General features: G+C 43.1%; 8 protein-coding genes and 1 pseudogene across 19 annotated transcripts; 7 read left to right on the top strand and 2 right to left on the bottom strand.

Annotated features, from left to right (window-relative positions):
* Positions 1-4,766: 4,766 nt before the first annotated feature.
* LOC100751614 lies at positions 4,767-7,125 on the top strand (annotated as a pseudogene).
* A 17,912-nt stretch (positions 7,126-25,037) lies between these two features.
* Positions 25,038-42,450, top strand: LOC100752187 (zinc finger protein 724). Of its 3 annotated transcripts, none has more exons than XM_035440654.1 (5): positions 25,038-25,206; positions 31,271-31,541; positions 36,492-36,575; positions 37,308-37,400; positions 40,381-42,450. In XM_035440654.1, the coding sequence occupies exons 3-5, from the start codon at positions 36,542-36,544 to the stop codon at positions 41,619-41,621; spliced, it is 1,368 nt and encodes a 455-aa protein (XP_035296545.1). In that variant the 5' UTR covers positions 25,038-25,206; positions 31,271-31,541; positions 36,492-36,541; the 3' UTR covers positions 41,622-42,450. The 3 variants fall into 3 exon arrangements, with proteins under 3 accessions (XP_035296545.1, XP_027255984.1, XP_035296544.1); XM_027400183.2 differs by having other exon boundaries at positions 36,449-36,575; XM_035440653.1 differs by lacking the exon at positions 37,308-37,400 and having other exon boundaries at positions 36,449-36,575.
* Positions 42,451-46,085: 3,635 nt separating this feature from the next.
* Lrrc14b (leucine rich repeat containing 14B) lies at positions 46,086-50,818 on the top strand. Its single transcript, XM_027400180.2, has 2 exons — positions 46,086-48,084; positions 49,687-50,818. The coding sequence occupies exons 1-2, from the start codon at positions 47,198-47,200 to the stop codon at positions 50,330-50,332; spliced, it is 1,533 nt and encodes a 510-aa protein (XP_027255981.1). The 5' UTR covers positions 46,086-47,197; the 3' UTR covers positions 50,333-50,818.
* Positions 50,819-52,195: 1,377 nt separating this feature from the next.
* On the bottom strand, positions 52,196-58,304 carry Ccdc127 (coiled-coil domain containing 127). The gene is made up of 3 exons (XM_027400182.2): positions 58,158-58,304; positions 55,621-55,751; positions 52,196-54,488 (listed from the first exon to the last, which is right to left on the bottom strand). The coding sequence occupies exons 2-3, from the start codon at positions 55,739-55,741 to the stop codon at positions 53,827-53,829; spliced, it is 783 nt and encodes a 260-aa protein (XP_027255983.1). The 5' UTR covers positions 55,742-55,751; positions 58,158-58,304; the 3' UTR covers positions 52,196-53,826.
* Sdha (succinate dehydrogenase complex flavoprotein subunit A) lies at positions 58,279-85,903 on the top strand. Its single transcript, XM_027400179.2, has 15 exons — positions 58,279-58,413; positions 64,267-64,353; positions 66,218-66,379; positions 69,127-69,270; positions 69,600-69,764; positions 72,357-72,505; positions 75,392-75,516; positions 76,759-76,927; positions 77,884-78,079; positions 78,729-78,900; positions 81,550-81,668; positions 82,545-82,656; positions 82,829-82,959; positions 84,418-84,531; positions 85,193-85,903. The coding sequence occupies exons 1-15, from the start codon at positions 58,351-58,353 to the stop codon at positions 85,277-85,279; spliced, it is 1,995 nt and encodes a 664-aa protein (XP_027255980.1). The 5' UTR covers positions 58,279-58,350; the 3' UTR covers positions 85,280-85,903.
* Positions 85,904-90,263: 4,360 nt separating this feature from the next.
* Pdcd6 (programmed cell death 6) lies at positions 90,264-106,908 on the top strand. 2 transcript variants are annotated; one of them, XM_027400178.2, is made up of 6 exons: positions 90,264-90,449; positions 91,101-91,162; positions 96,449-96,493; positions 97,998-98,150; positions 102,554-102,663; positions 106,353-106,908. In XM_027400178.2, exons 1-6 carry the CDS (start codon positions 90,349-90,351, stop codon positions 106,449-106,451), a joined length of 570 nt encoding a protein of 189 aa, XP_027255979.1. In that variant the 5' UTR covers positions 90,264-90,348; the 3' UTR covers positions 106,452-106,908. The 2 variants fall into 2 exon arrangements, with proteins under 2 accessions (XP_027255979.1, XP_027255978.1); XM_027400177.2 differs by having other exon boundaries at positions 90,265-90,449; positions 97,998-98,156.
* A 10,446-nt stretch (positions 106,909-117,354) lies between these two features.
* Positions 117,355-201,247, top strand: LOC100756505 (aryl hydrocarbon receptor repressor). Of its 8 annotated transcripts, none has more exons than XM_027400169.2 (11): positions 117,361-117,491; positions 126,868-126,940; positions 134,942-135,123; positions 154,126-154,223; positions 177,083-177,172; positions 185,343-185,472; positions 187,008-187,141; positions 192,821-193,017; positions 196,366-196,427; positions 196,660-196,801; positions 198,262-201,247. In XM_027400169.2, the coding sequence occupies exons 2-11, from the start codon at positions 126,876-126,878 to the stop codon at positions 199,268-199,270; spliced, it is 2,109 nt and encodes a 702-aa protein (XP_027255970.1). In that variant the 5' UTR covers positions 117,361-117,491; positions 126,868-126,875; the 3' UTR covers positions 199,271-201,247. The 8 variants fall into 8 exon arrangements, with proteins under 8 accessions (XP_027255972.1, XP_027255970.1, XP_035296543.1 ...); XM_035440652.1 differs by lacking the exon at positions 117,361-117,491 and adding an exon at positions 117,686-117,706; XM_027400170.2 differs by lacking the exon at positions 117,361-117,491 and adding an exon at positions 119,561-120,103.
* Positions 201,248-204,808: 3,561 nt separating this feature from the next.
* Positions 204,809-229,088, top strand: Exoc3 (exocyst complex component 3). Of its 2 annotated transcripts, none has more exons than XM_027400168.2 (13): positions 204,809-204,948; positions 206,477-206,667; positions 209,630-209,849; positions 214,445-215,126; positions 217,265-217,382; positions 218,178-218,303; positions 221,193-221,293; positions 222,935-223,045; positions 223,128-223,278; positions 224,677-224,799; positions 226,734-226,895; positions 227,524-227,651; positions 228,813-229,088. In XM_027400168.2, the coding sequence occupies exons 2-13, from the start codon at positions 206,494-206,496 to the stop codon at positions 228,982-228,984; spliced, it is 2,268 nt and encodes a 755-aa protein (XP_027255969.1). In that variant the 5' UTR covers positions 204,809-204,948; positions 206,477-206,493; the 3' UTR covers positions 228,985-229,088. The 2 variants fall into 2 exon arrangements, with proteins under 2 accessions (XP_027255969.1, XP_027255968.1); XM_027400167.2 differs by lacking the exon at positions 204,809-204,948 and adding an exon at positions 205,097-205,234.
* A 7,503-nt stretch (positions 229,089-236,591) lies between these two features.
* Positions 236,592-278,351, bottom strand: Slc9a3 (solute carrier family 9 member A3). Its single transcript, XM_027400166.2, has 16 exons — positions 278,150-278,351; positions 250,022-250,324; positions 247,759-247,919; positions 246,004-246,082; positions 245,231-245,408; positions 244,053-244,273; positions 243,482-243,684; positions 242,884-242,973; positions 242,716-242,786; positions 241,656-241,785; positions 239,411-239,526; positions 238,740-238,869; positions 238,347-238,523; positions 238,052-238,124; positions 237,242-237,349; positions 236,592-236,845 (listed from the first exon to the last, which is right to left on the bottom strand). The coding sequence occupies exons 1-16, from the start codon at positions 278,349-278,351 to the stop codon at positions 236,592-236,594; spliced, it is 2,496 nt and encodes an 831-aa protein (XP_027255967.1).
* Positions 278,352-288,358: the final 10,007 nt, after the last annotated feature.

The following is a 288,358-nucleotide window of genomic DNA, read 5'->3' as shown; positions in this document are numbered from 1 at the left end:
ACCTAAAGACATTTGATTCTCCAAGAACACCCAGGCCTTCAGTGCCAGACTGAGACTACTGAGACATCCAATCTCACAGCCTCCTAGACTGAGTATATACCAATCTCAGTATGTACAATCTTCTAGTGTGAAGACAGCCATTGTTGGACTGCTCAGACCATACCATATAAGTCAATCTAATAACCCTTTTCAGTTGTACTCTTGTAAAAACCCTGGCTAGCATACCTTCTTTCTTTGAGTCTCTCTTTTCAGGGAGCCTAATTATAGCAACAGGAAATAACTATTATAGCAATCATTTAGTATACCTAAATAACAAACTAAATAAGATGAATGAATGAATAAAGTTCATGTACACACATGCATGACATATAGGTGTATACATATAATTTCATGTACATACATGCATAGACATATAAGTGTATACATATAATTTATTCATTTGTTACATACATATGTTTATAAACACATCTATATACATCTATGCATTTGCAATCAACAAGGTTCCAATTTTTATACATTCTTGGATAAGTGGCCTTAATGAAAAAAGGATCTTTGAGGTTTCTTTAGTTTTCTTCCTTTTTCAAAAGAAATGACCCTGTGTATAGTTGACTGGAGGTTTGTGCACAGTCACCTATTTATTTTCTCTGAGGAGAATTTAAAGTTTCCAAGAGTAAATCTCACTATTGTTATTAAGTGGCTTACTCCCAAAGGCCTCTTCTGAGAATAATTGCTAAAAATCATAAAGCAAAGTTGAGACAGAGGCACTAGGGCTACTTAACAAGGAAGCTGCCCCTGGAGGTGACCTTGGGAATGATTAGCGTGTGACCCATTGAATCAGAGAAGAGTTTTGAACCTTGGCAATTATGCATTCTCTGACCTTATTAAAACATTAATAGCACTTCAATAACATGATTGTCTGAGAGCTTTCTAATGAGTCCCTGAGAGACCCGCTAGGTGAACAAACTTTCTTGACAAGAGCAAATTTCCAGGAGACCATTTCTAGTTTCAGGAAAAGTGAAAACCAAAGGCTCTAATCAGCTGCAGTGGGCTCTGTGAGCACTGAGTGCATTATTTCCCAGTCACACATGTCTGATAATGCAGAATCTCAGTGCAGATTAGCCATGTTTTAGAAAGTTTTAGAAAGACTGTGTTGGCAATTGAAGAATTCAAATTCCAAATGGTTTAATTATTTGTTTTGTGTTTAAATAGGTTAAAATAATAAAATAAAATATTTCTAGTACTTATTCAGTCTTTTATTTTTAAATATTTTATTAAACAATAATCAGCCAGGTGGTGGTGGTACACATCTTTAACTCCAGCACTCAGGAGGCAGAAGCAGGCAGGTCTCTGAGTTGGAGGCCATCCTAGTCTAGAAAGTGAGTTCCAGGACAACCAGGGCTAAGCAGAGAAACCTTGTCTCAAAATAACTAAAAACAATGAAACAACAAAAGCCAATAATCTCTGTTTATAATTCTCACTATAAAGTAGTATAAATGCTAAGACTAATGATTTTTAGTAAAATGTGTGCATATGGACAATGTCTCCCAACAATTAGGCATATGACCAAAGGAAACAATTTTGACCTGGGTAACAATTCTGGAACTTAACTGCTTGTCACTAATGATGACAAGCAATAATATATGAATTAATACATGAATTAATCATATTAAGTAGAGTCACAAACAATAAACCTTCTAGAGGCAGCTGCCATCAGTTAGCTAACAGAATAACCATGTGTTTGCTGTTTTCCAAATACTAAAATCATTTTTCAAAGTATTTTGGGTTTTATTTTCCTTTTTAATTAGCTCATTTTACAAAAAGAAAGCCATTACAGAAATTGTTCTGGTGTTTAGTCATATTTTATACAACTTAAAGCCTATGTCTTCCAACTGTATATCTAATCAAGATAGTGATTCCAGTGCCTATTTTCACAGATGTTTATAGTGTCCAATGATTTCAATCTCTTCCTTGTCCACAGATATGAAAACAGGTTGGGAAACTACATCTGGGGGAAATAAACACTGGCTAATTTATTTAGTTGAAAGTTTTAAAATGTAAAAATATCGGTTCTGATTACTGGTCACACTCACTCTGACTCCACCACAGAATGCAGTCATAAACCCTGAACAACCTAAAGAATCTACTTAAGCAAGTTGGAAAGTGAAGATGAGCTGCCAGATTGAGGAAAACTACAATAATTTAAAGAACCACCAGATGTTTCCATCCTCTTCTCTCAGTCCAGAATCTAACACAATCAGAATGGCCAAAACCATTCAGCTAGCTCTATAGCAGAGGGAGAGAAAACTCTTAGAAAACGCCCTCTAAAGAACCTGTCTTTTATACTAGAAACAGAAAGATAAAAGCCATAAATTGTATCTGCCATGGTTTCCCTAGAAAAACAGAACCAGAAGACAAATGTATGTGCCTATGAGTCAGTGGATATTTTATTATATTGGCTCACTTGATTATGGAGATTCTCAAGTTCAAAACCACTGAGCAGATCAGCAGAACACCAAGAAAGAAGCTGATGTTGCAAGACATGTCCAAAGGCTCTCTGATTGAACACCAAGGAAAAGAAAATGTTGCAATCCAAGTCCAATTTTTTCATTTATGTTTTATTGATGTTGCTTTGTTGTGTTGTCTTTCCCTTCCCACCCAATTCCTTGGAGCAGTAGTATGGATTTCAGTGGGAACAGTACTCAAGGAGCAGCAACTATGAATTCAACTATAGAGCTACACTTCCTTTACAGTGGACCTGAAGAAATCACAGTCCCATTCATATTCACCTCTCCTCTCTTCCTTCCTGTCTGCCATATCCACAAAGTGATATTATTTCTGCAAATCTCTCATCATGGAAGGTCTTTCTACCATCTAATGTCTTCTTAAATTTCTTTCTTTTGTGTGTGTCTTTAACCTTTATTTGTAGAGGTCATCTACCTCCTTGGTTAGTTTTATTCCTAAATATTTTATGCAGTGGGTAAACAAAGGGGAGATAAGATGTCCATCATCTCCAGAACAATAAACCCAGAAAACTCCAACACTAATAAAAGCACTAAAATAATGGAAAATGATGCAACCAACCACAGAAACAACCAACAAAATCATAAGAATTAGTAAACATCTCTAATAGTAACTCTAGTTGTAAATTGCCTTAGCTCTCCAATTGAAAGATGTAGACTAGATGACTATAGTAAGAAATGAACTCCAACCACTTGTTGTCTCTAAGAAATGCCTATCACCCATCACTGCCAAAGACCCCACAGACAAGGGTTAAAGAATGAGAGCCAACATATCAGGCAAATAGAAGTTAAATTGATGTGGCCATTCTGATAATGTAGAATGAAAACCAAAGTTGATTGGAAGAAAAATAAAAGCCAAGTAAATATAAAAATTAATGAAAATATATCAGAAAATATATCCTATGTATGTAGGAATTGGCTAGTAAAACTCCTGGCTTCATAAACCAAACACAAGTGGATATAGAAGGACATACAGATCTGGGTTTGACAACACAACCTGAAAACCCAACACTATGCAGACAGAGGCAAGGGAAATGCTACAAGTGGGAGGCCAACCTAGGCTATATAACAAGACCCATCTCAAAGCCAAAAACAAAGTGTGTTCACTGCTGGATTCTATGAGATCATCAAAGAAGAGTTAATATCACCACTCCCTCAAATTGTTCTACAAAATAAAAGAATTGCATTGACTCTGCAAATTGCTATTGGTAATATAGCCATTTTCACAATATTATTTCTGTCACTCTCTTAGCATGGAAGATATTTCCATCATCTAGTGTCTTCTTCAGTTTCTTTTTATAGTGTCTTAAAGCTTTCCTCGTTAGAGGTCATCTACCTCCTTGGTTTGTTTTCTTCCTAGCTATATTATTTTTAAGTTATGATAAGTAAGCTACGTTTCCCAATATTTTCTAATGAATCTTGTTCTTGATGTATATAAATTTATTGATTCTATGTATTGACTATGTATCAAGCAAATTTATTGAAAGTCTTTATCATATTTAAAAAGTTTTCTGGCTGACTCTGTGGAGTATTTTAAATGTAGAACCATGTCATTTACAAATGAGCAAAGATAACTTCTTACTTTCTAATTTTTATCTACTTTATATCTCTCTTAGTGCTCAAACAGAAAGCTTCATTGCTGTATTCAATAAGAGTAAAAGAGTTGTCACCTTTGTCTTGCTATAGATATTAGAGGTGACACACAGTTCTCCCTATCTATGTATTTGTCATATGTGAAAACTATTATTTTGAGATACGTTCCATTTACCCTATGCTCTTCAAGACATTTTATCAAGAAGCTGTTGTACACTGGCAAATACCTTTTCTACATCTCTTATGGTAATTATGTGATTTTTTTGCCATTAAGCCTATTAATAACGTATATTTTATGTTTTGATTTGCACATTGTGATTGCTAGTTTTAAAGGCCCAATTGCCACAATTTCTAATCACCTCATCAGGGATCCTCAGTTGTGGAATTGTCTTAATTTCCTTAATTGTTGTGGGCAGATCCATCCCCAATGGAAGTGGCACCTTCTGCTGGCAGTCTAGATTAGAAAGCGAAGTGGAGGTGGGGAGAAAAAGAAAGAATATTTGCTTTGTTTGCCTTTTGCTCACTTGACTTTTCCTTTCACTGCTGAGTTAATTTACTTTTTGTAACTGCTGCTGATTCTTTGCTGATGTTAGAACAAGTTTTCCAGGATTCCAACATGCACTGAGAACCAGTGGATCTCCAAGACCATTGATTATGATCAAAGGGGGAATGTGGAGAAATACTGAGGATGAGATACTGAAAGCAGCAGTAATGAAATATGGGGGAAAACAGTGGTCTAGGATTGCCTCATCGCTGCATAGGAAATCAGCAAAGCAGTGCAAAGCCAGATGGTATGGGTGGCTGGATCCACAAACAGAGTGGTCTAGAGAAGAGGAAGAAAAACTGTTACACTTGGCCAAGCTGATGACAACGCAATGGAGGACCATCACTCCAATCATTGGAAGAACAGCAACCCAGTGCTTGGAACACTATGAATTCCTCCTGAACAAAACTGCCCAAAGGGACAATGAGGAGAAAACAACAGATGACCCCCGAAATCTTAAAACTGGAGAAATAGACCAAATCCAGAGACAAAACCAGCTCAGCCTGATCTGGTTGAGATGGATGAGGATGAACTTGAAATGCTTTCTGAAGCTCAGGCCCACCTGGTTAATACTCAAGGAAAGAAGGCTAAAAGGAAAGCAAGAGAGAAGCAGCTGTAAGAAGCAAGGTGTCTTGCTGCCCTCCCAAAAAGACGAGAGCTTCAGGCAGCTGGCATAGAAATTCAAAAGAAAAGGAAAAAGAAGAGAGGAGTTGATTATAATGCTGAGATCGCATTTGAAAAAAAGCCAGCTCTTGGTTTTTCTGATACTTCTGGGGAAAATTACCAAGCCCTTGATGCAGACTTCAGAAAGTTACAATAGCAGGATCTCAATGAAGAGCTAAGATATAAAAAAGAAGGAAGAGATAGAAAAAAAGACGAGCAGCATTTAAAACAGGAAAAAAGAATCCGATTTACCATCAGCTATCCTTCAAACTAGTGGTATCTCTGAGTTTACTAAAAAGAGAAGCAAGTTAGTGCTGCCTGCTCCTCAGATTTCAGATGCAGAGCTCCAAGAAGTTGTCAAGGTAGGCCAGGCCAGTGAAGTTGCTTGACAGACTGCAGAGGACTCTGGAATCACAAACTGCTTCCAGCACTCTCCTGTCTGAGTACAATGTCACATACAACAGCATTGCTCTGAGAACATCAGCCTCCCAAGATAGGATCTTGCAGGAAGCTCAGAACCTCATGGGTTTGACCAGTGTAGATACTCCATTGAAAGGTGGGCTTAATACCCCACTGCATGAGAGTGACTTCTCTGGTGTGACCCTACAGCAGCAGGTTGTGCAAGCTCCAAATAAGGTTCTGTCTACCCATTTCAGGACTCCTAATAGAGCTGAAGGGCTGACTCCCCAAAGTGGAACAAGCCCCAAACCAGTCACTAATGCTACCCCAGGTAGAACACCACTTAGAGATAAGCTATACATTAATCCAGAGGATGGAATGGCAGACTACAGTGACCCCTCTTATGAGAAGCAGATGGAAAGAGACTCGTGAACATCTCTATTTGGGGTTGTTGGGCCTCCCTGCACCTAAGAATGATTTTGAAATTGTTTTACCAGAAAATGCAGAGAAAGAGCTGGAAGAATGTGAAATAGATGATACCTACATTGAAGATGCTGTCGATGTAGATGCAGGCCATCTGAGATGCTGAGTGTGTAAAGGAAATGAAACGAATGCGCAAAGCTCTTCAGAAGGATCTACCAAAACTGTCTGAAGTAGATGAAACTATTTTAAGACCTTTAAATATAGAACCACCTCTAACAGATCTACAGAAAAGTGAAGAACTGATTAAAAATAATTACTATGCTTCATTTTGACCTTCTTTATCACCCCTAGGAACCATCTGTAAATAAAAAAGGAAAAACTGTTGGATTTGCTACCAATAATTCAGATCACATTATCTATCTTGAGCATAGCCCTTATGAGAAGTTCTCCAAAGAAGAATTGGAAAAGGCCCGGATGTGCTGGTACAAGAGATGGAAGTGGTGAAACAAGGAGTGAGTCATGGAGAACTCTCCATTGAAGCCTACAATCAGGTGTGGGAAGAATGCTATAGTCAAGTCCCATATCTTCCTGGTCAGAGCCACTACACAAGGGCTAATCTTTCTAGCAAGAAGGGCAGAACTGAATCACTTGAAAAGAGACTTGAGATAAACCGGGATCACATGACAACAGAAGCCAAGAGAGCTGCAAAAAATGGAAAAGAAGATGAAAATTTTGCTTGGTGGTTACTAGTCTCATGCTATGGGGCTCATGGAACAATTGAATGACTTATGGGACCGAACTGAACAGGCTCACTTAGAGCTGTGCACTTTTGAAGAGCTCAAGAAACACGAAGACTCTGCTATTCCCTGGAGGCTCAAGTGTCTAAAAGAAAATGTGCAGTGGCAACAGGACCAAGAAAAGGAACTTCAACAGAGATATGCAGATTTGATGATAGAGAAAGAGACTTTACAGGCAAAGTTCTGAAGCACTGCTGATGCTCTCTACAGAAGAACTACTTGCTGGTTTCATATCTGGAAGGCCAAAACTAATGTTTCTCTTCATTGAAAATTTCTCCAAGCATCTGTGGTTTCTCAGTTTGTTTTGAATGATACCACCAGTCTTTCATGTTCTGTGTTACAGACTTGGACTCCAGGATAATGAGGGCTTCAAGGATGGGCCTTAACTGGTCAGTGAGAAGGGAAAACAGACCAATAAATAAGTATCCTCCAACTTCTTTGGATTTCATTTCAAATTTAATAAATGAAGAGGGACCTGTGTATGAATTGAGTTCACTGACCAACTTTAAAGCAGATGTAGTCCCAGCATAGAAAGGAATGGACAAGAAGGAGCATAAAAAATTTCCTGCTTTGACTATAGCTCACATTAGAAATAAGTGTTATGATAAAACCTTTGCCCCAGTTGCAGGCATCCATATAACCCAAAGAGTTTGGGATGTTACAGTGGAAATTCTACCCAAACCCCCTCCCCATCTCCTTCCAAAGCCTGCTGCATCTCAGAAAGCCACCAAATGATGGCCCCTCCACCAGAGATACTCAAGACCACTCCCATGGGGTATTTAAACTGCCCCCCAGAGAATAGACACATGGTTTTCCCAGTCTCCCTTTCCCATCTCCTCTCTGGGGGGCTAGAAGGCCTTCCGGGAGCTCTGTATCCTTTAAATGTGGGCTTTTTCTAATTCAGTTTGATTTGGTCTGACTTGGATTGTTGCATCGGAAGAGAGGCTTATCAGGGTGTAGAAACTTTTCATCTGGAGGTTCCACGGAGGGAGCTGTTTTCCCCCCACTGACCAAGGGCCGCATGGTGGGAAAACACCCTCCTCCCCAAAACCTGCTCTCTGCCAGGCTAAGATCTGCTTTCAACTGGGTAAGCTGTCCTTTCCAAGTCATTGCCTTAGAGACCCATGGCCTCCTACAATTTTCAGGTGTTAAGGGAAAGACGTGGCTGGGCCAGGCCCCCGACCTGTTAGTGGGACAAGGACCTCATCTTGTCCAGTGGGAAACCTTCTTCAGAAGATGTTCTATTCAAGGGATTCTTCAACACCCCCTCTGTTTTTGATCCAAGGCCTACCACAGTGAACGTATTGCATTAGGCTTTGGGTTCTGGCATAGACTTGTGAAATGGGCACCTGCCATTCAAAGCCAGATCCCCAAACACCCTTGGACTTGCCTTTTATGAAATCCTTTTTAAATTGGAGCTATCTGACACCATATGTCCTGAATGCCTGATTTCTCTGTGCACTAAGGCCTAGCCTCAGTATGCCCTTGACAATGGGACATGATGACCACTGGAGGGAACTTTTGATTTTATCATCCTGTGATCTTAAAATTTTTCGCTGGCATAGGGACAAGTGAACAGAACCCCCATATGTCCACAGTTTCTGGATACTGTGCTCCTGCCCTTCCCTCAGTAGCCAATGTCTCACAGCACTGGTCTTGTTGGCTAGGGTCATGGGGCCTCCAGATTCCTGACTATCTAGGAACTGGGACCCTGAATATCCTGCCCTGACCTTGCTGCCAGAGACACCAGCCCCTTCCCCACACCCTAACCTTACCTGCCTAACCCCCTCCTATGGGACCATACCACATGTTCCATTCAGTGGCCCACACTCTTCTTATTCCTCCCCCTATCCACCAATTCCCCATTCCCTCCCCTCCAGGACAATTTCCTCCTCCTTACCCACCTTCCTCTTTTCCCCTCCACCCACACCTCCTTGTCCCCCTCTACCTATACTTGACCTAGCCTCCCCAGTGGAAATCACAGTCCTAGACACCCATTTCATCTCTCAGTCAATGCCAGATATTAGGAAGCAATTTTTAAAAGGCTGAGGAGGTTCCCCAAACTCCCATACAGAAATTGTTGAAAATGGCTTTTAAAGTTTTCAATGCCCGAGAAGAGGCAGCTGAGTCCTCCCAACAGACAAGGCCATGCCCAAGTCTTAGCAGCTGCCCTGAGGCCACAAGAGGTACAAGGGAAATCAACCACCACAAGACTCCATCCCGCCAGAGCTCCACCCAGGTCAACTCTGCCAGGAGCCTGCTACAAATCTGGGAAGGATGGTCATTTGGCAAGTCATTGCCTGGACCCTCAGCCACCGACGAGGCCATGCCCCACGTCCAGTCAGCCTGGACACTGGAAATCAGATGCCCCCATGCAGGCTCATCCCCTATGCAAAACCACGGAGGGCCAACCTCACCAACATTAGCAGCTGTACTGTGCCAGCCTTCGAACTACTCAGTCTGGTGAGGGACTGATAGAGTCACAGACTTGGTGACTCCCATTGCCCTCTCCAAGCCTGTCTGAGCGAGCTCACAGCAAGCAGCTGGAAGCTTTCTCAAGGCTGGAGTGGGACCCTCAAGAGCGATGTTCTGGCCACGTGGGTGCTAGTGTGTAAATGGAGTCTTGAATTGATCTAGATAACAGAAGGCCGGAGTCAGATATAAAAGGAAATGTTGAGAGATCAGAGAGAAATAGCAAACCACAGCACACCTTAACCTCCTAAGCGTCTCCACTGAGAGCGAGATCTCCTGTTATCCCTGCTTATATACTGTTACTTATATCCCAGCTATGTCACTTCCTGCCTGTCTGTACAGACCTCCAGACCTCTATAGTTAGCTAGTGGCAAGCTCCATTCTCTGACCCCCAAACAGACTCTATTTGTACAAGAAAGATATCACCACAAAGATAGGTTTATATTTGTGTGCAACATTGTAATCAGAAAGAAGACCCTATTCAGTCAACATGCAAGAATCTAACAATTTAAGTTATCTATAGCTATATCTATAGTTATACCCAAGTCTAGCCATCTCCTTCCATACCTAACCATACACAATTTAAAACCAACCCTAAGTAGGTGATAATTAATCCTTTTTCAGAGAAAAAAAAACAACCAAAATATCTTTAATGTCAACTCTAGGGAAAGGTGGTGTTGTATTTCTTAGAGTTAATTTGTAGCTAGTATCTGAGCGGCAGAAGTTTGACTGAAATTCTTATCTGAAGCTCTGGCCAGAGTGGTATAAGAAAAATGAACCATCACAGCTAGCTAGTCTGGAATTGTCTAGATCAGTATATTCCTAAACTGGTCTTAGAGTCGTGTTTACTAGTTCAGAGACAATAAGTTGAATTAAGTGAAATCGATGAAGTGGGGCCCCATCTTCTTTCCAGAGACTTCAATGGTTGCTGTTAGAAAATGTTATAGTTTGTTGTGGAAGACTTAAATATTAATATCAACATAGAAAGATTAGAGTTTTGATAAATAATAGTCACTAGATTTTGTTTTCTTCTGTCTTACATCAATTGGCTTTTATTTTGATATGAGAAAGAAGCCCTGAATTTTACTTTAACAACATGCTTGAATTTAGAGAAGGAAAGCCAAATCCAACTCCAAAGCCAGCATTGGTTTTACATGAATTGGGACTACCAGAGTACAAGGAAGTAATGAGAAAAAGATTTTTGTATAGAAAGACTTCACTAAAATGAGATATTGATACCATACTTCAGATTCTTCTTTGTTTGATAGTTATTTCTGGATAACTATCCTTTCTTCTTTAGGCATCTACATGTCCAATGTCTTTTGGCTTCTTAAAGATGGATGTTTTCTGTTTTCCTGTAATGACAAGAATAGAACACTCCCCCTACCTTTGTGTGAGGTCTCCATACAGTTCATGGGATATACCTTGGGGGATAACCTGTCATTTCTCCTCATCAAGAGGTTTTTCCGGTTCAAATCTGATCTTGATCAACTTTGATGGTATCCAAAGCTTTTCTTCCACCTGCCCTAAACACCCTACACTCACCATGGTATAGTTTGTGATTTTCCTTACAACTCACTACAGCAGAAGGAGAGGAGAATCCTGGAAGGAAACTGCAAGCTACCTAAAATAAAATATCAATACAGAGTCAGGTATAGATATAAGGATATTTATTTAGGAGAACCCTACTTATTCAGAACAGCCTAGCCAGTCAGCAGGGAGCAAGGTAAGTGGAAGAAGGGGCTCCAAGTGCATGCTTGTCCCTCACACTTCAACCTTCCTCACATCACCCTGACCACGCCCAATTGGGCGTGGCCAGGCACACCTGTAACCAGTCCCCAGGCAAGCGTGGTTAGGGTGTCCCCTACAGCTAGCTCCCTGCCACCAGTACTCCTGATTGCTAAACCTTCCCAGAGTCCCTCATTGATTATGGCCACCCATCTGGGCCTAGAATATTAGCAGCCCCCCTACCAGGTGATCAGAGATTAAATGACTCAGATAGCACAGTCCTTCCAGACCAGCAGACACGAGCCTAGTTAAGAAAGTTTGTATTTAGTAGACATTCTTCTGCTCTCCTGGAAAACATCCTGCTCCTCATGCAAATCACAGAATCCCTTGTGTGCACATTCCATTATGCACTCAATGTACAGTGCTGCCAACCGTTACCTCATCATAGCTGGGAAATACTGCAGCCAAATGTATGTCACATGACAACAGTAACTGTTGTCACTGTGTAACTGTTGTTTAAGAAAAATAGGCTATGAATTAAAAAACAATGAGGAGTCATGGTAGGGCTTGAGGACAGGAAAGAGAACATGGACACCCTTCTGCTGGTGTCTTCCCGGGATCACATGGCGGCTCCATAGAGAAGAGAGAAAGAGGAAGAGGAAGCACCCTGCTTAGATCCTGAGTCTGCCTGCTATGTCACTTCCTGCCTGGATCACAAGACTTCTTACTACATTTCCCAGAATCCTCCTTGACTCCTAGTCCCACCTATCTTGCTTCCTCATTGGCTGAACAGTCCTTTATTCAACAACCAATAAGATAAACATACACAAAAGGACATTTCCCATCACAGGGTATCTCAAGATCATTACTGATTAAGCCCACAGTGGCCTTGGGACTGATAACCATAGCTCCATGTGATGGGAAGAGTTGGGGGTCTCAGGATCTGTAGAAATCCTTCCACAAAGGCCCTGGCCCCAGACCATTACCAGCTCTCCCAAGCATATTCCTGGTTTTAGAGAAGGAGCTCTGTTTTATTGTCAATACATCAGACACTTAGAAAAATCTTCCAATGGTTAGGCCCTGGGCTATTACTAGATCTCCTAAGAATGTTCCTCCTCCCTGACTGAGGGCCTAAATGAAAGCCTTGATTGATCAGGCAAGTCCTTAACACAACAGTGTTTTACTTTTCAAATAGTTGTTACCTGGTCTCCTATTGCCCACCTGGTAGAACTATGCTTTTCTCAAGAAGAAAACTAGAACTTTATGGCACAGCAGGCCTTAAGGTTGGTTGTGACCCTGTAATGCCTCCTTGAGCACCTTGTTAGATGCCTGTTCTTTGATATGGGGATGGGCCTACTAGCTGGTTGTAAATCAGGGAAGGCTTCTTTTTAATGGTTTGGAGCCAAATGTCACAATCCTAGTGAACAATCCTAGCATCCTAATTTCTAACAGACCTGATTAGCATACATTTGGGTGTCTTAGAAGCAGTCCTCCCTCATCGAAATTCTGCTTTGTGAGACATACTGTTTCCTAAGCATTTGTAAATCCTTTATATCATTAATTCTACTCTTCTACATCATGGCATAGAAGTGTAGCACTGGCTGTAAGGATTTAGGCATTATGCTGGCCTGCCCCTGTCACCTGGCAGAATGCACTCAGGCGGTACTCTACTCGGGTCAGCCCAGGGTTCCATGAGTACTAGTCTACATGCAGGTGCAAAGGACCCCATTAAAAGAAAGAATCCTACCCACTTACGCTCTCTTTTTGGCTCTTCTCTCTCTCCACTCTCTTCTCTTTCTGCTCTTTTCCAGCTCTCTTCCCGTTCTCTCATCCCACTATTCCTTTGGGGCAGACAAAACTTCCTGTCTTTCTCTTCTCTTCTGTCCTCTCTCTGTCTTTTTACCTCTTTTTTCTTTCCTTCCCCCTCCCTTCTCACTTAAGCTCTGTCTGCCTGGCATGTTTGTTCCTCTGCCTCAGTCACCCTTGCCTGCCATGGAATATGCCATGGTTCCCCACCCAAGGTCCCCCTCCAACTTTATCCTAATACTACCCAACATATGAGATGCCTTTTACAACTTACACAAAATTAACAATAAATGGATCTTCACACATAAAGGTAAAACACAAAGTGCTGAATGTGTAGAAGATACTAGGGAAACTAGGCCTCTCCAGGTTTGACAACCTGCTTTCCCTGGATGAACCAAACACATGTTAAAGTTGACTAAAAATATGTTTCTGCACACATCTCCCAATGCTCTGAGTAGATTCAGCTCACAGACCAAAGTTATTCAGAGGCCTGCCTCTGGATCCAAGGAGTTTCACAGGTCACATGGGACCTCACAGGACAGGGAATCTGGCTGCAGGTTCCCACTCAAACCCAGGGAGGACCCACCACACTCGTTCCCGCACCTCACCATATGGGGACAGCTCCTCCCATATGGGGACAGCAGCCCCTCACTTACCATGTCGTGGTTACCCAGCTTGCCCAAGCTCTCCACTCAGCTCTCTGTAGCAGTACTCCCAGCACAGCACACAAAAAAAGTGCCTGCTCCTCTTCAGAGACAAGCCTGAGTCTGGTGCCAGGAAGGAGGGCCCTGTACCTCATCTGCTTGACAGGTTGCCTGGAGGGCCTGATTGGCTGGTAAGGCCTGAGTGACAACAGCACCTGCCATTGAGTTATACTGTGGTTAAAGACACAACACAATCAATAATTCCTCATCCTGCCTTCCACCCCAGACAAAGACCTTTTCTAGATCAGCAGAGATATACATTTCAATAGCACTTGCCCTGGCCTCTGATAGCCAACCCTGCTAACTTCCTGCACTCCCTTCTTCCTCCTGGATACAATGTGGCTAACTAGCTTGTACAGCCCACTATAATATGTGGGTGGAGCGATTCCCTGACCCACGGGTTGAAGGGTGCCCAGAATATTAACAATTAAAGAGAGATTTAAGGACACAAAAAGAGATGTTTGTCCTGTGGTTTCATGCTGAGGTCAGATGAAATGAAGTCCTTTTTTCCTTCAGACAACCAGGAAAGAAAAGCAGTAACTAGATCTCAAACAAGATAGTAGGTCTTTCTCCCATCAGAAAGCTGGATGATGCCTCCATTGCTTTACAAGTTTTATTCCTGAAATTCAGAGCAAATGATTGGCAAATGAATAATAAGAAAGAGTAGTCTTTATGGAAAGTTGAATACTTAGAGAATAATGGAGCTAGGAAGAATGTGTTTATGAGCAATACTGTTTGCCAGCACATCTTCCTCAGTGGGCAAGCGAATAAAATAACACAGCTGCATTATTTGAGGTTCTCTACATGAATAGGACTGGTAGAATGAATCTCTCCATGTATGTAGAAAATGGATTTATTAGAATGTCTCACAAGCTGTGGTCCAGATACTCCAACAATGGTTGTCTACCAATGAAAATTTTTGAAGAATCCAGTAGTTGTTCAGTTCATGAGACTGGATGTCTCAGCTGGTCTTCAGTATGCACCAAAATCCCAAAGACATAGACTCTAATGTTAGTAAAGGCATGAACTAGCAGAGTTAGGGCAAGCAGGCAAAGAGAGAGAGCTTCCTTCTTCAATATCCTTTATATATGTCAGCTGCTACCAGAAAGTGCAATCCAGATTAAAGGTGGATCTTATTCTTTGATTGATTTTTGGGTGTTTTTGAGACAGGGCATATCTGTAGCCCTAGAACTCATTTTATAGACCAGACTGGGCTCAAACTCAGAAAATCAGACTGCCTCTGCCTCCTGAGTGCTGTTGTTAAAGACAATGTACTGCCATCAATAAGCTAAAGGCGAATCTTATTACCTCAAAAGATCCAGATTAAAGATGGGTCTTTAATTTTAAAACTTTTTAAAAAATCCCTCACAGGTGACCCAACTCTTTGAGTTTTAGTTATTTCCAGCAGTAGTCAGTTTGACTACCAAGAATAGCCATCACAACAGCCAAGATAGATGACATGAGAAAGATTTCTTACCTGCAGGGGGCAGTGAGAGCATGGGAGTTATTTCCAAAGCAATGTTTTGTTACGATAAATCTTTCTGCCAGAAGCCGCCTGAGCCCCACTGCCACGTGTGAGCTTTACTACAGCTGCCTGCTGAGTTAGGGCCCAAATGAATACACAGAAACTTGTATTAGATTCAAAGCTGCTTGGCCAATGACTAGGATTCTCATTTGTTAGCTCAGTCTTAACTATCATAAACCTATATATAAAACTATCTTATCAGACACCTTATTGGCCTCCCTCTTTACTGGTGGATCACATGTGCAGCTGGAGCAGGAGCAGAGGGGAAAAGAGGGCCCTTCCTGTTTCTCCTTTGCTTAAATATAAGTCTCCTTGCTATGTCACTTCCTGCCTGGATCAGCACTTCTCTACTACATTTCCCAGAATCCTCTTTGACTCCTAGTCCTGTCTAATTTCCTGTCTCATTGGCCAAACATACTTTATTTAACAATCAATAAGATAAACATACACAGTACATTCCCCATCAATGTTTTTCCTAAACAAAGGAAACATGCCTAGTCTAAGCATTCTCAGTTAACAAATCCACTTCTGAACATGATCACAATGTAAAAGCAGAGACATTCAGGGACATTCTTACCTCAAAGTCATGCAGGCAGGAACATATATAAATTATAAAAATGGTGGAAAGAGATACCTCTGGCATGTTAATCTGTACCACAGGGTCTTGGATAACTGTAGCAAAGATAGAGAACACAAATACATAAAATGTTTAAGGAAAAGTTACATAACAGCACTGTATGTGCAGCTCCTAGGTGAACTGTTACGATTTCTATTAACCTCAGAACAAAACAGCTTTTGCCTCTAAGAAGGCTTGCTTGACAGAAGGCCATAGCTGCTTCCATGCAAGACCAAAGGAATTCATTTTAATTAGTCCTTGCTTTCTGTTTGTTTCAGGCCTGTGACATCACTGTAGAGAATTTCATTCTTTCATTTTTCTAACTTAAAAAAACTAGTTATTGTGCTTTGCCTGTATGTGTGTGCACACAATACCTACAAAGGCCAGAAGAAGGCAGGAGATGCCTGGGACTGGAATTACAGAAAATGGTTAGCTACCATGTGGGTTCTGGGAATGTAACCCAGGTCCTCTGTAACAACACACAATGTTCTTAATTGCTGAGCCATCTGTCTAGTCCCCTGTTTTTTATTTAAAATTTATTTCAATAAATTGCTAATTAAAAATATTACATCACACTCTACCAGGAAACTCCTACAGCTGATAAACACCTTCAGCAAAGTAGCAGGATACAAAATTAACTCAAGAAAAATCAGTAGCCCTACTAAATACCAATGACACATTGGTGGAGAAAGAAACCAGAGAAACATCACCCTTCACAATATCCACAAGCAACATAAAATATCTTGGGGTAACACTAACCAAAAAATTGAAAGACCTGTACAGTAAGAACTTTTGAGTCTTTAAAGAAAGAAATTAAAGAAGATACCAGAAAATGGAAAGATCTCCCATGCTTTTGGATAGGTAGGATCAACACAGTAAAAATGGCAATCTTGCCAAAAGTTATCTACAGATTCAACTGAATCCCCATCAAAATCCCAACACAGTTCTTCACAGACCTTGGAAGAACAATACTCAAATTTATATGAAAAAACAAAACACCCAGGATAGCCAAAACAACTCTGTACAATAAAGGGTCTTCTGGAGGCATCACCATCCCTGACTTCAAGCTCTATTATAGAGCCATAGTTCTGAAAACAGCTTGGTATTGGCACAAAATAGACAGATAGATGAATGGAATCGAATTGAAAACACTGATATTAACCCACACACCTACGAACACCTTATTTTTGACAAAGATGCTAAATCTATACAGTGGAAAAAAGATAGCATTTTCAACAAATGGTGCTGGCACAACTGCATTCAGACATGCTGAAGATTGCAGATAGATCATATCTGTCACCATGTACAAAACTTAAGTCAAAATGGATCAAAAATCTCAACATAAATCTAGCCACACTGAATCTTCTAGAAGAGAAAGTGGGAGATACCCTTGAACGAATTGGCACAGGAGACCGCTTCCTGAACATTACGCCAGTAGCACAGACATTGAGGTCTACAATTAATAAATGGGACCTCCTGAAACTGAGAAGCTTCTGTAAGGCAAAGGACACACTCAGTAAAACAAAACGACAGCCCACAGAATGGGAAAAGTTCTTCACCAACCCCATATCTGACAGAGGGCTGATTTCCAAAATATACAATGAACTCAAGAAGCTAGCCACCAAAACACCAAACAATGAAATTAAAAAGTGGAGTGTAGAATTAAATAGATAATTCTCAACAGAGGATTCTGAAATGGCTGGAAGACACTTAGGAAAGTGCTCAAAATCCTTGGCCATCAGAGAAATGCAACTCAAAACAACTCTGAGATACCATCTTACACCAGCCAGAATGACTAAAATCAAAAACACCAATGACAATCTATGCTGGAGAGGATGTGGAGAAAAAGGAACACTCCTCCATTGCTGGTGGGAGTGCAAACTTGTAAGACCACTTTGGAAATCAGTATGGCAGTTGTGCAGGAAAATGGGAATCAGTCTACCTCAAGATCCAGCCATTCCTCTCTTGGGTATATACCCAAATAGTGTATGTTTATACAACAAGGGCATATGTTCAACCATGCTCATAGCAGCATTGTTTGCAATAGCCAGAACCTGGAAGCAACCTAGATGCCCCTAACTGAAGAATGGATAGAGGAAATGTGGTACATCTATACAATGGAGTACTACTCAGCAGAAAAAAGCAATGGAATCTTGAAATTCCCAGGCAAATGGATGGAACTAGAAGAAACCATCCTGAGTGAGGTAACCCAGTCACAAAAAGACAAACATGGCATTTACTCATTCATATATGAATTTTAGACATAGAGCAAAGGATTACCAGCCTACAATCCTCTTCACCAAAGAAACTAGGAAACAAGAAGGACTCTAAGAGAAAAATGCATGGACCCTAGAGAATGGGAAGGGGCAGGATCTCCTGAGCTAATTGGGAGCATGAGGATAGGGGACAGGGAGCTGCCAGAATGAGAGGAGGAGAAGAGGAGGGGAGAGGAGGAAATGGAGGAGCAGAAATGTTGAGTTGAAGGGAGAATAGAGGAGAGCAGGATGAAAGATACCATATCAGAGGGAGACATTATAGGTCCCAGGAGAGAGCTGGCCCTAAGGAGGTTTCCAGAGATCTACAAGGATGACATGAACTGACAATTTAGGCAATGGTGGAGAGGATAACCTAAATTCCCTTCCCCTATAATGAGACTGATGACTACTTTTTATGCCACCCTAGAGCCCTCATCCAGTGGCTGATGGAAGCAGAGGCAGACACCCACAGATATACACTGAACTGAACTCTGGAACCTAGTTGCAGAGAGAGAGAGAAATGAAGATCAAAGGGGTTGGAACCAGGCTGGTGAAACCCACAGAAACAGCTGGCCTGAACAAGGGGGAGCACATGGACCCCAGACTGCTGTCTGGAGCCAGCACAGGACTAAGCCAGACCCCTGAATGTGGATGTCAACAAGGAGGCCTCAGCACTCTATGGGGCCCCTGGTAGTAGATTAGTATTTTTTCTCTGGTGTAAGAAGGGACTTTGAGAGCCCATCCCACGTGAAGGGATATACACTTTTGGCCTGGACACATTGGGGAGAGCCTAAGCCCGGCCCAGGATGATATATATATATATATATATATATATATATATATATATATATATATAGCCTCACCTACTTGGCATCTCTTCTCTCCTTCAAAGCTGAGATCTTGGAAGAGGTTTCTACAGATGAAGGGTTCTAGGCACTGTGTTGGGCATTCCTCAACTGCTGGATTGGTCTTCCCGTTACATGCTCACAGGTAGGTATTTCCCTCCCTCACTGCCTCTTCAAGTGTTCTACGAACAAAAATAAAATGAAATAACGAAACTTAACAAAAGCAAAATGCACAGGCAGCAGTGTGAGTCCCCCTTGGAAGTCCTGAGACTGACTCGGGTGTCCGGTGGGACAAGTTGTGCAGCTGCTGCTGTTGCACTAGCAAGCATGTATCTGGGAAAGAGAGCGCACGTGCAGCTCCATGATTAAATGCACCTGAGCAGAGGACTGAGACGGGGAAGATGGTGAGGAGAGGAGGAGGCAGGCAGAAGGCAAGGAAGGGGACAGAGGGAGGAGACGAGTAGGGGAGGGGGAGGCTAGGAGGAAAGCAGAGAGACAAGGGAAAGGGAGTAGGGGAAGAGGCAGGGGGAGGGGTGAAGAGTCAGTGCCAGCTGGGGGGGGGCGGGGCAGGAAGTTGAGCTTAGGGTAAAACAAATTAGCCCTAAATGGGGATCAGTACATATTAGTCCAACAAACCTCCTTCGAATGCCAGTCAGCCAGCTAGGAGTTAACTAGCATAGCCAACTTGATCTTTTAAATCAACTTAATGCTACAAACTTACAAAACAAAACAAAAAAAGTGCTGCGGAACCCCTGAGGAACAAGAGCAGCCTGGGGGTGGGTGGAGGACCTCTCAGCACTCTTTACCTCTGGGAGCACCTGTGATAAAGCCCATGTGGCCTTAGTTCAGCCCAGAGCATTCACCATCCCAGGAAGGGCAATGGAAGAAAGCTAACTCCTGTCCCTGTCTGACCACAGGGACCCTAGATTGTCAGTCTCTGGGGAATTAAGTGAAGCCAAAGAAGGCCTTTTGCACATCCCAAGAGAGATGGCAGGCTCCAGCCCATACCCTCACTAGCTGCTGAGGCCTTGTCTTCAGTGAAGACCCTCTCTGTCACTCCATCAGCATTCCAGTAGGGAAAGGTGCAAACCTGCCACCAATCTCCTATCACTTTTGACTTTGGAGGTGGACTGAGGTCTTGGGAAGATGGGTCCTTTAAAGACCTTCCACCCCCAACAACAGTGACCAAGAAACAACATAATCCTCTCAGGGAAGCAAGGGCAGTTCACGGTTATTTGTCCTGGACAAAGGGTGGGGTGAAGCTGATCAGAGGGAGCTGTTGTGAATCAGCTGCAGAATTGAGTGTGACAGCTCCAGCATGTTGTCCAGGGATGGTGCTGGTGCTGGCATGACAGACGAGGGCATCAGTACTGGTTTTGCAAACCAATAGGTAAAGGCTATTGCCAGGACCTAGGCATACAAGGGGAGTCTTCTTATCTCTGGGTGGCTGGCTCCTTATCCATCCTTTCCACTTAATGGCATGGGACACACACTCTCTCTCTCTGGGTAGCAATCATAGAGACCTCATTCTCCCACTCTCTCTTTCTCCTCCACTGGGTGCAGTAGCCTGCTCTCAAAGCCTACCCCAGGCTTCTTCACCAAGCTCATCTGCTACCTTAAAGCCCTGCCCCCCTGAAGCCTTTTCCTCATTCCTGCATTACCAGCCTCCCTTACTCTCCTACATCATCACATCAGCGCAGAAACACCCTGATAACTCCTATCTTGCAAAAGCATCCTCCAGGGCTCAGTGGTTAAGAGTGCTTACTGAGCTTGCAGAGGACCAGAGTTTGTTTCCAACTCCTACACCTGGCATCTCATGGCAGGTAGCTCCTGATCTAAGGGATCTGGTGCCTTCCTCTGGCCCCTGTGGGCACTTGTATTATATGTGTGCATAACCACTGTCTCAGTTTGGGTTTTCAGTGCTGTGAGGAGAGACCATGTTTGATTATGGTGGCTTACTTACAGTTCAGAGATTCAGTCCATCATGGTGGGGAATATGGTGGCATGCAGGCAGAGGTGGTGCTGAAGCTGATACTACTACATCTTGCAGGCAACAGGAAATCAACTGATTATCACACTGAGGGAAGCTTGAGAAAAAAAGCCTCAAAGCCCACCCCACAGTGACACACTTCCAACAGAAGGTGTGGCCCAGATTAAAGTGTGCTCTCCAGCATCATGGTCTGGATTAAAGGTGTGTGTCATCCAGCCTCCTCCAAGACCACTCTTCCTCCCACAGGGCCACACCTCCCAGTAGTGCCACTCCCTATGAGCTTATGGGAGCCAAATACATTCAAACAACCACAAAATCCTCGATAACTCCTCTTTAGAAAGCATCCTCTAGGGCTCAGTAATTAAGAGTGCTTTCTGTGCTTTCAGAGGACCAGTGTTTGATCCCAGAACCTACACCTGGCAGCTCATGACAGGTAGTTCCTGATCTAGAGGATCTGATGCTCTCATAACTACAGATAAGTAATGAAAAAGAAAAAAATCTTTTTTTTTAATCAGTGCATCTCCTACCCCCAAGGGAAAGTCCTTTTGACAAATGGTGTTGAGACTGGGACGTCCATGTGCAGACCAATTAAGTTAGGCCTTTGTATCGTTTCCAAATATTAGCTCAAAGTGGACTAAAGACCAAATGCAAGAACTCAATCTATTAAATTCTTACAGAAAATCCTAGAATAAAAGCTTCATGCCTAGTATGGCAGCTTATACCTCCAATTCTGGCCCTTGGGAGGCAGAGGAAGGAGAATTGTTGCAAGATATTTGATCACACTGTGAACCCTGAAATTGTGTTATTTACTGGAAAGTCTGCTTCTAGCTATGGTGTGGCTCAGCCCTAGAACACTTTTAATGCAAGAGCTTTATGTCTGAATATTGTAAACAGGATTAAATAAAATCAACCATAGGGCAAGAGGCAGAGCAAGCAACCAGTTGACAGGAAAAAAAAAACCCATAGATTGTAAGAGGAAGTCAGAAGTCAGGAAGATGGATAGATGGATACACAGAAAGTAGAAAGGAGGCACATCTACTTGGAGAAGGGTTTTTGGTTTTGGGGTTTTTTTGGGGGGTTTTGTTTGTTTGTTTGTTTTGTTTTGTTTTGTTTTGCTCAGAAGGGATAGCATAAAAGAGATACTTTCTGGGACGAAGGAGGAAGCAAGTGGATGCATTCTCTGCCTCTCTGAGCTAGCAGGGTTCCACTTCAGCATCTGGTTCCAGAGTCTTCATTGATAAAATAGAACAATAGAGACTTAGATAAAAAACAACAGAGAATCATAAAATTGAGAATGGTGTGGGCTAGAGAACAAGATCCTGAAACAAAACAACAGGGGCTGGGGAGATAGCTTAGTGCTTAAGACTACTTGCCCTGAAAGTAATAGGATCTAAGTTGGATTCCACATAAAAGCTGGCATGATTGTAAATGCCTATAACCCTAAAACTAAGAGAGAGATAGAGGAGATAGATAGATAGATAGATAGATAGATAGATAGATAGATAGATAGACAGATAGATGATAGGAATCCTAATGCTAACAGGCCAGCCAGTTTAGCAAATAACAGCAAGCTTCAGATACACCACTTTCAAGGCAACAACTCAAAGAGTGATAAAAGGAAAACACCTGATGTCCTGCTCTGGCCTCTGTACATACATGCATGTGTAAACCTAGTTACATATGGATGCATGTCACACACACACACACACACACACAGAGAGAGAGAGAGATAGAGAGAGAGAGAGAGAGAGAGAGAGAGAGAGACAGAGAGAGACAGAGAGAGACAGAGAGACAGAGAGACAGAGAGAACAACAACACATCGGTTACAACCACCATCTGGAGACATGACTCAGCAATAGAGAATTTGCCTAGTGTGCACTGACCCTGGGTTTGCTCCCTAGCAAGTCACATTACTGAGGATTTCAGCAAGAGGCCTGGAAATGGGAAGAAGAAAGTGGATACAAGTCCCAGCCTTGCTTCTTAACTATGTGCCCAGCATTTTCGGAAGGGTAAAATAGACACTACTCAGGGTTGCAGGGAACTGAAACTTAGAGAAGACCTGTAGAAGCCCTAGGCTTGGGCCTTGTTCTTTCCTGTTGCTTATCATGGCCAGGCTGGAGATATCCTTTGCAACATCTATTTCTCTGACTACTCTGAATAGCTCCTAACTACACTGGACCCTGCACAGGAGCACAGTTTGAATTAGCTGTTTATAAAAACCACATTTTGGTAGTGTCATCCCCTGGAAATGGGCCCTGCAAATTCATAAGTGAATGTGTGTATGAGAGGTGGTACTAGAAATAGAAACCAGGCCCTTGCACATGCTAGGCAAGCACTCTACCAGTGAGCAATATCCTTTACCCTCTTTATAATTTTAATTTTGAGACAGAATCTGAGTAAGTTGACTAGGCTGTTCTTCAACTTATTGCAAACCTTTCACTTGTAACCTTCTTATCGAAGCCTCCCAAGAAGTGGGGATTACAGACTTTTGCCACTAGACCAGGTAAATACTTATTTGTTTATTTATCTATGTATCTCTTGATCTTGGGTCTTACTATGTTGCTAAGGTTGACCAAGAATTTCTGGCCTCAAAGAATCCTCCTGCCTCATTCAGTCTCCCAAACCTGGGACTTCAGGCTCCAACCTAAGTAACCCAATTTCAAATCCTCTATCTCAGAATGTCAGCAGCAGGACAGGGAGTAGAAGCAATTCTTACTAAAGCCCCTTCTATCTTGAGAGAAACTGAAATTACAAAGGGCTAACAGTTCCTCTGGAGATGTCAAAACTTTAAATCCCAGGACTGTCACACCCTTCACTTGGGCCTGTCCTCTGGAACTCACATCTCAAAAATGACTCTACTTTAGGGCTGCAGAGATGGCTCAGAGGTTAAGAGCACTTGCAACCCTAACCCTAACCCATCTCCTACCTATTATATTTCAATGTACACACTAAAACTTTCTCTCTCTCTCTCTCTCTCTCTCTCTCTCTCTCTCTCTCTCTCTCTCTCTCTCTCTCTCTCTCTGTGTGTGTGTGTGTGTGTGTGTGTGTGTGTGTGTGTTTTATTTGCATGCATGTCTGTGCACCAATTTCATAAAATGTCTGAGGAAGCAAGAGAGTGATGGATACCCTGGAATTGAAATGAACTGACATGAGGCATGAGGGTACTGTGAATGGAATCCAGGTCCTTTGAAAGACCAGCTAGTACTCTTAAACAATGAACTATTTTCCAGTCTGAAACCTTTTCTAACTGTAAAATTTGACCTATTTATGGGAGACATTTTACTAGATGAGATCAAGATTTTTTTATTATTTCATTCAATTTTATTTGTTTTAACATTTTTACGATTATTTATTTTATGCATACAAATCTTTTCTCTACATGTACGTATGTGCACTGTGTGTATGCACCTGGTTCTTGCAGAGGTCAGAAGAGTCAAGAATATTGTAAGCCACAATGTGGTTGCTGCAAATCAAATCCTGGTCCTATGCAAGAACAAGTACTCTAAAGGGCTGAATCATCTCTCCATCCATATTTTATTTATTGTACTGGTGTTAAAATTAAGACCTCCTGAATTGTAGACAACTATCCTATCACTATCTCCCCACAACTTTGCACTTTCCACTAAATTGCCCAGCTAGGACTTAAGGGCATGCCTTTGAGCCTGCAATCCTGCTGCAGACTCCTGGATACTATGAGTTTAAAGGCCTTCCCCACCAGCGCTGGTTTCAAAAATCATTTTAAAGGGTTAGAAATGAGTTCCCATATTTGTTTATTGTTTACTTTCAAGAAAAATTGAGTTGATGCCAATTTTCCATGCAATAGTGAACATCTGGAAATAGGCATGTGGTTTTAAACCACAATAACCAGAAATAACAAGTAAAACGAATAAAACTATTATTGTCAAAGTCTTTAATTACGTTCAAACATCTGAATCAATTCATTTTGTCATTCGGGGAATTAAAAAGAAACATCTTAATTTTATGTGCATTGGTGTTTTGCCATGGGTGTCTATGACACCCTCAATCTCAGGAAGCAGAGCTAAAAACTCAGGAAATATTCAAATCCTTTCAAGGGGGGTCCTGAAATTCCACACACACAGAGACTTGTGGGAAATGTAGTCTCTCCTGGTGTGACGTCACAAGCAAGGGCCGTGGAAACCCGGCTTCGGCATTCCTTGTGTGCGTACACCTCTCAAGGGTATTCCCTAGAGTTCAGTCTTGTGGATGTACCTGTTCGCTGTTCTGCAAGCTTGGGTTTGGGTTATTTGACTTGAAGGTAGCTGCCAGCGGGGAAAGAGGAGCTCTACAAGCCGGAGACACTCTGCAGGTCGGAGGGGGCTTCCAATGCTTACGGGGGAGCGGAAATGTGGGTGAATATAAAGCAGATAGAACCTGTTTGGGGGCAGAAATGTGGGTGGATATAAGGCAAATAGAACCTGTTTGGGACGTTTTTGCGGTGACCTAGGCCGCGTTACCCGATCAGGATGCTCAGCTCATGTCTGGGGAGATGATTGGAACAGTACTTTCAGAGATCGCTCTGTTAGAATGTAGTGTGCTGCCAGTGTGCTTCTAAGAACTGAAAAGATCCCGCTCCCCCTCCAGACAGGGATGTTTCTGCTGACTGCCTGATCTTGGGAGGTGTATAAATGAAATCATTTTCCAGCTTTGCCGCGGGAAGATCATATTACCAGCTTAGTGAGACCTGCATGACTGTTGTACTTATGAGATTCTCGGTGTATTTAACCAAGTGGAGTCTCTAGCTTGCAACTCTTTGTTGCAGTTTATAAAAACAGTTTCTGTAGGCAGAGTTCTGTAAGGGAAGTCGATGTATTGGAATGCTGTTCCATTTATTTGGAATAAATCATTACTGATTTTAAAAGCCCCCCCCCCTTGAAGATAAAGTCCCAAAGTACACTACCCCTCTGACCTGAACTCTCATAGCAACACTTCCATACAGAGATAGAACTTCCAGAAAGAGGACCACCTTAGTTAGATTTGCTTAGTCCGAGGAATTATTGATCCTACACTCTAGAGTGAAAAATAATCCAATATTTATCAGGGATTGTGTGATGTTGGAAGCTTTGGGCCAATTTTCATGAGAGATGAGTTGGACTGAGAAAGATAGGCATGGTCTTAGGTATTTTTAATAATGTTGGAGGATAGTTAAGGTGTGATGATATGTGTTGGGGGTGGAGGAGCATGACCTGGCTTACTTAAGTCTCTGACTACAGTCTCTACTCACTCTTCTTTTCATCCATCTATCGCCATTGTCTATAGAGTATAAGCTCTAAGATGACTCATATCACCTAATGTGGCATCTGAGTACACTGATGCTCCATGTACATGACAGTTCTTCCTGAAAAGATATGCCAATATATTTATACTTTATCTGAAAGGTGAAAAATCAATTAAAAGAGATCTGACTTGCTCAGGGTCCTAATATTTGTGGATACTAGATTCCTAATTTCTTGTTCTGGTTTTACCACCTATTTTCTAAGATCAGGTTAAATAAATTTTTGTGGTCAGTTACTGTTTAACATTCGTTGCCTAGCTCTTCTGAATCTTTGAAATATTGAGCTATTTTGATTTTTTTCTTATCAAAAAATTTTCTTTACCAAACATTTAAACCTACTGTCAATTACACAGGTACAGCCCTATGAAATTTTATTGTTGGGGAAGTTTTCGTCAATACTATTTGTACTTATGTGAATGTCGTGAATAATTTGAAAAGCGCTGGTTTTCCTGGAGATGAGGTCACTGTCAGTGACCACATCTCAGGGGATGGTTTTTTCATTTATATCTTTTGTTTAAAATGTGAGCATAGAACATTTCGTTAATATGAGAAAAGACTAGAAGAACAAAGATTGCCATGAGAACTACAGCTCACTATTTTTCTCTGGCCGAGAGTTACACAACTGTTTCCAGCAGACGGCCTTCTTTTGAAGTTATCATCTCAGTCTGTGGAACTTGTCACACAGAATCTACTGGATTTGGTGTGGCACTATACATTATTTAAAATAGGAAAAATATATTGCCTGGTGCATATGAAGAAAACAGGTTTTTTTTAGAGATCTACACAGTAACATGCTCTCAAATTACAAACCCTTTTTATGTTTTGTTTTCTACCTAAGTGCACGTGTGACAGCAAGGCATTTGGTAGGTAGAGGCAGGAGAATCAGGACTTCAAGAAAATCTTTGGCAGGGCTGAGGTGTAGCTCACTAGTAGAGCCCTTGCCTAAGCCATAACCCTAGCATGTGCAAGTCCCTGAGTTCAATCCCTAGCACTGCAAAAACAAAAACAGAAAAGCAGCTTGGCTATGTAGCAGGTTCAAGGACATTTTGGACTGCAAGAGACAGTCACCATGTAGGATGCTAGAGGAGTAACAGGTCCAGACCCTTTCTCTGGTAAGAGAAGACCACATGGAGATACATAGATTTATAGAAATGGGTTAATGATTAAGAATAAGAAACCTTAGCCAAAGGCCAACAGTTCCATAATTAATAAAGCGTCTGTGTGTTTCTTTGGGGCAGAGAAGGGCGGTGGGAACTAACTGGGCCAAGAAACCTCTCATTACATTCCTCTTCTCCTTTTCTCCCTCCTAGTTCTTCCTTCTTTACAGCCTAGATTCTCCTCCTATTTATTCTACCTGGCAGCCCTACCTATCTCTCTTCTGCCTTGCTATTGGCCATTCAGCTAGTTATTAGACCATTCAGGTGTGGCAAAGTAACACAGTTTCATAGAGTTAAACAAATATTCCACATCATAAATGAATATAACATCTTAAACTAATATTCCACAACAGTATCTTTAAGTAGTATTACATACTATTCTCCATTATTGTACTCATAGACGTATCTTCAGTGAGCCCTTTTTGTACCTACTTCAGCTATATTTTCCCTGCACATGGGCAGTTTAGTGCTTTCCAGGTAGTATATGGGGGGGGGGCATCAATGGATTCGGGCCAAACAAGTTCTTTATTCACTCCATCTGCCTTTTCTCTTAGTTAATTTCCAGATGGCTTTTGGAATCTCCAAGTTGAACAAACCTCTGAGGAGTTGTTGTTTTTTATATTATTTCTACATTTATGTGCTTTTTATTGGATTCATGATTTAAATTTAAGACTAAGAAATAGTAAAACAGATCTGGGCCAAGGGAACAGGATGGCTGTGGTGGTGCATGCCTTTAATCCCAGAATTCTAAAGACAGAAGCCCGTGGATCTCTGTGACTCTACAGCCAACATGATCTACATATTGAGTTCTAGACCTGCCAAACGTGCATGAGACCCTGTCTCAAAAAAAAAAAAAAAAAAAAAAAAAAAGAGCAAGTTCATCCTCAGCTACATAGTGAGTTTGCCACCAGCTTGGGTATATGAAACCAACCTTTAAAAAAAAGAAATTGGGAAACTTCTTATTAAAGTTCATGCCTATAAGGAAGTCATTACTGACATGTAATCTTAGCAGGTATGTGCCATATATTCCTGGGGAGACTACATAAATGCCTACCCACCCCAGATAGGGAACTAATGAGAGACCAAAATAAGAATAACACCAAAACCCAACTTGGTGAACCAGTGAGTTTCCCTAGGGTTAGTTATTGAAGTATGGGTGAAGGGTTACTTACAGGAGCAGAAATAAAGACAGCTGCATCCCCAAAAATCCATGTCAGCATGGGTAATGCCTCACAAAAGCATGAAACCTTGAGCCCAGTGCACAACTTGCAGGCAGCTCAACAGGGTGTTTCTTTCAGGTAGCTCAGATGGTCTGAGCCAATTTCAGGTGACTGGGATGGTCTCTGTTTATTCCTGTCTCCTCCAGCCTTACATTACTCTCTCCACCCAACCATATCACTTCCTGGCTGTCTAAACAGATCTCCAGACCTCTATAGTTAACTAGTGACTAGCTTTACCCTCTCATCTTTGGGCAAGCTTTGATTACAAACAAAATATCACCACATTTCTGCCTAATTTGCTTTTAGTCTTGGCGTTTCTTCACAATAGAAACCCTAACTAAGACATCCACCATACAAGGCTAAGATGTTCTATTATAATGTTCTTGGGTTTCTTTTTGTTTTTGAGACAGGGTCTTATTATCTAGTCCTGGCTTATATAGAACTCTCTATGTACACCAGTCTAGTATTAACTTCACAGCTTACTTCCTAATTCTGTCTCTCTGAGTGCTTGGAATGAAAGTATCATCTCACTTAGTTGTTTGTTGAGACTGTGTGTGTGTGTGTGTGTGTGTGTGTGTGTGTGTGTGTGTGTGTGTGTGTGTGTGTCCCACCACCTTTTTTCTGTTTTTAACTGAATTTTATATTTGTATTCCTTACCAATTTACTCTGATTTCAATCATTTTCTATTGTGCAGTTCTTCCTGCCTGAAACAGCCCTCTAATTTTGCATCCCTATCCCTTTCTTTATAGCTTGGATGCCCTTTTTTAATGTTAAGACTTATATATTACTTATCGTTAGTGTTTTGTGAACAAGCATGTGCGTACAAGAAGTCTGTGTGCAGCCATACACTTGCCATGGCTTGCATGTGGGAAGTCAGAAGACAACTTTTGGAAGTTGGTTCTTTCCTTTCACTGTGGTTTCCAGGTTTAGAACTTGGATTGTCTGGTTTATATAACAAGTACTTTTTGTGTATTATACTTTATTTTTTCTTTTCTTTTCTTTATGTTTAGTTATTTTTATTGGAAAATATCTTTATATATTATATTCTGATCATGATCTCCCCTCCCCCAACTAATTCCAGATACTTCCCACCCATCCAAGTCCACTCCATTTCTTTCTCTCTACTTTAGAAAAAAAGACAGACAAAAAGTAAAAGAAAAATGAACGCACACATACCCCACAAAGATACAAAATCAGAAACCATAATAGATAAGCAAAAGACCAATAAGACAGAGCCGGGTGGTGGCTCACACCTTTAATCTCAGCACTTGGGAGGCAGAGGCAGGCAGATCTCTATGAGTTTGAGACCAGCCTGGTCTACAAGAGCTAGTTTCAGGATAGGCTCCAAAGCTACACAGGGAAACCCTGTCTCAACAAAGAAAAAAAAAAAAAAGACCAATAAGACAAAATAATGCCCAAATAAAACAATATCAAAAAAAAAGTAAAAAAAAAAATACCATTGAGTTAGTCATCTACTGGTGGGCATGAAGCCTCTCCTTAAGTATAGTTAATATATCCAGTGAGACTCCATGGGAGAAAGCTCATTTTTCCTTTGTAAGCAGATGCCAATTGGAGATATCTCCTTGGTTGCTGTGGGAACCCATGTCCACTACCCCTTCTCCACACTGGAACACTATCTGGCTTGAATTTGGGCAGGCCCTGTGCAGTCCCTTTGAGTTCACATGTACATCAGTGCTGATGTGTCTGGAAGACAATGTTTCCTTGGAGTCATTCATTCCCTTTAGCTCTCACAGTCCTTCAGCCTCCTCTTATATATAGCCCCTTGAGCCCAGGTGGAGGAGTTTGATGAAGACATCCCATTTAAGACTGAGTGCTCCAAAGTCTTTCACACTGTACACATTGTCCAGTTTTGGGCCTTTGTGTTAGTTCCTATCTACTGGAAGAGGAAGCTTCTCTGATGATTGTTGAGCTAGACAATGTCATTAGGAGTCATTATATTGCTGTGTTCCTTTTGCAGAACAATATTTGGTTTCCCCCAGGCTCATGGCCTAACCAGTCTTAGATTCTTCTCCAGAGCAGAGTCAGGTATGGGTTCCATCTCATGGAATGGGACTTAAATATAACCAGAGTAGTTGGTTGCTGTCACAACATTTGTGTAGCATTCTTCAATGATCTCTGCTTCAGTTGTTGCCCCCAGGTTCCCGCTATGACTTCCCTCAGTGATGAAATGTAAACTATAAGCCATATAAACCCTCCCCTGCCAAAATTGGTATCAGTTGTGGTGTTTATCAACAGCAGAAAGCAAACTGGGACATTGACTTTACATTCCATTAGTAATTAGTGAATGTCTTTCTCAGGTTATTCTTCTTGGCAGGTGACTTTGAATGGAATTTCATATCTTTACTGATAATGCCACCAGAGAAAACAAATAGAGAAAAATTTCTGTCTCATTGTGACTGCAAAATGTGTGTGTGTGGGGGGGGGGGGGATTGAAGAAAATATAGTAGATAACTTATAATTGAAATCTATTACAATGATTCAAAATTACAATAAATCCTCTTTTGAAAGCTTCTGGTGGGTGGTCCTCTATCTTGTTATCTGGACATTGAAGTTTTATAGTAAGTCATTTGAGAGGGAACTGGCATTCTAGAAGTGTTCATATATGATTTATTGATTATTTAATAGTTTATTATCATTGAATAAACAAATTCATTTATATTCTAAAAGTTATAGATAACTTTTTCTATCTTTCCTTTTTAGGTATAAAATATCAATGCCTCATAATTTTTCCCCTCTTCATATATGGAAACACTGATCTTGAGTGTTTTTCCAGATTTAAGCTAAATACTGTCTCATTTAAAAGTATTAGTAAAAATGAGATGCAGAAATTCATCAACAACTGAGTGAAAGCCAACATCAATCTTGAACCTACAAAAAAGAGTTCTGTGAAAGTCTACATGATCTGCTCTCTTTTGAGTCAAAAACAGAAAGAAACACAGAGAAGGAAGAAGAAGAAATGGCTGGTTCTAAGGTAAATATGGCCCAAGACAAGGGCTTAGTCTTAATTTTCCTCCCAAAATACATGGTATTTAAAACATGCAAATCTTTACTTTTATACATGTAGTAAACATTTTAAATACTTTATTTCTCCTTTCTATGATAGCCAAGGTTATCTCTGTAAAATATATCAGAATCTTCTCCCATTCTTTCTCCTTTTCTCATTAAGTCTCACAGTTAGTGTAGATTTTATCAATTCTGTTATATCTATCCTTGGAACATCTTTCAAATACTTGAGGTTTGTAATTTAGAAGTTTACTATAAAAAATATCAAAACCAAAAAGGTATTGCTTTACAAAATAAGTTTACTGGAATATGTAATGGGTGTCAGCTTTGAGTTTTATAAACAACAGTGATATTTGGCTTCATAAATGTACTGTGAACTATTAATGTGACTCATAATATTAAAGCAAAAATTGCTTTATTTTTATAGATTTTATTTAAATTAGAAACAATCTTATTTTACATATCAATCCCAGTTCTCTCTCCCTCCCATGCCCCCACCAATTCCCCCATCCCATCCTCCATCCATTCCCCAGGGAGGGTCAAGTCATTTGGGGCAGGGCCTAGGCCCTCCCCTGTGTATCTATGCTGAGAAAGTATCCCTCCATGGGAAATGGGCTCCTGAAGTTTGTTAGTTCACTAGGGATACATCCTGGTTCCACTGCCCAAGGCCCCATAGACTGCTCAGTGCTCCTAGCTGACACCCATGTTCAGAGGGCCTGGTTTGGTCCTATGTTGGTTCCTCAGCTGTCAGACTGGAGTCCACGAGTTCCCACTTGCTCAGGTCAGCTGTTTCTGTGGGTTTTCCCAGTGTGGTCTTGACCCCTTTATTCATCAGTCCTCAGTCTCTGAAACTGGATTCCAGGAGTTTGGTTCAGTGCTTGGCTGTGGATCTCTGCTTCTGCTTTCATCAGATGAAAGCTCTATGATGGCATTTAAGGTAGTCATCATTTTTATTATAGGTGAAGGGCATTTAAGGTAGCCTCTCCACTATTGTAAAGCAAAAATTGTTATCAGCAAGTTAACAATAGAAAAATTGTAACTCAAAATAAATAATAAATGACATGAAATAATCAAGAATGTATGACTCAGTGTTTATGGTTGCTCTTAAATATGTCTAGTGTCATTTATGTTTTCCCAATAGTCAATTCTTTTTTAATTAGCATATACAGTATTGGGTGTCATTATGGCATTTTCTTCTTTTTTTGTGGGGGTGGTGTTCAAGACAGGGTTTCTTTGTGGCTTTGGAGGCTATCCTGGAACTAGGTCTTGTAGACCAGGCTGGTCTCAAACTCCTAGAGATATGCCTGCCTCTGTCTCCTAAGTGCTAGGATTAAAGGCATTCGCCACCACCTCTTCTTTTAAATAAATTTATTTATTTTACATCCTGGCCACAGCTTTCCCTCCCTCCTCTCCTCACAATGTCCCTCTCCCTCTTTGTCCCCACCCCCTAATACATACCCCTTTCTTTCTGTTCAGGAAAGGGCAGGTGTCCTTGAGTGTCAGCAAAACATGGCGTATCAAGTTGCAGAAGACTAAGCACTTCCCCATGGATTAAGGCTGGCCAAGGTGACCCAATAGGAAGAGTAGGGTCCTAAAAGCAAATAAAAGAGAGACAGCCACAGTTCCTACTGTTTGAAGTCCCACACGAGGACCAAGTTACACAACTGTTACATATGCAGAGTGCCTAGTTTAGTTCCATGCAGACTCCCAGGTTATCAGTTTGATCTCTGTGAGCTCCTGTGAGCCCAGGTTAGCTGATTCTGAGTTTTCTTGTGGTGTCCTTGACCCCTATGGCTCCTACAATCCTTTCTTCCTCTTCTGTAGAATTCCCTGAACTCTGCCTAATGTTTGGCTATGGGTCTGCATCTGTTTCTTCCAGTTGCTAGATGAAGCTTCTCTGATGACAATTGGGCTAGGCACCAATCTGGTCACAGGAGAATACCAGTTCAGGCTACATAGCCACTATTGCTAGGAGTCTTAGCTAGTGTCATCCTTATAGATTTCTGGGAGATTCCCTTAAGCCAGGTTTTTTCCTGACCCTGAAATACACCCCTTTTCCAGTAGTCTCTTTACCTCACTTGGGATGATTTTTTTTTTTTTAGTTCCATCCATTTGCCTTCAAATTTCCTGATGTCATTGTTTTAACAGCCTAGTAATACTCCATTGTGTAAATGTACTACATTTTCTTATCCATTCCTTAGTTGAGGGTTATCTAGGTTGTTTCCAGGTTCTGGCTATTACAAATAAAGCTGCTATGACATAGTTGAGCAAGTGTCCTTGTGGTGTGATTGAGCATCCTTTGGGTAGATGCCCAAGAGTGGTGTAGCTGGGTCTTGTGGTAGATTGACTCCCAATTTTCTGAGAAACCACCACACTGATTTCCAAAGTGGCTGACTATATAATTTTGCACTCCCACCAGCAATGGAGGAGTGTTCTCCTTGCTTCACATCCTCTCCAGCATGAGTTGTCACTTGTTTTTTTTGATCTTAGCCATCTGACAGGTGTAAGATGGAATTTCAGAGTCATTTTGATTTGAATTTCCCTAATGGCTAAGGATGTTGAGCATCTCCTTAAGTATTTCTGGGGCACTTGAGATTCTTCTGAAAAATTCCTTATTTTCAAAGACATGAAAATTTTCTTTTTCCTAATATTTAGCTCTATTTTATGTATGAGATATAAATATTATTTGATCAGTTTTATTTGGCTGATTTGTAATAGGTTTTCTCTAATCTTTCTTTTTTGCTATGAAACTATTTTAAACATATTTTAGCACAAATACTTGATTTTTGGCCCTTTTAAAAAATATTCTTTTTTCTATACTTTTGAGGTCACATAAACTTAGTTGAAATGTTATTTCTGTAATTGTCTAGATTTGTAACAAAATGAAGTTAGAAAATAAAAAATAACCAAGAAATCGTGGTATACATGTATAATGAAATATTATTCAGCTGTGAAACAGAATGAAATCCTATCATTTATAAGAAAATGGGTAAATCTGGAAATAATTCAGGCAAAGAAACACAAATGCCACTTGGTCTCAATCAAAATTTGATCTCAGAAATTGGAGGTATAATGACATCAGGGAATGAGAGCTGGCGCTATTATACATTTAGGGGGAAGCAAGACAAAAATACTATTATACAGAATGGTGATCACAGGTACAAGTTACATACTATACATTTCAGAAACTAGAAGATAGGGTCTTAGACTTTTGATCATAAAAATAATGATAAATGTTTGAGGAGATAAATGACATGTAGTATATCTTTTTTTTTCCTCTAGAATTTGTGTTGTTGAATTCTAGCTTTAAGCCATGGTGATCTGCTAAGATAAAGGAGTTTATTCCAATTTTTTGGTATCTGTTGAGATTTGCTTTGTGACCAAGTATGTGGACAGTTTTAGAGAAGGTACCATGAAGTGCTGAGAAGGAGGTATATTCCTCTGTGTTTGGGTGACTGTTCTATAGATGTCTGTTAACCCCATTTGAGTCATAACATCCTGTTAGATCCCTTATTTCTCTCTTAATTTTCTGTCTGGCAAACCTATCCATTGGTGAGAGTGGGGTGTTAAAGTCTCCCACCATTAGTGTGTGGGATTTGATGTGCAACTTAAGCTTTAGTAATGTTTCTTTTACAGATGTGGCTGTCCTTATATTTGGGGCATGTATTCTCAGGATTAAGACTTAGTCTTGATGGATTTTTCCTGTGATGAATATGAAATGTCCTTCATCATCTCTTTTGTCTACCTATAGTTTGAAGTCTACTTTGTTAAATATTAGGACAGGTACACCAGCTTGCTTCTTAGGTCCAGTTGATTGGAAAGTCTTTTCCCTACCCTTACTCTGAGGTAATGTCTGTCTTTGAAGTTGAGGTGGGTTTCTTGTATAAAGCAGAAGGATGGATCCTGTTTTTGCATCCATTCTGTTAGTCTGTGTCTTTTGTTTTGTTTTGTTTTGTTTTGTTTGTTTTTCAAGATATGGTTTCTCTGTGTAGCTTTAGAGCCTGTCCTGGCACTCTCTCTGTAGCCCAGGCTGGCCTCGTACTCACAGAGATCTGCCTGCCTCTTCCTCCCAAGTGCTGAGATTAAAGGCATGCGCCACCACTGCTTGGCAAGCCTGTATCTTTTTATAGGTGAGTTGAGTCCATGGATGTTAAGGGATGTTAATAACTAGAGATTGTTGATTCCTGTTATTTTTTGGTGGTGGTGTGTGTATATCCCTTCTTTAGGATTTGCTGGTGTGGGATGTGCTTTCATGGGTACAGCTAACATCCTTGAGTTAGAGTTTTCCTTCTAATGCTTTCAGTAGGGCTGGATTTATGGATAGGTATTGTTTATATCTTGTTTTGTCATGGAATATCCATGGTGATTGAAAGTTTTGCTGGGTATAGTAGTCTGGGTTGGTATCCGTGGTCTCTTAATGTCTGCATAACATCTGTGCAGGACCTTCTGGGCTTTCAGAGTCTACATTGAGGAGTCTGGTGTTATTACATTTCTTATTCATAATTGTATATATTTTTAAAAGATTGATAGTATTCTAACTTATTCTTAATGATATTCTATGTGAAAGATATACAATTTATATAGTATAATACAAATTTAGCACACACTATATATAAGTATAGATTCCTTCAGTTTACACTATATATTTCATTAAAATGTTTATGAGTTTACTGGGTCTTATATCATTTTTCATTAAAGGTAGATGATCCATGAGATAATATTACTACATATCAAAGAATTTTATCAAAACCACTTAAATCAGAACCACTTCTACCTCTCCATTCATCTTTGGTAAAATTAGGAAGTCAGGAAATATATAACTACTTATTGCTTGGTAATTACTTACTTTATGCAATTAATTTATTTCTATATCAGAGACAGTTGTCATTCAGAGATGTGGCTGTTGATTTCTCTCCAGAGGAGTCTGAATGCCTGGACCCTGCACAGTGGGATTTGTATAGTGATGTGATGTTAGAGAATTACAGCAACCTTGTTTCTCTAGGTGAGTATCACTTCCCTACTAAATTCTTTTTTTGTTTGTTTGTTTTTTGGGGGGGGTTGTTTTGCTTTGTTTTGTTTTTGTTTTTGTTTTGTTTTTCGAGGCAGGGTTTCTCTGTGTAGCTGTGGAGGCAGTCCTGGAACTAGCTCTTGTAGACCAGGCTGGCTTCGAACTTAGAGAGATCCTCCTGCCTCTGCCTCCCGAGTGCTGGGATTAAAGACGTGCACCACCAACACCGGGCCTCCCTACTGAATTCTTAATTCACTGTAAACATTTAATTGCCTTTCTTTGTAAAATATCTCATGGGAGCTTAATCTTTATATCAATGAATTTTATATTTCTGCTTTTAAGGAAAAAATAAATTTATCTATTATCTAATAATAGATTAGATAGGTTTTATTATATTCTATTTTTAACCTCTTTTGTTTTAAATTATGAATCCTTCACTCTAGTGGTAATTTTAGAAATTCAGTTGCGTGAAACATACCACACACATTTAAAATAAAACAATACACCACACTTTTAACTTTAAATTTTCTGTATTTGTAAGTAAAGCTCAAGATATAAAATTGTAAAATCTTCCTTCATATTCTAATATACTTATCAGGAAAGACTTGGAGAAATAGTTTTTTTCCTACAAGCTTTTATTATGTCCTCTTTCCTTTTAAGCCAATACTAGGATAGAAATGCCAATTTCTCAGAGACCAACACAAAGCATCATTTTTCTACAAACAGGTCTTGCTTTCTCTAAGCCATATCTGATTACATTTCTGGAACAAAGAAAACGGTCTTGGAATGTGAAACAACAAGCAGTAGCCATATACCCAGGTATGTAGGAATGAAAGGGCACAGATAAGAGGTCCAAAAATCCAACAGAATGCCAGGCTTTTAAAATGTAGATTGAGAAGCTGTTTGATGGAAATAATTATTAGGAGTCTCCATTTATTTCTCTATGAAACAAGGAGATTTCTTGTGGATGTCTGTAATACTTTTAAGTCTTCTGAGTCATGTTCTTCCCCTCCAGTTATCTCTACACGCATTCATAGTGACTACCAAAGTAATCCCTTTTGCCTATGAAGATCTACATCCTGGTAGATGTTTCATTGCTGTGTAGAGCTCAGGCAATTCATACATACTTCTAAAGACCTCTGTGTTAAATCTTTATAATATAGTAGCCACAAATGAGTTCTCTAATTTATCTACATGCTCATTGATTAAAATTGTCTCCTCAGAGCTCTCTGTGAATGTACTCTTTTGTGATTTTTTCAAACTCTCTCTTTATTATTATTTTTTATTTAAATTAAAAACAATCTTATTTTAGATACTGATTCCAGTTCCCTCTCCCTCCTGTTCTCCCACCTCCCCCCACCAACCATCCCACCCCTCCCATCCACTCCTCAGGGAGGGTGAAGCCCCCATGGGGGATCATCAAAGTCTGTCACATCATTTGGGTAGGACCTAGGCCCCCCTCCAGGTATCTAGGCTGAGAGAGTACCCCTCCATAGACAGTGGGCTCCCAAAGCCCATTTGTGCACTAGGGATAAATACTGGTTCCACTGCCAGAAGCCCCAGAGGTTGCCCAGGCCCCCCAACTGACACCCAATTTCAAGGGGCCTGGTTGGGGCTTCTGCTGGTTTTCCAACTATCAGACTGGGGTCTGTGAACTCCCACTTGTTCAGGTCAGCTGTCTCTGTGGGTTTCCCCAGCATGGTCTTCAACCCTTTACTCATCACTCCTTCTCCATAACTGGACTCCAGGAGTTAGGCTCAGTGCCTAGCTGGCTCAGTGCTTAGCTGTGAATCTCTGCTTCTGCTTCCATCAGCTACTGGATGAAGACTATGACGGCATTTAAAGTAGTCTTCAATCTCATTATAGGGGAAGGGCATTTAAGGTAGCTTCTCCACCATTGCTTAGATTCTTAGCTGGGGTCATCCTTGTGGATCCCTGGAGACTTCCCCAGTGCAAGATTTCTCATTAAGCCCACAGTGGCTCCCTCCATTAAGGTATCTTTTTCTCTGCTCTCCTCCCCTGTTCTTCCCCCAACTTGACTTTCCTGATCCCTCATGTTCTCCTCCCCCTCCCCTTCTTCCCTCTTCTTTCTTTTTCCTCGCACTCCCCTCCCCCATGCTCCCATTTTACTCAGGAGATCTTGTCCCTTTCTGCTTCTCGGGGGGGGGGGGGCATATATGTCTCTCTTAGGGTCCTCCCTGTTTCCTAACTTCTCTGGGGTTGTCGATTGTAGGCTGGTAATCTTTTGTTCTGTCAAATATCCACTTACGAGTGAGTATATACCATATTTTTCTTTCTTTGTCTGGCTTACCTCACTCAGGATAGTTTCTTCTAGTTCCCTCCATTTGCCTTTGAATTTCAAGATTTCATTGGTTTTTTTTTGTTTGTTTGTTTGTTTTTGTTTTTCCTGCTGAGTAGTACTCCATTGTGTAAATGTACCACATTTTCTCTATCCATTCTTCAGTTGAGGGGCATATAGGTTGTTTCCAGGTTCTGGCTATTACAAATAATGCTGCTATGAACATAGTCTTTGCGGTGTGATATGCATCCTTTGGGTGTATGCTTAAGAGTGGAATTGCTGGATCTTGAGGTAGACCGATTCCCATTTTCCTGAGAAACCGCCATACTGATTTCCAAAGTGGGCTGTACAAGTTTGCACTCCCACCAGCAATAGAGGAGTGTTCCCCTTTCTCCCATCCTGTCCAGCGTTAAACTGTGTTTTTCATTTTAGCCAGTCTGACAGGTGTAAGATGGTATCTAAAATGCATGTGTTTCTACAGTCCCAGCCAAAAAGGATACATAATTGAAAGAATTTTTTTTGTAATTTTTAAGTATTCTTTCAGGATTTTATGGGTTCAAGATTCTCCTTGTCTTTTTCTGTGTTTTTTTTTTTTTCTGGTCTAGTTTTTTCACAAATAAATTGATAATATGTTTAGACATATTCTGATTGGATTGAAGTTAAGACACTGTAAGACAATAAAATATGTATTAACTGTATCTATATTTCCAATAGAAATTTATTTCTATTTCCCCATTTCTATGTTTACATACCATACACAATAGTTGCTTTATCCTGCCAAATGAGTATTTGTAGAAATTATGCTAATTTTATCATCTGTTTATGAATCGACACATTGCCTTTACTGAAACTTCAGTGATTTACAAATAAATTTAAATGTATTAATTTATAATTTAAATTTATTTCAACTGTATAAAAGTATTTTGAATATTTTGAGTATGCTATTCAATAGAGTTAAGTTCAAATTGTTATGTAGTACATTTTTAGAAACATTTTTCGCTTTTGAAAATAGCTATACTTATGAAAGAAACTGTGTACTTTTATCTCCATACAATCTACTCCATTTAGCATTCTACTTTGTTTTACAAGTTTTATTACTATAGAATTTTCAAGTAATTTAAATCATATGTCTTTGTGTAATAGGTTTTATTTCAACTATCATAGCACCTTTTAGATTTATCCTTATGTTAGATAGTATGTGATTACATTTTAAAGGTTGAATAGTATTCCATTGTTTGTATATTCCATATTGTCTTCATCTTTCAGTACAATGGAATTTTAGGGTTTTTTTTCCCACCTGTGGTATTTTCTGAGTAATGCTGTAGTAATTTGGGGTGTAGAATTATAATTTTAAACTCTATATTTTATGGATCATTGTGAGGGTAAATTTCATATAAAAATGTAACTGAATAAAAATATACAATCTTAACAATAAATAGCATTATAAATATAAATATAAAGATTATAATTTTTACTGATACCTCATTATTTATTCAATAGGAACAAAACCTTATAAATGTAAAGAATGTGACAAGGCCTTTGTTCGCAACTCGCTCCTTATTCAACACCAGAGAATTCATACTGGAGAGAAACCCTACAAATGTGAACAGTGTGGCAAAACTTTTAGCTGTTCTTCAAGTCTCACCCCACATCAAAGAATTCACACTGGAGAGAAACCCTACAAATGTGAACAATGTGGTCAGGCATTTAACTGTTCTTCACACCTGTATAAGCATCAAAGAATTCATACTGGTGAGAAACCCTATAAATGCACAGAATGTGGCAAGGCTTTTAACTGGTCTTCCAGCCTTACCCAACATCAAAGAATTCATACTGGAGAGAAACCCTACAAATGTGAAGAGTGTGGCTTGGCCTTTAATTGTTCTTCACACCTGTATAGGCATCAGAGAATTCATACAGGTGAGAAACTTTATAAATGCAAGGAATGTGGCAAGGCCTTTAACTGTTCTTCATACCTTAATTATCATCAGATACTTCATACTGGAGATAAACCCTACAAATGTAAAGAATGTGGCAAAGCTTTTACCATGGTCTCTTATCTTACTCGACACCATAGAATTCATACTGGAGAAAAACCGTATAAATGTAAAGAATGTGACAAAGCCTTTAATAATTGTTCAGCCCTAATTCAACACCAAAGAATTCATACTGGAGAGAAACCCTACAAATGTGAAGAATGTGGCAAAGCCTTTAATAATAGTTCAGGCCTTACTCATCACCAAAGAATTCACACTGGAGAAAAACCCTATAAATGCCAAGAATGTGGCAAGGCCTTTAACTCATCTTCACACCTTAATTATCATCAAAGAATTCATACTGGGGAGAAACCCTATAGATGTGAAGCATGTAGCAAAGCCTTTAATAATTTTTCAGCCCTTATTCAACACCAAAGAATTCATACTGGAGAGAAACCATATAAGTGTGAGAAATGTGGCAAAGCATTTAATAATTGTTCCGCTCTTAGTCAACACCAAAGAATTCATACTGGAGAGAAACCCTACAGATGCAAAGAATGTTGCCAGGGCTTTAACTGTTCTTCAAATCTTAAACAACACCAAAGAATTCATACTAGAGAAAAACTCTACAAATTTGAAGATTATGGTAAAGCTTTTAATAATTGTAAAGCCCTTAATACCAAAGAATCCATACAAACTGGAGAGAAACCCTATAAATGCAAAGAGAGTGGAAAAGTATTTAACAATTGTTTTACACTTATGTAACATCAAAAATGTATACATAATAGAAACCCGACAAGTTAAAATAATGTGACAAATCCTTTATTCTTCATGCCATAACCAACATCAGAGATTTTTGAATTAATGGGAAAGCTTGTACATATAATGTTTCACAGCCTTTAGCTGAAGAGTGATCTTCATTAACCATCAGTGAATTCATATTAGGTAGAAACTTCATACATGTAGAGACTGGAAGGAGTTTAGTCTGATATTTATACCTCAGAAAAGCAAAGTATTTATACCACAAAACATGTAAATAATAATATAGCCAAGCCTTTGCCAACAACTCACATCTTACTGAATATAAGGAAATTATTATAACAGATCAGTCCAATGAATATATGGAATGTCACAAAAACTTTAAGGAAAACAGGCATGGTGGTACATACCTTTAATCCTGGCACTTGGAAGGCAGAGGCAGGTAGAATTCTAGGCCAGCCTAGGTCTACAAAGCAAGTTCCTGGACAGCTAGGACTGTTACATAGAGAAACCCTGTCTGAAAACAAAAACCTTGAAGGATTGCTTATAATTTAATTTACAGGGCATCATCATTTGATATAATGAAAGAAGTATCACAGACATAAGAATCTGCAAATAACTTACCTCTGTAAGGATATCGATTTGTTATAAAACCAAATTTACTATATAACCCCACTTTTTAAACTGAATGAAACACAGCTATCAAATGATTGTATCAAAGAACAATACTGGTTCTTGAAAGTTATTTTTTTTTCCAGAAACCATATGTTAGACTCTAAAACATGGATTGTGAAGTTTAGTTGTTTTAATAAAGGTGTTTCTTAATGTATTGTCACTGCTGTATATTGAATGACATATTTTATCACAAGCTAAAATATTCCACTTTACTCAAAGATACAGATTTTAATCCTATATTTCTGGGGATTAGTAAAATAATTTGTCAATCTTTGACCAGTGTTAAGATCCTTCAAGTAATTGGGAAGTTACTGTTCTATATGGCATATATTTTTCAATTTTTTGTAATTGCTTGGAAATTTTTTGTTCCTTCTTTAACTCTTCTTTCTACTCCCCCAATCCCTCTGAGATAGTCCCCTCTCTACCTACCCAACTTCATGTTCTTAAAAACTATGAAATTGTTAAAAAAAAAAATCAGTTTTCCTTAAGGACTTTAGAAGTTAAAAAAAAAAAAAAACTATGCATCTAGATTAACATAGACACTTAAACAAGCACTTTCCCAAACCCAAGTCTTCTGAAGTGGTGGTGTTTAGCTTTGAATTTTACACTTTCATTATAAATTACATTATTTTTTATGCATTTATCCATTGCTTACACACACAAGAAAATTCCATAACAGTTAAATCTAGAAAAGTAATTTGCTTAATATCTTTTATGATTCATGTATTCTGTATTCTGTCCTTTCTTGTCACCTAACATTATCCTTTTTGTTCTCATTTATGCATGTTGTACATACATACATTTGCTTACATAGATACATGTATACATTGTAAACTAGGATCCACATAATTTTTTATTAGTTCAAATTAGGAACAAGCTTGCTTCGTATGCCAATTCCTTCTCCCTCTCCTTCCCCTCCCCATAGCCTCCCACCCCATCCCCTCTCTGCTCCCAAGGGAGGGCAGGGCCCTCCATGGAGGCTCCCCAAAGTCCACCACATCATCCTGGGCTGGACCTAGGCCTTCCCCGATGTGTCCAGGCCGAAAGAGCATCCCTTCACATGGGATGGGCATTCAAAGTCCCTACTTACACTAGGGAAAAATACTGATTCACTACCAGGGGCCCCATAGAGTGCCGAGGCCTCCTCGTTGACATCTACATTCAGGGGTCTGGCTTAGTCCTGTGCTGGCTCCAGACAGCAGTCTGGGGTCCATGTGCTCCCCCTTGTTCAGGCCAGCTGTTTCTGTGAGTTTCACCAGCCTGGTTCCAACCCCTTTGATCTTCACTCCTCCCTCTCTGCAGCTGGATTCCAGAGTTCAGTGTATATCTGTGGGTGTCTGCCTCTGCTTCCATCAGCCACTGGATGAGGGCTCTAAGATGGCAAATAAAGTAGTCATCAGTCTCATTATAGGGGAAGTGCATTTAGGGTAGCCTCTCCACCATTGCCTGGATTGTTGGTTGGTGTCATCATTGTAGATCTCTGGAAATCTCCCTAGTGCCAGATCTCTCCTCGGACCTATAATGGCTCCCTCTGTTATGGTATCTCTCATCCTGCTCTCTTCTATTCTTCCCCTGAGTTGACCTTTCTGCTCCTCCATTTCCTCCTCTCCCTGCCTCTTCTCCTCCTCTCATTCTGGCAGCTCACTCTCCCCTACTGTCATGCTTCTAATTAGCTCAAGGAGATCCTGCCCCTTCCCATTCTCCAGGTTCTATGCATTTTTCTCTTAGAGTCCTTCTTGTTTCCTAGTTCCTTTGGTGATGAGGATTGTAGGTTGGTAATCCTTTGCTCTATGTCTAAAATTCATATATGAGTGAGTACATAACTATGTTTGTCTTTTTGAGACTGGGTTACCTTACTCAGGATGGTTTCTTCTAGTTCCATCCATTTGCCTGCAGATTTTAAAATTCCAATGTTGTTTTTTCCACTGAGTAGTACTCCATTGTGTAAATGTACAACATTTTCTCTATCCATTCTTCAGTTAGGGGCATCTAGGTTGCTTCCAGGTTCTGGCTATTACAAACAACGCTGCTTTGAACATATGTCCTGTTGTATGAATGTGTATTATTTGGGTATATGCCCAAGAGAGGAATTGCTGGATTTTGAGGTGGATTGATTCCCATTTTCCGAGCAGCCACCATACTGATTTCCAAAGTGGTCTTACAAGTTTGCACTCCCACCAGCAAAGGAGGAGTATAACAATAAGTCTTTCCACAAAGCTGCCAGAGCCCTGCTGTCAAGTGGGCGCTTTCCACTAGGCTGCCCAAGTTCTGCCCACCACCACATTAAGGGTCCAAGTAACACAGAGAGACTTATATTAGGTACAAATGCTGGTTGGCCAATGACTAGGATTTCTCATCTGCTAGCTCAGTCTTAATTATCATAAATCTATATATTTTATAAGACTTATTGGATGCCAGCAGCAAGCGCCCTGTCTTCCCGGGTCACATGGTGACTCTGACTCTCCTACGTTTCCCAGAATTCTCCTTGACCCCTAGTCCCATCTATCTTGTTTTCCTATTGGCCAACAGTACTTTATTTATCAACCAATAAGACAAACATATACACAGAAGGACCTCCCCCATCAGAGGAGTGTTCCTTTTTATTTACATCCTCTCCAGCATAGACTGTCATTGGTGTTTTTGATTTTACCCATTATGGCCCGTGTAAGATGGTATCTCAGAGTTGTTTTGAATTGCATTTCTCTAATGGCTAAGGATTTTGAGCACTTTAAGTGTCTTTCAGCCATTTTAGATTCCTCTGTTGAGAATTCTCTATTTAGTTCTGCACCCCACTTTTAATTTCATTGATGTTTTGGTGGCTAGCTTCTTGAGTTCCTTGTATATTTTGGAAATCAGCCCTCTGGCAGATGTGGGGTTGGTGAAGATCTTTTCCCATTCTGTGGGCTGTCAATTTGTCTTACTGACTGTGTCCTTTGCCTTACAGAAGCTTCTCAGTTTCAGGATGTCCCATTTATTAATTGTAGATCTCAATGTCTATGCTACTGGTTCTAGGTCCATGTCATCACCAAGAAGCATGCCACCAGATGCTCATAAATACCATTTAATTGTTTGGTAGGAGGGCCTCTTAAAAGAGCCCTGCAGTTTTTGTTGCTAAAGCTGAGTCAGGAAGCATTTTTTTAAGGATTTTATTTATGTATTATGTATACAACATTCTGTTTCCATGTATGTCTGCACACAAGAAAAGGGCACCAGATCTCATTACAGATGGTTGTAATTCACCATGTGGTTGCTGGGAATTAAATTCAGGACCACTGGAAGAGCAGTCCCTCCAGCCCCTGTGTTGCATTCTTTAATGTTGGTTTTGTTTAACTCTGTGAAGCTGTGTTACTTTGCCCATCTGAAACACCTGATTGGTCTAATAAAGAGATGAATGGCCAGTAGCAAGGCAAGAGAAAGAATAGGTAGGGCTGGCGGGCAGAGAGAATAAATAGTAGAAGAAATCTGAGGATGAGATCAAGAATCGAGAAAAGAAGGGGTCAGATACCCAGCTGCACAGCCAGACACAGAATAAGAAGGATAGAAAAGATATGCAGAAATAGAGAAATATAAAAGCCCCAAGGCAAAAGGTAGTTGGGATACTTTAAGAAAAGCTGCTGGGTGGTGGCACACGCCTTTAATCCCAGCATTTGGGAGGCAGAGGCAGGCAGATCTCTGTGAGTTCTAGGCCAGCCTGGTCTACAGGGTTCCAGGACAGGCTCCAAAGCTACACAGGGAAACCCTGTCTCGAAAAACCAAAACCAAACCAAACCAAAACAAAAAAGGTTGGCTAGAAAGACTCCATGTGATTTATTTGGGAGCTTGTAAAAAGCAAATGGTAAAGAGTAAAAAACAACCAACAGCAGCCAAGACTGAGGACAGGGGCAAGTGGTGACTTTAGGGCAAAGTTGTGTCATGGATTGCCTTCCATAGAAATCCTGCCCACCTGGCAGTGCCTGGTGCACCACCATGGTAGCATGTTCCTATCTATGTCCATGGCAGAGTCTTTGGGAGAGATAAAGCTCTAAATCAGGAGAAAGAAGCCAAAGAAGGTCACACAGGGAAACTGGGTTACACTTGAATGCAGCACATTCACCTGGATTGGCCACTGTCTGCCTCCTGCCTCTCCCTCTCTTTCTCTACTATGACTCTCCTGTACAGCTGGCACCATGGGGACCTACGAGCCAGGATGTGCTGCCCTATCCCAAGTGATGGGGATGATGAGAGGGCAGGATCTAACCAATCAACAGTTATTCAACACCCACCTATGCTAGGGCTGAAAATCCATAGCCTATAGGTACCTGCATTTATGTGCAGCATCACCTACTTCACTAGTCTATGTCTGTTCTACAGGACTATTACTCCCTCTTGTGCAAAGAATGACCTTGGGAATAAGAGGTGGTGAAGCTCCACAGGCCAGTATTCTTAAAATTTGAATTGTTGTATGAGATACCGACCCCATAATCCTGGCCCTTGCATCTCTGATCCTAGGTATAAGGAAAAGAAGGGCTTTACACAAAGACAACTGTCTCATCTATCCATGTGCAGCTCAGGATCTGGCTCCACTCATATCTTTTGAATGGGATAGGCCAGGGCTGGGCAGAGTATCCATTTGTATTGTAAGCCTTAGACTATTTGTGCAAGTATCTTGAGCTCAACCTCTTATCGGCCCCACATTGGGCAACAAAACCAAGCAGCTCTGATTTCACCAGCAGGATGCCATGAAACAGATGCCTGCACAGTCACAGCCAAACTAGTATCCAAGGACCAAAATAGCAGTCAGATGACCACGAGGGCCAGTTTACCACTTTCTGTGCAGAGCCCAGAAGCAGCAGCAGCTAAAAGTAGGCACAAAAGCCACATGCTTTGGGAGGAACAGCAGGGACAGCACCATCCTCACCAGGGACACAATGAGGTCGCTCCGTTTCATTTCTGCTGAAGCCTTGGTGTCCCACCCCCAGCTGGCCCAGGAGAACCTGGACCATATAGCCTACAACCTCTACCCACTCCTGTTCAAGGCCAGTTACCTGCTAGAGCAGGCAGAAGTAACTCGTGCTGTGCTGAGTCACTGGCCACTAGAGGAGTTCCGGCTGGCTGTGCTGCTGGGGCCAAACATCGACCACCCCAAAGACCTGCGTGATCGTGCCTGCAAGGCCTGCCTGGAGGCCTGCCTGGAGGGCCTTGCTGACCATGTGCTGCAAAGTGGGAGCAACCGGCTTCGAGTAGCTGATTTCACAGGCATCCAGGATGTACAGGTGCAGCAATGTCCTTGTGGGAGGGCACTAGGAAGGTGGGGCCGCACTAAGGTGCTGGCCAGGATCTGCTGCCAGCTCCAAGGACAGCCCTGTACAGCTAGGCACCCCATTGAAGTCTTTACTGACCTCTTTGTCACAGAAGGCAACTTTGACATGGTGGTGCAGGCCCTGAAGCCAGCAGGCCCAGCCCCTCTGCAGGTCTGCTGCCCTTCACTCCGGGCAGATAGTCTGAGTCCTGGGCAGCTCCTTCAAGTGCTTGGCCTAGCTCGGCCAAGCAAGCTAAGAAAGTTGGAAGTAGTACACAATGTACGGTTACATGCTGGCCATGTACAGCAGCTGCTTGCCCAGGTGGGCTTCCCTCAGCTGACCTCACTCACCTTACCTACCAAGGCCTTTGATGCACCCCCTACCTGTGCCCCAACTCCAGAGGGTGAGAATCCACTCCTCAACTCTATTGCTTGGGAGCTCAGCCAGATGAACAAGCTCACTGAGCTAAGTGTAGCTTTCTCTACACTGACTGGGAAGATCCAAACATTGCTTAGGTAAGTCTCAAATAACTGGGCACAGGTTGGGTGGAGTAGACCAGGCTGGAGTCACTGAGGTATAGGAATAGAGATGGGATCTGCTTATACAATGTTCTCTGGGGATGTGTTGGCCAGAGCCACAGGAGTTTAAGAGCCACCAGGAAAGAAACAGAGCACTGAGCCAACTTGGAAGACACCATTCAATTAACAAAAGCCAGGTGTGGGGGATTGGCCATAACCCCAGTACTCTGGAGGCATAGGCAATAGCATTGTATGTTTGAGGCCTTATCTCAACAAACAGAAACAAGGGCTGAGCATATAGGGTAGTTCAGTAATAAAGCAGTAGCAGGATCCTAGTTTTAATTCCCAGCACCAGAGAAGGAGGGAAGAAGGGAGGAGAAGGAGGACACTAATTAATTAGAAAGTAAACAACACAGGAGGCACAACTAGATCTTCTACTGTCTATTGTTGTCTAACAAATCACCCAATGTATAGTGTCTTAAAACTTTCCCATCCCAGCACTCAGGAGGAGAGGCAGGAGGATCTCTCTGAGTTCGAAGCCAGCCTGGTCTACAGAGTGAGTTCCAGGACAGGTTCCAAAGCAATACAGAGAAACCCTGTCTTGGGGGTGGGGGTGGGGGTTGGGGGGTGAGAAACCAACAAACAACCACAGACCCTCCCTCCAACAACAACAACAACAAAAAAAAAAAAACCCTTTTTCCGGGTCAGGAATGGGAATGTAGCTAAACATAGTGAGAATGTTGTCAGCTGGACTATTGTCTCACCTGAAATCCTGGCACTGCTATGACCTCCTCAGCCACTCTGCTATGAAGAAGGGCAGCTGCCAGGGAGTGATAAAGTCAAGGTGGTTTCATGTGAAGAGTACTGTCCCAGTAGTAGGTTGTCATGTGGGACCATGTGTGGTCAGGCCGTGGGGAGGCAGCAAGAACAGGGTAGAAGGGACAAAGAAAAAGACCCCAGGACATATTGCCTTGCTTAACAAGGGTAGTGATGGGGATGTTCTCAGAAAGATCCGGGGTCTCAGATGGCATGAAAATGTATATTCTCATGAATCCTGGGTGGAAATGTTATTCCAGAGACACACCTCCCCCATCTGATACAGGATGCCTAGTGAATTCAGGATATGAAGTTCAAATTCAAGGTTCAAATTCAATCCTTCCCAGCCCTGAAATTGTATCGATTCTATTGTCATCAGACAGTGCCTTCTTTCAAACTAATTCTGTCTTTTGATCTCCCCAGTCGATAGTCTGACAATTCTGAGACCATGTGCTTAAAGTCCCCACCCAACTTGAAAGGTGGTGTTGGTCCATTTTAGGTTCAATTATAGACTGTGCAGCAGAACCAGCAGCCATAAACTACCAGAAGAAACATAGGAATTTTACATGTCACAAACTATTCTGTTTTTTCCAATTGCTTAGAAATTATCAGTCTTTCTTAACTTAGAAGCCATGTGAAATGAAATGCCAGCTGGAGTTCCTGGCAGGCTGCAGTCTGTGGTCCTGAAGTTAGAAAAGTGAATGATGGATTGTCCACCTTCACCAAAACTCCAGCTTACTTGGGGCCCTCATAACATTTGTGATGTTTTTGCCTACCTCACAGCCCCTTGAAGACCCCACTAAGAGTGCTGGACCTGGCCAACTGTGCCCTTAATCATGAAGATATGTCCTTCTTAGCAGATTGTAAGCATACTGCCCACTTGGAGGTGCTGGACCTCAGTGGACACAACCTGGTCCATCTGTATCCTTCTACCTTCTTCAGGCTGTTGAGCCAGGCTGCCCAAACACTGAGAGTGCTCACCCTTGAAGAATGCAACATCACGGACAACCATGTTGGCATGATGATTCTGGGCCTCAGCCCTTGCAGCCAGCTCCAGGAGTTCAAGTTCCTTGGAAACCCACTGTCAGCCAGTGCTCTCCAGCGCCTGTTTGCTGCTCTCTGCGAACTCCCTAGGCTCCGCCACATTGAGTTTCCAGTGCCAAAGGACTGCTATCCTGAGGGCACTGCCTACCCACATGATGAGCTGTCTGTGTCCAAATTTGACAAACAGAAATATGACATGATTGCAGAGGATCTTCGAGCAGTACTGCTTCGAGCTAACCGGGAGGACATCCAGGCCTCCACCCCTGTTTTTGGAAGTTTTGACCCAGACATTCATGAAACCAGCAATGAACTCGGTACTTTCTTGCTGCAAGCTTTCAAAACTGCTTTGGAAAACTTTTCCAGAGCACTAGAACAAATGGAGTAGGTCCTGTAATCATGCCACAAGAGGCTGTGCGTTTCAACTACCATGGTGCCCTGAGTTGGAAGATCAGGCCCAGCCATTTGTCACCAGGAGTGTCACTGCCACAGAATTCCTTAGTGAAAACTACAGTCATACTCATTACATGCTCTAAGAGGAAGCCCAGCTATGTAAATGGGTGTGTGTCAGCACAGCAGAATCCTAAAGTAAAGAAAGAGGAAGCCACCTGAGTGACAGCTATCACCAAGGTAGAAAGTGGAGGAGAATGTGGACACCAGGGAAGGATGTAGTGGGAGCAGGGCCAACTTGGCTCTGATGCAGTGAGGGGAAGGAAATGAGAAAACTCATCACAGAAAATGTGTAAGAGCAGCAGCCCATAAAAAATAACCAGAGAAAGACACAGAAAAGTGAACCGGACCCCTGAGCCTAGCAGAAGCTTAGCTATGTTGTCTGTTGTACTTTTAACCAGATGAGATCTGCCTACAAAGAAAGGTGGGGGGTTGGGGGTGGGGATTTTTTTTTTTTTTTGTCCTTAGCTGTCTTGGCTTTGTTTCCAATCTTAGCGTGTTTGTAACATGGTTTGGTGACTGAGGATATCTAGCTGCTGAAATAGTCCCAGTATTCTTGGAATATGCTTTGCAAACAGACCCTAAGACAGGCATGCCCAACACGAACAATCTATGCAGCAGCCTCAGTGTCAGAGGATAGCTATGAATGCAGCCCATCACAAAACCATAAACTTACATAAGATACAGATTATGTTTATGAAATTTGTTATGACTCAGTTATAGTTTTTAAGCATGAACTTTGTAAATGATAGCATGTCTATAATGCCAAATCACAGCTCCTCAGAATGGCTGAGGCCTGGCACTTTGCAACTCCTTTGAGGAACAAATAACCACATGAGGACTTGGACTTCATTTCCAGTTATCTGCTTTGCAAAAGTATTAATGTAATTAAATGCTAATAAAATAGGAGTGTGGCTTAACTTATGGACCGTTTATTTCATTAATATTCTGAATTTTAAAACTCAAGAATATGAAAATAATTTCCTTGAGACAGAAATAAAAGCTTAGTTCCAGAGCCATCCATGCCATGTGTCAGCCCAAGGGTCTGCCATGCTAGCTCCTCCTGGGTAAGTCCCTACTCCAGAGTATTTCCTTTTGACCTCCCCCCCAACAGCAATAAAAATATGCTACTAACAATTTTGGTTTTAAAAGACAGAAAGCAGACTTAGGATGGAAAGTGGCCATGGCACAGACAAACAGTTGATGTGATTCCCAAGGAAAATGTGTGTTTATTTTAAAAGCTTAGGGTGGTGGTGGTACACACCTTTAATAACTGTGATCCTTGTGAGTTCGAGGCCAGCCTGGTCTACAGAGTGAGTTCTAGGAAAGCCAAGGCTAGACAGAGAAACCTGTCTCAAAAACAAACAAACAAACAAACAAACAAAAAGATAAACCTTAGAGAAAGCCATGAGGTGGTCTCTCTAAGATCATCTGACAGATCAGTGGAGTAACAGAAACTAGAGACTATGGGGCTTCCTTCAAGGCTCTAATGCATTAGGAAGCAATCTGAGAAAACTTTTTTAGATTACTAGAACAAATAACTTCTCAGAGACAGTGCTGGTAATACAGCAGAAAGACATGGTAAGTATCTATTGAGAGGAGCTTTAACCGAAGCTGGAATCAGCTGGATTTAGCTGACAAAGCCCACTGCCAACTCTGCCAAGATGGTTCTGAGAACTTAATGTGGGATAAAAAGCATGAGCACCAGTGTTCCTCAATCATCCCATAGCTGAACTGTTTTCTGTATAAGGGTTTTCAAGTTTGTAATATTTCTATTCAGAAAGATATGTACACGGTGGAATATAGGATCTGAACACAAACTAACCACTTTATTCACTTTCTGCACGGCCACTGACAAATAAGCACATACAGGTTCCTAGTTTTGGAAATCAAATACCCAGCTCACACCCACTCCACAAAATTCTAACCATGACCTAGGTAGATTACCATCTCTCTATCATGGCTCCAGATCCTGTCCTCCAGGAAATAAGGCTATGTAGAAGAGCTCATTTAACAGACTTCATACAGACTCCATCCTTTCACAAGGCTAGTACCTAACAGGTGTTTAGGAACCTGGATTATGGGAGTTCCCAGAACGTGTAACTAGTGAGTGGCTCACCACACCTAAACTGCTTGCAGAGTATGAGTGACGTCTATCACTTTCCTTCCAGTGGGGATGCAACAGTAATACATCAGATAGAAGGGGTACATGAATAGCTCTCACCCCATCAAAATCTTGACAGTGAGCTTTCCTGTCATATGTTACAGCTTACCCTAAACTAAAAAATGCTCCCTGTGATTCCACAGAATGTGACCCTTGGGGGGGGATTCCACCTGATTCCCTCTAGACTTGATCAACATACCTTTACTAATTTAATATTTCTTGCTATAATAAATCTTAGCCCTGAGGGCAATCACAGGTAGAATCTTAGAAAACCATAGCAAGTCATAGACTCTGGGTATCTTGGGAAATTACCATTTACAAAATAATAGTGCTTAGCTCATAAAACCAGAGTAAGTCACAGAATCTGGGTATCTTGGGAAATTACCATTTATAAGACAGATAATAGTACTTAGCTCATAAAGCCAGAGTAAGGATTACATGGGTTATATTATATGTACAATTCATATAAGCTGTATGTAAGTTATAAATACTTATCTACTTTTTAAATAATGCTAAAAAACAAGACAATACATGTGAAATTACCAACCCAGGAGTGGTGATACACATTTGTAATCCCAGCACTTGGGAGCCTGGGGCAGGAAGATGGCACATATGAGGCCTACCTGGACTATGTAGCAGCAACACTGTCTCAAAAGAATAGTAAAGAATCAAACAAATAAAAAGTAACACTATTAATTTTAAATGACAAATATTATTGCCTGTGTCATTGCTAATAAACATGCTTACTGAATACACGAACAGCTCAATTCTAAGCATTCACTGGTGCACCAACTGAGCATAAAAAAATACTTGGTAGTTTTTTTGTTTTGTTTTTTCTTTGTGGGGAAAAAAATGTTCCAAACAAGATAAATCTTGATAATATAACTTTTAGATGGATCAGGTAAGGAAGGACAGTAATTGGAGGAGAGGTAAAAACTGATAGAACATTTCTTAGAGTAATAATACATTTGAGCTTTTAATTTTTTTCTTTACCCTAGAACTAAAATACATGGTTGTACTTGTTCTGCTAAATATTAGCAGCTCAAAAATGCTTCAGAAAAACTGAATCTCTAATATCTGCAGAGCGTCATAGTCCCTAAGTCCCTACTGCACTGTTCAAAGGGTGGAAAGACTTGAGTTCTCACAAAGGGCAGCTGCACTAAGTCACACCTGGTGGCAAAGGAACAGAGTAAATATCAGAGAGCCCAGAATGCAGATTGATTGCCATGGTGAATGGCCCCCATCTGGACTTAAGTTTCATTTCATTCTTATTTTTGTAGTATGACTTTCTCTACTTTCTGAAACTTTTTAAGTTCAACAAGTAGTTCCCAATATTTGAGATACATCCACATGAGCTTCCCATTTTTATGTTTGTTGGTGTTCCAGACATCTCCACAATGCTTATCATACTTAAATATGTCAGATAAGCCAGCTGCCATCTCTAGGTCAGCAGCCACTGGATCAACAGACGAGCGCACCAGTAAGTTCTTCTCCAGCTCTAGCCTTGTAGTTCGGGGAAGGATCAGGCTGCAGTAGATATTCTGGCGTTCCACTAGAGCCTCTCCCACCTCCTTCAGCACAAGCTTGGCTCTCCTCTGCCAGTCGTCCTCTCCTTCCAGGCAGCTCAGATAGACACTTCTAAGAGGCTGCAACTGGCTTTTTTCTTGCTTTATCTGAGCTCGTTCCTGTTCAAGAAGCTTCCTTTCTTCTGCCAGCTTTCGGCCCTGAGAAATAAGGGCTTCTCGAAAACTAGTTGTTCTATTTTGCTCCTTTTCTAGTTCCAAAGACAGCTGAGCAACTGCACGCCGATGTTCTGAGATCACAGCATGGTATTTAGCTTCAAGATCCTGTTGGAAAGCAATTGTTCTCTGATGACATGCTTCTCTTGCTTTTTCTATTTCTTTTTGGGATTCCCTAGACCAAATCCAACCTGACACGAAGAAGAAGAGATAAGACACATGAAGAGACACAATTAAAATCCTACGGTTACCTAAGGAAAATATATAATACACAGTAATGGCATCATTTCAGTAAAAGTCTCAGAATTCAAAGGTACTAAGTAATTGAAATTTCATAGATAACAAAATAGGCAAAGTTGTTATCCTAAACTCAGACTGGTGATGGGCATCTAAAGTAGCACATTCAATGTCCATGTTCTGGTGTCTAACTTCCATGGTTGGAAAATCTATCACTGTTTTGTTTTGTTTTTCTCCTTTTTTTTAAAAAAAAAGATTTATTTATTTATCACATATACAGTGTTCTGCCTACAGGCTCCTGATTGAATTGTAAATGGTTGTGAGCCACCATGTGGTTACTGGGAACTGAACTCAGGACCCCTGGAAGAGCAATTAGTACTCTTAACGTCTGAGCCATCTCTCCAGCCCCACTGTTTTGTTTTTGTGCTCTGCCTCAGTGCTCCATGACTTATTGCCAATGTTTAAAAAAATTAATATGGGTAGGTATCAAATACTGTTGGAAGTCACACTTGGGTTTACCCCAATTATCATCTGTATACAGATAGCTTAAGTCTGGTGGGTTTGCTATTATGTTTTACAAAAATAAGGTGAAGAAGCTCAACTTAGGTTGGACTTGGTAGCAAGCACTTGTAATCCTAGTACTTGGGAGGCTGAGAGGAGGATTCCAAGGTCAAGGCCAGCTTGTACATCCAAAACTTCCAGGTTTCAAAGCAAAATAAATTGTTAAACCAAAGCCCAGGAAGATCAGACATTTTAGTGTTATCTGATAAAGACTTCATACCTCCAGTTATATAACATTATGAATCAACTGGTTCACAGATGAGTGGTTACCAGGTTTCAGAGGAAAATGTGGCTATGAAATAACAGGTGTTCCTTCACAATGTGATGTCATTATTTGGGGGCTGGTGATCCAAAGAAAGTCCAACTACAAACACTAACCCTGTCACAGAGTTGTTGTAAGGGTAAAACTGCACTATATCAGTCAAGTCCTAAAGACAATCTTTAGGGTGTTTAGCCCCTGCAGCAATCTCCTTCTGGAATAATTTGGGACCAGGAAACAGAGATGTCAATACAATCATAACTTACGAAATGCTGCCAATCCCAGCATTGGCACCAACAGAGCATAATTCCACTTGCTTCCATCGCCACCATCAGCCCTGTGATTGGGCCGAATGTTCCAATTTGGGGGGTCGTTTAAGTTATTCATGGAGCTATACCTTGAAAAAAATGAAAAAGATACTAATTATATAAAAGGAACAGAGTATAGCTGCTATGATTATACCATCTATATAAATTTCTTTTCAGTTAAAATATTTTTCAGCTCTGTGTGCTGCACAACACTGCATCCTATGTGATTTCAAGAAGTAACAGTGTATGTAGTGTGAGAGATATGTCTCAAGTAAAGTACAAGCAAAATATGGTGAGTACTCCTTTCATTTTTAGATGTATGGTTGTTGTAATTATTAATCTTTCGTGTCAATAGGATTGAGAGAAGGCATCTCACCATGCCTAGCTAATTGTCTAAACATCATTCTAGGTGTGCCTGAAAAACGTTTCTGTATGACTGGCAAGCATTTGAGTGCTTATGCTGATTACTTACAATAAATCCAATGTTCCCTTACTCTACATATACCATCATTATAAGCCCTAAAAAATTATGGTTGATAACGAACCACACATATGTAGTAGTTCCATGTGATACTGCCTAGTAATGTTACAGCAGGCTCAGTTTGGGTGAGTATACTCTGGTATTCACACAAAATTAGAATCCCCTATCAACACATTTCTCAATCTGTCTCCACTGTTAAGTAAAGCATTACTGTACATGTCTCTTACTGGTTGTATCTGTAAAACTCTAACACAGCTGTACATTGACAACACAATAAAAGTGAATCTACAATACACCTATGAGCTGGGTTTTCAAGAATGGGCAGCTTTCTACAGAAAAAAATCAAGGGAAAGCACCCGGGTGTTGGTGGCACACGCCTTTAATCCCAGCACTCGGGAGGCAGAGGCAGGTGGATCTCTGTGAATTTGAGACCAGCCTGGTCTACAAGAGCTAGTTCCAGGACAGCCGCCAAAGCCACAGAGAAACCCTTTCTCGAAAAACAAAACAAACAAACAAACAAATAAATCAAGGGAAAGCTACTTACATGCTTATTGTGATCAGGATTACAGAAATCCCTTGCTTAACCTCGGGGTATAACTCCCAAACTAGGCTGGAGACCAGGGTTAATATGAATCTACTAGTTCACAAAACACTCAAACTAGCCAGGCATAATGGTTCATGCCTTTATTCCTAGCATTCAAGATAAATAAATAAAATCACAAAGTACCCATACTAGATGGGTGTTTTCATAATGTAAAGTCATAAGAATATTCAGCTTGCTTATATGTACCCTCATAAATATAATAGTCACAAAATACTTAAAGAGAATGCATGTAAAAAATAAGGACTTCAATACAATTTTTGAAATTTTTAATGTTTTAACAAACCTTGTTTAACATGTAAAGATATGAAGTATGAACTATATGAACTATATGAACTATATGACCTTAAAATATGGCTCAGAACTAAATGCTTTATAGAAACCATAGAATTTAAAAATTTGGTAGATGCCTAATTTAGAAAGAGATATACTAACTTAAAGCACATAAGTTTCAAAAACTTCCTACTAAGTATAACCACACCTCAGATATCTGTGGGGGAGTCCCAGCGGAACAAAAGCCTGGAAGACAGTCAAGATTCCCACATAAAATGGTGTATTTGAATATAATCTGCTCAATTCTTTGGATTATCTTTAAATTATCAATACTTAAGTAGTTGATATGATTTATTCCTCCCCGCCCTTGTTAAAAATAAAAGTCTGTACATACTCAGAACAGAAACAATTTTCCCCAAATGGGTTTGATCTGCAGTTGGCTGAACCCACCCTTGGAGGGCCGGCTGTCTTATTTATTCCCTCCATACAAATAACATCCATTTTTAGGTTAAATATAAAGCGTTGTGCAGAAATATATTCAATATTCCCTTGTTTATTAATAAAAACAATTATAAGAAGAAATAAAAATGGGAACGACTCATTGTAAACTTAACAAAATAATACAAAATTACGTTCACAAAGATTGCGACCCAAGAGGAAGAACTTAATTTACTATTAAATGAAAATTCAGTAAACGATTGCGATGATTGGCTTACTTTTTATGGCTTTTAATTATAAAGAAAATTTCAGCTATTTCACTAGGAAAACAGAAATACTATCTGAATCTGATCAAATGAGACCGAGTTTGCAAGAAGGAATGCTATGATCTACGCAGCTTTCGGGATGACAACAGGACGGGCCCTGAGCTTCCCAGCAGCTGAGATGAAGACGAAAGCTTTTGATGTTGTTTCAGTATCCCGGCTTCCGCGCTGCCCAGTGCAGGTGACCCTGGGCCAGCCACCAAGGGATCATTCCTACCCACTCACTCCACAAGTCCAACTTGCCCATTCCTGGAGACCCGGCTGATGTCGCTGCCCCTACGACCCCACTTCCATCTGTCTGGATCCTCCGACTCCCTCTGTTTTGGCAAACTCGAAGAACTACCCGAGAAGCACTTCAAAGACAGTGGTACCCACTTACCCCTGGAGCAGAGCCCATCAGCGAAGCTGACAATCTTAGCTCAAAGCTACAGCCACTACCGCGTTTGCAGACCGCACCAACTCTCACGGGAACCTGGCGTGGTGCGCAGGCGCGCAGCGTCCTTAAACCCGACGCCGGCGTAACGTGGTTGCGCAAGCGCGGTTGTCGCTGAGGCTTGTGGGACTGCAGAAACATGGCTGGCGTTGCAGCGGTTTCGCGGCTTCTTCGCGGGCGCCGCTTGGCGCTAGCTGGGGTGGTAAGTCAGTGCCAGGGAGTGCCGAGCGTACTCCTAATCCCGCTATCTCACCCTAGTTGGGCTGGGACTGGGAAGGTGCAGAGGGCCAGAGCCGACAGCTTCCCCGCGAAGGTCACGACCCCATGGCCGCGCGCGAGTGGAGTCGGGCCTTGCCTGTCTTGGCCCAGCTAAATTCTCCAAGGTCAACGGGCGGGACCCGCCTGTCTCTCTCTGGTTGCGGCCAAGTCTGCGAGTAACAGTTGGTAGCCTGGGGGTGTTGACACTAAGCGTTATAAGTGATGAGCTTATTATAGGTTTTGTGCAGTGCCCTCAGCTACTGTTTTTAAATATCAGGTGACACTTCTCCACCGTCTTCACCAGGTCCTGCGACCCCTATTTTGCATAAGAGTGGACGAGGGAAGCAGAATGCTTCCGGGCTGCAAAGGTCCGAGTTGACTATCCCAGGCTGTCAGATTGTGTCTCAGTGTGCTCTTTGACGATGACATATTATGTGTCAGATTTCTAGGGTTTTATTAAGGCAAACTAAATGAACTGGCCCACCTACCTACTTAATTTAATTACGAAATAAAACCCTCAAGACATTGAACAGTATCGACTTGCATCGTGCCTATAATTATGGCTGCAAATGTCTCCTTTCTGAAATAGATATTAAATATTAGGCTCAATTAAATGTTCAAGGTTTAGTTGGCAACTATCATTGCAAGACCAGAAGGCATTTTCAAACATTGATAATTTCTATGATTTGTATTTACTGCCGTAGACTCCCCACCTCCACCTCTATCCCTTGGGTTCTTAAAATACTACAAGGAGGGTTTTAAGTACTGATCACTGAAGCCTTTTACAGGAAATAGCAGATTAACAACCTATAATTATAACAGAATTGTATTGCAGCAGAAGTATGCAAATCCACCTCACCCCCAGGATTCAGTTCACACACTGAGGAAAAAATAAGGAAAAAACTTTTTAATGATGGTCTGACTCCAGCTCTGGCTAATGCTCAAAAATGATATGTGGGAGGCTGTGTTTGTAGTACTACAGTCAGAGCTAACCGACTTGCCTGATTCATATCTGAGAGGGGAAATGTGGACAGAGACACAGGATAGAGTCAGAATGGCAAATCCAGTGAATACCGAGCACCGAAAGTTTATTCTTCACCATTCTTAAATGACTTAACCAAAAAAGGGAACATAGCATCATGTTATAAGAGACAGACTTTCTTCCTCAATTCTCCAAGGATTTGGTAACCACGCCTTAGATTCAATTTCTCATTAATTATCTAGCCTTGAGGGTCGGAAGGGTTGATTTTATTTATATATATATATATATATGACACCCAAGGCTAAGATCAAGCATCCTACTTAGAACTTTAGGTCTTATGACTTAAAACTAAGGACAGTTTTGAATTCTCTGACCTTGAGCCAAAATGAAGCAGAGCCATCTTTATGGGCTTTAATAAGGATAGTCAGTAATATAAGATTTTTGGGCTGGAGAGATGGATCAGAGGTTAAGAGCACTGACTGTGCTTCCAGAGATCCTGAGTTCAATTCCCAGCAACTACTTGTTGGCTCACAACCATCTATAATGAGATCTGGTGTCCTCTTCTGGTCCGCAGGCATACATGCAGTCAGAACACTGTATGCATAAAAAATAAATCTTAAAAAAAAATGATAGAAGATTTTAACTAACTTGCATATACCTCAGGTTTATGCATTCTACATATGTTGTCATCCTTAAATCCCTTTCAGGTCCCAGATCCAGTTTACACTTTGACCAATTTAGACAGACAGGAGACTGCATAAGTCTGGTGGGAGACTTATACAGCAAAGATAATCCACATTGCCTGAATTATTTTTAAGTACACCTTCATTGTTCTTTTCCAAGTAGTTGTTACCTATGGCCATCTTGTGTAGCTGGTAGAATTAGGCCTTTCTTAAGAAGAGAAATGGGGCTTTATGGTATACCTCACTTTAAGATGTCACCCTGGGCCGCCTCAGAGAATTGTCTGTTAGAGGAATGTTCTCTGATAGAGAAATAGGCCTAATGTTTCTAAGTCCAACTGCCTCCTTTGTTATGGGGATAGAGCCTAGTATCTGGTCAACCCTGCTGAAGAAATACTTACATTCTAGAATCCTTAATTTTACCTATTAAGCGGCTAGTATCCTCGTATCTTTGGAGTATTTTGAAGGCAGCACTTCCTTAGCTAAATACTATTTTGTGTCTTAATAGGAAGTCTATTGATACATTCTTTATAACATCAATTCTACCACTCCAAGTTTCTTCTACATTAGTATGACCTCACCCTAGGGTATGAATGACTTTTATTCAGACTGGAGTGTAATTACAGTTGAAAGTAGGAATAAGACTCTAAAGCATGTGAGATCAAGTGCATAACTTTTCATAGGGGTGTGACTGGAAGCCTTTTTTTTGTTTTTCAAACTTTAATTGAATCATGTTAGCTGCCAGCATTTCACTTTCTTTGTTGTGGCTCTTCATAACTGTTCTGTGGTTAAGTATTAGTAAACAGGATAATAAGGTAGAAAAAACAGAATTAACCCACAAATGAGGATTCTTAAAATATGGTGTTTGTTTTTTAAAAAGTCTCTTCACGAGGATGGCTGTTCCTATAGAAATTCTCCCCTCAAACTGAATATTCATTGGCATTTGAAGCTTGTTTTTTTTTCAGTGAAGAATAGAGTTAGCAAAAAAAAAAAAAAAAAAAAAAAAAAAAAAAAAAACCTTATGATCACCAACTGAGAAATGCTGAGGAAAGAGTTGTTAGTCCTGTCTATTAGTAATAGCTACTATCTATTCTGTATTGACAAATGCTTTCAAGTTATCAAAGCATCAAATTTGTTTTGCCTTTTGCTTTTCATGGTCCCAGTACTCTGATGTGGCTTACAAACATTTGAAATTGTTTAGTCCATAGGAAAAGTAAGAACAAGGACAGCTCCCTTCATAAAGTTTTTCAGATTTTTAAAATATATGAAACATTGTGGTAGAATAAATCTTTTCTTTAGATAAATTGTTTTGATTTTTTTTTTTTTTGAGGGGGAAGGAATTTCAAGGCAGGGTTTCTCTGTGTAGCTTTGGAGGCTGTCCTGGAACTTGCTCTTATAGACCAGGCTGGTCTCCAACTTACGGATATCCACCTGCCTCTGCCTCCCAAGTGCTGGGAATAAAGGCATGGGCCACCACCACCCGGCCAAAGGTTAATTCTTAAAAGTTCAAAATCTGTGTAAGTGGCCCAGGGGTGTCTTTAAAAAAGTAGGCTGAAGCCGGGTATTGGTGGAGCATGCCTTCAACCCCATGCCTGGCTTGTTTTGAATGTTTTAATGATATATCTAGAATTACATGAGTTAGTTAGGCCTCTAAAGTCATACCATTTTGTTTGGCTTCTCGGGATCATCATTGAACCAGTGACATTCAGTTCTGTATTTTGTATGTTATTCCTGGCTCATTTGTAGACTTGAGACTTAGCATTTATTCATGAACAGCATTTTGCCCTGAATTTGGAGTTTCTCGGGGATTTTCCCCAAAGATCTTTAGATGGTGGAGTAAGGCTCCATCAACCTTTAGTTTTTCTGTGCAGTTTGTGAGAATTTTGTGGAGCAACCTCTGAAAGTTTGAACTGTAAGTCAGGGATACCTATCCCTGTGAACTGTATTTTAAGCATCTCTACTTAAAAAATAATGAAAATTTGAAATCTTATTACATTTATTTGTGTGCATTCACTCACTGTATAGAAATCAGCAGGCAACTTGGAGTTATGGCTTCTCTCCTACAGTGCATGTCCTGGGGAATCAAGCTTGGGTCTTCAGGCTCAACAGGAAGCATCTTTGCCCCACTGAGTCATTGACTGGCCTTAAAAGCTAAAATTCTTAATGAAAATGATCTCACTTTTTTTTTAATCATTGAGATTTAAAAAGACTTATAAATGAAAAGGAATAAACTATTCTGTTCAGTAATGGAAACAATTTCTAAATTGTGTCATTGTGCACTAGTATTTACCTCCATTTTTATGTTTTCTGAATGATAAAAAAGACTTCAATTCACTTAAACTACTTACTTTCCTCATAGTACCAGCCAATTTTAGGTCTTCATTGGGTGATTTTATAATTGAAAGGGTTGTGCAGAAGATGATTTATACCAGTCTTCAACTGATTAGACACTTAGCTTATTGAGGCACTTTGCTTCTTGGGGATAATTAATAGTCTTTGCTCTTCTCATTGCTTCCCCAACTTCCTTAATGAGAACATCCGTCCCACTGGACAAGGTATAAGTGGACTTTTTGTTACAGTGTAGGTAAATTTCCTAATTCATGTTCATGTTTAAAAAAAAAGTCTCAGTGAATAAGAACACTTGTGAGAGATAGAGGATCTGAGTTCCAATCTCTATTACCCACATAAAAGCCAGACATAGCCTGTTGTGTTTGTAACTCCTATCCTGGGACATGGAGACAAATGTTTCTTGGGGGTTCACTGCCTGGCCAGCCTAGTCAAAATCATGAGCTTCAGGTTAATTGAGACTGTCTCAAAAAATAAAGTAGAAACCCAGAAAGGTGGTTCTGTAGATAGAGGTGCTTGCTACACAAGTCTAATGACCTAAAGGTTGATTCCTAGAACCCATGATAGAAGGTAGAGAGTGATCAAGAAAGACACATCATCTTTCTCTGGTTTTTGTATATGCATTCTCAGGCACGCATGTGCATGCATGCACACACATACATACACCACCTCTTAACCAACTATGAAATAATGTAAAAAAATGTGTCTTCCCTAGTAGTACATTCCTTAAATATCAACACTCTTGAGACAGGCAGGTGGATCTCTGAGTTCAAGGCCATCCGAGCTACGCAGTAAGACCCTGTATCAAAAACTTAAATAGGTGTAAATGTTAGGACCTACGTAATTTGAGGCCCTCCGACTTAAAAAGAAGTCATTGATTTTATGTTGCCAGGTTTTTCCCTGATTCCCCCTTACTTGTCTTACAGATATTTTTCATGTCACATAATATCTCTTCAAAAACATGGAATTCTTAAGATATTTGTAAGCTCCCCTTTTTAACTGCTAAGTCAACTTAACTAGCTAGAACTGTTACTTAAGGCATGTCCAAGTCTCTTCATTATATTTTGGTTTTTTTAAAAATAGAGTAGGTAGAATGGAAAATGCATCCCTAATGGCTGACTGGATTCACACTAGACTGATTTCACTGGCACTAAGTTTTCTGGGTGTATGTTTATCTTAATCTTGGATATGAGGAGTTATATATAGATTTTCAGAGGAAGGCCAGGGACAACCAGTCATAGAGAACAGACCTGACCCATGAGAGGAGGTTTGGCTAAAGTCTTGGTATATAGGGTAAAGAGATCATCAACTCATTCCTAAGTGTAAGGCTTATCTTATTTCAATAAGCAGTAGCCTGTTCTAGAGTATGAGTTTCCCAGTACACTATCTGTTTCATTTTTTTAGAACCAGAATTCTTGAAGGACATTCAGAGCCAGTATGCAAAGGGTTAAGATGGATCCAGTAAAAATGCTTAATTATTTGCGAAATATAGCAACACAGGTTTCTTTGCCATTCTTTATGAGTAACAAAGTGCAAAGTGTCAGTAGTAGTATTCTGCTGAGAAACAGGCTTTTTTGGAAAATGCTTTTCCTAGAATGCCAATTCAGAGTAGAAGGAATGAGACCTGAGTCCTTACCCCCAAGTCTGTTTTTCAGGGTCCCAGGTAAACTTTTAGAAAAATGAGGGCAACTGGATACATACGAAGCTTAGCAATTTAGGAAGAAAATTTTAGTTCATTCCCCTCTGTTTGTATTCCTTCATGACCTTAACACCATTCCTATCTCTGCAGCGGCCAGCAACATTCCAAACACAGACCTGTGGCTTTCATTTCACTGTTGGTGAAAGCAAGAAGGCATCTGCCAAAGTTTCAGATGGGGTAAGTTCATTGCTCAAATGTGAACAACTTTTCTGTTTTGTTTTTGTTTTTTCAAGACAAGGTCTCACTGTATAGCTCTGGCAATCCTAGAACTCAGTATGTAGATCAAGCTGACCTTGAGCTCAGAGATTCATCTGACTGCTGGGATTAAAGGTGTGTGTCATTATGCCCACCTTGTAAACTTTTCTTGCTTTGAAGGATAATAATCTATAATCATTTTAATATATTTGACTCTTGCACATATTTTAAAAAAAGGTTTTCGTGGTTTCTGATTGTATGCTCAAATATGTGTAGTACAATCCTTACAAAAATACTTACATAGATAGATACTGACATTCTTGCTGGCAAAACTATCTAAACTAAACTCTAAACACAAATAAACTAGCATTATGAGAAAATACACTGTGTATACTGTGATGGACAGTGGGATCTCTGCATAAAGTAAGACTGTGTAGCTACTGGAGTTGAAGTTCCTTTGTATTTAGCCTATTCTGCTTTCTATTTTTTTAAAAAAATCTGAACATTATTTACAAGTTCTTATCATATGAGCTAGCAGGAGTTACAGAATACTGCTTGACAATTTCTCAGTGATAAATCTACCCACATAGGGCCTGCCCCTGTAGACCTGAAATATAGTTGAGGTCTGTACCCAGGGAAACCGAAATGTTCTCCTTTAAACAAAAATGACATTGTTTTCAAGAGAGACTTGTGCACCACAGGTGGAGAAGCATTAATCAGTGCATGTTTAGTCTCCTGTAGATAAATGGATGTGGTTATGGACAGGAGTAAAAATATTGAGAAAAAGATACACTTAGAGTTCATCGTACTGATATTTTCATCTGCTTTTACACTTCCTTGCTTTAGAATTTTAATAATTTTAAGTGCTCTCAAAAACACTGTTTTTTGTTTTGTTTTCTTAAAGCTACCTATTGGGAAGCAGAGGCAGGAAGATCATGAATTTTGAGCCAGCCTGAGCAAGATGTCTGTCTTAGTGTTTCTATTGCTGCGACAAACACCATGACCAGAGAGCACATTAGGGAGGAAAGGATTTATTAGGCTCACACTTTAGCATAGCTGTTCATCACTGAAGGAAGTCAGGACAGGAACTCAAAACAGGGAAGGATCCTGGAAGCAGGAGCTGATGCAGAGGCCACGGAAAGGAACTACTTACTGACTTACTTGCTTTCCCTGACTTGCTTCCCTTGGTTTGCTCAGCACACCTTTTTTGTTTTGTTTTTGTTTTTGTTTTGTTTTGTTTTTTTTGAGACAGGGTTTCTCTGTATTGCTTTGGAGCCTGTACTGGAACTTGCTCTGTAGACCAGGCTAGACTCGAACTCACAGAGATCCGCCTGCCTCTGCCTCCCAAGTGCTGGGATTAAAGACATGCTCCACCAACACCCAGCTTCAGCACACCTTTTTGTAGAACCCAAGACCATCATCCCAGGGATGGCACCATCCACCATGGACTATACCATCCCCCATTGATTACAAATTGAGAAAATGCCTGACAGATGGATCTCAAACAGGCATTTCCTTCACTAAGACTCCTTCCTCTGATCACTCTAGCTTATGTCAAAACAGCTTGTGTTTTGACAGACAAAACCACCCAGTACAATGTCTGAAAACAAAACAAAAAGTAATTAATTTTGTTGGGGGGAGTTAGGGGAACAGACCTTTTGACCATAATATATGATTGCTGATCCATTGTTCCTACCACACTCGAACACCAAGAATACGTACTCATCCGAGAACAGGATTGAGGCCTTCTGTGTACAGCAGCTGTTCTTTCCTTTGATTATTTGGTAATTATAGTACTAGTGTTTTTGACGTTGAATATGTAATGAAAAGCTGATTTCCTTTTCAGATTTCTACTCAGTACCCAGTTGTGGATCATGAATTTGATGCTGTGGTGGTAGGCGCTGGAGGGGCAGGCTTGAGAGCTGCATTTGGACTTTCTGAGGCAGGGTTTAATACTGCATGCCTTACAAAGCTCTTTCCGACCCGATCACATACTGTTGCAGCACAGGTAAGAAAAGAGCCCTCTTTCAATGTCTACATATTTTGCACAGCACTGCTTCTCTTACGAGACAAATTCTTGCCTTCTCATTAAGCTCCAGCCACAGTTACCATCAACTAATCAATCAGTCATTCTCCCTTTGCAAGTCACTGTTTGTGACCTTTTCCTCAGGACCATTTTGGGGTCATCACCTCCTTGTTATTCTCACATGTGGGTCTTTTTCCAGTTCTCCTGCCTCTTATCTGTTTCCCCATCATGGTTTTGTTTCTTCCACAGTTCTTCCTGATATAAAATGTGTTTTCCAAAGCCAGATCTTAAGTTTAGTCAGCTTTTTTTTTTTTTTTATCACCAAATACCTGAAATAATAAACTTTAAAGGAAGAGAGACTTAATTTGATTTATGGTTTCAGAGATATCAGCCTTGATAATTTGGCTGTGCTTTTGGCCCTGTGATACATATTATGTCACTGGAAGGGCATGTGGCAGAGGGTGCTGATTGCCTCATCTCAAGGCGGCCAGAAAGTAGAAAAAAGGGGAGAAGACAGGGTGACAACCCTTCAAGGGCATGTCCAATGGCTTAAATTCTTTTCATTAGGCCCTGCCTCCTAAAAATTCTCACTTTTACCAGTAGCACCATAGCTTCTTTAGCATACTTGCCTTTTGGGGGACCTTCAAAATCCACACTATAGTATCCTTGCTAAATGTTTATTACAGTGAACTTTGATGGCATGGATGTGAAGAATAGAAAAATATTGGCCTTTGATACTCTCAAGTTGAGAAAAATTACAATAATTTTTATTCTAGGCTTACTAAGTAACACTAATCTTTATATGGTTAGCAAATTCATGTATGACTATCTTTCCTAGTATCTGGAGTGGTTTTTTTGTGTTTGTTTTTTGTTTTTCTAAGCCAACAACAAAGTTCAATGACTTCCAGGAGCTTGGAAAAGCCACCTTTATCTCTGTTGTTGCTAAAACAGCCTGTAGTACATGCTTTGGGCACTGAGTTGAATAGGTGGTTTGTAAGCTAAAGAATTTAAACAATTGGGAGAAATCATGATCTAGTAGGAAAAGGAGACCTGAAGAGAAGTTGAGAAATCATGATCTAGTAGGAAAAGGAGACCTGAACAGAAGTTATAGTGCCAAGTTAAGGTAGTGTGATAGTAACAGAGTAGGAGAAAGGAGAAATTTGGGCTACTAGTTACCAAGGATAATTAGCTGGGGGTAGAGTAAGAGGCTTTAGAGGTTTCAAAAGATTTGAGAGTTCTCAGAGGGCCAGCATTTGTGGCCCTGATTTTCATGTAGCAGTAAAGTGATGGCAACTATCAGTTATACATTTTTTCCAAGTAACTGTTAGATCCTGCTACAAATATGTAACTTAAAGTTTGTTATCAGGTTTATCTTGGCTTTACAATTTGAGGTGTTGGATCACAAAGAAAAGAAAGTAACTGTAACCTTTTCATTTACCACAAGGTTCTTAGTTCTTCTTAGTGTCTCATCCAAACTGAAAGATGCCATAAGTAGGAGTACCAAGGTACAACAGTAGTGAGATGAAAAGGAATTCAGCTTAGGTCCACTGCTCAAACCTTACTGAACAACAATTGGGAAGAAGAGAAGGAAATAGATATGTGTATTTATTTCCCATTGCTATAGAACAATGACCAGTGTTTGGTACTATATAAAGAAAATATAGTTTAAAGTAAAAAAAAAAAATGGGTAGCCCTATGTATTTGATCTACAGTAAGAGTTCCCTTGCCTACAGCATAACATGGTATATTGCATCATGAGCTCTTAGGAGAGGAAGAAGTCTTATGACCAGACAGCAAACCAGAAAATGGGAAGGGTTAATGTTAGTCTTGCTTTTTTTTTTCAGGAACATAACCAGAAACTATCTAAGGTTCAGTAAAAACTGCTTTAATTCCTCTCAAGGGCACACATCCCCCAAAGCCTAACATATTCTCAAAGGTTCCACCATCTTTTAGTACCATTACACTGTGGATTGTGTCTCCCTCCAGTATATGAACCATTGAGAAACAATCAAGTCATACTAGGCGGACTTCCCTTATGAAAAGATTATCTAAAAAGGATGAATTGAAAGTTGGAGGCTGGATTTGGTGGCACATGCCTTTAATCTGAGCACCAAAGTACACAGAAACAGAGGCAGGAGGAGGATCTCTGTGAGTTCAAGGCCAGCCTGGTGTATAAAGAAAGTTCCAAGCTAGTGAGGATTACAGTGAGACTCTGTTTCCAAAAACAGAAATGTAAGGTGAAATAAGATTGGTCCCAGTGCTGCCCTATTTTGTGATTCTGAGGGGTAAGATAGAGTGATACTCATATAACAGTTGAAGAAACCAGAGTGCAGGATTATCTAACTGAATGAGGAGCACATTACCTGATAGGGAGTACTTCAATTCACATACAAGTGCCACTGAGAATACTTTATCATAAAATCTCTAGACAGACTTGTTGAGTGCCTGTGTCTGTCAGTTAGATAAGCAATGGATAAGGTATAAGGACATTTTTCCTTTACAGGCATGAAGATCAAGCAAAATCCCCATCACAGATAAAGATTAAGCCACCCATCTAGTTCATGTAGTTGGGAATTTTCATAATTTGGGGCCTGTCTTATTGTTCCTTAACCCTCATGAAGAGTCAGGAGTTGACTTTCTCTGAATCAGATCTCAGTGAGGAGGTGGGCTGCAGAAGCGGTTGGGCTCTCACAGTTACAGCATGTAAGCAATTGGCATGGTGTTTCCAGGGAGGCATCAATGCTGCTCTGGGAAACATGGAAGAGGACAACTGGAGATGGCATTTCTACGACACCGTGAAAGGATCTGACTGGCTTGGGGATCAGGATGCCATCCATTACATGACAGAGCAAGCCCCTGCCTCCGTGGTCGAGGTAACTGAAGGGAAACTCTTGGTTCATTGTGCATGTGCTCTGCTTGTCTTACAAAAGAACTAGTGTAAAAAATAAAAGAAGGGACTGGGGATATGACTCTTGGAGAGTTTGTGCCTAGCAGTTAAGCTCTAGGGTCCCATCCCTGGTAATAAGGAATTTTTTCCTGTGACAGTTCAGTTCATTTAATATGTTTTCCCCCTGAATTGTCAGTGTTTTCATAGAATATGCTAGTATGGAAATTTTAAGATTTCAGGTTTGGTGCAAATTAACCATGAATATTTTTACTTGTTTAAGGCAACATATTTTTTTTCTTGTTTTGTATTTCACAGCTAGAAAATTATGGCATGCCATTTAGCAGAACTGAAGATGGGAAGATTTATCAGCGTGCATTTGGTGGACAGAGCCTCAAGTTTGGGAAAGGCGGGCAGGCTCATCGGTGTTGCTGTGTGGCTGATCGAACAGGCCACTCACTCTTGCACACCTTGTATGGAAGGGTGAGGCTGACTTGGTGGTAAAGGATTGGAGCAAGTAGATGGTTAGAGTTGGGATTAAAATTGGGAAATGGCATAGGACAGGAGACAATTATCACATGGGCAACTTTAAAAAAAAAAAAAAAGCAAGACAATAATGTTCTACTTTGGTTGCTGTGATAAAGAGCATAACCAAAAGCAACTTAGGGAAAAAGGGATATTTCACTTTATAGTTTTAGTTCATTATGAGGGGAAGTCAGGGCAAGAACTTGAGGCAAGGACTGCTGTAGTGATATTTTGTTTGTATTTAAGAAATAAAATTTCCCTGAAAATCAGAGTGCAGAGCTAGCAACACTAGTTAGCCATAGAAACAAGGCAGTGGTGGCACATACTTTTAATCCCAGCACTCAGGAAATAGAGGCAGAAGGATCCAGTACTCAAGGTTATCCCTAGTCAGGCAATGGTGGTGGACACCTTTAATCCCAGCGCTCAGGAGACAGAGGCAGATGAATCTCTCTGAGTTCAAGGCCACCCCAGGTTACACAAGATGGATTCTGCCTAAAAGAGAAATAGAGCTCACACAAATGTGATCCCACCATTTGGGATCACATGCCTTTAATCTCAGCACTAGGGAGATGGAGACAGGAGTGATATGGCTGGGTGGAGAGAGGAATATAAGGCCGGAGGAGACAGGAGAGTAGATGCAGTCATAGGATGCAGTCAGGTTTCATAGACACAGCAGTCAGTCTGAGGAGGCAGTCTGAGAACAGAATCGCCCTTTTGGTCTAAGCATTGGTAGAGGTAAGAATTCTAATGGCTCACTGCTCTGCTTCTCTGATCCTTCAGCTTTCACGCCCTGATAGCTGAATCTGAGTTTTTATTATTAAGACCAATTAGAATTTGTGCTACAGACTGCTGTGGAACCCTTGGAGGAACATTGCTTAATGGTTTGTTCCCTATGGCTTGCTCAGCCTCTTTTTTTTTTTTTTTTTTTCTTTTTCTTCCCAGTTTTTCGAGATAGGGTTTCTCTGTGTAGCTTTGGAACCTGTCCTAGAACTAACTCTTGTAGGCCAAGCTGGCCTCAAACTTACAGAGATCCATCTGCTTCTGCCTCCCGAGTGCTGGGATTAAAGATGTGCACCACCACCATCTGGCTTCAGCCTACTTTTTTATACACACCTGGGCCACTTACACAGCCATGGTACCACCCACAATGGGTTGGGCCCCTTCATATCATCATTAAAGAAAAAGCCCCCACAGGTTTGCTAGTCCAGTTGATGGGAACATTTTCTCAGTTGAGGTTCCCTCTTTAATGGTTCTTGCCTATACCAAATTGACAAAAAACTGACTAACACAAATAGTAAGTTGTCCTAAGTAATTATTAATCTGAAGTATTGAACAGATATTGTGAAAAGCTATCTTTAAAACAGTATGTTATTCCTTGTATCTGTTTTGGAAAGTTGAATTGGTAGTCAATTACTTACCACCTTGAATTAGTAATCCATCACATACCAAGAAAAGAGTATTTTAGTGTGCTTTTATCTTCTCTAAGTTCCTGAACTGAGTGGTATATTTTAATACTTCACTGTTAAACTGGATGAAGTCTTGAGGGACAGGAGTCACTAGCTCAGTGGTTCTCAACCTCTGGGTCGAGACCCATAAAAGATCACTAGAAGCTAATATTTACATTATGACTCATAACAGTAGCAAAATTGTAGTTATGAGGCAGCAACAAAAATAATTTTATGGTTGGGGGGGTCACAACATGAAGAACTGTATTAAAGGGTTGTAGCATTAGGAAGGTTGAGAACCTCTACACTAGATAGCCTACTTTGACATGTCCAGATAATCAACAATCTGAACTCTGTTTTCAGAAAAGAGTGTAACAAGTGGTTAACATGAAAATATTACAATACCAGTAGCTTCCTTTAGGTGAAATACATTGAGAAAATGTAACAGTATGTGCTTGCTCTGTGGTTGTTTTGAGTTTTCCTAAGCTCTCTTGAGCTCCTTGCATTCACCATCAGATTCATTCTTGGTGGCATCCAGGGCCAACTGCCCTGTGTGTACGGAAATGGGCTTACCTTCACTGCTTCCTACCAGCCCCAAGTAGCCACTGCAGGTCCAGATGTGGTTGATAATAATGGAGGAGCAGGGTTTTTGTTTTTATTAATCAAATGTCCACATATAGCTAGTAACTCTTCTGGGTCATGACTTTGTGATCCATCCATGGGCCTCATTGAGGGTGCCAAATTCTTGAGAAGTGTTCAGTATTACATGGCCATCAGAGAACCCAGAGTGCCTCCTACGCTTTTGTAGAAATAAGAGTGGTGTTAGTAAAAAATGAGCAGCTCAGGGCCTGTTGCATTCTATTCTCTGCATTTTTTGTTGTGAATATACTGCTAAACAAAGGATGACTTTTTGTGCTTTGTACTACTATCATTATTGATGCTAATACAAGTTCATGTAACTTCATTACAAACTATAGTATTCTTTAAACTTCATTTGTTAACAGGGCTGGATCAAGTCCTTCAAACTGTTTTCATTCATATTTTGAGTGTTGTTGGTTTAATCTTAATCTTAAACAGTTTGAAATGTGGGCTCTCTTTCTTACAGTCTCTGAGATTTGACACCAGCTATTTTGTGGAGTATTTTGCCTTGGATCTTTTGATGGAAAATGGGGAATGCCGTGGTGTCATTGCACTGTGCATCGAAGATGGGTCTATACACCGAATAAGAGCAAAGAACACTGTTATTGCTACTGGGTAGGATCTGAATTTTTTTTCTGTATTTAATATCTTATAGAAAAAATGAGTTTCAGCATTTAGGGGAGGGTTTATTTGCTTTTTTAAAATAAAACTAATTCAGAACAATGGGTCAGATGTAGGCCTTTATGTCGCCTCATGAGGAAGGTCACCTTTCCCAGTCTTAGTACCTTCATCACAATACAGATGTTCTCTAAGCATTGTAGGACAAAATTGGGAATTATAAAGCTTACCATGCCTGTTCTTTCATAAAGAATAAGTCTGTAGAGTCACATGGCAATATCAAATAAACTTTCCTGATTTTTTATTTACAATGTATGATTCTTAGAACCAGGAAATACTATCTGTTTACATGATGAAAAAAAGTAAATTTCACTTGACATGACTTCATTTTTACCATTTTAAAAATTAAGAGCTGAGGGTATAACTTAGTTGTGGAGTATTTGCTTGTCTAGAATGCACGTGGCCCTAGATTCAGTCTCCAATACCACTACCATTCTCCCAAAAGAAAAGAAAAGAAAGTTTAAATAAATGTTTTCAAATGGTTTAAAACCTGAATAGATGTGTTTCCCCAGGGTGGAAGGGATATACATGGTCAGCAGGTTTATAAAAGGTGCTCAGCACCATTAAACATCTGGGGAGTTTGAGTAGCAACTGCACTTGTGAGGATGGTTAATGTAAAGATACAAATAATAAGTGTTGATGAAGATGCAGAGAAAAGGGGGCCAACTGTCTTAGTTACTTTTCTATTGCTTGATAAAACACCATTACCAAGGCAACTCATAAAAGAAAGTGTTAAATCTGGCCTCCATTTTCAGAGGGCTAGAGTCATGATGGTTGAATAAAGGAGTAGCTGAATGTTCAATCTTGATCTATTACCATGAGGCAGGGAGAGTCCAGAGAAACATCAAAGCCCACCCCCAGTGATACACGTGCTAATCCTTCTCAAATGGCTCCACCAACTGGGGACCAAGCATTTAAATATATGAGCCTCTGGGGGCCATTTCTATAAGCAGTTAGCACGCAAGTGTGACAGTCTAACTCTAGAACTTATAGTAGAACAACAAAACAGACTTCTTAAGTTTTCCCCTGACTCCCCACACAGGTGCCACGACAATGCCTTGCCCGAACTTAACATATATACTCAATAATTTTATTTATATATATTTAAACCAAAACAATGGCCTGGAGAGATGGCTCAGAATTAAGAGCTGCTACTCTTGCAGAGGACCTGAATTCTGGTCCCAGCACTCACTTCAGAAGACTCATAACTGCCTGCAACTCCAGCTCTGAGGGTAGCTTCTTTGGGCATTGGCACACATGTTGCATAACTCACACAAGCATATACATATAAGTAAAATAAATCTTAAAAAAGATAAAAGTAAAAAAAAAAAAAAAAGATAAAAGTATGTCCCTGTCTGTATTCCCATGACTTAAGAGGCAGAGTCGGCATTCCTCAGCACAAACCAGCTAGCTAGACTAGCTAGTTGTTGAGCTTTGGTTTAGTTAAGAGACCCTGCTTCAGTAAAATAGCAATCAAGCAAGATACCCAGTATCAACATCAGGCCTAGACACACACATACACATATACACATAGACACATACACACACATACACACACTCACACACTCATAGACATACAAGCACATCAAGCTTATGCCATTAAAAAAAATACCCTAAGAGTAAAACTTAGGACATGATGCAGCAGTCCCACTATGGCTGAATATATAAAGAGCACAAAGTTCAGCATAATCACATCAATGCAAATGTTTGCTGCATATTATTTGAAGTGGCCATGATATGGGATTGTATTAATCAGACTGTCACTGTGACCAAACACAGTTTATACAAGGAAGAGTTTATTTTGGCTTATGGTTTCAGCAGATTCAGTGCATGGTGACATGGCTTCGTGTGTGTGTGTGTGTGTGTGTGTGTGTGTGTGTGTGTGTGTGTGTGTGTGTGTGTGTGTGTGTTTAAGATTTTATTTATTATGTATACAACATTCTGCTTCCATGTATATCTGCACTCCAGAAGAGGGCACCGATCTCATTATAAATGGTTGTGAGCCACCATGTGGTTGCTGGGAATTGAACTCAGGGCCTCTGGAAGAACAGTCAGTGCTCTTAACCTCTGAGCCATCTCTCCAGTCTGCTATCACGTGTTTAAATCAGGATATTTTAGTGATAAGTATGATTTGGCAAAGAGTGAGGTTGTATATAGTCTAAGGACATATTTCCAGAGATCTACTTCCTCTAGTAAAGTTCCATGTCCAAAAGTTTTCAGTCTCCCAAATAATGCAACTAGCTGTGGACCAAGCCTTTGAACACATGAGCCTGTGAAGGACAGCTGTATTCACACAACAGTTTGAGTTATGAGATGAGCAGTTTCTGAAACTTGATAGATAGCAGGTTGTGCACAGTAATGACACAAAGAAAGGATAATTTTGTAAGTGTATGGATGTATTAATGAAATTGACTGTTGAAATTGGTATATATTTATCAGATCACATAGACATCTTGTAAATGAACAGTGACGCTGGGGAAGAAATAATAAAAGAAAATAACAAATCAAATACTTAACATTGTTTTCATAATAAAAGCAATATATTTTTATCAGGAAAATTCTTTGAAGGTAAAGCACAGAGTACCAAATTATATTTATATATATTTCCTGTTCTCTGTCTCCCAACTTCCATCCATCTGTGGTAGCAGCATCACACATGTAGCATCACAGTATTGTGTGCCATTTATGTACATGCATGGGTCAGAGTACAGGCAAAGGATTAGTAAAGGTTGGTGCCCCAGAGGCTACACTATATAATGTTTGATTCCATAAGAAGAGGTTTGGTATTGACTGATACTTACAGTCATTGTTTTCTGTTTTCAGGGGCTATGGGCGGACCTACTTCAGCTGCACATCTGCCCATACCAGCACAGGGGATGGCACAGCTATGGTCACCAGGGCTGGCTTACCTTGCCAGGACTTAGAGTTTGTTCAGTTCCACCCCACAGGTAGGATGGGGTACCTGTCTGGCTTTGGGCTCTTATGTGTCTTATAGGCATGCAATACCTATTCAGTGCACTGTGGTGTACTTCTCCTGTCTTGAGTCCTCAAGGAGAGTTTTCTCCTGGTTCCATAAAGGCAGTTCATAATAGATTTGGTTTCAGGTAGTCATGATTAGAGGAATGTGAAGTTAGAACAGACCAGACTCCACCTGATACCAGAGTTAGGGTTTGAATTTGGAAGAGGGAAAGAGCTAGTTGTGGGAGAAATTAGCTCTCAGTGCCTGTCAGAGACTTGAGACAGAGGAGAGAGATGGATGGAGATAGAGAAGAAAAATAAATGTGTTAGTTTTCTTACTGCAGTTTTTGTTCAGTGTCATGGAGCCTCTGGATTTCCTGTTACATGCTGTGTTTAGCACTTCCATTTTTTTATGCTTTCTTCACAATATATAAGAAATAAACTATCCAAAGGATGTTACTGAAGCTATGAAAAGTGAAAAGCAGGTGAAATATAAGAACTTACATCCTTACTTTTAGAGCATATAACCCTTTTGGCATATGAAAGAAAATTTTAGCTTTAAAATAACACTTATTTAGCCTCTTCTGTAAAAATCCAGTACTTGACATTCCTTGTTTTTCCTTACATTGAGGAAATTACATTCCTTACATGTAAAAACCCAGACTACATCATGCTCCTCAGGTTTGAATTTGTGTTCTGCCTTTTAATAGCTCTGTGACTAGGTGAGTTACTAAGCTTCAACTTTCTTGTCTGTGAGGATAGGCTTCTTATTACCCAGGGCAATCATAGAACTTAAATGAGTGAATGTTTAGAATTGATACAAACATAAATACTAACCACTAAAATAATTTGTCAATTTTGCTGTTTTGGGTATTTTAAATAGAAATTCTCCAAGCTGGTTTATTCCTGCCTAAACTTGTTAACACATTTCTTGGTTTAAAGGTATATTTTAAAAATTAAGTCTGCTAAACATACATGATGTTTATTCAGATATGGGTTAGAACCTTGTGGATGAGCTTCTTCCTGGATCTGTTTGTGTGCTTTCTAATTTTCACTCCTGCTTGTCACACATGTACCTCCTACTTGACTTCTCTTATTATTTTGAGTTTAATGCTTTTTGTGTCTCTTTTCCTTCCTCCCAAAAAGTGGTGTATAAAAAAGGATTTAGCCATTTGAAATAGCTTCCTAGTCGTCATTCATTTATAAGCATTTAATCACCTGGATTTTTACAGGTATATATGGTGCTGGCTGTCTCATCACAGAAGGGTGCCGTGGAGAGGGAGGTATTCTCATCAACAGTCAAGGTGAAAGGTTCATGGAGAGATATGCCCCTGTTGCCAAGGACCTGGCATCCAGAGATGTTGTATCTCGATCCATGACTCTTGAGATCCGTGAAGGAAGGTTTGTGGTTCTCCTCCAGGGATACATGAGTGTAGTCAGGTGTACAAATTTGTGTCCTCTTTTCTTTTCTCTTTGGTAGTCATTAGGCCATATCTGTGTATTTTACCAGTTTACCTTTGTCAACAGGTACCCCTGCACCTACCTACAAGAATAAAGCTACCCCATTATTTTCTGGCTAACATCTGTTAGTTTGTAATATTTCCCTAAAGACCTACATTTTGAGAATCTTTTTCACATCAGTGTGTGTGTAAGAGTAAGCATATCATGTGCTCACAGTATGAGAATGAGGTTCACACACCCAGCTAATACTCATGAGCCTTAGGAGTTATGTTTTAGTCAGTATCGACAGGTGTCTTGGCAAGTAACCTTTAGGGCTTGTGTGTCACTTGTCCTTTAGTGAAATTGTTTTAGGCTTCCAGGGCCTGCCCCTGTTACTAAATGCAGGGACTTATGTGGATTTGACACTTTGATTTAAAACAGAGGAGTCTGGTGTGTTATAGGAGACTTTCTAACATATTTACCAAGGAAAACATAGGAAGTCATGATACCCTAGACGAGAGAGAATGTGGCTTTGGTGAGTACAGGTTTGTTTTCTTGCTTGTGTCCCTGCATAGAAATATTCCTGACACAGTGTGATTAAAAAATATTTGAGCCTGGCGTTAGTGGCGCATGCCTTTAATCCCAGCACTCGGGAGGCAGAGGCAGGTGGATCTCTGTGAGTTCAAGGCCAGCCTGGTCTCCAGAGCGAGTACCAGGATAGGCTCCAAAGATACACAGAGAAACCCTGTCTCAAAAAACCAAAAACAAAAATACTTGAAGGAAAAAAAATGAGACACAGACCATAGATGAAGGTGAAATTTTCCTCACAATCAAAGATTGTTCGGGCTCACATACTTCAGAGGTTTTTAGTTGGCTCTTACTGTTCTTTGCCTCATACTACAGTGTTGTATTTACAGAGGCTGTGGCCCCGAGAAAGATCACGTCTACCTGCAGTTGCACCATCTGCCCCCTGAGCAGCTGGCCACACGTCTGCCTGGGATTTCAGAGACAGCCATGATCTTCGCTGGCGTGGATGTCACTAAGGAGCCTATCCCTGTCCTCCCCACTGTGCATTACAACATGGGTGGGATTCCCACTAACTACAAAGGGCAGGTGATGGTGACAAGCCCACCTTACAAAGATCCTTTTAGGGCTTAAAAGCAGTTTGGTAATTTAATGTAAATTATAAAATGCCATTTCTGCTAGTCAGTGAGAGGGTAGATTATGTTCTTGGGTTTGCATCTACTTGGCAATTACAAATAGAATGTTAATTCCACATGGCTATAATACTGTATATCTTTTCCATTTTGCAATTGCTTTTCTATATAATTTGATACTTTTATAGTGATCTTACAAATTAGTGATCTCTTTCTATATATATATAATTGGTACTTGGGTTATGAGCAGTTCACAGATGCTCTTCAGCTAGACCTTCTGCTTTTAACTCCTGTCAGGACAAGGGGTAGGAATTACTAACCCACTTCACAGATGATCCTCAGTTTTTCTCTTCCTTTTAATGTTCCATCACCTGCCACATTCCTGAGTCACATCAGCTAAGGACTGAGACTCTAAGGGACCAGGGACCATCTTTGACCTGCTTGTAACAAACAGCAAGAGTTCAGGAGCAAAAAGAGAACTGGGGTATTCTAAAGAGAAGATGCAGTCTTTACTTTTCCAACCTCAGGCATGGGAAATTTGCTAGGGAAGCAGGCACATGGAACTGCAGGTGTTTCTGATGCCTCCTCTGAAATATGTCCTGCAGGTGCTGAAGCATGTGAATGGACAGGATCAGGTTGTGCCTGGCCTGTATGCCTGTGGGGAGGCTGCCTGTGCTTCAGTGCATGGTGCCAACCGGCTTGGAGCAAATTCCCTATTGGACCTCGTAGTCTTTGGCCGAGCCTGTGCCCTGAGCATTGCAGAATCTTGCAGGCCTGGTATGTGTTTTCTTTTCAAGCCTTCAAGCTATTTTAGGAGACTGTCTTGTTACTGGATATTTGCTTAGTGATCATAGAGGAAATCTGCTTTTCCCATAGAAAAGGGAAATATCGTGTAGTATTGTGTAGTATTGATGTTGAGACTAGACTCTGGGAAATCTTAGTAGTCAAGAAGGTAAGGGATTTGGATAACTTTTTTTTTTTTAAGACATGGTTTTTAAAGCTATATGGTTTTACTTTATAGCTCTGGTTGGCCCAGAACTCATCGTATTAGCCAGGTTGGCCTTGAACTCAGAGAGATCCAGCTGCCTCTGCTTCCTGAGTATTGTGTATGCCATCGTGTCTGGCTTGGTTGCTTTTTATTTATTTTTTTTAACAGTCATTGTGTCCTTAAAAGACACTACTAAGAAATTGGTATTTTGAGGGGAAGCTGATTTTTTATTATTTACCTGTTATAAATCACTTTTCAGGGAAATATTTTTAATAGTAAAAAGAAATCTGTGACTTCTTGGTAATTACAGAAAAATGTTAGCCTGTTTTAAAAACAAGATATAATAGAATTTCATTTAAAAGGAATGACAAGAGCCCCTACCCCTCAAAGATAGAATGAATTTCAGTTGATGTCTTCTTCTTATAGCTTAAAATAATGTGTAAAAGAAAAAATATGCCTTGTGTTGGAGTCAACTGCTTGCACAAACCAGAACCAGGAGGTTACTGGAGCTCCGGCCTCCAAGGAGCCTTCATAGCAGCTGCTTTGTCTGCTTATAGAATAGTGGTAGAGAGGTCATCTCATGAGGAGGAGGGTAGAGACTCTTCCTGTTCTTTCCATTACTCTTGCCTCTCTTTAGTTGTGCATGTCAAGTGTACAGTTTGTATAAAGTGGATGTTTTATAAATGAGCAGTAGTGATGACATAGAAACGATGCACACTCTTGCCTCAGTGGTAAATAGAGAGATGCGGGTCATCAGTTTTACATACTGCATCTTCATACCTGTAGTCATACCACAGTATAAGCTTGAATGGGAAGACAATTCCTGGTCCTTAGTGCTGGCCAACTGCACAGGCAGGGTTCAGAGTATCTTCTCTGACACCAAAAGTAGCCTTGTACTTAGCAGTGAGGATCAAAATCACTTCTAGAGCAAAGTAGAGATTGAAGTGCCCTGCTTTGAGAATGAGAAAAAGAACATTTTATAAAAATATCTTATATACTTATATGCAAAGGTTCTACACTACATGGTAAGATTTTTTTAAACTCAGTGATGAACAGGTTAATACTCAGCAACATTCTCAGATAGGGTACTTAGTGTAAGACTCAGAAGGCTGCAGATGTGATTTTAATTCTGAAAATAGCAAACTGTAAGGAAGAAGCAGGTAATGGTTGCTAGGCTGTCCTAGTGCTGGTTGTACTTAAATACAATTCTGTTTGCCAAAACCTAGAAAGCCCTGCTAAAAAAAACTACACACAACAAGGCAGCAAAATTCACTATGTCTTTAATTCCTTAATTTTAAAAATGTAAAGGTTTATAATATTTTCTCCCAGATGGTAATAGCCTAGTATTTCTAAAGTATAAGTCTAGGGTATCCTGTTTATAGTAGTATTGAAATTTGTAAAAATGTATACCACAAGAAAAGTCAGTTTTACTAAGTGATTATTTTTTTAAATACTAAAAAGAAGCCAGGTGTGCACACACCTGTAATTTGACTACTCAGAAGGCTGAGGTAAAAAGATTGTTAGTTCAAAGCTGATCTGGACTATACAGTGAGTTCATGATTATCTCAAGAGGAAGGGAAATGAACTAGTTACATGCCTAGGAGGACACATAAGAGCCAGTTCCGTAATTTCCTTGGAGAGGAGGTGGCTAGAAGCAGTTGTCTGCTTTTCTCACTAGAAAATGCCTATGCCACCTAAAATAACTTTTTAAATACCTCAGAACTTTTTTGTTTGTTTGTTTTTTAAATTTAAGTGGAGAGGATTCTTTCATTTTTGCAGAGGACAATGTAGTATAGGTGATCAAACTTGGGTCATTACCAATGCTAGCCAGTACTCTACTTCTAAGTTGTACTCTCTGCCTAAAAGTCATGATCTTAAGGTCTAGTTAAGAAGACATAAGAGTCAAGACCAGCAGACATCGTTTCAAGACACAGGATAGCCATCTGTTAATCCTTTCATGAGAAAAAGTGTGAAGCTGACCCTTCACTATCCCAGGGGTGTCCAGTTTCCTTACTAGAATGACAACAATTCTGATTACATATAGGTCTCTTAGTTTAAAAAATTATTACCTGCTGTGTTGTTTTTGTTTCTGTATATGTTCTTAAAAATTGACTCTGGGAATGGCCCATGCCCTTAAAACCAGCACTCGAGAGGCAAGGCAGGTGGATCTCTGGGACTTGAGGCCAGCCTGCTCTACAGAGTGAGTTCCAGGACAGCCAGGGCTATTGCACAGAGAATCCCTGTCTCAAAAAACAACAAAATTGACTCTGGGTCAATGTCTTATACTTTAGGTTGGTGCCAAGACAGTGTTGAGTTAGATTACTTTTATGCTTCCCAGACTCCTGGAATGGCTATGGTGTAATTTGAGTGATATTCAACCCCCCCCCAAAAAAAAAGTGATTTTGAAATTTAAATTCTGGCTTTTTTTTTTTTTTAAGGAGATAAAGTTCCTCCAATTAAAGCAAATGCTGGAGAAGAGTCAGTTATGAATCTTGACAAGTTAAGATTCGCTGATGGAAGCATAAGAACATCAGAACTACGCCTCAGCATGCAGAAGGTAGGAGTGGACAGCCACAGCCACCTTGCATGGGTGCTTGGGGGTTGACAACAGGAGGACCTGTTCCTCATTTTTCCAAGTCAGTATAAAAGTGATCAGAAGCCTTAAATGTGTTTCTTTCCACATTTCTTAGTTGAGGGCAGAAATAAGCAGCTGTAGCACCAGGGACTTTGTTTTCTCTAGCACTTCTATATGTGAGCTTGACACTCATCCTCAGACCAGTGCTGCTTGTAGTGTGTCTTGAAGCCAATAGGGAGGGGAAAAACACCAGAAACTGAGTCCCAGGTCACTTGGGAGCCAGCATGGCACCCTGCTCACCTTTCATTACCCAGAACTAGTGTTACTCTATTAGCTTCTCTCAGCACTAATTAAGAGAAGTCCTCAGACTGAATTGTACTGTAACAAAATCAGAAAGTGGGGAGAGTGAAATGGGCAGGAGCTAACCTCTAGACACTTTGACAGTGGGGCGGTGCCTAGCCACAAGGAGCCTCGGGCCCTGGTTTCCTCCTTTTAACTTCATGATCGCCCACTGCACCCACCACTATTAGCTTATCTGGACTCAGGGACTGTTGTGTTCCAGAAATGCTGCCAGAGAAGTAAAATAATTATGTGATATGTACAGATTTGTTGTGAGATACATATATGATGAAGCATATAGAAACATGTTTTAAGTTAATCAGAATTTCATTTTTACCAATGTGAAGTGGCATACTTGGGAGACTGAAAATTACCTTAAGTTTAAATTTAACTCATACTCTGAATTTCCTAGTTTATTTAAATTTTGTAAATATATAAAATTTTGAAAAACTAAAGATCTGAGAGTTTTTGCCTGTCTTCTTCTGTGAATTAAAAGTTAATAATGGTATTTTATGATAGTCAATGCAGAATCATGCTGCAGTGTTCCGTGTGGGAAGTGTATTACAAGAAGGCTGTGAAAAAATTAGCCAGCTATATGGAGAACTGAAGCATCTAAAGACATTTGACAGAGGTGAGTCAGCAGTATTCTGAGGGGACACTGCTTTCTTTGGGGTAGGCTTCATTACCTTATTCCATGTCTGCTGTCCAGCAGTCTCTTCCCATAGCTATTTGTTGCTGGTAAGTCCACAGTACCTACATGACTGGATTCCATCTGTTTCTCATGGGTTTTTATGTGTCCCCAGGAATGGTCTGGAACACAGACCTGGTGGAGACCCTGGAGCTGCAAAACTTGATGCTGTGCGCACTGCAGACCATATATGGTGCAGAGGCACGAAAGGAGTCACGGGGAGCTCACGCCAGGGAAGATTATAAAGTATGCCTTCAAGATATATCACTGACCTGACAATTTCCCACCTGGTTCTACTCATTCCTACTTACTTTCTCTGTTTCATTTTCTTTTTCCCAAAAGTAAATCAGAGGAAACACCCTTTCCTCCATTTTTTTTTTTTTATTCCTATTTTCACTCTCAGAACCTTGTACCTTTTTCTTGCTTTAAGTCAGCCCATGCAGCATCTGTAAGCAGAACAGGCCTGGTTCTTAGCAGGGCTAAGGGTAAAGTGCATCCAGTGACCAATTAAACTATCTATGAGTCATCAGCTCAGACATATCCTGAGGCTTGGAAGAAGATTTAGAGATATGCCCTGACCTTGGTTTTTATGCAGACTATTATCTGTACAGAGCACACATGTTGAATTCTACATATGATGGTAGAAAACACAAGGAGAAGCTTGGGTGTAGCTCCAAGTTCAGGATGAGTGCATCCAACCAAAGACTTCCTATGATGAGTACATAGATTCTGGAGAGTGTAGGATGGTGAGTAAATAGGAAAGTGAGCTACGCATAAGTTTTCATTAGAAAACTTATTAGTAGTAATCAAGTAGATGAAAAGAAACATAAGCAAGCATATTCCCGATATGTACCAAAGACTAGATGCTTCTTAAAAGCTAGCTGTTAGGAGCTGAGATAAATAAGGCCTTGAAGATTTGAAGTAGATTCTTGGCAGGCTTATGCTATAGGTAGGAATATACCTTGGTTTTTATGCAGACTATTATCTGTACAGAGCACACATGTTGAATTCTACATATGATGGTAGAAAACACAAGGAGAAGCTTGGGTGTAGCTCCTAGCCCATTAGCCCATTGGCTCAAGTAAGAAACCTCCTGTCTGCCACTCCTCCTGCTTGCTTTCAGTAGAAACAGCAAGGTATCTGATCTTGGTTTTTAGTTGAAGAGTCTCTTGCTCATCTAACCTATTCCTTCATGCAAATTTTTCTTTGTTAGCAGTCTGTGTACTGACACTAACATTCTTCAGTATAAATGCTAAACTTAGAAAACAGCTAAATTAATCTGGGTGTGGTGGTGCTCGCCTAATCCTAGCATTTGGGACGGAGAGGCAGATGGATCTCTGAGTTAGAGGCCAGCCTGGTCTACATAGTAAGTTTCAGGACAGCTAGGGCTATGTAAAGAGATCCTGTCTCAAAACAAAACAAAAGCCCATTTAAATTAAAAATGCTAAAGAGAAAAGTTGAGGAAATATCAGTGCATGGAGCCAAAGGGAAAATTGCATAAATGGTATTTAATTCTAATATCTATCCATATATCTATAAGAGAATATGCAGAAATGAATGTTCTGTACTTGTACTTCTGACTCTAAAAGCCCTTTCTTTGCCAAGACACCTACCTCCTGGGCTGGTCTCCTGGGTATCTGTTAATTTTTTCTGTTTTTTAATGTGGTTCTATGGTAACAGATGAGGTATATTTTTTTAACTCAGGTGCGGGTTGATGAGTATGATTACTCCAAGCCAATCCAGGGGCAGCAGAAGAGGCCATTTGAGGAACACTGGAGGAAACACACCCTCTCATATGTGGACAACAACACTGGGAAGGTATGTGGGCATGCATCAGCCCAGGGATGTGCTGAACCACTCTTATTTGGCCTTTGGTGCTTGACCAGTTTGGGAAACAAGCTAGTTTTAAACCACCTATTAACAGATCTGAGATACTACCAAATCGAATAATGTGAGTCATGCTTCTTGCTGGAAAAAATCCAGTGCCCGGATTATTCAGGGAGACCTTTAGGATAGAGCCAGCTCTTATCCTCCACACCAGATAAAGAGTACTGAGCAATAAATAGATGTTTGAGGCCTGTGTTAGGGAAGAAGTGGTGACTAATTATTATTACATTTACATCACTACGATGAAATACCTGATGTGAATAATATAAAGGATCAAAGATTTATTTTTTCTCCCATTTACAGAAAGTGCATGGTTGCTTGGACCCATTCACTTAAGCAGAATGTCATGACAGAGGCAGCTATTCACCTCATAACAGGAAGCTAAGGCAGGAGGACCTTGAGCTGGAAGTCAGAATAGACTATAGAGGGAGATGGGGTATGAGGAGTTACCATAATTTACATAGCCAACTTGTGACTCCTTTGTCTTAAAGTTCTCATGCCTGTAAATGTACTTTGATGCTTCAATTTTACAGACACAGAAAAATGACTGTAAATTTTCATGCTTTGATTCACTTTGATCCTTTTCTCTAAGGTTACTTTGGAGTACAGACCTGTCATCGACAAGACCTTGAATGAAACTGACTGTGCCACAGTACCCCCTGCTATCCGTTCCTACTGATAAAACCTAGCAGCTACAGGACCAGCTTATGTGGTTATTTATCATAGCATACATAGGTTTACCTGTCATATTTGTCTTGTTAAAACTCTACTCTCATGAACAATGAGTCACTTCATAGATTATTGACCAACAGCTTGCTAGTATTTGATGTGAGGGACAGCTGCACCAGACTTTGTTGTTCCCTCCCCCCCACTTTTTTTTTTTTTTGTGCAGTGATAAAACTGGCATAATTCTTAAATAAAATACAAACAAGCAACCTTTGTTTCCAAATAAAATCATGTGTTTGATTTTATGCTTATCTATTTGTTCAGACTAGGAAATTTTCTTCCCTGTCTAGTCCCAGCAGTTTTATCAAGTTTCTTGTGCTATATACTTGACTTTAGGGAATGTTAAGATGTAATGGTAAATAAAATTGAGAAGTAGGGTGGGCCCTTAATAATTGGGAAGAAAGTTTTGAACATGGTAGGTATAGAGCCAGTGCCTTGTTTAGGTTACTGGTGGGAAGAGATATATGCATATGTTCATGTATATGTGAGGGGGTTATATGCTGGTTAGCTTTGTCAACTTGACGAAATCTAGCATCACCTAGGAGGAGAGTCTCAATAAAGGATTGCTTCAATTTGATTGTCTTGTAGGCATGTTTTTGAGGGGTTGTCTTGATTATGCTAATTGAATTGGGAAGACAGCCCACTATAGGCAACACCATTCCCTAGGCAGTGGATCCTGGACTGCGTAACTGCAAGCTGAGCACTCAAGTTGCATGCATTCATTCATTGCTCTAATTTTCACTGTGACTGTAACTGGTTGCTTCAAGTTCCTGCCCTGACTTCCTTCAAATGAAGGACTTTAACCAAAAATTGTAAGCTAAATAAACCCTTTCTCAAAGTTGCTATTGGTTAGTATTTTATCACAACAAACAAAATGAAGCTAGCATAGTGCATTCTTATGCGGAGATAAGAGTTTTATATTGTGGTTGTCAGACCAGAAATAAAAGGTAATAGAAATCTAGCCACTGAAAATGACCTTGAATTTTTGTATCTGTTACACAAAGTAGTCACAGAAAAGTTGTTTTGACATGCAGGAAAAGATGGTTGTATTGTGTCCATACAGTGTTCAAGAGTATGAAAAAGGGGTGGGTTGTTGGAGTACACAGCAGCGTGGATGAATCCCAATGTTATTGACAATGGTAATAAGTCAAGAAGGTACACTGATTCCACTTGAGGTCTAGAAACTGCAAACTAACATGTAACAACAACAGATCAGTAGTTCTGTGCAGACTTGGAGAAGGGGGAGGTCCCAAAGATTAGATGGGAAGTTTTGTGTGCTAATTATATTTGTTATTTTCTTCTAATTATACTTCAAAACTTTAAAACAATAGCCAAAAATATAGAAAAGCTACACGAAGAATTTCTGAAAGCCAGACCCGGTGCTGCTTGCCTATAATCCCAGCACTTGAGAAGCTGGCAGAAGGATTGCCACGTGTTGGAGGCCATCAAAGTCTATAAAGCAAGACCCTGTTACTAGAAAACGATAAGAAAATTCCTCACCAATAAAATTGGTTAACATCCTGAAGTTGTCCTACATACCACGCAAAGAACTCTTGTTAACTGATGGGAATGCAGAACATCTATGTTAGAAGAGAATTTGGCAATATGTAACAAAACTACTGAGACATTTGCTCTTTGACCCAACAGCTCTAGGAAAATCAAGTCTTCGGGATAATGGAAGTAGAGCTCATATTTTTCCTGATCCAGTTGGGGGGGGGGGGAGGATGAAACTTCAGATAGGATAAGCAGGGCATGGTGCATACCTGTAATCTCAGAACTCAGGCTGAGGCAGGAGAATCTTAGTTTGAGGACCTGTCTTAAATGACTACAAAGTTGAAAAGTTTTTATTGTCTTTTAAATATTAAAAACAACAGTTCATTGCTGAGGAATAGGTGCATTCATCTAAAGTGGAAGTACTTAACAGCTGAAAGGAGGAATGAGGAAGATCTTGATCTTAGTTGTGGTGTTTGCCTTTCTTCCCAGTATGCTGGAAGCTAATGTATAGGGACTGGAGAGATGGCTCTCCAGCACCCACATTGGGTAGCTTGAAACTACCTTTTCCAGGGGTATCTGATCCCTCTGTTCTCCTTGGGCACCTGCACTCAGGTGCACACCTACACAGACACATAATAATGAAAACACAAAAAGTTTGAGCCCAGCTTGTGCTATATAGGAAGACATACACACGCATGGTATTATACTTCATACAATATAAGGGTATGCTTGTTTGCTTACTTTGAAAACAAAAAGGAAAATGAGAAACAGAAGATTGGCCTGCAGTATTCCAACCAGAACCCACAATTCCTAAGGTTCTAGTCTCACCCAAGAATTTGCATTTCAAGAATGTAAGGGAATTTGAAGACTAGATGATGAGTGACGTGGCCCAACCAAAAGGCAAGTGGAAAAGTGGTGACTACTGAGTAACTTGGCCCCATTCAGAAGGTTTAATGGGTGTGCAAAGCTCTGTGAGAGTGCTAAAGTGTCAGAGCAATATTCAAAGTTAGCACTAGAATTAAAAATCCGAGAGTCACCTGCAGCACAATAGAATGATGGTTTCCCAGTGATTACAAATGTAAATGTTTATACTTCACTAATGAGCCAGGAACCAGAATCTTTCAAAATGCAGGTCTTGGAAATTTCAAAATGAAACACAGATCATGTGTAAAATAAGTTGGGTTCCAGGTGTGATGTCACCTTGAAGGAAACAAAAAGGAGCTACATTTTACAGTTAGTTACATTTTAACTAATTAAATTAACTTGAAATTTAAAACTACTTCATTTACACTGGTCCATCTCAGTGCTCTGTAGCCTCAGATGGCAAGTGGCTATCACATCAGACCAAGCAGATCAGAACAAGTCCATCCTTGGCCAATGGTGGTATGTGGGCATTTGCTTCTGTCCTCACACCAACTAGCACACATTTAATAGACTCAATAATACTAAGAAGCCTGAGTTACATAAAAAAGTGTTAGGTCGTTCTCTTTCAAACTAAATACAAAGAATATTGGAGCCAAGTTTCATCACTAATCTGAGAAAGAGAAGGATGTGCTGAGCACATTTGGCTCTGTCCCAGGAAAACTTACAGTAAAAGGATTTGTCTTCCCTGTACAAATGCCCAGTGCTGCAATCAACCTACAAAAGTAAACACAGGGATCAATGTGGCTTAGAGGTGCACTGCTAAGTTAGCTACATATAAAAACATACATGCATCAATGCATACACAAAAATATCTTTATGTAAAGGATAGAACAATGACTCACCCATTTCATGGGTGGACATTGTAGAATGCATCAGGCACCCTAGCTCCCGAAAAAGGGCAATGTTTAGAAAAGTTCTAAAGGAAAATAAGAACCGTCACCATTGCTTAGAGAAATTAGGCTAGAGGAAAGACTGGCCCAATATGCAGACACATGATATTAACATTACAGTAGGGAGGACAGTGTTATCTCATTTATTTCTCAACTCCTGGAAAGCTTAGAACAGGCCTGGTTAGGAGGAAACTGAACCTGAGATAGGGTAAGAAGATAGATGATGGTGCCTAGAAGACAGCTGTCTGTAAGCTGTTGGAGAAGGTGATCTCCTTGGGACTGGACCTTTACAACATTCCAAGCTGGAGACTTGTTAGTAAACAACAAGTAAAGTCCCAGGTTCTGTAGGTAGGGGCCTCCAGTCTGCAGAAGTAACAGCTTCTAGCTGAAGTTTGTACTAGAAAATTCCAAGATCAAGTAGCAAAATTATGGTTGTCAATACTTTATTTCTGGAAAAGAGAAAAGGAGCCAGAGATAGGACAGATTAAAAATGGATTTCAGAATCTAAATAAAACAAGTGAGATTGGAACAGTTTATGAGAAATTTAAAAAAAATGAATTCACTAAATCATGGAAGAAAATCCACCTTAAAGAACTTAGTAGATTTTGAGGTAAATCCCAAAACTATGAGATAGTTTCTTTGAAGAATCTGAAAATCTCATGGACAAGAACAAGAAAAATGGGACAGAAAAGGATACAGTTGGGAGGTAATCAGATCTAGAGCTGTGCTAAATAATGGATGGTTGTCCACATGGAAGAACGGTTCAGATGTACGAGGCCAATCTTTTCAGCCTTAGCAAGTAAACTAAAAACCCACAAAGATAGCAGTTATGATGATAAGTCAATCTTCACTGGATGAGGAATAGGAAAGCTGGAATAACCCTATGGCAGACCTGGAAAAACTGTAGTATCTTAAACTGTACACAGCACACAGATCTGTGACAGCATGTTAATGTGAACATGACAGGTTGATAGTTGTCCCAGTGCTGTGCATTCCCCCAATTCAGGGGCATTCCACTATAAAAACATCATAGAATTAGTATCCAGAATGAAGGAAGGCATATAGGAGTTAGCACCAAAAGTGTTTATCTAAGTACAGAAGTCCAAGTAGCAGTCACAGACAAATGAAGCTCTCACCTCAAGACCAAACCTTACAGGGGCCATTCACAAATGAAGTCACTGTGTAAACCCAGGGAGGCTGAGGTTCAACCGATATAAGCAAGTGGGAAGACGGGAGGGTGAAATACGGACAGATGGACAGACTCCAGGGTACATAAAATGTCACTTTGAGTTTCCGCCGAGAACTTCACGAGGTTGGTGCACATCACATTTGCACCAATACTTATCTATGCAGGCATAACGGGAGGTCATCAACTCAAGTGAAATTTTCACCACTTCCCACCCCAGCCAGGTCTAGGCAGTTGTGTAACCTTGAGTTGGCGCTGGGAGGTCTGCTCCCTTTGGAACTCATCCTGCACCTGGGCTGGGAAAGAGGGCGGGGCAGGAGCCGACGCCTCTAGCTTGAATAGGAGGCCCCGCCCAGATTAGTTGCACCGCCCTCCAGACGTTGCATGGCAACTGACCACGCCTGCCAAGTGACTCAAAGGCACGCGCTTCCGTTGTTCCCAGGAAGTTGTGGGCTCCTGGTCTTGCCCCGGACGGAGGCGGAAGCACCGCGTTTGGAGCTGGTTCGCTTTACCGGTGTGCATCAGCCCATGGCGGCCTACTCCTACCGCCCAGGCCCGGGCGCCGGCCCCGGCCCTTCTGCTGGAGCTGCGCTGCCAGACCAGAGCTTCCTGTGGAACGTCTTCCAGCGGTGAGGCCGGCGCTGCCCGGCTGCCCCGGCCCTTGGGCGGGCCCTCGGTTTCCAGGGCCTACTCGCCGGTTCTCTCCTGCCTTCTTTCCCTCTGACCTCCCTCGTAACCCTTCCTACTACCCTGTATCCCCGGCTTCCTCTCGTCGACAGTGGCACAAGGCTCAGAGTCGTGTTGGCACTTGGTTTTGCTCAGGGCTGGGGGGCGCGGAGCAGCCGCCCCACAGGGTCTGGTGTGCTTGCTTTAGGAACGGGGAAAAAATCTTGAGTAAGGAAAACAGCATCAGAAAAAAAAAAAAAAAAAAGAACTGGTTACTACTGCAGCTTCTTTTGTCCCTGGCCGTCCTTCTGAATTGCCTGACTGTCACTCCACTGATTCGTAGCCAAGGAATGACTGACTTATTTGACTTAGAGAATCCTTACCTAATATGAAAAATGTGAACTGGTGCAGGTGTAGATTTAGACGGACTTGAAGAACTAAGGAAAAGTGTTCCTTAACCTCTGGCACACCTGGGGGCATGTGACATACCAGCTGAGCTGAGAGAAAGGTCTGGCTAGAGTAACGTTCCAGACCTAATGTAGATTTGATAGAAATGATGTTTTAGCCACTTTTATTTTTCATCACCAACTTACTCGGTCTTTTTTATTTTGTAGGGTTGATAAAGACAGGAGTGGAGTGATTTCAGACAATGAGCTTCAGCAAGCATTATCCAATGGTGAGTTGAAGCCTGATCCATTCACAGTAAGCAGTTTCTCTCCTGGAATTTCCAAGGAGGTCCTGCCAGTACCAGTATAAGGAAAAGGTGTTTCTAAGCTGCCGTGTCCACATTTTCTTGATCATCATTATTGTTGCCTCACCAAGCTCCAAAACAAATGTATATGAGCCTCAGAAAATGCTTTCTGAGAAATGGGAGCTACAGAATAGGCCTCAGGGGAGAGGCTAGTCCCTTAGTCATCTAGAAGGCCTTTGACCTACTTGGGTAAATCAATCTTAGCAACCCCTCTGAGGAGGATTTTCAGGGACACTGAAACATTGTCTGGTGACATTAGGAAGTAATTGTTTAGTTGTTGAACGGTTTCAAGATGGTCATTAAGTACTTTTGTGGAAATAGGTTTGTTGGAAGCTAAAACTCTGGGGCCAATTTAGGAACTAGACATATGGCAAGTGCTGTCAGCAGGATCATAGAGAAGTTTCCTCACTATAAATGTGAGGAAACTGTCCCAGCAGAATCAAGAAGATTGTGGCCTTTGTATGGAGCTCTCCATGGAGTCATGTTTTTGCTGGTGTCAGTATTATTAATCTTTAGTTGTAACCATTACAGATGGATTTTTTTTATATATATAAAAAATTATCACCAGGCAGTCAGTGGTCGCACACACCTTTAATCCCAGAACTCAGGAGGCAGATGCAGGCAGATCTCTGAGTTCGAGACCAGCCTGATCTACAGGAGCTAGTTCCAGGACAGCCTCCAAAGCCACAGAGAAACCCTCTCTCAAAAAACAAAAACAATTGTTTAATCCTGGCAGTGGTGGCGCACACCTTTAATCCCAGTACACGGGAGGCAGAGGCAAGCGATCTCTGTGGCTTCAAGGCCAGCCTGGTCTGCAGAGCGAGTATTAGGACAGCTACGGCTACACAGAGAAACCCGTCTTGGAAAAAAAAATAATTTTAAGATGTATTTATTTGTGTGAATGTTTTAGCTGCTTGTATGTATGTGAATCAAGTGTATGTATGTCTGCTGCCCACAGAGGATAGAAGAGGGCATCTGATCCACTGAAACTGGAGTTACAGATGGTTGTGAGCTATCATGTAGTTGCTGAGAATCAAACCTGGGTCTTCTGCAATGGCAGCAAGTGCTCTAAACCTCTGAACTCTTTCTCCAGCCCCAAGATCTCTCTCTCTTCCCTACCCTTCCCCTCCCCCTCCCTCTCTCTTCCCCTCTCCATCTCTTTCTCCCCTTCTCCCTCCTTCCCTCCCTCCCTTTCTCTTTCTTTGGCAGTCTTGTGTGTTCTAGGCTAGTCTGGAACTTCTATGTAGCCAAGGATGACTTTGAACTTGCATATCCTCTTGTCTGTAACTCCTGAATACTGAGTGCTGATTTATTCCATACTGAAAATAGAACCTAGAACTAAATGCACAGTGGGCAAGCACCTTACCAGACAAAGTATATCCATAATCCTAGAGACGTTTTTCTTATTAAATGTCATTAGTAATTCTTAAGGTGTGGCTGTCTTTTCTTTTTTTTCTTTTTTTTTCCGTTTTTTTGTTTTTGTTTTTCGAGACAGGGTTTCTCTGTGTAGCTTTGGCACTCGCTCTAGAGACCAGGCTGGCCTCGAACTCACAGAGATCTGCCTGCCTCTGCCTCTGCCTCCCAAGAGCTGGGATTAAAGGCATTCGCCACCAACGCCTGGCATGATGAAAATTTTAAAAAGCTTATTTTTGTTATAAAAGGAATCATTTTCCAGGCTGCAGAGATGGCTCAGTGGTTAAGAGCACAGACTGCTCTTCAGGAGGACGTGGGTTCAATTCCCAGCACCCACATGGCAGCTCATAACTGTCTAACTCCAGTTCCAGGGGATCCCACACCCATGGCAAAGCACCAATGCACATAAAATTACAAATAGATAGATAGATAGATAGATAGATAGATAGATAGATAGATAGATAGATAGATAGATAGATAGATAGGTAACAAAAGAAGGGAATCATTTTCCTGTAATTGATTAGACAAAGGGACAATGCAAGCGACAGGATAGTGATTCGTAGCTTGGCTTCAAAATTAAAGGAAAGCCCTTGGTCACCCTCTTATGCTAGGCATTCTTGTTTCATTTGTGTTTTCAGAATGACCTTTAAACACACACAATTTGTATTAGTTAACCTGTGGAGATCCCAAGATGCTATTGTTGAGAGGCCACTTTAAATCATGGTGGTTTTCTGTCGCCTCATCGTATAATGATGCTGCATAAATTAGTCACTGTGTATTACAGTATTGGGGAAGTAGACTTTGGTGTGTTATCAGGGGAAAAGCAAAGTCTGCAGGAGCAGCGGCACCTATGTGATATGAAATACATCTTCCAATGAAGAGAAGCAGGGGAGCCTTGGGTCCATGGCAGCATGTAGGCAGAAAAATGGGTACCTAGTGGTTTGACTCATGTGTTCAGTGGCCTACAGCGGATACAAAAAAGCTAGAAAAAAAGCACAGAGACTTCAGAGTGAAAGGAAGTGACAGCACCTCAGGTATGAGGGCAAAAATACCGGTATCACTATCACCTGCTCTGTGAGGCTGTGAAAGAACTAGCATTTTTGCTCATTGATAATCTGCTTTATTTCCAAACAATCAGAAAACAAAATAAAGAAAAATTTAATTATAATAGCTGAGAGGTAGAAAATGGACAATAAAGATGAAAGGTTAACAATAAGCCATAAATTTGACTTCAAGATTTTTAGTAGCTGATGGGAAGAGGAGCATGTATTCAGTTAAGATGATCTTGGTTTTCCCAAGAAACAAACAAAAGCAAATAGTCACCAGAGCCTCTTGGGACACAGATTATTAAGCTTGTGGGTCTGTGCAAGGCCTTCCATACTTGGGGCCAGTTATGCTCCCAACATGAGCCAAGGATTTTCCCTGTTTATCTTGAGCACTGATTCAAAATGATTCTGACATGAATTAGGGTTTTGTGTCCTTCTGGCAACTGTTAACCGTTTTCTTTCTCAAGTAGGCTCCTGTTCCTAAGGCTGGAGCTCTTAGGACCTAACCACTCCATAAAGAACCTGCCTTTTAATACTGTTAACTACAGCAAATAAATGTTACTTTCCGTTTCAGAGGAAATAACTTCCAAACTTTAGCGCTTTCTGGCTTTTAGATTATAAGCTCCATAAAGAAAGTTTACAGCTGTATTGTGCAGGGACACTTATCATCGGATAGTTGCGTATGGATTCTCAAAATTGCTGTTTTTGTGAATTTAAACTATTTTGAGTTCCAGTCTGTCTTCTAGGATTGGTTTTCTGCTCTGATTTTGGAATCAGGTTAAACTATTTTAGGAAATTTAATTAATATGTTATGGAAGGAAATGTGAAGTCAAAAATAGCATGGTTTTCTCACTTCAGTTTAGTCATTTCTAAGACCTCTTGGTTGCTGTGTAGTTGACAACATGCTAGGAGTGTTTATGGGTACACTGGGCCTCTGTGAAACTTGTTTACATGAGACTTGTTTACACAGAAGTATGGCCAGTGGACAGAAAGAACACAGAACAGGATTTGTTTTCTCATCTCTGCAACCACAGTACTTGCTAGAAGCAACTCATGGAAAGAAAAACTTGTTTTTGTTCAGTTTGGGTTCAGTCCATCCAGAAGAGGGGCATTTGGTGGGACAGAACCATTCACTTTATGGCAGCTAGGGAGCCTAAAAGGGGGGATGCTGGTATTCCTTTAGCTGTCTCCTTTTTCCCTTTTTTTCTGGCTGGGCCCCATCCCATGGAATAATACTACCTACAATCAGGGTACGTCTTTCCGTTAATTCCATCTGGACATGCCCTCATAAGTGTGGAAACATATTAATTTCCTAGGTGTTTGATTTTTAAATCCAGTCAAGTTGACAATGAAGATCAACTATCACAGGATTTCTCTTACCTTTATGAAATGATGTGTCACAGACTTTTTTGGGACTTCTTGGGTTATATACTAAAAATTAATTTTTCTCAAGCTACTTTTTGTTTTGTTTATTTGTTGGTTAATCTTTTGTAAAGTGTAGCCTGGACTGACTTTAATTTAAACTTCTGTTTAGCTGAGGACGATTTTGAACTTGTAATTTTCCTGCATCTACCTCCCAAGTACTGAGATTATAGGCACTTGCCCCACAATCACCTCTTTTTAGTGCTTTTGAAGTAGATTTGACTTACAGAACATATTACTAGTGATTTGAAATGCATGTTTTTAATTGTACTTTGAAAACAGTCTTATTTTTTTTCTTTTAAAAAGTTTTTCTTTTGGAGACATTTTTACTAATAGAATTCTAGTTTAGAATTTAAAAAGAGCCAAGGGAAATCACACCTATATAAACAAGATGATTCCCTGTAGAATTATTATTCAGTCGCTACGTCTTTTTCCCATCACATGGGTTGCCCTGTGTTGGTGCAGAGGGAGTTTGAGATGTACTTGTGGCTTTGACAGTTGGGTGGGGAGAGTAGCTCAAAAGCTGGATTTCCGAGGATACCAAAAGTTGTTTTTTGTTCGTTTGTTTGTTTTTGTTTTTTGTTTTTTTTGTTGTTGTTGTTTTTTTTGGTTTTTGACACAGGGTCTCACTGTAGCGTAGGTTGGTTTCAACTCTCCATCCTCCTGCTTCTGCCTCCTGAGTATTAGCATCACAGGCATGTACCATCATGTCTGACTTCTTTGCCTGGGTGGTTTACAGCAAAGATGTGATTTATGTCAAGAGCATTGTTTTCCTCAGGACAGCTGGAGCTTAGTGGCTAACTACCGAAAATTGATAGACTCTCAAGCTTAGTGCAGTTGCCCTGCTGGTAGCCTGTGTATGTAGTAGAGTATGTCTCTCGCTGATTCTAGGATCCCATTCCTGGCTTTCCACCCAACTGTCCCTGGCCACTTTTACTCTTTGTCCCCTCTGTGTAAGAACTGTTATGATGAGTCTTGTCCTAGAGAGTTAGCCTGAAGGTGGTCTTTGGGACCCTGGGCACAGCCTGACATACCTGCTCTCCCCAGAAATTTGCACAACTGAAGTTCTACAAAGAAACAACACCCAGCCTCTGGTAATTACAAATATATTAAGCTTGGAAGTACAGACTAGCTGCTGGCAGAAGTGTCCAAGGCTCCTTATAGGGTAAGGCAACCCGATATTCTGGTGTCCTGGGGAACAGGCTCCTGCTTGCAGTCTCTATTCCAGAGCAGACTACTGAGTCTCATGGACTGCAATAGACCAAGCATTTAGAGCTTCTTGTAAGTTTATCTTCTTTTGTCTAATTGCTACTATGTCATTTGTTTTCAGGTACTTGGACTCCGTTTAATCCAGTGACTGTTAGGTCAATCATTTGTAAGTATCCATGCAGACAGGCTAGGTGTTTGTTTCTGTGGGTGCTACTATAACCCCAGTCACATTGAGTGGGCTCTTGGTTTTCATCCGCTCTGCTTCTGTTATTTCTAGATACTTTCACTTGTTAGTTTAAATTTGCATCTTAGTCTGTCCTTTCCAGTTCTAATTCCAAGGTTATAGATGTATGAAATTTCCATGTTATAGTTCCCTTTAAGCCTTATTTTGTTACTTTGGTTACTTTTAAAAAATTCATTTTTGTGACTTTTATTTAAATGTTCTATGTCTAAACTTTAATAAATAGGATTTATTTATTTATTCATTTTACTATTTTTTTTCTCAAGACAGGGTTTCTCTGTGGCTTTGGAGGCTGTCCTGGAACTATCTCTTGTAGACTAGGCTGGTCTCGAACTCACAGAGTTCCGCCTGCATCTGCCTCCCGAGTGCTGGGATTAAAGGCGTGCACCACCACCACCTGGCTGAAATGCATTTATTTAAGATACATATATTGACTTTTATCTACTCTACATTGTGTTACTGATGACTTTGAAATCTATAGGAAGGCAGTCTACATCCAATAATTCTTCCTACTGAATTTCATACCTGTAACTGATTTCCTTCATGTTTTAGTAATTTTTCTTCATTTTGCAAGCTAGTGTTTGGGTCCTCCAGGATAGACTTCCGTCATGTCTTTCTTACCAGGATATGGATTATCAGTTTGGGTTCTTGATGTGTATTAGTTTCTTTTCCATTGCTATGATAAAACACTGTGACTAAGGCCACTTATAGAAGAAAGAGTTTATTTGGGCTTCCAGTTTCAGGAGATTAAAGTTCACAATAGTGGGAAGCCTAGCAGTAGGCAGCAGGCCTGGGGCATGAACAGGAAACTGAGAGCTCACATAGAGAATTAAACGTTTTGTTTTTTTTTTTTTTTTTTTTTTAAATGAAAATTCAGATCTTAAAATCCAAAGTTAATAGGATAATAGACTAGGACATCTTCTAATTCAAACAGTTATTTCTTGCCCTAGGAAGAGCATCTGGAGGTATGTGTGCCTGGGCAGTAAGCAGAGAGGTTTACTCTGGCTCGAGCTAGGATAATGGGGGCCTTAACCTTCGCATCCCATTTTCCTTCCGATAAGATGAGAGAACTTTCAGTGTTTCTGTTTTCCAGAACTTACTGAGGTGTAAAGCATTATGTTTTTTCATAATTACCTACCTTCTACACGGCTGTGAGTGTGTGTTCTGGTTGTCATTACGTGTGTGTTCTGGTTGTCATTACTAAAGACCTGTGTTGGGTTAGTGTCCTCCACACTCCCTTCACCCCAGACAGGGGTGAGTAGACTGTCAGAAATCTAGAAATTTGTTTAACCAACTAACCTTTATTAGCTAGCCGGTGGCTCCAAGCCAGCACCTGAAGGCCTCAGAGGTGGTATGAAACTGTTAGTTCTGCACTTTTGCTGTTGAACATGTAATTTTAATGTGTATCTGGTGTTCCTCTGCACCTCAGCTATGTTTGACCGAGAAAACAAGGCTGGCGTGAACTTCAGTGAATTTACAGGCGTGTGGAAGTACATCACAGACTGGCAGAATGTCTTCCGAACCTATGACCGGGACAACTCTGGGATGATTGACAAGAACGAGCTCAAGCAAGCACTCTCAGGTTTTGGTAATTCACTTGTCTTAATTGTATAGCTTATTTCATTTTGGAATATAGGAGTCCCTCAAGCTTTGTTTTCCTTTGTTTGGCATATTGATTTTTTTTTTTAACCCAATCCATGTGAAATTTTTGTTTATGTTGTACAGGTTCATATTTTGATGCTATTTTTGTCATGAAGATTTATAGGTGACATGGAGTCTTTCACACAGTGTTTCATCCAAAATGAGATAAGGGCTATGCAAAATCATTTACTTTTTGTGAAATGAGATGACGTTATGAGCAAAATTGAGAATGTGGCTTTTGGAACAATTTAAAGTAGAAAAATAGAGTAGTTGGCAGCTTAAACATAGTGGTTTGTCAAAGTACATAGACACAGTGATAAAATAACACTAAGGAATAATTCTGTAACTAATAAAAGTTATCAGTCCATCCAAATTTTGCTTTAGTGGGAAATTATAAAGTTTGTGTGCCCATTCTCAACTGCATTTAGCACATGCGTGCTTGGTGTGGGCTTAGGCATGCAAAGTGTGCTGTGTTTCTCACAAATATTCATAGTACCTGTCCAGAGTATAATTAGAGGCTCCCAGTACTCTCTGTTCTTTTGCCGTTACCAAACTCTTCTACATCTTATTTTTTTAAAAGGTTGTTAATAGATGTCTTCTAGAAAAGTTTTATTAAAAAGTGAATTATAATCTAATGTATTGTGAATATCTTGACTTTTACTTTCTTAAAGTATTTTATTTCCTACTAATATGGTTTCTATAATTCTGCCATTCATTTCTCCTTCTAGCATGACAATGACCACCCCTTGGCTTTCATCTCTCTCTTTGTCCTTGGGGCCAGTTAGAAGCATAAGCGCCCTCTGTGTCTTGATCAGACCAAGGGCATTTCAGAATCTTCTACAGGAAAGCATGTTTGTTCAGGGGCCAGTGGGCCATCTTGGACAGTGCCAGCATCTCCCTCACTTTCCAAACATTTCTCAGCTCAGCAATCCCCTGTGAACTCTCCTGGTAGTTCTGCCATGGTTCTCTCTGTTTGTCCTAATACATTTCTCTTAAGTGTCCAGGAAAAAGAAATGTCTTTCTGTTTGCATACTAATTTGGAATATTGTAGACATCCTGCTGCCCTTCATTCCCAACTAAGCACACAGAGGCTTATATAAACTGTTTGGCCGATGGCTCAGGCTTCTTATTGATTAGTTCTTTCTTAATCATTAACCCATTTCTATTAAACAATGTATTGCCATGAAGCTCCGGCATGTTACTCCTTCTCTGGTGCCTCCCTCTCTGTGTTCCTCTTCCCAGCCTTCCTAGTCTGGTAGCCCCACCTATACTTCCTGGTTACTGACCAGTCAGCATTTATTCACCAACCAATGAGAGAAACCTGTATTTACAGCATAAAGAAGGATATCTCCATCAGAATATTTTTGGTGGCAGCTATTAGGAAGTTGGCTTTAGAAGCACAAGTTCCTATTCTGAATCTGTGGTGTTTCAGGCTAAGCCCAGTGATATCTATAGCTCTAATGGGGCCCTGGGTGAGTCTAATGATTCTCTGTTCACTGAAACCATTGATACTAAGTTGTATGGCCAGGTCCAGAGATCTGGATGATGATGTACACTGCCCTGTAGGTGTGGCTTTGGTTACTGTTAGTTACTTCCCCTGCAGCAAAGCCATCTGTTCTGGTGAGCAGCACAATTGGGGTGAATAATCCCTTACCTCCAAACTCTGCACATCTTTGAGCATCCTTTTTCCATGTAGCTTCTGCCAGTTTATGTAGTTTGGGTTTTTTTGTTTGTTTGGTTGATTGGTTTTTGTTGTTGTTGTTGTTGTTGTTGTTGTTGTTGTTGTTGTTTTAATCATAAAAACTTATGAAAGTATAATGAATGCCCACTTACATATATTTTTAGTCATGTTCAGTCTTGTTGTATCTGCTCATCTCCTATATGATGGAGGCTTAGGCAAATTTGAAGCCTGTAGCATGACCTCCAAGTAATATAGTTGCTTACCATTGACTCATTTCACAAGGTTACTGGCTTTTAAAAATGCTTTGCCTAAGTTAAGATTAGACAAGGGCCACATATATAGCCTTTCTCATGCCATTTGTTGGTTGGGGGAAAGATATTAGTACCAGGCAGATCATTCCTGTATTCACTAGAGGTCACAAATTTCATTCAGGTTATGTGTGACTACATTAGGATTCTTCAGGGAGCATGGGGCTGTGTTGCTTCTAATAGTGGAATTTCTTGTCCAGGTGCTCACTTCCTGGTGCTGACCAACCTGGCCACAGATCAGTGGTGTCAATGGAGTTGTCTTTCTGGTGGCATCATACCTTCTGTTGGTTTCTAGGTAGAAAAGGACTTTGCCTATCACCAAGGCTGTTGACTATTGGAAGTAGACAGAGTATTTCTATTTCCATTCAGTGAGATTCTCACTTCTGGGGCTACAGAAGAACATTCCTGACACCCTCGGGGCAGAGTTGAAGAGTAGATATGTCTCCATACTACCTCACTCAGCCCCTTCAGCCCTTTTGTGAGGGCATTCCACCTGGTCTGTCCTGAGATGGTCAAATCTGACTCCAGGGCACTTCTTGTTGAGAATTAAAATCTGATCTTGCTACTTGTGTGAGAGTGGAGGCCTCTAGGTGACCTTATCCTATTAGATGGAAACAAGTTGGTGTGCAGCCTGGCAGTCAGCAGGCTGGGTCTAATATGTATCTCACTGGTCAGTCCTAACCAGGCCTCAGGACTGAGCACAAAACACCTAAGTGCTAAGGCAGTGCTATTTTTGTGTGGCCTTTTATTGAAGGAGCTCTTTGAAGACCAGTTTGCTGCCAAATTTAGCTACGGAGCGTTTTTTTGTGGTTTACTTTGTTAGTCTGTCTGCCTGTTGTCTTTGCTTTCTCTACAAGAATGCCAATGGTCAGAGAAATTGCAAATTAATTTTAGCAATAATGGAGTTGCTTCCATGCGCAGACAAGAACTCTTATATAGTCTCATTTCATTGGTACTTTCATTATCCTGGCAGGAGACCAACAGTACCTGTCTTGCTCTGTCTATACCTGGGCTCAAGCTCTGTTTTCAGAGGGTCAGGCCTTAGCCAGGTCTACTAACTCACATGCTAGATGTAAGGAAGTGAGGCATGACAGCTATTTCCTATGGGCTATCTCTTTTGGATTTTAATTGGCTGTGTGTGTGTGTGTGTGTGTGTGTGTGTGTGTGTGTGTGTGTGTGTGTGTGTGTCCTGTCTTCTGCTTGATCTGTAAGAAAGGAGGCTTCTGTAGCAGTTTCAATGTTACACATTTGCATAGGGTTCCAGAATATAGGTTCCTGTCTCCACTTCCCACAAGTACTCTGGAAGGTGCTGTGAACATTTTGTGTGTGTGTGTGTTTGAAAGTTTATCAGTATATAAGTTCAGACAATAGGTGTGCATATACTTACAAAGCTTCCAACAAGACTGAAAATCAGTAAAAATATTTTGGCACCTGGATTTTGTCTCCCGAATCAGTAAGTATACCATGATCACCCAGGTGACAAGGGAAGGAAGCGTCTTCCTTAAACATGGCTCTGGTCATGTTTGTATGTCTGGTGTGTCCACACATCTTCACAGCTCTCATCTCCTGCTTTTCAAACACCCTCAGTAATTTGGAAATGAAATTATAATGCCAGGTGATCTGTTACTGAGAAATTATAATGCCAGGTAATCTGTTACTGACCCTGAACTTCAATGAGGCTGATTAGCTGTAGTCTCAGAAATTCAGAATCGCAATGCCTAGTGACACATTATTGATTCTAACCTTTATGAGACTGACTAGCTGTATTTTCAGAACCCTGATCCCCAGTGAACTAATTCGTGCAGGGGTCTCCATCAGTTGTCGTCTTTCTTTATGTTGAGACATGTGTAACTAGAGCCTTTGGTAATAGTTTAGCTTTCATAGCATCTTTTAATGAGTGGCCAGGGACAGCAAGGCACTGAGAACGTTCATGTCTAGATTAGTTGACATAGTGAGGTGTCTGCTGGGTTCAGGAATACCAAGCCTAATTAATACCTTGTGGGCGTTTTCTAAAGCACAAACAGAATGAGTACAGTTAGCTGACTTAAACTATTGAGTTTGTTGGAAGCAAGACAGCAAGCAGCACATTCTGTTACTACTCAGACTTGTAAGTTGGTACTGGTGTATAAGATCACTTCACAGTTCTGACAACACTTTTTTTCCAGAATATTCATGTTTAAGTAGAGTGCCTTTCAATAAGTTTGTACTTTTTTTCCCCCTCTCTCTTATTCCCACCTAATCACTGTTTGAGCTGAGGCCTTGGGGTCTTAGAAAGGAAAGTTTCGGCAGTATAAAGTATAATTCATGCTTTATTCCTCTCCTAGCCTGTCTTGACTCTTATCTTCCCTCTCCAAGGCTACCGGCTCTCTGACCAGTTCCATGACATCCTCATCCGCAAATTTGACAGACAAGGACGAGGGCAGATCGCATTTGATGACTTCATCCAGGGCTGCATCGTCTTGCAGGTGAGCAAGCAGCTTCATGTGGGTTTGCTGTGACATGCACAGGTGGGAGTCGGGGGCAGTAATGGAGTAGCCATCAGAGTGAGTACTTCCCTTCTGTTCAAGTTTTGGAGCTAGTAGAAACTTTTTAAATCCTTGGAACTAGGATCATTTGCCTCACTGTGAGGCAAAGTTGTCCCATAAGATTATAATGACCTGGAAAATGCTATTCCCTATTGATGTCACAGTTGTTAGGACATCATAGCATAAGACATTGTGTTTTTATGGTAAAGCTGGCATGATGAACCTTGATGCTAGTCATATATAAGTCTAGCTCTATAATTATACATAATGCATAATCCTTGGCAATAATAATTGGCTTATGTCATTGAAATGCTCTGTAATACTGTACTTTTTATTTTGAGAAACAAGGTCTCTATACCTCCAACTTGCCTTAAATTCACTGTGTAGCCTATGCTGGCTTTGAATTTACCCTTCAAAATAATAGAATTATAGCTATGAACCATATGCTTTTCTTTTAATCGCTACAGTATATATACCTTCCACTTACTAAAAACATATAAAAAATAGTGCTGGAAAGAACACCCATTGTTACACCAGCATCAGCCTCCTACATCCCTTGATTGTGCCAGGCAGCCAAGTGTGTGATGACCTGTGCTATCTAGGCATGATAAGCAAACTCTAGGGTATGCAGACACCCAATCATTGCTCAATGCCTGTTCCTGTCAAAAGAAGCAGGTTCTACTGTTGCTTCTAGATAGAGGTCCAGGTTCTCTAGGTTTATGGAAATTTTCAAACAAAAATCAGCAACAGAGATAACAGTGTAATAATCATACCTAACAGCTGTTAGTTCAAAGTGGGTTTTATGTGACACTTCCATGCTCTAGCCCCTTTACCTAAAGTAGATTCAGTTCTTAGAAAGCAAATGTTTTCTCCATTAATACTTCACTATAACTTGTCTCTAAGAGATAAATCCTTAGAGATTGAATCTAGGCTGAGGTCACTTATGTTGATTGGAGAACCATTGAGAGATGTAGACAGCATTAAGTCTTGAGATATGATGTAGAATTTTGGAAAGTATTCTCAGAGTGTTGTTCTAGTTCAAAAAAGCCAATAAAAGTGCATCTCCTTTGATTGGACTGCTAATTACAGTGCTCCATCATTTCTTAAAAAATTAATCTGAGGGCCTAGAGAGATAACTTAGTAGTAAAGAGCACTGACTGCTCTTTTAGATGATCCAGGTTTGGTTCCCAGTATACCCAAATGGTAGCTAACAACCATCTGACTCCAGTTCCAGAAGCTCCAATACCCTCTTCTGGCCTCCATGGGCAATGAATGCACATGGTGTACAGACATACTTTCTGGCAAGACACCGGTACACATTAAATAAAATAAAAATAAGTCTTAAAAAATCACTCTGGGCCTAATATGATGTAGACCTATAATCCTAGCTTCTAGAAGCCTAAAGCAGTAAGATTCATGAGTTCTAGGCAAGCCTGGTTACATAACAGTACTCTGTCTTAAAAAGCAAACAAACAAAAAAGATCTTGGCATGTCACCCCATTTTTCATGCTGTTGGAGAATTGATCTATTAGTATTCAAGCTTCAAGTCTCTGAAAGAGACTCCCTCTGCCACTCTGAGTTCCCATGAGGTTAGGGATGCTTACAGTGTTCTCTGAACACTTTAAAAAGAGATTTGATGGGAAATCTCATAGACTGTGCCTGAATTATTATACAATTGGAGTTCACATTTGTAAGTAAAGTACTGATTCTTAAATTTCTGGATATGCAAAGGTTTGGGGCTTTTTTCAGCCTCCTGGGTAACCTAGTCAAGTTCAGAAGAAACTCTCCATTCTGTACTCTGTTGGTATTGTCTCCTGTGGGGAAGGGTGAGAGGGTAGGGGAGGTAGGAACAGCCAGTTTCTTGGATCAGTTTCCTTTGGAAAATGACTGAAAACGTTAGAAAGGTGGAGACTCTAAAAGGAAAGAGAATGATGTGTAGTATGGGTAAAAGTTTCCTCAGAAATGTTTATTTTTTCCAAAAAAGCCCAGGTTGGCTTTAATTGTTCCCTATGTAGCTGAGGGTGGCCTTGAACTCCTGGTCTTTTCTACCTCCATCTCTCAAGTTCTGGGATTACAGGCTTGAATGAGCAATCTCAGTAATTCATTATTCTTTGTATTTTGTTTTGTGGTGCTGGGATTGAAACCAGAGCCTTGCACAGATTAGGCAAATTTACTCTTTTCTGTAGTCATTTGTCACTGACAGAGACATGTTCTGGAGGATGTGTTATTAGATGAGGTTATTGTGCAAACATGAGTGTGCTTACACATATCTGGCTGGCAGAACCTGTTATATATGTGAGCTGTATGCTATAGCCATTGTGTTAGCTGTCTTTTTCTTAATGTTAAAAAAAATGGCATAAATCAATTGGAAATAAGATTTAGGTTGACATTTTAAAGATCTTAGTCCAAACTTGGCCTTTTACTTTGAGGATTTGTGTCAGGCAGATGGGAAGGTGATTGGAGTCCCGACACCCTTTTCATGGGCACACCACTAGTGGCCTAATTGCTTTCCACTAGGCACTACTTCCCTAATGTGCATTTAGACAGAGCTCCCAACACATGAGCCTTTTTGGTAGATATTTAAGATACAGATTGTCGTGTTTTATAGTCCACCACTGACCACGACATAGTTTTATGGCCACATGACTGTAGTTTGTTTTATGATAATAGTATTTTGTAGAGAGTGGGGAACATTGAGACAGGCTCTTGCTATCTAGGCCAGGATGGTCTTAAGTAGTCTTCCCTCAGCCTTAGTGCTGAGATTCAAGTGTGTGCTACCACACTTCTGTCTAAAGTAGGAGGTAGACCGTGAACCATTGAGTCTTGATGTACTGGGGCTGTTGATTTCTGTTAACACATGGAATTCCCTTGTGTCTGTTTTTTGTTTTATTTTCATTAGAAATACTGAGAAAATACTGACGGTCTTCATAAGTTCAAAATTGGTGTGTATGTAACCTAGTCTTAGAAAATAGGAGTGGAATCTGGGCATTGTAGCACCATGCCTTTAATCCCAGCACCCAACACTCTGGAGGCAGAGGCAGGTGGATGGATCTCTGAGTTCAAGGGCTGCCTGGTCTGTAGACCTAGTCCCAGGCTAGCCAGGGTTACATAGTGGGACCCTGTCTCAAAAACATAAAACGAACCACAACAAAATGAATGAAATAGAATGGTCTTACTCATCTACTTCTGACCGGTCTGGGTCCAAAGTCTGCTAAGAGGTGGTGGGCTGGGAAGGCTGAACCCTGCATGATGCTTATACACTGCATGCAGTTGGACCTTCCCCCCACTAGACCCTTCAGCACATGGGCCCTTTGGGCATGTATTCAAGATCTAAACTGTCTCTGTCTGGTCCATGAGATGGTTATGAAATGTGAAGAAGGGCCTATGTGAGTATATAGTTGGCTAGGCCTATAATACTTTCTGTTACCCATAGAGGCTTTGTTGCCCATAGAAATACTGACTAGAAGTGCTCAAGACTACCCCTGTGCTTTCCTGTGTGGATGCCATTGCAGTATCCTTCTAAGAGATGAGAGAAACGCATGTGCTTCTGAGATTGGGTCCCCAGATGTTTTTTATCTAAGTATTTGCTGTTCTATCAAGTAAATTTTCAATGTCTCTGCTTCTCCCAGAGGTTGACAGACATATTCAGACGCTATGACACGGATCAGGACGGCTGGATTCAGGTGTCTTATGAGCAGTATCTCTCCATGGTCTTCAGCATCGTATAACCAGGCCCTGTGAACAGCAAGCACAGCATGCAAAAAAGACTGAAAATGCCAAATCCCTTCCCTGTGATGAAACAGGGCACAAGTACAGTTAGATGCTGTTCTTCCTGTAGGCTGTATAATTAATACTTGGGGACCTGGCTGTACATATGTGAATAAGCTGGTTAGTGATTCTGTAGTGGCACCCTAGCTACACTGTTATAATACAAACATTGGGTTTGCTGACTAATTGTGCCATGAGGGGAAACCGAATATTGGTTCAGGATTCTGCTCTCAAACTATCATGTTCTTTTCTAGCTGTCTCTAATTCTGTAGTTGAAAATACTTTTATTAGCCAATAGGATTTTAAAATAATATGGAACTTGCACAGAAGGCTTTTCATGTGCCTTACTTTTTTAAAAAAGAGTTTATGTATTCATTGGAATATGTAACATAAGCAATAAAGTAATGATACAGACTAGTTGCCTGTTTTGGGCTTTTTTTTTTTTTTTTAATCAAACAGATGGAAGAAATGTACACATTGTTGCTGCTCTATTTGGCGATGTGAACCTGGGAGAGTGGGGCCTAAAGTGAGGGGAACTAAAGTCTCAGGCAATAGCCAACCTTATTCAGAGCATCAGACAACTTACACTCTGAGGGTTAAGAATCACATGAATAAGATGTTCAGTCACAAAGACAAGCCACACATTGCAAAAATATGTTTCCCACTCCTTTCTGCCACACCTGGGAGGATCACGAAAAGCACATTCCAAGAACAATTTGGTGTTTTGAAGAAACTGAGATCACAAGACCCTTGTCTTATTTTGGAGTTTTCTCACAGGCACTCAGAATTCTCACATACCTTGTACCGTTGTTTCAACACTTATGTTCCTAAATTCATTGTCTCACATGTACTCTCCTACATGAAATTATGTCCAACAGACAACCAGGACAGTTGGGTTGGGAAGGTGAGATTTAACCAACCAGAGATAAGAACCATATTACATTACCTTACAGCAGCTCTGGAGATAGGAACTCCCTCCACTCTTTTAAAGGAAGTAGATTATGCTTTAGGGTAGGGATGTGAAGACAACTGGGAAGATGTCAGGGATGAGAAACAGATGACAACAGGTCCTCTCCTGGCCAAGGATGCCACTGAAAGTTTGTTTCCTGAGCTATCTGGTTTATGGGACCACAGAGGGAAGGGGCTATATTCTGTGGTGGCAGAGTTGTGTTGCCTCTTGGCTTTGGCCTTATGACCCCCGTTATGGGAGTCTCTGGGTGTGCTCTGAGGTTCCATCCATGTTGGTCGTCTTCCAGACACTGACCCACACCATCAAATGACCCTATTCAGTGAAGTTAACCAATACACAAATGAAGTCCATGGGTTCAGTGGTGTATGATGCCTCCATCTGTGTAAAGGCTACGCATCTTTCATTTATAGCCACCAGTCACCTCTGCCCTCTCCCAGCCCTGTCTGCAACCTTTCTCCTACAGCCTCAACCAGCAGGACCCCAGTGCTTGTCGCCCCTGTGCTCACCTGTTCATGTATACATGCACCAAATATGAGTACCATATATCTGAATATCTGCATGGCACACCTGAACATTTTCATGTCGTACCTTCTTAGTGCCTGTGTGGTAGTTTGAATGTAATTGGCCCCCATAATCTCATAGGGAGTGGCACTATTAGGTGTGGTTTTTGTTGGGGTGGTATACCCTTGTTGAAGGAAGTATGTCACTGTGGGAGCAGGCTTTGAGGTTTCCTTTGCTCGGGATACTACCCAGTGTCTCAGTTGACTTCCTGTTTTGTGCAAGATGTAACACACTCAGCTCCAGCACCGCATCTGCCTACACAACATCGTGCTCCCTGACATCATGACAATGGACTAGACCTCTGAAACTAAATGCGTCACCCCAATTACATGTTTTCTTCATAAGAGTTGCTGTGATCCTGGAGCCTCTTCACAGCAATAAAAACCCTAAGACACTATATTATACTTCTGAGTACCTGTACCAACAATACACCTTAAGTCCTGCTCAGTAGTCCTCACACCACACAACTGAGAAACTGCTCTGCACATCTGAGTTTCTGATCCCTATAATTGAGTACCTGTACTGTGTCTGAGGACCACACCTGTGGATCTGCTGCACACATCTGAGTACTTGCACCACCTGAGAATTCACACAGCATAACTTGAGTACCTGCTTCATAGATTCCTGAGTACGTGTACTGCACACCTGAAAGCCTGCCCAAGACCTGCACTGCACTCCTGAGTTTCTGTATTACGTATTACGTATCTGAATACCTTCGTTACATGCCTGAGAACCTGCTCTGCCCATCTGCTTACGAGTTCCACATGCCTGAGTCCTTGCACTTCACGTGAGGATGGAGTGCATTGATTGCACCTGTGTGAGCTTGGACCACACACCTAAGAATGAAGTACCCCTGTGCCACGGATCCAGGTGTGTCTGTGCCATCACCCTGAGTGGAGTGCCAGCTAGGGCCCCGTGCTGTGGTTAGGAAGACCTAGGCTTGGATTCTTGACCTGAGCTGGCTGTGATTTCACTGGGTTGGTTGCTTTCAGAAATTCAAAATGGCTTGGAGTTAGGGTTCTAACCAACGGAGGCAGAGTGATAAGTGGACTGTGCCTGTTCCTGGGGTGACGACTTAGGTGTTCTTTCAAAGGCCAGGAAAGGAAGTGGCTCATGAGATGTGTGTGTGTGTGGGGGGGTGGTCAATGGCAAGTCAGGTGCCCACCTTAAGAGAAGCAGTGCTCTGTGCCTCTAGTACAGCAAGCTGCTCAGCACAGACTCCAGCCCTTAGCAGAGAAAGCAAGGAAGCCTGCTATAGGGAAACCATGAAGCTGAAGAATGTTTATTTTCTGTACCTCCATGGGTTTGCTCAACCTGGCCACATGGGGGCAGTGCAGTCACATCACAGTCAGGCCCTGTCCACCCAGGGCATTTGCAGAAGCAGTCCAAGGGCTGGCTAAAGGGTGGGTATCTGGAGGGAGTTTCCTGCAGGTTTGTGTCCTTGACTACGTCCTTCTTGTCCATTCAGAACTGATTGTTAGGATGTGGTGAATGGAAGACTGAAGAGGAAAGTATGAATGAGGAGCTGGCCGTGGTGTGGACAGAGCCCTGCTAAGGAGGAGGAGGCCTTAGAAAGGGGAGAGCAGGATAATCACCCCCCATCCATGCTGACCTGTCATATGAACAGTGTATGCAGGATTAAGCACTATACAACTTTGTATGGTGATAAACTGCTTGAGACCCTAGAGCTGTCACTCAGATTCAAACTTCAGAGGATCCTACATGAAGAACGGTTAAGGTCTTCTATCCCTCCAGATGAGACAGTGACCACTCTGGGACAAGAGGTCACCATATAGGTTAGCCTATAACTGTCTTTTTTTTTTTTTTGGTTTTTGAAGACAGGGTTTCTCTGTGGCTTTGGAGGCTGTCCTGGAACTTACTCTTGTAGACCAGGCTGGTCTTGAACTAACAGAGATCCGCCTGCCTCTGCCTCCTGAGTGCTGGGATTAAAGGTGTGCGCCACCACTGCCTGGCGCCTATAACCGTTTTTACTAATAGTGGGAAAGATGTCTTTCCCTCCCCTCTCTCTACTCGCTGTAAAGATTGGGAATAGCATCATGTCCCCAAGAACAAACTGGCAGCTAGCCCATGTCTTACAAAAATTTCTTTTAAAACACCATACCCATGACCTTTAGAAGGTTTCTTGTCCCTCTTGCTTCCCAGAAGTTTACTAAAAGATCTTCCCTCTCTTCTGTCGGGGGACAGCCTGTTCTCCCACTATCAGTGCTGCCCACCCTTTGCTTGAGAAGATTCTGATGAAGCTTTACCTTGAGGCTGAGGAGATGGCTCAGTGAATCAAGTGCTTGCCCTGCATGCATGAGGACCTGGATTTGGATTCCCAACATTCACATAAAAAGCTATATGTGGTGGTTCAAGACTCCAAATGCTGAGAGGAAAGAACAGGAAGGTCTCCCAAGGCTCACTGACCATCCAGTGAAAACAACCGGTGAGATTCAGATTCACTGAGAGAAATAATAGAGGAAGAAACTTCATGTCAACTTCTGGCCTCCACATGTACACACATAGATATGCATCCACACACACTTAGGTGCACATCCATACACACCATACAAACGAAAGCACCCCTAGAGTCTTTCAGGCAGGTACGGACTCCCCTGACCTTATACATGTGAGCAGGTGCAGTGAGAACTAAGTAAGTTCAGGATAGGCTAATGTGGAGAATGGGGGCTCCAGGGTAATGAATGTGGGATTTGCTCTACCTGTTGAGGGCACAGTACCTAGGAGGCATCTGCCATAGTTCTCCTTTGTGGCTCTACATGTTCAGACAACCCAAGCAGCCTGGGCTTCCCTGCCAACCTAGAAGGAGCTAGGAGTGAGGGCTTCCTGTTACAACCTTCTCATCTTCTCACAGACTGACAGTGTACTGGCGGGGCCAGTGCCATATTACTGGGCTTCTTCTTTCCAATATGAATGCAGCTTGTGCCTATGAGTATGCTGGGAAAGTTGTAAGAGAATTTGATGGATGTCTGATCGTCCACCACAAGCTTCAGGAAGCTGTCACTATGCCTCTGGAAGTTGGAACATCCATACTAAAATACAGCAGTGCAAATGCAGAGTACTGCAACTCCATGTTCAGCATCTGGAGGTCTTTTGGGCATTGTTTGTGCCCTAGTAGCTGTGGATAGCCATATGCTTTTAGACATGCTTGCCTGTGGCACATGTGACCCACTCATCTATAGCTTTCCTTAGGAAATGTTCCACACTTCTGACATCTCCAGTATTCTGCTACTCCACTACAACATAGACTTCACCTTCACCGGGCAGATTCTTAGGACCTCCTTGTGGGGAGTTAGATATTACTCCATATTGCCTAGCCTCAACACTATGGTGCAAGCCTTGCTGACACCACCACCACCCCAAGTTGGAAAGGTTTAACTTATACTTGTAAAAGAGGTAATTTGGGAACCGAGAAGATACCGTAAAGCCCATTTAATCTATAATTGTTATCCCAGAGAGGTGGACAAAGATAGTCATCCATGAAACAGAATCAGCTTCAAGAGTCACAGAATAGGAAATAGGTCAGGAATTAGATGTAGAACAACATTTTGGGGGAATGGGTTGAAAAAAGAGGGATTTTTTTCAGAACTCAGTGAGAGTCTGATTTTGAGGGGCAGTTTATGGATAATGGTCACACTAGGGCACTTTGATTCCTGGGGTAGAAGAAACTCCTAAGGCTTCCAAGGGCAGCAGAGGTCATGGGAGACCAAGACTTAGAACAGCTGCATTTCCCAGCATTGACACCAGAGATAGTCTAAGGTGTAGGCAAGGAAATTGTTTTCTACCCTGGGCCCTGTCCTTGTCAGGCATATGGTCAGATGAACCATTGACTTTCCTGAAAACGTTTCTGTTACTTCTTTATCTAGGCAACTTCTAGAAGGTATGCACCAGAAAAATCCAGTGAGAAAACAAAACAAACAACCCTATGCTTCAGATAATAGAGCAGGAGGACAGGTTAGGTAGCCAGGCATCAGGGTGAGCATTGGAGGGAAAGATTCTTGGGCGAGGCTAAGACAGAACCTGGTGCTGGACGATGGAGATTCACTGAGAGGCACTTGCAGAGCTCTGAGATGTGGGAGGGCAAAATCTGACTCAGAAAAATAAGCAAATGAGTCACAACTCAGTCTGCAGCGCCTGTGAAAGGAAACAAATCACAGAAAAATCAGCACTCCTCTCTCCACTCCCAACACCCCCCCCAACTGCCGACTTTCCCCTCTCTGTGCTGTGCCCACAATGTGCTGTCTTCAGCTTGGGCTAAAGTGCACAAGATTCTGTCCTGGGGCAAAGCATAAATCCAATAAGGCTCCTGAAAGGGGAACTTTTACACAGAAATCAAAAAAGACAGAAAAGGTTTGTGAAGAGGAAGCTTTCAGTCATAGAAACAGCATCCCAAGAAAACAAGAGGAAAATAGAGGCTCCAAAAGCCAGCCAATGCCAGTGGCCAGAGTGGGAGCCATGCCAAAAGCACGCTAGAAAAGGATATCAGAGGTCATGGTGGAGTCAAGCCATGCTGGAGTAAAGCGGTGTTTGACATACCAGAAAACTACTGAACAGTGCCTGTCTCCCATCTGGAATCTGTCATCTATCAGGTGTGGCGTCCTCCTTCCTCAGCAGGGTTATAACACTAGTATGTTATAACACAGGGCTGCAGCCCACTGCTCGGTTTCAGCTCACAGGAATCAATCTTTAGATTAAGGCAACGTCAAGACTGTGGCTAGGGTTGCCAGAATCAGCTGCACAGCTAGAGTACCCCAGATGTAATTAAGGTCTGCAGAGGTTTGGGGGAGTAGAGATAGGGTGTATTTCTGATTCATCTGGCCCCTTCCAGAAGGTGGAGTGAAGGGCTCCTCTTACTTCCTGTGAGCATCTCATACCTCAAGCTTTCTAGTAGTTTTTGTTCCTGCTGGACTCAAATATAGGAAATTGAAAAATGTCACGGAGATAATGTTCATTGAGATGTTGGTGTGTATGAAAGAGAAACGAAAAGGACTAGGAGAGGTGAACTTGTACATCGAGTTTAGGTTATGCACACTGCCAAGCAGCCACAGCCAAGGTCCTAAGAATTTCACTACATTTTACATAGAGAGCATGGCAGCAGGCAGTGTCCTAGCCAGAGGAGCCTCTTGTACTGCTTTGACTCTCAGATACTTCCTGCAACCTTCTCTGGGTAGTCCTTATATCTTCCAGGTTGCAGTTGCAGAGTCCCAGAGAGCTGCCAGAGCAGGAAGTGTGTCCATGGAGTAGGAAGCCTCGTAGCTCTCCCCAATGCACACCTAGGTGGAGGCAGTTTGCGATGTAGGTGGGTTGGTCGGTCGGGAGGGACAGACTTCACAACCACTGGATAGGAGGAGGCTTTCCATGTGATACTCGGCTCCTTTGCTGTCCTTCAGAAAAACGGTTGGAGATGACAGTCATAATGGAGAAACTTGATACTGTGAAGAGAGCTGTCTATGCCTGTGCAGGACCCTGTGCAGCACCCTGACCTGGCTTCAGAAGTATCTTATTAATTTTCTATGACTGTGAAAAAACACCTTGACCAAAATGACTTATAAATAAAAGCATTTAACTGGGGGTTTGCCTACAGTTTTCAGAAGGTGAGTCCATGATCATTGCAGAGAGCACGGCAGCAGGCAGGCATAGCACTGGAGCAGTAGCTGAGGGTTTACATCTTGCAGAAGGTGTAGGCAGAGAGAGAAAGCTAATTGGTAATGGTATGGGTTTTTGAAACCTCAAAGCCCACACCCAAGTGACACACCTCTGACAAGGCCACAACTCCTAATCCTTCCCAAAAAGTTCTGCCAGTTGCAGACCAAGCATTCAAATATAGGAGTCTATGGAGCCATTTTCTTTTCTTTTTAAATTAAATTAATTTATCTATTTTACATCCTGACCACAGTTTCCCCTCCCTTCTCTCCTCCCATTCCTTCTAACCCCCATCCACTCCTCTTCTGCTTCTGTTCAGAAAGGGGTAGGCCTCCCATAGGTACCAAGGCATAGGCATATCAAGTTGCCATAGGATTAAGCACCTCCCAATGTATTAAGGCTGGGCAAGGTAATCCAGCATGAGGTTCCCAAAAGCGGGCCAAAGAATTAGGGACATCCTCTGCTTCCACTGTAAGGGCTCCCACAAGTAGAAAAAGCTACACAACTGTCACATATATGGAGAGGGCCTACGATGGTCCCATGCAGTCTCCCTGATTGTCAGTTCAGACTCTGTGAGCTCTTATGAGCCCAGGTTAGTTGTTTCTGTGGGTTTTCTTATGGTGTCCTTGACTCCTCTGGCTCCTACAATCCTTCCTCCCCCTCTTCAGCAGGATTACCAAAGCTCAGCTTAATCTTTGACTGTGGGTCTCTGCATCTGTTTCCATCAGTTACTAGATGAAGGCTTTCTGATGACAACTGGGGTAGCCACTGATCTATGAGTATAGCCGAATATGATTTTGCTCCATTGTGTTGACCTTTTTTCTTAAACGGTTGTGTTTCACTCTATCCTTGGTCTCTGGGTCACCCAACCTATTGATCCTGGCAGTATCTGGGGTGGGCTCAGTCTTATAGCATGAATTCCAGGCTGGCCCAGTCATTGGTTAGCCACTCTATGGGGCCATTTTCTTTTTTAAAAAATTATTTATTCTTTTAAATTTCATTTTACATTCCAACTACCATTCTCCCTTCCACACCTCTCCCCATCCCTCCTCCCACCCCCTTGTCTCCTCCTCAGACCACCCCCAGTCCACTCCTCCTCACAGGTAAGGGCTCTCATGAGGAGTCAACATAGTCTGATACAATAGGTTGAGGCAGGGCCCAGCCCCTCTCCCATGTATTAAGCTGAGCATGGCATCCCACCATAGGGAATGGGCTCCAACAAGCTAGCTCATACCAGGTTTGTCCTACTGCCTGGGGCTAAGGAAGGCATTTTTGTTCAAACCACCAAAGAGGGTAGAGCACAGTCCTGTCTGTCCCAGTTTAGAAGTGTGTGGATGGGAAAGGCCAGGGGCAGTTGAAATCAATTGCCACTGAAGCTCAGCTGTAGAGAAAGCAGTTTTGTTCTTCTGCACTTCCAAATGCCTGTCAGGTCCAGGAGCTGGGTTTGGCCTTGGGTACCATCCAGTGGCTAACCTCTGGGTAGTGTGGCAGCAACTCTCTGAAACTGCCACATCCAGAGCAGAGTTCCTAGAGCTGGCTGTGGTACCTGGGGTTCTTTATAGTCCCAAGCCCTCAGCAGTACTCAAACTCTCACATACAGAGTTGGGGGACAGGAAGTGGTTCAACAAAAGGGACTAGAACCCAAGGTAGAAATTTGAGTGGGGAATAGTTCGTAGCATGGCATCTCTGATTCCAGTTGGGGGTCCTGACTGGAAAGAGGACAGGGAAGAGTTCTGGAGCAGAAGGCTCCCAATGTGTCTTTTTTGTAAGGCAGAAAGAAGAAGCTGCGGTTGGAGGCGAGGGCGTCCATTTGATTTGGGCCATTGTGGTAAGGTGCAGGTGGTCATATCTTCTAGGATGCAGGGACCCTGGACAGTCAGATGAATGGAACTTGCAAGTTCAGACTAGTTCCTGTGTCCAGGAAACACTGCTGAGGAGACCAGAGTCATCTTGGTGTGGAACACCCTAAGAGTTTCAGCTCCAAATGGGTGCTCTGTCTTCTGTGACCTTGGCTTTAAAGGTAGTACTTCCTTTTGAAGGGTCATCTCTATGGAGACTTGAGACAGTGAGAACAATATGAGGAAAATCTGAGCTCAATGACCTATACTCTGAAGGTATCAAAGACCAAGTGTTCGGCTGTACCTGGGTAGAGCAATCCTCAATTACCGTGCCAGTCCAGGGAATAGTGAAGTGTCCCCTTTCTGTTGGTTCTGAGGGGACAAGGTTAGTGTGGTGGGACTTGTATTTGTCTTGAGATGTAAAGGTTGTCTTCCCATGAAAGAGGAGTGAAGCTCTTTCTAGAAAGGTCCAAAGGTCCTGAAAGGGACAGCAAAGCTCAAATTCTTAGCGTACTTATGGATGCCAGTTTCCCCATCACCAGGCTGTGCGCAGCAGAACCTCTGCCCTCTGCTTCTCAGATGCCACCACAACTTCATTATCCATGCAGTTCTGTTTTATCCAGATTACCAAAAATACCTCAGTTGTAGCAAATCAAATTTTTTCTATGCATAGTTTACATTACAAAAAGATCTATATAATCAATAATTAAAAAAAAACATGGTAGTGTAGCTGCCCATTGTTTGATGCCAAACCCAAATATAAATACATTTACCCAGTCACTATTCCTGAACCTGTGTTGTGTCAGGCAGCGATGATTACAGAATAGAGCCTACCCCATGTCCCCAGATTTGCTGGTGGAACTCACAAACTAGAAGATGCCAGTTGTTCAGCTTTAGAGCTGTGTGTGGAAAAGTCAAGGTACCTTTCTCCTCTGGGATCCCAGGACTAGTCCCTTATGAGATTCTAGGGAAAGGAATGCCTTCTGACCAAACAGCAGGTGCAGAGTAGGGAGCAAGCAAGGGCAACTGGGGAACTTTAGTCAATGGACAGTGACATTAAGGTGTGCCCCAGGAGCTGGAAACATGGGCCGAGTCAAAAATCAGGACTGGTTACTTAAGTGGAAGATGGGATGAGGACTGGAACATGGAGGGCACATTGCCCACATGGAGAACTTCAGGAATTCCATGAAAGGTACCTTGTGCTTGTTAGCAGGAGTCCTGATACCTAGACCAGGTGGGACAGTAGAACAGGTATGTTAAGGGCTGAACCTATCTACCATGTGGTATCCTGAAAAGCTCCAGATGAGAATGTTCCCCAAAGGAGTCCAATGTGACTAATATGTCTTATTAGGTAAGTTCTGTGTCAGAAAGCAATTAATATTTTTGATTCTCCAAACAACTCCATAGAGCAGGAGAGGTGAGTCAAGCTAAATCCAGGTTACTTTTTCTTCTTCTTCTTCTTCTTCTTTTTTTTTCGTTTTTTTTTTCCAAGTTACTTATTCTTATCTCACCCTCTGGCCCCTGGGGCCAAAGAGCCCCAACCCATAACTCTGCAAAACGGAGGAGACTACCTGGACCTCCTCAGGCCTAGGCGAGATTTGGTACACAAACTGGAGGCTTGCTCTGGGAATCCGAGAGGCCCAGGGTAAGATCACATATAGGTACGAAGATCTCGGAGGATTGCGGGGACTCAAAGGACACTTGGTGCCACCCTGTCCAGGCACTCAGATCTGGGGACTCCAGATATTCAAAGGGCGCGGGGCAGACGGGAACGAGGATGTGCGTGCGCCCCCTGCCGCTTTTCCCTTGCTCCTGCCGCTCCGGGCGGGGCAGGGCGGCTCGCGTGCCGGGGTGGGGCTTTCCTTCTTTAGTCCTGGGGCCAGGTCCCCGAGATGAGAGAGCTGACAGCTCCTGGCCTCTGCGGCTCCCCCAGCGGGCGCGCCCGATATTCCGCGCCCCGCCTGCCCCGGGTAAGTACTCCTGGGATTCAAGGGATGTCTGGTCTTTGCCTCTGCAGTAGCCACGCTGAGATTTTCCTGCTTGGTCCGGGGCCCCTTCTCCCACTCATTGTTGCGTCTGGAGGATCCAGAATTGCTGGAAGTTGTGGAAACTCCAGGGGCGTCTCGTTTGACACCCGAATCTTCGAGGGTCCCACGGTTTGAGGATCTCAATTTCCCCAACTCGGGTATTCTGTCTCCAACCCCCTTCACTCTTGCAATGCAAATGAGCATATACCTGTCCCGCATTAGGGCGCTCTTTGCCCTGGACCCAATATCTTTTAGAAGGTTTTTTGCAGATGCTGGCAAGGGGAGTCCCACAGTCCGCCTCAGCCATCCCCAGGATTGGGGGACCACAAGTACAGCCAGTGGAAGTGGCACAGCCAACTCCTTCATAGAGATCAGAGGGCAGTAACCTGGGACTCACACTTTGGAGGGAATTCCACCATTCCAGGAATTCACCAGTTAGTGGCTCCAGAAATATTTGTCCCCTCTAATCTTGGGTGGAAGAAAATTTCCAGAGTGTGGCTTCTTTCAGAAAAGGACAGGAGCCCTGGTGTTGCTGGAAATCCGAGTGGCACAAACCCTGAAATCCTCAGCTCCTGTGTTGTTGTTGTAATCCCAGTTGCAAAGCTCTTCCTCCATTGGAGAGGACTAGCGCCCCCCTCCCCATGCCTCAGGGAGTCTCTTGGAGGTGGCCCAGACTTTGCACAGTTCTGCCACATGGGTCCCTCTACAAAGGCTCTATTTTGCAGCTGTTTTCAGGGGTTGGGTTCATGAGATCTTTCTAGATGTGGCTGCCCCTTGCCTAGGATAGGAGGTGTAGCTTGACTCCTTAGGACTGTGTCCAGCTAAATGCAAAGGTTCGACTCTGGGAGAATCTTGTGTGTGCACCTTGGGAGTTATACCCCAGAGTGTAGGGTACTGGACAGTGTAATTGGACTTCTCCTGGTCTGGTCAGTGGACTCATAGTAGGAGACACTTTAGGCCAAAGAGGCTGGTTTACTTTTGCCGATCATGGGGAGGTAGCCTGCCTTGGTATGAGACCCTGCGTCAGTATGCATTGGCTGTCTTTATCATGGGGTAGGTGCTGATTATTCCAGACTGGGCTCCATGTTCAGCTTAATAAAGCATCCCGATGAGATGTATGTTACCGAACGTCTTACGGAAGAAGGTATGGGAATAGACAATTTGCCTGTGCCTTGGCAGGATAGGCGGTGTTTGTGTTCAAAACAAGTATGTCCTTTCCACCCCGCCTTCCCAGTAGCTGAGCATGGTCTCAGGGTTATCATGAATGCAAGACTAGAAAGAAGACTGAAATATTGCTACCTTGCACACAGGGGACTGCTTTTTATTTCTACATTCTACTTATCTGTTATATAAAATGAGCAGCTGTTACTACTGCCTGAGAAATTTGGTCAGCTCGTGTCTTAGTGGGTAGAAGGTCCACAGGCCACAGAGGGCAGGTCCTGATGTCAGCATAGGGCTTTCCTATGAAAAGCACTCACATGACTGCTGCCGATGGCCCGATGTATCAGCTCTGGCTACCAAAAGACCCTGTTCTGGGATACCAAGAGTTCATTGTGGAGGGTTTCCCCAACCAGTCTTCAATGAAGAGATGTCCCTTATCTGCTTCTAAAATATGGAAAGGAGATGTAGTTGGCCACAAGGGACATTTGTGTGAAGTTGGTCCGATCCTTTAGAGAAGGGTACACAGCATTTTGTAAAACAGAGCAGCCAGCTGCAGTGATGCTAACGCTTTGCAGGAAACACAGGCAGAGTCCAAGGTGCAAGACAAAACTCAAAGCAGTTGTTTGGAAAGACTTGAGGAGACTGGTTGTGGATGCTAGCAAATTGCTTCTTGCTCCCACTGCTGTAGGGGCATAAAGCATCATTTACCAACTCTTGGTCCTTTTTGCAAGAACTTGCATTGTAGGACTGTTTCTCACATTTCAGTAGAGACATCTAGGAACATATCTCAGGCTGCAGTGATCTCCAGGTAGTGCTTTGAGACTAGTCTAGACAGGCCCATGCCACACTCAGATTGTAGTCCTTGTTGCAGTTACTGCTGTATGAAGTAGGAAAGTAAAGTTTGTTCATAGTGGCCTTCTGCTGTGGCCTCTGTGTTCCTACATGTTGCCCCCTATACAAACTTTCTAGTTTTCTTCCTGCCCTGAGATTCATTTGGCTATGAGGTTAGTCAAGCTTGTGGTGCAGGGTCTTGGGCTCTTCTAGGATGTGGGAGTAACTCCTGCCCTTCACTTTATTTGACCTGGAGGGTGGTCCAGTGGATGGTGTATGTGTGTGTGGCTTTCTGAGGGTATCAGGAAGCATCCCTGGCCTGTTCTCTAGGGCCAGGCCTGGGTGTGGCTTGGAAGTTTCCTGTCTGAGTTGAAAGTCCTTTGCAGACCCAGTGAGATGGCTTTACGTGCTGGCCTCCAGCTACAGCTTACCCAACCTGGATTCTTGGAGAATTCCCCTGACTAGGAATGTGCCTGGACATAGGCTGAGGCCAGCATCTCACAGACCTTCCTGGGAAGGTGAACCTTCTGAATGATATTTCACACCCTCATCCCATCCCACAGGTATCTGTCGTGCTCCAGCTCATAGCCACTGCTCACCACCCATCTACCCATCCAAACCTTCCTGTTGCCCCATCCCTGCTCCTTTAGGTATCTTTCCATCCAGCCTGAAGATTTTCCTCTGATCTCATCACTCCTGCAGCTTCCCCCTTCCTACTTGTTTTGTTGTTAAGTTGTAGTAGTTTCTAGACCCATATGTGTTATACCTTGTCAGAGCTTACTGCCATTCTGTGTATTATCCTTTTACTTTCTTTTTAAATTAAAGAAATGTTTTATTTTATATTTTGTGTGGATGAATGTTTTGTCTGTAGTTATTTATGAGCACCACATGCATGCCTACCAATGGTTGTAAGCTACCATGTGTTATTGGAAACCAATCCCAGGTCCTCTGCAAGAGCAACAAATGCCCTTAACCACTGAAATATCTCTCTAGCACTTCCTTTTATTTTCTTACTAGGGTACTTTGAGACAAAAGTTTTCTTTCTGGTGAAATCAAATTTATCCTCTATTTTTATTTATTTTTTACTTCTGCTTTTAATGCCGAAACTAAGAATATTGCCACATTTAAGACCATGAAGGCTTATTTTATTTTTGTTTGCTGTAATCCTTATGTTTCTAAAACTTTGAAGCTTTAGCTCTTACATTTAGGTCTTTAATGAATATTGAGTGATTTTTTTCCCTAAGTGGTGTGAGGTAGGGAAACTTCTCCAAACAACTTTAGCATGTGGGTATTCATTTCTTGATGAGACTATGTCTTCCTCATTGAGTAAGCTTGGAGCTATAGTTGGAAATCAGCTGACCACAATATGACCATTCTTGTGCCACTTATTCTGTCTTCTTAAGACTTAAAAATCCACTTGTTAATTTATTTATGTTCTACACAGGGTCTTGTTATATAGCTGAGGCTGACCTTGATCAGGGTTCTTCTACCTCACCGTTTCAAGTTCTGGGGTTACAGATGTGCATGACCATGCCAGCTCCTCTATCTTTCTAAAATCAGTTTCGCTGGGGTTGGAGTTACTGGTGCTTGTAACTCACCTGATGTGATTGCTGGGAACCAAACTTGGGTCCTCTGCAAGAGTAGTAAGTACTCCTAACCACTGTGCCATTCCTGTGGCCCCTTCAGCCCCCTTTATTAAGGAAACGTTCAAGCCTTTTACAAAGGTAGAAAGGATTGTACAATGAACCCACTTTGCTTATGAACCAGCACAAGGGGCTAATTATCAATACTGGCAGACGTGGCTTCATTTGAGCCTTATTCTGCCAACCAAGCCATCTAGACTCCACTTCCATCCCAAAGAGTTATGTAGAAGTGAATCCTTTGCATGTCGTGCGCGTGTGTGTTTCTAGACCATGTATATTTGTATGATCATTTCTTAGTTTGATTTAATTTTCAACTTGAATTTGACAAAGTACTAACTGTAACACTAGAGTAACTATAGAGGTGACAAGCAAACTGAGAAGACCTGGACAATCTATGGGGCCACTGGTAGCAGATCAGTATTTATCCCCAGTACACAAATGGACTTTGGGAGCTCTCTCCACATACAGGGATATTTTCTCAGCCTAGACACATAAGGAAGGGTCTAGGCCCTGCTCCAAATGATATGATAGACTTTGAAGATTCCCCCATGGAAGTCCTCGCCCTCTCTGGGGAGCAGAAACAGGTTGGGAAAGGGAGTTTGTGGGGGGCCTGAAGATATTGAGTCTTTGGAGTACTTTTTAGAGTGAACATGATGCTACACCTGTCAGAAAAGTGCACCAGAAGGACCCTAGAAGGACCCTGGTGTATCGGGAGAGTACCTAAGGAGGTTACTTTTGAAGAGATGGTATTCAAGCCTTTTGGGAGAAATGGTTCAACCCTCCAGGTGACTTGAAACCTAAAAACAGCAGGTGGATAGCCAGTACTGTTTGCCAGTATTTCTATACCACCTCATGGATGGTTTCTTCCATGTTGGCTTTTGTGTACACGGCTCATAAATTTCACAATGTACTATCATTATTGTTGTTTAAATTATCAACTATTGTTTATTTATTTAATTTTAAAGGTGTGTGTGTGTGTGTGTGTGTGTGTGTGTGTGTGTGTGTGTGTGTGTGTGTGTGTGCGTGCACATGAGTGTGCCAGCCAACAGAGGCCAGAAGAGGACATCGGATCCCCTGGAACTGTGATTATAGGTGGTTATGCATTCCCTGACATGGGTACTGGGAGCTAACTGAACTCTGGTCCTCTGAAAGATCAGCAAGGTTTTTTAAGTACTAACTTACCTCTCCAGCACCTCATTTCAAAAATTAAAAAAAGACTTTGGAAGGTATTCTTACAGTATGTAGAAGTCTAAGTTCAATTATCTTTTCTTTAAGAGCTTTAACTTGGCTGCTTCTGGATCTTTCCACTCATATTTGCTCAGATGAGGAGTCAGTTGCTGTCTTTTATTGTTGCATTTTGTTGTATCAAATACTGTAGCATTTGGGTCTTACAGTTATTCTACTTGTCACAGATGATGAGCATCTATTTGGATATGAAGCAATTTGGATACTTCAATGTAATCCTCCTGTTATTTATGGTTGGGATTCACTGAGCCTCTTGGATCTGTAGTTTATAGTTTTCATTATATTAGCTTTTTTTTCTGGTATCTCTTGAACCTTTCCTGTATTTTAGAGGCCCACTTAAACATGTGTAGACTTCAGAAATATCTACTTAATTTTTATTTGGGTGTTATTTTAAATGCTATAGCTTTAAAAAATTAAATTTCATTAGTTTGTTGCCAGGTTATAGTTGTATGATCAACTTTGTATATTGTGCTTTTACTCTTTGACATTGCTAAACTTTAGTTAATTATATGAAGGTTTTTTGTTTGTTTTGAGACAAGATCTCACTACATAACTTTGGCTTGCCTAGACACTGCTATGCAGACCAGGCTGGCCTTGAACTCATAGAGAAATGCCTGCCTCTGCTTCCCCAGTGCTGGGGTTAAAGGCATGTGCCACCAAAGCCAGATTACAGGAGGTTTTTCAAGTGTTTTTTGTTTTTGTTTTTTTCTTTTTCAGGGGATTTTTTTTTCTTTTTTCAATTTAAATTAGAAACAAGCTTCTTTTACATGTCAATCTCAGTTCCCCCTCCCTCCCCTCCTCCCCGGGACCCCACCAACCCCCATCCCAACCCCTTTCTGCTTCCCAGGGAGGGTGAGGCCTTCCATGGGGAATCTTCAAAGTCTGTCATATCATTTGGAGCAGGGCCTAGACCCTCCCCAGTGTGTCTAGGCTGAGAGAGTATAACTCGGTGTGGAGTGGGCTCCCAAAGTCCATTTGTGTACTGGGGATAAATACTGATCTGCTACCAGTGGCCCCATAGATTGTCCAGGTCTCCAAACTGACCTCTTCGTACAGGAGGTCTGGGTCGGTCCTATGCTGGTTTCCCAGCTATCAGTCTGGGGTCTATGAGCAACGCCTTGTTCAGGTCAGCTGTTTCTGTGGGTTTCTCCAGACTGGTCTTGACCCCTTTGCTCACGACACCTTCCTCTCTGCAACTGGATTCCAGGAGTTCAGCTCAGTGTTTAGCTGTGGGTGTCTGCTTCTGCTTCCATCAGCTACTGGATGAAGGCTCTAGGATGGCATATAAGGTAGTCATCAGTCTCATTATTGGAGAAGGGCATTTAAGGTAGCCACTTGACTGTTGCTTAGATTGTTAGTTCCTGTCATCCTTATAGATCCCTGGACATTTCCCTAGTGCCAATTCTCTTTAAACCTATAATGGCTCCCTCTATTATGGTATCTCTTTTCTTGCTCTCCTCTGTTTTTCCTCTGACTAGATCTTCCTGCCCCCTCCTGTCCCCTCTCCCCTCCTCTTCTCTCCTTCTCTTTCTTCTAACTCCCTCTCCCCTCCCCCATGCTCCCAATTGGCTTAGGAGATCTTGTCCCTTTCCCCTTCTCCAGGGGACCATGTGTGTCTCTCTTAGGTTCCTCCTTGTTTCCTAGCTTCTCTGGTGTTGTGGATTGTAAGCTGATACTTCATTGCTCTAGATCTAAAATCCATATATGAGTGAGTACATACCATTTTTGTCTTTTTGTGACTGGGTTATTTCAGGGGATTTTCTATATGTACCATCACATTGCCTGTGATGAGATGAAGTTTTAATTCTTTCTTCTAAGTTTTATGACTTCCATTGTTTTTCTTACCTTATTTCTCTGGCTAATTCACAATGTGATGTATAATAGGTAGGTTGTTAACTGTAAGCTTTTTGGAGATGGTCTTCATCGAGTTCCTTACATTCCCTTATATCCATAGTTTTAGGTGTGGTTTTTAATGATCATAATTGGAATTGGGTTTTATCAGATGATTTTTGTAGGTATTAAGAAGATCATATTTTCTTTAGTTTATTAATATTAATATAATGAACTGTAATGATTGATTCTTGAGAATTGAAAAAACCATTGACTTCTTTGGATAAATTCCATTGAGGCCTGGTGTGTTTTGTATTGCTGGATTCTGTGTGCTAATATTAAATTGAAGATTTCTGTATCTATGTTCACAAATATTGACTTAAAATTTTCCTGTTTTGTAAAGTCTTTGCTTTGATAGCAGAGCAAGGCTGAACTCACACATGAATATTGTTTAGTTTTTCTATCAGAAGCAGTGGAGTTTGTCTTATTTATATTTTAAATTAGTGGACTATATCAGGGAAGTTATTTGAGCTTGAGTTTTCTTTATTCAGATATAGAACTATCTAAGTTATTTATTTTTCTTGAGTGAGTTTTAATAGTTTGTGTCCTTGAAGGAATTGCTCCATTTCATTTGAATTGTAGAATTTATGTGGAAATTATTTGTCCTGGTGTGCTTGGCAAAATGTCACAGACTGGGCATATTAAAGAGCAGACCTTCATTCTTCACAGTTCTGGAAAATGGACTTTGAAAACCAAGATGCTATTCAATTCAGTTTCTGGTGAGAGTATCTTCCTGGCTGGTGGACAGCCTTGTTTTCCCTGTGTCTTCATGAAGTGTCAGGAGAAAGGGCCCCAGTGTCCTTTGCTCCTTTCCTAAGATCACAACTCCTGGAACTACAGGATACACCCAATGACCTCACTTCCTTAGTCACCCCCATTCATGCTCCATGTTCGTGTGGAGAGTTGCAGCTTTAACACATGAATCTTGGGGGGGGGACACAATTCAGTTCATAGCAGTATTCTCTTCTAGTCTTCTCAATGTCTGTGGGACATTGTAATAATAATGTTCTCTTTCATTTCTGATTCTGGTAGTCTATGTGTTTTTTTTTTCCAATCATTCTGGATAAAGGTTTGCCAATTTGGTTGATCTTTTAAGAACCAGCTGTTAGTTTCATTAATTTTTCTTTGTTTTCATGTTTTAAGTTTCATACCTTTTCTGCCTCGTTTCTATCTTGCTTTATTTAGGTTTGTTTTCTGTTCTAGCTAATTCAGTTAAAAGCTTAGATTATTTATTTGATACATTTTATTTTTTCTAACAATCACTTTCTGCTCTGTCTCACAAAGTTTGATATGTTTGTATTTTCATTCATTTCTAATTTTTTTTTAAATTATGAGTTCTTTGCTTTCCAAATATTCTGGAGTTTTCCAGATGTTTTTCTAGTTTAATTCTACTACACCAGAAAACACACTTTGTAAGATATCTGTCATTTTAGATTTATTAGGATTACATAAATTTTACAGTAAAGTCTGTCTGGGTATATGTCCCATGTACACAGGCCTAATGTGTATTCTGATGGTGCTGAAGGATGTGTTTGGTAATTCTGCTCCCCTGAGTTACAGTCAGCTATCATTTGTGAATTCTGTGTTTGTACTGATGTCCTATTTATTTGTTCTATTGATCATGGAGAGAAGCTTATCAGTACCTGTGATGAGCCATTTTCCAAAACTTGTCCCTAGTGACATTCTTTTGTCTTATGCCTTGCATGCTACTCCAGGTGTATGATTAGTGTTTGCATGGAAGATCCATTCTATGAGTTTTCGTTTTCTCTGCCCGCCTCTCTTAATGTTCAAAAGAGATCAATCACATAGTTCTGACACTTTCACTGCCACTTCCAGGTATGGAAATGGTACCTCTTCCAGGTAATACACACGGGAGGTCAAATCAGAGCTATCCATTTACATTCTCAGGCTCCTGAGGCATGGGGATGCAACAGGAGTCCAAGGGAATTTGTGACGGCTCAGATGTCCTCACTGCTACAAATATCAAGATTCTATGACATGAAAGAGGGTACTTATATTTGATGAGGGAATGTGAAGTTGCAGGCTTTGAAGTGCAAGTCCTGGGATGCTTCGGTGACTTCTGTGGGAGGCATAAGCATGTGTTTAGCACCACAGGGCACTGTGAGTTGGGCTGGAGTTGGCTGAGCATGAGTGACCAGCACAAGGCACTAAGAAGAAATAACACACAAGAGTTGGGGGGGGGGTGTTAACCCTGTGGGCCTGTGGGTGCAGGAGGGAAGGCCCAGATAAGGAGGTTGTATGATCCTGAAAGCAACAGCTCCTTAAGGCTCAGTAGCATGCACCTTGCTCCACCACCTATGTGACAATTCTGCTCAGAGTAAAAATGTGAGAGGTCCTTACAGGCTACCACCTCGTTTTCCATTGTGCTGTAATACTGTGTGAGTACTCCAACCTGCAGAGCTAACCTGCACGAGGGTCAGTGGGCTTTGACAGACCTTTCTGCTTTGGGGTAACTATAGTAGGGCACATGTGGGGGTGTCACATGGGGTCTCTTGGTGTGATTAACTCAATGTCACCTTCTCTTTTAGGACCAAAGATGATGATTCCATCAGGAGAGTGTACATATGCTGGCAGGAAGAGAAGGAAACCCATTCAGAAGCGGTAGAGTATCATGCCCTCCACCCTGATATCCCTGGGGAACGAGGGACATACTGAGGACAGGGGATGTTATAGGCAAACACAGTATAAGGTAGGCTTTGGAGAACTGTCCTGATAGGCATGGTCATGGTGGCCTTTGGGTCTCATGCAACTGTAACCGGTCACTGTCTTTCCTTATTTAGCAGACAAGCTTACTTTAGGCAGCTTTTCTGACCTAGACACAAAGCACTGGTTGGAATTGGTGGAGATCTCATCTGGGTGAGGGATATGTCACTAGTGTGTTTGGAGCCTTTGCTCCCTTCAGCAATGAGTCATTCTGTCTGTGGAAAGTGCCCTAGGGTTTAGTCTTCACGCTCCAAATGACAGAGGCTCCTTGGGGTGTATTTTCCCCACCTAAGGTCTCTGAAGGTATAGAGATGGGGGGACTCAGGGCTCAGACCCATGTCCCTGAGGTATATATACAGTCATCCTTGTCTGTGATCTTTCTGCCTGTCTTGGGCTTAACCTGCAGGCCACAGAGTGAGAGTGTGTGGGAGCTCCAGCAAAACCAGGGTTCAGCACCCTTTCTAGGACATCAGCTGAGTTACAGCTTCTATAAGAGGCCCACAGGCTGCCTCTGGTCACTAGTATAGAATCTGCTGTGTGCATCACCAGTTGGGGGCTGCAGTTGTGTGTGTGTGTGTGTGTGTGTGTGTGTGTGTGTGTGTGTGTGTGTCTCTGTGTGTGTGTGTGTGTGAGAGAGAGAGAGAGAGAGAGAGAGAGAGAGAGAGAGAGAGGGAGAGGGAGAGAGGGAGAGGGAGAGGGAGAGAGAGAGAGACAGAGACAGAGAGACAGAGAGACAGAGACAGAGAGACAGAGAGAGGAGGGTAGATGTTGTGGATACGTGATACTGCTATGTGTATGATGCAGCTGTACATGAGGCTGGGATGCAACAGGTAGTTAATGGAACACCCACCAGTAGCTCTTTCTAGGTGTACTCTCTTTGTATGTGGTAGAGCTACCCCTGCTGGCCTCCAGGGCTACAAGATCCTGTGTAGATTTAAGACCATGTGATCCAAGGACTGAGGAGAAGCTGAGATTGCTCTGAGTGTGAGGCTGGGCTTTGAAGGTGGTTATTTGGAGATTGGGGCCACCAAACAGTGAGGTAGGCTGGGATATGGGTCTTTGATTAGAAGAGGAGCGCTGGGGGAAAGCTGATTGCACTGAAGAAAAGACGCAAAGCCCATGAGATTAGGCATAGAAATGGGCTCCTCTGTGACAGGGATTTAGATTTGTTTACATAACATTGATCATATAAGTAAGAAAAGAAAGTAACTTTGTCCCTTAGCTGAAACAGTGGTATCTGGTGGGCAGTGTAGAAAGAGACTGAGCTGCATTTTTTTTTTGTCTTCATAATATTTTTACTCCATGAGGCATTGTTTGAGGCATTGAATACTTACCTTTTACTTTGTTTCATTTGTTTTTAAGACAGGATCTCACTATGTAGCCCTGACTGGCCCAGAATTCATTATGTACACCAGACTGGCCTCGAACTCACAGAAATCTGTCTGCTTCTGCCTCCCAACTGCTAAGATTAAAGACAAGCGCCACCATATCCAGTTAGCATTTTGATTTATGAATGCTCCAAAAAGACAGAAAGCTTGCCTTGTTCACAACTCAGGGGCTGTCTTCACACCCTGTCCCCTTTCAAGAAGCATCTGAGTTTAGCATCGTCTGTAAATGCTTCCTGAGATGTCCTCACTGTGTTCGTTTCTTCTTCTATGTGTGCTCATGTTGTATACATACTTGCAAGCCTCAGAGTCTGTGGCATAGGCTGCACTTTGCCTGCAATACACTCTGAGTAGACGAAGTGTGCTTTACAAGGGTGCTATCTCAGTCCTTTGCTGTCCATTAAGCTCTGTGGTGTTCTCCAGCTGCAACATAGGTCTGCAGCACACATGTCATCAGCCAAGAACTTTCCACCTTTATCCAGGGAGCATAGGAATGTGGGTAAATGGCACAGGTAGCTGATGTTAGTGCCACCTGCCATGCTATAAGTGGCAAGTAATTTTATAAGAGTGTTCTTTAAGCGATCAAAATTCTTTTCTTCACAACCCTAGGTTCTACATAGTAGCTATGGGTATTTCTGAATCTATAACTTCTCCCAGAAATTAATGCCTGGTGTCACCAGAACCATGTTTGGTGTTTCCCATCTAATACTCTAGGACCCCCGAGTCTTTACCAGGAACAGCGTCTTCATCTCATGACAATGTGGAAGTTGTGATACTCAAGTCCCTGATTCTTGTGTGTGTGTGTGTGTGTGTGTGTGTGTGTGTGCGTGTGTGTGCATGCACGCACGCACATACACACACCAGAGAGCAACTTATGGAAGTCAGTTCTGTTCTTCCATTATATAGGTCCCCAGATCAAACTCAGGCCATTAGGCTTGGCATCAAGCATCTTTACCAACTGAGCTATCTCACTGGCTCACATCAGCTTTTCCTTTACTGAAGTATAATTGAAGTACAAGTGTTTCAATAAAACTGACAAAGTTTACAGGTTAATCAGTTTTTGCCCATGAAATCATCAGCATGTCAAGATCTCAAATGTTCTACCACTCCAAAAGTCTCCTTTTGAACCTTATCTGTTCCCACCACCTCTGTCCCCAGGCAGGCTCTGCTCCATTTCCTGTCATTGTGGACTTTGCACTTCTTGTGTCATGTATAATGGAATTATATTCTTTGGAGCTTTTGACTTGCATAAAGACTCTGGGATTCCTCTGAATTTGTGTACCAATAGCTGATTTCTTTATTTTTCTTTATATTCTCTGCTGGGGGGATATTCCAAGTTTGGTGGGCACCTGGATTGTCCTATTTGGGGGCTATTAAAGATTCTGTGATGTCTACAGCGATTCTTTGAGAGCTGGTTACTTCTGTTCTTCTTGAGTAAACCTAGAGAGGCAGTTGCTGCATAGCAGTGTGCTTATCTTTCCCAGAAACCTCAGTCCATTTTCTAAAGTCATTGCATCCTCTTATGTTCCAGGTACAGTGAAACAGGGCATAGACCCCTCCATATTCTCTCCGGTGCTTACATCACCAGTTTTTAGTTTCAGCCACTTTCATGGATTTGTAGAGTTTCAGGGTTAACCTGTATTGACTTAAGGAATAATGATACTGCATGTGTATTTGTGGGCTTTCTTTTCATCCATACAGTTTCTGTGGTAAAGTGGTCAAATAATTTGCCTATTTTCATTTTCGGTTGTTTCATTATGTCATGAGAGCTCTTTGTATACTATATTTTCTTCCAGTCTTTGATAACTTCTTTTATTTTGTTAGTATTGGTTTTGGAGGCTGGGGAAATGGCAATGAGGGCATAACTCCAGTTCCCTAGCACCTACATAAAAGCTATTCATGGCGATACTCATCTGTAACCCCAGAGCTGCAGGCAGGGAAACAGGTAGATCCCGGAGGCTTCCTGGCCAGGCAGTCTAGCCCAAACAGCAAGCTTCAAGCTCAGCAAGAGACTATATCACAAAAATTAAGGTGGAAAAGTCTGATATCAACCTCTGGCTTCTCCTTACATTCACATCAGCTTATAAACATGCACACACACATACATGAACAAATGTACACATCTATACACTCACAAGACATTTTAAGCTGCGCATAGTGGTATACCTATAATTCCTGTACTTATGAGGCTGATGCAGAGACCAGCCCAGGTTAGTTACATACAAATCACTCTTACAACTCAAAACCAAAAGGCAGCCCAATTAAAGAGTGCCAAAGGACTGGATAGCCACTTCTCAAAGAAGATTTATGAATGAACAAGCACAGGAGAAGAATCACAGCATGACAAGTCACCAGGGAAGTGCAAATCAGAGCCACAAGGAAATACTACCTCATATCCACTGACTATAATAAAAGTGGAACTGAACAAGTGTAGACAAGCATGTGGAGAAACTGGTGAGTTGTGAAATGGTGCAGACGTGTAGAATACAGCCTGGTAGTTCCTCAAAACATGAAGCACAGAATCACACAGATCCAGCAATTCTGGTCCCACTTGTTCAAGCAGAGCCTTCTGAGTGAATGCTCAGAGCTGCCATATTCACAATGATCATCAATGGAAAACCACCAGACTTGTTAGTTGGTGCAAGATCAGTAAAATTCAGTCCATTTGTATACTTGAATATTATTCGGCCATAAAAAAGAATGAAGAATCAGAATACATATTGTAATGTGAATGAATCATGGAAGCACCCTGTTTCGTGAAGGCAGTTAGTCGCATGGATGTACCGTTATTCGTGTTTCTGTACATTCAGATGAAATACCCATTACAGGTCAGTCTACATGACTAGAAAGCAGGTCAGCAGATTCAAACACAAAAGTAAGGAGCTTAGGAGAAAAATGCACATGAGGAAGGGACTTCCCTTTGAACAGTAAAAATCTTTAGGCCAAGAAGAGATGTGCAGTGTCATGACTGGCAAGCAAAGGAGGCTATTTTTTTTAATTTTTATTATTTCAAATTAGGAACAAGCTTGCTCCACATGTCAATCCCTTCTCCCTCTCCCTCCCCTCCTTTAGTCCTCCCCTCCAACCCTCCCCCGAACCCCTTACCTGCTCCACACCTCATCCCCCCTCCACTCCCCAGGCAGTGTAGGGCCCTCAACGGGGGCTCCCCAAAGTCCACCACATCATCCTGGGCCGGGCCTAGGTCCTCCCCCATGTGTCCAGGTCAAGAGTGCATCCCTTCACATGGGATGGGCTCTCAAAGTCCCTTCTTACATCAGGGAAAAATATTGATCCACTACCAGGGGCCCTATAGAGTGCGGTGGCCTCCTCATTGACATCCATGATCAGGGGTCTGGGTCAGTCCCATGCTGGCCTCCCAGGCAGCAGTCTGGGGTCCATGTTCTCCCCCTTGTTCAGGTCAGCTGTTTCTGTGGGTTTCACTAGCCTGTTCTCGACACCTTTGATTTTCATTCCTCCCTCTCTGCAACTGGGTTCCAGAGTTCAGTTCAGTGTATATCTGTGGATTTCTGCCTCTGCTTCCATCAGCCACTGGATGAGGGCTCTAGGATGGCATAGAAAGTAGTCATCAGTCTCATTATAGGGGAAGTGCATTTAGGGTATCTCTCCACCATTGCCTAGATTGTCAGGTCGTGTCATCCTTGTAGATCTCTGGAAACCTCCCTAGTGCCAGATCTCTCCTCGGACCTATAAAGGCTCCCTCTGTTATGGTATCTCTCATCCTGCTCTCCTCTATTCTTCCCCCAACTCAACATTTCTGCTCCTCCATTTCCTTCTCTCCCCTCCCTTCTCTTCCTCTCATTCTGGCAGCTCCCTCTTCCCTACCCTCATGTTCCCAGTTAGCTCAGGAGATCCTGGCCCTTCCCATTCTCCAGGGTCCATGCATTTTTCTCTTAGAGTCCTTCTTGTTTCCTAGTTTCTTTGGTGAAGAGGATTGTAGGCTGGCAATCCTTTGCTCTATGTCTAAAATTCATATATGAGTGAGTACATACCATGTTTGTCTTTTTGTGACTGGGATACCTCACTCAGGTTGGTTTCTTCTAGTTCCATCCATTTGCCTGGGAATTTCAAGATTCCATTTTTTCCCACTGAGTAGTACTCCATTGAATAAATGTACCACATTTTCTCTATCCATTCTTCAGTTGAGGGGTATCTAGGTTGCTTCCAGGTTCTGGCTATTACAAACAATGCTGCTATGAACATGGTTGAACGTATGTCCTTGTTGTATGAATGTGCATTATTTGGGAATATGCCCAAGAGAGGAATTGCTGGATCCTGAGGTAGACTGAGTCCCATTTTTCTGAGCAAAGTTGTCTTACAAGTTTGCACTCCCACCAGCAATGGAGGAGTGTTCCCTTTTTCTCCACATCCTCTCCAGCATAGATTGTCATTGGTGTTTTTGATTTTAGTCATTCTGACAGGTGTGAGGTGGTATCTCAGAGTTGTTTTGAGTTGCATTTTTCTGATGGCCAAGGATTTTGAGCACTTTCTTAAGTATCTTTCAGCCCTTTCAGATTCCTCTGTTGAAAACCTCTCTATTTAGTTCTGCACCCCACATTTTAATTTCATTGGTGTTTTGGTAGCTAGCTTCTTGAGTTCATTGTATATTTTGGAAATCAGCCCTCTGTCAGATGTGGGGTTGGTGAAGATCTTTTTCCATTCTGTGGGCTGTTGTTTTGTCTTACTGACTGTGTCCTTTGCCTTACAGAAACTTCTCAGTTTCAGGAGGTCCCATTTATTAATTGTAGATCTCAATGTATGTGCTACTGGTGGAATGTTCAGGAAGCAGTCTCCTGTACCAATTCATTCAAGGGTATCTCCCACTTTCTCTTCTAGAAGGTTCAGTGTGGCTGGATTTATGTTGAGATCTTTGATCCATTTGGACTTAAGTTTTGTGCATGGTGACAGATATGGGTCTATCTGCAATCGCCTTGCATGTCCGAATCCAGTTGTACCAGCACCATTTGTTGAAGATGCTTTCTTTTTTCCATTGCATAGATTCCATGTATGAACACCTGATTTTTGACAAAGAGGCTGGTTACTTTTAAAGGACTCATTATGTTGTTTTAGATAGATCTCACTTTGAAAAAGCAACAGCTTCTGGGTTTGTTGCTGCCTGGCATTATCAGAAACTGGGGAATTTGGGCCATTGGACAACTTCTCAAAACCTTAGGGGCCTCTAATCTGAGATTCCCTGAGACCCCAGAAAATGTTAGGCTGCTGAATCAGGCTGATTTTTGCAGATCTTCCAATAATGAGCCATTTTGCTCTCTTGTCCTTTCCAACATTGGATCCACTCTGGATGTTGTTGTCTCTTCTAGAGGCATAGTGTGGGTGATACTGACAACAAAGAATCAGGAAGGTTTGTTTATTCTGTGCCACAATTAAGTGGGTCAGGAGAGGGAGACATAAGAAGTTAGATGAAGGATGCTGAAGGCCCCCTGTCCAGGCAGGTAGTTGAGACCAGGTGAAACTGTCCATGAGTGAACAGGTTCCATGAGCTATATAAGTGGTGGGCAAAGGACCTCTTGACCGTCCAGATGCTGGGGCTCTGGAGGCTTTGACTTTGAGAACTTGTCTGTGATGTCTGGCAGGTCTTGGAGTCCTCTTGTATGCATTTGGACTCTCAGGCCTGAATTTTGAACTGAAATTCATTGTCCTGGGAACCAAAAAAGATGAAGAACTGTTTGGATTGCCAATGGATCAGGAAGCTATCATCATTCTAGCATGAGAACTTGTATTTTTCCTATCGTATATTAGGTTTGGGCTAGGTGCTGTGAGACTTTGAAGGAAGTCAAATGAAAGTATATTTTTCCATGCACATTCTTGTCCAGACAGCCCTAACCAGGTATCCTCCCTTCTCAGGAAACCTGTCACAGAAGGGTTGAGAAATGCAGCAGAGACACACAGTTAGTAGCCATGTCCTTCATCCTCGCCTGAGACTTTTCACACATTGCTCCAAATATTAGCTTGTAACTAATTAGTGTGTTTTTTCAGTTCCCCGGTATGCATCTTCAAGAAGGAGTGTAGGCAGAATATTCTGTTACACTAGCCAGCTCCCAAATAGCCACACAGAGACTTATTATTAATTATAAATGCTCTACTGATAGCTTGGGCTTGTTTCTAACTAGCTCTTATAACTTGAATGAACCCATTTCTATTCATCTACTTGCTGCCATGTTGCTTGCTTCCTCTGTGTCTGGCTGGCAACTCTGCCTTTCTTCATCCCAGAGAGCTCTCTCCCTGTCTGCAAGTGCAGCTTAACCTCTTCACGCCTAGCTAGTGGTCATTCAGCTCTTTATTAAACCAACAAGAGCAACACAAATTCACAAAAACATTGTCCCACAACCAAGGAGTGATCTCTGATTCCTTAAACATTTTCTGTCTGGGTAGCCACTTCAATGTCCCAGTAAGGTCACCACAGAGAATGGTTGCTTGCCTGTGGGGCCAGTGGCTCCTGGTGGGAACCTATATGACTAAGGCCTTCTTCCCACAGGAGGCTTACCATGGGGGCTGAGAAATCAAATCCTTCCAAACGGCACCGGGACCGCCTCAATGCAGAGCTGGACCACCTGGCCAGCCTGCTGCCATTTCCACCTGATATCATCTGCAAGCTGGACAAGCTTTCCGTCCTGCGCCTCAGCGTTAGTTACCTCAGGGTGAAGAGCTTCTTCCAAGGTAGGACCCTCACCTGTGACATTGTTTCCATCTAAGACTGACTAAATCTCGCCTGTGAAGTATGGGTCCACCTGAGTCTGGTTTGGTTTCACTTGTGCACTGCTGGTTTTGGTCTGGGTCTTTTTGGTCTAGCTGGGTTTCTTCTGTGCTCTTTTGGGTCTTACCTGGGTCCACCTGCATCTAGATAAGTCTGACTTTGGCCCAGCTGTGATGAGACATGTGCATAATGTGTTATACCACCATGCGACCTTCCAGGCCTATGCTAGCCTGGGCTGACCAATCTGTGGGGCTCCTCTGGCTCCAGGTCAACAGTAAATACACTTGCTTCAGGGTTTCTACCCACTTTACTAGAATGGTCCTGGTGTTCTCTAAGAGCCAGATCCAGGACAGCTCTGGGGATGGGGGGCTTCAGGGAATAAGGGGGTCATGCCCAGTGACAGGACAGCTCTGTGGGAGATCCAGGGAATAAGGGGGTCTATTTTGAGAGAGAGGAGGATTGCCACAGGGAGGAGGCCTAGTGTCCACAGTTAACCTCTTTTTTCTGTATATTGCTACCTTGGGTACCACAGGGTGGCTCAGAAATAACTTTGGCAGCCAGGCTGATCTCCTACCACCATGCTCTAGCAAAGTCTTTCTGCCCTCTAAAACTTGGGAAACCTTGTCTTCTGGGAGTCCAGGGTCTCCCTGCATCCTGAAGCTCCAACCCATGCTGGTTTAGGGATATTTTGTATTTTTCTACTAGCTGTATTGAACCCTCAAGGGTAACAGGGCTCTGGCCTTCCTGGCATATTTGGCTTTGCCCTGTGGGAGAAGGATTGGGAAAAGTGCATGTGAAGGACTGGGGTGGGTGTTGACCATGGCTTCTCCTTTTGATCTGTATTCAGAATTATACCCATGTTCTGCCACATCATCTTATTTCCTTCGATGTCCAGGTTTTGGTTTTCTTGGAATCTTGGGCATCAGAAGGGCTGAAGAACAAATGCACAGGGCTTGAAGACATAGATAGGACTGGGCAGCTTCTTTTGTTGGAAGGTAGGGGTGATGTTCTCCTGGCTTCTGCATCGTGTGGCAGTCAAAGGTGATAGGCTTAAAGAGGGTTGAAATCCAAATGGTATGGTTTCCAGTTGCTGGTTTCTCAGGTTAGTTTCTGGGTACTGCATGCTTACATGTACTTCTAGGCTCTGATTGCCATCCTCAGTGTCCGGTTAGCAAGTGGGGCTTTCTTGGCCTGTGGGGTGTTCTCGGCAAGGGCCCTGCTAGCCTCAGCACATCCCCTGAGTCCTGGTGAAGTTTTGAATTCCAGTAACAGAAGGATGCCAAGTGAAAGTTTTGTGTAATGCCTGATGTCTGATCATCTTGACACCCTTACCTGAGGTCTTCCACAGGCACCCCTAAGTCCTGGCTAGTCCCAGACTCTTTGAATACCATATCACAGTGGAGCTGTGAAAACACATTATCCTTTCACTCTCTAGGGTTTCTAATTTTACATGTAAATATATTGCTTTTATGGATTTTCCTCCACCCTAGTGCTCTCTCCCATAGAACCCCTATCACTTTGGGGGTCCAGACTCAAGCTGCCTGCTGGGAAACTCTTAGTTCTAGTGGTGCTGCATTCAGTTTGTCTCTGAGGTTTGAGTGCTTTTCCAGGGCATGAGGGTGGGAAGAAATTGAGAAGATCTTTCAAAACATGCTGTGTCATCCTGATCTTGTATGGGTGTGGGAAGCTAGGAGGGAATTGAAGCCTCTGAGTTTGTTTTCTACAAAGTTCCTAAAAGTGAGAAGTGTGACTAAGTCAGCTCCCAGCTCCCATGGGCACTGAGGTTAGCAAACCTCAAGGGCAGCCCCCGTGTCTAGACCACTCAGATCGGACTCGGGCTGCTGCTCTGGGTAGAGAGACCCTGTCCAGAACTAAAAATGGCTTTGTTTTCTGACCTTGCACTGACATGGCCATGCATACACACACACTTGACCTCGGGACAGAGAAGAGGAGTGGTCTAATTTCCTTCTGTTGCTGTGATAAAATACTCTGGCAAAAGTAACCTAAGGACAGGAAAGTGTATTCAGTTTATAATTCCAAGTCACAGCCCATCCTTGAGGGAAGCCCAGGAAGGAACTTAAGGCAGGAATTTGAAGGCAGGCCCACTTACTCTTTCATGTAACCTTACCTTCAACCAAGCAACTCGTTTTACAGCCAGAGAAGCATGACAGGAGTCCTGGAGGATGCTGCTTGATAGATGACTTGAAGACTGGCCTGTACTCAGCTAGTATACACTTCAGGATCATCAGCCTAGTGATGGTACCATCCACAGTGGGCTGGTCCTTTCTATATAGTTAGCAATTATGAGGATTCCTTACAGATATGCCCACGGGCCAATCTGACAATTGAGGCTTTCCATTCAGATGACTCCAGGCTGTGTCAAATTGACAGGTAAAGCGAACTAGATCAGGAAACAAGACCAGGTTGCTTCTTCCCTGGACAGGCCTAGATGTACCCAGCCAGGCCAGAGCTTGTTGGCCCACAGGAGATCTGCTCCTGATGTTTCTGGCCAGTTCCAAAGACTGTCCAAGAGTCTGTATAAATGTCCAGTTGCTAACTTACAAGTGAAGTGGTTTGCCTGTCTTGCCACCATTTTTAAAGTTTTGTGATGTGAATGCAGCACTACTTTGTGGCTGGTTTACCCATATCACTGCAGCCTGAGGATCCCATTGTGCCGAAATGAAGGGAATTCTAGGGGTCTACAGACTTCCTGAGAGTGTTGTGGCTTCTGGGGGCAAGATAACAACCTTTTAAATTTCTGTACTACATACTTTTCACCAAGGGTTCTAAATTTTGTGATTCTCTTTAAGCTGTACATAGAGAAAAAATTCTAAAAATTTTCCTGAACTCATTTCCAACCGTGTGATTAGAAAAAAAACAAAGTGAAGCTACAAAAATTGGATTTTAGTTTATGCTTGTTGACCCAAATGAATGAGCTAATTTCATTAAAATTGCTATAAAACATCACCCCTGAAAAGGACATGAACTGGAAACTCCAAACTCAAAGGGTGACAGTGGCATGAGAATCTGTTTGCAACATTTAGGGTTGCCTTTAATGGGTTGTTAAAAGGCAGTGAACTATTTTAGTTTTATTCATCTGGTCTCTGTGTAACCAGGCCTCACATTTTCACAGTTCTTTACTTCCACCATCTTCTGTGGGTAATGGTCAGGGCTGGGATTTTCCGCTTTTATAAATTTTGCTATCCACAAAAGGGGAAATTTGGGTGAAGAAAAAAGTTGGGGAGTGTTTAGAAGAGACCATCTTGTCCTATTACAGGGCATGGAGCAGAGTCAGTTCCTCCCATGCTTACACTAGGCTGGATCACTGGATACATGGCACTTGAACTAGAAAAGGTCAAGAAACCCTGGCACCATTAGTACAGTGTAAAAGCATTGTAGGTTGGCTTGTTTCATGCCTCCCCAGGGACTCCTTGCTGTCACCAAGACAAGGCCCAGGAAGACCTACCAGGAATAGAGACTCTCAGGCATTGATCGTAAAGATCATGCCCAGGCCTGGCCCATGGGCAATGTCTATCCAATGAGTCATTAGGATGACAACATCCATCAGGCAAGCAAATGTGCTTTTTTTTTTTTTGTGGAGAGCCACACAAGGAAGAGATAATTCTAAAAATCCAAAACAAATAAGAAAAAGAGTCAGAGAGACCTAGTTTCATCTCTCATGAAAACCTAGAGATTTTTCATGGCTGTGCTGCTGCTGTTTCCTCCCTATGGCCCATTCTCATCTGGGATGGTGTCTGGGACCTTTTGCTCATATGCTATACCACCCCATACACTTCTGGCCATCCTAAAATTCCAGCCAATGTCAGTCCTGGCCACCATGCTTACTTGAACTGAACAGGCTCCTCTGCTTCATGTTAATCCCAGATGGACAAATACAGACACATCTTGACATCACTAGATTGTGAACTGGGACCCAGAACTAGGGAATACAACATCCATTAGCATGTAAAAATCTGGTGTACCTTGAGACTATTAATGATTTTGGATACTCAGGACTCATGTTAATAATTATTAAACTAAGTTGTGCCATTTTTCTGTTCTTGCTGAAGGATTACCTTTTCCCGATGGTCTTTTTTATGGGTTAAATATTTGTGTCCTCCCAAAATTCATATCTGGAAACCCAAATCTTCTGTGTGATGGCTTTTGAAGATGGGGCCTCTAAGTAATCAAAGTTAAAGAAGATCCCATGGTGTGGCTGTGTTCCTTCAGGATTATTGCCCTTATGAGAGGAACACAAGAACCCTCTCTGGACACATACCCAGAATAGCCACCCATTTGAGGACATAGCAAGACATGTGTTTATAAGCCAGAAAGGCCCCTTAAGGAACCCAAACTTGCTATCATTTTGACCATGACCTCAAGTATCTAGATCTGTGAGAAGATAAGTCCCCGTGGTCTAACCTGCCCTGCCAGCGGTATTTTGCTATAAGGACCCTTAGCTGTCTATATACTGAGAAGTGGAATGCCATTGAGACAAACACTGAGTGATGTGAGAAAAGCTTTGGAATGGAGGCTGGAGGGTGGAGGATGCCGGAGCTCTAAGATGTGTGCTGGGAAGAGCCAACTGGCTGGGGCGTCTGTTTGCTGTACTATGGCTGCTAATGGTGATCCTAGAATGCCAAAAAAGAAGAGAGGAGTCGTGTAGGGCAGTCTCTTGATGTCTCGGAAAATATGTGTTATATTGAACAGAATTGAGTACAAATGTGAGCATTAATGAGTTATTCTGCTAAGAACTCAACAGAAACAATGAGCTTGTTTTGGAAACCGGTGGAAATGGGATTCTTATTCACAAGTTGTCAAAAATGCAGCCTGTGCCCTAGTGTTTTGTCCAGAAGAGAGCCTGCAAAAAGGCCAGACATTCAATAGAAGAGATTTCTCGGTAGACTACTGAAGGTGCTCCTTGATGCTTTCCCTGCTACATATTATAAGATAGGTGGAGGGATGTATTGAAGAAATTAAGAGAAAAGGAACCAATTTAAAGAGTTGAAAAATCCTTAGTCTACTCATACTGTCACAAATAAGAGAGGATGCTGCTGAACAACCACTTGTTAAAGAAACTGTGTGGTAGGAACCACGAATTTAATCAGCCACCACAGAAGGAGGAAGAGGGAAGGGGTATGCCAGCAGATGCTTCCATTTCAGCAAAAGGAGGTAGGGCAGTACAGCAGAGTTATTCCGCTAGCAACATGCATTCACTACAAAGAAAGGGGCAGCATGACCTGAAGAGAGAGTTCAGAGTTTCTGTGGGCTGAGGACGCTCACCTAGAGCTTTGAAACCAAGATGTTTGTCAACTCCAATATCTAATTGGATTTACCTTTCTGGGTTTTAGCCTTTCATGGCACAAACACCTTCCTTTCTTTTCTTGATGTCTCCCTTCTGAAACTGGAATCCCTCTTCTAGGTGCTCTGCCACTGTGCCTCAGATGTACACACCTGGTGTGAGCCACAAACTCACAGCTTCGGGAATCTGCTGAGAGGGGCCCATCATATCTAGGTATCTCCCCATGTGAGTAGATGATACTGAGATGAGATTTTAGTTTTAGATGTTAGAGTAAATGTTGATAGGACTTATATTTTTGGTTTTGAGCCAAACCCTTAATGACTGAGCCATCTCTCTAGTCCATGTTGATAAGACTTAACACTTAGGATCAAATAGCTTTCACAATCACATTGTTAGTGTATGAAAAGATCACTCTGATTGTTCTCTGATTTTCCTACCTCTTTTCATTGATTTCAAAAAATAAACCTGACCAATTAGAGACAGCCTTGATCAATTCCTCTCTCCCTTCCTTCTCTCCTGTCTCTGGATTCCTTCCCAGGACATAAGGAACTGAGGTTTGGTTTCCCTTCTTGCTTTCCTAGCAGACCTCCTCTGTGTATGGTCCTCCCTCTGCCTCTGAGAGGATCTGGAACAGCCTAGGACATTGCTGCTCACTTTTGGTCAGGGTAGATTTGTATTTCTATCCAGTTGTCCAAGCAGACTAGCTTGGATATCTGTACACATCTAGTGACATAGTTAAAACATAACATAACTCTCTAATGAAAAAGCTTCATGTGGGAGGCTGGATCCCAATCCTACTCTGCAATGATGCTGGTGTTCCTGACCCCCTTAGTAGGAGTAGAAGGAGAGAAGAAAGAAGGCCAAGAACTGTCCGGTGTGTCTGGCATGTCTGTGAGCAGGCATGAGATACTGGGGGACTCTTGGGATTTAAGCAGGTTTCATGAAAGATCCGCATACTCTGGAGGTGAGCACAGGTGGTTCTTCCCCTAGAACTGGTACTATATGTCTTTCCTTGACGCAGGTGCCAGATCCCCCTTTTGCTGTGGTCTGCTTTCATGTCTCCTTTTGGACAGGATTTATACCCTACTACCACAGGCTAGTAAACAGACAGCATGATCTACTTGGTCCATAGGAATTGTATACCTTTGACCACCTGGCTGAACAGTCCTTTCTACCTGAGGCTTATTGCCTGACAGGAGCCCCCAAAGCCATTTCCTCTTAGATTTCTAAGTAGAGGAGGAACAGCAGCCTTTAGTCCATACTGGTCCCAGAAGGCACATAGTGTCACAGAGCCCTTCTGAAGCACCTCTGGCTGCACACAAGGGGAGAAGAAACCCTACTCTCTTGTGGTATGGGTGGAGATAGATTTAGTGCATGACCCCTTCCTGAACTTTTACCCAGTGCCACCTCTGTCTTCACTCTGAATCTCCCTGTGGAGCCTGGGAATAGTTGTTGTCAGTTGTCTTGAGGTCTCAGTTAAAATTTATGTGGAAATAATTCATTTTAGTATTCTTTATAATGTGAATGGGGAAGGTGTCATGGTTTTTTTTGTTTGTTTTGTTTGTTTTTTGAGGCAGGGTTTCTCTGTGGCTTTTGAGGCTGTCCTAGAATTAGCTCTTGTAGACCAGGCTGGTCTCAAACTCACAGAGATCCGCCTGCCCCTGCCTCCTGAGTGCTGGGATTAAAGGCGTGCACCACCACTGCCTGGCCACGTACATGCCTTTTTAACATTTAGAGTATACTGTGGGAAATCTACTTTTAAATAACCTCTTTCATTTTCAGTAGGTAACCAGTCTTCTCTTCTGTTGATGACAGACACAAGTACAAGATAAAGTATTTTCTTTATTTATTTTTAAGACAAGGACTTATGATGTAACCTTGTCTGGCTAGAATTCATTATGTTGATCAGATTGATCTTGAACTTGTAGGGATCCACCTGCTTCTGTCTCTCAAGTGCTCAGATTAAAGATATGCACTACCACACCCAGCAAGATTTAGTATTATAAAAATGAATCAATGTGCTAACAGGAAATTAAGAAACACTCAGAGAACAAAAATTAAAGAAATCAACCCAATGATTAAGAACCAAGAGATAACTACTAAATAAAAATTTGAACAGAATAGGGGAAATTCCAGATGGAGTATTCTAAGATGTAGATGGAATGAGAAGCAAGAAAATCGTGACTCTAAAGTAAATCAATCATTGACTGAAACAATGGTATACAGTAAAAACAAAAAATAAAGAGAAATGAGAGCATAAAATATAATCACACAGAATTAAAGGGGGTGATTTGGATTAGTTCTAAGGTTCTTGTATTAGCTTTGGAGGTTATCTTGTTTTAAGAAAGAAATGGGTTTCTCTGTGGCTTTTGAGGCTGTCCTAGAATTAGCTCTTGTAGACCAGGCTGGTCTCAAACTCACAGAGATCCGCCTGCCCCTGCCTCCTGAGTGCTGGGATTAAAGGCGTGCACCACCACTGCCTGGCCACGTACATGCCTTTTTAACATTTAGAGTATACTGTGGGAAATCTACTTTTAAATAACCTCTTTCATTTTCAAAAGAAAATTAATTTTCAAAAGAAAAACCAGAATGAGGAAATATAATCAAAGAAAAAGACTAGAAAGAAGTAAAAACTCAAATGGGTACAATAAATAGAAAGCATAAAAGTCCAATATATTACTAATTGTAAGGAATACAAATGGAATAACCAGGCCATTGAATTTTGATATTTACTAGAAGCACATTTAAAGCCTATGGGTTTAGAAAGAAAGAGCAAAATGATGGAAAGACACACTGAGGAAAGCCTAACAGAGAGAAGACTTATGCCTTTGAATCAATGTCCAAAATTTTCTTTGAAGTTAAAATGCACTGGGGAGAGGAAGGGGATGAGTCACTACATAATTATTTAATGATTCATTTCATCAGCTGAGAAAACTAATTTAAAATTTGTGTGTTTCTAATAACTTCAAAACCTATAAAACAAACATTGACAGATGTATGAAAAATACATATATCCATCATCAGAAAGATATTAAATAAGAATAGGATAAGCAAATACAAGAGTAAAAGCTATAAAAAATGAAAATAAGACAAAAATAAGGTTACTCTAATGGACAAACATAAAGCACTGGACTTCCAAACTGCAGAGTCTCAGTCTTCTCAAGCCTGTATATAGATTGTAAATTGTTGAAATCACATGATCAACAAAGCAAATCTCAACAAAAGTCAAAAGACAAAATCACAAAAAACTTACAGTGAAACTCCAGTGAAAATTAGGTAGAAATCACTAATAAAAAGATAACCTGGATATGGGTGGCAGTGCATGCCTTTTGTCCCAGCACTCAGGAGACAGAGGCAGGTGGATCTCTGTGCGTTCAAGGCCAGCATGGTCTACAGAGCAAGTTCTAGGACAGTCAGTGCTGCAGAAAAAAACCCTATTTCAGAAAAACTAAAAGAAGAAGAAGAGGAGGAGGAGGAAGAGGAAGAAGAAGAAGAAGAAGAAGAAGAAGAAGAAGAAGAAGAAGAAGAAGAAGAAGAAGAAGAAGAAGAGAAAGAAACCCCTGAAAGCTAGAACTGTTTGTGCTAGACAATAAACAATGGAAGAACATCATGCGACATAGAATGACCAGAAAGGAGGCTCTACTGGCCAAGCCAGGAATAATTTCGGCATTAAGATGATTTATGGTAGCAACAGCTGATAATTATATTAATAAAACAGGGTTCTATCGGTGTTCACTAGTATAGATGAATGAATTAAATAAACAGTGAGGAGATCTCTCTTTAACATACTACTAGCTAGTAAAAAAAAAGTAGGTGAGAGAAACATAAAAGAGGTGAGTTGTAAGTCATCATTCAGTGGCATTGAGCCATAGTTGATTCAGGCAAATAGTACTAATAAATACAAAGAATAATGGTGAAAGTGTAGTAAGAAATGGGATTTTTACAGTCTCAAACAAAATATCTTTTTGTGTCAAGGCGGGGAAAACATAACGGAGAGAAACAGTACATACTGTCCTCAGTGACTGCATTTGATCTGCTGAGAGTATCTAAGTTAACACTGTGTATCACACCCAAAAGCATCTTGGTTGAGCCCAGCATAACTTGATTGTCTTCCTGATGAAGACTCATGTTCTCATCTGATCACAAGGACTCATCAGCCTGACACTGGCTGGATTGTGGTCTTCAAAGATCTCTGATAGAAGAAACTGGACTGTGATGAGAACCTCAGCTTTCCAGCCAATGTCTTGGCAGAGGTCTTACTGCACCCATTGGTAAGCTTCAGTGAAGTCTATGGGGGAAAATTGGTGTGTTGTTCTTAAAAGTTTTGTGTTAAGTTTGACATCCCAAAATAAGTCAACAGGAGGCACCAAGTAAACAGCCTTCAGAGTTGTAGGGAAGTGTTCTGTGAAGTCCGAGTCTGCAGTGTGCACTCAGTGAGGTCCTGGCTGGTAGAAGTGTAAATCTTAGGGAACAGGAGGAAAGGAAAGGGGTAAGGGATGATAGAGTCTGCAAAGAGGCTGTGTTCCCCAAAGTGGATATCTGTGAGGAGCATTTTCCTCACCACCGCTATCATGACTGTCTTCATCACTAGGGGAGGCCTGGGCGATTACAGGAATTCAAGGCAAAGAAGCCGACTGCAGTGGCTGTGGAAAGTAGGACAAAACAGCACTCGACAGGGCTTGAACATGGTATGGGCAGAGAGCAGGCATAAGGAGAGATTTCCTGGCTTGTGGACATGTTGCTACTGCAGACTGCCTACCTAGAAATTATTACCTGCAAACCTTTATTCCCTTCAGTTATTTTCACTTTTTTTGTTTTGCTTTGGTTTTTTGTTGTTGTTGTTGTTGTTGTTTTGTTTTTCAAGACAGGGTTTCTCTGTAGCTTTGGAGGGTGTCCTGGAACTCAGCCTTGAACTCACAGAGATTCCCCTGTCTCTGCCTCCCTAGTGCTGGGATTTTTTGGCATGTGCCACCACTGCCCAGCTATTTTTACATCTAATTGGAATATAATATTTGTGCTTATTGGTGGAGTAAAGTATGTATCACACTTAAACTGAAACATATGTGATGATCAAACAGAATAATTAGCATTTCTATTTTTGTCATTAGAACTAACACACTATGTATATCAATACTTTTGAACCATTATTACATTTCTGAAGTGAATACTAATGGGTTATTTTCTCTCTTTTTGAGATTTATTTCACATGTGTCTTTGCCTGAATACATGTCTGTGAACAACATGCCCATGGTGCCTGCAAAGGTCATAAGAGATTATTGGGTCCTCTGGAACTTGAGTTACAGCTGGTTCTTCAGAGCTACTTCCTACTTCCAACTCTATTTTTTGTAGCCATTATCCACCCTTTCTGCTTCTCCTCACATTATCCTTCCCATCCTATGAATGCCCTTTGTTCTCTCTACGTCTTTGTGAACTCAGATACAACCCCTGTGAGTCCTTTATTGGTGTTAGTCAGCAAGGTCTAAAAGTGTTTCCTGATTTAGACCTCAGGTATTATAGGAGTTTGCTTTGGCAGTAGACATGGGGTGCTGAAAGATATAAACTCAGGACCCAGGAGGCAAGTGCCAGTTGCTGATCATGTTGACTTCTGTTTCTGGAAGAGGTGGTGCTCAGGGGTGTAGACTCTGGAGGCTATATCCCTATAACCCACAGGAGGGGCATTCTCGAGGGGGTGTCCTGACCTAAGGGAAGTACTACAACTCCTCCATCTTGAGGGAAGTTCCTGTCTGTGCTTGAGTACCTGGCCCTTATGCAGGACACTGCTTAGGCCAAGATGCTGTCCCACAATGCATTGCGCAGTTGCCCTGGTTGGGCTGATGAAGCTTCAGCTTTCTGTGCTAGTGTGGCTAATTATCTATGGACCCTTGAGATGGAGATATGGAGGGGCTCTGTCTCTGGAGCAGGAAGATTCTTAAAGAGTCACTGTTCTCAAAATGGCATGTCACTAAAGTGCTCAGGCTCCAAGGTTGGGAAGACAGGGCCAATCTATGAAGCCAGGTGACAGACTATTGGACCTCTCTAGAGCCGAGGCTGCTGGTGTCCAGGGTGCTTCAGTCAGCAGGATCTCTGTTCACTCTCTCCTTCCCAGGAAGTGGGCCATGACCATGTGCTCCATTCTACTCTCAGCCTCACCAACCAGTTTTCTGTCTCTGAAAGGCTGACATCTCCCAATCAGTAGCCTGGAAATACAGACATCTATTTGGGCTTCTGATTCTTTCTCAGGGTTAAGGTGAACACTTGGGCCCCTCTTTCTAGCCATCTTGGGATTGCCTCATCCAGATCTGTTCTCAAAGGCTGTCTCCTCAGTTTGCCTGAGCACACTTTTGACATCACCCCTCATCCCCAAGCGGCAGTAGAACTTCTCTGACTCCCTATTCAGTGTTTCTTCTTATGTTTGGCTTGCATGTGGCATCTCATTCTCTGCTGTATGAAGTGAGGGATAGGTAATGACAGGGTTGAATGATAGGCTGAAGGGGGAAGCAACTACAGTTAAAAACTGGGTATATGTTTATAAGGACCTGTGTATCTGACATGAAGATACCAGGATGTTTTACTAAATCCAATCTGTGTCTGCTGATCACAATTATGGCAAAACCCTGATAGGAGCTAGTGACCTATAATGTTGCATAATTTATTTGTATAAAGGAGCTGAAGACTCAGATGATTGCCAGGCAAGCAGGCCAACTCCATGCTGCTGTTAGTTACAAGTTTGCTGACAAGTAGCTATAGATTTATTTATGAGTGTTTGTGTGTGTGTGTGTGTGTGTGTGTGTGTGTGTGTGTGTGTGTGTGTGTGTGTGTGTTGCTGAGAATTGAGCTCATGGACAACCAAGTGCTCTACTGAGCTTTCATCCTCCATTATCAGCTCATGTTTACAAGTAGATTATATACTCTTTCTGACCTCTAGGGCACCCTGTCTGAGCTGTCAGGACAGCATCTGGCTGTGGGTTGTGGGAGTTTGGTGACTCTTATAAAGTGCCTTATTTGTGCTGATATTCTCACCTAAGCATCATGAAAATTGTGAATTTAGTACATCTTTGACTTTAAAAACTTTAAAACACACATTTTCATTTTGTTTTACAAAACACTTCTTGAGCTCTCACTGATACTAGGGAACTTTCTCTTGTTATTGTTTGCTGAAACCCTTATTGATAAAACTCCATAACAACACCCAGTTTTTGCTACACCAGAGGCTTCATGTCATGAAAAGAATATGCATCCGCATTACGTCCAAATCATCTTCTTCCCTCCCACAAAGAGCTAGTTTGACTTTCATCTTCCACAATGATAGGTATTTGAAGGCAAGGGTGGTGCTTGTCCTCTGAAGGATGCATGTGTGACTGGAGATACACAGAGCCTGTGGGAAGAAGTAAATACCCTTAGCAAGAAGTTAAGAAGAGATGGGCACATGACTGCCTTTTGACTAGTCCTCACTGGCTCAGAGGAAATGCATTTTTAAATTTTATTTATTTATTTATTTATTTAACATTCCAACTGCAGCCTTCCCTCCCTCCTTTCCTCCCATTCCCTCTCCCCACCTTCTCTCCACCCCTCCTCCATATTCTCTCAGAAAGGGGCAGGCCTCCCATGGGCATCAGCAAAGCATGGCATACCAAACTGCCTTAAGATCAAGCACTTCCCCCTGTATTCAGGCTGGGCAAGGCATGAGGGATAGGTTCCCAAGAGCCAGCCAAAGCACCAGGGACAGCCCCTACTCCCACTGCTAGAAGTCCCATAAATAGACCAAGCTACACAAGTGACTCATATATGCAGGCTCCCTGGTTGTCAATTCAGACTCTGTGAGTTCCCATGCACCAGGCTAGCCATTTCTGTGGGTTTTCCTGCAATGTCCCTGAACCCCCGTCCCCAGGCTCCTACAATCTCTCCTCCCTCTCCTCAGCAGGATTCCTGAACTCTGTCCAACATTTGGCCATGGATCTTTGAATCTCCCTTAATCAGTCACTGGATGAAGGCTCTCTGCTGATGACTTGGGTAGTCACCAATCTGATCACAGGGGAAGGCCAGTTCAAACTATACTTCCACAGCTGCCAGGAGTCTTAGCTGGAAATGGGGTCTTTCTGGAGTCTAGTAGAAGACTGATAAAGGGAAACTCCCACAAGTCTACAACGATGGTCCCAATTTCCTGAGCAACTGTCATATTGATTTCCAAAGTGGTTGTATGAAATTGCACTCCCACCAGCAAATGGAGGAGTGTTCCTCTTGCTCTACATCCTCTCCAGCATGAGCTGTCATTTGTGTTTTTGATCTTAGCCATTCTGACAGGTGTTAAATGGAATCTGAGTTATTTTGATTTGCATTGAAGAAATGCATTTGTGTGTGTGTGTGTGTGTGTGTGCTGCTTGGAAGTGTGAAATCTTTAATGAACATGTTGTGAGTTATAATTGAATCTGGAAATTATATCTCAAAAGCTGCAACTTGCTGTAATATACAACTTGAGCTTTGCTTCAATTTTTCAATATCACATTTGAGTGTTTATTCATGTTCCGATTTTTTTTCTTATCTGAGGGACTGATCAGTAAATAGGTATTTTTGAATAATTCGTGGTCTTTGCAAAGATCCCAAAGGCTAATATTTGGTAAAGTCCAAGGCAAGACACAGCTAGCAGCTAGACAGGTGACAGGGGCATATTCCCATTGCACTTGTCTAATCTCTTTAGATGGCTAGAGGAGGAAGCAACACAAAGGATCCTGGCCCAATGTGCAGCTTGGAGCCTGGAGGTCAGACACAGTATAGAGCCTGGGCTCCTATCTGATGCTGAAATGTTGGCATTTTACCTCAAGCTGGCCCTTGGGCGTATATTTATCAGGGTCTGCTAGAGAAACAGATCAGCGGGGCGGGAACTGTGAGGAATTGGTTTATGTGGTCATGGAAGCTGATGTGAATCCCAGGGAAGTGAATGCCACGATCCAGCCCAAGTCCAAACTGAGAATCAGGAGCAGATGTAAATGAGAGGCTGTGTTCCAGCTCACCCAAAGGCAGGAGGAAAGGGCAAATTTCTCCCTTACCAGTTTCTGTGCTCTTGAGGCCTCAGAAGTTGGGTGACACCATCCACACAAGGAAAGCTGTATCTGCCTCACTGGACCCCAATTCAGATTCTGACCTACCTGAAATACCCTCAGACATGGGAAGCTGTGTGACTGGGCAACCCACACAGCTTCAGATGTTGGAGTCAACAACAGGTCCACAACCAAAGACTGGCCTCTACTTTAATAAGGACAGTGCCTGGGGCCATGGCCAACATTGCTTTTTCTATGTGTGGGTTGCTGTGATGTACCTGTAGGTCTGTTGGTCCTTACACCTTCTTTATGTGAAGCAGTATGTGGGAAAGGTTTTGGCTGGTAGAACCTTGAAATATAGCATGACCTTAATACAGGACCTGGACAATGTGTCATTCTGTCAGTCCACACTGTTTCTGCCCCACTGCTTACTTGGGCATTCAGTTCACAGTAGACTGTGGTGCTGTAGAATGAATCTGGATGGAGGCCTGTTCTTCCCAGGTGTAGTTCTGGGACTCTAAAGTAAATTGGCTTACTAAAATTCCAGACAGGCCTCCTTCTTGCCCAGGGGATGTATCAGAGATTTCAGCTGTCCAGGAGGACAGTCCAGCTTGTTGCCAGGAGGTTCTGGGTGAGTCCTGAGTGACAAGTCATCTCTCCAACCCCTTCCTCTTCTTTCTTCCTCCCCCTTTGCGTATCTTTCCTATCCTTTTCATACCCTTCCTTCTGCTCTGCCTGGGACCCACATCTCTATCTATTGACAATCTAAAATAAACTTTACTCAGCCTTGTAAACACCCAGGAAACTTTAGCCAAAATTCTGGAGCATCTCTGCTCCAGCTGGCTTGCTCAGCTTTGTCTCTGACTAAAGCAAATCCAAGGGGAAAGTAACTACAGAAATGGCTGGCCCCACTGATCAGACACACCACTCAGGTGTAGGAACTGACATCACCGAGCTGAGAGAAGAGAGAAAAAAAGGAGCCATTTTCAGGCCTTAAGGCACCATCCAGGAGCAGAGATGGTTCAGTCTTCTTGCTTCTCCTCCACAGAGAGCACTTGGCTGAACCGATGCACATGACCCCCAGAAGTCACTGCGTTTGTGGGTGTTTAGCATCCACAGATGGGGTCCTACTTGCCTGCTAAGTGTGGAAAAGGGAAATATGTTACTAGGAAGTTGGGTGTCCAGGATAGCCTGTGCTCCCTGCATTGCTGTGTGTAGCAATTTCAACTGTCTCCATGGTAACTCTTCAAAATCATGCTGTTCCAAATAAACTACTTCAAGGTTTCAGGAAATAAGAGAAGTGAAAGATTCGTTGGTTCCAGTTAATTGTGACCAATTGGGGACTCCTTGAAGTGTCCCTGAGAATCTCAAAAGTGGTTGTGTTTCCTGGGTCTGCTGATCCTCCTGCACCTACAGGGTCGAGGAAGGACTAGGACTGACTGGAGACGGTGGATTTAGGTCGAGCTGGATTTAGGTCGAGCTGGGCACAGAGCACAGGAATCCAGCTCATTTCTGAGTGAGCTGCCCCAGCAGTGTCCCCAACAGAGCTGGTTGAAACTTAAAGTGGTTGGTGGCCTGGAGTTTCCTGCTCATTGCGCTAGAAGTCGGCTGGGGAGGGGAAGGCCTATAGGCGCAGGGTGGAGGGGCAGAAGGCCATGAAGAAAGCAGAGGGAAGTAGTGGGTAGACTCAGAGGCTTGTGGATCACCGTAACACTCTGTTGGTTCTTAGACACCTACCCTCTAGTTATGCTTTGTGGGGGCCCCAGTGACCTCCACTACTCTTGAGTCCTAGCAAAGACACCCTGCTCTGGCTGACCAACCGCAGCAGGCGGGAGTTGCTGCACTAAGATGTGCTACAATCCAAACCCCTCCTATCCCGGTCCCACCCCAGTCCCCGGCCACACCTCTGTCCCTTTCCCTCGGGTCTGGGCCCCCAACCAATCTACCCCCGTGTCTGCCGGGCGGGGCCCAATTCACTCGCACGCGATCTCAGCCATCGCGTGACGCCTGTGGCCGCAGGAGGAAGCCGGAGGCGCCAAGCACGCGATGGGGGTGGTGGAGTCTCGGGAGCTCAGCCTGTGCTGGACCTAGCAGCTCTTAGAGGCGGAGCTGGCTGCAGGGGTTGGAGTGGGGAGATCCTGTAGATTTGGCCAATTTTGGGGCTGTGCTCAAATGGTCCAGCTGCCTCACTCCCACCCACTTCCCGGCGTAACAAGCATATCCGCCCCTCAGCCACCTTAGCTTAAGTTCTCTGGAAGCCTGTGCAAACTCAGTGGTGCTGGGAACGTTTCTCCCCTGCAGGGAGACCATTAGAAAACCGTCCTCTGGGAATCCTCTGGCTGATGCCTTGGTTTATATGAGACCCACACAGGCTGAATCTTACTGTCCTGTTCCCCTCACCCCCAAGCACCAATGAAAAGCAGCTCACTTCACTCTTGCAGTTTCCACGAAACATTGCCCAGAGTATGGGGGTGCCCCTCCAAGGGCTCTAGCGCCTCCGCCTGGGAACTACTCTCTCAGTTCCCTATCAGTTCCCAGAGGGGAAGCAGAGCAGATCACTAAGAGGGAAACAAAGCGGACCCCTTCATTCCTCCTGAAGCCACATCTGGAAGTGCAAAGTATCAAGGCCTCCTGTGTAGGAGGCCCAAAGTGGGGAGACACATGGTAAAGAAGGACTGTGAGTGGGCTTCAAGGAGTCTGGCTCCATCCCTTTCTTTCCCCTAGAGCAGCGTTTCTCAATCTGTGGCTCTGACCCTTTCGGCAAACCCCTGTCTGCAAAAATATTTACATCATGACCATAACAGTAGCAAAATTGCATTTATGAAGTAGCAACAAAAATAACTTTATGGTTGGGGGTCACCACAACATGAGGAACTGCATTAAAGGGTCCAAGCATTAGGAAGGTTGAGAACCACTGCCCTAGAGGCACCAGGGGCTCAAGTCTCCCAGGAGTGATCTGAGTTCTGACAAAGAAAATGGCACATTTCCTTACTTAGTGCAGTGGACAGAAAACCCACTCTTAGTAGTTGGGGCAGACAAGGGTGAGAAATGATGGCTTCAAAGAAAGGAAGAGAAAGACACCAGGTCCCAAAGGTCATGTCACTGCCATGGGGGTCATAGTCTCCTGGGCTCCCCTGGGAAGGGTAGCCTGTTACACAGGGCCCTTTATCCCTGTCAAAACCCTTGCAGGTGGGCAGGACTATTTGAGGATACCATGGACTTCTGGGACAGTGGAGGCTGCCAGCCAGCTGAAACAATAGCCTTGGGTAAAGCTAGGAAGGCTAACTCTGAGGGTCAGGTGTAGGTCTGTTGCAGGGTGGGACAGGGTGTTAAACAGTATCTGGATCCCAGAGTAGTAGGACAACCTGAATTCCTCAAACCTTTGGAGAAGCTGAGTGCTCCAGAAAAGGAGCTTAGTTTCATGGTACCAGCCAACAGTAGACTGGTAGGAACCACTCAGAAAGGGAGGCATTGAGTCGCAATGAAGCTCAGATTCTAGATAAGGATTGCCAAAATATACCACCACTCCTGGGGATTGCTAAGGCCAAGTCAAGTGGCACATGAATGATGAGCTTTGATTCAAATATTGCTTTTATTTCTGAATAATATGCCCAACCCATCAAACCCATCCTTTTCAGCATGAGGTGGGCTGTGAACAGGTAGTGAGAGTACTTTTAAGAATACTGAGGCCCTCTGGAGGGATGGCTCAGAGGTTAAGAGCATTGACTGCCCTTCCAAAGATCTTGAGTTCAATTCCCAGCAACCACATGGTGGCCCATAACCATCTATAAAGGGATCTGGTGCCCTATTCCAGTATGCAGCAAACACACATACAGAACACTGTATACACAATAAATAAATCTTATAAAGAGCATGCTGTGGCCCTCAACAATGGGACTTTCTATCTGGATTTAAGTCTATTGGGTGGTGGAGATGAAGTCAGCCCATTGAAGACTAGAATCCAGCTCCATAAGAGAACCATGAGCTTTCCATCCCAAAGCTATCAGAGCAGACTTGGATAGGGGTGCCAGGGAAGTTGGCATCTTCATAGGCCCAGAAGCATTTTTGGGATGTGTGGGTATTTGCAAGGACTTCATTTACCTCCAGGTGAGGGCATTTGGCCTGCTCCTTTCCAGGAGAGATGAGGGTATTGGATATAGGTGGACTCAGGGTGTCGTGGCCTAGCCTTGAAGCAGATGACAGGCTCCCTTTCAAAGGGTAACCACCAGTGCTGTTGGGATCCACTGGTATTTGGATCTCAGTAGGTGTCTGTGGAGACCCTGGGATCCTTGATCATGGAGGGGACCTTACAGGAAGCCATACTTTATCTCAAGACTGGGTAGATGAGAGAATCAAGAGCAGTTTCCAAGATGAGTTTGGTCACACTTTTACATTTGGTCACCCTTTCATGCTGGCCTGGGGCCTCAACTTGCTCTTCCTGCCAATCATACATTTCAGGACTTCGCGGAGATCCCACATATCTTGTATAGGACAACAGCACAGCCCAGGTTCAACATCTAGCTGGAACCATGGGGTAAAATTCAGGAAAACACAAGAAAAATGTGACAGAAAGCCACTAGCAGGCCTGGGCTCTACAAAGGGCTCACCTGTTCATTCTTCCCTGACAGCCTTGCAGGAGACATGTGTATGGCCAGCTCCAACCCTGCCACCTGAAGACCACTCACACAGAGGGTTCCCTGTGCAGGAGGGACGGCTGCTGCTGGAGGTAAGAGCACATTTCACTGCAACTCCACACAGCCATAATGGTGTGTGTGTGTGTGTGTGTGTGTGTGTGTGTGTGTGTGTGTGTGTGTGTGTGTGTTTCCTGAAAGGCACCAGAATGCTTTCATGAGTGTTACCCAGACTGGTCCAAGACTGTTTAAGCTGGGATCTGTGGGCAGGGATTGACTGATTGAGGAAGGAGTTAAGGATTTCATCATCCTCGTGCTAAATCTGAGAATCATTTGTCATCCCATATTCTCTGGTTTTAACCATTGATAAAAGATTACCTAAATATTAGGCCATTTACTTTCCAAATTAAAGACTAAAAATAGTCAGTGTTGAGTTTCTATGTGGTTCATCCAGAGCCCTATGCAAATAGGAACTGACAGTTCTTGCATTTCACACTGGCATTCAGGCCTGATGGGAACTTCCATTAGGTGGAGCTTTTTCCCATATGAGATGAACCCAGAGGTTCTTCTGTGCTGGGATTTCTCTGAGATGTTCAAGCTTGTTCTCTGACATCTCAAAGGATGATCATAACAGAACAGCCTCCAAGGGCTGAGGCCTGGCACAAAAAAATCAGGAATTGGTAAGGATATGAAGTAAGACAGAATTGTATTCCTTTGTCCCCAATCCTCACTGGGCCAGGCCCTGGGTGAGCCTCTGTTGGCAGTACATATGACAGACAGTACATATCACTTTTCTCTGCTCAGTCACTGTGGGAGAGGGTTGGCTTTCTGTTCCTCATCATTCAGATTTAAGGCACCTTCCCTGTCTATGCCGTAAAAGAGGGAATGAAAATATTAAGAGCCCATAGAGGGGATAGCACCTTTCAGGGTGAAGCCACACTCTTACCTCTTTTACTATTTTTTTACATTAGAAAATCTCATGCACATATACAGGAGGAAGAGGATAATGGACATCCAGGAGCCAGGCTCCATCCCAGAAAGTTGGCTTGAACTTACCCACTTTCCCTACAGGCTTCTGCATCCTGTCTAATGGCTCAGATTTCCTATGTATTGGGTCTTCTTGCCTCTTATGCTCTCCTAACTCTGTCCTTTTTAGCCAGGCCATGTGAGCTACAGTTGAAGAACAGTGCTCTGGTTCCACCTTGGCCATGAGCAACTTCGAGACATTACATGCTTTACATTTCCCACAGCATCCAGGGGGTTCTGGGAACATCAGTGGTGCCTAAGGGAGAGAAGGTTACAGGGCAGAAGCATTTCTAAGTTCTAGTTCTTCTGATGAAGAGTCTGGGCTTTGATTAATTTACAAATCATAACCTTTAAAAAATACACAGGGGTTGCATGATCAAAGGGGCCCACACATAGAAGCAGTTATGCTTGCTCAGAGTAAATAGTCTGTGATCTGGTTGCAGCTCGTTGTGGCTCAGTGTGGATGCACCCCAATGACACTGCCATCCCTTTTTGGGGAGCACTGTTCTTCAGTGGAAGAAATATGTGCAACTATGACTTGCCATTATGTGCTAGAAAGCACATTCTTCAGTACTATTACTTTTTCTCTAGCATTGCTTTCTGTCACTGCTAGAAAAAAAAAAAACAGAGCTTTAAAGTGCATCCTGGTTTGAATTGGCATCCCTCTTAAATATATTTTCAAAATTAAGGTCAATTAAGAATTAAGACTCATAAAAATCCTCCTTAAACTTTTGTACTAAATTATGAAACACAGAGTTGAACATAGTACCCAGGATACTTGAGTAGTCTGACCCAAGTCCTAACCAGAGTTCTTCTACAGCTCCTGTCCTATTTCCCTCCTCATATCTGCATTTCCCTTTATACCTCTCTTCTGGCTTCACACCTCCACCCACACCCACTCCAAACCCTGACACCTCACCCCCTCCATCTACTCCGCCTTCCACACCTCCACTCCTTTTTGGGTGCTTCCAACCATGCTTTGTCTGGAGCCAAGTAGGTTATATGTAGGGATCTTTCTTTCATTTCCAGGGGAGGGAATTCACACTGCAAGACTAAAGAAGCTTTCAGAAGGTCCCCACTGCTCCATGTCCTTGAGTTGCTTTGGTTTTATCTCCCTCACCCAAAGTCATTTTGATGGGTGAGTGCTAGAATCTCATCTTTTGAACTAGTATTTCCTTGTGACTAAGGATGTTAAGCCTCTCTTCTCTGTGCCCATGTGTCATATTTACTAAACAGTTAGAATCCTTTGCACATATAAAAACTACAGTTTTTGCCTTCTTACTATTCAGTCTATAGGGTTCACTGTACATTCTGGACATCTGTCATTTGTCACATGTGAAATTGGTGGAAGTTCCCTCCTCGACTGTGACTTGTTTTTCAGTCTCTTGACAGGGTAATGCACATAGGGGGAGTGCTAAATTATGAAATCATTTATCAATTTTTCTTCTTGTTGGTCATGATTTTGGTGTCATGTGTAGGAACTCTTTATCCCAAGGCCACAAAGATTTGGTTTTTATGTTTTATCAAAAGTTTTAATTTAGCTGGGCATTGGTGGTGCATGCCTTCAATCCCAGCACTTGGGAAGCAGAGGCAGGTGAATCTCTGTGAGTTCAAGGCCAGCCTGGTCCACACAGAGAGAGTTCCAGGACATCCTCCAAAGCCACAGAGAAACCCTGTCTTGAAAAACCAAAAATAAGCTTTAAATTATTTTACACTTATTTATGTAGTGTGTGTGTGTGTGTGTGTGTGTGTGTGTGTGTGTGTGTGTGTGTGCGCGCGCGCGCGTGCACCCGCGCCAGGGCATGCTTGGGAGGTGAGAGGACAACTTGAGGGAATCCGTTCTCTTCTTCTACCATGTGAATCCAGGGTATCAAACCCAGGTTGCCAAGCTTGGTGCTACATGCCTATACCTACTATGTGCCTATACCTACTAAGCCATCTTACCGATCCATTCTTCTAAGTTTTGTAAGTTTTACATTTTGCATTCTCTGAATTTTGTCTGGCCTACTCACGCTACCACACTCTCTAACTTCAGTAGAAGTAAATCAAAATGCTCTGGGCACCAGACCATCTGAATCTACCTATTGTGTTTTGTTTCAAAATTGTATTGCCAGGGCTGGAAAGATGACTCAGCAGTTGAGAGCACTGGCCGCTCTTCCAAAGATGCTGAGTTCAATTCCCAGCAACCAATGGCAGCTCACAAGCATCTATAGTCTGTAGTTCTGTGGGATCCAATGCCCTCTCTTGGGGTGCAGATGTACATGTAGACAAAACACCCAGATACATAAAACACATAAATATATTTTTTTAGAAACTCATCTTGCCTATTTTAGTTTATCTTTTCACGTACATTTTAGAATGGTCTCATTGACATCTGTAGAAATTCCTATTGGGAGCTGGGAATAAGGCTCAGTGATTAAGAGCACTTGCTGCTATTGCAGAGGATGTGGGTTCGGTTCCCAGCACTACACAGCAGCTCAAAACCATTGGTGACTGAAGTTTCAGGGGATCAATGCCATGTTCTGGGCCTCCATGGGTACCTCCTGCACTTGATAAACATTTGTACACATAAGATATAAATAAGTAAATCTTCAAAAGATTTTCTGCTCGGATTTTGATTGCAATTATTAAACTTAAGTTAATTCAAGTGAACCCCTGAGCAAGCTGTGTGTCTGTTTATTTAGGTCTTTAATCACTTACAAGAGAGGTTTTTTTTTATTATTTTCATCTCATAGATCCTGTCTGTGTTGGACTTATGCTTAGGTAGTCAGTGTTTTCTGTTGTTTCTATATAAGGGCCTTTTTAATATATAATTTTTTTATTGTTGGTAGTAAAATATAGAAATACAGTCTGGTTTTTAGGTTCACTTTGTGTCATGTGACTAATACATTAATTAAGTAGTTCTGGCAGCTTTTTCATAGATTTCTTGTATTGTATGAGGACAGAGATAATCTACACTAAAAAAGATTTAGTTTTTACTTTTCATTATGTGGCTGGACAGTGCATGTGCACATGAGTACAGGTGCCCATGGGGGCCAGATAAGGGTGAGTGACTCCTAGAGCTGAGTTATAGACAGTTGTGAGCTGTCCTGCATGGGTGCTGGAAACTGAAGTCCGGTCCTCTGCAAGAGCAGCAAACATTCTTAACTCCCCTTAGCCTAAAATCTATATTTACTTTTTCAAGCTACCTACTTTTTTCTGCCATGGTGCATTTTTAGGCTCTCTGTACTGTGTGGAATGAGACTGGCAAAAAGGACATCTTACCCTTGTTCCTTATATTGGGGGAAACTTAAGTCATCCCAAATCAAGCATGATACCAGCTTAGTTTTTCTCTTTGAAACGTTGAGTTTTGTAAATGCTTTACATTAGATTAAAAACTTACCTCCTATGCTTTTTTCTGTAAGTTCTTATGAATAAATGCTAAAACTGAAGTGATTTTTCTGTATCTATAAAGCTGATCATGGTTTTTTTTCCTGTCTTAGTCTGATACTATGAATTACATTGGTTTTCAACTGTTGAGACAACTTTGCATTACCAGTATAAATCACACATATATTACTGTCCAGTTTACAAAGGGTTAACATTAAACCTTTAAAATTTTAAAAATATTTTTGAAATAAAAATATAATTTCATCATTTCCGTCTTCCCTTTCCAATCCTTCTTGTGTATCTGTTCCCTGACTCTCAAATTCATGGCCTCTGCTTCTTTGTTATTCTATTGATAGATTAATAAGATAGATAGATAGATAGATAGATAGATAGATAGATAGATGGATGGATGGATGGATGGATGGATGGATGGATGGATGGATGGATAGATAGATAGATAGATAGATAGATAGATAGATAGATAGATAGATAGATGGATGGATGATAGGTAGCTAGATATTCCTAAATACCTAAGTGCAACCTGCCTAGTACACATTTTACTTGTATGAATATGATTTCAGGGCTGACCACATGACATCAGTTTGAGGGCTCTTGCCTAGTGTTTCTCCCTTCTCAGTTTTCATTAGTTGCCTGTAGTTTTTTGTTTAGGTTTGAGGCCCCATGGCGTTATCCGCTTCCATTTTAGCTTGTCTATTGGTGTTGTCCTTGTTCACATCTTGCTTCAGTAGCCATGTTGATGAGATTTCATGGGTGCAGCTTCTCTGATGTAGACAGAAGTTTCTGTCCCGCTGGGTCCTGCAGCTGTTTCGTCCCACATTAAAAAAATGTCCTGGAACTACATGAAAACGAAACACAACAAAACCTTTGGGAAACATTGAAAGCAGTCCTTCATGGGAAATTTATAGCTCTAAAATCTGCATTAAAAATTAAAAATCAGAAAAGACATAAATGATTTAATGATGCAGCCAAAAATTTGTAAAAACAAAAACAATCCAAATCCAAACTCGCTAGCTGGCAAGAAATAATAAAAGTTATTATTTCTTCTATGATCCATTCATCATTCAGTAATGAGTTGTTTGATCTTCAACAGTTTGTATATTTACTGGAGATTTGCTTGCTGTCTATTTTAAGTTTTGTTGCATTGTGGTCAGATAGGATACATGGAGTTATTTCAGTCTTCCTGAATTAGTAAAGATTTGTTTTGTGTCCCAGGATGTGGTCATTTTACAGAAGTTTCCATATGCTGCTGAGCAGAAATGTGTATTCTTTAGTTTTTAGGTGGAATATTCTGTAGATATTTGTTAAGTCCAATTAATGTAAGATGTAATTTTTTGTTGTTGTTTTTTTGAGACAAGGTTTCTCTGGGTAGGTTTGGAACCTATCCTGGCACTCACTCTGGAGACCAGGCTGGCCTCGAACTCACAGAGATCCTCCTGCCTCTGCCTCCCGAGTGCTGGGATTAAAGGCATGCACCACCAATGCCTGGTGTATGATGTAATTTAATTCTGATGTTTTTCTGCTTTTTTTGTCCAGATGACCTTGTCTATTGGAGAAAATGTGATATTGAAATCACCTACTATTACTGGGTCAATATTAATCTGTGTATATAATTTCAGAATGATACTTTTTATGCAGTTAGATGTACCAGAGTTTGGTCCATATATGTTTAGGATAGTCATGTCTTCTTGGATAATTGTTTCCATGATTAGAATGAAGCATCCTTTATTTGTTCTGGTTAATTTTAGTTTGAAGTCTGTTTTGTCAGATATGAGAATAGTGATGGCTGCTTGCTTTCTGGTTCCATTTAACCAGAGGACTTTTGTCCATCCTTTCACTCTAACACAGTGCCTGTCTTTCAAGTTAAGATGAGTTTCCTGTAGACAAGAGACAAATGGATTCAACCAGCCTGTGTCATTTCATTGGAGATTGGAGGCCATTAATATTTAAACTTGTTATTGAAAGGTGTGTTAATTGCAGTAACTTTGCTGTTGATTTTTGGTATTGTTTGTGTTCTCAGTAGTCTTTATGTTTCAGTAACATAACTTGTTTGTTTTCTTTCTACAGTCTCTTGGTTGCTCATTCCTCTCTTCAGCCTGAAATATTATGCCCTGTATTTTCTTTAGGTTTGCTCTGTAGAATATAATATTTTAAGTCCTTTTATATCATGAGCATGTTTTCTTTCTCCTTCACCTATTTCAGATAGTTTTGCTACCTATATTAGAGTAGGTTGGCAGTCAAAGTATTTTAGGCCTTGCTTCAGACTCTTCTGGCTTTCAACATTTCCATTGAGAAATCAGCTATTATTCTGGTGGGCTCCGTGTGCTGGACTGACACTCAACTCACTTCTATGTGTGTGACCATGTGCTGGTCACCGGGAAGAAGACTGAGGGTTAGTGGTATGAGCTAGAGCAGGAAGGATAAGAGTACTCTTTCTCCTACCCACTTCTTCTTGGTACTCAGTTAGGAGGCCATGGCTAGAAAGAAAAGGTATAAAAACCCAGAGACTCAGAATCAACACTCAGAAACCCCAGGGTACAGAGAAAGGGAACACAATGGGAAATGGGCCAGGAGAGCGGGACAGACCTGCCAGGTCTGGGGGAACTATGCTTGAGGTTGGGGGCCAGGATTCAAGTCTGTCATCTAATGATCTGGCAGATGAAGATGATGGCTTTGCTACCTATCATTGGGAAACACTGGATAGAGAAGATCTATCCTTTTCTGTTCCCGATTTTTAAAATGGTGGGAAATGAAGTACACGGGCCAGGAATCCAGACCAAATATCTGAATGTGACTGGGGTCTGAATTTTTGGGGCTCCTGGGTCCCCTGATGCCCCTCTTTGATTCTTGGGACCCTCAACAAACAGATTGCAAATATGCTAACTTCATCTCATGGTCTAGAACTTCTTGCCTCCTTTTAGGGCCTTCTGACAGAGACACCCACATTTCATTACCAAGAGTCATAACTATTGGGTCTTTGTTCCCCAATGCCTTTAAAGTCCTTTTCCTTTCAGGAATTCAACATATATAAATATGAAGGTAGTGTTTTTACCAAGGAGGAGCAACCTGCCCCTGTGGCTATTCTGTGAATGAATATGGATGGGAAGGTCACCCCATTGGAATGATGATCCCAGGGATGCCCACTTCAAGGCAGTTCCCTTCAGCTGGGGCCATGTTTTATTCTGTTTTGCAACTTTTGGAAAAGCTATCAAAGACCCTTCAGACTCCTGGAAGGAAGTGCATAGAATTTAATTATTTCCAGCACTCCAAGTGTAGTAAGTGGGAGACAAAATATTTGTGAGCTGTTCTTCCCAAGAAAGACTTAAAAACCTCACCTTCCATATTTGGGGTGTCTTCCACATGCCAGTGAGGCATTACATCCTGTCATCCAGCAATATCCCTGGTGTTTAGGATACATAGATTTGGTCCCTAACACAGAGGGCTAGGCTTCACCACTATGTTGCTCTTTTGATGCTCAGGATCCTATACCATTCACCCACACTGTCCAGCATACTCCTGTAACTATACAAAGTCTGAAATGGGCACTCTTCCCACTTCATTTCTAACTTGCTGTAGGTTAGCTGTAGACTTTTCCACCAGCAGGATGCAACACAGCAAGGGATTGCTGATAGAGTTAGTGGAGTGAGTGTGATGCTCCCAGGGCTGTCCACACCTGCTGCCTCTGCAGCCTCGGTTAACATGGTCTCTCAGGAACTGCTTCAAGTGCTCTAGCTGCTTCATGGAAGAAATTCAAGGCTGAGTTTACTATTTGTGGCATCTATAAACAGCCATTTATTCCACTCCCCCGGCTAGAACAGTGCTTGCACGCACGCAAGTTCCATGCCACAGCCCCTGCGAGTGATCTGGCTCCAGGAAGCCCAGCCAGCTGCCCCAATGCCTGCCCGGTGCTGCTCGCGTGACTAGGAGCCTGTTGCTGTGCAGTAACCATGGCAGCAACTCCCAGGGGGAGCGACTTGCTCCGACTTCCCCTAATGCCAAGGGGGAGAGATGAGAAGAGTTGTTGAGAATTGTTCCCTTTTCCCTCTTCTTTTTTTTTTTTTTTCTTTTTCCCTCTGCGTTGACCTTGACAAAAATAATCTTTGAAGTACATGCTGGCTATTTTCCTGCCATGGGACTGGAAGAAATCAAGATAGTCAGGGTTCGCCAAAGGAAGTACAGCTTCTCAAAGTGTTGGCCTCCCTGTGTGTAGAGGGTGGGAGGAATGCCAGGGCAGGACTGAGGGGCTGTCAGGCTACAGACCCTTGCCTGTACCAATCACCATCCTTAATGGCAGGTGCTTCATGTTATGACTTTTAGTAATTAAACATAGATTTAATTTTTTTCCTTAAAAAATGTAGTCTTTAACCTTAGGGCTAAATCCTTTTTTCCACTTGGAAAAGTGATCTCATTTTCCATGTACCATGGTTTTTTGTTTTGTTTTGTTTTGATTTTTAGGAAAAAGCTTGTAGGAATAAAAAGAGAAAGAATAGAAAAAAACATTCATGATGCATATTTGAAAGATGGTTCCACATGTGTAAAAGAATTTGGCATGACAATTCCGGACCAGAGAGTCAATCTGATATTGAATCCATATGATCCCACAAAAGCATTTTATGGTCTTTAAAAAAAAAAATTCTGCCTTGTGAGTTAAAATTAAGATTGTTTTTGCTTGTGACTAATCTCATAAAATCTTTTTTAAGAAGACATTTTATATACTCAAGTCTTGAAAATTTCTTTGGTCTTTGAACTATTATTAGTAGGACACCATGAGTACGTGGCAAGCACTGAGCTGGGACAAGCTGTTGCAGGATCTGGAAAGCACAACTGAGCTATGTCTGCCCAGTGGGCTCAATACCAAGGACATATGTTCTGGCTTAGCCAGCTGCACATCTGCCACTCACCTGAGAGAGAAGAGATGCCCAAAATACCATGATTGCTGCCTGGAATGGCCATCCTATCAGAGTTGAGGTCATTCCCTTCCATATTTTACCTATTTTCCACCTTGCTGGTTTGGTTCTCACATAATAGCCTAAGTTCTCACGCAGTGCTGATGCCTTGTCCACTAACCATCCTTAAGTGCACCCCAGTATTACTCTCATCTCTGTCTGGACAGGGGGCCGCAGTGGCCTGTAGGTTGGGTGATGGACAATAGCCAATGGAGCAAGTTGTAGTGATTTGGGTCTCCCCATTCTGGACAGAACTGACTATTCCTAAGGCATGGACTGGGTGTGGATGACAGCTGTAGGACCCGAGCACTAGGCTAGGTTGAGCTCACCAAGTCACCCTCACTATGCTGGTATCAGCTTTCCACCCTTCCTCAGCCTCAGCTCTGTCTCACCCACCCTAAATTGTGCTCAAATGCTGCTGGGCAGTAACTGGAGGAATACAGGGGCTTCCAAACTTGACATGTTCCCCACTGAGATCAAATGTAGGCAGAACAAAAACTCTGGGATTTCTCATGCAAAACACTTGAAGCCAGCACACTAGAGATGTGGCTTCACAAGCCCCTTTGTGAAGTGCCAGCTGTGAAGGCAGCAGAGTGACATTCAAGCCTCACTGCAAGTTTTTAAATCATCTTACATCCCATGGGATTGCAGGAAGAGCAAAGTGTCAAATGGGCTCTCACTTACCCCTCCATACCTTCCTTCTCCAACAGACTCGCACAACTCACTCCCATATTCACAGAAGCTCTCTTCACCAAGTCTGAGAGGAGCCACCCAGTGTCTACCAGCCAATGAATGGAAAAACAGAGAAACATTGATCAATGTAAAATCCTCTGCACAATGAAACAAACAGCCGATAGAGTAAGAGACTGACCTCAGAATAAAAGAAAGCATCTGCAAAACGTATATGCAGTGAGGGGTTAATGTTTAAAATAGGTGAGATTCAACTATTTTAACCATTTTAAAAATGATTAATTTTAAAAATGATTAAAATGTGCACTTTTAATCCCAGTACTTAGGAGGCACAGGCAAGCAGATCTTTGAGTTTGAGGCCAGCCTGGTCTACACAACCAGGGTTACACAGAGAAACCCTGTCTTGAAAAAAAAGACTAAAATATTAAAGGATCTAGCTAGACATTTCTCAGAAGAAGATATACAAAAGTTCATATGTGTAAGAGTGCTTAGTCACTAGCAATCAAGGAGGTACAGATCAAACCACTAATGAGATGTCACTTCACCCCAGTGATGAAAATGTGAGTTCAGCCATTGCAGAAAAAAGTATGCATGGTCCTCCAAAAACTAAAAACGCAGCTACCTTATGACCCAGCAATCCTCCTAAAGGATGTGTGTGCAAAGGAAATTAAATCATTACATTGAAGAAATACTGTCCCCCTGTGTTTGCTGCAGCACTATTCACAATAGCCAAGTCATGGGAACAACCCACACATCCATCAACACATGAGCAGACTTTAAAACGTGGCACATAATGCAGTGGAATATTAATGCAGCTGTAAAAAGAAGGTGCTCTTGCCATTTGCAGTAGCATGAGTGAAACTGAAAGACTGTTCAGTAAAATGATTCAGGTAAAAAACAAAAATCATTGCATAACCCCATTTTTTTTTTTCGGTGGAATCTGAAAAAGTGGACTCCATTGAGAGGGAGAGTAGAATGATGGTTGCCAGAGGGCAAGAAAGGAATGTGTGACATATGTTCCAAGACAGACAGATTTTGAGATTATTTTGCCATGTGAAATAAGCTAGCCACAGAAGGACAGATCTGTGTGGATTCATTTATGTGTCCCTAGGAGAGTTAAATCAGTACAGACAGGTTAGATGGTGGTGCTAAGGCTGGGGGCAGAAAGTTCTGGAGATGAATAGTGGTGATCACACAACATTGTGAATTTTGTTGAATGCCATTGTGTTATGCTGTGCTGCTCTCTTCTGTGCTCTTAAAAATGGTTAAGATGGCTGGGTGGTGGTGCACGCCTTGGGAGGCAAAGGCAGGCGGATCTCTGAGTTTGAGACCAGCCTGATCCACAGAATGAGTTCCAGAATGGCCAAGGCTACACAGAAAAACTCTGTCTCACAAAACAAAACAGATAAAAAAAATTAAAATGGTTAAAATGGTGAGTTTTGTATATTTTGTCATAACATTAAAAATAATTTTTTTGAAATTTAAAAAAATAGGCCTGACAATACAGCTTAGTAGTGTACAGTTTATCTATTACATCTGAGGCTCCAGGTTGTCTATCAGCATCAAACACACACACACACACACACACACACACACACAGAGAGAGAGAGAGAGAGAGAGAGAGAGAGAGAGAGAGAGAGAGAGTTAAAAAATATGCTGTCTTCTTTAAAAAATCTAGTTTTGAAGCCAGTGAAATAGCTAGGCATGTGCCACCAAGCCTAATGGCCTGAGTTCAATACCCAGGACCACAGGGTAGAGGAAGAGAACTGACTCTTGAAATTTGTCCTCTGACTCCCACATAAGTACCATGGTGTACATCTAAAATAAATACATATAAATGGAAACATCTAGTAACTTACTATGGGTTGCAACTCCACATTGGAATCATCTAACTGAAGGTAGAAGTCCTGAAAAATTTACAGTAAAATATTTCTGAATTAAAAAGTTTGCTCAGTGTCTGGGAGGCCAGTACAGGACTGATCCAGACCCCTGAACATGGATGTCAATGAGGAGGCCTCTGCACTCTAGGGGGTCCCTGGTAGTGGACTAGTATTTTCCCCTGGTGTAAGAAGGGACTTTGAGAGCCCATCCCACGTGAAGGGATACACTCTTGGCCTGGACACATGGGGAAGGGCCTAGGCCCAGCCTAGGATGATGTGGTGGACTTTGGAGAGCCCCCGTTGAGGGCCCTACCCTGCCTGGGGAGTGGAGGGTGGATGGGGTGGGGGTAGGTTGGGGGTGGGGTGAGGGGAGGGAGAGGGAGAAGGGATTGATATGTGAAACAAGCTTGCTCCTAATTTGAACTATTAAAAAAATTTTTTTAAAAAAAGTTTGCTCAGTGACCAAAAGTTAATTCAAAACCAGACATGTAATGAGTTTGAGCTATTTCTGATAGCACTACAGCCTTGGTTCTGAATACATGTGTATCCACGTTTCACTGTGCGTGCTGTCATGTTGCACAGCACCAACAAACACTGCCTCAAACACCTCAGCTCCTATTCAGACTATTGTAAGTTATGAATTGCAATGTCTTTTTATTATACACACAGAGTTTTCTTCTCTTACAGAATGTGATGTTTATGATGTTTGTTTACAGAAAACAAAATGTTTTAGTATTTTCCTACTGTCATTTGTCAGCATATAAATATCAAATTAGTATCATGGATTGTTTGACTCAAAACTGCTGTTTGAGTTGCTAACTTTTTTCACAAAAAGTCATTAAATGGCAGTTTTAAGAGATGCTTCAGTGGGTAACAATGTGAAAGTGAGACCCTGAGTTCAAAGCTCTATCACTCATGTAAAAGCCCTTATGCTTGGCCATGTGTGCCTCAAACCCTAATATTGAGAATGTGGTGATAGTCAGATCCTAGGAGCTTGCTGACCAATTAGCCTAGTCAAAATGGAGAGAATCTTATTTAGGGTTTCAATGAAACATCATGACCAAAAAGCAAGTTGGGGAGAAGAGGGTTTATTTGGCTTACATTTCCATATTGCTGTTCATTATTGAAGGAAGTCAGGACAGGAAGTCAAAGAGGGCAAAACCTGGAACTAGGAGCTGATGCAGAGACCATGGAGGGGTGCTGCTTACTGACTTACTTCCCCTGGCTTGTTCAGCCTGCTTCCTTCCTTCCTTCCTTCCTTCCTTCCTTCCTTCCTTCCTTCCTTCCTCTCTCTCTCTCTCTCCCTTTTTCTCTCTCTTTCTTTTTTTTTTTGCAGATTTTTTTATTTGAATTAGAAACAAGATTGTTTTGCATGACAATCCCAGGTCCCTCTCCCTCCACTCCTCCCCTATCACCCCCTCCCCCCACTAAAACCCTACCTATCACACATCCTTTCTGCTCCCCCTGGATGGTGAGGCCTTCCATAGAGTGTCATCAGAGTCTATCCTATCCTTTGGGATAGGGCCTAGGCCCACCCCCGTGTGTCTTGTCAGCCTGCTTTCTTATAGAACCCAGGGCCACCAGCTCAGAGATAGCACCACCCACCATGGGCTGGGCTCTTCCCCATTGATCACTAATTGAGAAAATGTGTTAAAGCTGAATCTCATGGAGGCATTTCCTCAATTTAGGCACCTTCCTCTCTGATGACTCCAACTTTTGTCAAGGTGACACAAAACCTGCCAGTACAGTGAGCCTTAGCTTCAAGTCTCAGAGAGAGACCCTGTCTCAAAAAATAAAATGGGAGTTATCAAGGAAGACTGGCCTCTGCACGTGCCCCCCCCGTGTGTGTGTGTGTGTGTGTGTGTGTGTGTGTGTGTGTGTGTGTGTGTGTGTGTGTGTGTGTGTTTGTAAAACAAAAAATGTTAAATGTTACATGCATTTTGAATTTTGATTTGGGATCAGATCAAGACAGAATTTCTAAAATGTCTCTAAACACAATTTTGCCATTTTATCATGCATGTTTATGTGAAGCAATGTTCACAATATCTATAATCACAATACTAATCAACTCTGAAAATCATTGGAGATACTCTTACATCCTGAAGTTTCAAATCTTCACCCAAGTAAATTATTTTTTAATTATTTTTACATCCTGGCAGCAGTTTCCCCTTCCTGCTCTCCTCCAGTCCCTCCCTCCACCGGCCTACTGCTCTGTCCCCACCCTCCAATCCACTCCTCTGTTTTTGTTTAGGAAAGGGCAGGTCTCCCATGAATATCAACAAAACATGGCATATCAACCCAAAGTCAATTCTTTATATAAAATAAATAAACACATCCATCTCATTAGTATGAAAGTTCCCTTTAGTCTTAATTAAATAGTAAAGTTACATGCATACCAAATAATTGATTTAACATAAATTGATTTAGAATTGACAAGTATTTCTTTATATGTTGGTCAGAGTTCTAATGTTAAAAAATTTACTTATTGTATGTGTATGATGTGTGGGTGTACACATGCCATGGTGATGTGTGTTAGAAGACAACTTTGTGGAATCTGCTATTTCCATCTTTGCATGGTTTTAGGAAATGAACTTGGTTGTCAGGTGTACCAAGCACTTTTACCAGCTAAGCCATCTTGCCAGCTTTAATTGCAACTTTTCAAAGTACAAATTTGCAGGAGAACAAGACCCTAAATTTGAGCTCAAAGTCTTTGTCAGTTTGTGTGATTTTCTCTCCTAACTTTGGTGCAAAGTCATATCCTCTCTAGGTAGAACACAGTAACTGTGGGTTGAACTGGATCATGTTGTATTATAGCTCCCACAACTAAGATTGTGATGATGACACAGATCTCTGGATGCATCTTCTGTCATCCACTGAAGCAGACAGAAAATTGACTGCAAAGTTAACTGAAAAATAAAGAGAGAAAACAACAAAGATAAAGCCCAGATGGAAAAAATACTCTGCCATGTGGACCACCTCTTCCTGGCTCTTAGAGACATAAACGGGCTACAGTGCAGGGTTGGCAGCTTAGGGAGACACCGGGAGCATTTGCTAGGGTCAGGGTCTCAAACTTCTTCCCCTGTTGGCTCCATGGCTCATCCTTGGAGGATGAGCATCCTTTTTCTGCATTTTTTACAGGAACGTAGTAGAATGCAGCACAGGTTGGCTCCTGTACCGGGATGCAAGGTTTCCCAGGCTCTGTCTCCACCTCTACCGGAGTGACCAAAAAGTTCTGTGTGGGAGTCTAGAAGTGAACATTTTTAAAGAATTATGACATTTGATATTTTCTGAATAAAATGACTATGGCATTGGTAAGGTAGAAAGGGAAATAGTCGATCTAGTTGGAGAATACAGGTATCTTGCCTGCTTTTTTGTAAGAAAATTTGGGAAACCTTTAAGACACAGTTCACCCATCTCAGGCAGGGAAAAGTATGGGAAGTCAGCCAGCTAGTTCCGTAAGGTAGAGAACCCTAGAAGCCAAAGCTGTTGTATACAACTTAAAGGAAAATTTTAGCTCATCCTTCCTTGTGACAAATAGCCAGACATTCCAAATAAACTAATGTAAATCAAGCCACCTATTCAATGACCAAGTAATGTACAGTCCCAGGAGAAGATGGCAAATCATCTAGAGAGATATCTGTCACTCATTCACTCAGCTAGTGAGTACACATAAGGAGGAGATACTAGGGAAATTATCCAACTCTGATAAATTAACAAAATGTAGCAATAACAAGTCCTCTTAATTTGTCCTTTTTATTTATTTAGTAAATAAATTTAATCCTTTCAAAGCACTATCTGTTAAGCCTAGCTTTGTCTTGCCTCTTGGGATGGCATCGTCTTTAACGCATTTGTTATTTATTATGAACTTGGGTATGTGTCAGGATTTCCTGTCTGGCTCATTGATTTGTTGTCTGTTCAAGCCACAAAACCAGTATGACAGATCCTGTGTGGTATGTTTTTGTACTGAGTGATGCAATTCCTTCTTTTGGTTCTGTTTTTATGGTGCTAAGTGCTTATTACATGGCATGTTTGAGTTCACCTGGGGGAAGAGGTATCCTTAGGAAGCTGAGCCTTCTTTAGAGTCATGGATGGATACCTTTCTACTTATTCAGATACTGTGATGGTTTGAGTGAGAATGGCCACCATTGGCTTATATATTTATATATTTGAATGCTAGTTTCCTAGTTGGTCAAACTGTTTGGCGAAAGATTAGGAGGTGTGACCTTGATAGATGAGGTGTGTTACTGGGAGCCAGCTTTGAGGTTTCAAAAGCCTAGGGCATTCCCAGTTAGTCTCTCTCTGTCTCTCTCTGTCTCTCTCTGTCTCTCTCTGTCTCTCTCTGTCTCTCTCTCTCTCTCTCTCTCTCTCTCTCTCTCTCTCTGTCTGTCTCCCTCCCTCCCTCCCTCTCTCCTTCCCTCCCTCCCTTCTTTCTCTCTCCATTTTTCCCTTCCCCACCTCCAACTTGTGGGTTGATTACCAAGCTCCACTGCCACAGTGCAAAGAAAGCTGTAGACAGAGTAAGTTTGATGGTATCATTGGAACTTTATGCATGAAACCAAGACCATAGTCTCTCTGCCCTGATATGGGTGATAGTAGTCATCCTTGCTTTGTTTCTTGATCTTACTAAAAGCATCTGGAATTTTTGCTGCCTTAGGAGTAATACACAAATTACTACCACCGTAACTGCCTGCCACCATGTTAAGAAATATATTGAGCCAACCTTATATTACTGAAGCAAATGTACTTGATATCATTGTTTGATCATTGATCAAATTGGTCATTGTTTCTTAATGTGAAATTCACTAACTTTTCTTCTTCTTCTTCTTCTTCTTCTTCTTCTTCTTCTTCTTCTTCTTCTTCTTCTTCTTCTTCTTCTTCTTTTTTCCGAGACAGGGTTTCTCTGTGGCTTTGGAGGTTGTCCTGGAACTCACTCTGTAGACAAGGCTTGTCTCAAACTCACAGAGATCGGCCTGCCCCTGCCTCACAAGTGCTGGGATTAAAGGCGTGTGCCACTACAGCCCGGCAAAATTCACTATCTTATTTAGCACATTTACACCAGCCCTCAAAATTAATATTGATTTGTAGTTGTTGAAGTCATATTTATTTAAACGGATTAGACATTTTCTTCATGTTCTATCTCTAGAAAAATTCATGAGCATTGATGTTTTCTGATCTTTGAAGATTTGGGTGGAATTCCATCTTAAAACTATCTGTGCCCTGGTGCATTTGAGGGAAGTAGTTTTTTTCTTAATTTTTTTAAGGATTTATTTACTTATTTAGTTAATTAGTTAGTTAGTTAGTTAGTTAGTTTTGTCTTCATGTATCTCTACATACCAGAATCGGGCACCAGACACATGGGACAAAGTTATAGATGGATATGAGCTGCCATGTGGGTACTGAGAATTGAAATCAGGACCTCTAGAAGAGCAGCCAATGCTTTTTTTTTTTTTTAATGCTTTTTTTTTTTTTTTTTTTTTTTGGTTTTTCGAGACAGGGTTTCTCTGTGTAGCTTTGGAGCCTATCCTGACCCTCGCTTTGGAGACCAGGCTGGCCTTGAACTCTCAGAGATCTGCCTGCCTCTGCCTCCTGAGTGCTGGGATTAAAGTCATGCACCACCAATGCCGGGCCGAAGCCAATGCTTTTAATCACTGAGCCATCTCTCCAGACCTAGGGAAGCAGTTCTTAATAATTTCCTATATTCTTTCTACAGAAGTTCTTATTTTAAGCTTCTTATTGCTAAAGGGTTCAGTTTTTATAAGTTACATTTCTCTAGAAAAGTGTTCACATTATTTAGGAAATCAAATTTGTTTATGCAGAGGTCTACTCCCACTTTAATTCAGTTACTTTCTGCTGTCCCCCGGGAACAACTTTCTGATATCTATCACTGTAGATGTTTGGTCTACTTATGATATCACATCAATAAAAAGCATGTTCTTTTGAGCTAGATTGCATTTACTTGAAATGTTTTTAAATTGCACCATGTTTTTATGTGATCAATAGTGTTTTTTACTGGTTTGTTTTTTATATGTGGTAATGTTCCATTCTATGTTTATTCATAACTGTGCTTCCCATTCTCCAACTCACAGATACTGGGCTGTTTCCATCGTTTGGATATGAATAGGGCTGCTATAAACATCCTTATTCAGATAAGTGTGTGAATGCCTCTACCCATTTCACATGGGTAAATACTGAAAACAAAACTGTGTGTTTTATTGACATAAAACAATTACATATTTATGGGATGCAGTGTGATCATTTGATGCATGTCAACAGTATGAAGTTGGAGTAACCCCATTATCACTATTTAAATATTTATCATTTCTCTGTGTTGAGAATCTTCCAAGCCTTCTCTGCTAGTTCCTTATAAAATACACAGTTGTATCTAGTTAGACTCATCCTTCCTCTATCTCCATCCCTTCCTGATTTCTAGTGACCTCTATTTCACTCTTTACTTGAATAAAGTTAACTTTAAAAGATTTACACACTAGCAAAAACATTCAGTGTTCAAGTAAAGTCAGCTTACTTTACTAGACATAACATCCTCTAGTTTCTCTAGGTTGCTGTAAATGTCATAGTATTAGTCAGGGTTCTCTAGAGGAATATATTGGGTAAAATAAATATACATTGAAAGGGCATTTATTAGATGGGCTTACACTGTATGATATAGGTAATCCAACAATGGCTGTCTTTACACTAAAGAGACTGGGGATCCCACAGCTGTCTATCTGCTCAGTTCACAAGGCTATGAGCAGTGTGGAAAGAGCCTATCAGAAGGAGGAAACCCTGAGCAGGACAAACTGGGGCGGTGGTGTCTGGCACTGGAGTCTATAAAAATAGGACCCAGAGCCTCCAGGCAGATTCCTGTCTGTTCTAATAAACTTTGTAGTTTTTCTTCTTTTATTGACTCTCTGCAGTTGGTACTTCTCAGCTCCACTTTAACCTATTACTGTTGCTTATACTCTGTGGGCTGCCTTCCCATCTGAAACTGTTACTTTATGTCCATACCCTCAGGACCCCTGCTTTAACCTCCCTGCTCAACTCTCTAGTGAACATACTCCCTTCACTTCATTTTCCTATCTGAGTGGATCTTCTTTCCAGGACATGCAATTCTTTGTCCATTCCCTGGACGGTACTTAACTGTACTCCAAGATGACTACCCCTCACCTGAGACCCCCATAATACTTCCATCATGTGAGTCCAGGGGTGGGACTCAAGTTTTCAGGCTTGGTGGCAGAGGACGTTAGCTGTGGCGCATCTTGCCAGAACTTGTTATCTTTGGGCTTTTTTGAGACATGGTCTCACATGGTCTGGAACTCACTATACAGACAAGACTTACCTTGAACTCTACCTGTCTCTGCCTCCCAAGCGATGGGATTCAAGGTGTGAGCTACCATGCTTGGAACACTAATCTTTTTAATCATGGCTATTCTGGCTAAGATGAAAGGAAACCACACTGTGGTTTGATTTGCATTTCTCTAATGCTCAGTGATCCTGAATACTTTTTGTATACCTGTTGGCCATTTGTAGATCTTCTTGTCTTTTAGATTCTTTGTACATGTTTCAGTCAGATTATTTTTCTTTCCACTATTGAGTTGTGTGAGTTCTTTGTATATTATAGATACTAATCCTTTGTCAAATATAGTTAACAGAGACTTTCCTGTTGTGTTTTCTGCCTCTGTTGATTATTTCTTTTGCTGTGCAGAAGCTTCTTGGTTTGATAAAAGTCCACCATTTTTAGATTTCTTTTTCCATGTACTTTTGGGGTCTTATCAAAAAGTCTACAATGATGTCTGGACCTATTCTGCCATTACAAGAAACTTCTCCTTCCTAAAGAAAGTAAACAGATGTTTTAAAAGAAAAAAGATTATGGCATAGTCCATGTAGTAAGCTGTAGTCATACCATTTTAAATGTTCATGCCAATAAAACAGAAAATTAAGTGTACAAAGTACCAAGTGTGAATGCCTGGGCCCTAAGGAGGATGTGTGTTTGATTCCACAGAACTGAAAGTGTTTCCTGCAATGCCCAAGTGGTTCCATTCACACCAAATCATCGCCTATGTGCTCCTGTGTTTTGTGCTCAGTCTTTGAAACTGTCCTCACAGTGTGAAAAGGCATCTTCCATGTGATTCCGACTTGTATTTCCCTGATGATTAGCAATCCTGAACACATTTTCCTGTGTATTGTGGACCTTGCTCTTTTGTTTCTGTTTTGTAAAGCATTAGCTTAAATATTTTCCCCATTTAGAACAATTGGGTTTGTGCTCATATTTATTATTATTATTATTATTATTATTATTATTATTATTATTAATCAATGCATTCCTTTATTTTGCATCCCAACTACAGTTTTCCATCTCTCCTTTCCTCCCTTTATTCCCTTCCTGATTCCCCAGCTCACCCCCAATCCATTCTCCTCTGTTTCTGTTCAGAAAGGGGCAGGCCTCCCACGGGTATCAACAAAGCATGGCATATCAAGTTGAGGTAGGACTAAGCTCCTCCCTTTGTAGTAAGGCTGGGCAAGGCAACCTTGGGCTCATATTTTTTAATTTAGTTTTCATCTTTTTATTGTTTGTTTGGAAAAGTTATTTTTATATATTTTACATATATATATTTTTTTTCTGGAAAAGTTCTTTGTCAGTGTGCTGTGAATATTTTTTGTTGGAAACTTTTGATTAGAAAGTTAATTTGTTTAATGGATATTTAGCAGAAGTGAAAAGGAAACTTAGTGGTGATAACTTGCCTGCCATGCTCCATCCCTAACACCCAAAATCAGACGAAAAGTGGATATTGTGGTAGTTAGATTTTTTTAGTTCTTTTATCACTTTTGCTAGGTTATACAATTCAAAAATTAAATAAATTGTTTCATTTAAATATTTAATTTTCTAAATGTCACACTTAATATCTCCTTATATAATCTCTTTTAAAAATATAGGATCTGTGAACTAGGTCCCCCTGAACACAGGTCAGAGTTGGGGGCCCTGGGCAGTCTAAGGAGCCTCTGGCAATGGAACCAGTATTTATTCCTAGTGCACAAACTGTCTTTTTTTAAGCCCATTCCCTATGGAGGGATACCTTGCTCAGCTTAGATATAGGGGAGAGCGTCAGTCCTGCCCAAATGATGTGACAGACTTTGACAATTCCCCATAGGAGGCCTCACCCTGTCCGAGTGAGGAGTGGATGGTGGTTGGGATTGGGAGGGATTGGGGAGGAGTAGGAGAACAGGAGGGAGAGGGAACTGAGATTGGTATGTAAAAATAAGTTTGTTTTAAAAATTAAAAATGTAGCGTCTGTAAATTCCTGATGTAAGAAATTTGCATTTTACTTGAAAACTCTTGCTTGGAATTTTCACTCTACATAAAAATTGTTAAAAAATGAAATTTTGATGTTGTGAGTGGCCTCTGTTATTTGGCACAAGACACTTTCATTGATTTCACTCATATTTATTTGTTTTTCCTTCTGCTTCCATGAAACACAGCTGGCCTCTCTTCAGTGTCTTGATGTGTGATTTTCCTTTCTTTTGTAACAACCATTTCATAATTTTGGGATTCTTGCTGATATATTCTGCAATTACATGTTGTGAGGCATAAACACTCACAGAAAAATTGGTACACGACACGCATAGGCCATTTGTCAAGGAATAAATACAAGTTATCAATGAATGCATGAAGTGTTTTAAATCTTATCAGTAATCAAAGAAATGAAAACTATAAAGGCAAAATAATTTATCACCTAACAAATTGACAATGTCTTGAAAAAAGTGGGTAGTACCTATAATATGAAGAATTAAGGGAAATATAAATGTTACAATGAGATGATCTCCAAGTATCTATGTTTCAAAGATACACACTGAAACATATATGAATAACACTGTCTAGGAGACTGAACCCCAGTCTCCAGATTCTGCACTGCCCAGGTGGAGTAGACACTTCTGATTTCACAGGGTTCAGCAGTGAGATTGAATAAGATATTTTACTTAGCATGCTCGATGCTCATGAGAACCTCCTCCCTGCTGTCCTTTTCATGATGACAGAGGTAAATAGGTAGAAAGGTAGATAGATACATATAACAGATTCATAGATATATAGTAGACAGCTAACAGATGAAAGATGATAGGCAGGTAGGTAGATAGATGATTGATGGGTGAATGGATAGATGATAGATGGCAGACACACAGAATGCTCACTGGTTGTGACATTAAGTGACTCGGGGTATGTTGCCCACCTTTGATGGCAATAGTTCTGAGAACTACTGTGGTAGGATATAGATTTGCTTTTCAAACAAAAGGAGCCTAAGTTAAACACAAAATAGACATATACTTAGATGAACCTATAATTGTGGCTATAACCGAGATTCAATGATGATAAACAAGGTAAGATAGAATTATGTTTCCATTAATATTAAAGAAAAATTTTAAAGCTTCAATATGATAACCGTTCATTGATAAGCATTAAAATCTAGCCCTTTGGGACTATCATTTGCCCTAAATGTGCTCAAATTGGATGATTTCTAAGGTAAACTAGACTTTCAAGGAATATGTTGCTCTTGTCATAAATAAGTTGATCAAGATGATGGGGAAGGGTCCTGATTGTTGTTGTTGTTTGTTTGTTTGTTTTTTACTAGACACCAAAGTTAGGAGAGAATATGTACACAAATCTTAGTAACGCTGAGAAAAAAATCCCCAAATAGTATACAGAAGGCCAAACAATGAAGTGAAAGCTCCCCATCTTGCTTCATCCTGATGATGCTGATGATCAGTCTGATACTGCTTTTATTTCATTAAACATGCACACTATATCCCCTGAGGAGAGACCCAAGTCTTCAAACTCACAAACCATGGACAACTTCCTCCATCTCCTGTTAGTGGGGAGCTGTTACAAAAAGCTGACAGAAAGTTGATGTTGGAGTTTCTAGAGGTCATACAAAACAGGAGAAATGTTGGGAAATTTATACAGAAATAACCACTTCTTGTTCTTTTTATTTTGGGTGAGCCAACTCAATTTTATTATTGTTTTTTTTTTCCTCTTAGTCTCTCAATGGCTTTGCTCTGGTGGTGAGTGCAGAAGGGATGATCTTTTATGCATCGGCAACAATTGTGGACTATCTGGGCTTCCATCAGGTAAATGAAGCAAAAATAGCCTTTTGATACATTAAATTCTGGGTTCCATTACCTTTGCAAATGTGTGTTCTTTTCAAAGCTTAAGACTATCTAAGATCAAGATTTTTATGTCACATGACCCAGCTTTGTTTTGGGCAGCATGCCAGCTTCAGTGGAGCATTGTGGAGCTTGGAGACCCTGAGCAGGCTGAGACTCGACTCTCAGCTTCTCATATGCAGAGCAGCATCTCATTCGAGAATTCCATGTCTTAAACTCAAGATATTTAGTGTGTTCCAGGAATAACTACTTTCAGAAATACCTTTATCAACTTTGCAAATTCTTCATTGGAGCAATGACTTAGCCAGCCCAGGTGATATGATTTTAGCCCATGTGGCAAAGGGCTGGAGCCCAGATGCCTCAAATACCATACCCTGGAAACTGACTCATCAACAAACAGGTAGAAAAAGTCCTTCTACTCAAGGCACAGGAAGGAATAAGGAAGCTTTTCCTGTGTGACCTCAGGAAGGAAGAAACCTCTATAGGAAACCAGATCAAGTGAGAATTCAGATCTGCATTACTGTGTGTCCTGCTCTAAATTACTCTATATTGTGTAAAAATATTACCTTTCAGGCTGTGCCTCTCCCTGGATGACTCCACTTACAAGCAGTATTTGGCTGCGTTTTTGGTGCAAATGCAAAGATAGGTTATCTGTTCTCCTCACTGTGCATGTAGACATCACCACTTAGCCAGCCCTGCCCACAGGCAAGAACTGGTAAATAACTTAATATTAAATATAAAAATATACTATCTATAAATATCAAAATAGACTAGGAGCATATGAACATATGGGTGTATAAAAGCCATTTTCAGAAAACTAGGCCCAAGAACTTATTGAACACAACAGACTAAAGAAGGGTGCAATATCCTCACCTGATTGTAGTGGTCTAAATGAGAAATGTCACCTATATGCTCATCTGTTTGAACGTCTGGTCCCTACTTGGCAGTGCTGTTAGGGAAGGTTATGGGAGATATGGCCTTGCTAGAGGAAGTATGTCACTGGGGGCAGCTTTGAGAGCTCGTAAGCCTCACTCCATGTCTTAGGGTTTCTATTGCTGTGGACACACCCAGACCACGGCAACTCTTATAAAGGAAAACATTTAGCTGTGGTGGCAGTTTACAGTTCAGAAGCTCAGTCCATTATTATCATGGCAAGGAGCATGGCAGCATGCAGGCAGACAAGGTGCTGGCTACATCTTGATCAGAAGGCAACAGGAAGTGGACTGAGTGTCACAGTGAGTGAAGCTTGAGTGAAAGAGACCTCAACACCTGTCCCTATGGTGACATACTTCCTCCAACAAGGCTACACCTACTTCAATAAGGCCACGCCTCCTAGTAGTGCCACTCCCTTCGGGGACCATTCTGTCTCAAACCACCACATCCCACTTTCATTTTGATTATCTCTGCTTCATATTTTTGGTTGAGGATGTGATCAGCTTCCTGGTCCTGCTGCTATGCCTATTACATGCTGCCATGCCTCCTTGCCATGAAGGACCCTTATCCCTCTGAACTCTAAGCCAAAATAAATTATTTCTTTCGTAAGTCACTTTTGATCATGGTGTTTTATCATGGCAACAGAAAAGCAAATAATACGCTTGGTCTCCATAAAAAGAACACCTAATGTCATAAAGGTGATGACCCTCCATTTACCTGTAATCTGACTATCTGGTGTGTGCATACTAGAGACTAACAAAGAACTCCTAGTTATCTATCCTCAGAGCTTCATCTCTACTTGGCTCGCTCTGCTGTCTCAAATTGGCTGTCTGCCCATCCACCTTCCCATTTGTCCATCCATTCATCTGTCCACATGAACCCAGTCTTGTACCTCATCTCTATGCTCTCCAGGGTCCTCTGCCTTGCCTATACAATTCAACTCAACTTTCAGGTCCAGCTCAATCCTGTCACCCTGTCTGGCTCTACAACTTCAGCAGCTGTCCAATTGGGTTATTAATATTTTATATATGTACTGAAGAAATTTTCTTTCTATCTATCAGCTGTTTTCCTCAGCATATACCTCCAGTAAGGCCTTTGTAAACTTGAATTTTTCTGCAGCCTCTTTAACACTTTTGTTTCCGCTCTGTAGCATGCATACATAAATCCATACAGGCAGACAGACAGACAGACATAAAGATAGATAGATGATAAACAGATTTACTGTGTAATGTATAATGTTGATTTAAGAATTAGTATTAGTAATAGGCAACAGATAGACAAATGGACAGACAGACAGATGATAGATAGAGAATTTACTGAGTAATGCATGTTTGAAAGAGAGTTAATAATTAAGATAGAAATAAAAGAGTTTGTGTTTTTCACTTGTCAATTATCAAGGGAAATTGGAACAACTTGGAAAATAGCAGCCAACAAAAACCAATATAGTTCATAAATTTATTATTGAATTCTGTCATATGAAAAGACACAAACGTGCCTGTTTATGTTTCCTATATAGTACAATCATAACAATGACTACACAGTAGGGCTTCCAATCTGGAAACTAACACAACACAGATAAATGAACTCAAGGGCTCACCAATGAAGCAAAATTGGCAGTGGCAAGTTGTGGGTGGGTAGGGGAGGTACTTCAACTTTATTCAACAGGCCACACCACAAAAACATCCCCTTTGAAGATGAGCTCATAACAAAATCCTAAGCACATGGGTAGTCAAGCCGTGATGGCAAGTATAAGCTGGCAGACCACCAATGCGTGTAGTCCCTCTCAGAAGAACATAAGAAAAATAGACCCCCTCAAAAGAAGCTAGGAAATAAACATGTTTAAAATAGCAAGGAACCAAGTGTAACAATGCAGTCTTTAATCTCAGTACTCAGGATGCAGAGGCAGGTATCTGTGAGTTTGAAGCAAGCCTGGTCTACACAGGGAGTTCCAGGCCAGCCAAGACTACATAGTGAGACTCTGACTTAATAAAATGGGGGAGGGGCTGAAGAGATGGCTCAGCACGTAAAGGTACTTTCTGTCAAGCTTGACAATATGAGTCTGGGGTCCGCATGGTAGAAGGAGAGAACTGACATATACCAGTCATTTCTAATCTCCACATGAACATTTCCCATCCTCATACACACAATGGATAAATAAATGTAATAACATTGAAATAATGAAAGCTTTAAAATGGAAAAAAGAACAAGTAGGACTTCTAAAGTGAAGAAGATAGCATATTATCCAGAATTGGTTCCTTGTCCCTGAGATGGTACCAACTCCTGGGGGTATCCTGAGGCTTTATTGAATCATTTCTGCCTCCTGCAGACAGAAGCTGTGCAGTCACCTCACTGTTTAACACAAAAGATTTGTGTCATCTGGCATAAGACAGTATTGAAATCCAAAAGGAAATAGTTTTGAAGTTAGCAGTAACAGTAAAAAAGCTTTGAAGCACGCTGACTACAGTGGAGAGGCAGCAGGAACCCAAGGGACCCAGCTTGGGAATCCCCACAGGGTGAGAATGAGAAACTCATGATGCAGTGAAGCATGACTCTTGGAGGTAGAGGAGTTCACAGAAGGGCCAGACCAGGCTGACCAGCATGAAAAAGTCTCTGGGTACTTACCAGAGAACTGAGGTGCTTCAGGCTCATGGCACCTGCAGAAGGAGACAGTGCTATCCCAGGCTTCCTCAAGCAGAGTACATGCTCCAGGAGCTGGGGTTGATGAGTGGATGGCAATGTGGAACAGCCAGCCAATTCATAGAACAATTAAAAACCAAAGCTAAATAGAGCCAAAGACAGTAAAAACCAAGATCTCAGAGTCAGTTCTTGACATGTTGTCAAAATTAAAAATTCATCTGATAGAATTATCACTTAATACATTTTTTAAGAAAAACTTAATTTTAACAGTTTCCCATAACTGAAATAATATGACAATTTCTTATGCCTATCTCACAGTTTAACTTATTGTCACCTGAGCTGAAAGCCAGAGTCCCTCAGAACTAGAGATACTATGACTACCAGGACTTATTTTGATATGATAATTAGCTATCCTTTGTCATGCAAGATGGTTAATGGTATCATGTGAACATTGTTATTTTTACCCCTGGGCAGCATTTCCCCACAGTCTCCATCATTGGACTTGGGTTGCCCTGGAAGCCATGTAGAAGACCCCAGGGGATGGTAGCAGGCAGTGAGTGATGAAACTGACCAGCTGAGTGGGACAGGAGGGGGGGCGCTGGCCTCGGCCACTCATCAGTTATGTCTCATTTTCTACATTCGTACAGTTGACAACAATGCTATTTGCCTCTGAGGCTGCTGAGAATTTGTAGCAAAAGTCCTAGGCACCTAGAAAAACAGTGTTCCTGCCATATGAAGATGCACCAACATTTTTTTGTCTACTCTCAGTGGCCCATGATACTTCAGGTTGGCCAGGTACAATCTCCATGACCTGATGATGCAGAACTTTTCATCTTCTGGAGATGAGCCTTGCGGAAACCTTACGTAAGAGCACTGAGTCAGACTTTCCTCCCTGAGATGACAACAGCCCCCAGAGAAGACTGAAGTCTGCTTGAGCAATTTCATTTCCTGAAGTAGACTCTACCAACTGTGACTTTGTTTGCAGCATGGAGATACTGTGCATTTGCCAGACTTCAGGTCCCTCCGAGTAGAGTCCCAGTACCCTTGATAGTGCAGAATTTGGGCATGGAGGCAGATAAGGACATGGCATGGTGGCATGATTCTTATATTAAAATAGTCCCCAATATAGTCTCTTTTGCTTGTGTGTGTAGGTTCAAGGCTAGAAAGAGACACTTGCCACCTTCTACATGTTCAGAATGGCTTTAATTTAATCCTTGTATGTGAGTAGGCTATAAACACCTAGACCTTCTCCCTTTATCACAAAGGGATGGTTTCACTACAGAGTTGGGTGTTGAGGACAAAGGCACTGAAGTACAGAGTGGATTATATTCAAGGTTAGAATTTACTTGCTGGAATTTTACCTATTAGAGCTCCATTATTTCTCTTTAACTGTTAGAAGTGTAAATCAGTTTTTCCTTCATTATGGAAAAATGTTTCCATTGACTTTATGCAAAATATTTCACAAAAATATTAGAATAGCTTGTGACCTAGGTAGCACTTTGTATCAAATGCTTTACAAAAGTCAAGAGCCAATTCCTTCCTGAGGCTGCCAGAGTATACCATCCAGTGTCTTCAGATCAGCACAGCTGTAAAATTTAGGCCTATGATGCTTATTCATTCAGAAAACTGCCTCTTCCCTCATAGTAACCTGTAGCAGCGGTCACCAAGTGAACCAGAACATCACAGCCCAAGGGTCTGAGAAAGGACAACTACCTATGCCCATTTAGCAGATGCATACACCCTTTGCCCAAGAAGGCAAAAATGACAGTTGCCAGACATGTAGCTTGTAAAAGATCGGCTTGCCTTTGTGTCAGACTGTGTGGAGAGTGGCTTGAAGCTGAAATTAAAAGTACTTCTCTTGGTGACAGCTGTGTCTAGTTTTTGTGTCATCTTCGCCCCTTCTCACATTTCTTCCCATCATTTCTCTTGGTTTTCCTTTGTGGCATCTTCTCTAGGAAACCTTGAGGGATAAGGAAGGGGCCACCACACTCATAGCATTAATTGTTAAAACATAAATTTGTTTCTTAAATCTAAAAATGCTTTGTGCTTCCTTCTAATTTGCCATAGAAATATATGGTTTTGCTTGGTCGTCTCTTTTGGCTTTACTGTCTCTTCCACAGTCTTGTCTGCCCTTTGCTCTGGTTAACTGCAGGCCCACAGCTCATGTTAACATTGATATACCCCTTCACTAACTAAGGCATGTAGAGATGATAGATGAGTCTTGGGAGGCCAGAGGACCCTGGAAACCACTCTCTCCAATGGCTCTACAAAGCTCAGGGTCATCCAAAAACAGGCAAAAAGAATATGTGTACTACAGCACACCTGATTGCACTCTTACTCTGAGACTCATGGGAGCCCACTGTGCTCAGGTCAGCAGTTTCTCTAGTTTACAATCGCATAAGGAAATAGCACTGCCTAAAACATGATAAAAAACAACAACAAATACTAAGGATGGATGCACTCTCAATGACTTATAGAACACCCACAGAGAAAATTTAATTAAAGGCTGCTCTAAATACATGGTGAGATACCACAGCCAGAAGGCTTGTTATCATCAGGAAGATGTCAGCCTTCTCCACACCAAACTACACAATTAATGGGATTACAGTGGAAGCAGATACACTTTGGGTGAACATTGGCCCTTCAATTCTATAATCTTCACTGACGTACATGCGCCAATAGAACAACATTCTTAGGAGAGGAGGGGGGTTACCAGATGGCAAGGAACAGGTTTTCAGAGACTAGGCATAGAAGGGTAAGTGTGATAGTGCAAGTCAGGCAGACCCACAAATAGCACTGCTCAGAGACAAGTGGCCTGGACCTATGAAAACATCCACTCCTGCAGTCATCCAAGCCAGGGAAAAACCATCTCATCTCCTGTTTGTGTATCATACCTAAAGCAAATACCAGGGGAGTGGCAGATGTTTCTAGAGATAGCAGGGCAAAGATAGGAGAAAAGAGTGGGTACATTATAAAGTGCCTACACATGGAGATGATACTGCCACAAAGACCAGTCTTACAGTTGTGATACTGGGCAGAATGATAGACCCCAAAGAATCCAGTATTCCTTTGGCATGGGATTCAACCTGTGTGTATAACGTGAATCATAATTTAGGGGTATCCCAAGAGGCTCCAACATTATTCTTCCTAAAATGGGAATTTTCTCTACTCAGGTCTGTGGTTCTTTGCTGCAGCTTCGGGTGATGAAACACGATCCACCAAACTCAGCAAACCCACATGGAGTTTATTGGGAAAGGGAGCAAAGGGAGGGGTAGGTGTTAACAGATCAGGAGCAGAAATGGAAAGAGACCGAGAACTGGCGGGAGGAGCTTGCTTATAAAAGGAAAGGGAGTAGTTTAGAACAAGTTTCAGCAGTTGGGGCCCTTGAAACTGGAGTCATGGAGCTGCTGTTGGCCCAGCCCCACAGTTCCAGTTCCACATGGTTTCTGCATGCAGAGTCCTCATGCAGCCACCCACCGCATGCAGGGTGCAGCCATGCAACCTTTGACAGCCTTTGAGCTGTCATCGAGGAGTGATCACTTTTCAAATATAGATCCCTGGGCAAAGGAAGATTGCCCAGAGAAGAGCCATCCAGGGTGGGAAGAGAGTCCAAGGATTAGAGAGGCCCTTTGATCAGGAAAGGTTCTGTAAGGAGAAGGCCCAGGCCCAGGAGAGGGCTGGCACAGAGTGACAGGCAGTTGCTAAGGAGAAATCACGGGCTGGGAGGAAAGGAGTTGGGAGCAGGAACAGGGCCAGGTTGCCCAGGACCCAGGGAGAGTAAGAAGCCAGGATATCAACATTGGTTACTAAGGAACTTTTCCCCATCTGAGAAGAGTATTCTAGTTATTACAATCATTCACTTGGAAAGGATGAAACCTAGAAATAGACCTAATATGAGAACCTAATAGAGATGCTGCAGGACCTGATGACGTTAGTAGGATGGGCTCCCAGTACAAAGAACAAGCCAGATTCCTCATTAGGAGGATGGTAAGGGTCATTGGAGACCTATCCAAATTCATGGGCTATCTGTACATGGAATAGTCAAAACCCAATGTCAGTCTTTGCAGGCCAAAGTTTGCTCTGTCCACCAGACAGCTACCAGAGGACTCCAGTGCCTGAAAATTTTGTTGCTCTCAAGTGTGACTTTCTTTAAGGAGGTTAGAAGAAAGAGGACCAGAGAGAGGGCCATGATCTGGTGTTCTGGGAACATCACGGACCTGGGTAGGTTGACGTATATGACACAATTGGCATGAAGTACCAGAGTTGATTTAGGAAAGAAGACAACTCTGCCTGAGTGCCCATGGCTTTGAGGACATAATGATACCACCATGCTGGCCAGATCCTGGGGGCCAGAGAGGGAAGATGCCCTGAGATGACATGAGCATGGAGGCACATCCTTTCAGGGAGGGCTGTTGGAACCTCACAAAGGTCTGTCTTTTTCTCAAAGCTTTTTCTTTACATATGTGAATTGCCTTTGAATGATTGATTTGGGGATCCTGTGATTCTTAATCACTAGAACATGTAAATTCAGGATGAGGCTAAGCCAACTGCTTCTGTGTTTCAGACAGACGTAATGCACCAAAACATTTATGACTACATCCATGTGGATGATCGACAGGACTTCTGTAGACAGCTACACTGGGCCATGGACCCTCCACAGGTGGTGTTTGGACAGTCTCCACATGCAGACACAGGTGGGACAATTTCAATGACATCCACATTTTCCTACATGGAATTTCTTCTAGGATTCTACTTTTTCTTGAACCCTCATCTCCATACTCCTTCATCCAGGAGTTAGTCCTTCCTAGACTCTACGTGGCTACTGAGGGCCTTTGCACCATTGTGCTCTCTTTTTACTATGGCAGGTGCTTGGGCTACTCAGTTTACAGAGAAAAAGGTTATTTTGTTTCATAGTTTGTAAGGGTTCAGTCCAAAGGCTCCTTTAGTGAGGGGCAGCACATTATAGTACGAGTGTCTGGTGAGGCAAAATCCTTAACTGGCATCCAGCTCAGAGGGGAAAAAGAAGGAAATTGGGTCACAAAATGCTTGACAAAAGCAGCTCAAGGAAGGAGGGGTTTATTTCTGTACACTGTTGGAAAATACAATCCATCATAACAGAAGGAGCATGAGGCACCTTGCACCCAAGGTTAGGAAATGGAGATGGATGCTAGGACTCAGCTCTTTTCCCCTTTTCATTCAGCCCAGGAATCAGGGTCATAGAATGGTATCACCATATTTCAGGTGGGTCTTCCCACACAATTAATGCATTGTAGAAACTCCCTCACAGACATGCCCATAGGTGTATTTACCAAGCTATTCTAGAGACTTTCAAGATTGATAATCACAACTCTACCCCTTGTCATGTTAACACCCATACATATCACTTTAAATTGTTACAGGGTCCCTAGAACATACCTGTAAAGCCCCAACACCTCTCACTGCCTCTTCTAAGTTCCACCACCATAGGCTGGGGTCCACATGGGCCTTTGGAAGATATCTAAGATCCAAACTCCAGGCTCTGTCATATTTGGTAGTTTCCAACACCCCTTAAGAGCCAAGGGACTTGCCACTTCTTTCACAACTTCTCTCAAGCCCCTTATCTGCTTTGGACCTATTTACATTTAACTGAAAAACAAAAACAAAACCTTCCACAGTAGTAGTTGTCCTTTTGTGCACTAGAACCCTGTAAATCACTCCCCAACAAATCCATTGTATCCAGTTGATAAAGATGAGCTGTGTATAGAATATTTCCATAAGTAGTAGGTAACAGTAGGTTTGGAGGAGATAGATGCATGTGGGTCCTGGACTTCATCCAGGAGTTCATTCAGATGGTTTTCTATGGAAACTTTAAAAATTCAAGGAAAAATTTCTACCCAACCTCAATATCCAACAGAATAATTCATTTTAGACCTCAGGTGCCTCAAACAACACTAAGCAACTGACCTTAGTCACACAGTCATCAGTGCTAAAAATCAATGTCAGTAAGGGTAGGGCCAATGAAAGCAAAATCCATCAAAGCTGTGTCTCTTGGAGACACAGGGGATGGCAAAGGCTTGGGGAATCATGGAGAGACGTGCAATCTAAACAGAATGGCATGTTTGTTACAAGCTTCATGGAAGCCAGTTATATGTTCTCCTGTGTGCTGATCCACTATCTTCATAGCTCTAGTCCGTTGTTTTCCAGCCTAATCAGCATATTTTATTTTGCATTATTTGAATTATCCTTTCAGACAATACCATCCTTGGGAAGTTGCTCAGGGCTCAGGAACGGGGCAAGGGCTTGCCCTCAGAATACTCGGCCTTCTTGACACGCTGCTTCATCTGTCGTGTTCGATGTTTGCTGGACAGCACCTCTGGCTTTCTGGTGAGTGGGTGGATGCCAGGGACACATGAGATACATGTGAAGAAAAGGTGGGGACAGAGTCAACACTATGTATGTGGAGTCTGCAAGCAAGTAAGCCAGCGGAGATGGACCTTGGCAGCTCTCACTGATCAGTAGATGGGGAGGTAACTAGATAAGGCCCCAGAGAGTTCTAAGAAAAGTGGGTGAAATATTTAAAAATTTACAATTTTCAATTCAATTTATTTAAAACTCATTTTAAAAGTCTTTTCTAGGGCTGGAGATGTAGTCAATAAGTAGGGTACTTCCCTAGCATGTACAAAGTCCTGGATTTGATTCCCAGTACCACATGAACTGTATATGGTGGCTCACACTTAAAATTCCAGAAGATGGAAGGTGGAAGTAGGGGGATCAGAAGTTCAATTATCTCCAGTCACATAGCAAGTACAAGGCCAGCCTGAGGTGCATGACACCTTGTCTCTAAATAAATAAATAGGCATTAAAATTAGGGCTGATGAGATTGCTCCGTGGTTAAATGTGCTTGATGTCAAACCTGACCACCTGAGTTTGATCTCTAGTACCCATACAGTGGAAAGGGAGAACCAGCTCTTGGAAATTGTCTTCTCATCTCCACATGTGCACCATGACATAGCTGAGTCCACAGTTTTGGCTGCAGCCCTTTGCACCTACAACACTTAGGTTTCCACCATTATTTAAATGTAGTGATTTGTCTTTATTATTTTATTAGTAGATTTATATAATTTTATATGACTGTTTTGCCTGCATATATGTATTTCCTTGTGCATGCTTCATGGCCATAAAGATCAGAAGAGGGCATCAAATCCCCTGGAATTGGAGTTAGAGATAGTTTTGAACCCATATTCATGCTGGGAATTGAGCCCAGGTCCTCTGCAAGAGCAATATGTGCTCCTAACACTGAGCCATCTTTCCAGCTCTAGGTTTCCACTTTTTACATTTGGCCATTTCTTCTTCCACCTCCATATGGGAAGAAGAGGAGGTTATTCTCTAGGGCCATAGCAGAACAAGGACTCTGGAACCTACCGTGCTAGGCCACACTGCATTTGCCCTTTCAGAACCTTGGCCCCTGGTCCCTGTACCCTCCTTCTCCAGTGGGCCACAGCTGTCTGAGAGGCCCTGGACACCCTACATTGTCTTGGCAAGTATTCATCTCTGAGCTCTCTGGATGACCTTAGCTCCTAGTGGTCAGCTTCCTAGTGGGCTCAGCCTCCTAGATTGATTGTGGACTCAGGACCATAAGATCCTGTGACAAGAACTGCATATTGTCCTTCTGGCCCACCTAGAACAAGCCAGGTGTATATGTCCTATATATCTAACTTGTAGAAAGGTTCCCTATGGATTCTCCTCTCCACAGTCTAGACTAAGGGTCATGGGGTGGTTCCATCTCCTCCAACTGGACTGAGCTTGTAGGAGAAAGGGGTGTCTCCCTCACTTAGAAGTCAAGTCCTAGGGGCTGCAGATCCTTACAGAGCACCCACCAAAGGCTGGGCTGACCATTCCTAGCAGGCCTACTGCACACTTGAGAAAGAGCCCTAAGGAAATCCATATGAGGTCTACCTAGAGTCTCAGTGTACCCTCTTGTTCTATCACAATTTGTGGAGATTTTTCCAGTTCACACTAGCTTCACTCAGCTCTGTAGCCACGGCTCTGAGCGCTATCCCCAAGCTGACATTTTAGACACAGGATAGAAGATCTCAGCTTATGTTACTAACTTAGGGATTGCCTTCCCTCCACCCTCCATGTACTCAGTTCTTTCCGCACAATTCACAGGGAAAGGGGTCCATAGCAGCTGATAGGCCAGGGGCTTTTATTTTCATTAGCCTTTCCTTGTTCATTGTTTGGTTTGGTTTTGTTTTTTTTTCACAAGCAGTTGCTTATAAAAAATAAAGACATTAGTTACTTATAATGCCAACTCAGTACCTACAGAAGAGTAGAGAGGGAAAACCAGAACATCCCTTCCTAGTAACACTCAGGCCTACTGTGGACACGCCCTTCACACATGCTTGCAGAGCATAGTAGCCATGAAGGGCTGTTGTAACAATAAGTCTTTCCACCAGGCTGCCCAAGTTCCATCCGCCTCCATGTTAAGGTCCCAAGTAACACACAGCAACTTATATTAGGTACAAATGCTGCTTGGCCAAAGACTAGGATTTCTCATCAGCTAGCTCAGTCTTAATAATCATAAATCTATATATTTTAAAAGACTTATTTCATTGGATGCCAGCAGTAAGCATCCTGTCTTCCCAGGCTCACATGATGACTCCAGGGCAGAGAGCAGGAGGAAGAGAAAAAGGAATGACTTCCTTCTTGCCCTTGCTTATATATGAGTCTGCCTGCTATGTCACTTCCTGCCTGTATCACAAGACTTCCTTTTACTACATTTCCCAGAATCCTTGACTCCTAGTTCCACCTAACCTGCTTCTTCATTGGCCAACAGTACTTTATTCAACAACCAATAAGATAAACATATACAGAGAAGGACATTCCCCATCAGGCTGTGACAGCTTCTAGGCCCACAATCCATACCTGAAGTTGTTCTTATCTGGCCCCTTCTGCCTAACGTCACTGTAAGTGAGGACACAGTGAAACTACCCTATAAGACCATTGCTTGGGTGGAAAGAAAAATCCATTCAAAGCACCAAGTCAGAGAGTCAAAGACTCAGAGTCTCAAGTCTCGGGTGTCAAAGAAAATAGCAAAAGGTGGGGGAAAGCATTGCTGGTTTTATAATGGGAAGGAGCCTGGCAGTTTAGAATAGTGGGGAGGAAGTTTGTAGGACAGTTATGGGTATGTGTTAATAGGGACCTGTCTTAGGGTTACTATTGCTATAATGAAGCACCATGACCAAGAGCAAGACAGGGAGAAAAGGGCTTATTTGGCTCACATTTCCACATATAGTCTATCACTGAAGGAAGTCAGGACAGGAACTCAAACAAGGCCAGAACGTGGAGGCAGGAGCTGATGCAGAGGTAATGGAAGGGTGCTGCTTACTGACTTGCTCACATGGCTTGCTCATCCTGTTTTCTTATAGAACCCAAGACTGCCAACCCACAGGTGGCCCCACTCACAATGGGATAAGCCCTCGTACATCAATTATCAATTAAGAAAATACCCCACAGGCTTGCTTACAGCTCATCTTATGGAGGTATTTTCTCAATTGAGGCTCCCTTCTTTCTGATGACCCTATTTTGTGCCAAGTTAGCATAAAACTGTCAGGGGGGCTGGAGAGATGGCTCAGTGGTTAAGGGCACTGAATATTCTTCCAGAGGATCTGGGTTCAATTCCCAGCACACACATGGCAGCTCACAACTATCTGCAACTCCAAGATCTCACAGCCTCACACTGACAGACATACATGCAGGCAAACACCAATGCATATAAAATAAAAATAAATATGTCATATAAAATATATATATATATATATATATATATATATATATATATATATATATATATGCTACCAGGGACAGGACTGAAAAGAGTGGGGATTTTGATATGTGCTAGTAGGGAACTAGATAAGGAGGTGATGGCTCTTCCTGACAGACAGAAATGCTGAGTGTAAGCTTCTGTTTATTGCTAGCAATCCTTCTGTTTACCTGATCAGAGTCCAGCTTGAGCTGAGCACATACTGTCAATTTGAACATTGGGACCTAACACCTTAGATTGACTTTGCCCAGTGATGGTAGCTGAACATGGTAACAATTCATAGTTTATGGCTATACTTAATTCTTTGACCATTCATCAGTGAAATGGTAGCTGATTCCTGACCCCAGATTATACTCTATTGCTCATTTCTGCCTTTGATAAATCAACATCATTATTATTGGCTACAACAATGAAAAATTGATCCTTAGTAAGTATAGTTTTGGATCATGAGACCAAGTGAACAGAAAGAAAAATGCGGAGGGACAATGGCGAGGCAGCCTTCCTGGACTTCAGGTGCAGGTCTAGCCTTACATGTCCCACCCTGGCGTGTTGTCCTGACCATAGGGCTCCACGCAAAAGATTTCTGCCCATGATTCCATACTTGTTATCACCATAAACAAGATCACTCGTCTTCTATCTGGGCAATCAATAGGTAATAAAGGCTTTTGTTCTAATAATGTTTCATTCTGAAATCTAAGTGTGTTGAGGGAGTTATTATTATAAATTCTCTTCATGAGAGAGCATTTTACTATATAATAGAGCAGAGGCAGACTTAGAATAAAACTGAAACAAACACCAAATAGAGGAATTAGTTTAATTTTGCAGTTGCAATGATGTCTACAAAAATAAATGTCTTCAGCAGACGACCTTCAGAGAATTGAGCCAGTCAAAATTCAACATGAATGGAAGAGGGGCTCACGAGGCCCCCACCCCTTGGTGAGGAACTATTGGCAAGTTGATGACTGCTAGGATAAAGAAAGTCATTTTTCTTTGTGAGTGTAATCACTGGTAGGTGGCCCGTGCTCTACTGGATGGCCTACACCCATGTGCATATCATGTGCACATAGGGAACACTAATTGGACTTAGTGGGTTTTTTAAAAAATAAAAGGGATATGAAGGGGAAGGAGACATATTGGGGGGTGGGGAGCTAACAGGAAGACTCAGGATTGGTATCGTCAATATATATATTTTATATATGTATTAAATTCTCAAATAATAAATTAAAATATAGCTAAAGAGAAATAAGTGAGATTTATTCTTCCATTCAAATCTATTACCCATACCAATTCACAAAGAACAACTGATACTGGGTTAATTTAGGCACTTCATAGTCCCTTTCTACTTCATCCCAAAGTCTAGGCAGGGGTGGGGAGGGTACTGCCTGCCCAGGATGAATCACTTGTTAGAACACTGAGATCTGATTGACCTTATGTCAATAATTCTAAGTCAGAAAGAAACTGACAAGCACTGCAAATCTAGAATTGTTTTCCTCAGAGCTGGGCATTGAGTGTTCCCCAGTACACCACTGCCTAAACTTCCCCACATGTATGTGACTGGCACTAAGTGAATCCTGGCAATTATTTGTTCATTCCACAACCCACGGATGTACTCGGGCATGGATGAGTGGATGGGCTGGAAAGCTGGGAAGAAGGGAAGAAGATTGGAGGAAGAGAAGAGAGATGCATAAGGGATAAGTGGGTAAGGGTCCGTGCTGCTCACTCATCTGAAGTCAGGAAAACCCTGAAGGAAGTTGGGAACTAATTCAGTGGTATAGCAGCCTTCTCTCTATAAAACATATTTTTAAGATTTTCTTTTGTCACGAATACCTAAGCTCTTGGCTGGCACTTGAACTCATACTGTATATTCTAGATTAATAAAATCAAGCTGTCCTCATTTTCCCATTGAAAGTGGGGAATGCTAATTTGGAAATGGAAAGTTAAAGCTGGATCAGCTCCCAGGGAACTTCTGCAAAAGATGGCTGATGGCTGGGCATACGTCCATGACAACTCGGGTAGATGTGTACTCATGCCTGTCTATATATACAATGTGTGCATGGATGAGATTATGCTCTCCATAAATAGACCTGAGAATGCCAATGAAGGAACTGTAACCCTAGGGCAGAGCTCCACTAAGGTAGGGGAGGCAGGGGTTTCCTAAAGTCTTAGGATGATGATGGTATTGCTACAAAGTTATCCTCCCGACTCTGTGTACAGCTGTCTTCCTGTCTTTAAAACACCAGACTATGCAGTTCCAAGGAAAACTAAAATTCCTGTTTGGACAGAAGAAGAAGGCGCCATCAGGAACAGCCCTGCCCCCTCGGCTCTCGTTGTTTTGCATTGTGGTGCCAGTCCTGCCTTCTGTGGCTGAGATGAAAGTGAAAAGTGCATTCTTGAGGGCGAAGCACAGGGCAGACATTGTGGTTACAGTGGACTCAAGGTGAGCATGAACTGTCACATCATGACATTAAATTATGATAGCAAGATGTCCTACATGTTTTAATTTCTGTTTAATTGTTCCCAATAAGTAATGAATATGAAGTCTGATATTTTAAAAGTCTTTCCACAACGTACCCCGACTACTATTAGAGAAAAGTATCTCTTCAAAATTGGTGCAAACTGTAGCACCACGAACTTCCATTGCAGCTACTCTAAACCCTAGGCTGCCCTTAACCTCTAGGCTCAGGACTTTGCCCAAAATGAGTCTGTCACCTTTATGGGCCCTGCCTCCTCCTCAGTTTGTTGGTGTTGGGAACAACACAGATAGATATTTAGCCAGCACATGGAAGGTTAGTGTCAGGACTGTGCCAGTTTTCTAGGTCCTAGTAGACCGAGGCCCTCATCTGGCTAGTCCTGTGGCATTTTCTCAACTTTCAAGAGTAGAAAACCCTCCTAGTTTTCTGGGCCATGTCTATGATGAATTCACAGATCCATTTCCCAGAGAGATTTAAAATGTTATGCACATAGTGCTATTTTCTTTGGGGTATAGTGACATGGCAGTATGAGGTTAGAGGGAATTGGCAGACAGGGATGCATGCCTCAGTTCTGAATTTGATTCCTGTTGAGTGACATTATTCCTGGAGAGACACAAACAAATGTCTACTCAACAACCCGAGATAGTGAGCTGAAGATGGACCAAAGTATGGCTAGCACAAAGTCCAACTTGGTAAACTAATGAGTTTTACTAGGGTTACTTAGAGGAATGTGAGTGAGACTTACAGGAGCAGAAGTGACTCAAAGACAGCTTCATCACAATGGCCCACCCCAGCTAGAAACCTGGAGCATAGCACACAGCCTGCAGGCAACGCAATGGGTCACGGAGTGGTCTTTCCTGGCGCTCTGTTGGTCTGAGCCTTTCCTAGGCAGTGCAGCTCCTCTGAGGGTCTTCTAGGCAGTTTGGCTTGTGAGACTGTTCAGCAGTTTTTGTTGCTTATATACTGTTGGGAGATGCCTAGTGAAGCTGTTCAGTTTCAGGGACTGTCCTATCTTAATGATCTTCCCCGAAGGATGGAATGTTTTGCCTTCCTTAGGACAACTTGTTGTTTTGCTTCACCTCTCTGTAAATATCCTGACATTAAACATTTCTTTTACATCCTATGTCTTAAGGAGTTTCTCTACCAGGAGGCTGCTACACAACAATTTTCTACATAGATTATGGGCAACACTTTTTTCCTGTTCCACTATAATAGCAGCAGTCAAAAAAGAAACAAAAAAACTAATTCCCAGATACTTGTATGTCCTTCAGTGACTAAAGCAGAACCAAGCTGCCCACCTCCCCCTTCCAGAGCATACAAAGGTCTCAGGCAACAGGCCTGGAATAAATAGTGAAATCTGAGATGGTGTCTCCATCTGTTTGAAATTGAGCTAGGAGTTTCAGCTGTAAGCATGACCTGAGCCATAGTGATCTACTCATGGAGGCAGATATGAACCCTTCTCTGGCCTTGGTAACTGGAAGAGTGCTGGGGAGGGGGCCTCTGGGACCACCATTTCCTTATCCATTTGTCTCCTCCATGGTACAGCCTCCAATGAGGGTAGTTAAATGTTTTATCAGACAATTTCGGGAGACAGTGTCCACTCTACTGGCCTCCCCATCCTGAACCGGGATGCCATGCCCCAAGCATCCAGGGACAGTGTCACTACTGAGTTCCTCCTGATTCATGGGCTACTCTGTGATTTCCCTTGGGTCACTGGCTGGAAAGGAATTTCTCCTTCAAAAAGCCAAATGGATCTATCAGGATGACCCAAAATTATTCTAAATAGAATTTAAGGGCAAAATCCATGACTCCAGTAGTCCTAGAAGGCCAGGCTTGGCCACTCATCCAGATATGCCCACTAAAGAGACCAGTAGTGATAAAGCAGAGAAGCAGACATTGATGGTAGTACTTTTGAAACAGGAACATATGAAAGGGCCACATCTTTGGAGCATTTGCATAAGCATTTGGCTAAAATAGAGGCAGAACTGGGGTAAGGGTAAGATGTATGCTAAATTAAGCAGTTCTAGTCAAGGCATGGCAATCTGGTTAATCATGGTTTCAATTCTGGTTCTGCAAAGTGGAAATGGTTAGTATTTCTTCAACTACAGCCCCACCATCATGGGTAGTCTGTCTAATGAGGCACCTCTGTTGCTGGAATCTAAGGTGTCTGCAGGTTTGGGGAAATGACTAAAGAACTTTTGTCACCTTTTGAGAATATGAAACAGAATGCAATAAAGAGCTGACAGTAAGATGCCTCCATTATTCTTACCTTTGTGCCTTGAAGCCGAATGACAAGTGTTCTGGATAGTTTTATGCCAACTACAAGTTAGAGATATCTGAAAAGGAGGGAATCTCAGCTGAGGAAATGTCTCTATAACATCCAACTGTAGGGCCTTTTCTTAATTAGTGATTGAAGGGAGAGGACCAGCCCATTGTGTGTGGTGCCATCCTTGAGCTGGTGGTTGATCATTGGGTTCTATAAGAAAATAAGATGAGCAAGCCATATAAGCAAGCCACTAAATAGAACTCCATGGCTTCTGCATCAGTTCCTGCCTCCAGGTTCCTGCCCTGCTTGAGTTCTTGCCCTCACTGCTTTCAAGGATGAACTGTTATACGGAATTGTGAGTGAAATAAACCCTTTCTTCCCCAAATTGTTTTTGGTCCTGATACTTCATCACAGCACTAACAACCATAAATAAGACAAATAGGATAGGTAGCCCTAGTTTCTAAATAGATGCTCCATGAAGGATTAGTGTACCTATGCGCATAGGTAAGCAGGTGATTAAATAAAGTAAAGGACACAGATGCAAAGTGAAGGTAGAGGTGCCAGACTTTCATCCTGCTTTTAGATAATTTGTGAGACCAAATAAGGAATTTGGTTTTTTAATAAAAACAGCTTCCAAGTGCCTTTATAACTCTCACCCAGCCCCTATACCCCATATTTACCCTGGGGATAGTGGCTTCATGATCACTAATTTATTATTATAGTGATTGTATAGAATATGACTTCCTTGAATCACAGGAGTCAATGTATTTTCATTCTAGCCTTCTGGAGGGGAGGAAAGTGCAATCTCTAAAAGCCACCTATGTGCCATCTACCCCCTGAAGTAATTAATTAGCTTTGTATTGAACCCCAAAGGCAACATGCTTCAGATCTTCAGGTATCTGTAACTAAGAAAAATCTCTGCAATATAAAGATTAAAGTGTGTAAGTTGTTTCTATATTCTCTTGAGCAAATAGTAATGCCTGTCTTGCTAATTCCTTTCATTGTCATATTGTTAATATACATTAATGCTGTTATCTGGTCTTCACAGGGTAAAAGCTGTTACAAGTCTGTGTGAATCAGAATTGCATCCCAAACCCAATTACTTAGCAGGTACTTCTAAAACTTTATTTTCTCTTCTTTTCTCTATGGCAAGATGCTTTTGTCCCCAAGAGAGTTCCCCAGTGCCTACAGAGCTCTTTGTATTCCCTGGAGATGCCAGGGTCATCAGGGAATACCACTGAGATAATTGCCTGCTGCTGTCACTCTGGTCCTGGTCACTGCTGAGAAAAATCACCTCCTTAGCCCTCATCATGACATCTTTTCCCTTTCTAAATTCTAACAGGAAAGAGCAATGGAGAAAATGGCATTTCACTGTTCAGGGGACAAATAGATAAGAGCCACTGGGCCCGGGCCCTAGCCAGGCCTTCATGTCTGTGCCTCAGAGGTGGTCCTGATCTCCTCCTGGACCCCAGGGGGGCTTCAGGGTAAGTGATGCCTGTTTAAGTCACTGTGGTTATCAGAGTGAAAGGGTTGGGATAGGCACGGAGAAGAAATAGTTTCTGTAGCCCTGACACCTGTGTGCTTGTAGACATCCTCTCAGCCTAGGCTGCCAGCAGTCAGGGAGGAGTATGTTTGGCTCAGAAATCCTTTCAGGTCACAGCCCTCCTCTCATGTGCCACCTGCCATATGCCCACCCTCTTGCCAAATCCTGACCAGGGGTCTCTATCAAATTGGCTACGAGGTAGTACCCTCCTTATCTCTCATCACACAGATGCTAGCCACAAAGTGTCCTGTGGTCAACCCCAGGACTGTTCTTTTAATTTGATAGTCACTACAGTATTATATTAGTCATGATATTGTGGCTGATGGAGGATACCCACCCATACCCAATGATGCTTCCCTGGAGCAAAATCAGCATGCTGCCTGGGAACCTAGGGGCCAAGGAAGGCAAGGTAGAGCAAGGAAGGCTCTTCACTCTTCCCTTGGATTGACAACAGGTGGTTGAAAAGGCCAGTGTGGTCTGGAAAGACTTGAAGCTGCCCTTGGGATTTATTTATTTATTTTAAATTTAAATTAGAAAAAAGCTTCTTTTACATGTCAATCCCAGTTTCCCCTCCCTCCCCTCCTCCCCTGTCCCTCACTGACCCCCTATCCCATCCCTTTTCTGCTCCCCCAGAGAGGGTGACACCTTCCATGGGGGATCTTCAAAGTCTGGCATATCATTTGGAGCAGGGCCTAGGGCCCTCCCCCATGTATCTAGGCTGAGAGAGTATCCCTCTATGTGGAATGGGATCCCAAAGTCCATTTGTATACTAGGGATAAATACCAGAGGCCCCATAGATTGCCCAGACCTCCAAACTGACATCTTCATTCAGGGGGTCTGGGTCGATCCTATGCTGGCTTTCCAGCTATCAGTCTGGGGTCCATGAGCAACACCTTGATCAGGTCAGCTGTTTCTGTGGGTTTCTCCAGACTGGTCTTGACCCCTTTGCTCACCACACCTCCCTCTCTGCAACTGGATTCCAGGAGTTCAGCTCAGTGTTTAGCTGTGTGTGTCTGCTTCTGCTTCCATCAGCTACTGGATGAAGCCTCTAGGATGGCATATAAGGTAGTCATCAATCTCATTATCAGAAAAGGGCATTTAAGGTAGCCACTCGACTATTGCTTAGATTGTAAGTTGGGGTCAACCTTGTAGATCTCTGTACATTTTCTTAGTGCCAGAATTCTCTTTATACCTATAATGGCTCTATGATGGTATCTCTTTTCTTGTTCTCCTCTATTTTTCCCTTGGCTAGATCTTCCTGCTCTTTCATGTCCTTCTCTCACACTTGGGATTTAATTGGTAGCATACTAAGTTGCCATCCTCTCATAGAAAACCTGAGGCCCTAAGGAGGTAAGAGTATCACTTCCATTGCTATGTTCAATGGCTCTCTTTTCTCTGAAGGGACAAAGAAGAAGAGGACCAGAAGCATGTACTAAGGAGATCCACTGGTGCCAGGGGTCAGAGGGAGATGCACAAGTACAATTATGGCTTGGAAACACCAGCACACTTGAGGCACCTGAACTGGAGCACAGAACAGAGAAGTCAGGAGGTCACTACCAAGCTGACTCGGCAGCCCAGTAAGAATGAGCCATCCACATGCCAAATGCCCCATGGTTCCTGTATGCCCTATCATGGAAGCCAGGGCATGTTCAGTGCCAGCAGTATGGCTTCTTTCAAAGATTTACCAGATCATCCCACTGGTGCCTACTGCAGCCAAATGAATAGACCCTTGCAAGATATCCACCAGGGCCAGGTACATCCTTCCACCTGTCATATCCCCCAAGGCAGCCTGGGATCCAGGATCCCTCTGCCTGGAATGCAGCGCTTCACAGCCAGGGGATTTTCTACAGAGGATGCAAAATTGTCCAGCCTGCCAGTCACCATAGACACCCCATGCAATCCAGTATTGTCACTGGAAGTGCCAATCAAGATGGAAAATGAATCTGGGTCCCAGGATATAGTTGATGCCAGCACAACTAGTCGGGTATGGCTGGGAGCTAGCGACATGGCCAGGAGACATCTGGTCAGTTTCCCTGCCAGGATGCACCTGAAAACAGAGCCCGACTATAGGCAACAGGTCTGTACCCCACACCTTGGGCATGGTATGCTGGTAACTAATGCCCACAGCAGAGATACTGTTGGATCCTGCAGGGAACAAGCTCCTCTCCATCCTGCACATTGCACCTGCCTGGATCCAGAGCCTCCTCATCACCTCTTCATGCGGGGCCACAGTGAGAGCCAACATCCCTCTTTGGTCCAAGACTGCAGTGCTCCTATTGTTAAGAGTGAACCCCTGGATTCGCCATCATGGGCTGGTCCTGGCCAGGTGGCTGTGCCTAGGATGTTCCCTAAGAGTACCTCTATAACTGTGATCCCACCCAAAGGCTCTGATGGGATTTTCCTACCCTAGAGCTAGCTGCTTCTCTGCTGGAAATCTCAGTCCTTGGGTGATGGGATGTGATCAGAGATGCTTCTTGTAACACTTTACAGAACTCAGTGAGTGATTCTGACATTTCCTGTGTGTAGATGAGCAATAGAGCATCCTGAATCATATAGAATATCAGAGGATTCCCATGCATAAACCTAAGTCTGTTCAAGTGGACAGTATTTCTCTTTGAAATTAAAGAGTTTAAGGAAGTAGCATATAGTATTCTATGCCAGGCAAACATGATGTGTCAAAGTGATGTGTCCCTGATGCCCAATCTTGCTACATCCCCTGCCTGTATGCAACAGGAGTTCTGAGGAGATCTGAAGCCACACTTTGCATTGTGGTAGTCATGGAAACATTCCATCCCATTTGGTATTTTCCGTGGATTTCTGATTATGGTTTATATACCTGAGTCCCTGTGCACAACACACAGTGAACGTTATAGAGTCCAGGCCAGGAACGAGGGAAACACAGCATACAGAAAAGGGTGAAGCTATACTGTTGAGGAGGCATTGTCCCTGCCTGTTGTCCACATGGCTTTCAGGTAAAAGCAACAGTTCCTAGCCTAGGGAAACTTGGGGGCAGAAAGGCAGCCAGTATTTGTTTTGAATTGTAAAGGCAATGCACTCTGATTATAGGAAATGTGGATATTAACTATAAAACAAAAAGGAAGTTTACCACGAACCATTGGCAAACTTATGGCTGGTGGAGAAGTTGAGAGTGTTACAGGGAAGGGCTGAGACCACAAATCCTGCTCCATTAGCACAGGGTCCTCTGAACGGGAAAAAGCCTGCTGTGCTCTGCTTGCCTGTATGGTACAAGTAGTCTTCCTTGGGGATGAGCATCCACCTCTGATGATACTTCCCCTGAGATCTTAGGAATTCTTGCTTAGGAGCTTTCTGGAGCCCATAGTTAATTCTACTAGGTAGTCTCTTCAATACAGACTCTCCCCTTTATCTGTGGTCCCAGGATATCATTGCTCAGCCACTGTCTTAGTGAAGTAGGTGTCTGGAAAATACCTATCGCCTTGTTGGAATCAGGTTGGGTTGGCAGGACCAGGTCCTCTGCTCTGCTTTTGAGTTGTCTGGCTCTCAAGATGACACTATGGGACAGGGATACCAGTGAAGACCTAGAACTGAGAAAACCCACTATGAGAGCCTGTGGATTTATGTTCTCTCTGTCCCTCAGTCCACAGAGGATTTTCAAAGGGGGCAAGACAGGAGCTGTGCTGTCATAGATGTGAGGCATACTCATTACCTCCATTACCTAAAGCCTGAAGTCAGAATGGTGTCTCAGCTCTGCACCCTGTGCCCAGCCACCTGTCTTCCTCCTTTCCTCAAATTGCCTCAGTCCCACTTTACGCATTTATGCCAAGCATAGCTTACCCTATGAGTATTAATGGATTGCAACTGGGAGAATCTGAGTCTTCCTCACCACATCCAATTCTAACCACATGCCCAGCTCCCAAGGACAGGACATGTTCAAACCACTCATGTGTCTGACATTCTAGTGTTTCTCTCTGAAAGTGATTAGCTATGTTCCTATCCTCAACCAGACTCAGCACCCTACATGCTTCCTATGCAAGGAGCAGAGAACACGTTAGACTGTTATGCTCCAATGTATACGACATTTCTCAAGCATCCTGGAGCCAGTAGAAGAAACCTGAGAAAAGAGTCCAAAAAGAGGGAATTCAGAGACATATGTAGGCATAGTGGTGTGTGCTACTCAAGTAGAAGATCAGCAGTTCAAGCCTACCTGAGACCCTTATCAAATAAAATAAAATAATGCATTATTACCTACTTGCCAATTTTAGCTAGATTCCTAAACCCTTTCTATGTAACCAAAGAAGAGCCATGCTCCTCACCACTGAAACCGGTTTGTCCTCTGCTCAGGTACTCTGAACCTTTCTGCACTGCTGCTGGGATGAGTTACCAAGTGTGGAGTGGAGAGTGGGCAGCTCAACAGGTCAGGCTTTATGTACACTGAGCTCTGCACTTGGATGTCAGTTCTGCAGATTTTATGTGTGAGAGACACCATGTCACGTGGCAAGCTTGGCTCCCTGGTGCCAGCACTGTCCACAGAAGCTCAAATCCCCTACATGTGCACTGATGTTTGTTGCTCATTCATCACAAATTCCCCAGTCAACTTGCACTGATGGGGAATGTTCTTCTGTATATGTTTCTCTTATTGGTTAATGAATAAAACACTGACTGGCCAGACAGGATGATAGGTAGGACTAGGAGACAAAGAGGATTCTGGGAAGTATAGGCAGAGAGGAGTCATCATGTGATCCCAGGAAGTGACATAGCTGGGCAGAAACTGCCAGTAGCTAACCATAGAGGCCAAGAGGTCTGTACAGACAGGCAGGAAGTGACATAGCTAGGCAGAATCAGGATATAAGCAGGGACAAACAGGAAATCGTGTTCTTCTCTTTTCTGTGGAGACGTTGAGCCATCATTATGTAGCAGGCAAAGGAGTTGCAGGTCTGGTAAGCCAAGACCACATGGAAATACATGAATTAGTAGTTATGGGTTAATAATTAAGTCAGAGATAGCCAATAAGAAACCATGACCAACGTCCAAAATACTATAATTAATATAAGTTTCTGTGTGTTGTTTGGGGCTGACACGGTTGTGGGACCAGTCTGGTGGGAAGAATTCACATTACAGTGCACAGAGGTTACTCCTGTTCTAGGATTTCACATGTACACTAACTACAGCCTCACTTTTTTGTGATATCTAGCTTTTGCCTATATGGCTAAAAATATCAAATATCATGAGGGATGGGCTAAGAAGGAATAAATACAAAGTGTCCTTTATATTTGTAGTTTCTACTGAAAAAAAGTCTTCAAGATCTAGACTGGCCCAACAAACTTTAAACAGATACACTACAATGCAGCTTTCTGTGCTGTTTTCCTGGTACTTTGTTTTTAACAGAGAATCCAAATGCATTTCTCATACTGTGGTCTGTACTAAATTTGCAAAACTTTTGTAAAATAAACCTCATGTTTCCTTGTACTTAGTGTAAGATTGTGTGCCTTTTCCTTCAGAGAGTGTTTTGGACTTACAGTCTAGGACAGAATGGAATAATAAATGTAAAAGTAGAAAGGCTGGAGTTGAGGGCTGGGGTTGGGTCCTCCTTTGCTCTCATTGAGGGTTGGGACCCTCACATGCCCTCAGGACACCCCCAGACTCACACTGTCTTTGGAGAGTGAGGAAGGCATGACAGAGGATTCTTTTTATCCAAGGGTATTTCTATCCTGCAATAGTTACCGCATTTTAATCCTTTTTCTTTATGTCTTGTGCATTTTGTATCTTCACAACAGTCTGTGGCTTTTGACAAAACATATGCTATTTGATGCTAATGTCACCACCCACAAATTTTTTCAGATTTAATTGGCCATTGTGAGAAACCTCCTCTACTACTAACCCTTTTGTTTTTTTATGTTTTAAATTTTCTCTTGTAACAGTCTCACCATGACATACATACATACATACATACATACATACATACATACATACATACATATGCTTTTAGAGACAGGGTTTCTCTGTGTAGTTTTGGAGCCTATCCTGGCACTCTCTCTGGAGACCAGGCTGGCCTCGAACTCACAGAGATCCTCCTGCCTCTGCTCCCGAGTGCTTGGATTAAAGGCATGCACCACCACGCCCAGCCTGATTAATATATTTAGTTGTGCTCATCTGAGCACACTTTTACTTCCTATTCTGTTTTCAATTTTGTATGATCCAGTCTTCCTTTTCCCACTTTCTCTGCTCACAGGAATGCTCTGTGCTCTCTCTTCCTTCTTTTCCTTCTACTTTTTGGAAACTACAACTCTATATCCTTGGTACATATTTGATAATGTCTAACCTGTAGCTAAGCAAGAGCTCTGTCCTCTGAGAACAGGAACAGATCTTGGTCACATCAGAATTTGTTTCTGTTGATATTGAGGGGGCCCAAAGAGCCCCTGTGGATTTTCTTTGCCAAGAGTTGAGCCTCAGTACTACTTTTCAGGCCGAGAAGGAAGAATTTGTCCCATGTGAACTGTCTTTAGCAGCTTCCCTTCTCTAGAGCCCAGCATAGCTGTTTACCCTTCTAACCATGCCCAGGATATTATGTTTCTGGACTCACTCTTTCATCAAGGAAGCTCTGAGCTGATTTTCTGGGTTTTCCACTGTGAATCTCCGCCTACTTGGAACCTGTGTCTCCTCCCTTGCTCTGAGTGAGTGTAAAGTGTGTTTTGGAAGACTCACCTTCCTGCTTCAGGGCAGCCAAACTTTTAATCACTGCTTGTTTTTTTCCCTACCTTGGCCTTGGCTACTCTGCCTGTGAATCCACCTATACATTCAAAAGTATGCTTAGTATATTCATCCAGTGACCCCAAGTGTTTCCTATACTTTATCACCATGTGGCTGGCCAAAAACAGAAATCAAGAAAGATTCTTAATTTTTATTTTTTTTTAGTTGTAAGGAAACAGACATTGAGTCGTTCCTGAAACAGTTCACCTCTAACTAGGCTAGCTAACTGAATCTTTAGGGAGCACCACATAGTAGGCAGCAGTAGATTAGGGTTAGATATAAGATAACCAAGAAAAACTACAGCTTTGTCTTGGTAACTGTGCCTACTGACTTGACAGTTAAACATTCACGAAACTGAAGTTCTTCCTGCTACATCATAAACTAAGGGACCAGAGCACTTTCCCACCTGCAACTCATGCACCAAGGGAGACTCTGCATCTTCAAAAGACTTTATCACCTCGTTTGCATTGTAGTTATGACAGGTTATCCACAGTGTTCCTTCCTTTCCTGACGATCTGCCCTATCATCCATCTGTCTGGGAGATTCCAACTTTGAAGTGGCGTTACGGGTAGGTATGCTATTCAACAAGAATGTATGTAGAAAAGGTGAAAAACTCAGGGTAGAGTTGTCAAAACCTGATGAGTCTTTACCCAAAAGAAGAACTTAAACCCTCCAAATTGATTTACTAAAAGTTTACACCAGTGTGGGAAAGTCTCCTTGTCTGTAGAGGTAGGGAAACTTGTAAAAAGTTTATGACTGTTCCTGGTTGCCAAAGCAACCTGATGCTTCCCTGCTTCCTTCAGCTGGAGGAATTGCTTGTGTTTTTGTTTTCTCTGTAGCTTCTATGGGCTATGGTGACAGCTGTCAGCAGCACCCCACTCTCTGTGCCTCCATTGTCTAGAACACCATAATTTACCAGCTGTCAGAAACCTCTAGAGGACAGTTGAGGGCAAGGATAGCAAGAAGAAACAAATATACGACGTACAAGTGGTGCAACTTCGAATACACTCCACAGCAAAGCGATGGAGAGGTGTGGAGAGACCGAGGTGGCTAAGGAGAGGGATTGAGCAAGGACAGCATGAGAGGCGAATCCCAAGAAAAGGGGTGGGTACAGCAGGTGCCACATCAGAAGAGAGGGGCGGGAAGGCGCTGAGCCGGGCCAGGATCCGCGATTCCCGGACGTTCTGAGTCTGTGTCACAGGGGCAGGACAAGTTCCCAAGAAGACCACTGAAGGATTACCCACACAGCAGCAGCCTTCAAGGCTGCCCTGGTCCCGTTCTTCCGTCCCAACACCGGAAACGGAAGTGACCACGCTGCACACTTCCGGTCGGGCTCCGGGAGGTGGAAGCAGCTGCCGGACGGTGAGGAGCCTCAGTTCTGACGGCCTCGGGTCGTGGCTCTGTGGGCGGGGCGCTGGGAGCTGGCACGCTGTGCCCCTTAGCGGGTTTGCACTTTGGCGAGGGACCCCATTGGCTTTGGTGCGGGTCCCGGGCGGGTTTGGTTTGTCCTTGACGAGCGTCCCCCCTTGGGCGGGGCTGTCTCCGCCCTCAGAGTTAGTTCCCTTTTGCCCCTGTGGCCTGAAATCTGACAGTCCAGGCTGGATGGAGATCCCGTGTCATTTCTTACCTCCCGGTTCTCTGTGTTCCGGTGTGTGAGTGGATTCTTTCTTGCAAAGGTTTTGTGAGCTTTCCTTCAGCATCTGGCTTGTACCACTGCCACTGGGACTGCCTTTCACCTGTCAGCTGGAGTGGGTGACACTGTGCCAACCGGAGTGGTTGGATGCTGAGTATAACACCTAGCACCGTAAATAGAATTATGCCGGTTTTAATGTCGTTGGGAATGCTGAGGATAACATGTCAAACCAAAGCAAGAAAGCCAAAACCTACAATTGCAATTTTCTCAATTTATAAAGACATAGAGAAGAGAGAAATAAAAACAGTCCTGTTAGAAAGTGGTAGCCTCTAGAATCCTATTTCCATTGCCTGCTAGGATTTTCTATTTGTGTGTATGTAATTTTATAATCGGAAGGTGAAGAAAGATAGTGTTTGCAGTGCTGTTCCACTTGAATGAGAAGTGCAAAAAGAGAGAGATGCAAAGGGAGAAGTTACATGCCTGGAAATCTACGATGGATTTTAGTGGTTTTCTGAGACTACATGGGAATGGAGAGTGAAAAGCTCCAGGAGGTGGTCTTTTTTTTTTTTATCACATCTGTGAATTTTGAGTAGCTGAAATCTAGCGAAGCAATGTTATTGATTTCCCTCTTTCACTAGAAAAATAGCCTGTGTAGGTCCACGACTAGGATAGTATTGGCTCTCAGATTGAAGTCTGACTGACCTAGTATCTGAACATCTATCTGTGCTTAGGGGAACAAACTACTTGAGTGAGGAGAATATGTTCCTTTTTTTCCTGTCTTAACTTTATTTTGAAGGTGTTAAAAAGTAAAAAATGGAATCTTGGGTACTCAGAGCAGTGCTAACGGGGAGTCATAGGATTCATGTTTGCTCACTGAGCTGCTGAGGTGTATGTAATAGTCATTGTCTTCCAGTGAGTACCAGTGGGCATGGCCAGCAATGGGAATGACAGCTCCAGAGATGAATAGAGATGCCTTTGACATAGTCTTAAGTCCCTGTATAAATATCCTGTGAGTGTGCCTGTGAGATATCTCTGCTTCTCTCTGTTAAGGTAAAACCTTTCCAGCACTTAAATTTCCAAAGATTTGTGATTTTGTGAAGGAGTGAATGACCCAAGTTCAGTGTTTATGTCTGGTGTGCTGATTTGAATATGATAGAAACTCTCCTTTAGTTGCACTGTGACCACATGACCTTTGCATGGTAAGTTTGATGCCATCACTTCAACCTTTTCAACATACCCTCTCCGTTGTGTACCTAGTGTACCTGTGGCATGATATGTGCAAAGATTCTGCCTGCCTTTTGACCATGAAGGAGACAGATCTGGAGGCTGTTGCAACAGCAGTCCAGAGGGTTGCTGGGATGCTTCAGCGCCCAGACCAGCTGGACAAAGTGGAGCAGTATCGCAGAAGGGAGACTCGGAAGAAGGCTTCTGTGGAGGCCAGGCTAAAGGTAGGAGACCATAGAGATCATGGGACAGAGACATTTGTCTATAGAGTTTCTGCTCTGTTTGCCTACTTGCCTACAGCCCTATTTTATGGAGACATTTTTCTAGCTTGAGGTTCCCTCCTCTCAGATGACTCAAGTTATCCGAGTGTCAAGTTAACATTATTCCCTAATAAGCTTCTGGATTTCATTGGTATTTATTGTGTCGTGCCCCACCCTCCCATCTCTTTTTACTAGTTTGGGCTTTTTTTCCCACCTGGGTTATTTTGACAACCTTTTTTTTTTTTTTTCTTTTTCTTTAAAGAATTATTTGAATGATTGACTCTATTATGTATTGCCCTTTTATAATCCTGATCTTTAGTATTTTTTTAATGCTGTCTACTGTTTCTGAATTCTTGTTCTTCTTTTTCTAAGACCTTGAGATAGATACTTAGCCTAGTTTGAGATCTCTGGTATTTCTCATGTAAGTATTCAAAGCTATTAACTTTTCTTAAGATAGCCTTAGCTGTATCCTAAAGGTTCTGATAAATTGTGCCTTCACTTTCACTTACTAAGAATTTTGAAATTTCTACCCTGATTTTTTTTCAATGACCTACTGATGATTCAAGAGAATTGTTTCAGTCTCCCAATTATTTTTTTTTACAGTATCTGTGGTCTTTCTTGCTTTTGATTGTTAGTTTTATTCCATTGTGATCTGATAAGATGTAAGAAATTATTTGAATTTTGTTTTTGTTAAAACTTACTGTATGGACTAAAATGTTATCTATGTTGAAGAAAGTTCCATAGCTTAATGAGAAAAAATGTTTTATTACTCAAATGTTGGATGGAATACTCTGTAGAATCAGGTGTGTCTGAACTGTTATGAATCGTTATGAATGCAGCCCAACATACAATATAAGCATACTTAAAACATGGGATTTAAAAAAGTCCTATAGTGCAATTGTTGATCACAAACTTTGTAGGTAACAATGTCATGTTGCAATGTTAATAGGTTAGGCATCCCTGTGTGTAGACAATCTCTTAAATCTATTTGATCTATGGTGTAGCTTAACAATGAAGTTTGTTTATTGAGTTTTAGTCTAGATGACCTATTGATAATAGTGGGATTTTTTTATTAAACCGTTATTAAAGTATCAGTACCTGTCTGCCTCTTTATGTCCAGTAGTATTTTATGAAATTGAGAGACCCATATTTGGTGTGTTCATATTTATAATTGTTGTATCTTCACGTTTTTTATTAAGAGCTTTTTTATTCATTTATCTCGAATTATGTTATTTTTTACCTCACTTTAAAATTCTTTTTTTTTTTTATTCCTCTTTCATATATTATATCTTGACCACAGTTTCCCTTCTCTCCTCTCAGCCCTCCACCTCCCCCTCCCCATCCACTCCTCCTCCATTTCCCTTCAGAAAAGAGCAGGCCATCAGAAATACCAACCACACATGGCACATCAAGTTATAATAAAGCTAGGAATATACTGTCATATCAAGGCTGGACAAGGCAACCCAGAAAGAGGGAAAGGGTCCCAAAAGCAAGCAAGAGTCAGAGACAGTCCCCACTCCCACTATTAGGAGTCCCACAAGAACATCAAGCTACACAGCCAAAACATATATGCCTAGGACCTAGGTCAGACTTATACAGGCTCCTGATTGTTGGTTCAGTCTCTGTGAGCCCCTATGAGCCCTGATTTGTTGATTCTGTGGGCTGTGTTCTTGTGGTATCCTTGACTCCTCTGGCTCCACAGTCCATCCTTCCCATCTTCCACAGGATTCCCCTAGCTCTGCGTAATGTTTGGCTGTGGATCTCCGCATCTGCTCCTATCAGTCACTGGATGAAATCTCTCCAATGACAATTATGCCAGGCTCTGGTCTAGCAACGTGTAGCAGCGTATCATTAGGAATCATATTATTGACTTTTCTTTTAATTGGGTCCTAACAGGACGCTTGGTAGAATGTTGCTCTTCATAATCCTTTCTGGATCTACTTATGTTAGAATTTGGATTTAATTTTTATAGGAAAAGTCTCTTCTAACTCTTCCAAAAAGATCATCCCTCTGTCAGATGTTGGGTTGAATAAGTTCTTTGCCATTCTTTAGGCTGCCATTTGTTCAATTGATGGTGTCCTTTGCCTTACAGAAGTTTTTTTCAGTTTCATGTGGTCCCATTTATTGTCAGTCTTAGTGCCCACATTATTGGTATTCTATTCAGGAAGTTGTGTCCTGTGTCAATACATTCAAAACTACTCCCTACTTTCTCTTTTATCTGGTTCAATGTATCTGATTTTATGTTGAGGTCTTTGATCCACTTGGACTTGAATTCTGTGCAGGGTGATAGGTATTGATCTATTTGCATTCTTTTACATACCAACATCCAGTTAGACCAGCACCATTTGTTGAAGATGCTTTCTTTTTTCCATTGTGTAGTTTTGGCTTTTTTTTTTTATCACAAATCAGGTGTCCATAGGTGTGTGGATTTATGTCTATGTCTTTGATTTGATTCCATTGATCAACCTGTCTGTTTTTATGTCAGTACCATGTGTTTTTTATTAGTATAGCTCTGTAATACAGCTTAAAATCAGGGGTAGTGATACCTCTAGAAGTTCTCTTATTGTATAGGATCATTTTAGCTATCCTGGGTTTTTTGTTTGGTCATTGTTTCCTCCCTATCCAGATAGGGTTTTTTGCTCGTTTACTGAGTGGAATATGATAGAATCTTTGCTCTCCTTAGTTAATCTATTCCTTTTTAAATTTATTCTTTCCTGTATGCTCCTGAATAATACTGCCTTCCCCCCTTCTCTCTGCTTATGATTCTTTTAAGTATTAATTATTCTTTTTTTTTCCTGGAATTGGGTGATTTTTATTCCAGTTAAATGATTCCTTCTGAACTTGATTCTCCCTGGAAAAATTTATTCCTTAGGAAATCATATATGGCTGTCATTGGCTCTGCTTACCTGCATGGTGTCTCCTTTAGGCCGCAATCCAGTCACAGCTAGATGGAGTACGCACAGGCCTAAGCCAGCTCCACAATGCCCTGAATGATGTCAAGGATATCCAGCAATCACTGGCTGATGTCAGCAAGGACTGGAGGCAGAGCATCAACACCATTGAGAGCCTCAAAGATGTAAAAGATGCAGTGGTGCAGCACAGCCAGCTGGCCGCAGCTGTGGAAAACCTCAAGAACATATTCTCTGGTGAGTGGCAGATGGTAGAGGGAAGTTGGGGGAAGATTTGGGAGGCTGCTAGAACACTCATGGTGGTGCCTTCCCACACACATACCTGCTTTTCCTTCACACACCTGGAGATGTGTAGAGACCAGCATTTCTTTGCCATATACTTTTTAGGCCTATCCTCAGGTACACAGTAAGTTTGATTCTCTGAACATGAATGGAAAGGGTCCGTTAAGCAAATGTGAGTAAGGACCAGCAGAGAGCACACTACTCTGTGTCAGGGTAGTGTGCAGAGCCAGTGCTTTTTGGCTGTGGCTGAGTGACTAGGAGTCTACTGCAAAGGAATAGAGGTAGCAGTACATGTTTAGAAGGGTAGCTGACTGGGTAGGATGAGGGGCGGGCCCTGAGAAAGAGGTTCTATGAGAACAGTGGTTCTTAAGCTAGGACAAGGACGTGCACAGGCCAGGGAGCCTCTGGGATGGGAGCTAAGTGGGTAGAAGAGAGCAGGGCAGGAGTCAGTGTGACAGCCAGAACTGGGGGAACCCTGGAAAAGAGGCAGGGGACTGACTGACTGACTGGCCAGAGTTATCTCTTTGCTACCTGTGTCAGGGAATACAGATTGCTCATCCATGTCAGCTGTATCCAGTCATGAACTCTTTTCAGTGTCCAGAAAAATCTCAGGAAACATTGGCCAGTTCACTGGCCAATGACTGGGTTATGGGTTTTCTTCATAGAGAGATCTTTTCAAATTTTTACAGCTTTGTTTTTCAGTCTGGTAGGTTTTTGTTTCCAGGAATTTGTTTGATCTGGGTTGTCCAGTTTCTTGGTATTCAATTTTTCATTGTTCTCTCTTACAGCCTTTTTAAATCAGTTTCTGAAAATTAGTAATAATATTCCTACTCTCATCTTAATTAGAATCTTTTTACTTAGACCATTTGAGCTAAGGGTTTGCGAGTTTCCTTGATCTTTTCAAAGGAACAAGTTATCTCTATTGATTTTTATTTTCTGTTTTATATTCTTTATTTTGTTTATCTATTCCTATCTCTATTATTTCCTTCCTTTTTTAGCTTAGGGATTAGTTATTTTTTTAGGATTTATTTATTTTATTTTATGTGTGTGAGTGTTTGCCTGCATATATATTTGTGTACCACATGCATGCCTAGGGCCTATAGAAGTCAGAAAAGGGCATTAGATTCCCTGTAACTGGAGTTGTGGGTGGTTCTGAGCCTCTGTGCAGGTGCTGGGAACTGAATCGGGTTTTCTGCAAGAACAGCAAGTACTCTTAACCACTGAGCTGTCTCTCCATACCATCTTCTTTTTTCAGCTTCTCAGATGTAAAGATAGTTTGTTGGTTTTCCATTGTATCCACTGCTGTACTGCTTACTCTGAGTTTTGTTATATTGTATTTTCTTTTTTTCCTTCTTTCTATCTTTTTTTTCTTTTTGGTTTTTTTGAGAGAGGTTTTCTCGGTGGCTTTGGAGGCTGTCCTGGAAATAGCTCTTGCAGACCAGGCTGGTCTCAACTCACAGAGATCCACCTGGCTCTGCCTCCCAAGTGCTGGGATTAAAGGCGTGCGCCACGACTGCCCAGCTTATATTGTATTTTCATTTGCATTCTTTTCTACATAGCTTTCAGTTTCCGTTAGGTTTTCTTCTTCACTCAGTTGATTAAAAGCATTGTTCGACAAAAATTGTAGATCTTTCAGTTTTCCTTCTGTTACTAATTTCTGACTGTTTCATTCAAAGAAGATATTTTATACAGCTGTATTTTAAAAAATCTACTGAGATTCAATTTGTTACCTAAATGCAGTCTGTCTGGAGACTGTCCCTGTGCAGTTAAGAAGAATATGCATGCTGTTCCATCTTCAGATCTTAAATTCACTAACATGTAAAGACTTTATTTCTACATAACTTCATCCCACCCCTCTTCAGTTTCTTCTTTATACCTTGTATATGTTCAAAAACAAACTGATACTGTATTTGTCTTTCAGATCATGTAGAAAACAAAAAAATTGTGTTAAATACTTGCTCTTGTTTTTACTTTTGTTAAGATTTTCCCTACTTTGTTTTTTGTTTGTTTGGGTTTTATTTTATTTTTATTTGTGCTGGGAATTTTAGGTGGTCTCATGTAACTCAGGTTGGTCTTGAATTGCTATGTAGCTAAATATGACTTGAATTCTTGATCATCCTGTTTCTATCCAAGTGCTGGAATTACAGGTGTGTGTCACGATTTCTCCATGACTCCTAGTTACTGTCTTTTTATGAGTTACTGTCTAATGTCTTCTCATTTTCCTCTAGTATGTCCTACAGATAGGTCTAATTGTAAAGGTTTTTCAGCTTTTTCTTATTTGGGAATCCTAATTTCTCTCTCACTTTTAAATGATAGTTTTGCTATAAAAGATAAAAAATTCTTGGTAAAAGCTGGACTTGGTGGCTCACCATTGTAGTCCTAGCCATTGAAGGCTGAGGCAGGAAGATTGTTGCAAGTTTCAGGTCAGTTTGGGCTACATATTGAGACCCTATCTCAAAAAAAAAAAAAAAAAAAAGAAAAGAAAAGAATGAAAAAAGAAAAAGAAAGAAAAAAGGAAAGGGGAAAAAGAAAAGCCATTGCATTGCAGCGTTTTCTTGTAGTGCTTTTAGTATATAATCCCCAAATACATCTGGTGTCCACAATTTCTGATGAGAAATCTGCTAGTGATATTTCTTAGGAGTCTTTTGTAAGTTTCTTCTCTTACTATTTTCATGGTTCCCTAACTGTTTGACTAATTGTATTGTGTCTTAGTGTGAATCTTTTGGTTTGCCTTTCTTATAGGTCATTGAGCTTCTAAGATATTTACATTAGTGTCTTCTATCAAACTTTGGAAGCTTCTAGTCATTATTTCTCTAAAGGATCTCTCTTCTTGTTTTGAGATTACTACAGGATATAGTCTGTCTTATGGGTTCATGAGTTCATCTGGGCTCTGTCTACTTTCTTTAGCCTTTTTCTTTCTGTTCCTGATAATTGCCATTTTCCTCTCTTAACATTTTCTGGCTCTGTCTCCTCTCTGCTCAAATTCACCTTGTACCCACTTTAGTTAAATAGTTGTTTTAATCTTTATGTTTAGTAGGCCTGCCATTAGGTCTTTTCTGAAGCATTGTATTATATTCTGAAGTATTGAATTGTTTCTGTTTTTGTTTCTTTTGTTTTTGTTTTAACCTTTGAATGGTGTGTGCTGATAGTGTGCTTTATGTTCTGTTTTGGGCATTTGATTATAACATGATAAACTTGGATGTTGGGATTTTCCAGAATTCTGGTTTTAGAATCTCTTTTACGTAGGATCTTTTCTGAGCCTTTTCCTCTGCCTGAGCATGCATAGTGATTTTTTTCTTTTTTCTTTTTTTTATTTTATTTTAATTAGAAAGAAATTATTTTACATGTCAATCCCAGGTCCCTTTCCCTTCCCTCCTCCCCTGCCCCCCAACTAACACCCTACCTATCCCATACCCTTTCTGCTCCCAAGGGAGGGTGAGGGGGGGGTCTTCAAAGTCTGTCTTATTCTTTGGGATAGGGCCTAGGCCAACCCCCTTGTGTCTAGGCTCAGGGACTATCCCTCCATGTGGGATGGGCTAAAGTCCATTCCTATGCCAGGGATAAGTACTGATCCACCACAAGAGGTCCCATAGATTTCCAAGGTCTCCTCACAGACAACCACATTCAGGGGGTCTGGATCAGTCCCATGCTGGTTTCCCAGCTATCAGTCTGGGGACCAAGAACTCTCCCTTGTTCAGGTCAGCTGTTTCTGTGGGTTTCACCAGCCTGGTATGGACCCCTATGCTCATCAGTCCTCCTCTGCAACTGGATTTCAGTTCAGTTCAAGGTTTAGCTGTGGGTGTCTGCTTCTACTTCCACCAGCTGTTGGATGAAGGCTATACGATGGCATATGAATTAGTCATTAATTTCATTATCAGGAGAGGGCATTTAAGGTAGCCTCCCCTCTGTTGCTTAGATTGTTAATTGGTGTCATCTTTGTAGCTCTCCAGACATTTCCCTAGTGCCTGATCTCTCTGACATGACCTATATGTATATGCATGTACACACACACACACACACACACACACACACACACACACACACACACACACCTCTTTGAATGCCTTATCTATTCCAAAGAGATAGAAAGAAAATTAGAGAAAGGAAGGTATTCATCCTTTTTATTTCCTGGAATTCACATCAGCAATAGTAGCTATAAACCAGCTAGAAGCAGTCATCAATAGTCAGAACATGGATCACCATACTTGAAGCATGGGATTTTTTTCTAAAACCCACCTTAGCTAAGGAAAATGGCATTCACTGGCTTAGAAACACACACACACACACACACACACACACACACACACACACACACACACACACACACACAGACAGCTGAACTTGACTGTAATTACTTAATTTCCATTTAGGTCTTCTTCAGGGAGTTACTAGCCTTTCATAGACTCCAGAGTTCAAAACCATTAGTGTCTGTCAGGGCAGCTGTCTAAGTAGAGAGATGGATGCCAGGTACCTGGTTTACCTGCTGTCATCTCTATGTGTACACACAGCCTTTATGTGTTTTCACTGAGTCAACTTGTACCTTTCTCTAGTGCCCGAGATTGTGAGGGAAACCCAAGATCTCATCGAGCAAGGGGCTCTCCTGCAGGCCCACCGGAAGCTAATGGACTTGGAGTGCTCTCGGGATGAGCTCATGTGTGAGCAGTACCGCATGGACAGCGGGAATAAACGGGACATGACCCTCATTCATGGCTACTTTGGTAGCACACAGGGCCTCTCTGATGAGCTGGCTAAGCAGCTGTGGATGGTGCTGCAAAGATCACTGGTCACTGTCCGCCGCGATCCTACCTTGCTGGTCTCTGTGGTCAGGATCATTGAAAGGGAAGAAAAAATTGACAGGCGGATACTAGATCGAAAAAAGCAAACTGGGTTTGTTCCTCCTGGGAGGCCCAAAAACTGGAAGGAGAAAATGTTTGCCATTTTGGACAGAACTGTGACAACTAGAATCGAAGGTACACAGGCAGACACCAGAGAGTCTGACAAGATGTGGCTTGTGCGCCACCTGGAGATCATCAGGAAGTATGTCCTGGATGATCTCATCATTGCCAAGAACCTGATGGTCCAGTGCTTCCCTCCCCACTATGAGATCTTCAAGAACCTCCTGAGCATGTACCACCAGGCCTTGAGCACTCGGATGCAGGACCTGGCATCAGAGGACCTTGAGGCCAATGAGATTGTGAGCCTCTTGACGTGGGTCCTAAATACCTATACCAGGTAGAACTGATTTCATGCATTATGTGTTCTTTTATCTAGAGACTTCTAAAAGCACACTGACCAACAGTTTGCAAATAGTCTCATGCATTTTGAACCCATGCCTTTTTCTGGTTTGTGAAAGTCTTTCTCTTCTGCCAGTTGGGGACTTACCCTCAAGGATGAACCACCTCTCGTGTGGGTATAGTTGTTTCTACATGGTCTCTGCTGCCTGCCTTGAGCACTCTGTTACGAGCTATGGTATTATTTTGTGTTGCTCACTGTGTACACTCTTGCTTCTTCGTGGTGATTCCCTGAGACAGGTATAGTATTGGAACATTTTATAGGTTGCATGTGACTCTAGGAAATGCAGTGACTAGTTCAGAGTTACCAGACTGGTAAAGAGATTTGTTTTCCTTACCAGGATACTGCAACAGTTAATCATCCAAATATAAACTAATTTAGTAGTCCATACCTGTAGTTCCCGAACTCAAGAAACTTGAGTGGAAAGATGGTTTGAGCACAGCCTGGGCAGAATAGCAAGACCTATCTCAAAAAAAAAAAAAAAAATAGCAACAAGAATATATAGAAAAAATATGTAGACTATATAGAAAAATCAGTTATTCCTTTTGCATTGCAGCTTGAGACTATTACTTTATGTGAAGGAACATGAGCCACTTTATGCATGAAGTAGTTGAAGGTGGACTTTGAAAAAATGTCACTGGGAAGCTATTGTGAGATGCTTTAAGATTAGGTAATTAAAATGGTTATTAATTTTAACTTTGCTTGATTTTCTGGGGAGAAAAACAATATTAAATAATATACTAAAAGTTCTTTGTTTTTGCCCATCTTGTTACTGTGGAGAAAGAAAGCATGCTTTTAACAGTGAGGTTTATTTTATGTGTGATTTTAACTATTTATAGTAGAGTATTTCTTTTTTTATTTTAGATTTATTGATTTATTATGTATACAGTGTTCTGTCTGCATGTATCCCTGCAGGTCAGAAGAGGGCACAACCATTACGGATGGTTGTGAGCCACCATGTGGTTGCTGGGAATTGAACTCAGGACCTCTGGAAGAGCAGCCAGTGCTCTTAACCTCTGAGCCATCTCTCCAGCCCCTAGTAGAGAATTTCTATACCTCAATATAGAAAGACATGAGCAAAATGAAATTGTCAGGCATGGGTGATGATCATTATTTGATACCCTTTTAAAAAGGTTTATTTTTATTACTTGTAATTATATGGAGTTATGTATGTGTATGCATCTGGTTATGTACATTTGAGTGCAGGTGCCTTTAGATGCCAGAGGTATTAGATTCACTGGAACTGGACTTGCAGATGGTTGTGAGCTGCCTGATGTGGGTACTGAGAAATGAACTCAGATCCTCTGAAAGAACAGCAGCTGCTCTTAAGCACTGAGCCATCTCACTGGCCCCATCATTTTATAGCTTTTACATGCACAGGCCTGAACTGTAGTTTTTAGCCACTGTTGGGGGGTCCAGATAGTCTCCATTATTATCCCATTCTGTAGTCTTTCACCAAGCCCAGGCCCTAGTGTGTCATGTGTCTTAGACTTTTTTGAACCCAGTAGCATGAACAAATACATTTTCTCTGAAACAGCATTTGTTTCCCTGCCTTCTGAACAGTAAAATGAATGTTATTTTCTTTCTTTGCAGACATGTTTCCTTCACTAACATTTATCCCTTGTCCTAGTCTTATCCTCCTATAGGGATTAGTGACTCTTAGGACAGTGCTTAGTGTTCCAAATAACAGTACTTGTCCATTATCTTCTTACTGAATGAGTGTGACAATTTGACAATTCTTATTTGCCTGGTCCTGGTCTCAGCTCTGGAGATACAGTGATTGAAGCACACAAACCTTTGTTGATTCTTCCCTGCATTTGAGTGTGAGCCAGTATATCTGGCACAATTCGAGGAAGCCATATTAAGATTACATAAGTGGCTATATAAGCTGCATGGTGGCATCATACAGGGACCTCCAAATCCTTGACCTTTCTGTGCTGTCCACGAGACCTCTATTCTTCCTGATTTGTGGAGTTGTAGAAGTGTTAGCATTGAGATCTCTAGGATAGTGCACACCAAGCCAAACATGTAGACGTGTTCTGTTGTGGTTTGTCATTTACACCTGGCTTTCACTGCAGTGCAGAGATGATGGGGAATGTGGAGCTGGCCCCAGAAGTGGACGTTAGTGCCCTGGAGCCTCTACTCTCTTCAAACGTGGTCTCTGAGTTGCTTGACACATACATGTCAACACTCACAGTGAGTAGAACTGGCTTGCAGTCCCAGAAAGTGCTTAGTGGTTGGTTGTCTGTCTGAAATGTGGTGAGACATCTGAGCTAATGTCCACAATAGACAAGCTGTTTCTTTGGGTCTTGTCATGTCCATTTTCTGTTAAAGAAGGGACACCTGACTCTGCTTCTGGAGCTCATTTGAATGTATTTCACAGATATGTGAGTCTCTTCTGCTGGAGGAGCCAACCTGTGCCACCCATTTTGCTGGCAAAGCCTTATGTCTAAGGTTGCATTAATCACCTTAGCATTGTGTTCCAATGTGGGGTGGCAATTTGGGGAGCAAAGGGCAGGTCTGACATCAGTTTCACAACCAATAACAGCCTCATAAGATGGAAGGTGCAACAAGATGACATCCAAGCCTCTACTGAGGGTCCCTGGGGTCTGGAGTCCTGTGTTTTGCTGTGGCCTGAGATGACTGGGCTGCCACGTCTATTCTCTGATGGCCTCAACCTAACCGTCAGATGGTGAACATCCAGTTTTGCCCTCCAGCGTAATGTTCATCCATAGCCTTCTTGATCCTTTCCCCTCTTTACCTACAGTTAGGGTTTTGGTGGTTCACATATGCAGAGACCAATATGAGCACTGCACACCAGTGAACTGCATGTGAGGTGCCTACTCTAGCATGCTCTATGCTTATGCTTGGGAGCAAGAATTGCTATGAGGAGCTGCATCTGATCTGTGCAGCAGCTGCAAGTGCTGCAGGGAAAATGTTAGATACAACTCAGAGCCTGTTCTTTCCTTTTCCATGATACCAAACTCCTAGTCCAACATCATCGCCTGGCTTCGGAAGGCACTGGAAACAGACAAGAAAGATTGGAGCAAAGAGACAGAGCCAGAAGCAGACCAGGATGGCTACTACCAGACTACACTTCCTGCCATTGTGTTCCAGGTACAAGCCCTGGGTTTAAAGGTCCCATTTCCCATGTGGTTAATAGGATCCGCTGGTTTCATAGACAGAATACCTCAGTCTTCACAATGTAGTAAAGATGTCAAGAACACACTTCCCCTGGTGTCTCTATCTCTGCTTTCTGTAGCTAAAGAAACGGAGGCTTAGGATTGTACTCACCAAGTAGTGTTACCCAGGCTCACTTGAGGTTTTCTAGAAAATCTTTTGGGGTCTGAACTGGAAGCTAATTATATGTTGGGTGTGCACGGTGCTTCCATTCTGCAGTTATTTACATTCTATGCTGGTAAGTGGTCAAGTCTTGTCTTTAAAATGCTACACTGAAGTTTAATCTGGTGAAATCTAGGGAAGTTGTATAGCATTTTAAAGATACTTTTTTATCACTAGACGATACTGGATGATTAGGTCCATGTATGCATTGAAGGGGCCTGTATTAGCCCAAGATACCCTAAGACCAAGTTCTTGACACAAAGATTTATTTGCCCTAGAGAGAGAGGGGCAGGGAATGAGAGACAAAGGCAAGAGATAAAGGACTAGGGAAAAGGGGATGGGAACAAGGGAGGGGGGAGAGGTATTTGTCCCAGGGGACAAAGGACTACCTCTACATAGAGAAGAGACAGATGTGGCCTGGATGAATCGCAGTTTATAAAGGTAAAAGGGGAAACATCCCACACACATACCTCCAACCCCCCAACACTTCCATCACCCCCTCCCTGTTTTTGATTGGACAGGTTAATTTGGGCAACCACTGGGGGGCTTTTGATTGCTAGACTTCAATACTTGGATAGCTGGACCTTGGTAGCCTCAGCAGGAGGAAGTGGCCAAATAAGGGAATAGACCTTGGTGGCTAGCTTTAGGAATATAATCTAACAGTTTTTAGCAAGGCAGAGGGAATGGGGGAGAACATGTTTGCCATGTTCGGGCCAGTTAGAGTCCCTTCACACATAACTAGACATAACCATCCTCAGAGCCCTACCTCTTGTCACATTGCAGAGGTCTTTCATTCCCATTGTTAGGGTTATTCCTAGATATTTTATCTTTTCAGAGGTATTGTGAATGGGAATATGTCCATAATCTTTCTTTATATGTTATGTTGGTGTGTAGAAAAGATCTTGATTTGTTTAAGTCGATTCTGTATCTTGCCACATGCTGAATTTATTGTTTCTAGACATTTTCTAGTAGAATTTTTTGGGATTTCTAATAATACCATGTCAGCTGCAAATAGGGTTAGTTTAACTCCTTTCCCTATTTTTATTTTCTTCTCTCACCTTATTACTCTAACTACTGTTTCAAGCACACTAAAAAAAAAAAAAAGTAGGACAAATGGACAGCCCTTTCTCATTCCCAACTTCAGTGGGATTGCTTCAATTTTTTTTCTGTATTTAGGATGATGTTGGCCATTGGTTTCCCATATACAGCTTTTATTATGTTGAGTTATGTTTCCTCTAGCCCCCATTCTTTAGGACTTTTATCATGAAGGCATGTTGAATTTTGTCAAAGGCTTTTTCTATATCTGTTGAGATGATCATATGATATTTGTCTTTAAATCCATTTATGTGGATTTATTTTATTGAGTATTTTGAATGTGTGTTCATCAGACATATTGGCTTTTAGTTTTCTTTTTTGTTGTCATTTCCTACTTTTGTCTTTGAGTGATACTGGCTTGATAGAAGGAGCTCTCTCTCTCTCTCTCTCTCTCTCTCTCTCTCTCTCTGTGTGTGTGTGTGTGTGTTTCTCTGTCTCTCTGTCTTTGTCTCTGTCTATCTCTCTTAAACTATCTAAGACTGATTGGCTGTAGAGCTTCATTGAAAGTCTGGTATAGTTCTTCTGTGACTCCACCTGGTCCTGGCCTTTTTTGGGGGGGAGGGAATGGAAGACTTTTTATTACTATTTCTATATCCTCATATGTTATGAGTCTGTTTGGGTTGTTGACTTCTTGGTTTAATTTTGGTGGTTCCCCAAATCTAAAAATTCATCCATTTCTTTTAGTTTTTCCAAATTAATGGAGTACTGGTTTTTAAACTATTCCCTTATAATATTCTGAATTTCTTTGGTGTCTGTTGTAATGTTTCCCTGTTGATTTTTTTTTATTTTTATTGAATTCTGGTTTTCAAGTCCTGGGTTGTCTTCAGTATTTCCATCAACCCTATATTTGTATTTTCCTGGGCATTATTCAGGTGTAAATTCTTTTTCCTTAATTTCACTCAGCTGCTTTTTTGTGTTTTCTTTCTTTGATGAATTTTCTGTGTTCCTTTGAATTCTGTTTCCTGAGGTACATCCAGGTAATTCTTATTGGCAGGCATTTTTATAATGTTTAGTAGGTTTTAGAGGAGAGATAAAGGCTTGGTCTTTCATGTTGTTTGTATTTTTTGTGAGGAGTTCCGGGCATATGGACTTTGTTAATTCTGTGTCTGATGTGACAAAGTAGGTTGAGAGGGATGGATTAGAGAATATGAATATGCAGGTGGGTTGGACCTAGAGGTTGGAAATTGCTCAGGAGGAATGAAAGCCCATGGACAAAGGGGACTGGACTGGTGTGCAGGTTGTGTGTCTTGGTCCAAGCCTGGGGTGTGGGTGTAGATCTGGCTGACTGGAAAGGCTGGGTGTGGTGTGGGTCAGAACAGGCAGGATGGGTTACAGGAGAAGCCTAGAGGTTGGTTGAGGTGAAGTAGGGGTGGCTAGACTAGCCCAGGGCACTAGATGAGGGATCCAGGCTAGATCTAGCAGGTTGTGAGGGTGTCAAGCAGAAAGAGTCAGGCAGATCACCAAGGTAGACCTTGGAGAAGGATGTCCTGGGTAGAATTTTATTAATGGGGAACATTTTTCTATACTCTTGCAAGACTATTTCAGATTCTTAAGTTTTTCAATTTTTAGATGTTTGAACAGAATCTTCAAGTTGCTGCTCAAATAAGTGAAGATTTGAAAACAAAGGTACTGGTTTTGTGTCTTCAGCAAATGAATTCTTTCCTAAGTAGGTATGTATTTTTGCCATTGATCTAACTTACAAATTATGTGTTTTAAAATTAAGAGCAAAAATTTGTTGATTCTAGTATGCTGTCATTAACCCTCTTTTTTGTTGTCTAAAAGTGCAAAAATATCAAAAAGAAGTAAAGAGAAAGAATGCTAAAATGAAGACATCCTAAACAGATAGGACATGTAACATACTGTGTCCCAGTGGGCCTTTCCCTGTGAATTGTTCACATAAAGATTTTCAAGCCTAGACAGAATACTGTGAAATCCGTTCTCCCATCATACTGGTCCAAGTTCTTTTAAGCCACCCTCATGTGGCCTGCTCTCTTATCCTATTGTCCCCTTTTTGTGACTCCCTTCTACCAATGCAGTTCCCAGATGTTGCTATCCATGTGTCAAGTTATCTGCTAGAACCACAACAGCATCAGTTATGCAGTGGGTATCTGACATCTTGTATTAAGAGTTCATAGTCTCAAACTGCTAGGTTGGCAGGCCTGTGTCACTGTGCTCTAGGTCTCTAGGCCTCTGGGGCATGAGGGCTGCCCCTCCCCCTCTTCACTAGGAGCCACTTCAGAGGCTGACATGGATCTCCTTTTACATACTGGCACCTGTCTTCAACATTGCTACTTAGTGGTTATACAGTCTGTCCACCTCGGATAGCTCCATTGCTAACTAAGTCCCTTCCTTAGAATCCCATCTGCTACCCACCTCTGGGGTCATGATTTGATTCCTCTCATTCTACTCACAGCACACCTGATCTCCACATTCCACCCATAGAGTTATATCTAAGCTCCTCAGCCCCTTTATGGGGCCATTGCCCAAGTATTCCAAGGCTGTCACTTATCAGGGTCACTTCTAAGTCAGTCACTTCATCTTTGAGGTGGGATCTTCTACGAAGAGGATTTTTGCATGGTTGATCTGGAACCACAGACAGCAGACAAAATCAGAATAAATGTGTAGATCTTCCCCTTTAATTAACAGTTTTAGGTTAATAAATCAAACCTTTATACAGAACATTTACTGAGCTAATCTTTTACTGCAGCATATATTCCAGAACCTCCTTAGAAATGAAAGAGTGGCACCCTAGGTGTTTGTTTCCCAGATATCTCAGGAATCTGGTTGTTTTTAGTTTCATTTCCAACATATCAAATGTGTAATAATGTTTTTCACAGTGTTGAGGGTTTTGTGGAGGAGTGGAGTGGGGCACTGTGCCATGGTGTACTTGTGGAAGTCAGAGGACAACTTTGTGGAGTTGGTTCTCTGCTTCTACTTTTATGTGAGTTGCAGGGATTTACCTCAGGTGGACAGGCTTTTGTGGCAAGTACCTTTATCTACTTGAGTCACCTAGCCCGGTTATATAAATTGTGTTCTGTGTTCATAAGATAAAATAAGGTGATGCTTTGTGGTTACAGTTACATGTTTCAGAGTGTCTTCACTTTGAAACTGTGTTTCAAAGCCTGCTACAAAATTGTTGTAAAAATTCATCTAACATAACTGACTCTCTACTCCATCATTAATATGGACTATCTAAAAGCGTGTTGGCTTTTAAAGACTGCCCTGGTCCAAAAGTGGTGATCTGAGTTCCCTGACAAGCATGATGTCACCTGTCCCTGGAGACAGCTTGGGGTTCCCCTGTGTGCTTTCAGATACAAAGAGGAAGCCCAGCTTTACAAAGAAGAGCACCTGAGAAACCGGCAACACCCACACTGTTATGTGCAGTACATGATTGCCATCATCAACAACTGCCAGACCTTCAAGTATGTGGCGTGTAGGACAGAGTGGGACAGAGAGTGTGCAAGCATGTAGCCGCTTCCCTGAGCCCTGGATGTTTCCTTGCAGAGAATCCATTGTCAGTCTGAAAAGGAAGTACCTAAAAACTGAAGCAGAGGAGGGCCCATGTCTGAGTCAGCCAAGCATGGATGGGATTCTGGATGCCATTGCTAAGGAAGGCTGCAGTAGTCTGCTAGAGGAAGTCTTCCTGGATCTAGAGGTGGGCTTGGTTCCCCCACTCCTGGGGCTAGAGCATGGAGTGGTCTCATGCTCTTCTTTGGGATATACTGTCACCTGCCTCATATAGAAGCTACATGTGAGCTGAGAAGTTCCCTTGTATCTGTACTAAACTACAGTCAGAGGGCCACTGACTGCTTTGTGTTAATTAGGACCCTTCCTAGACAAATTTGGATAAAGACTCCCAGGAAATATTAGGTATCAAACTGAGTAGCAAGTTACCCGATAAGTCAAGTATGTGGAAACCTATAACAAAACCCAGCCAAGAGTGCACAGGTCACATAAATCAGCCTCACTTTAGAGTACAATTCCAACATACAACATACCCAAAAACTATTAACAAACAATTTTCATTTGTATCAAAAGCATAATGCACCCTAAACAAGAAGGGCCATTTTGGAACATAGATAACCACCTACTTAAATGTCTTGGCAGGAATCAGCATATATTAAGAAATAAAACTATAGCCATTTGTGGGTCTTGCTGCAAAGGAATCTTTTTTTTTTAAATCATGCCTCATTGAATTCTGATCCCCAGCACCTATGAATGCTTGTAACCCCAGAGCTAGGAGGAGCAGAGAAAGGGACAACTGGGTCTTGCTGGCCAGCCAGTGTAGCCAAAATGGTGATTTTAGGTTCAGTGAGATACCATGTCTCAAGGAAATAAGGTAGAGAGTGACAGAACAGGACACCCAACATCCTCCTCTGGCCTCTTTGTAACCAGTTGAGAAAAGAAGAGACCTGATACAAAAATAGACAAAGGGTACAAATAACCTCTGCACAGAAAAAGAATTACCAGTGTCTAAACATGAGCCAGACATCCATCTCCTGCCACCATAGAAACACAGATTGAGACTTAGTGTAAGCTGTTGCTTAGCTTGGAGGCAAGGATTGAAAACACACTGCCTGATAGAGCTGACTCTGCAGTTTTTCAAGGGTAGTTTGGATATACTTATCAGAGTTTTGATTTGCATACTATTTGACTCAGAAATTCCAATTAAAGGAATTTCACCTGAAAAATAAAAATTCACTACAGCATTGTTTGTAATCACAAATGTGAAAAATATGTAAATGTATATATGAGAATTGGGTAAATTATGATATGTCTATATAGTATATTGCTATTAAATGTAAAAACCAATATTTGCATATCTAGCCTGTTGTTTGTGATGCTTTTTACAAAGCTTGTATATATAATACAAATCTCATAAATGTAAAGTATAAATTTGCAGATTATGTAAAAGTAAGATTTTTTTTTTTAACCTGAATGTCACTGCCACTACAGAAAATCTCTGTGACACCAGGGAGTGCCCACTCTCAGGTAGGGATGATCTGGGCATTGTGCCAGATGAAGATTTATGTGATCACTGTGTGCCTTTCAGCAACATCTGAATGAGCTGATGACAAAGAAGTGGCTGTTAGGGTCCAATGCTGTGGACATCATCTGTGTCACTGTAGAGGACTACTTCAACGACTTCGCCAGAATTAAAAAGCCGTATAAAAAGGTAAACATATGGGTTGTAGAACACTGGAGCCTACCTCCCATCTGATGTGTAATGCAGCGTCACTATAGCTCTCTGCTTATGATAACATGCCAATGTTGACATGATCCAAAGAAGGTCAGATGATGGGCTTGGGTGCAGATTGGAGTGTTCTTTTAAGGAACTGGTCTGACAGCCCTGGTCTGAAGTCTTTGGGCATGTTGGTTTCCACCCTTGTTGGAGCTTGTTGTCTTTGTAAGCCATCTTTACCACCTGGTATTTTTGTGGTCTCTGGTTTTTATTTTATGTGCAGGTGACGGATCTTAAGGAAAGAGGCTGTTATCTGGGGAAATGATATGCACTTCCCAGGCACGTCTTAGCTCCAATGTCAGCCCCCTTACAGCCTGATTTAATTAATGATGTATGTTCCTCTGTCTTCCTCGGAGACTTAGCATGCCCATGGGCCTAATGGTTATGTGTGATTCTCCATTTTGGATCAGGGACAATAGCCTACCCCACTCACGGGGAACAGACTCCAGTGCCGGAGCTGCAGCCACCAGCCATCACATCAGTGGCTGTACAGTTAAGGGATATGACTGATTTAAGTGTCTCCTTCAGTAAGGCTCCATCACCTCTATGTAGGGAGTCCGATCTCTTCAACAAGCCAGCCTTCCTGTGCTTCTACCCATGTTGGTTCTAGACTTTTCCTTTGCTTTGTAATGCTCCAGAGGTTTCCTTTCTCATTTGAGTCTTTCCTAAAGATTCGTGAGGGATTTGGCCTGTGGTTGTTTTGTTTTATCAAAGGGTGCAGGTTGTTGTTTTGTTTTTTCCATTAATCTGAGACTGCCTATGGATGAGGTACTACTGTTTGAGCTCCATCTGAGCTAAGCTCCTCCTGCTAAGCCAGCCTGTCAGTCCATGAGGCCAAAGTTTGTTTGACTCAGGCAGTTAGTTCCCCAATTCCAGTTCCACTCTGTATTGGGTTGAGAGCCTCTGGGACAGGCAGAGTTGGAACAGGCAGAGTTGGAGCCTCCAAAGGAGCCTAGGGCACACATCAAGCAAGTGCTGGCATGGTGTCTGTTAACGAGGGTCACTGAAGCCCATTTGTACATGACATGGTGCCTCTAGAATAATGATGCTGGAAGCAAGTTCTCCCAGGGACTTAAATCTGTCTGATTTTTAGATGGAATGTCAGCATAAAGACTACACAGGCCATGTGTGAGTCCTTTCTTCCTCCTGTTTAACAAGTCTTTCTCTGTCCCACCAGCCAGCTCCCAAATAATGACATCAGAACTTCTTATTAATTATGAAAGCTCAGCCTATAGCTTAGGCTTGTTCCTAACTATTATAACTTAAATTAACCCATATTTTTTTTTATTAATCTACATTCTACCACATGACTTTTACCTCTGTCCCATTCTGTGTGTCTGACTCATTCTGTGTCTTGCTGGCTTCTCTGCCTCTCTTCTTCCCAGAGTCCTCTCTGTCCCTGGAAGTCCTGCCTAACTCCTTCCTGCTTAGCTATTGGCTCATCAGCTCTTTGTTAAATCAATCACAGCAATGTATCTTCACACAGTGTACAAATATCCCACAACATCTGTGCACATGCTGTGTTGACAGTTGGTAACTCCCGTCACCATGTGCAACCAGGAGAGTCCAAAACTTTATGGTGAAATTTAGGTATGCTTAATTGGCTTAATATACTTACTTTAAAATCCCACTAAATATATAGCCAGGTGTGGTACTCTGGAGGCTGAGACAGGAGGATTATTGTGAGTTTGAGGCTAGCCTGGACTATATAGAGCTAAACTAGGTCTCAACAGGAAAAAAAAAAATCCAACCAAGTTGTTGGATAGAAACGATGTGCTCCAGCCTGTTTCCAGGTCATCTTAGGTTTGGTGAGAACGTGTGTGTGTTAGCACTGTGGAATCTGCGGCTAACTACATGCTTCTCTACAGAGGATGACGGCTGAAGCACACAGGCGTGTGGTGGTAGAATACCTGCGGGCTGTCATGCAGAAGCGTATCTCCTTTCGAAGTGCTGAAGAGCGCAAGGAGGGTGCTGAGAAGATGGTCAGAGAGGCTGAACAGCTCCGCTTCCTATTCCGGAAGCTGGCATCTGTGAGTATTGAAGCCATGGGTTAAGCTCGAGGATAGTGGATGTCAGGTTACAGAGTTGTGTTGTCTAAGAGCTTGCTTTTAGTTTCTGTGCCTGGACTGTTTAGTCACATTTATGGGATCCAGCAACATCAGGGACCAGTGGCCAGTTAGTTGTGTCTGTCAAGAGGAGGGTCTTGCCCAGAGCCTTCCCAGCCTCACAATTGATAAACAAATTTCCACAGAGGCTGACACATTAAGGCAACTCTCAAGACTTTTTCTGGTGGCAGCCCATGTGTACTTCATAGACTAACTCATCTCTTCCTGTCCCTCTGCCCTTACCTGTTTGTTCTCTAAGATTCTGGTGGCCTAACTACTAACTCAGTAACCTAATAACCTAATTCCGTGGCTCAAGTGTCTGGGACTAGTTACTACTCCACCAGGCCTATTTCCTGGCTAGAGACCAAGTAGTGACTAACCAAATCACCTCGTGAAACTGGCTCCTGCTCCCTGGTCAGAAAGAATCTTGGGGTGTTTACATGGAAGAGCAAGGTGCCCAGCTTGAAAAGGAGTTTGGAGATGTCACCATCAAGTTGGGACTACTGCAGAAGATTGAGTTAGGGCTGTCCCTCACTCTGCTGCTGTTTTCCAGGGATTTGGCGAAGATGCGGATGGACACTGTGACACAATTGTTGCAGTGGCAGAGGTTATTAAGCTCACAGACCCTTCTCTGCTTTACCTAGAAGTCTCAACTCTGGTCAGCAAATATCCAGATATCAGGTAAATGCTGAGCATCTTCCATCAGCAAGTAGTTCGACAGGCTACTCCTATTGCCCTTAGGAAGACAAGCTGTGAGCATCAGGAGTTAGACTATGTGAAGAGAAAGGTTGTCAGGATTATGGTGGTGAGGGTACAACAAGGGGTCATCTGTGAAGCCTTCCACCAGCCCTGCCTGATGTTAGCAGAATCTGGCTGAGATTTGTACACCTGCCTTGTAGCCAAGCTTTTGTGCCTGAGTGAGTGGTGGTCTGAAGGTAAGCCTAACTGTACAAAGTAGATGGTGTTGGGAAGTATCTTAGTTAGGATTTTATTGCTATGAAGAGACACCATGACCATAGCAACTCTTACAAAAAGGAACACATTTAATTGGGGCTAGTTTACAGTTTCAGATGTTTAGTCCATTATGATGGTGTGACATGGTGGCGTGCAGGCAGACATGGTGCTGGAGAAGGAGCTAAGAGTTCTACATCTTGATCCACAGGTAGCAGGAGGAGGAACTGTGTCACTGGGTGGTATAGCTTGAACATTGGAGACCTCAAAGCCCACCCCCACAGTGACACTTCCTCCAGTGAGGCCACACCTACTCCAACAAGGCCATACCTCCCAATATGGGGCCATTTTCTTTGCAACCACCACAGGAAGGATTGAGCATTGCATCTTTGATGAGTGGAGTAGGGAAGGTTGTGATCTCTGAAGTGGTCTGAAAGGTGATCTTAACCCCCATGATCTAAAAAAAGGAAGCTGACATGTTGTATGTGGCCAGGACTTGAATATATGTACTCAGTATCAGACTGAAGGAAGGGGTATCTGCTCTGTGTCCCTCTACGTGCCGTGCTAGCTTCAGGCCTTAGGAACCTGCCATTTCCTCTAAGGGTGAGCATGGCTAAATTGCCTCATTGCCACTGTTAGAAGAGCAAAAGTCCCAAACTCTCCAGAATCCCCCTTCCCTGGTTGTGTATTCTTGATACCAGTAGTTAGAAAAGCAGAATTTAAAAAGTCCTTTGCATTTTGCAGAGAGAAAGTAAGATGAAATTTTGGGTATCTCTCTTCTGCAAAAGAAGAGGTACCCTTTATGACTGCCAGTATCCCAGGGTGTCACCTGTGGAGACTGAGGGACCTGAGAGATGATGGAGGCTCATGCTGTGGATTTCTTCTCCACAGAGATGACCACATTGGTGCCCTGTTGGCAGTTCGAGGAGATGCCAGCCGGGACATGAAACAGACTATCATGGAGACACTGGAGCAGGGCCCCATGCAAGCAAGCCCTAACTATGTGCCCATCTTCAAGGAGATTGTTGTGCCAAGTCTGAATGTGGCAAAACTCCTTAAGTAGCCCTGCCCTCCGCTGCCTCATGTCTTTACTGTGTGGCTTCCTGTTGCCACCCTAAGAAGAAAATGTATTAAAACAAAAGCCCTTCTATGGGTACTCCAGTTTCATGTGCCTGTCTTCTATGGCATCATACTGTTCTCTATGAAAACCTCTTGGTCACTGTTACTGAAAAGATGTATAGTGGACGTCACTTGTTCTTCCCTGATGAGGCCTTGCTCTGCTTAGTTGACACACTTTGAGCCTCTGCCACTTAGTTAAAGGAAAGGAAAGCCAGAGAGCTTCTCATTCCTAGCTGTTCTGACTGGTGTCAGCTGACCTGTGAGTAGTCCTCACCAGTCTCTGGGACCAATATCTACCTTGGCCTTTCTGCCTTTCTGACTGTCCCTAGACACTCCTCAGTCCTCTTGTCAGGGGAAAAAACAAAAAACAAAAACCTCACCTGCTAAACCAGGGAGCCCCACCCAGGTGAGCACTACCTCGTATGGCTTGAGTGCCATCTGGGTCAGTTATACCAGAAGGATGAGAATTATCACAAGTAAAAATTTAGATCAAAGTATATATGAAAAATGAGTATTTAAAATATGTGTATATAGCATGCTTATTTGTGATCCAAGGTTTCTGCAATTCTTTCCCTAATTTAGCCAGCCAGTGGTGGCATTATTTTGCACATTAAGCTAATTAGTAAGATTATATTCAGAATAAATAGTGGGCCCCATGTCTTGTGAACATGGTCTGCAGAACGTGGTCTGCTTACCTGAAGAAGAGGTAATACCTGGATGGGTTCCCTTGTCCACAGCTCTCCATGTACATAGATGGTTGTCCTCTCCTCATTCCAGAGCTCCAGGGACTTCCTAAGTTAAAAAGTGGTGAAAGGCCTGGTAGGGCCTGTCTATCTCCTGGGCCTTGTACCATGTGGCCACCCTTGAATGTGTGGACTAATGCTGTATTTTCTTTCTATGTTTGATGGTAGTGTTAATAGTTTGCTTTTATTTCATTCCTACAAGGTATAAAAATTCACAATAACCCTTTTTCTACGTGGAACTAAGTAAGAATTCCTCTGGGACTCAGAAGAGACATGGATTTCCTAGAGGGTCTGGCTAGTACTGTATTGATCCAGGGCCTGCTCAGTAATCTGCTCAGTGTGAATGAAAACTGGACAGTGTTCATTAAATGTGCACTGAGAAATATTGACCAATGGCAATGACCTTTCAATGACAGATTTCTCACTGCAGGCTGCTGCTGCTGCTGCTGCTGCTGCTGCTGCTGCTGCTGCTGCTGCGTGTCTAGGCTAGACATTAGGACAACTACTGCAGGCCCATGTGGTTAAGCCCATTTGTCTGGCCCTGGAAGTCAACATAGGACAGAGGAAATCATGTTCCTGAACAGTGGGTAGTAAGATCATGGAGACAGGACAGGGATTGCCAGAAGTCAAGAGATGATACCAGGTTATGTGCCAGTGTACCAGTGGGTAGACAGTGTCCATCATGATACCAGTGGAAGGTGGGGACCAAGAATCATTTTAGAGGACACCTAGGTACAGGATTGGATAGGCTATTCCAGTGAGTGGGTTGTGGCTACATATACTAAAGTTTATGTCTGCTTCCTGAACAAGGATGTAGGGCTACCATCTGCAAGACAGGGAGGTGTTTGGAGAAAGAACACTCACCAGGTGTTGGTTTTATCCTCCATGAAATGAGCTGTTACCCATGAAAGGATGTCCTCCAAATTAGCAAAGTCCCTTGATTGTTGATTGTCTTAGCCCCTGATCATTTTGCTGTGAAGAGACACCATGATCAAGGGAACTGTTATAAAATAAAGCATTTAAATGGGGGCTTCCTCACAGTTTCAGAGGTTTGGCCCAATATCATGGTGGAGAGCATAGCAGTATGCAGTCAGGTGCTCTCAGTAGCTGAGAGCTGTATCCTGATCTGTAGGCAGAGGGAAAGAGAGACTCTGGGCTTGATATGGCCTTTTGAAACTTCAACGCCCACTGCCAACAAGGCCACACCTCCTAATCCTTTCAATAGTTTCACTCCCTGGTGACTAAGCATTCAAATATGAGCCTATGGAGGCCATTCTTATTCAAACTGCCACATCAATTTTATTTAGTGGGTTCCAGAATAAGATGTCTCAGGTCATGCTGGGCCACCAGTGAGATGGAGAAACAGCTACCAGATGCCGTTTCGCCCTCCTTTCCTCATATCTGTTGATGCTCAGTTGGTGGGTGAGGTCCCTCTAAAGAAGGAAAGGAAAGGATGGGTGTCCTGCACACTTGGGTGCAAGCTGCCAGAACCAGGCCTCCTCAGCAGGCCTTTAATCTAGAGTGCAGGGGAAGCTGGACAAGCAGAGCCCCCTTGACTCACTTCCTTTCTTCAGCGGAATGAGTGGTGACCCCTAAAAAGAACAATTGAGGTCTTAACCTTAGAACCTTGAATCAGCCTTGGGGTAAAAGTAGAATTGTTGCAAGTGTGATGTATATCAAGGTGTTATGAAGTCACATGAGAGTAGTATAAGTACTTGAGTGGAGATGCCAGCCGCAATTGAGTCCTTTCCTGACCCCTGGATTTCAGATTTCTGCCTCTATGACATGAAACAGACTTTATGAGTTACCCAGTCTGTGTTCTTTGCTAAGTTTACCCATTATATCCTCTTAAGATGACTGTAAACAGTTGAGACTCCTCTTGTAAATAGCCAATTTCTGGGGATTCTGTATGCAATTTTTTAAGTTAATTTTTATTTAAATTGAAAACAATCTTGTTTTACATACCAATCCCAGTTCTGTCTTCCCATCCTACCATTTTCCTCACCATCCCCCCATCCCACCAAATTCACCTCTTAGAGAGGGTGAGGCCTCCCATGGGGGATAATAAAAGTGTCACATCTTTTGGGGCAGGACCTAGGCCCTCCCCCATGTATCTAGGCTGAGGGGGTATCCCTCCATAGGGAGTGGGCTCCCAAAGCCCATTTGTGCACTAGGGATAAATACTGGTTCCACTGCCAGAGACCCCCTAGACTGCCCAAGCCCTCCAACTGACACTCATGTTCACGGGGCCTGGTTCAGTCTAATGCAGGTTCCCCAGCTGTCAGTGTGGAGTCCATGAGCTCCCACTTGCTCAAGTCAGCTGTTTCTGTGGGCTTCCTCAGCATGATCTTGACCCCTTTGCTCATCTCTTCTCTCTCTACAACTGGACTCCAGGAGTTTGGCTCAGTGCTTAACTGTGAATCTCTGCTTCTGCTTCCATCAGCTACTGAATGAAGGCTCTTCTGTATACAATTTTTAAATAATATTTTTAAATTAAAATAAAAATGTGTTGCAGGATCTCTAGGCCTCATGTTTGACAGGATCCATCACACATCTCTGCCCTGACTGTCCTGTCTCAACTCACAGAGACCCTTCTTGGCCACCAGGCTTGGTGCCCTTTCTCAACATTCCTTCCCACTCACCCACTTTGATGTCTCTAGCATCTCAGCCACCTCCTTGGCCATGGTGGGTACTGCTTTAGCCATCCACTGCCCATTTGGCCACAGGAAGTCTTTGGTCTGTTTTATGTCTGAGAGATGCTAAATTGGAGGCTTCCCATAGATATGTCCAACAGCTTCCCACCTCTAATAGAGTGGCCTCAGAAACACCATCTGTTCGTCTTTATTTTACTGTATAACAAACTGTTATAAATTACTCCGGATATAGTTTTTCATTTATAAACAAAGTTTGCACCCAGAATGCCTTGAAATGTTTTTAATAGACTGAGACTAGCAGTCACTTCGGTTATGCTGGTGTCCCCTGTACAGATGTTGCCCAGTTCAGAGGAGGGGCATTTTAAGGCACATTATTCTGTAATCAGAATTAAAGTTCAACTATGATTATGTTCACAACATTAATACACAATTTTAACCACTCAAAATATATTTCTAGTTTTGATGAAATTCTGTAAATTTCCTTTCACAAAAAGATCAGTAATACATAGTATATTGAATACTGTAATAAAATTATTTTCAAGAAAATACAGATGTGGAAATACAAATTTCCTAAATTTGTATACTTTGTAGTAACACAAAGTAGGTCAAAGTTCAGTATTAAATAAATATTGTCTCCTAATAAAAAAAAAACTTTTACAACAGTTTTCCTAAGGAAATACATTCATAGGATTTTACATTCTATTGTACAACAATGACAAGAACAGGGGGGCCCTCAATTATGAAACATAGCCACTGTGTTATCTAAGCACAGGAAATAGGTTTTTGCAAATGGGGCTTTCTTGTCAAAACTCTGGTTCCATGTGGCTATGCCAAGGTGTGGTTCACCAGCTCAAAAGGGCACAGCCTGTACACAGCTAAAACACAGGGACAGAGTGTCATAAGATTCATCACCTGGCTGCTAGCTTTGGAATCTGTGGGTGGGTATCTGTTGCCCCTGAGGCACTGTCTAGTCAGACTTGGCTTCTAATTCTGCAGTGGGAATTAGACCCCGTATCCAACAGATCAGGTGGTGTGTTAAGGCAGTGTCCTGGCACAGGCAGGCTTGAGAAACTTGTCTGCAAAGCAGGGGCTGACAGGTGCCTCTCAGAACACCCCTGGTACATTAGCCAGGCACCGCCTACCTAGGAGGTACTCCAGTGGCAGGTCCAGAGCAGCCTGGTGGAATTACTGGCCACAACATTCATTTACAATGGCTGGACTTCATTTCAGAAGTGGTCACAATGCTGCAAGGGAGAAGAAGGGTTATGGAAACCAGATGCTGCCTATCTGAGCCAGCCAGTCAACAGTGTACTGACAGGTTCAGCTGGGGAACAACACTCTGAAGCAGAATGCAGTATGATGTGTGAACTTGCTTTGTGTTCATTCATTCCTCTCAGTTTGTGAACAGGAAATTGTCCACTCTTCCTATCCATGATTCAACTGCAGCATTAATACAAATTGGCGGACCTTCTTGTGACCCTGTGAAAATAACTGTCAACCTTGATCCTGAGACACAGTATTTAGTTTCCTGAGCAGAGAACTGAGTGGTTTGTTTCAGAAGTCTCCAGGGGGTCCCTAAGTCCACCTTTAGCCTCATCTCAGCCCCCCTCAAGTGAGATCCTGTGGTGCAGGCCAAGTTTCCAGGGGGCTGGGAGCAAAACTCAGGTGACCTCTTCAAGATTGGACATCTGAGGGAAGGTGATGAGAGATGAAGACTCGGCTCTTCCCACTCCAGGGGACAGTGCTCTAAGACTGAAGTCCTGTAGTCAAGGGGAAAAAGCCCACAGTGGGCTCCTGTATGCCCCCCTCCTGGGTGATGTAGAGCCCTTCTGTGTCCACAGAGAGCTAGCTATAGTTCTGACCAAAGTTTCCTGTAGACCCGGCTTTAGTCCCCTAGCCCAGCCAGTCTGGCCATCTGCAGTATTCCCAATTTAGGGACAGCTCAGGCGAGATACCTTGTTTGTGCATGCAAGGTCCAGGCTGGGAGGGGCCGAACAGGGAAAATCTTGAGCTAGAGGAGGCCAAAGTTGGAACGAATATTTCTGCAGTTGATCCTACATGCCACAAGGTGGAAGGACACTCTGGAGAACTAACTTGGAAGGGGGTCAGATACGGCCTCAGGAGAGTGTATCTCTGGAGATGCACAAGAACCTGCTGCCCATTTAGGATGCGGCTGATCTGGACAGTGCAACTTCCACAAATCTCCTAATCTAAATTGTTAAGACCTTTGACCCAGCAGTGATAAGAGGTCTGCCACAGGCCTCTCAAGGGTCTTCCTCCTCTCTGAGTAAGAGAGGCAAACACAAATCCTGGGCCCAATGTGTGGGTTGGGGGTAGGGGAATTAGGGGGCGCAGCACCACGGAAGAGTAGGGACTGAACCAGGGCAAGAAAACGGCAGTGTGGTATTCTAGGGACGCCCAATGGATGAAAAGATTCTTCCTAGGGCCGGACGAAGCATAAGACTCCCAGAGAGCAGTGGACCCTAAGAAACCCTAGCTGGTTGGGGAGGGGCCACTGAAGGAGACTTTTTGAACTGGCCGCCGGCCAGGCAGCGATCACAACGGCGTCTCTTCTTGCTCCAGAGCGTGTGGCGGCAGTTCAGTAGAGCCCGGAAGAGAAGCGAGCTTAAGCAGAGCTGGGCGGCGGCGAGGGCGCGGCCTCTGGAAGGAGCGCCGACTGTGTACACGGCGCGCAGCCGCAGACCGAGCGTGCGCACTGGGCGGGACCCGGTGCTCTGGCCCCGTCCCCGGTTCACCTGAGGCAAAGGTAGCTGGAGAGATGCGCTCAGGTGGGGTGGGACTCGGGGCACGTGGGCTAGCCAGCCGTGAAGGGAGCAAGGGCTGCTGGGCAGCAGTGGGTGGCCAACGCGGGGACAAGCTTCCGGTGAGCGGTGTGTCAGAGCCTGTGTCACCTGCGGGAAGACAGGGTGTGAGTGGCTCCCAGTCCAGAGGAACACTGACCAACAGAAACCTGTAGTCAACCCAGGTTTCCCTTCCCCCTGATTTTGCTGTTCTTCTGTGGCTTGCCCAAAACTAGGTGCCGGCTCAAGTGCAAGGAGGGACCCCTAACCTTCCACACCAAATGTCGAACATATTCTGCTGTACACTACTGCAGACTTGCAGAGAGTTCCAGCCATTGTCAATGAAACTTCCTAGGCAGCTGGGCACCTGTGCACCATGCAGCCAGCAGATCTGGAGCACTCCCGATGTTCTGACCCTTTCAAACCCTGCCCTTGACAGCAGCCCCCTCTACAGGGGCATCAGTGCCATACTCACCCCTGGGTACTACTGCTCTACCCCCAAAACCCATCACAAGCTTCTAGGCACACAAGGCTCTGCTTCAAAACAATAGAGTTTAAGAATGAGGGGGAAAGCCAGGCCTTTAATCCCAGCACTCAGGAGGCAAATGCACGCAGATTTCTGAGATCCAAGCCTTTCTGGTCTACAAAGCTAGTTCCAGGACAGCCAAAGCTACACAGGGAAACCCTGTCTCAAAAGGGGGGCGGGGCAGGGGTAGCAAGGCCAGAAACAGAAGCAAGGAGCAGTGGGACCATGTAGGTTTCCTGTCCCTGCCACATCATTTCAAAACTGGATTCTCTTAGGAAAGAGCCACTCTATATAATACATACATACATACATACATACATACATACATACATACATACATAGTGATGCCAGGTCTTGCCAGCAGCGCTGGCCAGAATCTCCAATTGTAAAGGAGTGTGCTTCATTTCATTTCCCACTAGATTGATAAAAAGGTCTCTACAAATGTCCATCAGATCCCCCCCCAAAAAAAAACCCACTTTCATTTTCATCTGAAATGAACATGAGACCTGACCACAGAATAACTTCTATGTTGTTATGTTGCCCAGGCTGGCCTCAAACCCTTAGCCATCCTACCTATCTCTTGTAAACGCTGGGTTTACAGCCATACACCACCATGCCAGGCCTCAAATGTATCTGTCTGCTACACATTAGCTAGAGAAGCAGACTCAAATGGGGGTCCTCCATCAGTCTCCTAAGAAAAATACAGCTCGACAGGGTCTACAGAGTGAAGAAAGCTGTTGGAAAGTCTGAGACAGTGCAGGTCCAGGAGAGAGGTCGGAAGGCAATAGCTAGGAAGAAAGCAGGTGTTAGAGGAAGAAGCCAATTAGTTACATGTGTGTGGACTCAGGGGAAGCGGGTTGGAGCTGTTCCTCAGGGCCATCGGCCAGCAGGAAGGAATCCACTGATTTGTTGCTGAGGCGGAATGGTGTCAGACGGCGGAAGTTGCTGGGAGAGTTGGGAATCTGGACACGGGCCCTCTGAGAGGGCACCACCGTCTCCCCAGGGGACAGCCAGGGCGGCACCCTGGATAGGATGCTTGGGTCCAGGTCCTCGTCAGGGGAGAACACCGGATTATCAATTCCTAAGAGAAAGGGCATCTGGTCAACCACTAAGAAATACCGCCACGGGCAGTAGGAGGCTGGGTAGATAGGCTCTGTACTGGGTGACTATGTCAGCTGTTCTTGTGGCTACTACCTTCAAGGTAACCTGGATGGTCAGACTTAGACACTTGACCCTCACCCCACACTTTTCCTCATTTGAGACCCCATACAACCTAGACAAGTTGGGCAACATCTCTGCTCTCTCAGACCCGGCCTCTACTTCCAGATATACTTGCCATCTGCTCTTGGGAGACATCTAAGTGGAGGAGGTGACACCTCCAAGACCTACACTAAGCCTCTCCAAGCCTTTGATTCCTTCTTCCGTGACTCACTTGGGGAAGCAGGGATAGCTCTCCCACTGGTCTCTCCTATCTCACCTGCCCCAGATTCAGAGGTTACATCCTTGGTGACATTGGCCAGAAATTCAATGCCCCCACTGGTCTCTTCATAGTTGGTGACCTCCTCAGGCTCTGAAAGTTCCAAATCTGGGTAACAGAGGGAGAAATATTTTGGGCAAGGATGACTCAAGTTCTTTTTGGCTGGTGGCACCTCCCACCCCCCACACACACATAATACACACAGGCAGTTTTTCACAGCACCCGACCAGCCCAGTGTCCAAGTGGCTGGGGCCAGCTGCGCAAAGACCTAAGCCACTCCTATGGTGTTTCCTTTTGTGACCCCCAACCATACTTGGTCTTTGGGAAGGTCTATTGGATAGCAGAGGCTGGGACCTTAAGGCCTACAATGAAAAGGATGGAGAAAGGCTGTGTGTGTGTGTGTGTGTGTGTGTGTGTGTGTGTGTGCGCGCGCGCACGCGCGCGCGCGCGCGCGCGCGCGCACAGGTGTATTGAGTGCCCACAGAGGCCAGAAGAGGGTATTAGATTCCCTGGAGTTGGAGTCCCAGGTGGCTTAAGCTGCCTTATGTGGGTGCTAGGAACTGAATTTGGTTCCTCTGGAAGAACAGCAACCACTTTTAACCACTGAGATGTCTCTCCATTCCACAGGGGGAGTGCTTCTCTATGGTATAGCAACAAGAGGGTTAGAGAAGAGCACTAAGAGTGCCTGGCCTAGTGGCACCACCCCCAACAAGGGATGCATGGAGGCCCAGTGTCAGAATCCCTGAATACAGCCATGGTAGAGTCCGGAGTCCCTTCTGAGTCAAGCACATGCAGAGAAACAGGTCTTACCTTTCTCCTTGATGACGAAGTTGTGTGCCAGGTTCTCCATGGGAAGTTTCCCATTAGGAATGCTGCTATTCCTCTGTGGACAAGTATGAGCTCTTACAGACACACCGACACCCAGACCTCTAACCTGCTGAGACTTCATTTTCTGTCCTAGACCTCAAGGGTCTCTGCTCTGGTGAAAGGCTGTTCACCTGATAGCTTGTCTGGCCAGCAGGACCACAGAGAGTTTCTTGACCCTTCCCAGTATTTAGAAGTCCACCCAACAACCACTGACCCCACCGGCCCCACCTTCCCTCACCCGCTTCTGTGCACGCTCCCTCTTGTACAGCTTGGCTGCCTTCTTGTTCTGGTTGATGCCTAGCTTGGCTGACTTGAAGGACTCCAGGCGCTTCCTCATGGTCCTGTGGAAGATTTCCTTGTCCTGTTTTTCATCCTCGTTGGGTGTTAGCTCATGCCGACTATAGAGATGCTTGTACTGTGGGAGCAACTGGCAGTTAGCTGGGCCTGTATGGCCCAGGTGGCTCACAAAGCTTCCAGCTCAGCCCTTGTAGACCCCTTGTCTGAGAAGGAGGCAGACATTGCTCTAGACGTGGGGCTAAGTTCCACCAGCCACGGCACATGAAGGGACGACCAAAGCTTACTCTATGGGATAGGAGGGCAGGCTCTGGGTGGCTCATCCCCTGGTACCCACCTCCTGCCGAGGCTTGTACAGGTACTGCTGCAGTGTGTGGTGGGTGACCATGTCCTCAGTGTCACGAATGCTCCTCCGCCTCTGCTCCAAGGACTGCATATCCAGGCATACAGTGCTGACATTCTCCCTCCTACATGGACCAACATTGAGCCCAGGGGGATAGCTACACAGAGGTCTTCTGCCCTGCCTAGATACCTGGTAGTCCCTTCCCACACTGCTCAAATGGTCTCCCAGGGTGCCTTCTAGACTTCTGTATGAGGTTGAACCCCACTATCACCAGTCCACAGCCCAGCTATGAGTCTGAGGCCCACAGCCTCTCCTAAGCACTAGAATGCTAGAACAGCCACCATCATAAGAAGTGGTCGTCAGCTGCCCAGGGGCAGAGGGTATGAAATGCTGGACCAAGTCAGGCATCTGGTACTATCCCTTCCTGCCCTCCTCTTCTCTAATACCAGTGCACCACAAACAGTCCTGATGATTGCTGAGTAAAGTTGTGCTTCCACAGGTGGGGATGCAGGCATCTTTCTGCACCCTTCTACACCAGTCTACTCACACTCTCCTGACTCAATTGCCTCAACACCTGCAGAAGGTGCTAGTAGGCTGAAGAGTCAGGAGAGAGACGCTTTTAAGGAGTACCCTTTCCAAGAGAAGTTTATGAACTGGTCACATACAAGAGATAGGAGACAGATGCCTCCACAGTAGATGGGCGGGGTGTGCTGAAGTCCACATTGACCATATTGTCCGTACTTGGGGAGCGGATGAAGGCCAGGGACCCACGGCGCTCTCCCTACAAGAAGGATATAGACTCATCAGTACTCAGGGATAACCCTTGGACAGCACCTGCCACAGAGAAGTCAAAAGATCTTGTGACCAAGCTCAGGGGCCTGTTGGCTCTGGGAGGCAGAGATGGAGCCCCGAGATGGACCCTGTCCAAAACCAAGGGACACCTTACAGCCCAGCCAGAGCCAAGATACAAGGTAGGAGCTGGGATTAGGTCCAAGTAGAGATCATCAAAGCATCACTTGAGAGGATCAGAGCTAAGAGTTGAGCAGAAAAAAACAGTAGGTAGAAACAGAATCTCTTAAAGGACACTGACAAGTCTAGGGTATACCACCCCCACTTGAAGGTTGGGGGGAGATAGTTTTTGTCCCCACCAGAGCCACCAATCCACATGCCTTTGTTTGGATGCAAGTCAAAACCACACAGAACAGAGCAGGTCAAGAAGCAAAATTACCAGAGGACAGAAAAGCTGTTTCCTTCTAGGGTCTGAATCAGCAAAGTGAGAAGCTACTGAGGGTCACAGACAACAATACACTGTGGCCTCAGGTAGAGTCCCCAGGGGACAGCTGTGCCAGGGTTAGAAGGGTGATGACCTATCAGCTGTGTTCCTCCCTTAACTGTCAACACATCATTGTATTTGACAGTCTGTGAGGCGCTCCCTTAGGAGCCCTTCAAAGAGGATGGGATTGTGTGGATAGTCTGGTGACAGCAAACACTTGGTACTTGTCTTGGACTGCCTACACCAGGGTATTTGGCTTATCACTGGTATGGGCTAGGACTTTTTGGTCTTTTTCTTCCAAATCCACTGTTTTTTGTATTCTTTTTTGCCACTCATCCTCCTTAGGTGTGGGCAGTCATCTCTCCTATGTCATCGATGATGCCAGGCACCCCTCACCCCAAGGGTAGGGATATCAGGAAGGAAGTCAGGTGACCCTTAGGGCAGAGACTTAGAGCTGAAATATTGCTGGGGTTCCTGGACAAATGGTCAAGGGTGGGGGAAAAGAATCTCCGGGTGGGGATGGACTGGTATAGACAAACCATCCATGTAGGATTTGGAGCCATCTCTCCCAACAGTGACGGAAGTGCTGGTACAAAGCTCAAGACATTCTGGCTGTTGCAGTGGGGAACAGGTGAGGCTCAGGGCTCTGACTAGTGTGAAGTCAGAGCTAAAGATCCTCTCAGAGACAGAGAAAGTGACAAGTGAATGCTGCCAGAGACCTCAACCCACCCTTTCATTCTTATCCTCCATCCTTGTCATTGTGCCAAGGTCACCCAGGGTCATAAAAGGTTGGAATTCTTTATAAATCCTGTCAAAGAGAGGAGGCATCTCAGATTGAGCACCACGATATTACTTGGGTGGCAATGGCCATGGAGTCATGTGGTGTCTGGTTGGACCTATGTCTATCTATAAAGGATGCCATGGGGCCCAGAGAGGGGTGGGTGGGTCATGAATGCACTAGCTATAAGATAGTCACATGCATGTCATTGGAGGAGTTAATATGAATGTGTATGTGTGTGTCTGTGTTGTTATCTATGCATACACATGTGTTCATAAGTCCACATATATGTGTGTACATATGTATGGATGGATGGATAAGTGCACCTGTACCTGGGTATATGTATGTTCACATATGTATATGTGAGCATTCCTATAGATTTGAGTGTGCATGTATCAGCCATGTGTATACATTTGTGTATGCTCATGTAGGGCTGCTCCTTAAGGTTGGCAGCCAGTAGGAAGTATCTACCAACTTGTTGCTGAGTACAACATATATGTGTGAGTAGATAGAGGACCTGGACCCATTACTCTCTATTTCCCAAGCTTTTCCATTCTCTTCAGGGAAAATACAGGCATTCAGACTCCTATAGAGCCTAGTCACCATGTCAGTTCTACCAAAACTACAGTATCCAGATGGTCACTGTGCCTATGCCTCTGGTTCCTGAGTGACAGGGAACTCTGACATGCCCTATTCCCAGAATACAACTCCAAACCTCACATGGGCTTTTGCAGTGAGCCATCCAAGCATAGAGCACAAGGGTCACTCACCACTGCCCTCTGCCCATGTCCTAGACCACATGTATTGTCTTACATTAGCCCTCAACTTTAGCAAAGGGACAAATAGGGTATTCAAATACCTCAGCCACATAGCTAATAGCGTCCTTCAAATTCAGCTCGTGGAAAACATTCAGAATCCGATCTCGAGATTTTTGAGCCGATCTTCTCATGAGGACTTTGCTGAGGAACTTCCTATCAAAATTGGACCACCTGGGGGAAAAAAGATCACATCAGCACTGGGAGTCTGGGGCAGCCTACCCCACATGGACTAGAACAAGGTCAGAACAGGCAAATGTCTGCCAGAGCTAAGCCCAACATAGGACCAGTCTTTTTCTCCTGGGTTTAACTTATTGTAACAACTTGAAAGTGAGTTTTAACGTGAAAGGTCTCAGGCCACCTCAGATCTCACCCTTTGCTTTCTCCCATTTGACAGTGGCTGGCAGTGGAACTATATGCCATTTTTGAGTGATCAGATTTCCAAGTGGCTACCTGACCCTCCTTGGTGCTGTGAGGACAAGACTAAGATTAAGACACCAGCAGCCATAGTTCTAATTCCTGAGACATTGCTGTCTAGGGTGCATTATTCAAGTTAACTCTGCAACCTCATATGGACTTTAATTATCTCAAAACAGGTATTAACAAGTGTTAATTTGATTTATTTTCCTGATTTTTAATTCCTACATTATTTAAATTTAGCATTAATTGGTCAGTAGAAGGGTATCTTTCTACTGGGAGGATCATTGGGAATAAGATTCAGGTCCCTAGATTGGTGGCTGCTCTGTCCTCTCAGCTAGTATTAACTTTGTTTTTCACCTGCTTGCACCCGGGAATCTAGTGCACACTTAAGCCCTTGACCTGGGAATGGAGGACACATGACAAGGTGTCCATGCATTGTACTCTGTTCACTCTCCCCAACATATATACTTCAGGGTCAGCCTACAACCCAGACATTTTGTCTCTGACTCTTCTGAATGGAGAGGTCCTCCAGAAATGCTGTTTTGTGGTTCTTGAATTATGGTAACACAACTGATGTGGCTTCCAGTGTTTTTTTGTGGCCTTGTCTGCATGTGTGGGGCCCAGAGTTCTATGTTTGAGGGGTCACTGCTAGGAGAAGGAAGGTTACAGCTTATTACTACTTACTTGTCTCTGAGATAATTGTGTCCAATTTGTCCTGAGATGTCCTCAATGGCAGAGAGGATGTGGTCAAAAGCCTTTCAGAGGAAAGAAACTTAATTGACTATCCATCCTCACCCTCAGCCTATCCCACACTGTGCCTCCCCAGGCTGTACTCTTCTACCCTCTTCTTACCCGACCATGTAGCTTCTCATTGAGCTTCGGCTCACGCTGTTCACTCCTCTTCACCTTCAGCCACTGCACCAGGGGCTTAATAGTCAGGCCCTGAAAGACAACCTAATTCAGGTGCCAGGTAGGATCCCCATACCCAGCAGGGCCCTCTAAGCCCAAACCAGACAGACATCAGATCTCTTCTCCCACTGTAGATAGTACAGGGACCCATGAATCCATTGGCACTGCCCTATAAAAAGATGTCCCAAAGCCCCTGTGCTGTGGATATCCATATGGATGTCAGAACCTCCAGCTGTCACTTTGGCCAGCCAGTGTAGTAGGTGCTTGCTAGTGCCTGACCAACCAGCAGTCAGGAAGTAACTAGGTCTGTTCTCTTAAGTCCTGGATGGGAAGTAACACTTTTAGGACAAATGATGTTATGTCCCCTGTGGGGCCACATGAAAACCTACAAAATGCTCCTAATTACTAAAATTACAGAAACCAATTAAAGTGTGGAATCTAGAAACCCTCAACCTACAGGGTTGAGGTAGGGACAGTTGCTCTTAGGTAGGATCAAGGTTTGAACAACCTGAGGCAGTGCCCTGGGCAAGCTGAGCCACACCTGAAAGATGACTGTGAAGAAGACCACAATGAGAGTGGTGCTAACAAACAGATTTTTCTCCTTGACTTTTTTCTCATCCAGAAGCACCACCAAGGCATAGGCCACTGCCCCACGCAGGCCACCATAGGACATGACCACCTGGTCAATGGTCTCTAGCTGCACCATGCGGTAACGATTCAGGATCCAGGTCTGCAGAACAACACCTGTAGCGAGAGGTCACTCAGCTCCATGGCTGCTTTCCCCAAGGCCACACCTCAGGGTTCCCTAAAGCCTTTTGACCCTTTGCCCCTTGGCTGACTATGAAGGCTGGGCAGTAGGTCTCTCCCCAAGGGCACTACTGGCCAGGCCCTCTGTAGGATGAGGCAACAGTGCTGCTCTCATCCCAGCTTCTCTCTCCCATTCCTTGATCCTGTCCCTTGGTGCCTCATCGGTCCCCATGCTGCACCTTGAAAAATCTTGGCCTTTATAGAGATCAGTGGTTGGACTTGCTACTGAGCTGCCCTGGGGCCCTCAAATCTATGACCTAAACTAAGGGAGCCTAGACACTCCCAAGAGTGCCCCTAACCCTCACCAATGGCTCGGTATACAGAAATGAAGACCAGCGTCAGCAACACAAAAGCCGTGTTCCATGTCCAAATGAGGGGGTCCACAGCTGAGATGCCCAGGAACATGAAGATAATGGTCTCTGCTCCACTGGCCAGCATCTTCATGGTGTAGCGCACAGTGGTGGCCGACTGCTCTGAGATATTGGCCTTCACGTACTTCTGACAGCAGATGCCACAAAAGGTGATGCTGGAGAAGGGGCAGTGTGAGGTTTCCCTGTCTCTATTCAGGCAGGCTGATGCCTCAGACCAGATGATTCCAGGCCCAGCTCCTGCCATCCCTACTTCCTCTGGTGGCATTACTGACCTCTGCATCTACAGCAGCAGATGTAATCTACAATGAACAGTCCTGTGTTGTGGGAACCCTGCTCTTCCTGAGGATCAATGCCCTGATCCCAGGTGCTCCCATGCTCTAAGAGTAGATGTGGAGTTTCAATGAAGAAACAGCCGTCAAGCCTGTGGGCCTGTTGGTAGCTGACTGGTAACCAGGTCATACTAGCCTTTGGAGAAGCTTGGGGCCAACTTTGGTGTCAGGAGGCTCCTGCCTGAGTGTGAGGCTGCATGCCAGTAGAGGCTCTGATAGGGTTTCTGGACAGCTCATTCTTGAATCACAAGCCACAGCACACACCTACCTGTCCTCTCAGTAGGCACCTGTCTAGCCAAGGACAATTCTGAGGACTTATAGACTTCTTATTTTAAAAAAAAATTAGAGCTGGGCAGTGGTGGCACATGCCTTTAATTCTAGCAAACGGGAGGCAGAGGCAGGCAGATCTCTGTGAGTTTAAGGCCAAACTGGTCTACAGAGCTAGTTCCAGGACAGCCAAGGCTACACAAAGAATCCCTGTCTCAAAAAACAAACGAAAATTAGATTTACTTCTTTGCCCCTGCCAATGAATTTCTACCTAACTATGAAAGCCATAGAAGCTACACAATGGGCTTACAGTTCATGCTCCAAGAAGAGGACAGCAGGCAGGTACCAGGTACATTCCCACAGCCCCTTCACCAGAATGATGGCAAGGAGCACAATATACCCTCTGGCACCTTCTGCCAGAGTCTGAATGCAGGGGATCTCTGGCACATCACCAGCTCGAAAGCCACCTACCCAACCCAGCCAACAGCAGGAGGTTATTCCTGGAGGGAGACTTACGCCAGGATGGCTGACAAGGACAGCATCTCGGAGGTCAGATAAGACAGGTAGGAAATGACAAAGACGAAGCCAGGCTCGATGATACGCACATGCTTGGTGAAGCGAGTCACCAAGGACAGCAGGAAGGCGAAGATAACACCCACCAGAGTGCCCCCTAGGCTCACCACGAAGAAGGACACTGTGAGAGAAAGGAATGAATGGTCCTTTGTGACTGGTGATGTCAGTAAAAGTGACCAGGCTGGCTGATCATTCCTCATGGAGGCTCCAAGTAACTGCTTACAGAAATGCTGAAAGTTTAGGAAATGAGGCAATATTGCTCTCAATGAGAGTGTCTGGTCTCCAAGTTTAGTGCAGGAGACAGAGGAGAGAGGCATGGTACACAGAAAACGGGACTCCATGAAAGGGAGCATTGCCTTGTTGTCTCTGCAGGCTTGGGTCAGGAGCAAGGTCTGAACCCTGTGTCCTTATACACTGTCCATCTGTCCTTGCTTAGAAAGACCTGTATTGACCATCCACATCCCTTCTCAGAATAACACACAGAACACCGCCACCACCACCACCACCACCACCCCCTCCCCCGCAGAACCTTCATCCAGTAATGTTTATGTGGTGTTCTAGGAAAGAAACCCAGCCTGGTAAGTAACCAGAATAAATCCTAGAGACCCCAGGATAGCAGAAGCCCTAGGGATTCTATTCTAGAGAGGAGGCAAGCCTCTGCACTCTTGGACCACTAGATCTGAGACAGGCTAGGCAGGAACCCTCCCAATACATACCTATGCCTTTCACACAATCCACGCCAGTCACCTTGTCACCACCCAGCGTCACAAAAGACTCAAAAACATTGTACAAGACCTAAGGGTACAGAAGACAGGAACACATCTGGTCAGCCCTGCATCCACACTGACCCCTCCCTGTCCAGTGCCCCCTCTTTTCTGGATTTAGGCCCCAGAATTGACACCAGAAACTGAAAAAAAAAAAACACTTGTAAAGCCAGCAGAAAGTGACAATGGTCAACAGAGGAGTGAGCAAGTGGGATGTGCAGACAAGTAGGTGTCCCAGATCCAAGGAAACAGGCCCAATCTCTGACTCTTGTTCTATGCTCTTGTAGACTCTTGTTCTATGCTCAATGTTCAAGGAATATTGAGGCAGCTGCGCAGAGTGTTTAGCCATGATGGGCACTGAGTCCTGAGCAAGCCATCTGTGGGGCTGAACTTCCTTATGAGGATGAAGGTAGGAAAGGCATGAAACATGAGTGCAGGAGGTAACCCTTGGTCCACAGGAAGCCTTGGGGCCACTGTGGCTCAAGAAGGCTAAGAGCTATTTTCTGAATTTCAGACTAGGTATCAGATGGGCCCTAAGAGTCTCTGGCACACACAGAAATCTGATACAATGCACACTGCAGTTCTTCTGTATCCAAGGGAGCATAAGACATGGGGAATTTCTTAGGGACCACAGGCACTTTCAGATGGCAGAAGAAACCAAACACACTTCCTCAGGTGTCAGCTAAGTGCTTGGGCCCATTCTTAACCAGTTAATCCCTCATCCCCTCCCACAGACCTGTAGTCCATCTGGGGGCAGGTTTTGAAGTTTCCATAGGACTGCAGGAAACAGCAGCTATGCTCATGTTTCATGAACCTGCTTCTTGTTGCCAGGGTGAACACAATCTCATCTTTGTGGAGACCTTATGCTAACTCCACTGCAGGGTTCTGAGAAACCCCAGAAGTCATCAGGGGAATCTTGACTCGCTGAAGGAGATGAATGTGTTTCCTCCACTTACATGTTGAGTCCTGACCACAAGACCTCAGAATGCAGCTGTCTGATAATAAGTCTTCAGAGAGGTAGCTAAGGTTAAGTGAGATCAATAGAGTAGATCTTGGTGTATAAGAAGACTTCAGGACACACACACACACAGAAGATGACCATGTGAGGACACAGAAAAGATACCATCTGTAGGCCAAAAAAAGAGGCTTCCAGAGCCAGCTGCCATTCTTGTTTCTCAGCCTCCAGCCTTCAGCACAGAGACAATAAATTCTCACTGTGTGAGCCCCAGGCTTCTGTGATATTTTGTTATGGTGGGCTCAGCAGATTAATGCAATTCCTGTAAGAGTTTGTTGTTTGTTTATTGGTCTGTTTCTTAGGAGCAGTAGCAAGCGTAGGTCCAAAATTATAGACCACTGGGGGACATGGATATGGGGATTTCAACTGGGCAGCATTACCTCCAAAGGCATGAAATGGGTGGGCCTAAGATTGTAAAAGAGAGAAATTGGATGAATCTGAGTTAGGGAGACAGATAAAGGCCAGAGCCTATTCCCCCCAACTCATACCCCCAGGCCGCTGTGCCAGGGGACAGATGAAGGAAACACCCTGCAGGATGCTGGACATCCCTGGGTTGCAAACATGGCTGTAAAGGGAGACCATGTATAGATAATGAACCTCTATCTAGCTTATCTATCTGAGGCATATTGGCAATGCCCACTTGTCAAGTGAAGTGTTCTACAACTACCCCAGGGACCCCCACCATCACTCACCACAGTCACTGCATCATTCAGCAGTGACTCTCCAAAAACAATTATGAAAAGAACTTCATTGACATGGACTTCCTCAAACACAGCCAGCACAGCCACAGGGTCCACAGCAGCAATGAGGCTACCAAAAAGCAGGAAATCCAGGAGTCCAATCTTCAGCTCACCTGCAAGAGATGTGGACCATGGGACAAGGGCTAGACACTTGGCTCCCTTTGTCCAAATCCCACATCTATCAGGTCCCTAGGAGATCAGAGACATCAGGATTAAAAGCTAGACACAACTCTTCCCAGGGCTACCCAGTGACAAAGAGAATCTCAGAGACTAGAGCTCGCAGCCAGACACCCCAGAATGTGTAAAGCTACAAGTTCCCCATGAAGTGCTTCACTCTCTTTTTTGAGCTGGGGAAGAACTTGCCATCCTTTGGACAAAGGAATGAACCTTGGGAAGTAAGTACCCCCAGATATCTAGTGTGCCCCAGAAAAAGAGTAGAAGTCAAAGAACAGAGTGGTCTCTGTAGTGACTTGAGCCCCATATGTCTGTGATTAATAAATTATGCTGCCTCTAACTAAGACCAGAGTCTTCCTGAGTTTCCATTCAGAAAAGGACCACACACTCAACTGCCACGCTATATATGCCCCGCCCAGCTTTCCAGAGCAAACCAGCTTCTGGTCCAGCCTTGAAATGCCTTAACAGAACCAGCCTCTTGTTCTAGAATCTTGACAGAACCAGAATACACTCCAAAAACAAGCTGGATCCCAGCAGATGTACAGTCCACTGAACCAGGACTGCCCCCCCCAACTTGGAAAGTGCGCCCACATTTGCCTTAGGCCTAGAACTGATGACCTGCAGGATAGCTGGCCTAGCCTGACTCTCCCAGTAAGGGTGAGTGAACCCTGGCCTTGAGCTGCTGACTTCAGGGACTCACCACTGCCTAGGCAATCCTGGGTAAACCATCAGCCAGAGTCACAGAGAAAAGGGAGCTCATGGGACAAGTACGATCTTTCTGGTCTGCTTTGACCAGCAAGGTTCCAAAGGTGGACACAGGATGCCAGCCTGTGTCTATCATGGGAGAGTCTGCAGGCAGTGATACACAACAATAATGGTTATTAAAAGACACTGTGGTGTAACAATTCTTCATGGCTATGGCATGGTAGGAAAATGGGCCTGGGTGTCCCCAGAGATTAAAATACTCTAGATTTGGGCAAATGTAAGCACATTTGCCAAGTCTCAGCTAGCTTAAAGACCTGTGCTTACACCATAAGTCAGTTTGTTAGCGGATTCTCCATGCACCCTAAAAACAGCTCCAGGAACATCACATGCTGGGATCTTATGGGTGACAAGGCTGTAAAGTGAGGACCAGCATGACCCTTGAAGGGTTATGGGTATTAGATTCCAGAAGTCCCCACTCTGTATCCCAAGGCGTCTCTCCAGGGCCAGAGGGAGACAGCCATCTTAGATGTGTCCCATTGCCTTATGGCATCACCAGTATGACCAGTAGTACCAACTCCAGAGCAGGATGCCTAGAGTCTTATTAGCCAGGCAGGTCCTTACCATTGTGGTCTCTAATGATACTGGACAGCAGGGACCCCAGGAACTCCCTAAAATGATAAGGTCCCAAGCAATTGATAGTTCCTGGGTTTACTGTTCCCTGTTTCTCCTTGGTCTCTAGGATTTCAAGGGTCTCATTCACTCAGTGAATGTGCCAAAGGGAAAGTCCTGACTCTGAGTCCTCCTGTGAACACCTACTCATGTCTGCTCAGACATCACCTGCTGTCTCCCAGCTAGACAAAGATTTAGCACAGAGGGTGGGGTGTTCCTGGGAGGTAACCAAGGCTAAGTGAAGTAATCACTAGCAGATTTGAGCAGAAACAGCACCAAACCACTCAAGACTTTGGCATGCTCAACTCTGTAATTCACTCATGAGTCTAGGAGCAGTCCACTTTCATCTCTTTCTCCCATGGGGGTTGAACAGCTGGCTCACACCACTCTGCCAACTATGTCAGGAGCAAGAGAGAATAGCTACCTATGCACACTTACCCATCCTGCTGGTCTGTGCGGTCACAAATCTGTTCTGAACACGACACAAAAGCCTTAGCTTGCAGATGTTCCAAGGAAGCTACTTATAGACTGAACCTTCTTACAAATACCAGGCTATTTACTTAAGTAGTCCCCAAAGACACTGCCTGTCACCCTTAGCCCCAACCCTTCTATGTCTGTGATCTACACCTTTACTTTGGCTCACCCAGGGGACAATATATAGACTTACCCATTAGGCCACTGAGGAAGACACCATAGAGGGACAATCCTGTGGTGGCTGCATTCCATATGGTGCCAATGACAGCATATAGCAGAATGGTGCCCAGGTTACCAAAGAAGAGTCGATTGGGCATGAAGTATCCAGCATCCAACACAATGGGGGGTAGCAGGTAGAAGAAGAAGAGCGTGGGTGTGAGTGTGAAGGAGGCAATGTGGTCAGCTGCCCAGACGATGCCACCCAGCACCAGGCCCAGAACGATGAGCAGAGCGCTCTCAGGGACGACACTGGTGACCTTGTGGGACAGATGAAAGACTGTGGGAAGGAAAGAGGATCAGGGAGATCAGGGCCTATACGGGACTACAGTGGCAAAGTGAAGATCTGGAGACAAGGTTCCCCAGAGGAATGGGAGGAGTCACAACAGAAGCCACCCCCCACCCCCACCCCCACCCGTGTGCACCCATGAGATCAGGGTAGTCACTGGTTTCTTGTAAGCTTGAATATCAAGAAGCCAACTAGTTTCCGCCTGGGGTTTTGATGACACTTCCTGCAGAAGTTGCTATCAATGGTTCTCAATCTGTGTGTCACAACCCCCCAAACCATTGGAAAACACAGATATCTATATTACAGTTCATAGCAGTCTCAAAATTATAGTTATGAGGTAGCAACAACAATAATTTCATGGTTGGGGGTCACTACAACATGAGGAACTGTATTAAAGGCTCACAGCCTTAGGAAGGCTGGGGACCACTGTATTAGATGGATCTCTTCTTGGGTACCTGGGATAATGTAAAGCTCTTCTGTCTCCCCAGCTACCCACAGCTGATGGGGGATGAGAGAGCATTGTTGATGATGACTTGGTCCTTCTGGAGATGAATTGTTCCTGCCCACAGCTGGCACACATAGACAGAGCCAAGGCCAAGAGCTGGATAGAGCTCAGCCACACCAAACTAGTGTCTCTACCTTATGGAATCTCCATTTCATCCAAGGGTAACAAAGTATGTGTACCGGATGACAGAACCTCCCACCCCATGACAGACTCCACAGGTGGAAGCTACATAGCAATTGAGAGGAAGTGACCTAAGTTGGACAGATAGACTGCCCTTGCCTCCAAGGTAGGTGCCCTCTTTCCCAATTTGACCTGGCTGTTCCTGAGATTAAACCCATTCCATTGCAGTCCCCTTTAGGAAACTCATGCTCCTCATGTCCCCCATGACACCTCTGGGATCACAGCATTTAGGAGTAGTAGATCCTACAGCAAGGGTCTCCAGAACCCCAGGTAGAAACTAGTTGGCTTCCTGATACTCAAGCTTGACCCCTGTCAATCCCCTCAGGCCCTCAGTCTCCTCAGCTATCATGAATCCTGCTAGAGCTTGACAGGTGCTCAGCTCCACCCTGTAAAGAAGCACAGCCATTTAGCCATGGGTCTTGTGTCTGATTTGGACTCAAAAGAAAGGTGATCTAATTTCTCCTGTGCTAAGCCTGGTTTTAACACAATTGAATGCTGATAGACATGGCTTCCCCCTTTGGCTTAAGTAATGTTTTGTACAATCAAATTCATTCACCAAGGTTGTTATGTTGATGATATGTCCGAAATCTTAAAAAAAAAAGGTGTGTGTTCCCCCCAGACTCCCACTTCCCACCCCCACCTCCATTCATCCAAAATCCCCCTTGATCCAGGGTGGTATGGTAATCAACCAGGTCTCAGAAAAAGCATCTCTTGGTGGGGCTGATGATGGTGGGGCCTAGAGGATGGTTTTGGACCCGCCCTTCTCGACTGGACAGCCTTGACAGGGCTCCCTGGCTGGTTTCTTCACAATAATTGCAAGGTTTGCAGGGATTAGCAGGGCCCCTCCACCCACGGGGTGGAGGCTGCTACTGTCCTTAACCATGACAGCCCTGAACTACATACAAATGGTGCATAAGCCTGGAGAGAAGCAAATGTCAGATCAGGTTGTCACTTCAATGTCAACCTGCTAGCCTGTCACCAGAAATCACCAACGTAACAGAGACCCTGTCACATCATTGGTTACCACCTGTAGTCACCAGTCCAGACTCTGAGTTTTGGGGAGGGTCAGGTTTTAGCTGGCACAGACACATGGGTTGTACTTTGGGGGTTGGAAGGACTTCCTGCCTGTGCCCCAAAGTTGTGTTCCCTAGGTGCACATTTTCAATTTGAATCAAGTTTCTCTTCTCTTCTCTGAAAGCTTTCATTAATATCAGGTGGAGTTAGCTATGGGGCCCATCCTGTAATACGAAAGGCTTGGCAAGGCCACAAACATGATATAATTTCCAGACCATCTTAGGTGCCTGGGACAAGTATATCAGAGAAGGTACCAGCTCAGAATGAGGGAAGCTGCTGAGAGGGAGGTTGCCAGGGAGATTTCTTGATTCCTTGGTCCCCGTCCAAGATTATCCAGCCTTTTGAGGTACCAGGGCCATTGGCAGGAAAATATCTGGAGGGTCTGATATTTCTGGGGTTTATAGACTCATGCTCTCTCATTGGGTGCTGTCTCTATTCCAGGGAGAGGCCAGAATGTGGATAAGAAGATCCACATGTGCTGCCCACAGAGAGCTCAGGGCAAGTATATGCGGCATCACCAACTGCACACAGAAAGCTTGTATCCTCATTCTGGACTCTATGGCCATGGGCCAGGGCAGCCCAAGAATCTCAGCAAATTTTGACACCCAACTTGGGAACCCCCCAGACTCAACAGATCCTGAGCCATCCTAGGGCTCTGCATTCTTAGACCCAAAGGAGTTGTGCTGAAGGGTTCTTGTGGACATTGGGATGAGACTGTGATGCCATGAACCCATGCATTGGCATTCCACCTCCCTGAGACAAGATAAGGTTCCCACTTCCTATTCTGTCTGGTAATATAAAAGATGGGCTCTGGGTCCAAAGGCTGTGTTCAGAAATGTCTCCAACCACTGTTTCCTCAAAGATTGGCAGCAGCTGCTCCATGACCATAGCTTCCCATGTGTTCTAGTTGTGGTTCAGCTTCTTTCTCAAGGGAGGAAGCCATGCCTTACTTTGGCTCTGTCCTCCAATCCCACAGGACTCATGTGCCAGGCTTACAGGAAGCTGTGTAGAAGCCACAGAGGCCATGTGCATGCCCTGCCTTTCTTCACACCCTGGGCTGGCTCCAGTTTGGCGGGGGCGGGGGGGGGGGTGTCACATTTCTGCCATGCCCTACTCAGAGTCTCAGTCTGAAAGCTGGTGCCCTGTGTCCTTTGGATCACTAAAGTGTGAGTCTCTCTGATGAAGGGCCATGAAAAAGGACCAGAAAACCTCCGAGCTCTGACCACACCCAAGCTGTGAGGCTGCCTTCTGCTCAGGACTTTGGTCTTTTCCTACACCCTCTCTCTATAGATAGAACACAATTATCTCACCTCTGTGGAGTTCCCTTTGACAGTGGAGACTAGGGAAGGTACCAGAGCCATTCTTATCTCTAGAACAACAAGGCAAGTCTGCCCTTTAGACACTAGCAGCTAATCCCTTCTGTGTGGTTACTGGTGACTGTAAGGTCTCAACAAGTGGAGTATAGGTACATGGAAGACAGGTTGGCTTCAGATCAGCTGCTTCTCTTCAGAAGTAAGCCCTGAAAAATCACAGGAAAATGACAACCTCTTCATTTCTCTGAACATCCATCTATGTATGGTGTAGATGGAATGAAGACCACCTCTGCCCTTTGCCATTTCTGTGACAGAAGGGCCAACTTGGAATACTTCCACAAATGAAATAAGCCAGAAGAATGAAGGACTATATGTTCTTAGGTCCGAAGTGCCTCCTGGAAGACTGCTGCTGCCCCTGCCTACCTCATAGTCCAATATCTCATTGAAGACTGAACCCCGCTTTCTTTTACAATTTTTGGGTACTGGCCATATTTTCATGTTTAAGATACTTTTATTCTTGTCTGTGAGCTGTTATTTACAGAATTTGATAGCTTATTCATTGGGGTGTTAATCCTTTTCATAAACTGAGCTGTAGAATCCTGATCCCTTCCTTGACTGCTCACAGCTATCCTTTAAAGCATGCCAATGTAGGCCTGATGTGTCCTGGCCCTAGCAGGGTTTGCTTTGATGTATTCTGGGTAATCTGTTCCTTGAACCTCAAGTGGACATTGCTCCTGGTGCTCCAGGAAGGGCTCAGGCCAGTCTACTCTGCTTATTTTATTTTTAAAACCACAAGTTTTCTGTAAAAGACACATTTCATCCTTAAGAATGAACTGAAGGGGCTGGAGAGATTAAGAGGGGCTCAGAGGTTAAGAACACTGGTTGCTCTTCCAGAGGTTCCAAGTTCAATTCTCAGCAACCACATGGTGGCTCTTCTGTCATGAAGGTGTACATAATAAATAAATAAATAAATAAATAAACCTTTAAAACAATGGCCCAAGGACAGATCTTAACATGAATGTCCCCATTTTCAGCCTGTGGTTTTTGTTTTTCCTTTTTCCAGGGGGTTTCCTGAACTCCAGAGAAGGTGGCTGGCTCCATGCCCTTTGATAGTGCCCCATGAGCTGGAGTGAAGTTACCAACAGTATTCCTGTAGTGGTTTGAAATGGAGCATCAGGCATCCACACTGGGCTATTCCAGGTTTCCTTCTCTGTGTGCTGTCCCTCTGGTCATCTTAATTTCACTGAAGTCTCAAGTCTTTCACCTTGTAGTTTTGTGAGCTGAACCGTCTCTCTCTGCTTCCTGCTATGCTTATTCATTTCTTGGGCCTAATCTTGGTGGGCTCATGCACCATTCTCAAAGCTCTGGAAATCATGTCCAGGTTATCATGTCTAGCAATGCACTCTAGGTTCTGGAATCTATACTCTGACCCTGTATCTCTGGTGAATCTGGGGTTTTGTTTGTCTTCCCTGGGTCTGGACACTTTCCTGGTTCATGGTGTCACTAGTTGCCCCTGAGCAATCTCTGTGCATTGTGTTCCTGCCTGACTTGAACAGTTTTCCTACTGACCTGAGCCACCTTTTCTGGGACCTGTGTATTCTTCGCTGGGTGACTCCTTTACTCCTCATTTTTCTGTAGCCAATTTTGCCATGACCACAGGGAGAAAAATCTCAGAGCCCTGTCTCTGGGCCTCAGTGGCTCTGGGCTGGCAATTGATCATCTGCTCTAGGCTGGGTTCATCCTCACTCAGTGGTGGAATAACTGGTGGTTGGAGCCCATAGGGCCCACTTGGCACAGCCTAGAGCAGCCTAGTCTGTGCTGGCTCTTGTGTGTCCCAATGACTGCCTCCTAAACAGCAATCTGCATTGTAATTAGTTACTTAAGCCAAAGGTTCAATTGGCTTTAAGTAGCAATTTGCTGGTAGCCCAGCAGTGACAGGCACAATTGGCATTCTAGAAATTAGTAAGCCAGCTGCTGCAGACCAATCCTACAGTAAGTAGTACCTGCTTCCTGTTGCTGTAAAGGCTGAAGATCTTTAGGTGGCCACACAGGTTTGATGTGTGGCAGGAAACACTGACATACAGGAATGGCCCAAGCATGAGTTATAGTGAGCCTGGACCAGCTTCTTCCAAAGTACTGGGTGCATTTCTGCTGTGGTCTGTTACTTTAGGTGTGACATATAGGTTGCAGGTTGCTGTGGTGAAATGTACACTATACACCAGGCCTTTCTTCCTTTGCCCATATCACAGATGTGTATGTCATCTGATGAACCGCCCCCCATCTGAGAAGTACATGTTGCTGCCCCTGTATTGTGGCATTTGAGGAAGAAAGACAGGAGGAGGATCTGGTGGAGCCTAAGGAGGAGGTGTCAGTGGCTCCTCAGTGGTCTTCGTCTGTGTAAGATTGGTCCTTAAGTTGTCTGGAAGCTCACCCTTGGAGACATGGAGATGCTATGCAGCATGGGAGGAGAATTTCTTCCCCATAGGGGAGAGCCAGACACCCCCTCAGCCCATCCACCTGCACAGGACAGGACTGAGACATGAAGATTAGGTTTGTAGTGTGGCCTTCCACATTGAAGTTCTCAAGTCCACTAGGCTATTAGGGGGAGTGTGGCTTATAGGCTATGAGAGCTGCGCTGAGCTTTACATCCTAAACATGCCCAAAGATGATGAGATAAAAACTTGGCTCCCAGAATGGTGCTGTTGTAGGGCTTGTAGAAGGTAGAGCTAGGAAGAAGCCTATGTTGTTGGGAATGTAGTCTTGAGGAAGTTTATGACAGCTTTCTCTCCTTTGTTTTTTTTTTTCTTTTTAAAGATTTGTTTTATTTTCATTTATGTGTATGTGTGTAACTGCATGTGATTTTATGTGAGCCATGTAGAGGCCAGAGGGCACCAAATGCCCTAGAACTGGTTATAGGAGTTTGCAAGTCACCTGATATGGGTACTGGGAATGGAATTTGAGTCCTCTACAAGAGCAGTAAGTACTGTTAACCCCTAAGCCATTTCTCAAGCCCCTCTCCTTCGTTTCTTTATGTCCATAGTCATGCGGTTAGAAGTTTTGCTTGACCATATAACATGATCCTGTCAAGATGTGTTGCCACGGTTCAAGAGCAATAAGCCAGCCATGGCCTGGAACCTCCAGAGACATGAACCTAAATAAGTCATTTATCCTGATAAGTGGATCATCTCAGGCATTTGTTATAGTGATGAAAAGCTGACCAGAACAGCAACAGAGGATGTCTGAGACCTTAACACAGAAAGAATCAACACCCTGCTGCATTTACTGTCCCAGGGGCAGATAATGGTCCAGAACCTATTGGAATGTTTTCTGCTGGGTTTTGGCTCAGTTGTGTAACTGCCAAAGCCAAAACTAAAGCAATTTTCATGGAAACAAGAGCCAATAACAGCAGGAAACAGGGAGAGGGTCTCTTTAGAGAACAAATAAAATATCCTAAGAACAAGGAAACCAGAGAAGACAGAGTTGGGCCCCAATCAAACGAGTCAGCTAAGAATACTCCACTGGGAAGGTGGAAAAGATGGCCATCCAAGCCCACAAGTAACTTATTGCTGAGGTTCAGAGTCACAGTTAATTAAGCACAAAATGGCACAGCCATCTGATGGTGACAACAGACAGCAAATGCTTTAGTTATAATTACAAACTCTTTGACTGAAGTGAAAAGCCTACGCATTCATAAACAGACACTTTGGGACTAGGCACCAGAAAGAGCAGACACCTCTAGGAGAGACACCAGCTGACGCTGACCCCCTCACACCTTGGCAATGCAGCTAGGGACAAGCCTTGGTCAGGCCCACAGGCAGCCCCACTGCCAAGGATCTTTCAAGGTGACAGGCAGATTTAGCTGAGTCCTTGCAAATGCAGCAGCACAGTAAATCCCTTGGTTTTACTTTAACAGGTACAAGCCTTAGAGAATTAAACTCTGCCTAACAGAGCAACTGGACCGAGCAGTGAAACCTGCCCAGAGGAAAGAAGGGGAAGCGCCTGACGCAAGGGCCCCCTCCTTGTGCTGCAGAGCAGGCCAGGGTCAGACATGAGCTCATACATACATGTGCAGTTTCTTGTGCTCACATGGATACCCAGAGACAAACACATAGATGGCACAGGCACACTCCCACAATAGACACCACCGAAAAGGGCCAGCATCTGGAAAGCCAATTCCAGACCAGCTGCCTCACCCACACACAGAAGACCCTGATTTTCTGACCTCAATATTACTTCTGTTCTCAGCTGTGCCCTTGGGGCACCTTGCAAGAATTTCAGTAAGTGTGTCAGGTATAGCTCCAGGGCAGAAGGTAAAGATATTTATAGTCCTCCTGGAGTCTTGCCAATTCCTCCTCCTGCATCCCACTAGGCAAGTACCTGGAAGTTCACACTGGTCAGGGTGGACTGGGTTTCTCCTGTCCTAGGCAGGGAGCTCCTCTACGAGCCAGGCCTTCTTGGGGCCTGAGCAATTTAGAGAACAACCTTCTGAGGTCTAGCCCTGCTCCTTACAAAACACTGTTCATTTACAAGACCTGGGAAAACACTGTTAATTTCTAAATTTGAAAAATTGTTGATATCTTTCCAGAAAAGCACTGGCTGCTTCTACGCTAAGCCATGGTAAGCAACAGAAGCAAGGTTCTCCTGCAGCACCACAGGCCTGTGCTGAGACGGCTCCAAAGCCCTTTATGTGTTTGTGGGTTCTCCTCGCTGGCTATCAACTATGTAAGTTAATATTTTGGCTTATGTTATATCCTCATCACCGCACAGCCCTATTTTACATCTACTGAAACTACTATTGTGTGGGAAGTTGCTCCGATAGGCTGGAGTGCAGCTTCCTAAGGACCCTACTTCCCCATGACCTAAGCTAACTCAAAATTCTGCTCCAAGTTGAAAACTCAAGGACTGCTCACCTTCTGAGGATCACTATCCAAGATTTGGGTAGAGTGTTGACTCGAACAGAAAGCAGTTCATCAGAGCCTGGAGTTGAGAGTCAGGCGCAAGCACTGGTAAGAGACCCAGAGCATGGCCATAGAGCCTCATCCTGTGCTCACCCCATTGCCTGAGGGTACGCCCTACCGACATGGCAGGCATCTACCATGTGGCAGTTGTTTCTAATGGTATTGAGCACAAACATGTGCCTTAACGGCATCAGGTAACTGCTTATTAAATGTACAGAGTGGGAACAGCATGGGCCTGCAGTGTAGTCAGAAGCCAGCCAGAAATCAGCACTGTTCCTCCTCTCCAAAGTGTCTTCCCAGAGCCACCACACCACAGCCTACTTTGAGATCACTCTACTCCTGTAATCCACCACTTACAAAAGATGGTGGGTTTCCAGGCTTACTTTACTTAAAACTTGAGAGAAGGATTTTAATAATCACATCTAATGATTGGGTTCTGGAGACACTTCTGTTGTTCCAATTCACCCACAAATAACAGTTTCAAACTCTGAAAGAAATATACAAACAACAGGCTAAAACTGGAGGGACATTCAAACCTAAGAAAGGAACAGCCTGGAGGCTTCCACACCACCCTCAATCCTCCTAAGCACGGGTCCCACCACAGCTGAGCAGCCAGATGAGCCTACTGGCTAGAAAGCCAGGAGACAAAGAGCCAAGCAGCAAATAAAAAGAGAGCAGAAAATCTCAGGAAGGAAAGAGCCAGAGACAGGAACCCCATATTCTCTGAGAAATCCTAATGGCCAGCCAGTTCCTGTAATTTCCTATGAATCACACAGGAGTGTGGTGGGTCTCGTGCTGTCAACCAGAATAAATGTCAGTCACAATACAAACAGGCAGTACTTAGAGTTTCAGTCCACACAAAGGTCAGTTGCCAGGTAAGACCATCACCTCAAAAAGCAGTTATCTCCAGAGGTATATAGTAGTACAGAATCTGCAGGGTATAAGTCACACTGTCTTGTACACAATTAAAAATTACTAGACAGCCGGGCGGTGGTGGCACACACCTTTAATCCCAGCACTCTGGAGGCAGAGGCAGGCGGATCTCATGAGTTCGAGACAAGCCTGGTCTACAAGAGCTAGTTCCAGGACAGCCTCCAAAGCCACAGAGAAACCCTGTCTCAAACCCCCCCCAAAAAAATTACTAGACATATGAAGAAGTAGGAAAATAAGACTAGCCATAAAACAAATGATGAGGACCTCACAGTGATGCAGATACTATAACTGTCAAATAAGGAGTTTAGAACAGGTTTAAAAACAGTTAAAATTTTTTGAAGAAAATGCAATTATTTGAAAAAAAAAAAAGACTAATCTGGGAATTGGAGTAGGACATAAGTTAGCAGTTTTTCTTTGAAAGAGAATTAGTAATACCACAAGATTTCTGGGATATACAATTGATTAGCTCTGCCGAATACTGCTGTATTATATGCAAACAAAAGGGCAAGGCTATGAATATTTGTTCTAATAAAACTTTATTTAGATAAATAGGTGGCTGTTCCATGGACCACGATTTCTTGACCCCTAAAATATGTTATAAAAACATTCAAATGGAAATTCTGGAGTTGAAGAATTCAATATCTGAAATAACAATGTAGACTGACTTCACAACATAGAAACATACAAAAGTTAGCAATTTGAAGGCAAGCCAGTAGAAATGGCACAATCTGAGGTAAAAAGAGAAAACACATTTTTTTTTGTTAATTAGGAAGATGCCATGATCTGCAGGGCCATATCAAAAGGTCTAATGCATATGTGTAGTAGGGACTCTAGAAAGAGGGAAAAAGCAAGCAGTGAAAGAATTTTGAAAAAAAAATAGTAGCAGAAAATGGCCCCAACTTGGTAGAAGGCATGCTTGTGGAGTTGAGAAATTCTGCCAACTTCAAACAGGGTGAATTTTTAAAAATTTCACTCTATAGGACCATCATCTAGTTAAAAAACAAAACTGAGAAAAAATCACAAATACATACAACTGCTTCTTTTTGTTTTTATCCCATCGAAGGACAGGACAGGAACGTGGGTCTGTTGTAAGTCAACCAATACTGTGACCTCTCTTGTCTCAGAGATCATCCGTCTTCAGGGATTGGTAGTTTTGACAGGGCCCTGGAACCTGACTCTGTTCAATGTGTCAGATGTCCTCAGGACCCCTCCACATTTTTCTTTCCATTGCCCTACACTGTTAAAAAAAATCATGCTTTTAAAGCAGATGCCATGAATGGTGTCCTAACTGATTGCACCCACTCAGCAATTCTGTTTTTCCTTTAGTTTATCAACAACCACATAGCGCTGTGTCGAAGCTGCAGATGAGCAGGACAAAGTCCCTCATGCTACTTGCAGGAAAGGGCATTGCCAGCACGTCCTGTAGTGTCTGGACCTCTGAAATGGGCACCCTCCATACAGGGCGAATCCACATCTCAACAATGTTGCAGAAATATTTTCCATACTTCCTGAAAAAAAGTGGACATTTCAGGAGAACTTGGGTATGGCTGGGATACTGAGAGGCATGCAGGTATCATCTGAGGGCAGAGACAGCCCTCAGGAGGTACCCTTCCGCTGTCTTGGTTTCTCCTCCAACACTTGAGCAAATGGCTACCTAGGAGGGCCTAAGGAGCTGGACATGGGGAATCTAGGATGGACTGGGCTTTGGCCCACTAAGGTACCTATGGTAGAAAGCTGTACTGTGCCTTCCTAATGGCTTCAATATGCCATGCACCCATCAAGGATGTACCTGCTCTGTGACCTCTGCAACTGTAGGCGCTGCCCTTCCCATCATATGAACCCATAGTCCTCCAGGAGATCCCTGTTATTTATCATGATGGGCTGAGATGGCACTGAGGGAAGCCTGGGCTCTCGGGTGGGAACTGTGGACAAGCCCTGGCTTTCTGAAGCACATCTCTTAGGGGCCTCAGTCACCTGAACGCCAGTCTTTAGTGCTGACCAGGTTGAATTTTTTGTTTGTTTTAACTCTGTAAAAAAAAAAGTTATTTAATTGGGTTAAGTTATTGTTTTAAAAACAATCTTTATTTTATATACCAATCCTAGTTCTCCCTCCCTCCCTCTTCCCGCTCTCCCCTCCTTCCCCCAACCCCACCCCCATCCACTACTCAGAGAAGGTGAGGCCTCCCATGGGGAGTCAACAAAGTCTGTCACATCACATTGAGGAAGGACCAAGGCCCTTCCCGGTGTATCTAGGCTGAGCAAGGTAACCCTTCATAGGGAATGGGTTCCAAAAAGCCAGCTCATGCAATAGGGATAAATCCTGGTCCCACTGCCAGTAGCCCCATAAACTGCCCATGCCACACAACTGTCACCCACAGTCAGAGGGCCTAGTTCAGTCCTATACAGGTTCCCCAGCTGTCAGTCCAGTAAATATAGAGACTGAAAGGCAAGTGGAAGACACAGCCGTCTCCTAGCTAACAGTGAGACATGGCCAGAGTGACACTTCCCCATGTCCCTTAATCCCAGAGCAGAGCCCTTAGGGAGGTCCCTGATCTTCTTTTCACATAGACTCCAAACCTGCCCCATCTGTGTCTACCAGGACCTCACAAACTGTAAGTTACCTGGTCATCAGCTCCCTAAGGGCAGAGCTGACTCACAGGGAGCCTGGTAAGGATCTTGGATAGAGAATGTCTTAGGACCTTTTACACAGGTGATAATGTGAGGCTGAGTCCAGGGTCTTCAAGTTTGAAAGGGAACCCACTGCCAGGCTGGAGATTAGGGGTCAGCAGTAGGCAAGGCACATCAAGACTCAATCAGTACAAGAGGGAAACTGTACACAGTGTCATAGAGACAGGGTAACTGCGCACAGCTATGATGGCTGCAGCTAACATACATGAGGATTGGAGGAGCAGAGTTCACAGCTAAGCCAACACAGTTGGCTTGGCACCACCCAGGACTTCCCTAAATCACAAAAAGTGCCGGAGGCCAGGTGAGCCAGGGCCACCTCCTTTTCATGGCTTAGAGCTTGAAGAACAGAGTCTGTCACACCACAAGCAGCCACTGTGAGAGGAACATGGGCCTGACACAAGAATGACCCCAAGGTCAAATCAATGTAAAAGTCACTAAAGCAAAGATTCTTGAAGGGCAGGAGACCCCGGTGGATGTTCTAAGAGTTACAATTTACAAGCGTAATCCCTGTGGGGGAGAAAGTATGTCTCTTGCTGACCTTCATACCTTCATGTGAAAAATTCCAGCAAAGCATTTTCTCTGAGGACTTATTTTGATAAAGATAAATGGTGTGGCAATATCCCAAGTCTGCTGTTCACTGGGCCTGTGCCCATTCACATGGTCATGGTCACTACCACCTGGGAGTCCACAACTTGTCTCCAAAGCCAGGACTTTGTCACCATTCACTTCCTGGATACAGAGCAGGAACTCATCAGGACTACTGAGCTCTGCTGTTCGTATAGCAGAGGCAGACGATAAGTTGGAACTCCAAAGATTTTTTTTTAAAGCTGTAACGTGGCCCAAAAACACAGGCCCTCACTGCAAGAAGGGTTTAGAGACACTGGGCAATGGTATGTGAAAATATTGATGGGTTAATGTCAGGCTTCACGCCAACAGCCCACCCTTCAGCTAGTTGCTCCTCTGAGACAGATGGTTCAGAGCCCAGAGGGGCCTCCAAAGGGCCCCCACCAACACCTCCCTGGAGCAAGGTGACCCTGCAAGGTACAAACAGCCCCTATCTGTGGAGCCAGAAGGGCACGGTCCCTGCACACCTGAGGGCTCTCTGTTCCCAGGACTTGCCTGTCCACTATCTAATAGGTAGTTTTTATCTTTGAGCTTGGTTTCCTGGTGTAAGATGACAATCTCAACTTTTCTGGATGTTGTAAAGATGAAAACTGGATCCCCAGAGAGCAGATGAATTATTTTATTTTTGAACCCAAAGGGAAAAAAAGAGCAGAAGGTTTATTTATTATCTTTATTTCCAAGGTTTTTACAAGGACCTAAAAGAAATAGGGTGCCCTCCACAGATACCACACTGACATACCCCTGTTTCAGGTTCCAGTGAGGTTTTGTGCCCCCAGAACATGGCCCAGCCCAAGGACTGACTCTGAGAATCTCAGGAAATGGCAAGAAATACATGCTCAAACAGTTAGGGGCTAGAGTAGGGAAATGCTGGCCACTAGTATGCTGAGGAAAGGAATGTGACATTGAAAGACAGGACATGCAGGGATTCAAGACCTCTTGGGGTGAGTGTGGTGGTGCATGCCTGTAATCCCAGTATTTTGTGGAGAGGCAGGCAGAGGGATCATCAAAGGCAGAAAAAGAGGAGAAAGAGAAATGGGAAAGGGAGGGGAGAGAGGCCTCTTAAAAGTTAACATAAGAGCAGTAATTTTGAAAATCAGCAGAAGACCTGAAAGATGAGATTAAGAAATCCTACCAGAAAAATAAAATACATATGTTGGAGAGACATGCTTCTAGACTAAATGGCAGAAAATGCATGACTCCATCAGACAAGTAGACCTGCCCCCAGAATACTGTTATAAATAGAGTGGACACTACATCATGGAGAGGGATCCCTGTACAGAGAATGCTGAGGAAGGCTCCCAACCATGAAAGAAGCCAAGCAGTGTCTCAAATGCCACACAGGAAAGCACTTTCATCCTGCACCTCTTTGTTCCCAGAGTGGCCAGCTTATAACACCTCAATGACCACCAGGTTGCTTCCTAGCCCTGGCTCTGTGGCCCTGATCAAAAGGCTAAGGGAAAGTCACAGAAGAAAATACATTAAAGAAAGGACCTCAGTACAAAAGCTCAAGTCAATGGGCACAGCGTCAGGGGACAAAGCAAGGCTGGGCAAGAAGACTCTGAATCTCTCAAGATGGAAACAAGAGAGCCTCAGAGCACAACAGCATACAGCTTCAGCAAAAATCCCCTGACCAGCACATAGAAAATGATGCCAATAGTGATGACAAGAAGGATCAGCAGGTAAAAGCACTTGCCATCAAGCCAAGTGACCTGAGTTTGATAGTTGGGACCCACAGGGTAGAAGGCAAGAACTAATTCCTGAAAGGTGTCTCAGGCCATCACACACATGCACTTGCACACATTGGTGTGTACACACAAATGTAATGATATCAATAACAAAAGGAGGGCCTAATAACTTCAGGCAAAACAGAAAGCTACAGGAGCAATGGAGAAAAAATAGCCATGGAGAACTTTGCAGTTACAGTAACTATTCCCCTGGAATGTAATAGAAGACAGCATATCCAAGAACATAGTATGAGCTGAGCAGCAGGAGAGTATTCCAAGATGAATCTGGACAGGAAGATGGTTGAACATGATTCTCTGTCCTCTGAGCTTACTTGGGAAGTAGGGACAAGGAAGGAGTGGCAGAGGCTGCCTCTTTCCAAACAAATCCTAGAAGTGCTTGAGTCTCAGCGCTTACAGCAGAAAGGAGGGAAGATGCTACAGCTGCAGCTGCCGTACTAGCAGCTCTCTGCTACCTGATGAGCGCTTGCAGGATGGAGTGTGTTTACTCAGTGACTCTGGGCCCTCTCATACCCCGAGGACATATGCAGTACAATAAAGACCCAAGCGAGCAGCTGTGGGTTGAAGGATCAGCAGTTTGATGGGACCCAGAAAGACACAAAGCAATGTGAGAAAAGAGTACAGAAAGGCTAGTGGGGGGGGGTTAGTGGGGGTAGTGTGGGGGTAGTGGTGGGGGTAGTGGTGGTGGGTAAGTGGTGGGGGGAGTTAGTGGTGGTGGGGGGTAGTGGGGGTAGTGGTGGGGGGTAGTGATGGTGGGGGGTGGTAGGGGTAGGGGTTGGGGTGGGATAGTGGGGGCTGGTGGGGGGCTAGTGGTGGGGGTATATAGAAAGGTTTCATCCGTAGAGCATGCCACTTCCTATGGCAACTACAGTACTCCAGGACTCCCTATGGCTCCCAATGTCCTGCATCTGTGACCCTATCACCTGTTACCACAGATCTTGTGTATTTCTTTGCTAGATTACCTTCCCCTATCTCTGCAAGCACCATATTCTTATCACATGGGCTCACATCAAAATTCCTTCCCAGGAGGGAAGATCATTCATTTTCTTACTCACATGTGCTATTTTGGCCATAATACACTTAATTATCTAACACACAGCAAAGCCACAGGCCACAGCCAAGTCCCTTTAGGCCTTGTTTGCTGATATCAGGAAAGTCTGTCACAGGTGATATGATTGTCTATGTAGAAAGTTAAAAAAAAATCAACAAAAGATTTCTGGAACTAATGAGTGACTGCAGCAAGGTAACAGAATACAACAATCATACACAAAGTTCACTACTTTTCTACATACCAGCAAAAGAATATGACAAAATTTGAAATTTATAACACGCTGCTATATACCTTAGCACAAAACTGAGGCATAAATCACCCTCCCCTGCAGTGACAAGACATGCTTCATAAAAGCCATAAACTTTGATGAATTAAATCAGATAACAATAAATTAGGATGTTCCATGTTTGTGGATTAGAAGTCTGGATTTTGTCAAAATGTTGGTTCTTCCCACTTCATTGCCCCAAGTTACTTTGTGGATTCAGACATCCCAGTCTACACTTCATTTGGACAGGCAGAAGCCCAGGAACAGATACTAAATGCTGAAGGAAAACAAGTAAAGCTGATGCCATGACTTCCAGACCTGTTGCAGTTAGACTTTTGGAACTGCCTGGGAGAGCAGACAGATCACTGCCAAAGACCAAGAGCAGAGAGAGACCTGTAAATACCACTTAGGCAGAGAAGCATGGAGACTCAACAGAGACACATTGTTTTCCAACAAATAGTACTGAAATAACTAGGCATATAAATGTGAAAATATGAATCTACACGCAGGTTCTACAGCCTTCCTTTAAAAAAAATCCCACAAAACTACTAACTCAAAATGGACTAAAGACATGAAAGTAAAACACAAAGTTTTACAATTTCTAAAAAGGAAATAACATGGGGAAAAAGGTCTAGATTATCTCATATCCATGATGACTCTTTCAATAAAACACCCAAAGCATGGCACATAAAAGAAAAAAATGGATAAGCTGGACTTACTAACATGTAAAACTTTGGAAAGCTAGGGATGTCAGTCCTAGGAGAAACACTTGTCGAGAATGCATGATTCATTGAGTTCAATTCCTTAGCATCCCCCCCCTCAATTAAATTAATTAAAAACTTGGGAGTGAACCTGTGGCTATTCACCTGACAAAAGTTAATATCTAGAATTTAAAAAAACACCAAAACAATTTTTTAAAAGAAGTACAAGTGGCCAATAAATATTACCACAAAAAAAGTTCAACATCCTTACCTCTCCCATAAATGCAATTAAAACTATATTGAGATTCCATCTTTCTCCTTTCAGACTGCTAATCAAGAAAACGTGGCAAATACTTCAGAAGGTGTCATGGAAAAGAAGCCCTAAAACGCTGCTAGTGGGAATGTCAATTTGGCAGTCACAAAAATGTGGCATATAAACAAATGAAGCTTCTTTCAAACATAAAAATAAATCAAAATTAAATCATTGGAGGAAAACAGAAGTGGCAATAATTATATTAAACAAAATAAGCAAGATGCAGAATTGGGATGGTTAATCTTAATGGCCAACTTAGAGTCTCCCTGCAGGCATACCTCGGGGTGTGTCTGTGGGGATCTTTCTAGAGAAGTTAACCAAGGGCAGAAAGACTGGCCCCAGATGTGGGCAGCCCCATTCCAGGGCTGGAGAAAGGGGGCTGAGCACCAGCATCCATCTCTCTCTGCTTCCTGGTTACGGAAGCAATGTTGCCTTACACTGCCATTGCCATGCCTTTCTCATCATGACAGGATGCACCTTCAAACTGTGAACTAATAAGCCCTTCTTTAAGTTGTTCTTGTTTTTGTTTTGAGGCATTATATCATAGCAATGTGAAAATAACTAATACATCATAATACATGCATGCATATATACATACATACATACATACATACATACATACATACATACATACATACATGCATACATACATACTCTAGAATTTCCTTATGCTGGAAGTAAGGTCAGTAAGAATGAGAATATAAGCAGAAGACGTCCCACCAGCAGTAGGGACCGGAAGGGGGGGGGGTTACAAGAGAGGGCAATTGGGGGTAGGTAAGCCAAGTACATAATAAATATGCATGAAACTGTCATAATAAAACTCATTATTTTGTACTATGAATATATGCTAACTTTAAAGGGGGAGATAAATAAAATGGTTATCTAGAACTCTGAAAATTAAAAGCGTTTGTTTTAAAGAGACCGGTTCTTACTACCACACAGCTCAGGCTGGCCTCAAACTCATCATCTTCTTGCTTCAGGCTCCCAAGTACTAGGATTACAGTCATGTGCCACTGTTTCCAGCTAAAATTAAAACACTTTTGTCCTGCAAAAGATACTATTAAAAGAAATAAAAGGTAACAGAGACTGGGAGAAAATATCTGTAAAACATGCCTTTGATAAAGGCTTCTCTTCAAAATATAAAAAGAAATCTTTAAAATCAATAAGAAAACAAAGAACTCAATTAAAAGTGAGTCAAATGTCAATCCAGAAACTTTATCAGAGATGCACGAATGTCAAGTAAAGCAATGAAAAGAGATTCCTCCTGGAATAGCCAGGAGAAAGGGTGTAAGAGCAAGAGGAACGGGAGAAGGGGTGCTGTGAAATGCTAACTTCCGGATATGACATGGCTATTGCCCTCAGGAATTTACAGCAGCTATGATCACCTGCATAAGAGAAACCTGTCAGCAGTCCAGCTGTACAGGACAGGAGCTCATGAGGAGCTCTATGAACTAAGGGCCACCTGGCAATTGATGACCGCTGGGGTGGGAGAGTCATGTTTCTTCAAGGGTATGGCCACTGGTTGATTGGCCATGCTCTATGGATAGATCTACGCCCATGTGACTGTAGACAGCACTATCTAGACTTGGTGAGTTATAAGAGAAATAAATAAGGGAAGGAGATAAAGGTAGGAATGGAGGTATTAGAGGGGTCAAGGAAAATGGAAGGAAGATTAGGGTTGAAACAATCAAGAAACACCATAGACATGTGTGAGATTGTCAAGAAATAAAAAAAAAATCTGTAAAAAAAAAAAAAGGAAAATGATCTTTCACATTGCTTTGTGTAAACAAAGGCTGTAAGGCTGTAATTTATGCCACCCCAGTCATTTACTGTGATCCTACCATACTAACAGAGTTTCAGATTTTGATAAGATTAGAACAAATGAAAATCTAATTTTTCACTGGAAAGTAATGGGGAAAAGGATTGGTTCCCTGGGAGGTTTCCCCTGCAATCAAATAGGAAGAGCAAAAACTACAGAGTACAGCCCACTGGACTGCAAAGGCTGTGAGGCTAGATCCCACGGAAACAGGTGAGTTGGGGCTCATGCAATTGGGTCCTACTCAGACTTCGATGTATATTGGGTGCCCTGGGGTGTGGGGGCATGTGTGTACAGGGAATGATCTTCATGGTATGGGCAGAGGGAAGCACTATCCCAAGAAACCAACTACTAGTAGCATAATAAACCAGGGTTACCGTCTATATTTGTACCATCCCCCAGCCCCTATCACTTTGTTGTCTTTACACTTTCAGAAAAGGGAACCCTTGGGATAGGAGCATGCCTGAATGTGGAAATCACATGGACAACCTACAACTAGATGTCCTCACTGCCTCCACTCTGTAATAGGGCCCAGGCTCCACTGGGAACACAGCAGCCTCTCTGAGGATACAGAGCAGGGCAGGATCAGAGAGATTATGGTGAGCAGTGAAGCCCAGGTTCAGCTGCCATATGCACAGGGCAGTCATGCTGTGTGATCCCACAGCTAGTCCAGTAAGGCCTGACCATAGAGTCTCTCACCCACCCACCCCCAGACACCACTGATGCCATGACTGTCACTGTGACTGCAGTGTGCCCTCCAGAACACACATATTTCCTCCATTTCTTTCCATGACTTTTTCTTACCTTCCCATCCATAGCATGTACCTTACGTTCCATCAGATGTCGCTACCACAGCAGCCACAAATGCATCTCCACAGTGTTCATGCATGTGCGTTCTAAGAGAGCTGGGCACAAGGGCCAGCCAAGCAACTCTAGTGGGTGAGACAATGACCACAAGCCAGGTTTCTTCAGTAGACAATCCTTTTACCTTTCTTATGAAGATGGTGATGGTACCAGCTTGCACCCATCCTTGTTCCCAGAAGAGTGTGAATTCATTTTTTTAAATTTTTCATACAATATATTTTGATCATATTCTTTACCCACCCCCAGCTCTCCTAAGGTCCTCCCTACTACCAAACTTCATGCTCTTTCTCTCAAAAAGAAAATCAACAAAACAACAACAACAACAAAAGTGTGGTGTCCATTCGTATCAGCCAATTATTCCTGACCATGAGGCATGAGGCCTGCCCTGGAGTGGAGTTGATATAACTAGGATCACGCCACTGAAGAAAACTAATTTTCCTCTCCCATCAGCTATCAATTGCAAACAGCTTCTTGGTTAGGTTGGGACCCTAACCCATTCTTCATGCTGAGATTTTATCTGGCTAGAACTTGTGCAGGTCTCTGCATTCTGCCACAGTTTCAGTAAGTTCATATATGCATCAGCCCTGTTGTGTCTGCAAAAGGCTGTTGCCTTGGAGCCACCGACCACCTCTGCATCCTCTTCTGCCTAAATCCTTGAGGGGCATGTGATAAAGGCATCCCATTTAGGGCTCCAAAGGAATACTGTGAATTCTTAAACATCTCACAATTGGAGTCTACAAAATGGCTCCATGGGTAAAAACACTTGGCACATAAGCCTGATGACTTGACTTTGATCCCTGGAACACACAATGGAAGGGAGCTGACTCCTGAAAGTTGGGCTCCCATCTCCACACATGAACTATGTACCTGTGCTCATGCACCTAACCACTGCACACACAAAAGCATATGAACACACGCACAGAATTTAAACTAAAAAAAAATAATAATAATAACTTTCCCATAGTTGGGATCAGGATTCCATACTGTAGGTTTGGGTTATAAACAGCCAAACACAGCTTTGTGGCTCTCACAGGCTGCCCTGCTGGCAAAGGCCCGTTTGTTCTCAGACCCTTCTTCCTCTGGGGCTAGTCTGTCCTCACAATGAGCACTCAAGACAGTGAATGACCCCAGCACCCAGGAACAGCACATTGTGTGGGAGGTACTATGCCCTCAGGAATAGACTGACCTCAGAGTTCATCTGTACTTTGTGAACACTCATTCACCTTCAAATCTCAAAAAACAGAATTAAAAACTGAAAGTTGGGCTGGCAAGATGGCTCGGCAAATAAGCTTGCTACCAAGCCTGAGAACCTGAGTTCTATTCTGGAAGGAAAGAACCAACTCTTAAAAGTTGTTCTCTCTCTCTCTCTCTCACACACACACACACACACACACACACACACACACACACACACACACACACACTTTATAAAAAAATGAAATACTTTTTACTACATTTATTTGTTCATTGTGTGTGTGAGAAAGAGAGAGGGGGGGAGGAGAGAGAGAGTGTGTGTACTAGGACATGCATGTAGAGGTCTGAAGATAACTTGCAGGAGTCAGTTCTTGCCTTCTACCATGTAGGTCCTAGGAGTGGAACTTGGGTCATCAGTCTTTTTTAAAAATCAGGCTACTGAGCAGATAAAGGTGCTTGCTGCCAAGCCTAATGGCCTAAATTCAATCCCCAGGACCCACATAGTGGAGGAAAGAACTGTTTTGTGACCTCCACAAACATTCCTTAGCATATGTAAGTGCAGTGTCCATCTTGGGAATGAAGTTTCTATCTGCTATGTGATATCTTAGCATTTTTGCTTATTGACTGCCATTATGCTCTGTAACACTCTCAGACACCAGGTACCTTGTAAGTTCCTCATCTGATGAGCCCATTTCTTAACACTTCTCCATAGAGAGATGCAGATGCTGGCTCATGTGCGATGAAAAGCCTAAGGCATTGGGAAGATAGGAGCTTGTCCCTGTACGGACAGCTTAGCCAGGCTGCCATGAGTGCTTTTCAGATGTTGTGACATATACAGGTAGAAACCAGGAATGTCCATGTCCAGGTATGGGAGGCACTTCATTGACATCTGTTTCCAGAGGCCCTGAATGCACAGTGCCTCCTTGGAGAATATGCCATCCATCTGCATTGGTCCCTCCCTGAAGTCCTGAAACTCTACTCCCAGTGACATATTCCTCTCAGGATTTCTAATGTTAGAGTTTGGAGTCACCTCCACGGACTGACCTGGATGGGAAACCACTAGTCTAGATGAGATGGGACCCAGAGATGGCACTACCTGGGCAAAGTATGCTTACACACTCCTTCAACAAGCGTGGAGGCAAGATCATGAGCAGTATGGATATGGGTGTACAAAATTAACCACACTTCATATATACACAGGGGGCTGTGTGTGCACTCACATGTTCAGCATAATCATCATGTTTGCACACACAGGCACACTTCCTAAGAGGCCTGTGGACTCCTGGATCCACATCTCACTAGCTAGCTTACACCCTCTATGCCCACTTCCTCCAGTCTTCCTTGTGTGACTGAGATAAGCCACATTGCTTCCACCCTGCAGTTGAGGCTCCCCAAGCTCACTCTCAAAGAAGCAGTTATGTTTACTTCCCTGAATCGCTGTCTCTTGGGCAACTTCCCCAAACTTAGAAGCTTAGGAGGCCTAGAGAAGGCTAGAAGAAAGGCCTAGCTGATGCTAACATCTATGGGCTCAGGTTGAGGGACACAAAGCACCCGCAGAACAGCAGGAGAGCTACTATGGGTCCCCTGAACAAGCCTGAACCAAATCTAAGAACAAAGCCTTCAGCAACTAGTGATTTTCCACTCCTCTTTTTCTTCAAAGAGTTCCTAAAAACAGGCATTTTAATGTTCCCATTTTGCCTTGCAAGAAACTCTTTCCCAGCAGAGAATACAGAACTAACTGGACTTTGGCACACCAGCTCAGCAGGTGGTAAAGCCTGAAGGTTTCCCAATTTGCCCAGGAGGGGAGACAGGACCAGGCCACTCCACCTCACAGGAGACTTCCCTCTTCCGGGAGAGTCTGAAAATCTGACGTGGGAATGACGCTGGTTTTGCCCTCATTTAGATAGCTCCCAGAGTTGGATTGCTAGCCCCACACAAAGCTTTCAGGATGTATGTCTAGGGAAGTGAGCATGGCAGGTGTACCTAACCATCTCCTTTCCAAGGGCTGGGTGTTCTTTAGGGGGCCCCAGGCAAAGACCACACCCTTTTCTCAACAATGAGCCTCCTCCATCTGTCCCTGACCACACTTCCTCTAACCACCAACGCAGTCCCAATGATCCTGGTCCTGGTATTCTCAGAGTTTACCCCTATCTGCCCCCACTTCTTGGGTCTTTAGGACTTGAGCTTTACTCTGAAGCTCTCCTTACTGTGTCCAAGATGGGCTACTCTCTCTGCATTTCTAGCAGCTCTCCTTAGTCTGAACTCTGCCCCCTGAAGCCAGCAGTCTGAGGGCTTTCCTTAAGATAGGAGATCCTTCCTAGAGAAATAACACTCAGTGATAGACATGGACAAAAGAAGAGACCATCTAGAAACAAAAGCCCATGTACACAAGCCTGAAGGACCTCACCTGTCCAGATACTAGAATGACATCAGATGAGACACCCACACTACTCTAAGCTTGTGGGAGCACCCCTTGCCTGACACACCTGAAAAGGTCTTGTCACCAAGGATGCCATGCAAAGGAAATTGAGTGGAAGTTTGGGGAAGAATGTGGCCAAGGACTTAGGAATCTCTTCCTTGGACTCAGGACCAAAGGGGTGCCGGGAGCTTACAGTAGGAAGCCAGCTTCATCAGCATATCATTTACTCAACTGTACATGTGTATATCCATGTTTCCAAGCAGCTGTTCATGCCCAACCTCGTATGTATTCCCTCCCAGACCTGAGGACGCCTTGCTAGGTGCAGACAGGTAAGTCACCAGAGACTCAATAAGAACAAAATTGCATAATGCTTGAGTCAAAAGAGCTTGGCGTTAGGGATGGTATCCTCAAGAGCTGAGGGAGCCTAGGATTTCTAAGCTGGGAAGAGGTGGGGTAATAGCAAGATGGGAATGGAAGGGTACGGTTAGTGATGAGGAAGATAGAATCTGGACTGCAGCTGGAGCTGGAGAAAGACTTAGTTGGAACTCAGCTGGCACCCAGCTCAGAGCCATGAGACACTCACTGGCAGCCCTGCCCTTATTACCTCCTGTCCCTCAATGATTGCATTCCACTGTACTGGCAACTGACTCCAAGTTCATGACTCCTCAAGGCAGGGCCAGGCTAAGGAGAGCTGGGGAACATTCTAAACTCACCAGGAATTTCCCATCAATATCCCTGGCTAGAGGCCTGAGGAGAGTAAAGCCTATAGAGGAGCAGAAAGAGAAGGGAGATGAGAGGAGAGGGAGACAGGTTAGAGACAGCAGGGTAGGGTGCAGCTCAGGCTGGCAGCTGGGCCTCCTTAGCTCCTCATGGTAGAGAGGTACCCAGGAGTGTGGACAGGAACTCCCAGATGCCCACATTGATCAGAAAAGCCACACCCACCTCAACTTTGGGGGGGGGGGTGAGGGGTGCTGTTCAGCCTCAGCACTGAGATGTGGCACCATAAAACACGGTGCCCTGAGCCCTAGCAGCCACGGCACAGTGATCCCAGGGGCCTCTATATCCTACAAAACAGAAGGTAAAAAGCCTTTCTCTAAGGGAAGCTCTAAACCCTGGGGCTGGGTAGAGAAAAGACAGCTGAGCTGATTCTAACGTTGACAGGCTCATTCCAAACACACCGAGGAGCCCATGGGAAACTCAGGACATACATATCCATGGGAACTCTAACTTTAAAGCACCCCAAGCTCAGACCCTGTTCCCAAAGAAACCTACAGGGAAGTTCCAACACATGACAGAGTGTAGGGATAGAGCAGAATACCATACCTATGGCATGACCTGAAGCCTCCTGAATGATTAGGTTATCAGGGCCCAGAGGTGCAGTATAATAGCCTGGCTTGTTACAGTGAGCAGTTTGTTGAGGGCCGGCAGGGTGCTTGTGCCCCACAGTGAGGTTTTCCAGGACAAGAGTCCTAGAAGGCTTAATGGTTCTCTCTAGAAAGCAGTAGGGTCTGAGCGAGGCATAGTCAATGGTACACACAGGCAGGACTAGTCAGGGCTCATCCCTGCAGCTACAGCACTTCCTAACCTCTGCTCTCTTCCCTCAGGATGCTTCAGCTTCAAATGCTGCATGGTATTACAGCTCAAGCAACTGTCCAGGGGCAGCTCCCCAAAATGAGACCTTATTTATACCTTCAGTGACTCCCAGCAGAATCTAGAGAAGCCCCTCGGCCTCATGAGCTCTGCTCTGTGGCCTGCGCCTAGCTGTCTCCCTCCCACTGCCTCACTGATAAAGCTCTCACACCATTCTGTCCTGGTCTAGGAGGCTCCCAATTCCCTACTGACGGGACTCCTCTGGGGCTGGTCATATTACTGCCTGGATCCCCTTCACTGAACACCTCTGGAGGGAGTGGGGGATGTCATTTTTGTTTCCTACAATGACCTCCTCCCATACTTTTTCCAGCCTTCTTCATCAACCCCTAGTTGCCCCTCTGGCTTTAGGAGAGGTGGCAGTGCTCCCAGCAGAGAAGCAAGGTCCCAAAGGCTGTGTGCTGATAGCCCTGCTATGGCCTTTGTCCCAGTAATTCTGGGCAACTTCCTCACCTCTCTGAGGCCCACAAGAAGCTCTGATTGTTCTCCCCACAGCCTCTTTGGTCTTACATTCTGTCTTGCAACCAAAGCAGTGGTCCGAGAGGCCAGTCATGACTGAGGCCCACCCTCTAACAACTTCAGCAAAGACCAAAGTTCTCTAAGGCCTGCAGGTAAGTTGGTTCAGTCTTCCCCGAGCATTGCCCTTGGCCTCTTCCCAGTTTCTTTTCAGTTTCTCTTCAGCCTTTCCACAATCTCCCACTAGCCTCTCCTAGTCTCCCTTCAACCACTCCATCAACTCCCCTGGCAACCCTTCAGACTCCTGCCCCCTTTTAGTCCCTAACCACCCCACTTCTCTCTTCCTGCAGGACAACTTCCTACTGTGTGCTCCTGAAGCTGTCTGGGTCCACAGCTAGTGCGGCCTGTGTCCTGACTTGGGCCCTTGTAGCATAGCACCTACCCAGCCTTGAGTTCCAACAGTGTCCATAGGTTTGTGGACTCCCAAATGGGAGTGTGTGGACAGAGAAGGGTGGACTCTAGTCTTCCACCACAGACAACCAGACCTTTCCAGTCTACCACCCCTGTGCTGTACACACAAGCACCTTGGCTTTGACATCCCTGCCCTTGGCCTCTCTCAGTCCCCAACTGCAATAATCACCCGTGTTCTAGGGTCCATGTCTTACTCCCCAGCTAGGTCAAAACCAGCTGGAAGAATTATGACCTCCTAGCCACAAGGTTGGGCTGCAAGTTAGAAATAATCAGAAGAAAACATGAATCCCATCAACATAAGACTACCCCATCCTCTCTTGGACAGCAGTTCCTGTACAAATTGAGGATGGAAGTAGTGTGGACAGTCCTAAACATTTTTTTAAGTGCATGAGATTTAACCAGTGAGAGCCATGTCCTTGTCTGGGATCTGTGGAAGAGTTAGCTATACTACCCAAATTCATACATGTATCAGCTATGGCCTATGCTGGGGACAGAGCTATGCGTGAGGGGTCTTTGGTGTGGCATCTGAGGCTGGTTGTACAGGGAGGGAGTTTGCAAGACTTCTGAACAACAGGTCAAAGTCAGCAGGGATCTGAATAAATCCAGAGTTCACAGCTGAGGAAAGAGTTGTAAGGCAAGAGCTAGCTGTGGGAGTCCTCTGCCACCAAGAGGTTGGTTCTTTAAGCCAGGCAGGGTAGAGCTAAACCCGAAGATTGTTTCTCTCAGCTTCTCTCTCCCTTCTTGCTTCTGTAGTGGACCTTCAGCATGGACAGTGGGTGCCTAGTGGGGGTCTGATTAGAGTAAATCTGTCCCAAGAGCTAGTGCCAGTGAAGATTTAATGCAACTGCCTATTGTTGGGATTGAACAGGATACAACTTGGGGGTGGAGGCTTCGGTCCTTAGAGGAGGGGTCTTGTGAACTGCTGGGGTCTGAAAGGTAGGGAGATTCTGCTGCCTAGAATGCAGCTATATTTGAGGAACCTCCTGGGTAAAAGACCCCAGTGCCAGGTTCTTCATTGAATATGCTGGTGACTTGCAGTACAATGCAGGGAGTGTGCCAGCAAGGGCCAACACCTGCAGGCTTAACCAGGGAAGGGCGTTGGAGGACAAAACAGGATCTGGTGGAGGTACTTGGAAGGATCAGTGAGAGCCACACTCAGTCACCAGGAGGCCTTGGGGACTTGGGAAAGGGCCATTTTCATAAGTTCTAGAAGTCAGGAATGAGGTAAAATTGAATGACATTCAGGAACACCTGGACCCACTAGACTACTTAAGCTCTCCTTCTGCAGAGCTGCCTGTCCACTGGTGGTCCTCTTGACTGATGGTCAGCCCTTCCAGGGGCAAGTTTAAGTCTCCTAGAGACCTGCAGAGCTATAGCCCTTAGGGATAGGCTACCCCTTATTCAGTGTGCTGGCCCAGTACAAAGCATGGCAGATAAGCTTAGCTGCTGCTGAACTGAGATACTAAGTTCCAAATCTATACTCCAGGGGTACAGAGAGTAGCTCCTAGATAACACAGAAGGCACACACACACACACACACACACACACACACACACACACACACACACACACACACACTTAACATACTGGGATGCTGCAGCCCATGGAGTAGCAGGTGATCTTGATAAAAGGGCCTCCTGGGAACCTTTCTGGCCCTTCCTGAACAGTCCTCATGAAGAAGTCAGTACTGCCTAGTCACAGCAACAGACAGCACGGACCTTAGTGCAAAACCCAAACAGACAGTACATGTAAGGAGAACCAAGTGTCAGATCCACGAGGCTAAACAAATGTGAGGGGGATGTAGCAAGAAGTACTGAAAGAAGAAGACGAAGAGGAAGAGGAAGAAGCAGCCGCCATTGCTAACTAGGCGCTGAGCTCTCTAAAGTGTTCTCTGCATAGCCCACCCCTTCCTGGTTCTGCTAAAGAGGCATGCTCCCTCCCAGGTTACAGGAGGGCCTCTTCTGCCTCTTCTGTTCCAGAACCCCAAAGGAAACTGGCAGGCTAGGGATCTCTGCATCTGTTCTTGCTCTCCTCATACAGGGATCTAGTGAATTTCACAGGGACCAACATCCTCACCACCTCCAGAAAGATAATGAAGCTTGGATGCTCTTAAAATTGTTAGGAGGTCTGACCCTCCTCTCACTTTGCCAGGAACTCCTTCAATCCCACTTCCCAGATTCACTGAGCCAGCTGAGAGAAGAACCATCCTCCTCTGCAGACAAGGGGTCATGAGTTTCCCTGGATTTAATCAAGTCATTCATTCATTCATTCATTCTTACTGCTCTGGAATGAGATTTCACGCCAGTGCCTCTTACAAGTAAGTTCTCTCAGTGTAAAACCAAGCCCCAAGGTATCCAGCAGGGCAGGATCTAGAAAAGGATTTGGGCAGAACAGTCACTATGAGCCTGAGATTTTGAGGGTACTGATGCCTCTTGGTTAGCTGGTATGCTTCTCCAACCAATACCGGCATCAATTCTCCCTGGATGTCCCTCTTCCCCAGAAAAGGATAAATTCGAGCGCAAAGGCAGGTGGTACAGACTCTAAGGGCATGACTAAGACTCGGTCATGGGATACCATGATCCACAAAACCCAGGCTGCTTACCGATTTTGGCCAAGCTGGCCACAAGAATCCAAAGCGCGATGATGTATGGATCCTGGACGTGGTGCCATTTGAAGGTGACCACCTGGAAGCTCCCATCTGGGCTCGGTTCCTCCTCAAAGGCCCTCGCCCCTTGCAGGCTAGTCAGTGCCAGCGCCAACGCCAGCAGCGGCTTCCAGCCTGGTCCCAGAGCCCGGTGCCACATTGCGGCTGCTCGGCTCTGGGAGCCAACAGGCACACTCTGGTGAGTCCCTGGCTTGTTCTCTGTCACAGCGCTCTGCGCTATCCGGGAGCTGGCAACAGTCAGGTTCCCCACCAGCCCGTGTGGCCTTTAATCCCGCGGCCCCCTCCCGCGCCAGGGCGGGGCTTTCCCGCCCCCGCTGCGCACACGTGAACGCAAACAGTTCAGCATTAGAGGCACTCCCGCCAGCCCTGCTCACACCCACTTAGTCTGTTGAGCCCTTGCCGGGAAGTCTGGGCTCTCAGGGTGCTGCGGACTTCTGAGCTAGCAGCCAGGACCTGTGGATTTCGAGATCCTCGAGGTCGCTCGCCCCCAAAGTCGAGCTGCACCCAGCCCACTGACAACTGCTTCCCTCCCGGCGCGGAGCGCAGTGCGAACCCAGACAGGTCACTGCCGACTCTACCTGATAAATGGGACCTGCTTCTCCTACCTTGGCCCGCTCAGCAACCGGATGGTTTCGCTAGTTTCGCGGTTCGTTGCACCCTGTTATATACACATAGTGAGGCCCCTCTTCATTGAGAACCTGGAGTCCGACGGTATCACACCATGTCATCTAAGCAAACTTGAGGGAGTAAGTATAGAAAGACAAAGAAAATGAAGGGGACAGGAAAGGGCTTCTCATTCCAGAGTATCCTCAAGCCTCTGGCCAAGTGCAAGTCAAGAATTCTATCACAATCTAAAATTGCTGTGAGCTTTGCATACACAGAGACAATATTCCTTTTATATAGAGATATTTAAAAAGAATGTTAAAATGGCAGTGAGCCATGTTTGATGTCTAAGCATATATGACTTTAATCCCTCTCCTAGATATAAGCCTGCAGTTTTCTGGGAATCTCACCAATAAGATTATAGACTTTGTTTACCCCACCCCCACCCCCGCCGCACAATCCTTGTGATCCACAGTTTTACCTTATCAGCTGTAACCCTACTTAGTGCACCTTAGAACCTGCCCTACAATCTCATTTAGGAGAAGAATTCTTAGCAATCCTTTAAGATATAACTTCAGATGTCACCACCAAAATTGTATACATGGCTACTGAAAAAAAAATACTCATACACTGTCCTTTATACATATACTGTCCTTTTCCCTGGATTCCTCTTTCTGTTAACTCCTATGCCTAACTCTGTTACAATCCTTTAATAAACTCCAGCTTTGCTTCACACTAGCTTTCTCTAAAATTCTTTCTGTGTCACAATCAAGAAGCCCAATTTCACTTGAGTAGAGTTCTCAGGCCACAGATGCTGTGCCTCCCGCCCTGTTGCCAACCAACTTACACTCTCTAACACAATCCAGTGCTTATCAGCACCTAAACCCTGTGTATTGTGGCCTAGGACTCTGCTCCTCCAATGACAGCAGTCCTCACCTGTAGCCTGTGACCACAGGGCACAGTCCCATTGTCCCTCTGTGTCCTTTCTGCCCATAAGTGTTAGAATCCCTCCTTGGTCAGGCTTGCAATCTAGGTATTCACTTGTGTGTCATAGCTCCCCATGAGAGCTGACTTTCCAAACCCCTTCTGTCCTTCCAAGTTTACCCTGCAACCACAGCCCTGGCAGCTCCTTTTCCAACCACACTCAAGCCTTAGAAGCCCTTGGCTAGACACCATTCAGGACTTACAGATATCCTTTAAGACCTTCCGTTGGAATACCCAAGCCAGAGGATAGGTCCAGTCCTGCCTTGATTCAGTCCATCCTCAGACCACAGTCCCTTGCTGACACCTCTTCCCCTACTTGCCCTTGTAGGCAACACCCTTCTCTGAGGCTCTAGACAAGCCTCCCCATGCTCACTACTTGGACTCCCTGAGGTCTTGCTCTAGTGTCTAGTATTTTGATCCTGGGCTCCTAAATCCCTGCCAGCTCTGATCCTCTGCTTAGCTCAGTCATTAGCTGCTGAACTGTATACCCATGTGCTGTCTGTCCTCTCTGTGGAATGTGTACTTCCTAAGTGAGGGGCTGTAGCAGTGGCATGGCTGATCCCCAGGACTTGGAATAGTGTCTGATCTAAGTAGAGTGTATGAAATACTAGGTGGGTGAATGGGAGACTGACTGGACAAGTGACTGATGGTTGGACCCGGGACAGGCAGGGTAACCTTTTAGCATCTAAGCACACAGGTCAGAGCTTCCAGGAGGGAAATACTGGACTGAGTGGCTTTAGTTTTTGTCTTCCTGCTTTATGCTAATGGGTGTTGGCTTGCATGGCACAATGGTAGGGTTGAGTGGTAGGTGACGAGTGTTGGGGCAGAGGATGGGTGGTTTGGCTGAGCCAATCACAGGGTCTGGTGTAGAACAAGGGCATCACAACTTTGTAATCGGCCACCAATTACAAATTACAATCTTGATGCTTACTTGGGCATCTTGTATGGTGAGTTTCTGGAATTGCTCCCAGTTTGTGTGGTCAAACTGAATCTGCTGTTCCCAGTCACATCCCCAGCCTCCTGTCCCAGAGGAAAGCTAGAAGAATGAGAATAGTCTTATTCAGTTCAGATGTTCCTGGATAAAGCCAGGGTACAGGCAGCTCCAGTGCCTGCCTTTCTTTTGTAAGACTATGGTTTTAGAAAGCTTAAGCCATCCCACAGGCACCCACAATTGGAAAACTGTATGAACAGTGACCCCACCACCACCACCATGGTGATTTGATAGCGGCAGTTTACCTCCTCAGACTGGCATGTGTGGCCTTCTTGTGGCCTAGACCATCTGTAGCTTTTGGGCATTTTCCTGTACACACCTGGAGGGCCCATGATTAAACTGGGGCTCAAAGATATTGAAAAGCAGTACAAGAAGGACTGGTAAACCTACAAGCACCTAAGCTTCAAAATTAAGGAAATAAAAGTGGACGATATCTTACTTGACATGTTAACTTCTGATTATGAAGTTCATGTGCACGGTTTGTGAAAACTTGTGCATAAAACAGCTAATAGTTGCAAATCTATTTGTTTGTTGACAATACATGAAAGACAAAGATTAATTTCAGCCTAAATTCAAGAGGTTTGAGAACCTTTTACACATTGCCTACAGGTTACCACCTTGAGGGTAGAAGAAGCTGGGGGGGAAAGGGGCTCATTACAGAGCTGCCCTGGTCTCCCTTCTTGGGCTGTGTATTGAAGGTGCCCACTGGGTGCCAAGCACTTAGAACAGGTCCACCTGAGAGCTCTTCCAGGAACCAAAACCCAAATCACCACTCAAGGCAGAGTTATTGTTACTTTTATTTATTTTTTGGTTGTTAGCATACGATTTCAAATTGCATTTCTCAAAAACAACTGAGCATCATGTTTTTGAGTCTGCCTATTAGTGCCTTTGACATTCCCTGCTCAAGCCTGGGCCTTTGCCCAGTCTAGAACTTGCAGGAGAGTCACTATGAACACTTGACCTGTATTCTACTTCAGCCTGTGTCACATAGGCCTGAGAGGAGCAGGCTGCTGTGACTCTGGATCCTTGGAAACCTTAGAGCTGATCAGGCTAGGCACATCAGAGGCTGACCCCGCAGCAGAGCCACTACGGGGCAACAGGGTGTTTGTTGTGTTGCCAATCCCAGATGACTCTCCATTGGGGGGGGGGCTGAGGCTAGAGGTTGCTCTAACTCTACATCATTGCGTTCTGAAATAAGGGTTAGAGACAGTAGGCTTCCAGGGTCTCAGGACCACATCTTCCATAGTTCCTAGACCTGTTCTGCTCTTCCTGTCACCTGTTCATCTTCCAGTTGTCACCTGTCATCCACCTTCTTCCGCTCCATGAGGCTGCATTTTCCTGAGAAGTTCCCTAATTTTTGGTCATCTCCATGGGGTTTTCAGCTCTCTTCCTTGCTAGGGCTGATTCCCAGAGGGTCTGGGCCATATTAATGCCCCAGTACAAGGGCCATCATTATGTGGCCCTGGGCTGGGTCCCCACATGTCTACTCCCCTATGGGAGAAAGCCTCACAGAGCTTGCATGAATCTTGGCTGTAGTGCAGCCAAGACTGTGAGGATCTTATAGAAAAGTGTCAAATGAGCCTGGCACTCATTCCCAATCTGACCTCAAGTGGCAGGATGCCCAACTGTCTCCAGAATAACCACTATGGGGAAGAACAGGGCCTAAAATATTCTGTAGACTGGACTGGGACACAAAGTCACCAAACTGCATTCAGTAGATGAAAAACTCAACAAGCTGTGGCCAAGCTGGACAGGCAGGCAGGACAGCTTGCAAACTTGAAAAAAAAAAAACATTCCTCTAACCTGACAACCAGAAGATGAACTGGTATCTCCTAGCAGCAGAGGAAGCATGTGAACAGGGGACATAGTAGGTACCTCCAGCCCTCTATGCATCCCGGTGTCTCAGTTGAATCTCCTGTTCTGAAACTGTACTTTGAGAAGAAAGAAGGGAATATACCAAATTTCCAAAGAACTCACAGGCAAATCACCATCGTGCAGGCACAACTTTCACTATATGGGGACCCAATACACTATAGTGGGGTCATAAGTTATATGGCCTATTGACCTTACCTTAGTTAGCTTAGTTGGTATGGGCACACTGTGATGCTAGCACAAAGCCAAATGTCCACCTTCAGCCACATGGGTTGGTCCTCCTGTCTGCACTGCTGTGTTCTAGGTCTTGTTCACACAAAACATGGGAATTGATGTCCCCCAAGTCACATACTTTGGTGATCATCCAGACATTCTCCTCTGATTCCCTTCTGGGTCCCAAGGACCCTTAGGATCTTTGGAGTATGTCCAACCAGATTCAGGCTAATCTTGCAGGCTGGTCTTGTGCATCTGCTTCATCACAGAAATCATGATCCTGATTCTTTTCTTATGTTTCCTGGGGGGGGGGGTGGGCATGTCACTAATCACACTGAAGACAAGGCAGCTCTTTTAACTGTGAGCTTGGCTGAGTCCCAGAACCATCATGTGGTCTTCAGGGCCCCTAAAAACACCCATAATCAAGTGTAGCTGGTGGGAGCAGACTGCAAACAAGCAGACCTGGTGTCTCAGGGGAGGGATATCACAAAAATGTCCCACCTCTCTGCATTTTCTATTCCACTCTGTAAAATGAGAAGTCCTTGACTACAAAGTCTTCATGGGGTTTACTACTGGATACCATTCTTCCGTGGTTAGCCTGCTGTCTCAGTTGCTCTCAGACAGCCTACCAGTTTTGGAGGCCCAGCACTTGGTCACTATTATAAGCCAAGCCTCTTCGCTCTGGATAGCTCCCATTAATGGAGCACCCATACAACCAATCTTAGCATAATTCTTTTGTGCATCTCTAACCCTTCCGGAGAAAATCTGAGACCTTGGATCCTGTTTGGACTTCCCATTTTGAATCAGAAAGGGAGGGCAGTCCCCAGGTACTTCTGAACAGAAGCCTCATATGAGAGAAGAGTGTTCTGCACCTGGCTGGGCCCAGATCCCACCTCTCTTGGACCAGATCTGATTCTATCCACCAGCTTTAGTTGCTCTGTGAGTGTATGTCTCACATACATGAACAGCAACAAGTAGATCAAGAGGCCTTGCATTGGTATTGTGTCCCTTGAAGATGCCTGACAACATAGTCATAGCCATAGCAGGCAGTGCCAGCCCACCTTCTTTACTTCAGACCTTCTGGAGCGGAGCAACATGCAGCTCCCCTATCAGTCAAGGAGAAGGTTTCAGAGACAGGAACAACCCAGGGTGCTGGAAAATGGCCAAGTCCCCTTGGGCCTGAAAAGTGCAGCTGTCCAGCTGTCAAGGGCCCCTGCCTTGTCTAGAGATCAATGGTCTTAAGCCTTGAAAAGCTGGATGACAATAGGCCCAACAGAGAAAGGCTGCTGGACTTTGTCTATGTCTGATACGGTGTGTGCTAAAGGATTTAGGTGGCACTGCCTTAGGAGCATTGTTCACATGAAGAGATCCCATCCTCTGGGCCCATCAAGGACCCCTGGATGTCGGGATGATCTCTATTTATAACAAATATTTATGCAGCTTTGTTTGCAGAATCACTCCTGATAGCCTTTCTTAAGAATGCAGGGGGAGTTCCCTGATGAATGACACTTTTGTTCATTGGAACAAGTCCAGAGATCCCAGTAGCATGCTGTAAAAATGGTCATGCATTTGTCACCAGTGGCATTCTTAAGTACAGCAGAGGCTAAAGTCTGTCAGCAGGCTTCCACATCACAGGGAACCAGCTTAAGTGAGTCCCCGGTTAGACCACTGCCCTCAGTACCAGGGCAATGTGTTGGGGTAATAAAGCTATTCTCTGGAAAGTGAGAAGAGGCCACCCCCAGGATCAGAGTGGACACCACTTCTCCATCAGAAGCTCAGGCGGGGTCTGAGCAATGGGTATGGCAAGCTACAGCCCCTGCCATGTCATTTTCTCTGCCATATCATTCCTCTGTTTTGCTTTCAGTGTATGCTGATCTGGATTGGTGGGGTCCACAACAGGTAAATGAGTCAGTTGGTTGCCCACCAAACCTAGGGCAATCAGAATAAGAAGGAATCTGGCCACACATCTGGTTTGGAGGGCCTCTTTAAATTCCGGGAAAGGGACTAGAGACTTTTGCTAACAGAGTGTCTGACCCAGATCTGCACTTCAAAGACCTAGAAGAGGACAGCAGACAAAGGGCCTCAGGGAAAACCCCAGGCCTTATGTTCCTGGCCATTACTGTCAAGGGCTCTGTCTGCATGGAAGAGAAAAGCATCACCTAAACCAAAGATAGCGCTAGACCCCAAAAGTGTGGCAGCATCAACATTGTTCAATGGAGGGTGGGGATTTTTCAGAGAGGAATGTCTGCAGTTGTGGAAGGATGGGGAATTCCTAGGCAGAGGCCAGAAAACAACTCATTTGCACACATTAGCCTTTCAGATTGGAATGTCACTCATGCCAGACCCTGGTGGCACAGAATAGTTTCTGGGGAAGGACTCCATGTCCCAGCACACAAGGGCCCCTTGGCTCCTTCTGACCCCACAGACTTTTCCCTTAAATCTGTCATTACATTCAAGGACCATAGATGTGGGACTCCACATACTAGCCCAACTCAAGCAGGGGAAGGAGAGGAATACCAACTGAGCCAATCATTCCGGGGGACAGCAAGTGGGCTGCCAGCCAGCCTTCCTTGTGCGGCTGGGCCTGGGAACCCTGTGGGATGTACACAGCTCAGGCTGGAGCTGGCTCTTCCTGAGACTCTGCTTCACCCCATCTCCTGTTCTCTCTCTCCACTAGAAGAGGACCTATTCCATCATTAGTGCAATTCTGCAGCCCCACCCTGACCCACCTGAGACCTTGAAGGAGGAACTCGGCTATACTCTCACTCCAGGTGGGTACAGGCTGTCCTGGACCAGCCCTGGCTGTGCTTAGGTCAATTGGGTTATAAAGGAGACATGGTCGTGCTGGACATAAACCCTGACTTCTTCCCAGAACCAGGAGTTGCGGGTTTATGGAGTGTAATCCCAAGGGAGGATTAGGCTGCCAGCACCATCTGAGTCACCATTTAGTGGCCCTGGAAAGGGTGTGGGAGCCTCTCCTCACCTGGGCAGCCCACCTGAGCAAGGAGATCTTGGAGTGGGAGGAGAAAGAGACCTCTTTTCAGGATCTTCTGTGCAAGACATCATTCAGAAATGACTCCCCCAGCAGTTTAAGCTGAGGAGAGAGGAGCACAGGTGACCAGATTTGAAGTCTTACTGCCAGGAACACCAGCTGTGAGTTTATATTTCAGGAATAATATTTTCAAAGATCAATCTCATGCTTCCACTATTTCAGCTTGTGAAAACAAGGGTGTTTTCCTTGGACATGGGTGTGGGGTATATTCCCCTCCCTGAGTGAAGTGGCCTCTTGGCAGCTTCAGATGCAAGCTGACACATAACTCCCACACTAGCCATACTGCCCTAGTGTCCAAGTGTCTGAACACACATTGCATGGATTCTGGTTTCCACTCTAGTGCAGCAGCAGCTCCCTGATAAGACTATCTCTCGGGGTCTCTCTTCATCATCTGTCTTTATGGGCACAGCCCCGGGTACTTTGCAAGAGATAAGGGACTGCTGGCAAGGAATGTGCCCTCCTTGAACTGAACACCCACTAGTGCTCCCTGTCTCCCACAGCACTGGCTGCTATGGGCCCCTGTAGTAGGCCACATGGATGGCCCTTTGTGCTTGTCTGCACATGAATGCACTCATTGTTCTGTCTATGAGTTTCCCTATTTAGAGACTGGTATTATATACACAGAAAAACAACAACAGCCCCAGGCTGGCACCCCCTTATGTACCCCCACCTGGGTTTCATTTGATACCCTTGGGAACTATGAAGGCAAGCTGGCCTGGCATTCACATTGTATTTCTAATCCCATTTTAAAGCCAGGAAGCTGAAGGCTTTGGTGGCTGGCCTAGGGCCACTGGGTTGCAGAACCAGTGTTCTACACCCATCCAGCCCTGATACCCACCCTCTGCTGCTTATGCCTTGGGCATTGTCAGTAAGAGGCAGGGATTCTGCCCATGCCAAGGGCTTGTGGAATCTCTACCATATCTGCCATGTGTAAGGACAACAAGTTTGTAGCTACCTACTCTAGGAAAAAAAAAATCAAGAATGTAGGCTCAGTGAAGGCAAATTGAGTAGATGACACCCTGAGTATGAGTCCCGTGAGGGTATTCCACAGACACAGAAGGCTATTCATAATGAACCTAGACAAACTACCTTTCAAGTGCAAGGCTAATATGGAGCTTGGTCAGTATAATCTGCCCACCCTGCTGAGCTGCAGGTATCCGGCAGACAAGGGGTAGCAAGCTAATAGAGACGTTGATGACAAGGACAATGAATTAGTTTCTTTATTCCATGGCTCTGGTGGCAATGTTCTGTTAGTCATTGGTTGGTCACAGACTGTGGTGATTTGGATAAGAATGGCTCCCATAGGCTCATATATTTGGATGCTTAGTCACCAGGGAGCGGCAGCATTTGAAAGGATTAGAAGGATCAGGTGGTGTGGCTTTGTTGAAGGAAGTGTATCATGGTGTGAGAGTTGGCTTTGAGGTTTCAAAAGCCCATGCCAAGTCCAGAGTCTCTTTCTTTGCCTGTGGATCAGAATGTAGCCCTCAGCTACTGTTCCAGCACTATGCATACGACCATGATCCCTGCCATGATGATAATGAACTAAACCTCTGAATCGTTAAGCAAGCCCCCAATTAAGTGCTTTCTGTTCTAATAATTACCTTGGTCATGCTGCCTCTTCATATAATTAGAGCAGCAACTAAGACAAAAGTTGGTACAGGAGAGTGGGGTATTGCCGTGGTAGGCCTACCCATGCTTTTGTTTGGAGGAATATGGAATACTTTAGAACTTGGGACTAGAAAACTAGTTGAGTACTTTAGGCAGGGATGTAATGGGTCATTCTAGTAGGAGGATGGAAAACAGTAGTGATGTACTTTATAATGACCCAGATCCAGAGGTTTCCGAAGGAAAGAATATTAGTAAGTGGCCTAGAAACCATTCTTGTTATATTTGGTAAAGAATGTGTTTGATTTTTCCCTTCATAAAAATCTCCCTAAGAGTAGATAGAAGGGTTTTGGATTAATGGCATTAGCAGAAAAGCCTTCAAGAGAGTCTAGTGTTGACACTGTCTTGTGGTTATTAGTAATCACTCTCATGTAGCTCTATAATGAAAAGAAGCAAGCCAGACAAGTAGAAATACAAAATCTACAGTTTGAGGAGAAAAGGAACACCAGAAAAGGTGATCTTGGAGCCACGTCCTGTGCTCAAGGAAATAAAAAGTTTAAAGAAAAACCTGATGCTAAATGGAATAAAGAAAATAGTGATCTCAGGGCAAGACCTCTCTCAGCTAAGCTTCCAATTTGTGAAACAGAATTAAAGAAAAGCTTAAGCAATGAAGGAAACTATCAACAACAGAAAGCTAATGCAAATGTAATTGAGCTAAGGAGCAAAGTTCCATCCCCAATTTGGCAGCTTCAGCCACTTGGTTCTGACTTTGTCAAAAATATAAGAAAGGGGTTGCAGAGTTTTCCTCCATGGCTAAAGAAAACTG

Source organism: Cricetulus griseus, chromosome 2 (genome assembly GCF_003668045.3).
Source record: "Cricetulus griseus strain 17A/GY chromosome 2, alternate assembly CriGri-PICRH-1.0, whole genome shotgun sequence".
NCBI lineage: Eukaryota > Metazoa > Chordata > Mammalia > Rodentia > Cricetidae > Cricetulus > Cricetulus griseus.
This window is presented reverse-complemented; position numbering and strand designations above follow the sequence as displayed.

What these genes read in the sequence shown, in the direction of transcription:
- LOC100752187 (XM_027400183.2), top strand. An exon ending in CAGCAACCTTGTTTCTCTAG is followed by an intron (nt 36,576 to 37,307) that starts GTGAGTATCACT and finishes TTCTACAAACAG; the next exon opens with GTCTTGCTTTCTCTAAGCCA. An exon ending in AGCAGTAGCCATATACCCAG is followed by an intron (nt 37,401 to 40,380) that starts GTATGTAGGAAT and finishes TTTATTCAATAG; the next exon opens with GAACAAAACCTTATAAATGT.
- Lrrc14b (XM_027400180.2), top strand. Translation starts at nt 47,198, where the DNA reads ATGAGGTCGCTCCGTTTCATTTCTGCTGAAGCCTTGGTGTCCCACCCC. An exon ending in AAGATCCAAACATTGCTTAG is followed by an intron (nt 48,085 to 49,686) that starts GTAAGTCTCAAA and finishes CCTACCTCACAG; the next exon opens with CCCCTTGAAGACCCCACTAA.
- Ccdc127 (XM_027400182.2), bottom strand. Translation starts at nt 55,741, where the DNA reads ATGAATAACTTAAACGACCCCCCAAATTGGAACATTCGGCCCAATCAC. An exon ending in GCTGGGATTGGCAGCATTTC is followed by an intron (nt 54,489 to 55,620) that starts GTAAGTTATGAT and finishes TCTTCGTGTCAG; the next exon opens with GTTGGATTTGGTCTAGGGAA.
- Sdha (XM_027400179.2), top strand. Translation starts at nt 58,351, where the DNA reads ATGGCTGGCGTTGCAGCGGTTTCGCGGCTTCTTCGCGGGCGCCGCTTG. An exon ending in CTTGAGATCCGTGAAGGAAG is followed by an intron (nt 76,928 to 77,883) that starts GTTTGTGGTTCT and finishes TTGTATTTACAG; the next exon opens with AGGCTGTGGCCCCGAGAAAG. An exon ending in ACGCCAGGGAAGATTATAAA is followed by an intron (nt 82,960 to 84,417) that starts GTATGCCTTCAA and finishes TTTTTAACTCAG; the next exon opens with GTGCGGGTTGATGAGTATGA.
- Pdcd6 (XM_027400177.2), top strand. Translation starts at nt 90,349, where the DNA reads ATGGCGGCCTACTCCTACCGCCCAGGCCCGGGCGCCGGCCCCGGCCCT. An exon ending in GACTGTTAGGTCAATCATTT is followed by an intron (nt 96,494 to 97,997) that starts GTAAGTATCCAT and finishes TCTGCACCTCAG; the next exon opens with CTATGTTTGACCGAGAAAAC. An exon ending in AGGGCTGCATCGTCTTGCAG is followed by an intron (nt 102,664 to 106,352) that starts GTGAGCAAGCAG and finishes TGCTTCTCCCAG; the next exon opens with AGGTTGACAGACATATTCAG.
- LOC100756505 (XM_027400169.2), top strand. Translation starts at nt 126,876, where the DNA reads ATGATGATTCCATCAGGAGAGTGTACATATGCTGGCAGGAAGAGAAGG. An exon ending in AGGAAACCCATTCAGAAGCG is followed by an intron (nt 126,941 to 134,941) that starts GTAGAGTATCAT and finishes TTCTTCCCACAG; the next exon opens with GAGGCTTACCATGGGGGCTG. An exon ending in ACAGCACCTCTGGCTTTCTG is followed by an intron (nt 187,142 to 192,820) that starts GTGAGTGGGTGG and finishes TTAAAACACCAG; the next exon opens with ACTATGCAGTTCCAAGGAAA.
- Exoc3 (XM_027400167.2), top strand. Translation starts at nt 205,189, where the DNA reads ATGGAGATCCCGTGTCATTTCTTACCTCCCGGTTCTCTGTGTTCCG. An exon ending in CTGTGGAGGCCAGGCTAAAG is followed by an intron (nt 206,668 to 209,629) that starts GTAGGAGACCAT and finishes TGTCTCCTTTAG; the next exon opens with GCCGCAATCCAGTCACAGCT. An exon ending in ATGAATTCTTTCCTAAGTAG is followed by an intron (nt 221,294 to 222,934) that starts GTATGTATTTTT and finishes GTGTGCTTTCAG; the next exon opens with ATACAAAGAGGAAGCCCAGC.
- Slc9a3 (XM_027400166.2), bottom strand. Translation starts at nt 278,351, where the DNA reads ATGTGGCACCGGGCTCTGGGACCAGGCTGGAAGCCGCTGCTGGCGTTG. An exon ending in ATGAGAAGCTACATGGTCGG is followed by an intron (nt 242,787 to 242,883) that starts GTAAGAAGAGGG and finishes TTCCTCTGAAAG; the next exon opens with GCTTTTGACCACATCCTCTC. An exon ending in AACCTCTGAATCTGGGGCAG is followed by an intron (nt 236,846 to 237,241) that starts GTGAGATAGGAG and finishes CCTTTCTCTTAG; the next exon opens with GAATTGATAATCCGGTGTTC.